The sequence below is a fragment of the Equus quagga genome, chromosome 14 (genome assembly GCF_021613505.1).
Source record: "Equus quagga isolate Etosha38 chromosome 14, UCLA_HA_Equagga_1.0, whole genome shotgun sequence".
In the NCBI taxonomy this organism is placed as follows: domain Eukaryota; kingdom Metazoa; phylum Chordata; class Mammalia; order Perissodactyla; family Equidae; genus Equus; species Equus quagga.
In genome coordinates this window covers 56504888-56734784 of record NC_060280.1, presented here as the reverse complement: position 1 = coordinate 56734784, position 229897 = coordinate 56504888, and the positions used below count along the sequence as shown (strand labels likewise).

Here is a 229897-nt window from a genome sequence, read left to right as displayed (position 1 = left end):
CATGTCCGCGCCTAGGATCTGAACCAGTGAAACCCTGGGCCACAGAAGCAGAGCACGTGAACTCAACCACTTGGCCACAGGGCCGGCCCCCAAGAGATTATTTTTAAAGGGATGAAATAACCACTAATCCTGACTGAAGTTTATTACCAAGAGTTAATTGATATTTCTAATGCATTGATCTAGGTGCTAAAAGCAACCCAAATATGCTCTTTTAACTCCTTTATTTATTTTTTCGCTGAGGAAGATTAGCTGTGAGCTAACATCTGCTGCCAATCTTCCTCTTCTTTTGCTTGAGGAATATTAGCCCTTAGCTAACATCTGTGCCAGTCTTCTTCCACTTTATATGTTGGTCGCCACCACAGCATGGATGACGCATGGTGTAGGTCCACACCCAGAATCTGGACCTGTGAGCCTGGGCTGCTGAAGTGGAGTGTGCTGAATTTAATTGCTGTGGCATGAGGCCAGCCTCTTAACTCCTTTGTTTAAAGAGCAAAAATTAGACTTGTCGGTTAGACCTAGTTATGCCCTGATAGTCAAAGCAATGGTGTCATTATTGGGTATTTCTTGTTCATTCAGAGTTTGTTCTAGTCGAAGTGCAATCGGGTTGTTTCTTACCTACAAATATTTCATTTACCCAGTTAACTTACCACTTAGATCAAGTTTCCAGGAGGAACAAAGGTAGAAGGTTAACCATAGGTAAAATTAGCATGCTGAAGGGAAAGATTTAAAAAAAACAAAAAACAAAAAACTTTACTCCCAGCATGCATTGCTTTTGTAGTAGTAGTACTTAAGACTACTTAAAGGAAAATTGATTTCTGTGAATGATGGCTGCCTAGACAATTATTACTAAATGTTAGTGATGCTTATCTTCAAGCATCAAGCTTGCAGAAACCTGCAGTGATCAATAATAGGTCTTAGATGAGATACTGATTACTTTTGTCATGGAATTTCACAACAAGATTATAATTGTTCCCTCCAGATCAATTTATAAGTTTTATGATACGGGAGGAAAGAATATAGGGCTAAAAAATAGTTTTATTTCTGATACAAATTCCGGGGCTTTACATCACAATTTGAAGTTCAACTCATGCTAATCCATTTTAAAATCTAGATGAAGTAGATGATTTTTTAGGAAGATGAAAATACCAAAATTAACTCAAGAAGAGATAGAAAATGGATGATGTTGAAAAGCATAAGAATTCAGAACTTGGCTCTTGAATCAGATTTCCTGAAGTTGCATTCTTGATCTGCCATTTTCTTAGCTGTGGGACTTTGGGCAAATTCCTTAACTTTTCTATGCTTCAGTTTTCTTAACTGTAAAATTAGAAAGGTAGTTATGAAAATTAACTGAAACAATACTTGTAGAACTCTTAGAATAGTATAAAAATATAGTATGCATTTGTGAAATGTTTATTATTACTACTCCCAAAGAAGGCCCACAAGAGTTTTAGGTATTGCGTTATGTCAAATCTGATTTGTTAAGTGTGTAATAAAATCTCTACTTTTACTGATTTTTTTTGTTTGCTTGTTCTTATCAGTTCTGACAGATGCATCAAAACCTCCCACTATGATTGTGAATTTCTCTGCTTTTCCTTCTAGGTCTGTTAATAATAATAGTGCAAAACTGGAAAAACTTCAAATGTCCATCAACCGAATGAGTAAATTATGGTCAGTTCATACAATATGTTACTACACAGCAATGAAAGAGAATAAACTGTACTTACAAGCTACATTATGAATGAATCTTGGAAACAATGCTGAGTAAAAGAAGCCATACACAAAATAATAGCATATGATTTCTGCAGAGTTCAGGTGTCTTTGAGACCACCCTCACTTCTGACACCAGCTACAAAATTCAGGGATCCCCAACACCACCCTTAAGTTTTGTTGCCAACTGCAAATTCAGGGGTTCCTAAGAGCATCCTCAAGTTTGATAATTTGCTAGAAGGGCTCATAGAACTCACTGAAACTGTTATACTCATGGTCACAGTTTATTACAGCAGAAGGATACAGATTAAAATCAGCCAAGGGAACTTCGGTGCATGGTGCCAAGTCCAGGAGAGTTCTATACATGGAGCTTTCAGTTGTCCTCTCCCGGTGGAATTGTGGGAAGAGCTGACTTTTCCCAGCAACAGTGTATGACAGTACACATGGAGTGTTGCCAACCAGGGAAGCTCACCTGAGTCTTGGTGTTCAGAGTTTTTATTGGGGCTCATTCATATAGACATGGTTGGCCATCCATGTGGCTGACCTTTAGTCTCCAGCCCCTATGGAGGTCAAGTTGATACCAGTTGGCATAAGGGCCCCAGGTAAACAGACACTTATCAGGCGGGACATTCCCAGGGCTTTGAGATCACCTCCCAGGAGCCTAGGGCAAAGGCAAGAACTTGCTCTGGATAAGGTTAACTCTACTACACAATCTCTTTTAGGTGAAAGTTCAAAAACAAGCAATATCAGGTTATACTTGTACAAGGCTAGATCACAGTAAACTTTTGAAAGGAGGGAATGAGTGGGCTTTCTAGGGGGTTCACAATGTTCTCTTTCTCTGGGTGGTATTTACTCGGGTGTTTGCTTTGTGATAATTCACTGAGCTCTACACTTAGAATTTGATTACCTTTGTGTGTGTGTAGTATAAATTTCAAAATTTAAAACAATTTGTAAAAGAAAGTTCTAAAATAACACAGCTAAATGTTTTAAATATATTTTTATATCAGCTTTAATGAGATATAATTTATATATAACATTTGCCAATTTTAAGTGTGGAATTTGATGAGTTTTGATGAAAGCATGTAGTCATGTAGTCATCATCACAGTCAAGATAGAGAACATTTCCATCACCCTAGAAAGTTCCCCCACTGCCCCTTTGCAGCCAACTCCCTCCTATTATGGCCAAGACTGATCTTCTTTCTATTGCTATACTTTTGCTTTTTCTAGAATTTTATATAAATGGAATCATACACTTTTTAGACTTTTCTGTCTCTTTTGTTTCACGCAAGACAATACTTTTGAGATTCATCTATGTTCTTGCATATATCAATAGTTTGTTCTTTTTTATTGCTGTGTAGTATTCTGTTGTATAGATACATCACAATCTGTTTATCCATTCACCAGATGATAAACACTTGAGTTATTTCCAGTTTAAAACTAATATTTTTTTTAAAAAGCTGCTATGCACATTTAGAAACACATCTTTGTGTCTACATATGTTTTCATTTCTCTTGGGTAAGTACCTCAGTGTCGAATTGCTGGGTCATATGGTAAATGTATGTTTAACTTTTTAAGACAGTAACACACTGTTTTCCAAAGTGTCTGTACCAGTTTGCATTCCCATCAGTGATGCTTGATCGTTCCAGTTACTCCACATCTTCGCCAATACTTGGTATCATCAGTCTTTTTAATATTAGCCATTCTAGTGTGTGTGTAATGGTATCTTTCTATATTTTTAATTTGCATTTCCCTAAACACAAGTGATTTGGAGCATTTTTATGTATACTTATTTGCTATTTATATATATATTCACTGGTGAAGTGTTGGTTCAAATCTTTTGCTAATTTTAAAAAATAAGTTGTTTGTCTTTTTAATGTTATACAAGTTATATACATTCTAGATAAAAGTGCTTTATCGTATTTATGTTTTACAAGTATTTTCTCCCAGTCTGTGGCTTGCCTTTTTATTTTCTTAGCAATGTCTTTTGAAGAGCCAACGTTTTAAATTTTGATGAAGTCCAGTTTATCAGTTACTTTTTAATTTTATAGATTGTACTTTTTGTGTCCTAGTTAAGAAATTTTTGTCTAACCCAAATTACTAAGATTATCTAGAAGTTTTATAGTTTTAGCCATTACCTTTAGGTCTATGATCCATTTCAAATTAATTTTTGTGTGTGATGTATTGTGAGGGTTGGCCTTTTTTTTTTTTTTTTTTTTGGTGAGGAAGATTGGCCCTGAGGTTGGCTCATTTTTTGCATGTGGCTATCTAGTTGTTCCAGCATCATTTTAAAAAGATTCTTTCCCAAATGAATTTCTTGACACTTTTGTGGAAAATCAATTAGCTATGTATATGTGGATATATTTCTGCATAGTTTTGTTGATCTATGTGTCTGTTTTTATTCCAATACCACACTGTTTGGGTTTTTGTATCTTAATAATAAGTCTTGGAATTAGGTAGTGTAAGGTCTCCAACTTTGTTCTTTTGTGCACTTAATAACAGCTTCAAAAATACATGAAGCAAAAACTGATATAACTGCAGGGAAAGTAGACAAATCCACAATTATAGTTGGCGATTTCAATGATTGATAGGCCAAGTACATAGAACATCAGTAATGATATAGCCGACTTGAATAACACAAGTCAACCAACGAAACCTTATTGACATTTATAGAACATTCCAGCCAACAAGAGCAGAATACACATTCTCATCAAGTACATGAGGAACATTTACTGAGTATGACCGTCTTCTGGGTCATAAAACCAAGACTCAATGTATTTAAAAGGATTAAAGTCATACAAAATATGCTCTCTGGCCACAATGAAATTAAATTAGAAATTGGTAACAGATCTCTGAAAAAATCCTCAATAATTTTGAATCTAACCTGTAGACTTAGGAAGAATTCAAAAGGGAAAATAAAAAGTATTTTAAACTGCATGAAAATGAAAACACAACATATCAAAATTTGTGCAGAAAAGAATTCACATCTCAGGCCTCATATTGCTATCCTTAGAAAGACTTTGCATGCTTAGCCTTTGGCTGGTGTCTGGGAAGGTGGATTTCCGCAGCATTGCCACCACCCTAATTGATAAGAGTGGCTCAGTGTGCCTAAAGTGTTGATGCAGACATTATAGTTTATGCTGAACCCTGCTTTCCTTCTGGCGGTCTGGAATTTGGGTACATGCCAGGCAGAGGTGCCTACATGGTTAGCCCTCATTAAATGTGGGCATTGAGTTTCTAACCAGCTTCTCTGGTTTGCAACATTTCACACTTTTTGTTCTAACTTCTTGCTGGGGGAATTAGGCATGTCCTGTGTGACTCCACTGGGAGAGGACTCCGAGTGTTTGCTGAGTTCTGTGTGTCCTCCTAGCGAACCATTAAACCTAGTGTGTGGACCTGGGGACTCCCAACATACTGCCGAAGCAGTACCTAGGGGAAATTTATAGCACTAATTGCCTATATTAGAAAAAAAGAAAGGTCTCAAATCCAAGAACCTCAATCTTTTTCTTAAGATAGTAGAAAAAGAAGAGCAAATGAAATGCAAAGTAAGCAGAAGAAAAGAAACAATAAAGATCAGAGCAGAAATAAATGAAATAGAAAACAACAAAAAAGAAAAATCAGTGAAACCAAAAGCATTTTCTTGGAGAAGATTAATAAAGTTGATAAACTTCTAGTCAGACTGAGTTGCCCAGGGAGATAATTCTCTGACTTTTATAATTGCAAAATTCAATCAATAAAACATAATGAAGATAGATTCTCATGTACCCACTTTTCAAGACTAACACTTGATTGAAAAGGTTTATTATTCAATTAACAAAGATTTTTTCAAAAATGTTTGCAGTAGGATTACTTCTAATGACAAACCAATTTAATTATGCAATTTTTCTATAATTTATTGAGGAAAATAAGATACCGTTTATATATTAAACAAATGTCATCTTAAGCAGTTCCTAAACATAAGTTTGAATATTGTGTTTGAGAATTTGAGATTCCAGATAAAGCAAGTAAGCCAAGTTGACTGACTAAGGATAAAAATTCTTAAAATGTATTTATTCTTTTTGCTACTTTGAATATTTCTCTATTCCCTGACATTTTAAAAAGAAAATTAAGACAAATTTTTTCTTTGCATCATTTCCTTCATTGCTTGCTTTTCTGCTTTGAAATAGCAACCTTGGCTGTCAATCAAGGATATGCTAAGCTGTAAGTGCATTGTTCTTGCCAGGACGTTAAGCCAACTTACTAAATGTTTTCCACTCACAGAAGTGTGCAGAGAACGTACACCTTCTCTCTACACTGCCCATTTCCAGCTGCTTCTCAATGTCTAGCTCTGTGTCTGTAGTTTGTCTTCCCTTGAAGCTGAAGAAGAATCGTCAAGGTAGAATCTTGCCGGCCTTCTCCTAAGGAGCCTTCTTAAGTAGAGGTCTTGATTTTGTCATAAAAGAACTCCCATAAATGAACAGAGAACATCAGATACGGCTTCCAATTAACTTTGTTAGTTATGACTCTAGTTTTGAAGAATCTTTATTCTTTCGTCAATGAGAGAGAGAATCTTAGGTTTTAATAGAGGGTGTTGAGGGACCATGGTGTAGTGTGCTTTATAATTCTTCACTCCTCCCTCTATTGTCTGTTTGATCAGCTTTTGAATGGAAATACCTGGAGGCTGAGGGTAGGGATTATTTGGTTAGAAATATTAGCCCCCCAAATGTAACTTTAAAACCTTAGCTTACGGGACTGGCCCCATGGCCGAGTGGTTAAGTTCGTGTGCTCCGCTTTGGCGGCCTGGGGTTTCACCAGTTCGGATCCCGGACGCGGACATGGCACCGCTCATCAGGCCATGCTGAGGTGGCGTCCCAGATGGCACAACCAGAAGGACCTGCAACTAGAATATACAACTATGTACTGGGGAGCTTTGGGGAGGAGGAAAAAAAAAAGATTGGCAACAGTTGTTAGCTCAGGTGCCAATCTTTAAAAAAAAAAACAAGAATTTATGGTATGGAAGATAATCTGTTCAAATCAGCACCGGGTAAGATAAGATGAAAGTATAAGAAATAATATCAGAGCTATGATGACCTGAATCATTTTATATGCTTTAAGAATATATCTGAATCTTTGAAAATTAGCCCTATTTATCAGATTATGTGGCAGCTGTGTGCCTGCTTTAATTTGTAGCACCTGCCTTGGTAAACACTCTTTACCTGGTATACTTCTGACCTGAGGCAAATTGGTCTAATGGTTCTGGAAAGAATAAAGCGTTTTTGAGTCAGACATGGATTTGAAACTGAACTCCACTACTTACTAGCTGGTGGGACCTTGGGGAAATAATGGATCTGTAAAGGGAAGATAATAATACCTGCCTACCTACCTTGCACCTTGTTGGGTGGATTATGTGAGGTAGCATGTAAAATATCAAGCATAGCACTTATTACATAATGGATGGTCAATAAATGCCAGCTTATATATTTATTGGTTGCCTACTATGTGCCAGGCACTATTTTAAACAACACATACATCAGTGGAACCAAAAAGGTTCTACTCCCATCGAACATAACATTCTCCATTTTCTCTATGGAGCTTACATTCTCCCTTCAGTTGGAGGAAGTAGTATGATAGGATGTGGTGGAATAGACAGTAAGAAATAAGCGTAATAAATAAGTAAGCCATATATTGTGTTGTAAAGTGATAACACCTTTTTCTCCAGAGAGAAATGTAGAGGTGGAGCAGGAAAAGAAGTTAAGGGATGGGATTGCAGATTGGTTCCAATTTTTAAAATGGTGGTCAGGATGGCTCTCTTTGAGAAGATGACATTTGCGTCAAGACTTGAAGAAGGTGGAGGGGTTAACCTGTTCTTATCTGGGGAAAGAACATTCCAGACAAAGGAAAAGGCCAGTGCCAAGACGTAAGGTGAAAGGCCTAAGATGAAGGACCTCTAGCAGGCCAGTGTGGCTGGAGCAGAGTAAGTAAGAGTAGTTGGAACTAAGGTCAGAGAGTTATTTGGGAGGTAAGGTAGACCATGTAGGATGTGCCAAAAGTGTTTGGTTTTCACTCTGAGATGAATTTATAAGGGGTTTTGAGTGGACGAGTGACATAATCTCAGTTCCCAGGATACTCTGGCTGCTGTGTGGAGACCAGACAAGAGGATGAGCGTGGACGCAGGGAGACCAGTTAGGAGGCTTTTGCCGTAATCCAGGTGAGAGCTGATGATTGGCATGCAAGGGTGCGGTAATTAGTAGTGGAGGTGGTGAGAACTAGGAGGCTTTTGGTTGTGTGATTGGAAGGTAGAACCATCAGGATTTCTTACCATTGGATGTGGTATGTGGGAGAATAGTGACAAATAGAAATGGCAAGCAATAGGATATATTGGAGTACATGAAGAAGCCATTTGGTGTAAACCTAATTCGGCCTGACTTTGTTTTTTCCAAAAGGGCCTGACGGTGGCCGTTGAGCATGCATTGTGTATCTGCTTTAAACATTTCCTATGGCAAGAACAAATGGCCTTAAGATAAAGGTGCAACTTCCCTCCCACATTGGCATTTCCTTAAGGATAAGCATCTTTCCTTAGGCTAGGAACTGATTGCTGTGCTCACCTTTGACCACCCAGCTCACCTGTGACCACCCAGCTCGAGACAACAGACGTGCCACCCTGCTGTGTCCACCGAGACAGCAGACCTACCTGCTGTTTCCATCAATCGCTGTGCTGACAGAGCAGTCTTGTGACTATTGTAAAAGGGACCTTTCAATCATATGTGAAACATCCTGTTTGGGGGTATATAACCACTCTGTACACCCCACTTCTTTGGTTCCCTTTCTTCCTTTGGGAAGAAAGGCCCCGGGCCATGGTCCTCACATTTTAGCTCAGAATAAACTCACCCAAATTTTCATTTATAGATTGGTTATGGATTATTTTCGTCGACAATAGAAATAATGTCCTCACATTTATGAGTGTGGAACTTCTTTGCAAGTCTTAGGAACTGTCCTGTGGGCTGCCACCCTTTCATTCAAATGCAATTTTAGTTTTCCCTTTTCTTCACCTCCTTTCTTTTTAAGCATGGGTCCACCAGGGTGCTTCCCTGAGCAAATCTTCCTGGTAATACATCTGTAAATAGACCCAGCAGGTACTTTAGCTCAGATAGTCCATGCACCGCTGAGCAGTTGGATGTTCAGTCAGTTTGTGAAAAGAGAAATAAACAGAATGCAGGGTAAGGCTTGTGATCTTAAATTCCTTTAGAGACCATTAGACCAAGATACACACATCCCAAGATTCCAAATCATTGTAAGCAATGGAGAGGCAGGCGATTGATGGTACTTTATTTTTAGTAAATCACTAAAGAGAAAATGCTTCTCCAAGAAGAGCCAGGTATGCACGAGCATAACCTTCAAATGCCCTTTGCAGAAGCAAGAGGGAATAAATGGTGATGAAAAGTGGAAGTTAAGAGCTTTACTCTTGTCTTACCTTCTGTAGTAGCTTTATTTATAGGTTCCAAAAAACCTGAAAAGCAAGTGTGAAAGAAAAAAAAAAAGCCAGGTACTCTATCAGAGTGCAAAGACTCATTGTCTTCACTCTTGGAAAAGCATTTGGAGGTTGTTATTGATTAATAAGAAATGGTGAATAAGCCTCTAATGCAATTTTAAAGAATGTTCACTCTGGCTTTTGTAGTTCCCAGCAAGGAAAAGAGGACATTTAAAGAAATAAAAGTCTTTAGAAGCTGTTTTAATGTATCGACATGAAGAGCTAAGAGAGCTATGTAGATTTAGGGAAGGAGTTCTTAACCTACGGTCCATGAATAGCCTTCAGAGGGTTTGAGAATGACCCATAATTGTATGTAAAACTCAGTGGGCAGGTGCAAGTATACATCTTCCTTGGGAGAGGGTTCGTATTTTTTTCCAAAAAAAGTTCAAACTCACAAACTATAGACTCCAGGCAGTGACCTTCCCTTGCTTATGCTCATGAAATTTAAAGGCAGCCCCAAAGTCTAAGGACCAGAGGCACTGATAGACCAGGATGTAAACGTGCCCCCAGGATTTGTGCAGCATGCAAAGCTTCCAAACGTGTGGCAGGTGTGTGTGTGTGTGTGTGTGTGTGTATTTGTGCACATGCGCCTGCACGTGTAGGGGATAGCATATCTGGATGATTATTACTTGAATCAGTCCTTAATCCAGCCTTTTGGATACATATTTGGATCCCATGTGGAAAAAAGACTTTAAGTGAAAACTAAAAGAGTGCATGGTATATTCCTTAATTTGTGATTGACTTTGGGGCAGGGATAGGAAAGTCAAGATAGATATTAACCAGGATACCAGGAATTTTCCTACGGAAAACTTCTCCCTTTTTTCTCTTGGACAGTAAACAAAAGAAACCAGGCTAATAAATCTTGTTAAATAGAGCAATTGAACCGATGGTAATGAAACCCCCACATTTTCAGACAGACCAGTGGAAACGTTAAGCCAATTTAAAAAACCCCATTCCACAGAGTGTTACTAGTTGCTGGATTGTACAGTCATGAATGGTGGTATAGAATTATCTTTGATCTGTTGTACTGTCAGTGTGACCAGGAGAATGGCTTGCTGATTGGCTCGGGCCTGGGTTTTGTGCAGTTCCCTGCACTTAACACTGTAGCCAGAGGAATGGGATACCTTGACTGGCTTAAGCCAATCAGGAACCTCTTATGTCAGGTAGCATCAGTACTACACAAACTATAGGGTTGAGAATGGGGAGAATGGCCTATACTAACCAGAATGGCAATGGAAACTGTGCTGCAAACCACAAGGATTTTACCATTGCTCTGGATCGCCTCTAAAAAGGGGTACAGATGAACCTATACCATACAGGCTTGCAGCATTGGCACCATGAGGCTTTCTGATAGGGCTGAAATGATATAACAGCATCTTCTGGCCAGAATCATTATGCCCATGGGATTAATAGCAATGTCTACAATGACAGGAAGAACAAAAGGGACTATCTTGATTCCAAGTAGCAGCCAGAGAGACTTCAGTGCCACACAGCAATGATGACATCAGGAGTAGGGTTGGCATCAGGGAACTTCCAAGGAGATCTCAAATTTGTGAGAAGACCCCAGCATCCTTGAAAAACCATGTGGTCACTCTTTGAAATCACAGGGGGAATTGCTGCCAACAAACTGGGATCCCAAATGCAATGAGGATAATTGGATTCCTGGGTGGCAGGAATCCACCTGCACTTAGCCACCAAAGGCAAGGGGGGCATGGTTACCGTAAAGGACAGCAGAGTCAAAGCAGCAATCAAAATAGTTTGACTCCCAGAGAACTATGATGCTGGCTATTGAGTATAATGTCCCTAGGAGACAGTTAGATGAGAATCTGCTGAATTTTAACTTGATTAGTATGAGCAGAGAAGTTATAGTGCAAGTCTAATTTGAATCACCAAAACAAAGAGTCATAGCCTCCCAATTAATTCCCAGACATGAGCCAGTTTAGAGATCCAGACCCCTTGAATGAAGGGGAGGCTTGATCCCCTTGAGGGAGACCCCGTACTCTGCTAAAAATTTATGCTGTTAATATTTCTCCTAGCCTTCCTCAAAGGGACTTTTGGCCTTTAACCAGGTGACTGCATTGGGGAAAAGGAAATAATCAGAACTTTTGGGGATTACTGGACACTGGCTCTGAACGGACTCTAATTCCAGGAGATCTAAGATGTCACTGTGATCCAACAGTAGAAGCAGGGGCTTGTGGAGGTCAGGTGATGAATGGAGTTTTAGATCAGGTCCGTCTTTCACAGTGGGCCGGTGGGTCCCCGAACCCATCTTGAAGTTATTTTCCCAATTCCAGTATGAATAATTGGAATAGAATACTCTGCAACTGCTAGAATCCCTGCATTGGTTCCCTGACCTGTGGAGTAAGGGCTGTTATTGTAGGAAAGGCCAAGTAGAAGCCACTGGAACTGCCACCCTAAGGAAAATAGTAAACCAAAAGCAATACCACATTCCTGAAGGGATTGCAGAGATTAGTGCTACCATCAAGGACTTGAAGGATGCAAGGGTGGTGATTCCTACCATACCCCCATTCAACTCACCTTTTTGGCTGGCATAAAAACAGATGATCTTGGAGAATGGTGGTGGATTATGGTAAACTTAACCAGATGGTGACTGCAATTGCAGCTGCTATTTCAGATGTAGTTTAATTGCTCGAGCAAATTAACACAACCCCTGGTACCCGGTTTGCAGCTGGATTAACTACCAAAATACGTTTCCAACTCATTTTACTTTTTCTTAGATTACTCTAGCTAAATGCTGCATTATTTGAGTAGTTCAAAATATTTAATTACTTAGCTTTTTTTTTTTTTTTGAAAGATTGGCTCCTGGGCTAACATCTGTTGCCCATCTTCTTTTTTTTTCCTTCTTCTACCCCCAAAAGCCCAAAGCCCCCCAGTACATAGTTGTATATTCTAGTTGTAGGTTCTTCTGGTTGTGCTGTGTGGGGCATCACCTCATCATGGCTTGAGGAGTGGTGCTAGATTCGTGCCCAGGGTCTGAAGTGGTGAAACCCTAGGCCGCTGAAGCAGAGAGCGCGAGCTTAACCACTCAGCCACGCGGCTGGCCCTACTTAGCTCTTTTTATAACAAGGAGCAAGCCACATTTTGGATTCTTGATCTGCACTTAAGTACAAAACTTAGTTCTTTAACGGTGAAATTGTGGTTTACTTAGCAGCAAGCAGCAGCTCCTCAAGGACTCATAGAAGGCACAACCTCATAACTGGGTATTCAAAAATCGCCCCGGGTCTCTCCAACCGTTATTACTAATGCCTGGCCCTGCACTCCGTACCACATACAGACTGTACTGTACCTTAACATTTAGTACTGTGAATTGATTATGTCTTGTGCTGTTCACAATTATTTCTTGCATTTGAGGTCACCAAGTCCAGTTGATTCCTACTCCTGAGTATTTCATGCATTGATTTCTCCCCTGCCTTAAGCCTCACTTCTCTGATTTTCTACACTGCTGTCCAAACGAGTTTTATAAAATCTAAAGATGTTTCTCCTTAACTGAACTCTGTCAGTGACTTTCATTTCCTGGTAATGAAATCCAAACTCCTGTAAATAACAGATGTGACTCTAACTTTCCTCTGTTAGGTCTCCCCTCTCAGTTCTCTCTGCTCCCCACTTCACACCCAGGGCTCCATTCACACCAAATTATTTGCTCTTTCCCATGCATGCCTCACACTTTCCCTGTATTTTTTACTGATTCTTGCTCCTTGTGCTTTCCTTTTCTGTTATTTTTACATACTCAAATCTTATCCATTATTTAAGACCTACTTTAAATGTTATCTTCTCCATAAAGCTTTTCCTCATTCCTCCAGATGGGAATAATTTCTTTTTCTTCTGATTTCCAAAAAATTTGATCTGGGATGCTCTTGTTTATTCCTTTGTGCCGTATTATATTCATTTGCCTAGATGAACTATCTTCTTTATTTTAGAATGTAAGCTTGCTAAGAATAAGAACCCTGCTGATAAATAGTAGGGAATTAATAATTATTTGTTGAAAGAATGTCATAAAAAGATATTAGATTGTAGAGAGTTTGAGAAGGAAATATTAATGAGTTTGATATCTATTATACCTCTTGTATCAAGTTTAATCATCTCCCAAGATGCTTACAGGTGTGTAAAAAATATTATCTGGTATGATAGAGGGGTAGTAATGGGATAAGAACTATATCATGCCATCAGGCTTTCAAAGAGGATGCATTGTCACTCTTCGTGCTTGCATCATTCATTGGTTTGTTCAATATGCAACAAATAATTATTGAATGCCTGCTATGGGCCAGGCACTGTCCTGGTTCTAGATAACACACTGGTGAATGAAACAGACCCGGCCCTTGCCTTTCTAAGGCTTAACTTATTGTGTGAAGGACAAACAATAAACAAGTTACTATGCAAATAATTATATAATTACAAATTCTGATAAGTGCTCCAAAGACATAAGTTGGATTTGCTGATAGAGAATAAAAGCAGAACAGCTCCTAAAGAATGGGGCTACCAAAAAAGTAAATGCATTTTTAATCTAAAAATTTTTTTTTAAGGATTGGTACCTGGGCTAACAATTGTTGCCAATCCTTTTTTTTTTCCTGCTTTATTTCCCAAACCCCCCTGATACATAGTTGTATATCTTAGTTGCACGTCCTTCTAGTTGTGGGATGTGGGACGCCGCCTCAACGTGGCCTGACGAGTGGTGCCATGTCCGCGCCCAGGATCCAAACCCTGGGCCGCTGCAGCGAAGTGTGCGAACTTAACCACTCGGCCATGGAGCTGGCCCGTAAAAATTTTAATAAGTAACATATTCACATGATTCAAAAATGTAAATACAAAAAGGCGTTTAATGTTTTCACCACTGAGTAGCTTTTCACTGAAAACTTTTGCATTATTTTAAAATTTTTGAACGCCGTAAGTCTATTATCTATTCAACCCCTTTCATCCAAATGCCAAGTTCCCAGCATCTTGCTGTTTCCAGTTGTGGTAGCAAATGGCTTGCAATGATCCCTGCTCTTCGGTGTTCATGCCCTTGTGTGATCCCCTGCCTTTGTCTGTGGTCTGGACCTAATAACTTGCTTTGACAAATACAATACAGCAAAAGTGATGGGCTGTCACTTCCATGATTGGGTTACAAAGGACTGACTTCTGAGCCAGACCTGATGGCCTAGTGGTTAAAGTTTGGTCTGCTCTGCTTCAGCGACCTGGGTTCAGTTCCCAGGTGTGGAACCACGCCACTCGTCTGACAGTCCCATGCTGTGGCAGTGGCTCACCTAGAAGAACCAGAAAGATTTATAACTGGAGTATACAACTATGTACCAGGGTTTTGGGTAGGAAAAAAAAAGACTGACTTCTGTCTTGCTAGTAGACTCTCTATTTTCTTCCTGGCTAGCATGCTTTGGGGATGGCAGCTGCCATGTGGGAGAGGCCACATGGCAACGAACTGAGGGAAAACTTTGTCAACAGTCAGTGAGGAACTGAGGTCCTTAGTCCAAAAACCCTTGAGGAACTGATGCTGCCAACAACCACTGAATGAGTTTGGAAGCAGATTCTTCCCATTGAAGCTTCAGATGAGACTGCAGAACCTGTATTGAGGCCTTGATGGCAGCCTTGTGAGAGACAGTGAGACAGAGGACCCAGCAAAGCTGTGCCAGATTTCTGACACATAGAAACTGAGATAATAAATGTTTATTGTTTTAAGCCACTAAGTTTTGGGGTAATTTGTTATGCAGCAGTAGATAACTGATAAATCAATCTTTAGCCATTATAAAAATATGTATCTGCAATCATAAATTTTTATATACATCAATATTAAATAAATTTGTATATACGTCAATAATATGTCTAAAGGAACAACTCCAAAGTGTGGGATTGCCATGTCAAAGGGAATGTGCATTTGTAAATTTATTTGATATTTTGATATTACTCATCAAAGAATTCATACCAATTTACAGTCTCACCAATAGTATATGAGACTATCTCCCCATCTAAATTTGTTACTAAAATGTTGGGTTTTTGCCAGTCTGATAGCTGGAAAATCATAGCTCAGGGTATTTAATTTGCATTTCTGTTATGAGTGAGGTTGAACATATTTTCATGCGTTGTCATTTATAATTTATTTTCTGTGAATTGTCTGTTTACATCTTTTGACCATTTTTCTATTGACTTGTGAAGTTTTTCCATATTGATTTTTAGGGTTAGCTCTTTGTGAGATAAGTTGTGTATATTTTTTCCAGCTTCTTGTCTTTTTCCTTTGCTTATAGAATAGTTAGTCATACATGGGGCTTTGAGGATAATCTTTTCTTTAATGGATTTGAATTTTGCATCAAACTTATATTTTTCCTATCTTAAGATATTAAGGAATTGTCCCATGTCTTCTCCATTCCTACCCTATACTTAAATTTTAGCAATCTTTGACTTTATTTTTTATATTTAAATATTTGATCCATTTGGAGTTTATCTTAGTACATAGTGTAACATAAGGATCAAATTTGTTCATTTATTCCAGATGGCTACTCTGTTGACCCAATACAATTTGTTAGTTTATATTTATCCCACTGATTTGAAATGCCACATTTACCGTATAGTAATCTTCTGCATATAGTTGGATATATTTCTGTGCTTTCTAATTTATTTCACTATTTCTCTGTCTGCTCAGGTACTAGTCCCATAAAGTTTTAATTGTTGAAGATTTACAATATCTGGCAAGTCTAGTCACCTCACCCCTCCCTAACAATTGCCCTCTTAGAGTTTCTTGTCTGTCTGTTCCTTTTTTTTTCAAGTGAACTTTTGAATCATCTTCTCTAATTTAAAAAAACTTGGTATTTTTATTTGGATTGTGATAAATTTATATGTTAACTTAGGAAAAGTCGATTTTTTATGATGTTGAGACCTCTAACATATTTTATGTATTTTATGTACGTATTTTAACTAGTCATTTTATGTGTGTGTGTGTATGGGTGTGTATAACCTTTAATTTGTGTGTACTAATTTTGTACCTTCCAGTTGTAATACCTCCATTACAATCTGAAATAGTAGTGGACATTGCAGTTATCTTTACCTTATTCTTAACTTGAGTGAAATGATTCTTGTGATTTCCATTAAGCATGCTACTGGTTTTGAGGCTAAAAGGACTGAAATTTTATTGTAGTATCTAGTCTATTTCTATTTTATTGAGTTTTGTTTAAACAATAATTTTGTTAAATTTTTAAATGGTATTTTTAGCACTCAAAGATATAAACATAATTATTTTTCCTTATATCTATAATCTGATAAATTACGTTAATAGATGTTTTAATGTTGAATTACTTTTTCAAAATTTTCAGTTGAACCCCACTCGGTCATGTTGTCCTTTTCTTTTAATGGGCTAATATTTTAATCAGGATTTTTGCATTGATATTCATAAATGAGAATTGTTTGTAGTTTTCATTTGTCTGCAGTCTTTGTCAGGTTTTAGTATCAATGTTGTATTCTCTTTTTTTAAAAGGTTGGCACCTGAGCTAACATCTGTTGCTAATCTTCTCCTGGAAACCCCTAGTACATAGTTGTATATTTTAGTTGTATATCCTTCTGGTTGTGCTATGTGGGATGCCACCTCAGCATGGCTTGATGAGTGGTACTAGGTCCACGCCCAGGATCCCAACCGGCGAAACCCAGGGCCTTCTGAAGTGGAGCGTGCAAACTTAACCACTTGGCCATGGGGCCAGCCCCTATATTCTCTTAACAATAACAATTTGGAAGTTTTCTCTCCACTTGCCTACTTCCCTCCACCTCACTCCTCAAGCTCTAAGATAGTTAAATAGCATTGGAATGATCTGCTCCTCATAGGGTTGGTAGAATTCTTTCACGAAGGAGTCTGGGCCTTTTCATTTTGTTTGGTTTCTTGGGTGGGGGTTAACTCTTTGACAAATTTTCTATTTCTTCTTTGGAAATATAATTAGATTTTCTGCCTCTTCTGGCGTTAGATATTATATCTTAGAATATTATTCCCCTTACCCAGGTTTTCATAATTGTTTACACAGAATTGAGTTGAATGAAGTGGTCTTTTATGATTCTTTTAACTTTTCTTCCCCTGGTTACTTTTTCTTCTTTCTTATCTTGGGTTTCTGTATTTTCTCCCATTATCACTTGTTTCAGTTAGTAGTTTGTCTAACTTTCTTTCCAAAGAATTAGCTATTGGGTGTGTTCCTTAATACTTTTTTATAAAAATTTTCTAACTCATTCATATTCTTCTTTCTGCTTTCCCTTTTGAGACAGATGCTTAATTCATTTATTTTCATTTTCCTCTTATATTCATATAAGTTTTCCATTTTCTTGTAAACTCTGCTTTAGGTTCTGATAATGTCATGTTTTTATCGTGATTGAGTTTAAGAAATCTGGCAACTTCCATTGGTGTTTCCTTTTTGATCAAAGAGTTACTTACATAAATGACATTTAAATTTTCCAGGCACAGTGGGAACTTTTATTTTCTGATTTTCTAATACATTTTTTAAAATTCCCTAATTTTCCTACTCTTACTGCATTTGTGTTCAGAGAATATTGTCTGTGCTGTTTCTACTTTTTATAATTTATTGAGACTTGGTTTGTGGCCTAATATATGGTTAGTTTTAGTGAATATCTGAGCATCTGAAAAGAAAATGTTTACTTTGGAAGTGTAAATTTAGATGCATATCGATCAGATCTGCCTTATTTATCATCTTCTTTGAGAAGTTTGTTTCTTTACTTTCCAAATTTGATTAAAGCTATCCCTAGCTTCTTTACACCAAGATTACTAGGAAGTCCAATATCATTAAAAGCAGCCTGTTTAAAGGTTGCCCTTTGCATAAGTCACGGCCCCAGCAAATAGCACAGATGACACACTCAAATTAGGTAATAGGGGACTGTTTACAAAAGTGTGGGCAAAGTGAAGGGAAACCGTCAGAGAAAGGTGAAGCCCCGCATGGCTGGCAACTGTCGCTGTAGGAGAGGGCTGACTGACAGGAGCTGTGGCCTTTGATAAAAGAACACAGACATTTTAATCTGCAGCCGTACAGGTAGGAAGTCAGGGGAATAAATACACCTACTTCTCTCTTTTCCAGTCCCCAGCCTGTGTCTCTCACTGGCTGAATTCAAGAGGAAACCAGAATGCAAAGGAGCCCAGTGATGCAGTCCATAAGGTCAGCCTGGGGCACAGAGTATGGTGAAGAAGGTGTGGAGTGGATTTCCCCACATCTGACTGACAACTAACTCCCTTTTGGCCTGAAGCCCAAAAGTTACTTAGTTTCTTGCTTCCCTTTCCAAGGAACTAAAAGGCCTGGATACCATTTTGGAAGTGGAGAAAATTCTTTTCAGAGAGAAAGAGACAGCACTAGGTAATTTACCAATACCAATGCCCTGACAGCTTCTACTAGGTATTACTGTTATCACTGGTCAGACACTTCTGACCTTCCTCAGAAAACAGAAGATTCTGAGAGGTGAGAATGGGAAAAGACAAAGTTCTTTGAGCTCTAAAGGCAAGTGGTGATCAAGAGAATTGAGAGGCTCCACTCCATTTTAAAGTTCAGTTTAAACTACATAGAACGGCTCATCTGATATAGTGTTCTGTCCTCTCTCTACGTAATGCTACATGGATGGGAGAATATTCCCTTAAGGAATGAAGAATCTACATGCCTCCAGTCAGAGAATAACCTGTAAAAATACTGCTTGAGAAACAAATAGACCCAAGTAATTTTCTTGGACTACACAAAGTTCACGCAAGCAAGCCAGGATATTGTCATCGTATTTGACCTGCAGAAGAAATTTCATACCAAATTGGCCAAATGGCAGTTTTTATCTTGGGTGAAACTAAAAGGACATCTTCAGAATGTCAAGGTTGTAAAACAGTATCATTTAAAATACTGGAAACTTTTCCCACAGAAGCAGGTGGCCCTGTTTCTAATCTAGGCAGATTTTTTTTCCAGGCAGCCTTAGAACATTGCCCTTGTCCACTGAACAAAATGTCAGTAAGAGTCCCTCATGAGGGAAATTTCGTTTGAAAACTCTAAGTCAAACGAGTTCCTCCAAAGCCCCCTGAAATGAGAAGTGCCACGAGTGACCTCTATGCCTCCCAGAGGAGAAATACAAAGCAAGCACACCTGTCACACTTCATGGGGAGGAGGTCTGCACTGACCACCAAGCGGACATCTGGTCAACCCACTATCTGCTAGTCTGGAAAACTGACAGATGTGGTTTTAAGAAGCAACTTTCACAATTACAGAGAAAATGCTCTTGGGCACAAGAGCTATGATCTATACTGGCCAAAAAATGCTTTCCCCTCTATTAATTCTTAATTGTTGTTGAATTATCATTTTACATGGGTAAAAGGGCCCTTTGGAGGTTTTCCTACAATCTCCATATGGTGTGTAATCACCTAGAGCGGTTTTTCTCAAAATGTAGCCCCTTATCACCTACATAAGAAGGTGGTGCCTGATGAAAATCCAGGTTTCTGCGTCTGTGCAACTAGATGAACTAGAATCTCCGAGCCTGGGACCCAGGTATGTGCATTTTGACAGGCTCCCTGGACGATGTTTGTGTGCTTTAATGGTAAGGGGGGATTTGATTCTGTTTCTGTTTTAAATATTTCCAACAAGCTCACCGTGCTCAGGAGACCCAGGCTCAGGTTGCAACTTTGTCAGTTATCAACTGTGTGAGCTTGAGAAAAAAGACTCACATACACTTTCCGAGCCAGAGTTTCTTCATCCATAACTTGGGGGAAATAAAGCTTCCATTATATAGCAAATAAAAAAAGATTACAGGAGAGATTTATGGAAGAACTTTGTGAACTGCAAAGGCCTAAATAAATGACAATTGATTAGTTATAACAATAAGAGATTTTTAAGTGGAATAAATTGGTGTAGGAATTCAGAGGAAGGCTGAGACAATGTTTGGCTAGGGTAACCAAAGAAGAAATTCATGGAAGGAGTGGCGTCTGAGCAGCACTTTGAAGAGTGGGTAAGGATTTCAATAAGTGTAAATGGTGAGGGAATTACAAAGAGTGAAAGCAGAAATACACACCCCTACATTTTCAGTCTGGTTTGACTAGAGGGTCTTTACCTTCCTACACATCAGAAACAGCTGAGGAGTCCTTTAAACATACGGAGGTCTGGGACACACCCCAGCCAGTTAAACAAGAATCTCTGAGAATTGGGGCCTAGACCTCCCCATGTGATTCTAATGGGCAGCCTGGATTGAGAAGCACTGTTCTAGATGGTGTCGTCTGCATGGGGGAGAGGGGCATGAGAGATGAGGCTGGAGAGAGAGGTGGGGATAAGAATACAAAGGGTTTCAAGTGCTAGTTAAGGAAAGTGGAACTTATTATATAATAGAAGCAGAGTCCTGATAGTCTTCTGAGCAGCAGAGTGATTGAAGCAGCAATTCGGGAGGCTTAATCTGGTAGAGATATATAGAATGGGTTGGAGTGGGAGGAGGGAAGGTAGAACAGGGTCAAGGAGATTAGTTAGGAGGCCAGCAGAGTGGTCCATGAATGACATGAAGGGAAAATACATAAGCCTCTCTTAGGAAAAAATTAGATCAGAAAAATGAATTTCTTCTTTGTGGAAGATGGACAGCTTCAAAGCACTGTAGTGCTTGACAGCTAGATTAAAGCCTAAAGAAAAGATGTCAACACAAATGTAGTTTTGGTTCCTTTATACTATAATAATTGATCTGTAACCACCTAACTTAAAAAGAAAAGAAGATAATTCTTCTGGCACTCAGAAGCTTGATGGTTTATGGCCTTTTAATTGTTTCAGATGCTTCTTATTCATTGTTCAGATAAGTATACTTCAGGAAACAATAGTAAGTGAGAAAATCAAAAGTGAGTTTAAAATTTATCAGTTGACTTAAAAAAATGTAAAAACTTACTAAGCTTTTCATAACTTCTGAGTTCCATTTGTTTTCGTTGTGTTCAATGAACAACTTATCACAATAGAGATAAAAAATGATTTGAGAAGTTTCCTGACTCTTAAACAGTTCAGACAAGTTTTCTTTGCTTAACTGACAATGAACTGATAAGAAAAGGGGGTGTTTGGGGAGCAGTGGGAAGGAAAAGAAAGAAATACTTGTGAAAATCCTATAAAAGAAGATATAGCAACTACTTTGACAAGTAAGAGCAAAAGAGAATAGTTGGTGTCCTTGAGAGAAGTCCAGATATTTGAAGGAGACTTTGTTGGCTATTGGGAAAGATAAATCCAGCATCAGTTACTCCTGAGTTTGAGGTGCTACCCTCCCTTCCTCCTTTCTACCTCTGTCTCTTCTTCCTTCTTGGACCAGGTAGAGAAGATAAACCCAAAGATTACAATTTTATTGCCCTCTAGGAAACTAACAATTTTGTATCTAATTTAACAGTCTTATTTCAGCATTTCTTTCATAACAGACTATAAATTTCAGTTGTTCACATACTCCTGGAACCAGTGATCTTGTCTTCCTATTGGTTCTTTCATTAATGGGTTGAGTTAAACTTTGATATATGCTAAAAAGTAATTTTGTCTGAATTACTTTGTATTGTAGTATCTAACGGTTGGTAACTCCAATCTGTAAATACAAGCAGATTTAGAAGACCTATTTTATGCAAGCCAAGCTGTTTTTATGAAGCAGCATCCATAGGTCATAATCATACCTAGGCCTTTGGCAACTGTTGGTCTCCTATGGTTCACTGCATGATAGAAAGAAATTGCAAACTATTGTCATCCCCTGGTCCTGATCACCGTGAGGACATTGTCATTGTTCTTCAATGTTGAGTGCTATGGAAGCAGCAAGAGGACTTTTCAATAGTTCTCTGGCACAGATAATTTCTTCAACTCGTCTTTCTTATAGAGCTGCATTGTCCAATATGGTAGCCCGTAGCCACATGTAGCTATCTAAATTTAAATTATTTTAAATGAAATAAAATTTAAAAGTTCAGTCCCTTAGTTGGACCAGTCACATTTCAAACGCTCAATAGCCACATGAGCCTAGTGGCTGCCATATTGGAGAGTGCAGATATAGAACATTTACATCATCACAAAAAGTTCTATTGGACAGCACTGGTGTAGGAAATTTTAACCTTAAGTGAAAATGTACTGTAAAGCAGGCTACCACAATCTCAGGAGTATTTCTCTGCAAACCTGGCTTGTGGGATGAAAATATTTAAAAAGGTATCATTATTCTACACGGTGCCATGTTGTAGTTTTCACATTTTTCGCCTTTTGGTAAATGCTATTTTTTGCAGCCACGCTTGTTCACGAAAGGAACTGGATGTCAGCTGCAACGTGAGCTCTCAATCTGCATTATAACCATGTAAGCTGAGGCACTTTGAAGGGGAAATGTGCTATATCCTAGCAAATAGGATGAGGTTTCCAGAATAGAATCCCTCAAAAGTGGATATGATTGTTCTTATTAAATTCATTCTACTTATTTTCTAGAGATACATTGACTCTACGAATTGTACAGGTTTTTGTGATGTGTAGGAAATAGCCCCATAAGAAATTAGGTAAAAGGAAAATAATGCAGACCTTCGCATTTTCCTTCAAGAAGATAGGTCATGATGAAAAATAAGCTAGAGTCTGAGGAAGTAAGCAGAAACCATAGCAAAGTGGTAGCACTCAAACTTCTGCATTATAACCCTCCTCGCATATGACTATATGTGGCGCTATTAATATCCTGTCCCTTGGAAAGTTGCCTCTTTCGATTACCAACTTACTGGGGATTGACCATGTTTACTTTGTGAAATGTCTAGGACCTGCTCACTAATTGCACTCAATTAATATAACCTAATATAAAGTAGGGAGTTTTGAAAGTGGTTGCAGTTCTAGAGCAATAAGGAGACTTACTGCCTCTCAGACAGGGCCTCCTACTTGAGGTGGAGGGTGTGCTGGTGATTATTCTACTCCAGGTTTTGGCCTCAGGTTTGCAGGTTCAGAAACTCAATTTTGACAGGGCAGCCAGAGTCGATCAGGAGCAGGGAACTGAGTGTCAGGACCCAAAGTCATAAGAGACTGATCAAGACCCTTTTGTGCCTATATCGTGCAAGACATTTCTTTTCAGAGACTAGACTTCAACAAATAACATTTGTTATAATTTCCTTACTTGTAGTTCCAGCTACTCCCTTGTTAGGATTAAGGTTCTTAGGAGGTAGAGTTATTCCTCGGAAGATGCATGTGGAATACATAGAATAAAATGGAAATGGTGTCCCCTAGATTTGTGCCATGTGATGTCATGGGAATCATTGCACAGATAATTGAAGAGTTTTGAGGGACATTTTTCTTATGCTGTGATAAACATTGACAAAACATCAACAGCTCACTTCTCTGGTGATTGCATTGTCAAAATCTCTGCTTTTTCTTCTTGGACAATGGCTAAAGCTTGTTTTAGCTTTTTCTTTTTAGAGGCTCTAAAGGACTGTTCCCTTTCTATCACATGGTCTTTCTTCAGATGTAGATCACCTAAGCCCCAAGCAGGGACATCTTTTTTTTTTTTTTTTTGCTGAGGAAGATTTGCCTTGAGCTAACATCTGTACCAGTCTTCCTCCATTTTTTAGTGTGTGCGTCACCCCCACAGCATGGCTGCTAACACCGAAACTGGGTTGCTAAATCAGAGTGTGCTGAACTTAACTACCAGGCTATTAGGGCTGGCCCCACTTTTTAAAAACATAATCTACTCTGATCTGTTGTTGTAAGTGACCGAGATTGGTCTAAAATGGAGATAAAAATATAAATATGTTCTCCACTATCTATCACTAGTTTCCATTTAGCACACAAATGATCTATTATCCAAGACTAAAAGGGCTCAGTCATTGCAAGAAATGTTTTTTATTCTTTGATATTCTATTAAAGTTATACTTAACATCACTGCTTTTTGTCGTGAAAGGCAATAGAAAGTAAATGTTGGGTAATAATATTGATGTTGAAATCAGATTATCTTGGATTCTTCTATTACTTAATCTCTCTGTATTGCCCATCTGTAAAATGAGAACAATGATTGTACCTTCCTATGAGGGTTCTTGGCATGGACAACACACAGTAAATGTGAGTTCTTATCCTCACCCTCCTCTTCTTTTCTTTCTCCTCTTTCCCCAGCTTCTCTCAAAGTTTTGATCAATTATTTTAGTATAAAATTATTTTCACTGTGAAATTAACAACCATGGTCCTTAAACATGTGAACATTGCAACAAGTTGTCCTTGAATAAACGTATTCTCTCATTTTTTCCTTTTTGCCTAGGCTGTTCTCCTATTAGTGTTTGGTTACCATAACTCTCCACATATTCAATTCCTCACTCCAAATCATACCCCACTTCCACCCCTAGTCCCACCCTAGGATCTTGTTACGTGATGTCTAAAGCAGTCATTACAACTGACTCTTCAACAGATGCATGGGATTTCTCTATAGTAAGCATCTAATCTAAGTATCTAAGCCAAGACTGCCTGGCCCCTGCCACTGAGCAGTCTTTTGTGATATCTCCTCCTATGATTATAAAGCACGGTGCTCAGGGAGAGCAGACTCATTTTAATAAAATTACAAGCACAGTGTAACTAGCAAATCTGCTGATGGGGAAAATAATAGGGCTCCAAAGCATATGTGATTAGGACAATGCTATATGGAAATATGTCATTACTCTCTTCCATTACCATGGATAATTAACAGTTGATTGGTATTTAAAACACAGTGAACTTTATGCACGAGAAAATAGAAATTCACAGTTTGTTATTCCTTGTTTTCCTTGCTGAGAGGACTAAAAATCTGCTGACTGTAGGCTTAGCCAACCCAGGTCCTGAACGAGTGAAAGCCTCACCTGGCAAAATAGTAGAAGACTCAAACCCACTGAGATGGGTGGGATCAATTGGCTTGACCCCTAGCCACAAGTACACCAACATTGCTGTTGACTTGGGAGCACAGTGAATTCCAGCAGGAGCTGGGAGAAACTACTAGGGGTAGAAGATTACAGCCACCTCCATGGAGAAACAACATTCTTAAGTCACCAAAATCAAGGAAGTTTAACCAGTTTTGCTCTGGTTAGGGCAGGTGTCAATATCCAAGGGATTCAGGCCAAGGAGAAGACTGTGGGGATTCTTAGTAATCTGGTAGGGATCGAATCATAAAGGTTGGGAGAGCCATTCAAAATAGTGTGAGAGATAACAAAAGCAGGGTCCAGCCCCAGGAAAGAGGCTGGCAGGTGAGGGAGATCCCAGAGCCCCCCTCCAACTAAGCTGAAGCTCAGAACCAGGTTCCAGTTCCAGAATCCAGCCCCAGTTTTACCCCGATGCACAGAAAACCAGAAACTGGGGAGGATGGGCCACATGGAGTGGGATGTGAGAGGAAAGCATCCATTGTGCCAGATTCACCTCCAGGAACACCAGATGTGCGGTGGAAAAGTAGTCACCTAATTCCCTAGCACATAAAGCACTCTCAATATTCTGCTAATTTAGACTTTGGTTTAAATATTGTGTGGAGCCGAACTTGTTGGTGGCCGACCTCTAGTGTTTACAGTAGACAGGATACATCAGACAGAGGGAGGGTGTTTTCAAAGCAATTTTACTAAGACAACAGACAGTGAAAGAGTTCATCATGGTGACATCTTGAACGTTAAAAGCAATTTTTAATTAAAAAATCAATCAATTAAAATTAAGTTAAACACATTAGCACTTAACTAATGTGGACCAGATGAGGTGAAGGTGATTTTTGGACAGTATGGTCTCTAAATACAGGTTGCTGCTTTGTATGATGCTCAACCAGAGAAATAGCGATCTGTGCCAATTCTGGAGAAGGAGTGGCATGGTGGACTTTCTGAGAAATGGTTTTCTTAGTTTCCTACGTGACTTGTAAATATGAATGTAATGAATATAACCAGGATACGTGCCATAAAGCTTACAAGAAAAATGAATTACTGTGGCATCAGGTAATTGACAAGGATATGATAAGGCCTCAGTGAAGTCTAAAAATAATTGTTGCTGACATACACTAAGCATTTACAATTATGAGGCACGGTTCTAAGGTTTATATGTTTTAACTCACTTAATTCTCACAGATTTTCTATAAGGTATATATTATTATTTGCATTTCACAAGTGAGGAACCAGGCATGAAGCAGATTATGTAACCTGACACAGCTAGTAAGTGGCAAAGTTAGTGTTTAATCCAGGAAGTCTGGCTTTAGAACTTGTGAATTGAACACCTCACTGATACCTTTAAATTATTACAAGAGTGACTGGAAGACAGGGGCTTTTAAATCTATGTGATTGACTTAGCACATTGTTAGAAAAGGCTCTTAGCTTTTCCTTGAACTTTACTTTCTTCTAAAGATAGGCAGCATTATGTTGAAAAGAATTAAGATTGGTTTAATGGTAGAGTGGCCAGTTGATGTATTACCCAAACTGGGACACTCTCAAAAATAAAAAGAGGTGCTATTAATAACTTCCCCAGGAAAACTGGAACATTTGGTCATCCTATTTACAAGATATGTTTCAACCTTAAAGGCATGTAGAGTACTGGTGAAGTTGCCTATTACTGTACCCATCACATATTAATACATGTGTGTTACTGTATATGGTTTTCTCCAGACCATGTACCTGTATTTTATGGGCAATCTGAAGGATTTTCAAGGATAATTTTTGACTGTGCTTGAAGTTTGCCTTACACCTAGATAGTGGAATTTAGCCTCTACAGAATGTGACTTCACAATATAGATAGGTTAAGCATTTTCAAATGAGTTCTCTTATCCAGCAGGCTAGCCAATCTGTAGAAAAATGTTTTTGAGATATTTTGTACAAGCTGATAACTTTTGACTTCTTGTAAGGATTAGCATGAATTCTAAATAAATGAGGTTTAAAAAAGAGTGTTTCAAACTATAAGTAGACTAATACATTTCTTTAAATGAATACATCCATTCACCAAATTTGTTGAGCTCCCATGTGCCAAGCACTTCGCTAGATGCTAGAGAAACAGGAGGAAACAAACAAGCAGATAAACAGTCAAGATAATTGCAGGTAGAATAAGTACTCTAATGAAGATGAAATAGAGTGATATGTTAGAGTAACTGGGGAGTAGTGTCAGGGTGGGGAAATTAGATTGTGTGGTCAGGGAAGGCTCAGGAAGGGATATTTGATCTGAGACATGCATGGCCAAAAGTTGCCAATCATGTAAGAGTTCCTGGCAGAGGGAACACCAAATGCAAAGGCCTTCGGAGGGTAAGAGAACAGAAAGGAATCGCGTGTGACCAAGTCTCAGTGGTTGAGAGGTGGGGAGGGAGGAGATTGGTGAAAGGGGCAGTGAAAGGATAGCAGCAGTGCAGCTCAGATGCCCTGCACATCTCCATCATTCCTTGAAGACCAGATTTCAACATGTCATTGTTCCTTGAGCCTTGGCTGTCTTTAGAGAGGAATGGGACTGAATGATGTTAGGATCTTGCCAGAGGCAGGCTCACCAGTCTGTATGTCTTTACACAGTGGCGGGGATAGGGCAGAGCAGACCCTGTGAGATGAATGCAGATGCAAGCAGTTCGTGAGCATGAGCCAGAGCATGGCAGGCAGCTCTGGTCTTAGCTGTGACAACATGGGATAGTCTTTCCTCTACATTGCATTATAGGGTGGGGGAACAGGAATGGCAAGAAAAAAAGTATCAAAATCTAGTGTTTAGTTTCCTGATGTGCCCATTTTTAATGATTCTTTTGGTAGAGGGGCTCATGGGTGCTTCTTTCTCAACAATAAAATGACCTTTCAAAGCCCTTTTGACTGATAGAGATGCAAGGTCGCTGTGTAAACCATACAGAGTGGTTAGACAATATTTCATGCATGCTCTCTTGGATGCGTTTGGTACTGGGTGAGCAGGTGCCGCAGCCCCTCCAATCAACTTTGCCTTGGCTGGTTACCCTGACTTGAGATGCACCAGCTGTGCAGTGTGCAGCCTCCCTAATAAAATGAATCAAAATGATCTCCAAGAGGCCGTCACTGTTTTTGGATGTAACCTACTCTGGAATTTAAAAGATGGAATTCATAGCCTAGAGAAGTGAAAAGCATATGGCTTCTTGCAAATTCTTAGATACATAAGTCCAGCTACCTATCAGACCTCTTTCCTTGAATATACATGTTTCAGATATCCCTGAGTTAGCCAGAGGCAAAAAGGAGAGGGAAATGGCTGGTCCCAGGCTCCCTTTATCCACCTACCTGGGCCAACTGAATTAAGCATAACACTCAGCCTCCTGTGCAGCAACCTATTTATTGGGGATGTAAAGAAGACAAAGAACCAGGTCCCTTGGTCCCTTGGTGGGAGATAATCTCATAACTGGGGCATCTTTCCTTATGGTGATGGAAACTCCTTTTGTGCCCAGGCTCAAGCAGCACTAGACCTTCAACTTCTGTAGATTTTTCAAAAAAGGAGCCAGTGGTAGAGTCAGGTGTTAGAACGCCATTCAAAGAATCAGAATTCTTCCTAGGTTGCCACATCAGAAGAAGGAATCATTTGAATTCACTCCTAGCTAATTTGTTAGATGTGGAGGCGGTCAGTTCACCTGTTCTTTTCCCCTGAATGTGCCGTGTTCTCTTGTGCCTCCATACATTAGTCACCCTGTGCTGTCTGCCTAGAAGTCACCTCCTCCTCTGCCTCCCATCCCTTCCCCTGCTAACATTTACAGGTGTTTCAAGATTCAGTTTAGGGTTACTGCCTATGGAAAGCCTTTTCAGAAATCTCATCACTCAACTAGAAGCATCCCTACCCCTACCCCACCATCTGCCATCCTAATCACCCCGGGGATTCCTCTGTCAGAACCACCACATGCCTTAAATGTTGAATGAATATTCAACAAACATGTATTTATGGCAGGCACTGTTTTAGGCACTAAAGCAAAAATAGACTAAAATCCCTGCTCTAGTAGAACTTATTTTTTGGTGAGGGGAAACAGGCCACAAATGAAAGAATAAATTCTTATAATAGGATACGGCACAGCTATAAAAAGGAATCAGGAAGAGATATATATCTTGCTATGGAGTGATCTCCAGGATGTATTATTTGTCTAGTAAAATTCTAGATTTGGTCAATCAATTCTGTGTAATGTCACTTAACCTGTTTCTCTAGATCCCATGCTTCCAATAAACTAGTTAGATCTAGTGGTTGGATTAAATGCATGTTTTTTGTATTTTTTGTTTTTGGCAAAAACGCCTTGTCAGCGATGCTGTGTACTTCCTATTGTAACACATCATGAGGTATGTAATGTCTGATATGTTTCGTTTTGTGCCTAGGGTTTTAAAAAGAAACTAAAAAAGGATAACTGAAGCCTAATAAAAATGATTACCTATGGGAGAGTAAGGGAACAGGGATATAAATAAGACTTCTCCGAGTGTGTCTTCTTGAAACTGTATAAATATTTACATAATTTACATATTTACATAAAGAGCATTCCAGGCTGAGGGAATAGTATGTGCAAATAACCTGCACATGCCTGGTCTATTCAAGGAAGAGCAGGGAGGTCAGTGAGTGATTTCTGGTTTACTTGTTTGCCTTCCCTGCTAGACTGTGAGCTTTTGAAGACAGGGCCAATGGCTTTCACCTTTGCAGACTCTGCTTTTATATAGTGCCTGGCACATATTCTATGCTTGATACATGTTTGTTGAATAAATGAGTAAAAGGTTGTTTGAATTCAATCGTTCAGTGTCCTAGACAAGGGGGAGAAAAAAGAAGAGTAAGACACTCTTGGAACCTCATTGCCATAAAGTTGCGAATCTATAATTTTCCTTGTTAGTGTTCTTTGATGAATCAGAAGAAGATTAGAAAGTCTCTAAAACAGGATAACTGAAGCAAAATAAAAACATAAGCATGCTATTAAAGATCTTCAATATACATGGAAACCCACAAGCCACACTGCTCCTTGGAAAATAACACTTCAGAGCCGTCTTTCTTTTTATTAGGTATACCTGCAGTTACTATTACGACTATTTAAAGGCAACAATTTAGTAAAAGCAAAACATAAAAACTTACCTTATAAGTAAATAAGATAAAAAGTTAAACAACAATTTTAAAATAAGTAAAATTAGAGTTATAAACAAATACATAATAAGTTAATAATTTAAAATAAGAAAATCATTAAAATCATAAATAAATAAATCTATTTCCTAGGTGAGAATAAAATTAAGATCTCAGTCCTCTGTTCTTTATCCCTCGCTGTCCACATGTGCATACACATACATCATTCCTACACAGCAGCCTATTGTACAGGGACCGACGAAGAGCTGAAGGAGGTGGGACCCAAGGGTCGCTGTTTTTCAATTTATCTCTACCTGCATTGAGGCATCTAATTTAATGCATAAGATATGTGCAGAATAAAGGAAAGGGAACATTCTATTGGCCTCTGAAGGGGTAGAGATGCATATTTAGAGTTTCTGGATATAGTAGACTGATTAAAGAAAGGTGAAGGAAGATTCCTTCTTTCCACTAGAATCTAAGCTCAGTGAGGGCAGGGGTCCTTGAGCCCCAGAGCTTAGCAGAGCATTTGGTATATCAGTGCTCAGTAAATGCTGAAGTTATGATGAATTCAGTGTATCCATTGTTAGCACTCTTCTATATCATCCTGTTCCATTATATTTTATTCTGATGTGAAGAAGGGAAGAGGAAAAATCAGGAGGTCTAGGGGTGATCTAGGATAAGGGAACTCATTTCTTCGAAACTCAATTTCCTCCTCTTTGAAATTATGGAACCAGATTATCTTTAAAGTTCTTTCCATCTCTAATAAACAAATTATCAAAGCATCCACTTAATACCTTTGTAATCATCCTCTCCATTTTTCCCTTTAAGTTGATGATGGAGAAACCAATACATTGTAGCAATGCTTGAAAATTAACAACCATAAGCCATGGACATGTCTAATGACAGGGCTGCTAAAAATTCTTAGACCAGTGTTGTCTAACACAACTTTCTGTGATGATGTGAATGTCCTATATCTGCACTCTCTAATATGTAGCCACTAGCAACATGTGCTTATCGAGAAATGAAATGTGGCTAGAGTGATTGAGAAATTGAATTTAACATTTTATTCAATTTTAATTCATTTAAATTGAAATAGGCACATCTGACAAGTGCCTACTAGAGTGTTAGTTTCCTCCATTAAAGTCTAAATTCCTTAGAGGCAGCAGTTATGTTTTTATAAGTCATCTTTGTATTCTCAGAACCCAGAATAGAGTGGAACAGAACAACTGGACACACATTAATCTGGGAAGGCCTACTGGTAAAGGTAATTAGTAACCAACAGCCCCATATACATAGGATGTGATATACCCATACATGGGTGTGTGATAAAAGTACCATTTCAAATCAGTGTGGAAATAATAAAGCAAATCAATAAATGATGTTGGGACTTTTAGATATCCATATGGAAAAAATGTTATATCCTGTTAAGATGTGACTAGCTGTCTACCAAATATTTTTCCTCTTTTGTAGTGTAGATTTTTACCTGGGAAGTGGCTGCAAAGCCACTTTTCCCATCTCCTGTGCATCTAGGTATGGCCATGTGACTAGTTCTTGGCAATGTTATATGAGCAGAAGTAATGTGTTCCATTTCTGGTTCAAGTTTTTTAAGAAGTAGGTGTGCTTCTCCAACACTTTTTCTTTCCTTTGGTTGAATGCCAAAAAAGATGCCCTGGGTGATGGCTGAGACACAAGATGAAAGAAGCCTGGGCTCTTGAATCACTCCATGGAGCAGAATTACCCATAGAACTACCATGGGTTGTTAAAAGGCTACAGAAATACCATTCAACCGTGGGCCAGCCCTGGTGGCCTAGTGGTTAAGTTTGGTGCGCTCCGCTTCCTTGGCCTGGCTTCTGTTCCTGGGCACACACCTACACCACTAGTCTGTTGGTGGCCATGCTGTGGCAGCGGCTCACATAAAAAAAAAGGAGAAAAAGAGGAAGATTGGCAATGGATGTTAGCTCAGAGTGAAACTTTCTCAGCAAAAAAACCCCCATACAAACAATAAAAGAAACATGCATGTTTTGAAGATTGATAAAGAGAAATATTTAACCATTTCTCTTATCTTTCTTGTATGGCTTGTATTTCAGGATACCAAATAGTTGATGAGGGCAAGTTCTTTACAGAAGGACTTCATCTAATGACTGCAGAGGAATAGCAGAATTTGAAAATCACCATCTTTTAAGCACTAGTAAAATAAAAGGTTTTGACAATAATCATCAATAGATATTAAAACTATTAAATTGATGAGGACCCTGATAATGGATGAATTCAGACTGACAACACTTGAATCTACTTATCAATTTTAACTTTATGAAAAGTAGAACAACCGTGATGTGCTTCAAGCAGTGATACAGGAGGAACTAGACAGAAGTATTTTTGTAAAAAATATTGAATCTGAATCTAATCAAATCTCTAAATCTAACTACTAGATTATAAGAAATAGGGGGTAAAGAAACAGGTTAAAATAAAATTAAAAAAAAGAAGATACAATAAGCTAAACCCAGAATGTAAGGTATTCTAAAAGAAAAGGGACCCAATCTCTTCAATAAATAAATAGTCTGAAAATGAAAGGGGAGTTAAGCAAGAATTGGTATAGACTAAAAGAGGCTTAAGTCATCTTTCTCTTTCAGTTCCTTTCCTTTTCGTTTTCCTCCTGAACAATTCAGTTCCAAAGTCATTTGGTGGGCTGAACAAGGAATGCATCCGTGTCGATGAGGAGCAGGGGGGAGGAGCTCAGAGCATAAATGGGTTGAGAACGGTGCTTATGTGGCATGAGGGGCATCTGGAACATGGGAATCAGGACCCAAGCAGGGTGAGGAGTGCATCTGTGTGGGAGGGTGGCCTGGTTTAGGGTGTTGGAGCCTGAGTAGGGTAACCTAACACAGGGTGTCATGGCTTCGGTGAGGTGAGGAGGGCATCCATGTGAAGGAGAGAGGTGGTTGTGGCAGCAGATATTGTTTACATACTGGATAATTGATGAAATAAGCTAATATATTTAGGATAATGGGAATTAGGTTTATCCCTGTTGGAGAATGGAGTTACAAACATGGGAATGAAGAAAACTAGGAGGAACCCTGTGGTGTTAAATTGGAATTGGAGGCATCTGTATTAACTCATGGTTTCAATATATATAGATAGATATAGAAATGGAGACATTTATGTGTATCTATATCTAGAGCTTTATCTGTTTCTGTGTATATTTCTTCCCAGCTCTGTCCATCCAGAGGACCTGGGAGCAGCAACACCCCAATGTGAATGAGCATACCTAGTGTCCAGATCTTGGCTTTGACAGTTTTGAACTTTACCTGAGCCTGTGCTCCTGTGCTCTTTCTTACTGAAGCCTGGATTTGCTTTTTATTTGACAGTTTCTAAATACCATCTTAAACTAAAATAAACCTGGGATTCTTGGAAAATGGGCTGATTCCAAGGCTTTGGCAGAGAAAATACAAAATGAGCCTAGGTTATCTTCTTGTACTAGAAAGCAAAGAAACACTCAAGGAATACGGAGGCATGTGGAATGGACACAGAAGGGCTCTCACTGGCTAAAACTGGGACAATTTGTGCACCAAAATAAATACTGATAATAATGTATTATTATCCCACTGAATAAAAATATGAATCTACTGAATAAAAATAGAAATCATGAGGCCATATTGATATAAAAAATAAATAATTAGAAGGTTTGATGAGAAATTTGCATAGTTTCAAAGAACTGCCTCACAAAATACTTGCTAATTACAAAGGGAAAAGGAGTAACTTTACAGTGAAGTTTGGCAGATACAACTTTATTTAAATGATCAGAGTTAATATCACTAGCAATGGAACAAATGGAAATTGTGTGTTACCTGATAGGATGCAATGAGAACACAGTTACCTTTCTGTGATAGTTCTGCCCAAGATACCTAAAATGACTCTAACCACAAAGAAACCTCAGACAAACCCAAGCTGAGTGTCATTCTACATCACAACTGTCCTGGAATCTTCATGATTCTTCTGTAGTTAGTTGTGGCCATGTGACCTACTTCGGGTTCATGAAATTTAAGTGGAAGAAACTGGCTTTACGAAAGTCATCTTTTTTCTAATAAGAATGGTGTAGGCTTAGTTGACATATGCTTTTTGCCCCTTACTCTTCCCTTTCATTCCTATGTCTTAGTGGATGCCATGTGCAGACGTGGGAGAATGCAATGCACTCTTCTGACCATGAAGACTTGACTTACAGTCTAAGTGTTACAACACACAAAAGGAGAAACAACCTGGTGACTTCAGCAACAGCACCAAACCTGGACTAGCTACTGGCAGGCTCCTTACTACATTACCCCTTGTTTGATTAAACTCTGGATTTCTATTAGGTGTGGTCAAATGCAAACTAGTCAAAACAACTGGCTGTTCTCTTATTTTTCTATATCAACCTTTCTAGTTCCCCTCTCTGATCCCAACACTTTTTTGTGGGTAATATTATTGGTACTGCTTTATATTTACAAATTAATTTATGGACAACAGATGTCTTTATGATGTTGAACCTTCTTCTTCAAGCACATGGTATACCTCTCCATTTGTTCCAGTCTTCTTTTGTGCCTTAAGTAGGATTTGAACGTTTTTGTCATATAATATTGCACGTTTCTGCTATAGGCACCATTTCTTTTTATTTGCCCCACAATTAATGCAAGGGAGGAATGGATGTTTTTCTGAATCCCAAGAGAATCTAAAAGACTTTAATGCCATTAGAGTTAATTATGACAAAATCCGTCAAGGCCCAGTTAGTGGGTTAAATATTTCAAGGTCAATTCGTAAATTAAAGTTCACTTTTCTGTAACAAAAATAAGAGTACATTCTATTTTGTATATCAAATAAGTAAACACTACATGCTCAAGGTTAAGATTTTCAGAGATTGGTAAAGTAGAAACTCCTGGGAGAACTTCTTGCAAACACAAATTCAGTTTTATGAAACCTGAAAAGAAAGCATATTTACCTCAATCTGGTTTCTGTTAACTCTTTTTAATGTCATTAAAGTATCTAGTTTATAATTATTCTCCAGCGTTCTTCTTTATCTTTATGATTATAAATGTCAGCTCAGTGTTTTATACTCTCAAAGCACTTGATCAATACCTCAGAATGTATTATTCCTCATGGAACTTAAAGTTCTATGTTTGGAAGATGTTTGATGTTTGCATCATAAAACAACAAATAAAATGGCACAAATAAATCGGTAATTGCACACTGTAATGAAAAATGCTTGGACGGGTAAATATGAACACATAATACAAGGTCAGAGAAAAATAGGGTAAACCTTGTAACAGTTTAAATAAGCACGGATAAATTATAAAGCATAATGCAAAAGTCATAGGACTTTCTCATATACTTAAAAAAAAGTTCACCAAAGCAAAACACTGACTCTTCAAAGCAATGTTGCCCTCCTGCTAGCTTGCACTGCCTTTCGGCCAGCCTCTTTTGAGCCCATTCCCCCAGCACAGGGAAACTTCGGAGAGAACGGCACTTTGTTGGAAATCTTTGAGAGGTACGGATGTAACTAACCTCTACGAGCTTCTAATTTACTCCGGTGATTTTAGGAGGAAATAGGTGAGAATGCCGCTAGTATTGTCCAAAGTGCGTAAAAAATGTACAGTAACATTAGTCCGTGCTCGGGGTCATCTCAATATACGAAGCAGGGAAACTCCTTATCTTAGTTCTCAAATCTCCTTTAAAACCTGGAATTGGAGTAATCACCGGAACACTAAGCTGCACTCAAAGCCGCGCATGCTCTGTTGATGGAGCAGCGCCCCTCCTCTCCCAGTCGGAAGTCTCCGTTTGTTTATTAAGTTACGACAGTCGTAAACAGACTTAGTGACGGCTTTCTCACTTTACGACGACAGCAACTATGGCGGCTGCCTCCGGTAGATTTGAAAGTGCGAGGAGCATTGAAGAGCGTAAAGAGCAGAGTCGGATTGCCAGGGCTGAGGTGTTGCGCCAGGTATCTCCCTTTTGGGGCTTTTGGTGCTGTTTAGAATTGTGAGAGTGGAAGGTTCCTGGGATCTAGGCCTCTGGCTCTCCTCCCCACCCCCGCACCCCCTTCACTCATCCCGTCAGTATCTCACCAGTACCTGGGTGAGGGGGTCTCCCTTTGGGATGCCTACAAACTCTGGGGTATCTCCTGCCTCCTAGGTGCTCAGGCAGACTCCAGTTGCTCATCCTCTTTTTCAGGAAGACCTGTTTCTTTCCTCTGAGTTTCTTTCAAATCCTCCATTCTTGACATTTCTACACCTGATCATTTGGGCTGCGCACTTTCCAGGGACGCCGCCACTGATAACGACTCTCTCAGCGTATTTCACAGCCTCAGTCCTCGCTTGTTCTGTATTTGAAATGAGATTTTACGTTTTAAGTACCTCATGTAAGGCTCATAGGGGTAGACTGTTTGAACGTTTTATTCTCCTGTTTTACTATTGGTATCAATTTCAGGCTTGTTGTAAACTCTTACTGATCCACATAAGGATTGACACAAGAGACCCAAGAAATATAGCCCCTCGAAAAAGGTTGCGAACCATTGTATTTCTCATTAGGATTGACATACATAGAGGTAACTTATAAAAATGGAGGAAGAAAACTGTACTGAATTATTTGACAAGATGTAAGGAGTGTGGCCACGAAGGAGAAAAGTTTTAACTGGAGAGCAACATATGATATAACAAGTGAGGGTTTTTGTTTTTGTTTGTTTGGAGATGGAACAGTTTAAAACGAGTTTAAATGAAAATTAAAAGGAGCTGGTAGAGGAAACAGGAAGGAGAAGGCATAAGGACTACAGCTAGATTTAAAGGGAAAGAGGGGGTGGTCACTCTTGGATAGGTGAAAGGTTCGTATTGATACCTGATTTCAGCATATTTAATATATATGTATAAGAAATATTCTTCATCCTTGTCTCTTTGTTAATTTAGGTATTTTTTGGAGGATGTAAGGTTTGTAAGCTGTGATAAATTTTATATAGAGCTATGCATGGAGTTTGAGAGGAACCAAGCCCAGCTTTGGAGTTTGGGGAGAGAATGAAAGGGCAGAACAACCTCCTAGGAAGAACTTAGTTTGACTGTTGTTGAAGGATGAATAAAAATTAGCAGTATGATCATTTGTTTTTAGAAAGATGATTCTTTCTGAAGCGTTTTGGGGGCGTGAGTAGAGGAGTATGGGAGTTGCAGATCGAAAGTGTGCAGGTCAGTCTCCTAACAGTTACAAAAGTCTCAGGCAGTAGCAGTGGGATAGTGAAGGGAAAAGAGATTCAAGTCATATTTGAGGTAGGGAACTTAGGGAGAAGAGGGGGTCTAGATTAGGTTCCAGATTCTGCCCTTGATTGGAGGCTGAATTCACTACAGACTGGTAATGTGATTGGTAGTGTGGAAGGAGAGATTTTTAGTTTTAAATCTTTACACTGTGGTAGACGCAAATTCCTGGCAAGCCACAGACAATTCATTCATAAGCCGTGTATGAAAGTGGAAGTTTTTGTTTTACTTTTTTGTGAAAAACAGTTGGATCAATTGTTAATTTTTCTTTTTTTCATTGTTTTAGGCTAAAGCCAATTTTGAAAAAGAAGAAAGGCGTAAAGAACTTAAACGACTTCGAGGTGAGGACACATGGATGCTACCTGATGTGAATGAGCGAATTGAACAGTTCTCACAGGTGAATACTAACACGTTTACTTGATGTGAGCATGTTTGTCTTTCTTTGCACTTATTCAAGTTATTATTGGAGGGGCAACTTTATCGACTATCTTCAAAAGTTACAGAATAAATATCGCATAGTTGGCATTATTGAATAGTTTTTATCTCTGGCAGAAATAATATATTTTAATATTTTGGGCATTAGGACATTGAAAGATTTTGTTACTTGAGTTGGCCAGTAGAAAGCTTAGCTTCAAATTTCTGGCCCACTTGTAGCAAGATTATGTAGCTAAAAAATTATGCATTTTAAACTTAGTCTTTTTTTTTAGTTTCAATCCTTGTTTTGTCTTCCTGCAACTTATGCTGTCTTGTTATATTTTATATGGATAGTAACCTTCTGTAAATTCTTTTGGGGCCATAGAAAGATAAAGAGATATACATATATGTATGTATGCATGTTTGTGTATATATATGTGTTTATTTGATAATATCTGTCTGTCAAATGTATCTACAAATAAATTAAAACCAAAACTTCCCTCATATTTTTTGATAAGAAATCTCAGCTATATGACTTATTAGCAGTGCATATATTGCAAAAGCATGTTAAAGTTTCTTAGAAGATTTTATTTAGTTAGTTATATTTCTTTTCTCATTTCATGACAGATTTAAAGTGTTCTGGAACATAGATCTTTTCTCCCTCAAAATATTTCCTTTTAAAGTAAGCTAAAACTAAATTCCTTTCTTACTCTTCAAAATGATTATTTATAGGAACACTCTGTGAAGAAAAAGAAGAAAAAAGACAAGCACTCAAAAAAAGTAAAGAAAGAGAAGAAAAAAAAGAGCAAGAAACAGAAGTATGAGAAAAACAATGAGTCAACTGATAGTTCATCAGTAAGTATGTACTAAAACTGACCAAAACAGCTACTTGAGGAAAATTGTATTTGAAGGAATAATGTATGGGAACTTAATATTTTTTAAGTTCTCATATATTTTACTTTTTAGGATATGAAAATACCTTGGAGACATCTACTTAGAGATGTTCAAGAAATATTGGAAACAAAGATCTTAGGTTACAGAGAAAAGTAAGAGGATGGAGATATGATTTGGGAATCATTGCTCGTTGAAGCCAGTAGAATGGATGAATTGCCTAGGGAAACTGAAAGGAAAGAAGAAGCTCCAACACTGAGGAGCCAGACCGGAAGTAAACGACATTGAGTAGAAGTAGTTGGAAAATTAGAAGGAGAAACAGTGAAACTGTAAAAATAAGGGAGAAGAGTTCCAAGACATTTGAGAGTCTGTTACCTCTGTTTGTTTTTTCATAGAAAAACAAATTTTAAGCCTTTAAAATAGGATGTGTTTATATATTTATCTTTGGGGCCAAAAGAAAGAGAATGCTGGGTCTGCTGTGTCTCTAGCCAGTTGTGCGATGAGAGGACTCACAGAGGAAAGGAAAGCAGGCCAAACCCTTCATGCTTATTTTCAGGAAGAAAGAAGTGTATTGTGCTTAGAGACTGAGGAGCTAGAAATGTTTAGGGATAATTGGTCTCCTAGGCATGATCTTTAGAGGGTTATACTCTCAGTTGAGTCACTGTATTCTAAATAGTCCTCTTATAGTTTCAGAAACTAATTTTTTAACATTATACCCCAAGATGATAATTGGCTCATGAAAACCTATCTTATACAGTATATTAATTTATAGTGAGGTATGCGACTGGATAGTTTCGTTGAGTAGCCAGCATATTTTGTAATGGTAGGAATATTTATATTATATAGAAAAGAAGTTTTGTTTGAATATAACCCAGGACAAAGGGAGTTAGAAAATCTTAAAGTGAAGAGAAGATAGAGGCACTGTTTCCACAATTGTGGGTTTGGGTTGCTGACCACATTGAGAATCTGATAAAAGTAAGTGATCCTTTCTCAAAAAAGAAATTTATGTACAAAGTTATTTCAGTTGGGTTCATAAAATTCCCTGGAGTTTATGCAGGGATCACAGGTTGAAATCTCCATCCCATGGATATAGGTCTGCCAGGCTGACTAAATATTTATGTCATTTGATTAAGGGCACTTGCTTCCCCTTATCAGAGACACATTGTCCTATTCTTTTTCTTTGTTCTGTCCTGGAAATATGCATAAGTCTTTTTGTTGCAACATGTAGTGTGTACGTATATACATTCCTATAAGTTGTATAACATATTCCTTAGAATAGTTTGAATGAATGCTCAGTGCCCACATCATGTTGAAGTGGATTGAAGAAGGAAAGAGAAGGCTTATGCTGACATTGAAGGGAAGGAAAGACAGAGGGATAGCTAGAGGAGTCAGGGTGGTTGGGAGGTCTTTTTGAGAAAATGTTTTTAGAGAAAGAGGGGTAAATAGTATTGAGGAGAATGGTAAGTTTGGATTAGCAAGGTCTTAGGGGAATGAGTAAGCTTTGATCAGGAGTAGGAGCACTTTCTGAGCTACGAGGGAGTTGTAAAGATGTGTACAAATACAGATAAATAAGGAGGAGATATGGGGGGAAGGGGAGCAGATTAAGGTTGGTGTTTGTGCTTGTTCTCTGTTTCCTTTGTGAAGTAAAAGGTAATATCTGACAAGATAATTTGGGGGTATAAGCACGATAAAGAATCGAGGAAATAGTGTAGTTTTAAAACAGCTTTGCTTGGGTAATAAAAGAGAAGCAAATGAATTGCTGAGAACATTGAAGAACTATGTGAAGCTGGAAAGCATATCTTGACTTTGTCAGTCTCTTTATTTTTTTCTTTTTCTTTTTGGTGAGGAAGATTGGCCCTGAGCTATTACCTGTTGCCAATCCTCCTCTTTTTGCTTAAGGAATAGTGGCCCTGAGCTAATATCTGTGCCCATCTTTCTCTATTTTGTATGTGGGTCGCTGCCACAACATGGTTTGATGAGTGGTGTGGGTCCATGCCCAGGATCCAAACCCACAAACCTGGGCTGCCAAAGCAGAGAGTGCCAAACTTAACCACTGTGCCACTGGGCTGACCCCAAGGTCTCATCATTTTTTTCTTTTAACTTTTAAAATCAACTTTACTGAAGTATAAGTTACATATAAAAAGTGCTCCTATTTTAAGTGTACTATTTGGTGAATACTGTACTTCTGTTTAACCCTATCAGTTAAGATATAGAACATTTGTGGGGCTGGCCTGGTGGCACAGCGGTTAAGTTTGCAGGTTCTGCTGCTTGGCGGCCCGGGGTTTGCCAGTTCCGATCTCGGGTGCAGACATGGCACTGCTTGACGAAAGCCATGCTGTGGTAGGCGTCCCACGTATAAAGTAGAGGAAGATGGGCATGGATGTTAGCTCAGGGCCAGTCTTCCTCGGCAAAAAGAGGAGGACTGGCAGCAGTTAGCTCAGGGCTAATCTTCCTCAACAAAAAAAAAGATATTGCATTCCCCATAAATTTCCTCATGACCCTTTGCAGTCAGTCCTTCCTCTCTCAGCCTCCTCCCCCGCCCTGGGATTGGGCAACCATGGATCTGCTTTAGCATTCTGTAGATTAATTTTTCCTTCTTCTAGAATTTCATATAAGTTGATTTATGTAATAAGATCTTTTTTGTGACCGGCTTCTTTGCCTCAACATAATGTTTTTGCAACCCATTCATGTTGTTGGATGTATCATTAGTTTCTTCCTTTTTATTGCTATATTCCAGTGTACAAATATACTACAATTTGCTTATCTGTTTATATGTTGAAAGTAATTTGGGTTGTTTTGAGTTTGGGGCTATTGTGAGTAAAGCTACTGTGAACATTGGTGTACATCTTTTTGTGGACGTGTTTTTTTTCTCTTGGAAATATGCCATTGTTTTCCAAAGTGATTGGACCATTTAACTCTCCTACCAGTAGGGTATGAGAGTTCTGATTATTGCACATCCTTGCTAGCACATGCTATTGTCAGTCTTTGTAATTTTTAGTCATGTTACTGTACGTGTATTACTATCTCATATGATAGTTCCCTGAAGACCAGTGATGTGAGTATCATTTCAAGTCTTTACTGGCCAGTCAGTGTTTTGTGAAGTCCAATTTATCAATTATTTTCTTTTTTCATTATTTTTTTCAGTTAATGCTTTTGCTATCCTAATCTTTTGCACATCTCAGGTTGTGAAGATTTTCTCCTATTTTTTTTCTAGAAATTTTATAGATTTGGCTTTTTTGTTTATCACTGATCCATTTTCAGTTAATTGTTGTTTATGGTGTGTAGTGTCAAAGTTAATTTTTTTTCTATATGGATTTCCGTTGTTTTCTGGCATCATTTGTTGAAAAAGCTGACCTTTCTCTGTAGAATTACCTACGTTCCTTTGTTGAAAATCAGTTGAGCATATATTTGTGAGTTAATTTCTAGACTCTGTGTTCTGTTCCATTGAGCTACAGGTCTTTCCTTGGCTAGTAAACACAGTCTTAATTACTGCAGCTTGAGGGTAAGTCTAGGAAGCAGGTGGGGTGAGTTCTATGATTTTGTTCTTGTTTGAAAATTGTTTTGGTTACTCTAAGTTCTTTGCATTTTTAAAATCAGCCTATGACTTTTAGCAAAAATGTCTGCTGATATTTTGATCGGAACGTTTTTGCAGCAATAGATCAATTTTGGGAGAATTAATATCTTAAAATAGCAAGTCTTCCAACCAGTCATTTACATGGTATGTCTCTCCATCTATTTAAGTTGTTAATTTCATTCACAGTGTTCTACAATTTCTGGTGTAGCGGTCTTACATAGTTTTGGTTATATTTTTTAAGATTTTCTGTTCTTGGGGTGCTATTGGAAATGGAGTCTTTTTTTAAAAAAATAAATTTCATTTTTTTTGTGTTTGCAGCTAGTATATAAATTTACAACTGATTTTTGTATATTTACCTTATATTTTGTCACCTCGTTAAATTCACAAGTAGTGTTAGCTTTTTTTTGTTGATTTCTTAGTACATGATTATGTCATGTATGAATAAAGACATTTTTACTTTTTTTTTCTAGTCTATGACTTTTATTTCGTTTGTTAATTTTTTGTTGTCTTATTTCACTAGCTAGGACTCCAATATAGTGTTTGAATAGAAGTGGTAAGAGTAAATATCCTTGCCTTGTTCCTTATCTTAGGTGGAAAGCATGTAGTCTCTCACCTTTAAGCATGATGTTGGCTGTGGTTTTTGATGTATGCCCTTTCAGACTGAGGAAATTCTGTTTTGCTTTTCTGAGAGTTGGTATCTTGAATGAACACTGCATTTTATCAGATTTTTCATCTGTTAATATGGTCATGTGATTTTTCTCATTCTGTTAATATGGATAATTACGTTGGTTGATTTTCCAATGTTACGCCAATGGGCATTCATAGGAGAAACCCCATTTGGTCAGTTGTTTATTATTTATGTATTTATGAAAAATTTTATTATATATACATTTTATAGTATATATATTTTTCTCGTTTTGATTTGTTCACAATTTGTTGAGATTTTTGCATCTGTGTTTGTTAGGTTTTGATATAAGGGTAATGCTGGCCTTATGTATGAATGTATGAATAAAATATTCCCTCTTCTGTATGCTGAAAGAGTTTGTGCAAGATTCTGAGATTTCTTTCTTAAATATTTGTTGAAATATACCAGTGAAGCCATTTGGGCCCGGAGTTTTTTTTGTGGGATGCTTTTTAAGCACAAATTTAATTCCTTTAATATCTATATCAAATATTTTCTATTTATTCCTGTTAGTTTTGTTAATTTAGATTTACAAGGAATTTATTTCATCTAAATTGTTGAATTTATTGTCATAAAGTTGTTCGTAATAGTCCCTTATTGTCCTTTTAATGTTTGTAGAATCTGTAGTTATGTCTTCTCTTTTATTCCTGATTTTGGCAATTTCTATTTTCTCTTTGTTTTCTTGGTCACTATAGTTTGAGATTTATCAATTTTATTAATCTTTTCAGAGAATTCCCTTTTGGTTTCATTGGTTTTCTGTTTGTGCATTTTCTGTTTCATCGATTCCACTTCTTATTTCTTTCCTAATACTTATTTTGTGTTTAATTTGCTCTTCTTTTTCTAGCTTCCTAAGGTGAATGCCTAGGTCATTGATTCTTTCTTCTTTTCTAATGAGTATTTAATCTAAAATTTTCCTCTTAGCACTGTTGAATCTCCATCTAATTTTGTGTTATATTTTCATTGCCATCCTTTTCAAAATATTTCCTAATTGATTTTATTTTTTTTACTTATTGATTATATGTTTTAAAATTTCCAGATATTTGTGGATTGTACTAGTTTTTTTTTCTTATTGACTTTGAATTTAATTCTGTTATTCTCATAAAACATACTGTATATAATTTCAGTTTTGTGGGTTTTTTTTGAGGAAAATTAGCCCTGAGCTAACATCTGCTGCCAATCCTCCTGTTTTTGCTGAGGAAGACTGGCCCTGAGCTAACATCTGTGCCCATTTTCCTCTGTTTTATGTGAGACGCCTTCCACAGCATGGCTTGACAAGCAGTGCCATGTCCGCATCTGGGCTCTGAACTGGTGAACCCTGGGCCGCTGAAGTGGAACGTGTGCACTTATCCTCTGTGCCACAGGGCTGGCCCCTATAATTTCAGTTTTAAAAAAAATTATTGAGACTAATTTTAGGGCCTAGCCAGCCTATGATCCATCTTGGTGAAAATTCTCTGTATATTTGAAATGAATGTGTGTTCAGGTGTTAGGTGTTGTGTTCTATAAATGTCACTTGGGGAAAGTTGATTAATAGTGTTAAGTATTCTATATTCTTGTTGATTTTCTCTTTTCCTCTTTTATCAGTTACTGAGAGGGCAGCATTGAAATCTCTGACTATAATTGTGGATTTGTTTATTTCTCCTTTCAGTTTCGTCAGTTGTTGCCTTATGTATTTTGAAGCTTTATTAGGTGTATATGCATTTTGGATTGTTATATCTCTTTGATGAATTGACCATTATATTATTATGAAATGTTCCTCTTTTATCTCTGGTAGTATCCTTATTTAAGATCTACGTTGTCTCATATTAATAAAGCCTCTTCAGTTTTCTTAATTGTGTTTTCATGGAATATCTTTTTTTATTCTTTTAGTTTTAATGTATCTGTTTCTTTTATATTGAAAGTGTATTTCTTGTAGATGGTGTATATTTGGGTCTTGCTTTTTAATCCAGCCTTTCCATTTCTACCTTTTTAATTAGAGTTTCTGCGCTATCTATCTAATATGGCAGTCATATGTGGCTTTTAAAATTTTAATTAAAATTCATTAAAATTATATCAGGTTGAACATTCACTTCTTCAGTCTCACTAGCCAAATTTTATGTGCTCAGTAGTTACGTACGGCTAGGTTAGTGGCTGCTGTATTGGACAGCGTAGGTGTAGAAGTCCGATTCTGCTGGCTAACACTGGTTTAGATTATGTTTAATGTAATTATTGATGTAGTTGAGTTTAAGTCTGCCATCTCACTATTCCCTTTTTGTTGTCCCATTTTTTTCTTTATTCCCTTTTCTCCTTTTTTTCCTGCCTTCTTTTGGCTTAATTGAGGATTTTTTTAGCATTCCATTTCATCTCCACTATAGGCTTACTAGTTGTACCTCATTTTTAAAAAAATGACTGCTTTAGATTTCATGCATCTTTTAATGTACCATGGTCTACCTTCAGATATCATTTCACATTTATAATGAGAACTTCACAACAATGTACTTCTATTCCCCCATCATATTTTGTATTATTGTCATACATTTTACTTTTACATATGTTATATATCCCACAATAATTATTATTTTTCCTTTAAAATTATCTTTTAACTTCAAGTTAAACATGTGAAAAGTCTTTTATGTTTACCCACAGATTTATCCTCTCTAGCATTCTTTATTATTTTGTGTAGGTCTGAATTTCTAATATAATTTTTGTTCTGTCTGTAGAACTTCTTTAATATTTCTCATTGTATAGGGGTCTGCTGACAGTGAATTCTCTCAACTATTGTTTGTCTGAAAACTTATTTTATTTTGTCCTCATTTTTTAACAGTATTTTTGATAGATACAGAATTTTAGGTTTATAGTTCTTTTCCTGCACTTTAAAATGTCATTCCATCATCTTCTGGTTTACATCGTTCCTAATGGGAATTCTACAGTCATCTTTATCCTTTTTCCTCAGTATATAATGTTTCTTTTTACTCTGAATGCTTTTAAAGTTTTTTCTTTACCATCATTTTTTAGCAAATCAATTACGATGTGTCTTGGTATTGTTTTATTTGTGTTTATACTGCTTTGGGTTCATTGTACTTCTTTGATTTATGAATTTATAATTTCTATCAAATTTGAAACTTTTGGCTGTTATTTTGTAAAATATTTTTTCTGTCCTCTCTTGTTTTGCTATTCCCCTTAATACTGTCCCACAGGTCACTGAGCCTCTATTCACTTCTTTCTAGCCTTTCTTTTCTGTGCTTCAGTTTGGATAGATTTTATTGCTATGTCTTTAGTTTGGAGTTCACTGGCTTTTTTTTTTTTTTTTGCAGCATCTAGTTTTCTCTTATTTGCATCCAGTGAAATTTTCGTTTCAGGTATTGTGTCTTTCGCCATTTGAAGTTTCAATTGGATCTTTTTATATCTTCAATTTTTCTTCTTCTTATATTCATGTTTTCCTTTCCTTGAACATATTTATAGTGATTTGTATGTCATTATCTCTTTTATTTCTTATTCTGTTTCAGTTAACTGATTTTTTTTCCCCCCTGTCTTGGGTCACATTTTCCTGCTTCTTTGAATGTCTAGTAATTTCTAATTGGATACTGAACTTTGTGCAAGTTATATTGTGACTGCTGGATTTTGTTGACTTCCTTTGAAAGGGTGTTGAGTTTTCTTTTGGCAGGCAATTAGTTACTTGTGGATTAGTTTAATCCTTGTCAAGGCTGGTGTTTCCTTGATATGCATCTAGAGTAGCCTTTACTCAAGGGCTGGTTTAGCCTTAATACTAAGACGTGCTAAGACATTACCGTGGGTGTTCAAGGAGATTTCTCTATTCTGGTTGGTAGGAACTAGAACATCTTCTAGCCTTTTGTGAGCTCTGGAGATTGTTCTACTTTAGCTCTCCAGTAGTTATTCCTTCCATGGTAGTTATTCTTTGCTTGGCTTTGTGGAATTTCATCCTAAACATATTCAGCCTGGTGTTTAGTTAAAGGCTATAGGGGTATTATGTAGATATCTGGAAGTCTTTCTCTCTGTAGCTCCGTTTTCACTGATACTCTGTCTTAGACTTCACAAAGTTCAAATTCTGTCTTCTTAGCTCAGTGAGATTGTTATTTGGCTTGAGTTACTGCTCTTTGTGCCGTGGTCCGGAAAGTATCTCCAGGCAAAAAGCTGTAGAGATTGTAATTGTAGTGTTCACCTTATTTGTTTCCCTTTTCTCAGGGATTGTAGTCCTGTGCTACTGAGTTTCAATATCTGAAACTAGTTGGTTTATATATTTTAAATTTTTATTTCCGTTTATATATATTTCTTGTCTGATGCCATTTATTTTGTCATGGCCAGAAGCAGAAGTCCTCAAGTTCCTTTGATTTTTACTGGTAGCACTTTTCTTTCTTTCTTTCTTTTTTTTTTTTTAAGTTTGGCACCTGAGCTAACAACTGTTGCAGATCTTCTTCTTTTTTGTTTTCTGCTTTTTCTCTCCCCAAATGCCCCCAGTACATAGTTGTATATTTTAGTTGTGGGTCCTTCTAGTTGTGGCATGTGGGATGCCGCCTCAGCGTGGCCTGACGAGTGGTGCCATGTCCGTGCCCAGGATCTGAACCAGCAAAACCCCGGGCCGCTGAAGTGGAGCGCGCGCGAACTTAACCACTCTGCCATGGGCCGGCCCCATGGTAGCACTTTTCTATTTTGGTTCCATCTTCCAGGTTTTGACTGACTGATAAGATTAGGGGTGTGGTTAAGGTTTTGACTGACTGATAAGATTAGGGGTGTGGTTAACTATTAAAGCTAGATTTGAGAAGGAGAGTCATGGGAGGCTCATTGTGATGATTTTTGCATTCTTCAAGATAAAATGGAGGATTGAAACTAAAATCAGCAAGAGAACTGAAGTCAAAGCATATTGGGGAGAGAGGAGCATCAGTCATGCTGAAGTGGTGAAGTGAGCACATAGTAATAAAAATGAGCAACAACAGAAAGGGAATGCAGGCAGGACAGTTGTACAGGATGGTCCGGGTATCAGTGTTCTGTAAATGAATAATAAAAGTACTAACTGTATCACAGATGCTTCTTTCATTCAGTATCTGGTATTTAATGTTTGAATGCAGGTTGCTGCTTAAAGTTTCTGACTAGGGCTATTGGAAGAATAGGAAAAGAGGATTCGGTTAATTTTAGTGCACATTTATTGAATGCCAGTTCTTTGCCAGAAACTGTTGTAGACATGGGGAATATAAAAATATAGTTCTTTTCCCAAGCTTTTGGGGAACTCACTTTGTAATTAGATGCATAAATATGTAATCTCATGATGATGTGGCAGTACAAGGTATTAAGGGAAGGAGGATTTAATCTGCAGACTTACTGAGGAAATAATATCTGAGTTGAGACTGGAAGAGTGAGTAAGAATTAGCCAGGCACATAAAGGTGTTACTTGTCATTTCATGCACAAGGATTTGCAAGAGCAAAGGCATGGAAGTATGAGATAACATGGTGTATAAGTATGTGTGTGTGTATGTAAGTAAATATAACTATAAGCAATTTGGTAGCACTGTATTATAAAACAAGAGAGGAGTGAATGGAGATGAAGCTATAAAAGTTGATGGGGCCTTGTAAACCAAGATCTTTGACTATATTCGGCAGAGAGTGGATCATCTAATTAGGTTCGGTTACATTTATCAGAAAATCTCAGGATAGCCATTGGTTAAGCAAGATAATTTTTCTCTCATATGAAAGAAATCAGGTAGGTAGTGTAGGGCCAGTGTAGTCTTCTGGGACCAAGGCTTCTCCTATCTTGCTCCTCCCTCATCTTTACAGCATTGCCTCTTAGTCTAGAGAACAGGAAAGAGGATACCTTCTCTTTCTTAACTTGACTTCCAGAAAGTCCCACACGGTACTTTCATTTCCATCTCATTGGACACTTGAGCATAAGGCCTCATTTTCAAGCAAGGGCGGCACATTATGTATCCACATAAAACTGGGTTCCATTGGTAGGAAAGAGGAGTTGCTACTGGCAGTCTTTGTGACAGGGAGCCATAGAAGAGGAGTACTATGGTCAAATGGGCCCTTTTAAATTACTCCAAATGTATTTAGGATGGGGGTTGGAGAAGGAAGGGGAGCAGGAAAGACTGGAGCCCAGGAGACTAATTTAGTTATTCCAGTTGTCTAGGTGAGAGATAAGAAGATCTGATCTAGCTGTTACTTTAAGGATGGAGATGAGGGGATATGAGTTAGTTGAGACTCTTGCTTGCAGGTAACAGACACCAAACTTAAATTGGCTTATACAAAAGAAAGGGTGGATTTATTATTAGAGTACAAAAGTCTCGGGGCTTCAGGAATAGCTGGAATTAGAGTTGTGAATGCTTTTATGAATCTTCTTGCCGTCGTCCATTTTTGTTTTTCTCTCTATTCTGTTTTGTGCTTGATACAGATGAAATTTTGCTGAATTCTATTTCTCATGACAAAAATGGCTTCTTCCAATGCGTTTCCATTTCTCATTAGTTTTAGAGAAGCCCATTTAGTCTTGATTTCAAATTCCTGGAGAGTGACTCAGATTGATATTAATTGGGTCTGATACCTACCTCTGAACCAATCAGCTATGGCCAGGAGTGGAGGTGGCCTCCCATGGTAGTCATGTGGTGATCCCTGTATGGTATATTTGAGGAATATTTTGGAAATGAAAATAGTAGGTTTAGATGGGAGGGGTAAGATGATCCTGAGATTGTTGACTTCAGTAGTAGGTGGTTGGTGGTGCAGAAGGGGGAACAGGTTTTGTGGAAGAAGAAGATGGGTTTATTTTTTGTTCTAATTGAGTTCAGTATGACATCCAAATATAGTAGGCAGTTGGCTAAATCACTGAAACTTTGGGTAGACAAATTTGAAAGATATCAGTACAATTGGTGGTAGTTCAAGCCGTGAGAATGGATTTAATGGCCAAAGGGCAATATTTAGACATTAAAAATGTAGTGGACAAAGAATGAACCCCAAACAGCATTGATATATATATTTTTTTATTGAGTTAATGATAGGTTACAATCTTGTGAAATTTCAGTTGTACATTAATGTTTGTCATTCGTGTTGTAGGTGCACCACTTCACCCTTTGTGCCTATCCCCCACCCCACCTTTCCCCTGGTAGCCACTAATCTGTTCTCTTTGTCCACATTTTTAAATTCCTCATATGAGTGGAGTCATACAGAGATTATCCTTCTCTAACTGGCTTATTTCACTTAACATAATTCCCTCAAGGTCCATCCATGTTATTGCAAATGGAATGATTTTGTTCTGTTCTACAGCTGAGTAGTATTCCATTGTATATACATACCACATCTTCTTTATCCATTCATCTGTTGATGGGCACTTAGGTTGCTTCTGTGTCTTGGCTATTGTAAATAATGCTGCAGTGAACATTGGGGTGCATAGGACTTTTGGAATTGCTGACTTCAAGCTCTTTGGATAGATACCCAGTAGTGGAATGGCTGGATCATATGGTAGTTCTATTTTTAATTTTTTGAGGAATCTCCATACTGTTTTCCATAGTGGCTGCACCAGTTTGCATTCCCACCAGCAGTGTATGAGGGTTCCTTTCTCTCCACAACCTCTCCAACATTTGTTACTATTAGTTTTAGATATTTTTGTCCTTCTAATGGGTGTAAGGTGATATCTTAGTGTAGTTTTGATTTGCATTTCCTTGATGATCAGCGATGATGAACATCTTTTCATGTGCCTATTGGCCATCCGTATAACTTCTTTGGAGAAATGTCTGTTCATGTCTCCTGTCCATTTTTTGATCGGGTTGTTTCATTTTTTGTTGTTGAGTTGTGAGGGTTCTTTATATATTATGGATATTAAGCCTTTGTCAGATATATGACTTGCAAATATTTTTTCCCAGTTAGTGGGTTGTTTTTTTGTTTCAATCCTGTTTTCATTTGCCTTGAGGAAGCTCTTTAGTCTGATGAAGTCCCATTTGTTTATTCTTTCTGTTGTTTCCCTTCTCTGAGAAGGCATGGTGTCCGAAAAGATCCTTTTAATACTGATGTCAAAGAGTGTACTGCCTACGTTTTCTTCCAGAAGCCTTATGGTTTCAGGTCTCACCTTTAGGTCTTTGATCCATTTTGAGTTTATTTTTTTGAATGGTGAGAAAGAATGGTCAATTTTCATTCTTTTACTTATGGCTTTCCAGTTTTCCCAGCAGCATTTGTTGAAAAGACTTTCTTTTCTCCCTTGTATGCCCTCAGCTCCTTTGTCGAAGATAAGCTGTCCATAGATGTGTGGTTTTATTTCTGGGCTTTCAGTTCTCTTCCATTGATCTGTGCACCTGTTTTTGTACCAGTACCATGCTGTTTTGATTACTGTAGCTTTGTAGTATGTTTTGAAATCAGGGATTGTGATGCCTCCCATTTTGTTCTTTTTTCTCAGGATTGCTTTAGAAATTCAGGGTCTTTTGTTGCCCCATATGAATTTTAGGATTCTTTGTTCTAATTCTGTAAAGAATGTCATTGGGATTCTGATTGGGATGGCGTTGAATCTGTAGATTGCTTTAGGTAGAACGGACATTTTAACTATGTTTATTCTTCCAATCCATGTACATGGAATGCCTTTCCATCTCCTTATGTCGTTGTCCAATTCTCTCAGAAAGGCCTTGTAATTTTCATTATATAGGTCCTTCACTTCCTTAGTTAAATTTACCCCAAGGTATTTTATTCTTTTTGTTGCGATTGTGAATGGGATTGAGTTCTTGAGTTCTTTTTCTGTTAGTTCGTTATTAGAATGAGAAATGCTACTGATTTATGCAAATTGATTTTATACCCTGCAACTTTGCTGTAGTTGTTGATTACTTCTAACAGTTTTCCAGTGGATTCTTTGGGGTTTTCTATATATAAGATCATGTCATCTGCAAACAGCGAGAGTTTCACTTCTTCCCTCCCTATTTGGATTCCTTTTATTCCTTTTTCTTGCCTGATTGCTCTGGCCAGGACCTCCAGTACTATGTTAAATAAGAGTGGTGATAGAGGGCATCCTTGTCTCGTTCCTGCTTTCAGGGGGATGGCGTTCAGTTTTTGCCCATTGAGTATGATGTTGGCTGTGGGTTTGTCATATATGGCCTTTATTATGTTGAGGTAGTTCCCTTCTATGCCCATTTTGTTCAGAGTTTTTATCATAAATGGCTGTTGGATCTTGTCAAATGCCTTCTCTGTATCTATTGAGATGATCATGTGGTTTTATTCCTCAGTTTGTTGATGTGGTGTATCACTTTGATTGATTTGTGGATGTTGAACCATCCCTGTGTCCCTGGTATGAATCCCACTTGATCATGATGTATGATCCTTTTGATGAGTTGCTGAATTCTGGTTGCCAAAATTTTGTTTAGAATTTTTGCATCTATGTTCATCAGTGATATTGGCCTGTAGTTCTCTTTTTTCATAGTGTCCTTGTCAGGCTTTGGTATCAGCGTGATGTTGGCCTCATAGAATGTGTTAGGAAGTGTTCCATCCTCCCTAATTTTTTGGAATAGCTTGATAAAGGAGAGGTATTAAATCCTCTCTGAAACTTTGGTAGAATTCCCCAGGGAAGCCATCTGGTCCTGGGGTTTTATTCTTTGGGATGTTTTTGATTGCTGTTTCAATCTCTTTCCTTGTGATTGGTCTGTTCAAATTGTCTGCCTCTTCTTGAGTGAGCTTTGGGAGATTGTAGGAGTCCAAGAATTTATCCATTTCCTCTAGGTTATCCATTCTGTTGGCATATAGTTTTTTGTAGTATTCTCTTATAATCTGTTGTATTTCTGCAGAGTCTGTTGTTATTTCTCCTCTCTCATTTCTGATTTTGTTTATTTGAGCTTTCTCCCTTTTTTTTTTTTGTAAGTCTTGCTAGGGGTTTGTCAATTTTGTTTATCTTCTCAAAGAACCAGCTCTTTGTTTCATTGATCCCTTCTGCCACCTTTTTCGTTTCAGTAGTATTTATTTCTGCTCTGATTTTTATTATTTCTCTCCTTCTGCTGACTTTGAGCTTTATTTGTTCTTCTTTCTCTAGTTCAGTTAGGTGTAGTTTAAGATTGCTTATTTGGGATTTTTCTTGTTTGTTAAGATGTTCCTGTATTGCGATGAATTTACCTCTTAATACAGCTTTTGCTGTATCCCATATGAGTTGGTGTGGCATGTTATCATTTTCATTTGTTTCCAGGTATTTTTTGATTTCTTCTTTAATTTCTTCAATGATCCATTGCTTGTTCAGTAGTGTGTTGTTTAGTCTCCACATCTTTGTGCCTTTCTCAGCTTTTTTCTTGTAATTAATTTGTAGCAATATAGCATTATGATCAGAGAAGATGCTTGTTATTTTTTCAATTTTTTTAAATTTGTAGAGGCTTGCCTTGTTTCCCAACATATGGTCTATCCTTGAGAATGTTCCCTCTGCACTTGAGAAGAATGTGCATTCTCCTGTTTTAGGATGAAGTGATCTATATATGTCTATTAAGTCCAATTGTTTTAGTTTTTCGTTTAGCTCCACTGTTTCTTTGTTGATTTTCTCTCTGGATGATCTGTCCATTGATGTGAGTGGGGTGTTGAGGTCCCCTACTATTATTGTGTTGTTGTTAACATCTTCCTTTAGGTCTGTTAATAGTTGCTTTATGAACCTTGGTGCTCCTGTGTTGGGTGCATAGATATTTATAAGCGTTATTTCTTCTTGATGAAGTGTCCCTTTGATCATTATATATTGTCCCTCTGTGTCTCTCTTTACCTGCCTTATTTTGAAATCCGTTTTGTCTGATATAAGAATTGCAACACCTGCTTTTTTTTTGCTTGCTATTAGCTTGAAGTATTGTCCTCCACCCCTTCACTCTGAGCCTGTGTTTGTCCTTGGGGCTGAGGTATGTTTCCTGGAGGCAACAAATTGTTGGATCTTGTTCTTTAATCCATTTTGCCACTCTGTGTCTTTTTATTGGAGAGTTCAATCCGTTTACATTGAGGGTGATTATTGATGCATGTGGACTTAATGCTGTCAATCTGTCGCTTGTTATCTGGATTTCCTGCATTACCTTTGTTTCTCGTCCTGTGTGCTTTAGCCTACCCATTGAATACTGCAATTTCTTATGCTGGATTTCTTAGATCTTTCCTTATTTATGTTTTCTGTCTCTGTTCTGTTTTTTAGTTTAGTGGTGGCGACCCTGAAGTTTGTATTTAGAATCTCGTGTATAATATAGTCTCTTCTCTGGTGCTCTCTTACTTAGTTGGCCTAGACTGATTTAGTCCCTTTGCTCTTCCCCTCCTAAATTATTATTTTCATTTATTACTCCAACTCGTGTTATGAGTTTGTAGTTAGAGTGATAAGATCATCTTTGCTTTGGTAGTTTCCTCACCTTTATCCTAATGCTATAGTTGAATATTTGATATCCTATTCTGGTTCTATCTATCTGTCTCTCTACTCTCTGGTTTGTGACCCCTTTCTCCCTTTTTTCTTTTTTCAGGTATGAGAACCTTCTTGAGGATTTCTTGTAGTGGAGGACTTCTGGTTACAAATTCTCTTAACTTTTGTTTGTCTGGAAAAGATTTAATTTCTCCCTCATATCTGAAGGATATTCTTGCTGGATAGAGTATTCTTGGCTGAAGATTTTTATCTTTTAAAGTTTTGAATATGTCAGTCCATTCCCTCGTAGCTTGTAAGGTTTCTATAGAGAAATCCGCTGAAAGTCTGATAGGAGTTCCTTTATAGGTTATTTTCTTCTGTCTTGCTGCCCTGAGTATTCTTTCTTTGTCTTTCATTTTTGCCATTTGTACTACTATATGCCTTGCAGTAGGTCTTTTTACATTGACAAATCTAGGAGACCTGAAAGCTTCCTCTACACACATTTCTCCCTCAATCCCTAGATTTGGGAAGTTCTCTTCTATAATTTCATTAAGCGCACTTTCTGCTCCATTTTCCTTTTCCACGTTCTTGGGAATTCCTATGATCCTTAAATTGTTTCTCCTCATTGAATCTGTTGTCTCTTGGAGATTTTCCTCATTTTTTTAAATTCTTAGTTCTCTTTCTTCCTCTGTCTGGAGCCTTTCAGCCTGTCTGTGTTCGATTATGCTAATTTGCTCGTCTATGGTGTCTACACGGGCATTCAGGGAATCCATATTCTGTTTTATCTGGTCCATTGTGTTTTTCATCTCTAGTAATTCTGTTTGATTCTTCTTTATAATTTCCATCTCTTTTGTGAAGTAACTCCGGACTCATTGGCTTGTTTCTCCATCTTTCTCTCTACCTCACTGAGTTTTTTGATTATATCCACTCTGAACTCATTTTCACTTAGTTTAGCTATTTCCAAGTCCTCAGGACTTAATTCTGTGTTTTCATTGTTTTCCTTCTGCCCTGGAGCTTTTATAAATTGCTGGATGGTAGAGCAGCAGTTTTTTCCCATGATCGTAGAATTCGGTTGCAGTTACAGCCTGTCACCACTAGATGGGGGTCAAGAGCCACGCGTTCTGAGCTCTCTGCCTTTGGGCAAGATGACGGTGCCCAGCACGGTTTGCCGGGGGAAGAGGCAGTTTCTCTTGCGCACCGATCTGGATTCGGATCAGCTCTGTTCTCTAGACTTCCGGGGCCCTGGCTTTATGGCCGCACACAGAAGCTTTCCCCCATCAGCAGGTTTCCACTGTACCGGCGGTGGGAGTCCTGGACTATCCCCCGGTGGTGCGGCCCCTCTCCCGCTCCATCCCGCACCTGCGGCAGCGATCCCAGTCTCTAGGGGAGGGAGCAAAATTTTCTCCTACCCTGTTCCAGCTCGTCCAAGGCCTGCTGCAGCATCTCTGTCCTCCATCTTTTTGGTGCCGTGGGTCTCTGACGGTCTGGCATTAGGTTTATTCCTGAAATTCAGTTTTTTTCCAATCCTTTGTTGTAGTTTGGAGGGGAGAGATTCCCGGGTCAGCTCACCCTGCCATTTTGCTCCCCAAACAGCATTGATATTTAAGGGCTGAGCAAAGGAGGAAGAATGCATGATGGAAATGGAGGAGAAACAAAGAATGGGAGGAGAACTGGGAAATGTTGTGGAAATCAACAAAGGGAGTCATCAACAGAGTTGTGTTCAGCAGAGAGCTCTAGGGAAATAAAGACTGAAACATTTTGCTGAATTGGGCAAAGTGAAGCCGTGGTTACCTTTGAAGAAGTTTCAGTAGATTAATGAGGACAGTAGTTATATTGTAGAGTTTTGAGAAATGGGTAAAAGTGAGGATGAGAAGGCAGTGGATGTAGACTACTCTTTCAAGAATTTGGCTTAGAATAGAAGTTGGAAAGATAAATTGCTGCTGGAGGGAAACATAGGGTCAAGAAAGGTTCCTTCTTTTCTCATTCACAAAAAAAAAGATGGGAAGAACTTGAGCATACGTCAGGCCAATAGAAAGCTTTGTTTGGAGCTACAAGAGAATGAGATAACTTATGAAGCAAGGTACTGGTGGATCCGGAATGGGTGGGATTAAGATCTTTGGAGGAGGACCTGCCTTGAACAGGAAGAATTAACAAGAGGCAAGCATAGGCACAGGTATAAATAATTTTGTTGGAGGTTGGATAGGAAGCTAAGATGACCTTATTTTTCTTGATCAAGGAAGAGGAGAGTTATTTGCTGAGAGTATAGGGAATGGAAATTCGTAGAAAACTTGAGGATGTTTAAGAAGATAATGATTGTCTACTGTCTGCCAAGGTATTAAGCTAGGTCCTTAGGGGAATACAAACTAGGCAAAAGTTGATGTGATTGCTGTCCTAATAGAGCTTACTACCTATTGGGAGAGTGAGACATTAATCAAGTAGTCACACAAACCAATATAAAACTGGTAAATATTTCAAAGGGGATTAAGTGAAAGGAATAGAAGAGAGAACTGACCAGGGACCAGTCAGAGGAATACTGGTTAGGATTGAGAGTCTAGCTCAGCTGAAGTTGTAGGTCATGATGATTGGATTTATCCGGGGTTGGAGATTGGTTGCGGCTATGGTGGTGAAGCAACTGATGTCTCTGGTTAGTGAATTTCAAGTGATTGATTAACATCTAGTAGGAAAATCTCTAGGAAAGAAAATCTATAGTTTTAGAAGGCCTTTGACAGAATCTTGTGGATCACTAACTTTTAAATTTTTTTTAGTTTCATCTTAGCAAATTGGCACTTCCCCAAAGACTGTGCTAATTTTTTCAAATTATAAACTCCCTTTTTAGTGGATAACACCAAGTGGTAGGAACCAGGACTCTCTTAATTGATTTGACAGTGTAAATATCAGTATATTATAGTGAGTATCTTAAAAAATTATAACTTTATCTGTAGATGAATAGTTCTAAGGTTTCTATAAATCCAAATCAAGGCCTGCATGAATGAACGAATGAATGAATAAAATCTGCTCTGCATTGGGAAACACTTGGCACTTGAGATGCCAGAGCACAAATATGTTTACTCCATGTGGATTAGACCTTTTACTAGACATATTTTGGTTCTCTAGGTAATTTTCAAGAACTTCATGAAATGAAAGAATGTTGGTTTCATTCAGGAAACCCATTTTCTTCCCTTGACCTCAAAGTTTCTCTATTGGGAATTAACAAGTGGCTTGTAGTAGGTGGTTTCTAGGATCTTTCCTACACTTAAGTTGTACAGCTCTAAAGAATAGATTTTTAAAGCCAGACAGATGTAGATTTCTATTCTGGTTCTGCCACCTGGATGTCATGTAACCTGGGCAAGTAACTTAATGTTGGGGAGCTTTTCTCATCTGTAAAACCAAAATAATATTTTATGTAGATTTGTTTCAAGGAGTGAGCATGATAGCATATGTGAAAGTCCTTATTACAGTACTTAACGTAGAAGAGTTGATTGATACATTTGTTGAAAACAAAACCCAAAACCTGGCATAATGCTGAGCACATAGGGGATGTTGACTAAATACTTCTTAGTTGATTTAGTAATCTGGTATTTAAACACAGTAAGCAAAGTGCTTTCCCAGCCTGACTGCTAACTGAGATCTCTCTATTTTTAGATCCAGGGAAATCTCAGAATTTGAAACTGAGAGGCAAAGTCATTTACTTGGGTATTGGTTCCCTTGTTCTAGTTACACAAAGATGTCAGTATTACTTGATGTTGGTAGGAACTGCAACTCTGTGCTGAAGTGAGTTCTCTACCTAGCAGTTGTAACCTTTGTTTTTTGATTTCCCTTGGCTTGATAATAAACTACTAAGAACATAGAAATAATTTGGGTGGTAACCTCTTGAGCTTATCCAAAAATAGTGGGTTTACGTGTTCTTTCTTCAAATCTTCAGTGTAACTTTTGATAGGGGAAGTATACTGTAAGAATTTTCTCTAGGAAGCTGAATTTCTACCATTTAACAACAACATAGAATTTTTATATGAAAGTATGCAAATTTGAGAATTTCACTTATATTCTAAATATTCTTAGAGCTCTGAAGATGAGTGGGTTGAGGCTGTTCCATTCCAAACTCCTGGCAAGGAAAAGGCCTGGAAAGTGAAAGATGAAAAGGCAGGAAAACAAGAAGACAACCAAGTTATTCAGGTAAGTCACCTGATTTTAAATAAAGTGAGAACTTTTAAGAATAAGATAAATGTTAAAATCCAAGATGTAATTTTTTCAGGAGAAAAATTAGACCTTGCAAACCGTATACTTTTATGAATAATGTTGGCAGTAATGCTGTTTGTTGAGCCTTTAGACTCCCCTTCTTCTCCTTCTGTGAGTGCTTATCTCTATTCTAGTCCCTCAGGGGGTTCCCTGCTTCTGGTTGTTGATAGAGCAGTGGCCCTTTCCCCTATGTACTTGAAGCCTTGTATTGTTACCTCTATCTTACCTTTCTACAGTGAGTAGAGTGCGGTCACAGTTTTCTCTCCCTTCACCTCTTGCCGTAATTGTTTTAGCAATCCTTAAGAGTTGAATCGTTCACAAATTTTGGGTTATAGTTTGTATGCCTGAGGAAGAATGCAATTTATACACTTTTAGCCACGGTGAAGGAAGAATGTGCAAAGGAGCTAATGTTTGAGTGCCTGTTATGTGTCAGGCACTGCACTTGATGCCTTAAATCTGTTTTCTTGTGCATTCCTAAGAACAGTCCTGAAAGGTAGGGATTTTATCCCGTTTTATACAGGAGAGACTAAGAAACTTGCTTCAAGTTTTACAGCCATATAGAATTTGATCCAGGTATTGAGTTCTAATCAATTTAGATCAAAATGACTTTTTTTTTTAGCAGAGGGATGAGTGGATGACTGTTGATTTTACGTCTGTTAAAACTGTGTCATCATCATCACTCAAAGCTGAAAAGGAAACTGTAAGGAAAACAGAGCAAGAGAAAACCCAAGCACTTGAACAGGTAAGAGAATATTTAAAATGCTTTAGCTTTCTAATTTACTTTTAATAAATCGATAAGACATTTATATAAATGCAGTTTTACTTGTGAAATATTATTTATCCTTTGTGGTATTTAATAAAATTAATAGGAACAACTATGAAATGTAGTATGTTTTTTTAAAATAAGTTCCCTGTAGGAAGTCAGTTTAGTGGTTTACTGGATTTATAAATCTAGGGCATATAACTATGTGTTTATGATTCGAGGGCTTGAACTATGCTACCTTTCTGGCCTGAAAATCTTTAAGGTGAGAATTTATTTTAAAGTGTTCTTGAGTTGGTAGTGCCTTGAAGTGCTTGGCAGAAGTAGCCACCAGTGCTTTCTAAAGGATCACACTGTCAACCTGGGCAACACAGATTTCCCAGAAATAAGTTCTATGGAATATAAACTCATAATCTCATATCACAAAATACATGAAATACAGGGATAGTCCTTGAATGAGAGTCATCTAAAACAGTAAACAGCAGAATTAGACCCACAAAACTTTTTATCTGTTGGAAGTTGTATGTCTTACTTCAGCTCTCTGTGCTTCGTTTATGTCATCTGTACTGGAGCTGAGTTAATAATTATAATGAACTGCAGACAGCCCTTGGAACTAAGAGCCATTTAAGCTTAGATATTATTAGGGTTCAGGCCCTCATTTACTCTTGCCTGGGCAATTACAATAACCTCTTAATTTGTTTTTCAGCATCCTGCAAATGATATCAGGTTAATTTTTTCAAAGTACAACTTTGATCATGGTATTATTCTCTTTAGAAGTCTTCAGTGATACAAGTTAAGGAGAATGTGTCTTGCCATTTCGAATGTTTCCTTTCTGGTGTAAGAAGTTTCACTGGTGTATTTCATGCTACCACCTTTTCTCATTCTGTCTTTGAGGATATGGACTAAATTTTCTATTGGTTAATTTGGAAAGAGTAAACTGGGCGTATTTGGTTTAGCTCTGCCTTTCCTGCTTATGGAACAGGCTGCCTCCAGAGACCGTGTGGGGAATGAGGTAAGGTGGGGGTTGGTTCAGTGCTTTCTTTACCTGGGAAAGTCTGCCTCAGTGTGGGGTTCAGCCCATTTGGCTTTCACTGAAAGAAAAATTCTCTTCTAATTTAGTCTTCATCAACAATAAAGGTAATTTGTCTTTTATTTCCTTTGCTTTTATTTTATTCCTTAACTTGTTCAAAGCCTGGACTGAGAAGAAAGGTCCTGTATTTATTGTTTTTCATTAAAAACCCCAAAAAGGTGACTGCAAAATAGAGTCCAAACTCATTAGATTGATGTTTCAGGCAAATTTCTCTCTCTTATGTAATTTGTACCTCAACCAAATTAATCACTCGGCCTCATATTTCTGTACAGATTCCTGTGTCTGAATTTTCGTTCATCTGGTTCTTTCTAGGTGAATTCCCTCTATCTCTGTATGTCTGCATCCTCTTTATCCTTCAAGGCCTAACTGAATATATATTTTGAAATTCTTCCTCTTTCCCTTGACTGAAATAAATCTCTCTTCCTTTATGTTTCCGTAGCACATTATTAGCTCCTTTACTATATATAGTATTTGTAGTTTTCTGTAAAGTACTGAAATTTAATAGTCTTATCCTATTTCCCTTATGATATTATAAATTTTTTAAGAAACTGTTTTGTTTATATCTCCCTTAGCAACTAGTATAGAACTCTGCATTTCTTAGGTGCTTTTTTATATATTTGAAATTGTAGATTACTGTTCTTTTCCCAATGAATTTTCCTTGCTGCTCTGTAAATCCCTGGATTTAGTTCTGAAGTTTGATAAGCTGTAGTGATTTTTGATTTTTGCTTAGGTCGGAATTCAGATTGTTGTGTAGAAGTCAGTCATCTAGACTGGTGAGCGCGACTAGCCAATTTTCAAACATCTGCACATCAGCTTGAGTATGTTGTTCTCTGCACGTCATTATATGCTTAAGACATAGTAAATATTTGGTTTATTTTGAGAAGAAATGGCTGTTGCCTTAAAAACAAATGTTAATTCTTGTAATGGGAGTGAGGATAAAGTGAAGATAATGGGAAGAATTCCAAAATAGTGGTCCTTAACTGAAGCTTCTGTGTGAAGCATGTTGATTTTACATCTTTTCCTGATATTGAAGATGTCATTTCTTTGGTGTTCTAGGCTAGTGCTTTTCAAAATGTGGGTTATGAAATTAATTTATTGCGATCAGCATTTGAAAATATAAGATATCAGCATGTATTACTTGTAATAAAGATATATTTTGTTTCCTGAAACCTTTGCTTTGGACACACATATACATAAAATCTCTCTGTAAGTCAAGATTATAAAAGTTTGAAAACCTTTTTGAAAAAACTATGTTTTTTGCATCTTTTTCTTTTCTTTAAAGATTTTATTTTTTCCTTTTTCTCCCCAAAGCCCCTCCGGTACATAATTGTATATTCTTCATTGTGGGTCCTTCTAGTTGTGGCGTGTGGGACGCTGCCTCAGCGTGGGTTGATGAGCAGTGCCATGTCCGTGCCCAGGATTCGAACCAACGAAACACTGTCTTGCCTGCAGCGGAGCGCGTGAACTTAACCATTCGGCCATGGGGCCAGCCCCTTCTTTTTTTTTTTTTTTAAAGATTGGCACCTGAGCTAACAACTGTTGCCAATCTTCTTCTTTCTTTTTTTTCCTCCCCAAATTCCCCAAGTACATAGTTGTGTATTTTAGTTGTGGGTCCTTCTAGTTGTGGCATGTGGGACGCTGCCTCAACATGGCTTAATGAGTGGTGCCATGTCTGCGTGCAGGATCCGAACTCTGGGCCGCCAAAGCGGAGCACGCGAACTTAACCACTCGGCCACGGGGCCGGCCCCTGCTTATTTTTCTTATGGGGTTGCCTTTTTCTTACTAATTTTTAGTAGTTCTTTATATATTCATTCCTTTGTCTTTTGTATACATTTTCAGATAATATCTCATAATTTATCTAGCCTGTTGTCAATGTTCCTCCTCAGCCTTTTAAAAAATCCTATTGAGTATCTGATGTGTATCTCTTTGACTGTCTAGATGAGACCACTGGAAGAAATTCCTTGATTATAGATACTGTGAGATTTTGTAATAGGCTAACAAGGGAGGTGACACAGTCTTTTTTGGTACAAACTACTCTAAGAAATCAAATCCTTATGGTTTTGTTTATCCCTCTAAGTTAACCTTTAACTTAAATTTTGTCCTTTAAAGCTTCTGTACTTTTTTTGTCAGCTATGGATACTTTTTAAAAGCTTTTTTTAAAAGAAAATTTATCCAACATTTTGTTTTCAATAGCATGGTTATTTGATATTACTGTAAACTACCATTTAACTCTTTCTGTTCTTCTTCATCTAATTGCCATTATTAATTCTAATAATTGCCCTTATTAGTTCTAAGAAGCATTTTCTGACCTCCTGAGGTCAAGTTAGGTACCCCTAGCATGTGGTTCTATAGCACCCTTTACCTTTGTCGGACTTACCTATGTTAATATTGCTTAATTGTTTTTCTCCTTTCTCTAGACTATAATTTCTTTGATGGCAAGGACTACGCCTAGTTTATTTTAGTGTCAGTGCATGACATAGTGCACAGGAGGCACTTGAATTATAATTAGGCTGTCATCAGCTCTTTTCTGATAGCTATTATAGTTTTCTGACTAGATTCCTGTCTCTAATCTTGCTCTTCTCGTCTTTCCTCCACTCGGATATCAGTTTGCTCTTTGTGTAATACAAAGCTGATCACTTTTGTGACTCACCATTGCCCCAGCATAAAACCCTAATAGCAGTTTAAAATGGCTTGTGTGGCCTAGTTAATGTCTTATCACTACGCACTCATGCTTCTAAGTTTTAGCCAGCCTGAATTAATTCAAGTTCCTTGAAAGTGTTGTGCCTTTTCTTTGCTCTAGGGTTTTATGAAAGCGCTATTATTCCTTCTACCTGGACCATCTTTATGCCCTGTCGCCCTAACAAAAGAAAATGTGGCTAATTCCTCTTCATTCTTATGCCTAAGACCGCACATGTTACTTCCTCTAGGAACTCTTTGATCCTTCAGTGTGAGAGGGGCTTGAATTCTGTGCGGCTTTAGCACTGTGTGTACTTCTGTCTTCAAAGCACATCTCAGTTACTTGTTTATTGTCTGTATTCCTATCTCGTAATCTGCCAAGGGCTGAGTTAGGCATATTGGGTGTTGTATCTCGTGCATGTAGCTCAGTTCTGATTTGTGTAGGCATTCAATAAAAGCATTGAATGAATGTTAATGTAGACATTTATTTCCTGCAAGTTGCAGAAGAGTATGTCTTAAAAGAGTATTTTAAATATTTGTCCAAGGTTACAACTGTTAACTGAATCTCAGATTTATTATTTATTAATATATTTTATGATGAGGTTTTTTTAAATTATGACCTTTAAAATGTTTTCTTCTAGTCCAGACTGCTGGAAAGAGAATTGAATCCATTCTGGAAGGATGGTGGGACAGGTCTTCCACCAGAAGACTGTAATGTATCATCAGTTACTAAAGGTATTCATATGTTTTGGCTGTGGACACACAGGCATTTCTTATTACTTGGTATTAAGAGGATGATCTGAGTTTGTGGGTAGATTGGCAAGATGTATTATGAATTCCAAAAATGAATAATAACCCACATCAGATTTTGCGATTTATTAACTCCAAAGTTTATCACTGGTTATTTAAGTATTTCTGCTTGATGCTGTAATTTTGATCAAGTCTGGAATTTTCTGTGTCTGCTTCTGTATTGGCAAAACAATGCTGGTTATTGATTATCTGATGTGAAATTTGTATGGCTTCATATTATGAGCATCTATGGATGATTTCGAAAGGTTCAGTTTACATATGACAAAACATTGATAAAATATTTGCAGTCTGGGGCTGGTGCGGTGGTGTAGCGATTAAGTTTGTGTACTCTGCTTTGGTGGCCTGGGGTTCACTAGTTTGGATCCTGGGAGTGGACCTGTGTACCACTTATCAAGCCATGCTGTGGTGGGTGTCCCACGTATAAAGTGGAGGAAGATGGGCATGGATATTAGCCCAGGGCCAATCTTCCTCAGCAAAAAAAGAAAAAAAAGTTTGCAGTCTTTTGAGGTCTTATTTAAATTATTAGTACTTAGGATTATTTATGATATATTTGGGAACAAATTAAGTGAATATGTATTTTTATGCTTGATAATGTTTTCATATTTGAGTTTCTATTTTGAATGGATTAATACAAAGTATGATTCTGTGAGGATAATAATAGTGCTTTGGTTTGTTACATTCTATAGCAAAATGTAAAAAGTATTAAGTCTGAAATTTCATGAAAATAATGTATAAACATTAAAGATGTGGTTTCATATCTTCAGAAATTCCTACTTTGCTAGCATTCATAAAATTTTCATTGACCTTAGGATAGTGCTGTTACTTTCCAGCAGATGGAGACAGAATATCTGTCACATAATCATACTTTATACCATAATTTAAAAAATATTTATATGCCAAATAAGTGTTGCATTGACAACTCTATGAAAAGTGTATTTAATTACAATTAACCCAGTATACAGATAATATTGTAAATTATGATGTTATCTTTTCATGTTAGGGATTTATTTGTAGAATATTTTCCTGCTTTTTATACATTGTTTGTATTTTGGCCATTTGTTAAAATTCTTTTGTATTTTATGTAGAGATGTCCCTAGAGCCACCTTATATGTACCTTTATAGTTTTTATTTAGCAGTTTACTTAAGTTAATAGTCATTGTAACATTTTCTTTATTGCCTTTCAGCATAGGCAGATATATCTCTGCTGGGGGATATAATATTAGCCGTAGTCATACAATGGTCTCTTTGAAATACTGTTTTTTAGAAACTTAAAAAATAGTTTGGGGAGCAGTAAGTTAGCTCAGTGAACCATTACTGTATAGGACTGATTTTATGATCTAAGCTTTTACCGCCTATATTGTCAGAGGACTGTCAGTACATTCATCTATGGGGAAAACTTAGAATTGACAAACCCACTCTTTGAGGATTTGCAGTCAGCAGGTTCTTAACTATACTGGGGAAGACCCAAAGTTCCACCTTAGGTGGTATCTTTCCCCTCACTGAAACAGCAGAATCAAAGACGCTGGGAGAAAAACCCTACATAAAGCTTTTAGAGAGCCTTTCTCCTTTCCCCTTCATATCACACTTTCCTTTCCCATAATCTTTATTTAGAAGGAGGGAAAATGACAGAAAGCTTCTGTCTGTGAGAGGCTCAGATCCCAGAGTTGAAATTGTTTTAAAAAATGATCTGCAGGTTTTTCTGCATATGCGGATAGTGGAGTTGTTGTGTTTAGACCAGTGGTAGGGCTGCAATGGTTAGGCGCCAAAGGTATTGTAACATTGGTATTAACGAGGTACGTGGAGATGACATAGTGTGTTTCGTTAAGGACTCTGACTTTGGACTTTAGCTACTTGGGATTAGAATTTTGTCATTTCCACTTATGATTTTGGGAAAGTTTCCAGACCTCTTTGAGTCCAGTTTACTCATCTGTAAGGGTGAATAATGATAGTGTCTATCTTATATAGTTATTGTGAAGATTAAATGAGAAAATCTTTTAGCACAGAATCTGGAATATAGTAAATAATAATGATGACAATGGCAAATACTTGTCCTTATGATTAAATGTTTTGGGAAGTTTTTTTTTTTTTGTTTTTTAAAGATTTTATTTTTTTCCTTTTTCTCCCCAAAGCCCCCCGGTACATAGTTGTATATTCTTCGTTGTGGGTCCTTCTAGTTGTGGCATGTGGGACGCTGCCTCAGCGTGGTTTGATGAGCAGTGCCATGTCCGTGCCCAGGACTCGAACTAATGAAACACTGGGCCACCTGCCGCGGAGTGTGCGAACTTAACCACTCGGCCATGGGGCCAGCCCCTTGGGAAGGTTTTATCAACAGTTTTTTGTAATGATTGAGGTGCTATATTTTCAATAAATAATTCATTAACCTTGATTTTTTTCCTTAGAGAAATTTAGGTGGAAAAGTAAGTAGACCATTTGCAGGGTCTATACAAAATTATTTTTAATCTATTTTAGTAATGGGAATATTTGTACAATTTTAAACTTTAGGTGGCACATTTATATATCAGCTTATTTTCATAGCAACCATGTGAAGATAGCAAAGTAGATGTTGTAATTTTATAGCTCAGGAAACTAAGGCTAAGAGTGGCCAGGTAATTTGCCTGTAGTCGTGTGACAGTACTAGAACCCAGGTCTTCCGAGTCCTAGTCCAGGGTTAGTTACTTTAGATTCTTCCTTAGAAGGCTGCATTTGTTCCATGTAGTTTGTAGAAATTCTTGTTTACAAACTCTTTCGATATGTTTTTGTTCTTCCTATAGGTTTTTTCTTCTGTTTTTTTTCTTTTTTTTTTTTTGCTTCTTGTTTAGAATCTTTTGAGTTGGAAGAAATTTCACAGGTGGTTTAAATCAACTGCCTTGTTTTACAGATGCAGAAGCAAAGGTTCCAAGAAGTTAATGACTTGCTTAAGATCACAACTATTTAGTAGTAGCAGCAAGACTGAAATCTGGGTCTCCTGTTATTTAATTTATTGCTATTTTTATATTATCCTATCTTCTGAGAAAAATAGGGAATGTATCCTAGATTCATTTGGTTGTATTTTGTCTATAGCAATATAACTTTTAATTATGATGGATGCATATACTTCAGTCTCAATTTTTGACTTATAAAAAACATATTTCAGATATAGGTATACATTAAGTGCTGCATGCCAATGAACTTTCTATAATTATTTGATATACCTTTATCTCAGTATAGAATAGAACAGGGACTGCGAGTTAAGTTTTTACTTCCTACCGTGCTTAACAAATTTTAGTTAGTAAATATTCACTGTTTGTTAGATTGAATTTCCTGCTACATGATGCTGTAGGTTGGTATTTTTTGTTTGCTTTTTAAATATTAAATTTGGTGATTTCTCGTTAAAAATATTTCATTATTGACATCTCTAATTATAAGATTAATAAGATTATTGAAATAGAACATAAATTCAACTAAAGGTAACATTATTATATAAATATTTCTAAAGTGTGGATTTTACTCATGACTGAATTGGCTGAACATTTTTATTCCTGTTAAATTTCCTTGATAAATGTCAACATAGAGGAATAAAAGCAGTCTTACTTTTTCTCTGAGTTTTTTTTCTTTTTCTAAACTGTGTTAATGGCGATTGTTCAGGGAATTTTCACTATGCTTATCGGCACTTCATCAGTCACAGAACTCTTCGGAATAAAGAATTTAATTATATAGCTGGGACATTAACACTGTAAATTGCAGACTTAGACTCTAACTTTCTTGGGTAGTTGCATTGTTAATTTTGAACTCATAAACTATGTAAATAAGGGAAAAAAGAGCAAGAGCAAAATAAACTTGAATGAAAAATGAATCATTGAGTTAACTAGAGATTTAGGTTTTGAAGTATAATATATTTTAGACCTGTAAAGAAAGAACACATTATCTTAGAAGAAATTACTAAGTAAAGATAAACGTTGAGATTAAAATGAGGAACTAGAATTAGTTGAGGATTGAAAAATCTGTTTTTTATTTAAGTAAACTTTTTATTGAAGTTTAACACATACTCAGAAAAGTACACAAAACATAAGTATACAGACTGATCATTTTCACAAAGTGAAAATGCGTGTAATCAGCACACAGTTTTAGAAACAGAACATTATTAGTATCCCAAAAGCTCCCTTTCTGGTCTTTCTAGTCAATAGCTCTTGCCGGAAAGGTAACCACTATTCTGTTTTCTAGCACGAAAAATGAGTTTTTCCTGGAATCATACACCCTCTCCTCTTTTGTTTCCTGCTGCTTTTGTCCACATTTTCAGATTCATTCATGTTGTTGTATAGAGTTGTAGTTATTCATTCTCATTGCTGTATAGTATCTATTTTAGGAAGATATAATCTATGATATATATGTCTATTTTACTGATGATGAACATTTGGGTTGTTTTCAGGCTAGGATTACTGCAGATTTTTCTGCTGGGAACATTTTTGCACCCGTCTTTTGGGGTCTGTGTGTGCACGTGTTTTGTTGGTTATAGAGCTGGGGTGATGTAAAGCAGTCCTATTCTGGGCGAGGAAAATCAGAGCAGAGTTTTGGCTTAAGTTAGATTTCCTCTTTATGCATATCAAAAGTGTGATGTATGTAGAAGTAAATATAGGCAGCTTAATAATTTTGTTGAAGACATTCAGTTTTTATAGTTGGTAATCACGACTAAAGTAGAATAATTTGGTTTAATATAAATTTCAGCATTATTGTCTATAATTTCCTTATTTGTTCTTTGTACTGTATTTGAGATAGCTTTCCCCCCATGTGTGTATCTTTATTCCTTATTTATTTCTGGGAATGCCCTGCCTATTCTTATCTTTGTTCGTAGAAATCCAGGTCATTTGTTTGAACCTGATTTGTGAAATTTTCCCAGACCTCACATTTAGAAGTAATCCTTCCTTTTCTCATTTTTCTATAGCTCTATATCTTTTTGTAATCTTTATCACATATTATCTTTATTCTAATTATTTATCCTTTTATCTTCATTCTCTTATATTACAGTTTTTTTGAGGATAGCTTTATTTATTTTTTCCTTGCTCAGAGTTATAAAACTCTATACCTTGCATATTTGGGTATTCAGATATATGTTGAATTTAAATGCTGTTATGATTTTTATATGTTCAAGGAATAATATTTTATACTTAAGACATCTTCATAGAAACAATAAGTATTCTGTCATAACCACATGAAAAGTATAACTGACATTTAATATTGGAATTTAGTTTCAGTGGTAGAAGATGGTGGTTTAAGCTGGCTAAGAAAGTCTTATCAAAGAATGAAAGAACAAGCTGAGAAACAACATAGAAGTTTCGAAGATATTGTAGCTGAAAGATATGGGGTGAGTAGTGGTAGTAAGGAGATATATGTTATTTTCAGAGTTATATGAGAAATTGTCGTTATCTTTGTCAGTGTTTTGTGTGCTGAAACAGTTTTGAATTGGATTGGTATTAAATTTAAAATATATATACTGTTGAAGCTATTTTCTGCTTTTCATAATTATGCAAACTTATGGAGCATATTTTTATTGACATAATGAATATAAGACTAAAGTAAGTAAAATGTAAGTGTGTGTGTTTAATGTAAAAATAATATTTTATCATTGTGAGAAAATTTAAATGGTACAGGAAAGCCTCCATAGTATACCCCTGGAGGTAACCACTGTTGAAATTTTGGTGTATTTCAGTGTATTTGGTTTATTGCAGAGTTTTTGTTATGTTTGAGTTTTGGAATGTAACTTTCTTTTTAAGAATATACTTTTAAAACAATGGAACCATGCGGCAATACACAATATTTTAGAACCAGCTCCCCCATTCACCGGGTGTGGATAATCTTTCTATTTCAGTAGCTATTGATATCCTTTTTAAAAATTATTTCCAGAGGAAAGCAGGTTTAGAAAGTAGTAAGGTTTTGAAAACATAGGCAAGCCAAAAAAGAAAAAAAAAAGGAGAGAGAAAACTCATCCTTACTTTTAAGAGTATCTTTAACATTTTAATGTGTATTTTTCCAGATTTTTTTTCTGTTTGTTATATACTTTTAAAATAGTTTCATAAAAGTAGGCTCATAGAATACTTCCTGCTTCTTTCACTTGCTAATATAGACATATTTGGATGCCAGTAAATATAAACATTTTAATGACCTCTTAGTATTTCATCTGTTTATGTGGTTTTACCATTATTTGTTTATTTAATTGCCAGTGAGGGGACATTTATATATTTTTATTTTTTCCCCTATTAAGTAGCACTGTGCTGACCATCTTTGTCCAGTGCATTTTGCATACTTATCTGATTATTTTCTTAAATGAATTATTAAAAATGAAATTGCTGTTTTAAAGGATATAGACATTTGAAGTAAGATATATATTGCCAAATTTCTCTACAGAAAGATTGAACAAATTATATTCTTATTAGAGTGACTCTTTTATTACATGAGTTTCAACAGCAGGATTATCATTCTTTATAGTCTGTGCTACTGTGATTGGTAAGCAAACTTTTTCTTTGGTTTTATTTTTATACATTTGTTTACTACTGAATTGGAATTAAAAAAATTTTTTCTTGACCATTTGTGTTTTTTAAGTGAATTGATTATTGATAGTATTTACCCATTTTTCCTTTGGGACATTGATTTAAGATCTTTAAGTAAATCTTTTCAAATTTCTTCCTCTTAGTTTCATGTTTGTTTTTTACTTTGTTTATATGTGTGTGCTATGGATACATTTTAAATATTTTTACCTGACAAAATCCATCAGGTTGTTTTTTTCTCATGACTTAATTCTCTATTGTAATTCATTGACAAGCTTTCTTCACTCCCCAAATGATAAAAATGTGCACCTATGTTTCCTTTGAGTAGTTGTTCAGTTTTATTTTTTTATGCATATCTTTAATCTTTCTGGGATATGTATTTGTGTATGGTATAAAGTAGATATTTACCTTTCCTTAAGTCTTTAGATTAGTTGTTTACAATATATTAAATGAATCATTCTTTTCCCACTAATTTGAAATGGCACATTTATTATATATTAAATTGTCTTGTATGGAATGAATCTGTTTTTTTTTTTTTCCTTTTTTTTTTTTCTCCCCAAAGCCCCCCAGTACATAGTTGTATATTCTTCCTTGTGGGTCCTTCTGGTTGTGGTATGTGGGACGCTGCCTCAGCATGGTTTGATGAGCAGTGCCATGTCCGCACCCAGGATTCGAACTGACGAAACACTGGGCCGCCTGCAGCGGAGCGCGCGAACTTAACCACTCGACCACGGGGCCAGCCCCGGAATGAATGTGTTTTTTACTCTCAAATCTATTCCGTTAATTTTTCTGTTGTTTCCTAGAATTAGTATCATACTGTTATGATTATTGTAGTTTTCAGTAACTCATTTAGATAGAGAATGATTATTGAACACCTATTCTGTGGCAGGATAAGTCTTTTATTAGTCATTAAAAAATTGGCTTTTCAGAGTCTGGCTGGTGGCGTAGTGGTTAAATATGCATACTCCACTTTGGCAGCCTAGGGTTCACAGATTTGGATCCCCGGTGTGGACCTACACACCACTCATCAAGCTATGCTGTGGTGGCATTCCACATACAAAATAGAGGGAGATGGGCACAGATCTTAGCTCAGGGCCAATCTTACTCAGCAAAAAGAGGATTGGTAACTGATGTTAGCTCAGGGCCAATCTTCCTCACCAAAAAAAAAATAAAAAAAAACAATTAAAAATTGTCTTTCCTTCTTATGTGCTCATTTATTTTTGTTAAATTTAGAATTATTTTGTCAAGTTTAAGCTCTGCAGAAGAAAACGTTTTTCCAAAATCCATAATAAATTTACAACTCTGAAATTTTGATTTAAATTTAACTAAATGTATAGATACATCAGGGACACTTAATATCTTTATAATGTTGAGAAATCTCATCCTAAAATATTTCTCTAGTCGTATTTATATTCTTAAATGAACTTCTCTGTGTAGTTATTATGTGTGTGTTGTTAAGGTTATTTTTAATTCTTTTTTTTAATTGTATATTACATTTTTTTCCCTTATGTTTTCTGACTGGATGTTGGTGATAGTCTGCCAGTTTTCTAAACTCTTGTCGTTAAATCTAACTTTTTTTTTTAATTGGGTTATCTGGGAAAATTGTTATATGCAAGTGATGATTACTTTTGCTTTTCCCCCCTCACTATTATAGTATTTAAACTTTCTTGTCTTCTTGAGAGAATTTCAGAACTTTGATAAAAGAACTGGAAGTTAGTTTTCTTGTCTTCCTGTGTTTAAATTATGACTTCCTGCATTTAAGATGAAGATTATCATGTTTAAAAAGTATCCTTGCATTCAAAGTTTAGTCAGAGGTGCTTTTTTGTTTGTTTGCTTTTGTTCTTAAGTTAGGAGTGGGTGTCTAATTTTCATGAAATAACTTTTATGGAATCCTTTGAGATGGTGTGATTTTTTTCCTTTTACTTTTTAATGAGATGAATTACTTTAATATATTTTCCAGTGTTGGACCATTCTTGCGTTCTTTGAATGATTCCCAATTTGATCATGGCATTTCCTTTAATATACTAATGAGTTAAATTTGTTAATATTTTATTTTGAATTTGTATCTTTATATATATATGGCCTTTTGTTTTCTTTTTATCTTATTTTTATTGTTTTCATAGTAGGGGTTATTAAATTTATAATTTTAATTGTGAAGTTTTATGTAATTTCTTAATGCTTTAGAACAGTTATAGAGTGAGGCATTTTGACACAGTAGTTAAAAACATTAGCTTTGTAGTCAGATAGTCCTGAATCTCAATATCAGGTTTGTTACTCTTTTGATGTGTGACCTCAGCTTCCTTTTTTTTCTTCTTTTTTGTGGAAGATTGGCCCTGAGCTAACACCTGTTTCCAGTCTTCCTCTTTTTGCTTGAGGAAGATTGTTGCTGAGCTAACACCTCGGCCAGTCTTCCTCTATTTGATGTGGGATGCCCCCACAGCATGGCTTGATGAGGAGTGCTAGGTCTGCGCCTGGGATCCAAACCTGCAACAGTACTGTTATTCTTGTTTTGTAAATGAGGAAACTGAAGCAGACAGAGGTTAAATAACTTAACCAAGATTACATGGTTGATAAGTATATTTGAACCTAGGTATTGTTTCTAAAGCTCACGTAAGTGATGCAAAAAATGTAATATGATAAGCATTGGATAAATTGTGGTAACTGCTGTTTTTGTTGTTTTTATTATTACCATATTTTATTGAATCTAAGGAGCTACTAATTGTAGAGACACCATTATTTCATGTATCACTAAAAAAGGAGAAAGCTGCCTATGAGGAATTGCTTTCTTTATGAAAGTATTCTCCCCACCACTGCCATCATTTCTATTTTATTCATGGTGTCATTAAGTTTAAGAAACACATTAAACCTCTGTTTTCTTTTTCTTTTGAGGAAGTTTAGTGCTGAGCTAACATCTGCTGCCAATCCTCCTCTTTTTGTTGAGGAAGACTGGCCCTGAGGTAACATCCATGCCCATCTTCCTCTACTTTATATGTGGGACACCTGCCACAGCATGGCTTGACAAGTGGTGCCGTGTCCACACCTGGGATCCGAACTGGCAAACCCTGGGCCGCCAAAGTGGAACATACAAAGTTCACTGGTGTGCCACTGGGCCAACGCCTAAACCTGTATTTTTAAAATAATTTTAAAATATGACATGTTATAGATTGTCTCTTCCTAGTCTAAGATGGTAACTTTAGGATATTTTGATCCTCCATCTCACCTGTTAGATTTTATTGAAATTAGTTAAAATTTTAATTCTAGTTTATTGCAAATTAAAAACATATCTTTTATTCTTGACAATTGTACTCAACTTCACAACTGCAAGAACAATTATTTAGACCTAACCATTATATTTGCCATTTGGTTTATAGCATGCCTTCCTTTTTTCAGAGATCTTTGCCCGTATTCATTTATGGTTTGACTTAATGATCCTGACTAATTTTTCCCCCCGAGTTAGTAAGTGACTTGCTTTCTGATTCCTTGTGATTTTGCAAATGACTTTCTTTTGTCCATACCAGGGAAGGATAGTTGGACTCTGAACTGAATTCTCTATATAGAATTATTGACTTATAATTCTTTTCAAAATTTGATCTTTATTCCATTATCTTCTAGCACTTAAGTGTTGTAGATGAAAAGTTGATAACGGTCTTACTTTCTGTCCTTTCTAGGTAATATGTTATTTACCTACTCCTATCCATTTCCGTGCTCATTACTCCCTCCTTCCCCTGATCCAGTCTTTGTGAATAATTTTTGTGTGTGTGTGTGAATTTTGAGACTCAGGCATTAGAGTTTTTTTTATGTATGAAGCTTTGTATGCTTCACTGTCTCCCCTCCTCTAAGGCTATTGGATGAGTCCTTCAGATCTGGAAAATTATCTGGGGAAATCTTCTTATGTTATTATTACTTTGTTAGCATTTTCTTCTATCATCTTTGCTTTTTCTTTCTGGAAGTAGTAGTATACATGCATATTAGATTCTTTAGAATTAATTGTCCATGTGTCTTTTTCCCTTATAACTTACATCTATTTACCATCTTTTCCTAAATATAGAGAATTCCCAGGCTAATGCTGAATTGACTAATTTGGGTTCAACATTTTCTGTTTTTCTATTCATTATCTGTGTGTTTTTAAATACACAGTTTTCATTTATAAGTCTTTCTTGTTCTTGATCTGCTCTTTTTTCATGAGAGTCTATTATGTTTTAGCAGTGTAGTAGTCTCTTGAATCTCACTGATAGTAGGAATTATTTAAAAAAAATTTACATCTTTACTGTTTTCTGTATTATATTTTGTTTTAGTGCTAGGTGTTTCGTCTAAGTAGCTTCTCTTGATCTCTCAGATTTTTTTTGTTATTTTAGTAATTTTTCGTTAGTTACTCTTTTTTTTTTTAAGTTCATTTTAGAATAGTGTATTAGTTTGCTAGGGCCGCCATAACAAAGTTCCACAGGCTGGGTGGCTTAAACAACAGAAATTTATTTTCTCACAGTTCAGGAGAATAGAAGGCTAAGGTCAAGTTGTCAGTAGGTTTGGTTTCTTCTGAGTCCTCTCTTCTTGGCGTGTAAATGGCTGCCTTCTCGCTGTGTCTTCACGTGGTCTTTTCTCTGTACGTGTGCATTCCTGATACCCATGTGTATCCAACTTTCTGCTTATGAGGACATGGATCAGATTGGATTAGGACCCAGCCTAACGCCCTCTTTTTAACTTAATCATCTCTTTAAAGGCCCTGTCTTCAAGTGCTGTCATGTTCTGAGGTACTAGTGGTTAGCACTTCAACACATGAATTTTGTGGGGGAGGAGGGGCACAAATCAGCCCATATCAGGAGAGATGATTGCGTGGGTCTTTTTTTTCCCTTTCTTGAGTTTTTCTTTCATTGTGCTGCATGATAGTGTATCATGACACAAGGGCATATAGGGTACAAGTGATTGAGCCTTTTTTAATTTTAGATATCTTGTTTAACTTTTTTCCTTTGTAGTCGATGGAAATATTTCAGTCAAAATTAGAAGACGCTGAAAAAACTGCATCCACAAAAGAAGATTGTAGACGAGAACGGTGGAGGAGACCAACGTATTCAGATAAAGCACAAGGTAGCCAAGAAAGTAGAAAATCAGACTTGGTGAAATATAATAAAACTTCAAGAGAGAGATATAGCACAACAGATATTGCAAACAGTTTCAATAAAGATAAGTTTAGTGGTGATGCGAAAGATAATAGATCTGGGTCTTCAGAAACATGTAGAAAACAGTCTCATCCAAGGCAAAATCAAGAATTTTCTTCTCTTGGAAATCTGAGACCTAAATTCTTAAGACCCTCTGATGATGAGGAACTGTCATTTCATTGCAAGGGCAGAAATTTTGAACCACCTAGTTCATCTTCAGCACCAGTCTCTCGGGAGTCTATGCATCGTGGTTTTCAGAAACCCGCAGAGAACAGTGAGGAAAGTTTACCATCATGGAGCCGATCTGATGGGAGAGAAGGAAACAGCAAACATTCATATCAAAAGCCAAGAGATACCAGTTGCAGTGCTGATGATCGTCCTGTTTCAGAAGACGCGCGAGAAGAATCACAGGATGAAAGCTTGAGAGATGACACTCTGAAAAAAGAACATCTACAGGACACAAAGTCTTCATTTGCTGGGTATTTTGTCATTTGTTTTTTAAACTGATAAATGAATATTAAAGTCCAGAGTATTCAAAGAACTGAACTGCATTTTTAGGACATCAGTTATTAATTAGATATGAGTTATGATTTCCTGTTTCTTAAATTTGATGGAAGAGATAACATGCACACTTAACAATTTAGTAGTTTCATTTTATGGATTGCATTTCATTTCACAGTTTTATTTAACAAAAAGAGCTAGAAGAATTCAGTAGCTGTGTTTGCTCAAACTTTGTTGCTTTTTTGCAATTTAAAAAGCAGTGAGTTAATAATCCTTCCAAATGGATGTGCTACAGGAGATATTTTGGTAGATTTTGTTAGTGCTGTCATATTACTTTCAAAGGAAAATACTCTGCTGTTAAGTGTAATCATAATTGTATATATAGCCTGCTGGATTACTGAAGGAAAATATGCTGCCATAGTCCAAATATGAAGTGAAAAAGATAGGTGGAAGATTGTGCAGAGGGAAGCATGGGTTATGGTGGTTGTTTTGCAGACAAAGAAATAATCACTTTTGACAATTGACAGGTTTTAAAGGTAATGTGAGAGTTTTAAAAGCAAAATATATGTAGGATAGTGGTTGTACCTATAGTGATTAAGAAAATAGGTAGCACTTACTAGTTTTATTATTCTTGTACCTATTGCACTTACATATAGGGCTGGGAAAGTAGAACAAGAAACCCAGGTTGAGTGGGATCATACCTGGGAGAGCTTGATTCAACCATTGACTGGCCCTATTGGAGATAGCCGTAAATAGAAAATAAGTATTCAAAGGATAATGACTAGCTTATTTGAATAATCATTAGGATATGTTAAAAAAAATACCACCAATTGAATGGGACACTAAGGGAAGAAGTTTTAGGAAATGATAGAATTCAGTGATATGTCTGAGTATTGTCATTTGGGGATGTGAGTCTGGTAAATTACTTTTGTTAATGACTCCATCTGAAGCTGTGGATTATAAAGCACAGTGTGTAGCTTCCAGTGGGAGGAGGCTGGCAAATCTGGACTGAGTGATAGGAGCCCCAGGCAGATGAGCTATGGTTCAAGTCAAGGCTTTGATCTCAGGAAACCAAAGGAGAAATCCAGTCGTATTGACTGGATAAACATGGCAGGGATTAGAGAATGTCTAAGGCTATATACATATATGGTTCTGCAGGCTTCACCCCGGGTATTCTCGGAGGTAGACTGTTTCCAGGCCCCAGTTGCTAGTGGGATGAAGCCCATATTTCCTGATATCATTAGGGTTGGCTTAGCATTCGGGCAATCTGTGGGTCTTCTGTAACTGCAGCTAAGCAGAGTCTGTGAAACAGTCTTGCACTGTTAGTATTCATTCCATCTGATTCTCTAGTAGCTTCATATTTGTATGTCATATTTAAATTGTAAGCTTCTGATAGATGTACTGCAATATAGGCACTCACTAAAAGCTATATTTTTTGGTCTGAAGACAGTATTCTTTGTTTGCTGTGTTAATTTTAATGTTATAGTGGGTTTGAGGCTTTCCATGAATTCCATGATTGATTGGAGAGGGAAGGAAGAATCTAGGACTTATCCACATATGTGTGAAAGAAAAAATAATTCCTGAGCATGTAAAGTGGTGTAAAGTGAAAGACCAACGTAGGACCTTGAAGAATGCCTATTTTCAGGGGCTGGAAAGATTCAGTGAAGAGTTGTTAGAAGCTGTTAGTTTGTCTGAACATTATCCTGAGTATATGTTGAATTCTTTATACAATGCCAGAATTCTAGAGACCTATAGAAGCAGTGAATTTTAGCACTAGGAAAAAAATCAAAGAACTAATTTTAGAACTAGAAGAAATCACAGTCTGACCCCTGCATTTTCCAGATGTGTAGAGTGAGGCAGCCGAGGTTGTGATGTGCACAGTGTTATGTAACTAGGGTTGCCAGATTTAGCAAATAAAAAGTAAGTCCCTTGCAATATTTGGACATACTTATACTAAAAAAAATTTGTTGTTTATCTGAAATTCAAATTTAACTGGATGTCATGTATTTTCTCTGGCAACTGTTTATAACACTTAGCCATCTCCTGGGTCTGTGACCTTTTTAAAAGAGATAATATATATATATAATATAATTATATATATATAAAACTTAATACAATATGTATTTAAGTTACGTAGCTTCATAACATATACTGTTCTGAACCTTGTTTTTTCCCAATTGATGCATCTTAAAGACCTTTTTACATCAGCTCATATGTATGTACTTTTTTCATTTTAAAGGCTGTTTAATATTCTATTGTGAGACTTAGATATGAGCTAGTATTTCTCAGTAGTCTCCTGTTGATGGACTTTAGGTTGTTTCCACTTTGATATTCTTATAAACAGTGCTGCAGTGAATAGTTTTGTATATATATCTTTGCACACTATTTAAATTGAACTGTAAAATTCCAAAGAGTGGAAATGTATTTGTATGTTTTGTTGTATTAACCACTTGGCATTCTTACCAGTCATATGAGAATGACTTTTCCCTTACTTCCTTGCCAATAATATTATGAGCTTATTTTAATCTTTTCCATTTACATGGTTGAGAAACATAAATTTTTTTTTTTTTAAAGATTGGCACCTGAGCTAACATCTGTTGCCAGTCTTCTTTTTGTTTCTTTTCTTCTGCTCCCCAAAGCTTCCCGGTACATAGTTGTATATTCTAGTTGTAGGTCCTTCTGGTTGTGCTGTGTGGGATGCTGCCTCAGCATGGCTTGACGAGCAGTGCCATATCCATGCCCAGGATCTGAACTGGTGAAACCCTGGGCCGCTGAAGCAGAGCGCGCAAGCTTAACCACTTGGCCATGGGGCCAGCCCCCATAATCTTTTCTTGATTTGCATTTTTTTAAGTATGGGGAACTTTGGCATATTTTTATAAATATTGTTTATTTTTATTTTATTTTTGGTAACTAGTCATATGTTTTGCCTACTCTTTTTATTTTTGGAAGATTAGCCCTGGGCTAACTAACATCTGTGCCCATCTTCCTCTACTTTTTATGTGTGGGATGTCTGCCACCGCATGGCTTGATAAGTGGTATGTAGGTCTGTACTCGGGATCTGAACCCTGGGCTGCCAAAGCAGAGCGTGTGACTGTAACCACTATGCCACAGGGCCGGCCCCTGTTTTGCCTCCTTGTTGAGTGTTTTATTTTTGAGAGCTATTTATAGTTGTCATGTAATGTAAATAATTTTTTCATCATCTGTAGATTTCCTTTTTTCTTCTTTCTTTACTTTCGTGTTTTCATCCGTTCTTTCATTCATTCATGATCAGATTTATCACTCTTTTCCTTTGTCCTTTTTAGGCCTTGCAATTATCTTAAGTAGCCAGTAAACATCCTCCAGTAGTGGCCCCTGTGATAAAGAACTTTAACCTTCTTATTCTTAGAACTGTGTTTGTATATGTTTTTATTTTGTTGGAAAATATATTATCTATGCACTTTCAAAAGTTTGAAACCTAGTGTAGTATGTATTACAAACAAAAACTAATGTGATGTCATTAATTTAGATTTTATAAAGTTAATATCAGGATCTAACCTATTTTATATAATATTTTAACCTTTGGATGTCATTCTTGGCAGTGTTTGCTGTGGTAGCCCAGAAGGACAAGAGAAGGGAAGCCATGTTCTGGAGGCTTTGGCTATAGTCGTGAGATCCTTAGATAGGGGAGAAAATTTGAGAACAGTTGGTAAGAAAAGAATACTTAAAGCAAGGAGATCTGTGAACACTGCCAGCAGGCAAAGAATAATTGCAATATACTCAGTTTCTGAAATGTCATTGGCTGGACCTCTTTTAATTACTTCTTCTTAGGGAGTTTTCAGCCAGAGTTGCATGTGCGTTTTTGTGTGTTGTAAAGAGAATACATTTTAATGGGAAAATAAGATTTACTTTTTAGAAATTAATTATAAACAGGATTTCTGAAATACAAAAGTAATCCTGGAAAATGAGAAACAAGTACTTTTATCTTTTGGTAGGATAATTGCAGATGTTATGGTGATGTTTCTTTCAAAACATCTGATCATCTTTATAAACACTTAGGGAAACTAAGGAAGAGTGTGTTCCTTGCTGTTTGCTGCACAGCAGTGTCTTTGCTGTGGTATAAACAAAATAAAATAATGTATTCTTCAGTCATTGTGTGCCCAACAATTCTCAATGTCTTTATTTGATACTTATTACTGTTCTATTAAGTGTGTTGAAGTATCTGTTAATATTGAAAATACTAGTACGAGATATTCAGAATTCTTGTATATCATCTCATTTATCCTCATTTACTTTCCATCTACTGATAAATAATTTAATTCCTGTTAGAAAACTTCCCCACCTCCTCAACAAAAGATGTGTGGAGTATGAATTTCATGATAATGAAAGTAGCCTCTTTTAATGGTTCCTTGAGATTCCAGTTATCTCATTGAAACTTGTGAGCTTTGGCTGGACTTCAGTATACCTTCATTGCCCTCTCTCTTGATTGAATCTTTAAGCTTGCATAATGAGAAGTGAAGGGAAGAGTAAAGTAAAATGTCAAAGATGTACCTTTGGATGGACAATAATAGAGGTCTTTGGCTATTTAATCAAAAATATTATCATTGTAAAAGAGGGTTTATAAGCCAGATTTCAGTAGGCTAAATTAAGATTATGGGTTATGAGATGGTAGAGATAGAAAGTATATGTGGGAGACATGGGTTAAATGAAGTGCCTCCCTCACTCTCCCTTTTTTTTTCTTTTAGGGTGCAGATACTTGAATATACTTATATTTTAATGGAAAAGAGTCAGTATCAATTTTAGAAGAAGCTAAACATATAGAGAATTGATAGATGGGATAATTGAGCAAGATCCCAAGGTCAGTGTGGATGAATGTAGGATCCAGTAAACTCAACAAGTAGAAGGATTAGCCTGGGGTGGAAATGTTAAAGAAGAGGAAACTGTGGCTAACGATTGTGGGTGACATGAGAAAATTATAGGAATTCTTACTTGATGACTTAGGTAAGTGTTTTTCAACATATGATCCCCAGAACATTGGTGTTTTCTTTTGGTCTATATGGACCACAATGAGTTTGATAGCTTCAGGAAAGAAAAAAGTGATGTTAACAGTTTTCTTCACACACAGCTAACAAATTGAAACATGTCATTGTTATGGCTTACTGCTATTAGCTTATTTTATTTTTACCAAAAATATTCATGAACCTTTGGAACAAAATTACCTTAAAATTATTGGTCCATGTGCACATATTTCCCTTAATTAATCCTTGGAAACTGAAAGTTTGAGAAACAGACTCTTTGTTTCTTTTACTCATTTAAATTTGGAAAAAAGTGTCCGATCTGGTTTGACAAGGGATGAAGTAACAAGGGGAGGGTATTTTTGTATCATAGATCTACCTTGGAACTTAAGTTAGATGACTTTGACAAATTCTTTCTACCATTCATCTTACATTTACTGAATGCTTCAATTTCCTATGTCTGATGGTACAAAAATAATTATAACCTAGGATCTGCCTTAAGAAACCCACAATATCAAAGAGGCAGTTATGTAGACGTGAACAAATGTGGTACATAAATGTTAGGATATTTATAGTTACAGGTATAGGGGCTTACAATTACATTACTTACATACAAGAAGGGGTGATTATCTCTCCTGGGATAAGATTAGAGGGAACAGAGTCCAGGAAAGTAGTGTAGGGAAAGTTGTGAGGTCTTGAAGGATGAACCTGTTAGGCAGTAAGTGGGAAAGGGCGATCAACATGGAGGGAAAAACATGGAGACATGAGACAGTGTGGTATAGTTGAGCATTTGTAAATGGTGTTTTGGAGCGTTGGATGCAGTAGCTCTCTGAGGGAAAGGTATGTCTCTTTCTAGTCTTTGCATCTTTAAATCCTGGTAGAATGCTTAGCATACAGTAGCCTCTTGATAATTTATGGATATAGTTGATTGGGAGGAAGATGGGTAGGCAGGTATTGCAAATATTGCATTGTACACTCTGTAAACAGTTCCAAAAGTCATGCTTATGAGTTGGACAGTATTCTATGAGAGATAGGAAAGAAATATCTCAAGGATTTGCATTTTAGAAAGATTCCAAGGTAGTGTGAAGGTTAGATTGGGTAATGGAACAGACTTAAGGCACATATACTGGTTAGGAGGCTATAGTTGAGAGACAAGGAGTCTTGAACCAAGGGAGTAAATATGTAGAGAGGAAGAGCTTGAGTTGATATCCATGGCTCAGTGATAAAGCTTTTAATTCTGTGGCTTCTTGAAAGGATTTGATTTTTTCTTATCTGTGTACCAGCTCTAGGTATTCTTTTTAAAACTGTTGAATTTTAAAGATGGTGAATGCTGGACTGGTTTGAGGATTCTTCTTTGACTCAGTAATTTGCTCTCAGTGGCAAAGGGAACGAACTATTATTGAGCACCAGATTAGATACTGTGTTTGGAATTATATTACTACAGTTAATGTAATTTTAGACATTACTGTATTTAATTCTGAGAATGTGAGGGTAGGTATTAATCATTTTCTCGGTTTTATAGCCTCAGAGAGGTGAAGATCTTGCCCAATCTCATGAAGCTAGTCAATGGCCAAGTCTGGATTTGAACCCGTCAGTCTAACTCCAAAACTCCTTTTCTCACAGTACTAAGAGGGTCTTCCCATTTCTTGCAAGGAAGGTGCAAGGTCCTGATTGGCATTATAAGGAAACACTTGTAGTCCTCCATGAAAAGCTTGCATTAGGAACTCTGAGAATTTGATTACTAGTTGGTTCTTCAGGTACTTATACTTTTATTTTTACCCATATCTGTTAGTAGGCATGAATATATTGACATATTGACATTTGATATAGTAGTTTGTTAACACCCCTAAAATCTTTCTGAAAAGAAGGAGCTGGATTGATGGATGGCTTTGGCCTTCATTCTTCTGATCCTCTCAAACTTAAGCCTGCTTGCAAAATGCCTTATTTTCTGAATGACTGAGCTCAATAAGAAATCCTGTGTGCACTTGTCTTGTGTCTGGATTATAATAAGCATCTATTGCATTAACAGAGAAAGGTTTTGAGAAATATTGGGGAAACTACCCTCATATCCATTTTATCTTTCCTGAGTTCTTTATTTTCTCAGTTGGCTGGTGTTGAGATAAAAGATGGATTAACTAGACATAACTTTATTGGAAAGAAAAACCTGGTCAGGCACTTAAGTATTTGGCAGTGAAGAAAGGCAGAAAAAGCAGCAGGAAAAGCGGCCAAAAAGTTTCTTACTTAGGAAGGTGGGCAGTTTGAGAGGCAGACCCTGGAGCAAGCTGACTTCATGGGGAAATAATTGCACTAATACTCTAAAAGGGTGTGAATTGTGGTTATTTAATTTGTTTTGCATTATACATACATATAAAAATTTAATATCAATAATTTCCACTTAAAAGGAATAGTAAAATTTCAAAGCAGAGAATTTTGGAAAGTTAATTGAATGGGAGAGAATGCAAGTTGAGGAAAGTTATATTGATTAGTAAGTCAAAATTTTTATAGAAATATGATTGGGTTGCCTGAAATTCAAATAAATCACATTTGCAATACAATAAAAATGACATGTACCTCAGAATTTAATTTGCAAAAAGTTACTGAAAAATGTTTTCCATACAGAAAAGTGCAACTAATGATACAAGCAATATCTCACTCCGTAGAAGCATATAAAAAGTGATAACATTCTCCTACTTACATGAATGCAGTGCCCCCATTGTTTGTCTTAATTGGTTTTTAAAATGTAGACCGAAAGAACTTGAGGGGAACAAAAAAATGTTACTTTGTAATGGTGCTTTGCCTGAAATATTTCAGGTTTCTTAGTCCGAGCACCAGAGTAGTGCCTCTCCTTTCACTAATATGAGAATAACTGGTTTTTTAAATTTCTGCAGAGAGTAATGTCTTTTTTTAAAAAACTCAAATGCTGTCTATTAAAAACTTTCTGTCTCTTTGTCCAAAAGGAATTCACTGTTTAAAAATAATTTCCATGTATGGTTGTTAGGTCAAATTTTGATTTGGAAGTTTGTTTATATATTTTGCTATTACTTGCTCAGAATGTATGTTGAAAACTCATGTTAATTTCAGTAGAGTATGATGAAATCTAGGAATTCTGGAAATCTGTCACCAGTACCTGCCCTGAGTTGCATAAACAGTTACTTAGGCTTAAAGAGTTGCTTGTTGCTTAGTTGCTAAAAAAGAAAAGCCCCATCAGTGGTTAGTAGTTCCTCAAAGTAGTTGGGAAATCCTTAAGACAACTTTGTATACCTAGTGCTTTTGAAGTTATGCTTGCCTACAGGAACTAAGGCAGCATGTTGAGACAACATGTTGTCAGATGGCCAAACCACAGCACTGGCCCAAACCAGGAAGATCCATGATGGCTATGGGATGCCTCACCCAAGAAGGGAGATCTCAGCATGCCCCAAGATAAAGCTTCCTCTGTACATATTCACCCTCTACCCCAAATAAAAGGTACCCATTCCCAGTGCTTGGGGAGCCATAGCTTTGTGAGATTATTCCCTATGGTATCCATTTTCTTTGCTGTATGCCGCAGATAAAATTTCTGCTTTGTGTGACGACTACTTCTGGTGTTGTTTGATTTAAATCACCAAAAGTGGACTCATGTTTGGTCCAGTGACAAAACTAGTAATATCATAGATACATCCTTCATATTTGAGATTATGACAGAGATTTTTAAAAATCACTCCCCTTTGAGGGTTTAAAAATAACTTTATTGAGGTACAATTGACGTATAATAAACTGCATATATGTATATATGAAGTGTACAGTTTGATAAATTTTGAAATATGTATATTTTAATGGAAGTATTACCCCCCAAAGTTTCATGGTATCTTTTCATAATCCCTCTCTCCCACCTCTCTACACACCTTCCCAACCCCCCCAGACATTCATCTTCTTTCTTTCATTATAGACTGGTTTGGATTTTCTAGAGTTTTATCTAACTGGGATCATACATTATACACTCATTTTGTCACTTCTTTTACTCAGTGTAATTATTGTGAGCTTCATCCGTGTTGTTGCATATAGCAATGGTTCATCCGTTTTTATTGATGGATAATATGCTGTTGGTAGATATTCCACAGTTTGTTTTTCCACTCACTTGTTGGTGGACATTTAGAATGTTTCTAGTTTTTGACTATTTATATATAAATAAAGCTTCCTTTAACAGTCACGTACAAGTCTTTGTATGGATGTGTGCTTTTTTTTTCTCTTGGGTAAATACCTGGGAGAGGAATGGCTGGATCATATGGTAACTATATTTTATGTGTTTAAATTTTAAGAAACTGCCACACTTTTACCAAGTGATTGTATCATTTTAATTCCCACCAACAATGTGTATGCAATTCCTCTACATTCTTGCAGGAAGTTGGAATGGTCAGTCTTGTAATTTTCGCTTTTCTAGTGGATGTGTAGCAGTATTTCATTAGGGTTTTAATTTTCATTCCCCTGATAACTGCTGATGTTGAACATCTCTTCAAGTGCTTATTTGCCATCTAGATATCTTTCTCTAAAGTGCTTAGAATGTGTAGTAATTTTGCTTGTTTTATCTTTTTACTAGTAATTTATATCTTTTCCTGATAAGTCAAGCTAGAGATTTATCAATTTCATTGATTGTCTAACCAGCTTTTGGTTTCATTGAATTTCTTTATTCTGTTTCTGTTTTTTTATTTACTTTATTTCCACTCTGATTTTTGTTATTCTATGTATTCTTCTCCTTTGGGTTTAATTTGTCTTCTTTTTCTTAAGTTGTAAGCTGAGATCATTGATTTGAGATCTTTTTTCTTTTCTTTTTTTTTTCCCTTAAAGATTGGCACCTCAGCTAACAATTGTTGCCAATCTTTTTTTTTTTTCCTACTTTTTCTCCCCCTTTTCCCCCAGTACGTAGTTGTATATTTTAGTTGTGGGTCCTTCTAGTTGTGGCATGTGGGACGCTGCGTCAGCATGGCCTGATGAGCGGTGTCATGTCCACACCCAGGATCCGAACCAGTGAAACCCTGGGCCGCCGAAGTGGAGCCTGTGAATTTAACCACTCGGCCGTGGGGCCAGCCCCTCTTCTTTTCTAATACAAGTATTTAGTGCCATAAATTTCCCCCTAAGTAATGCTTTAACAGCATCCCACAAATCCTGTCATGTTGCATTTATATTTTTATTCAGTTCAAAAGACTTTTTAATCTGTTTGTTCATAACCCATGGGTTATTTAAAGGTATGCTATTTAGTTTACAAATAGTTGAGGATTTTCCAGAGATCTTTGTTAATGATTTCTAGTTTAATTTCATTCTGGTCAGAGAACATAGTTTGTATGACTTGAATCCTTTTAAATTTATTGACGCTTGTTTTATGGCTCATAATATGGACTATATTGGTAAATATTTTGGATGCACTTGGAAAGAATGTGTATTCTGCTGTTGTTGGTGGAGTATTCTATGAATGTCCATTAGGTCATGTTAGTTGATAGTGCTATTCAAGTCTTCCATGTCTTTGCTGATTTTCTGTTTACTTATTCTATCAAGTATTGAGAGTGGGGTCTTGAAATCTACAACTATAATTGTAGATTTTTCTATTTCTCTTTGCAATTCTATCAGTTTTTGCTTTATGTATTTTGAAGCTCTGTTATTAGATGCATAAATATTTAGGAATTCTTCTGTATTCTTGGTTCATTGACCTCTTTTTCATTTGAAATGATTTTCTTTGTCCCTGGTAGCATTTTTTGGTCTGTAATCTAATTTGTCTGATATTAAAGAAGCCACTTCAGCTTTCTTTTGATTAGTGTTAAAACATGATACATCTTTTTCCATCCTTCTATGTTCAACATATTTATGTCTTTATAGTGCATGTCTTATAGTTGAGTTTTGCTTTTTAATTCATCTGACAATTTCTGCCTTTTAATTCAGGTGTTCAGACCATTTGTATATAATGTGATATAATTAAGTTCAAATCTGTAAGAAATCTGTTTTCTATTTGTCGGATCTGTTGTCTTTTTCCTCTTTATCTGACTTGTTTTGGATTAATTGAGTATTTTTGTGATTCCATTTCATTTCTTCTTTGTTATTTTAGTGTTTTCTTTAGCTTTGAAAGTATACATTGTTAACTTATCTACCTTCAAGTGATATTATGCCACTCCTGTATAAGAACTTTATAATGCTTTATATGCGTTTCTTCCCTTGTGTCCTTTCTGTTAGTGTTGTACATTTTAGTTATACTTTGCATAAACCTCTCAAATATTGTTATTTTTGTTTAAATAGTTATCTTAAAGAGACTTACGTAATAAGAAAAATGTGTTATATATTTTACCCTTGTAGTCATCATTTCTCTTGCTCTTCCTTCTTTTGTGTTGATCCATATTTCAGTCTGGTATCATCTTTCTTCTGCCTGAAGGCTTTTCTTTAAAATTTTTTCAGCTTTTTATGTCTGAAAAAGTCTTCATTTTACTTTTGTTTTTGAATATTTTCATTTGATATAGAATTGTAGATTGACAATTTAAAGTACTTTAAAGATGTTACTGCCCTCTTTTTGCTTGCATTGTTTTTCATAAGAAATCTGCTGTCATATGTACCTTTGTTTCTATTCACATGAAATATCTTTGTCCCCCCCCATGGCTGCTTTAAAAATGTTCTATCACTAGTTTTGAGCTATTTGATTATGGTGTGCCTTGGTGTAGTTTTTCTCATGTAGCTTTTTTGTATTTGGGATTCTTTGAGCTTCCCGGATCTGTAACTTTTTTAGTTTTCAGCAAGTTTGGAAAATCTTGGCGTGTGTTTCTTGTCTCCCATTCCTTTTTTTTCATGGACTCCAATGTCATGAATAGTAGAGTATTTAAGGTTGTCCTGTAGCTCTTTGATGCTCTTTCACTTATTAAAATTCTTTTTTCTCCATTTCATTTTGCATAGTTTCTAATGCTTCAAGTTCACTAATTTTTCATTTGCATCTAATGTTCCATTAATTCTATCTAGTGTATTTTTAATCTCAGACGTTGTAATTTTCAGCTTTAGAAATTCACTTATATCTTAGTTGTTTGTAACTTTTTGAACATATGAAATACAGTTACAATAATAACTTTTAATGCCCTTGACTGCTGTTTGTTGCATCTGTGTCAGTTCTGGGTTGTAGATTTTGACTGGTAGCTTTTTCTCCTAATTATGGGTTTTATTTTTCTATGTCTTTGCTTGTCTGGTAATCTTTGATTGTATATGAGATACTATGAATTTTACTTTGTTGAATGCTGCGTATTTTTGCATTCCTATAAATATTCTTGAGCTTTGTTCGGGGACATGGTTAATTGGAAACTGTTTGATCCTTTTGACTCTTGCTTTTAGCATTTGTTAGGTGGGCCCAGAGCTGCATTTAGTCTAGGGCATATTATTTCCCACTAATGAAGCAAGATCCTTTATACTCTACCCAATGCCTTTTGAATTACAATTTTTCCTAGTCTGGCTGTGGGATCTGGCACTATTCCCAGGAATGCTGAATACTGTTCCTCTAAATCTTTGGGATAGTTCATTTCCTGACTGTGGGGAGTTGCTTGTTGAATACTCAAGGAGAACTCTCTGCAGTTCTCTGGGATTCTCTCACTGTGCAGCTCTCTCCTTTGTAGCTGCCTTGGAGTTCTTGGACTCAGCTGTGTCTCCTTCACTAAGGAGTCCTTCAGGCTCTGCCTAGGTTCACCCTCTTTGCACTGTAGTCTTGAATCTTTCTTAAGGCAATAAGCCGGGACCACTTTCTATGTTCACACTCCCTGCACTGTAGTCTTGAATCTTTCTTGAGGCAATAAGCCAGCTCAACTTTCTATGTATTTATTTACAACCATATAAGTAAATAAATTACGTTGTGTATGCCAGGAATCTGACATTGGCTGGAAATTTCTCTTTTCTTTTGTGAAGCTTCCATAGTATAGGTTTGGTCTATGATCTTAGTTATAAATTAGTTTATGTTGTCTGACTAATTCTGAGTTGACTTTGCAAAAGAGCACATGATCTTTGTTTTTATTCTTTGAGTGCAGTTAAATATGTCATTTCCTGGTTATAGTTTCTTAGACTATCAATAACTTATCACATTGAATGAGAAGGGTTTCCACAGATGTGTAGAATTACAGCCTGATTTTACTATTTTTATTTATTTATGTTTGTTTCCTTTTTAGAATGAGTATGTGAATATTAAATAATGAAGAATAGTTGAATTATATTATTTACCTAATTGTTATGGAGACTTTGATCAGTTATTATTATAACTGCCATAGGCTATCATGGCATTGTAACAGAGAATCTTAAACTATTGATTTATGGTGGATATGGAAGTTCTGTTTTTTTAATTGGAATCATGATTTTTTTTGGTACTGAGGGCTTTGTTGAGGTCAGTTAAGGTATCATTTGAGTCTTGATGTTGTTACTTGCATTGTACCTATATTTCATAGTCTGACCTGTTCAAACAGAAGTAGTACAGAGGATGAGTCCATCCATATCCTGAGTGTTGATGAGAAGAACAAGTTGGGAGCCAAGATTATCAAGGCAGAAATGATGGGAAATATGGTAAGATTTATATGTTGTTCTTTTGGAAAATAGTAATTAAATATTTCTTACGAGTAATTTTGGAAGTTCTTTGCAGTGTGGATGTAGCACACTTTGAAAATAACTGCTGCTTATTGATTGTTTAAAGAAATTCTGGAACACTTCTGAAAACATAACTGTGTCTGCTTCTAAATAAATTATCTACTTTGTCAGGTTTCTGAATTTAAGAACCTAGAAAACTAAATGCTTTTTAATTTCTTTTTTACTTTGCTATTTGCTTTATTCTTACCTTTCTAACTTACTGAACATGTTTGATGGAGATAAAGATGTTACTATCTTCTTTCCATTTTTAGCCATATATTATTAAGAAAGTGTATTACTTGCTTAAATTTTCTTACTTAGGTACCTAAAAAATGAGCTCCTAAAAAGAATGGTTAATTCATTTACTCAAATTTTGAGGCAACATGTTTGTGCCTGATAATGTGTTAGATGCTTTGTATAGGTTAGCTTATTTAATTCACATAGTAATGTTGTGATTTAAGACTGATTTACCTCATAATTGACTAGAATCAAGGGTGATTTGGTAAAAGCTGCATCTACCTATCTATCTGTTTATTTATTTGTTGTCTTGTCACATTCCTGTTATACTAATACATGTTACACTGCACATGGTAGAAGAGCAAAGCCAGACAGCTTTCCATGTCTTGACAGAGAATTGATTCCCTCTTGGTTATATGTATGTACTCATCTCAAACCCAAGTATAAGTGATCTTTAAGTAGTCTTCTGTTTTGGCATACTATCAGTACAACACTCTAGTAGAACAAAAGGTGGCCAAACAAGATACTTCTGTTTTTATTAGTTTGTATGTGTTATGAAAGGCATGTCTTGCATATACTGCTCTCCCTCTTTGAATCTGGTCCTTGATAACAATGAACTTGAACTCAGAAATTGGTGAGAAAGACAAACCAACAACAACAACAATAGCAAGAAAATAATGTTTGAGTTTTGAAAGCACAAAAGAATTAGTTACAATAGTGAGAGAGAGGTCACCAAGTTAGGAGGTTAGCTTATGTTAAAAGAAATGTTCCTGTGTTCATGGAACCATTGCAGTGGAGGATGCTTTTCTTTGCTTGTCATATAAATCTATTTATTTAATTTATTTCTTTGTGATCTATTGCTTTATATGTCAGTTGTTTTATATAAAATTCTGTTGACTTCCTAGAATAAAAATGAAATATATTCAGAATTTTTATCTAAATTACTTAACAATAAAGAAGGTAATATTTTAAATCTTGTGATGCTTTCCTTGTTATAAATAACTGAAATTTTGTGTATTGGAAATTTATAATATCTAAGGAATTATAAAAATGTCATTCTTAAGGTTATATATTTCCTGCATCTCTCTATCTCCCCTAAAATATGTGTCTTTGTAATTATTTACCTTCAAAGCATAAACAAATGCCACAGGTATTTGGAAAGTTTGTAACTGAGATAAATTCATTAAAAAATAATATTCTAAGCTATGAATTGGTAACTGAATTTAGGTGGTGGCTACATGAGTGTTTGCTATGCTGTTTTCCTTTCTCCTGTATAAATTTGAAATATTCTACAATGAAGAATTAAACTATGCATCACACCTATTTTTCTTGCTTTTCTTTTTGAAGGAATTAGCTGAACAGCTTAAAGCCCAACTCGAAAAGGCAAATAAATTCAAAGAATCTGTAACACAGACATCATCAAAAAAATCTGGGGTAGAGGTAAGTAATAAAAGTTTGTTTGTAGGTATACAATTACCTAGTGTAATACTACTACTTGGCAGTGGTAATATTTTAATATAAAATGTGTCTATATTTGTGTGGTGTGTTTATGTGTGTGTGTGCTTGTTTGCTTGCTTTTAAAAACTTATTTTTGTATGTATTCTCTTATGTTCCACCAGTGTGTCTTGATGGAGAACAGCCTAGCCCAAGGAGACTTGGTTTTATTCTGGACTCTGTCATTTACTGACTGTTTGACTTTGTACTGGTCAAACTGTTCTTAAATTCTTCCCCTGCAGAATGAGAGATTTGAGTTTGGTAACCATTTCATATAAAACAAATTATTTTGTTCCATGATTCATTCATCCATGTATTAGTGGACAAAACAGATAAAAACACCTGCCTACGTGGAGTGTCATTTGGGTAGGGAGAGAGAGACCGTAAATGTTAAAAATAATGTTATAAGCATATTAGAATGTTAGACATCCTATGACAGGGTAGTGGGGATCTTGAGTGCCAGGTGTGCTGGTGACTTGGGGTACAAAGGCAAATTCTCACTGAAAAAGTGACATTGGTGCAAAGACTTGAAGTGCTGAATGTATGTATCTGAGTGACACTTTGGACATAGGAACAGAATTTAAAGGTCCAAAGATGGGAACATGGTTGATGTGTAGGAAGAACAGCAAGGAGACCAGCATTGCTGGAGTGGAATGAATGAGAGAGAACGAAATAGGAGATCCAGGGTGGAGAGACTATGAGAGGCCAGTTCATGTTAAACTTTCATATAAGGGAGTGGGCTTTTATCAGGATGAGAAGAAAAGCTGTTAAAGGGTTTTGAGCAGAAAATACATTTTGACAGTACCATCATGGCTTCTTTGTTAACAATAGATTGAAGGAGAATTAAGGGAAGAAGCTGGAGTCCAGCTAAGCTTTTACTATAATACACACAAGAAATGATAGTGGTTTTGATCAAGGTAGTAGCTGAGGAGATGGTTAGAAGTGGTTAGATTTTGTATGCATAAATGTTTTCTGTATGTATTTTGAATGGAGAACTGACAGGATTTTTGTGATGGTTTAGATGGGAGAGGAGCAGGAGATAAACAGAGGAGGCGACTCCAAAGTTTTTAGCCTGAGCACCTGGAAGGATAGAGTGGCTATTATTTGAGATGTAGAGGAAAGGGGAGGAGTAGGTTTTGGGGCAAAGATTGGAAGTTCTGGTTTTGATGGATTGAGTTTGGATGTCTTTTAGATGGGGAACAAGAAGAGATGGTAAGTAGGCAGGCGAATATAGTTGGAGGTTGGGAGAAGCCTGGGCTGGAGATAGAAATCGGGTGTTATTAACATATAGATAGTATTTAAATCCACACTACTGCATGAAATCACCATGAAGGGTAAATGCAGATAGAAAAAGGTGAAGGGCCGAGTTGGATGTGTTACAGTGTTGAGAGGCTTATGGTGAGGTTTATAAGTGATTTTAAAGGACTGTTCTCAAAGATTGGTTTACATGATTTAATGTCAGTGTGAGAGGAGATTAGAATGTGTGAAGTCAAGTTCCATAGAATTTTCTTCAAGTTAACATTATTAATGATTTAGATAAAAGTGTAGAGAGTACGTTTATGAAATTGGCTGTTTTTACTAAGTTGTGCTAGCTAATGTTGTTTAAAAGTGGATAATTTAGAATTTCTTGCACAGATTAAGGAATTGAGAATGAGAAACTATAAGTAGGATTAAAAAGCAGGGACTGAAAGGGGATAGCTAAAACTAGGTGTATGTTACAGTCCGTCTTACACACTTTTGCCAGATTTATTTTTTCAGATGTCCTTGTGGTCATAGTACTTTTGTACTCTGGAATGTTTATGTGATTTCTTAGTGCTAACTGTATTAAATACTAGATCTTCCTGCAGTATAGCCTTCCACAGTAACCCCATTTTCCAGCCTTCCCTCCAAGCCTCTCTTACACATAATCTACATGTCTCTCTGATATTTACATATGCTATTAATTATCTGTGTAAGCTATCACCCTCTTGAGGCTCATCTACCTTTTGGTATGCCTTTACCTCCTTCAGGAAGCCTTTTTTCTAATCCTTTCAAACAGTTTGTAACCTTTTCCTCTTTTGAAATTTCAAAGATCTTTAAAGTATTCTCAGTGGAATTTATCTTTTCAAATTATATATGTTTGTATTCTTGTCATCACCCTCTAATCTATACCTGTGTTTTTCCTGACACTCGTCACTTTATATGAAAGGGTTCTAAAGCTCTGGCTGGACTTCAGGGGATTCTTGAAATTGAAAGCAGTTCAACTGAAAAAAATTGAAGCAGATCTTCCAGTAAATAACATTTCTTCTACTGTTTTAAGGATACTGTAGAGTAATTGACAGACTATATCTCATCCCTTGAGCATGTAACTCTAAACTGTTACTGATGTCTTTATGATTTTTAGCTCCTCCTAACTTTTGAGCATTGGACCTTATAACTCAGTGGAGTAGAATTCAAAGTTGTATTCAAAGTAGTATACAAAGTAAAATTTCTATTCATGAGCCTCTTTTGGAAAGTGTGTAGCCCTTTGAATCTTCAGATAGAAAGGTTTTTATTCTAAGGATTCTTTGACCAGAAAGAAAAATTTTATTTTCTCTGCAGAGATGGGACACTTGCACATTTAGTTGAAGCTTTACTAGGCATATACGTAAAACAGTTCGGAAAGAATTCTCTGCTGCCGTTAAAGTTATTTATTCCATCAGGGCCAGAGCCTTGACTTGTCTGTCTTTCAAAGTAGTTTTGTTAAGAAATGAGAGCAGAAAACAAAATTGTTCACTGTAGCACAGAAATGTTCTGACTTTTTAGAGGAAAATCTTGAAATACTTCTGATAGAAATTTTGCCCTTTTAGAGAAGAGAAAATCTCATTTATAGAACAGTCTGAACAGGGAGGAATCCTTTCATTTCTTAGCTTATTTATTAGAATTGATAGGTTATATGAACAAGATAAATCTCTTGATTCGCTGACCTGTGAATATTGTTTTGGCTTTTGTGAAAAACCATCAGCACTTGTAGTTATTGGTTTGCTTATTTCTCTTCCCCTTTAGAAGGTGAATTATTTAGTTTTTAGAACAAGGGCTATTTCTTTCAGTTCATATCTAGTAGCCAGGGTAATGCTTGACACATTGTAGACAGCCAAGAAATACTGGAAATATTTGTTGTTTGAATGTCTTCGATTTATTTTCTTCCCTAGAGTTTTCTGTTATAAATCTTAAAAATGATCCAAGAACTTTGAAATCCTCTATCTGGCCTTTCTACGAGTGTAGCTTCTTCTTTAAACAATAATACAACTATATAGAACCTCCATCCAACTTGCTTTTGGACATTGAGTGATGAGATCCATTGAGTTTTGGAAGAGTGCCAGTTCTATATCAGAAAAAATCTAATCTTAATTCTTTAGTGTGTTAGATCCTAATCTGCCCTTTTATAACTTCTACTTGTTAATACTTCAGTGGAATCATATCATGGACACATTTATGTCCATGTGTGATTCTTTGAATTGTCTGAAACTTAAGTTATAAAATATGATTTGGTTTAGAAATCTTTGCCATCTGAGCGTTATAGGATATGTTTAATAAAGAATTATTACCTTAAGAAAACCAATTTGCTTTTAATTCCTTTAATAATATCTTATTTTTTACTTAGGTTCTATTTCTAAATTTATTTCATTGAATTTCAAGACAATGATATTAATTGATTTCTATAGTAAGACTACCCTGGTTACCAGTATTATTAGTAATAGATGATATTTTTTGAAGGCGTACTATGTACCAAGACTTGTGTTAAGCACTTTAAATATAGAAATTCATTAAATTCTCATTGAAACTCTATGAGGCCATTTATCCTCATTTTTTGAATAAATTAAGGCAGAATGAGCTGAGTCTCAATTAAGTTTTAATTTGATAGCAAGAAATAAGGTTAGATATTTTTGTGCAATTTAAAAATATTTAAAGTAAATAAAAATTATTTAGAATAATTGCTTTGACTCAGTTTGATAAGCTAATGTTTGAAATATAAAAAGGAAATCTTGCCTAGATGTTGAAACCAATTTTATATGCAACAGTTATGCAAGCTCTAAACACAAAAACCTAAGTTGTTTAGAAATGCTCACACAATTAAATAGAAGAATTTCTATTAAAGTGATTTTGTGTATGAACTTGAAAAAATAAAGTATATTTTTCTTTATTTTTTCATTCTTAGGTGACTTCTAATTATAATATACACTCTTTGTAGAAATGTGGAAAATGTAAGAAAAACATAAAGGGGAAAGTAAAAATCCACCCATATCCTACCATTCAGGGATAACCCACACATAAATATTTTAAAGTATTTCTCTCCAGAGTCTCTTCCTTCTTTTCTTCCTTCCTTCTTTCTTTCATTCCTAGTGACATGTTAAGTATTTTTGTGCAGTTAACGTAACAAAGCAAAAAAGAAAACATCCACATTCTTTTTATTTTTTTGATGTTTCCCTCAAGTCTCTGTCCATTATAAATATGTAAACACATGCATAATTTTACATAATTGTAATCTTTTTTTTTGTTTTTTCTACTCATTCTGTCAGCATCATTTTCCATGCTGCACAGTATTTATCATTAAATGAAATTGTAATCATGTCAGTGTATTCAGTGTTCCAATAATACAATTTCTAAGATTTGTTTAAGGAAAGGAGACTGAAGAAATTCTGCATAACCTATTTTTCCTGAAAATTTGCCTGCAAAAACCAAGAACAACAACAAAAACTCTTCTTACAGTTTCTTCAGCAGTTGCTCAAAACTTTTGCCATTCTCCCCAGATTTCCTGCTTTGTTCTAAGTGATCACTTTGCTTCCTACCTCATTGGGCACATGGAGATTGTAAGTTTGGGGGCCAGCCTGGTGGTGCAGCAGTTAAGTGGTTAAGTTCGCACATTCTACTTCGGTAGCTTGGGGTTCGCCAGTTTGGATCCCAGGTGTGGACCTACAAACCACTTATCAAAGCCATGGCAGGCATCCCACATATAAAATAGAGGAAGATGGGCGTGGATGTTAGCTCAGGGCTAATCTTTCTCAGCAAAAAGTTGAGGATTAGGGGTAGATGTTAGCTCAGGGCTAATCTTCCTAAAAAAAAAAAAAAAAAAAGGAAGAGATTGTAAGTTTGAATGTTTTCAGAGAATGTGTACCATCCAGGAATGGATGGCTAGGAATGTTTGAATGTCGGTCTGTTCTCCCTGAAATGAATCTTTCTGCGTCTCTCATCTGGCAGTGGGAACAGTGTTCTCATTTGCTTTAAGGCCAAGTTCTTTACCAATGCTCTTAATCACATTCCTTTTCTGTCCTCTGGAACCATTTCCCACCAGTTATCTCTTCTCTTGTACAGAATCTTCAATTTCTTTCTCTTTATTGGCCCCTTTCTCATTACTTGCAAATATGGTTAAGTCTCTGTGTCCAAAAAACAACTTTCTTTTCCCTGAGCAACTTTACCATCCTCTTCTGGCACTTCAACAGGAAAGGATGGCCCAGGCAGGGCAGCATGGGTAAGGGTGCAAAGGTGAGGGCGAGATAGTATGTTTTGAAGATGGTATATTGTTCTGAATGTTATAGAGTAAGGTATGAGTGAGGGTATAGGAAGAAGAGGTTGGATAGGTAGACAGGAATCAAAGCTCTATTCTCATCCTGACTATATCTCCCAGTTTCATGGTTTCAGTTGACTTCTTTATGTGACTGTAGATCTCAGATCTGTAACTCTAGTGCTCAACTCTATGCTAGGCTCTACACTAGTATTTTCAGTTGTCTGCTACACTTTTGTGGGTGTTCCATAACTTCAGAATGTCTAAAACCATCCCCTTAATATATAATTTCCCTTCTCTGCCTGATCATCCCTCTGTTTTTCTGACTTAAAAACCATGGAGATGTCCTTAATTTCTTCTTCTGGCAGCACATTCAAGTTGTCACCAAGTAGTGTTATTTTACCTTGCCTTCTCTCCTGTACATATCTTTAATTTCATTTTTTGAATATCTTTAATATCTTTTAATTTCTGCGGTCACTGCCCTAGTTCAATGCTTCATCATCTCTTAGAGTATTAGAGTAATATCCCAAGTGATCTTCTTGCCGCTGTTCCTTTGCTCATCAAAGTGTCCTTTAAATTGCCACCAGAATTAATCTAAATACAATTGTGGTATAGTTGAAAGAACTCTGGATTTGAGGAGTTAAAACTTCAGGTGATGTCTCACCTGTTTTATTCCTTTAGCTAAGTTATTTATCTGAGACAAGATCCATGAAAATATTATTGAGAACTTTAGAGTCAGCCCTAATGGCCTAGTGGTCAAAGTTTGGTGTGCTCCGCTTCAGCGGCCTGGGTTCAGTTCCTGCGCGCAGAACCACACCACTTGTCAGTTGCCATGCTATGATGGCAGCACACATAGAAGAACTAGAAGGACTTACAACTAGAATATACAACTATGTACTGGAACTTTGGGGAGAAAAAAAGAAAAGGGAGAGGAAGATTGGCAACAGATGTTAGCTCAGAGCGAGTCTTTCCCAGCCAAAAAAAAAAATATCTATATATCTATATATCAATATATATAGATATATGTATTATTGAGAACTTTAAAATGTAATATAAATTTAAAATTTTTCTAAAACACGAATATGCCTTTGCTTAGGAATCTTTAAACACTATTGGATCTTTGTGCTTTGCTCATTTCCCCTTTACTTCTAAGCCCTTTACCCTTCCATCTTTATTTCTGAAGACCCAGTTCAGTTGTACCCAAGAATGGATCCATTTCTCCAATGTGATCCAGTACTACTTGATTTATACTTTTATCTTTCTCAATAGTCTAATGAAGATTTGTATAAACCCCTGTTTCCTCCTTCTCCCTGCTCCCTGCCATTTTGTTTATGAATTCCTTAACAACTAGAACCATATCTTGTTCATCTTTTTAGACACATTCATGCCATTGAGTTATATAATGATGAAAGTGATTCTGAGTGTTGTAACTTCATTGATCAAATGGAATGAAATGAAATAGAATATTAAAAAAATGAAAAGTCTGCAGTGTTTTTGATTTACTGTTTATAACAATTAGGGGCACATCTTTTCAGATTGCCCACAGTTTCATGCAAAGCTAGATAGTCTCATAAAATGATTAACCCAACAGTTAACAATTTGACTTTGTTGCTGAGTCCTTAATAAGATACTCAAGCGTTCTCAGTCAAAAGTTGGAGAGTTTTTCATTTAGGTGAAAGAACTTTTCCATAATTGAGAAATAGATCACCAGTTATAAGAGCATTGTCAACTTACTTTTTTCCCCCCAAAAGTGACAGTGTTTACTAAAAGTCATTTTTACTAACTCATTTTGTTAGAGAAATTGAGTAATAGAACTGGCATGTAATGGAAATAGCATAGGGATAGAAATAGCATGAGATTTTGAAGCCAAAGATCTAGGATCGGGTTTGGAGCTTCATCATTTATTGTACGTGATCTTCAGTATCCTTATTAGTAAAATGTGGCTTAATAATAGCTGTGTTACAGTGTTGCTAAAATTAAATGAAGTATAGTTTAGAACTTTATAAAGTAATTATATCAATATTAATTTCTATCTGGAAAAGTTGTCTTGGTTTATTTTTAAACAGGAAAAAATAAAGGCAGTTTTTAGATTGCATTGCTGTTGTTGATGCAGGAAATATATGTCATCCTTAAATTTATCCATTTTGTACCTGGCAAAATAACTAAAATTTTTTTCACATCCAGAAGAATTTTATTATTTTAGTGTGGAAAAAATTCCAAAATGTCAGTCAACATGTAAAAAATTTCTAAATCTTCTTTTCTTCTGCTGACCCTGGCAAATGCTAAAAGATACTTAGTTAAAAATATAAAATTATATTCTCATAGCTAGCTTCACCTGTAAGGATTACAAAGAAGCAGTGATGAAAGAAGGTAAGGAGACTGAAGAATTGAGTTGGGCTTTCATATTATGTTAGAGCCAGCTATTACACTGACTCTAGAAAATATCTGTGTAACAAAATTAAAATCAGTAGTGGTTAAACATGTCCTCAAATAATTCACTTTTGAAACTGTGAAATGAACTATAGTCTAGTCTTAAATGTTACTCATAAATCTTTTAGTAGTGATCCTTTAGATTAATATGAAATTTTCTCAAGCTTGTACATGTTTAGTATCTATTCTGTCAGCAGCTTTATGATTGAGAGATTAGGCAGGTCATTATTATACTGATTTGACAAGAAACAAAGCCGAGGCTAAAATAAATATGTACTTTCATTCTAATTCTGGAGCATGCTCTAGAAGAATTCCAGGATTGACAGGAAGGCTTGCAGAACTTAAAAGATGTGGTCATGAAATATATTTTCAGTTGGTGTCTGTTCTCTCTCATCTTCTGAATCTCAGTACTGTTGCGGAGTTTGCACAAGGGTCTCTACGATCTAAGGAGTTTGGAAATTATTGAGCACCATTTCTGAGTGCTGTGAATAGAGAGGTACAGTCGTGCTTTGAGGGCTTCACTATAAAAACAACAATCACAGACAAAATATAAAGAAAATTGGAAGGGATATAACATGGCTCCAAATAACGCTACGCTTCTCTGTGGATGGGAAACTGAACAGAAACATAAAACAGTGAGGAGCTGGAGTTTGTAGGGATCCGACTCCAAAAATAGGCAGAGTGGCTGAGAATTGAACTCATCTGAGATGATGGCAATTAAAAGGTCCCCCACACAACTTCTCTGCCTGAACCAGGTTTGAAGGGTCCTGTGAGGGCCCTGGAAAAGGCTTTGAGTACTTAGGGCTGTAGCTCATAGGAAATTGTTTATGATGGAAGGTGTAGAGAAAGCAGACGTAGCTTTGCAGCCATTATTTGGAATCTGTGAAGTGTCCCCAATATCACAGTGTGAGATACTGTAAGAACTGGGAATCTTGATGGACTGAGTGGAGACAGTGTCAAAACTACCAACTAGTGAAGGGAAGAGTAGGCAGAGAGGGGGGAAGGGAAAAAAACCTCCCACTTAAGATAAGCTTGCACACCAGCATACCATAAAACATTAGTTTTCCCTCAGAAAGATAGTAAAAAATAATTGGGATATAAACACTCATTGCCAGTAAATTTAAAGTGGTAGTGCAGTCTTCAAGTGATCTTAAAATTGAGTATGTTTAGTATCTTCAGTTATGTGAGGACAGAATAATATTCATAAGAAGAATAAGACATTATGAAACAAAACCAAGCTAAAGTGAAACAATGATAGGTAGATTTGGAGAAGAAACGATATTCTAGGAATTTTGGAGATGAGATGGGATAAATCCTAGGTTGGACTGAGTCAAATACAGAAAGAATTAGTTAAATGAAAGGTAACTAAAAATTGTAGCTGTAACTATCACTTACTTTATACCCAGGCATTGTTCTAAATACTTTACATGTATTAATTTCTTTAATCCTGAAAACATCTTATTATTTTGTTTATTTTACAAATAAGGTAATTAAATAACTTGCAAGGTACTATAATGAGGCAGGATTGGAACATGGGCATTCTCACTAGGGTCCAAACAAGCATGCTGTACTGGTTGTGGCCGTAGCCAATAACTCAACACAGAAGAGATGAGAGGAAATGTATCAAAGAGTACATATGAGATATGAAGGATAGATAAAAGCTGAAATTACTGAAATAGAAAACCAAAAATAAGTAGAATTGATCAAAGAACCAAGAGTTCATTCTTTGAAAATAGCTAATAAAATCAGGTAAGCCTCTAGGAAGGCTGTACAAGGGGGAAAAATAGAAAGAAGACTCAAATGAACAGTATTAAGAATTGAAAAAAGGAGACCTACCTAAGGCTGCTATGAGTCCATCTGGTGCCTTTGTGGGATGAGAAAAGTGCCTCCTTTGAGCAGATGCAGTCCTGTAAATACTTTTGTACAAGTTGAAAAATAGCCTTCAACCAGGATATACATCTCAGCGAATGTAATGTAGCTTGGTGTTCAGTCTACTCACTGCCTTGGCTGGGTACTTGTGTGTAGTGAACAATCTGCCGTCTGTGGACATAATTAGAGATACAGTAGAGATTGTTCAAAAATCGTGAACATAGTAAGAACAATAGTAACTGCTTATTTGTTGAAATTTTAAAAAATAGAAATGGAAACAGGTACTGTATGTGCTTCAGTGATGACAAACTTGCAGAATACCAACTGGTGGGAAAATCTGATCTAGTGGAAGTTTTCCTTTACTTCTAAAATGCTAGAAAAGGCTTTCAAACAAACATTTAGAATTTTTAATACTAGCTTTGAATCAAAACAGTGTATACTTTTCGCTACTCTTCTTAATCAATGCGTTACATACAAATAGTGCACAAAGGCCTATATCAAAGGATAACGGTACCTTGAGCCCTTTCCAGACCTTGCCCCGATCCTGGAGGCATCCACTTTTAGTTCCTAGCTGTTTCTTCTGGCTTTTACTTCTATATTTCTAAACAAAGTTATCTCTTGATTCTGTAAATAGACACTGCTAAGCTAAATTATATTATGACTGCCATTCTTTTATGTAAACAATTTTGTTCTTAATTGGCATTAATATTTGCTTCATTTTTTTTGTTGTCTTCTTTATTTTCTTTGCTAGATCTTCTCTCACTTCCAATAGCTTGTTAAAAGATGTGCCAGTTCAATCAACAAGGAAGCTGAGCTCTGTTTAGGTTCCCCCTTCCTGCTCTTGAGCCTGTAAAGTGCCTCTTGGTAGAAAGCCATGGCAATGCTTGGGCTAATCTTACTTGTTTCCCTTCTCTCAGCAATCGCAGTCCTTCACTGCTGGTGTCCAGTGTGTGAAAATGGTTGTTTCGTGAATTTTGCCCTGTCATCTAGTTTTTTAACAGTGGCAGGATACATCTGGTTTTTGTTATGCCCATTATGGCCAGCAATGGAAGTTAAGTGTATTTGAACAAAATAAAAGAGCACTGGATCCCATTCTCTTGGCCTAGATGTTACAGTGTAGATCTGATTGTAATATTATCAAACAGTTGCAGGTTTTTATCTTGCTTGTTCTAAGATATTAAAAAGAGTCTCTAAATGATTTTGAATTAATTGTGTCAGCTGAAGAATAGTATACATCACAGGTTTGTAGGGGCTGGCCCCATGGCCGAGTGGTTAAGTTCATGTGCTCCGCTTTGGCAGCCCAGGGTTTCGCTTGTTTGGATGGCACTGTTCGTCAAGCTGTGCTGAGGTGGTGTCCCACATTAGCACAACCAGAAAGACCTATAACTAGAATATATAACTGTGTACTAGGGAGCTTTGGGGGAGAAGAAGAAGAAGAAGCAAAAAAGATTGGCAAGAGATGTTAGCTCAGGTGCCAATCTTTTTAAAAAAAAAAAAAAACAGTTTTGCAGACTTTTTCTCTAGAGACCAAATAGTAATATTTTAGACTTTGTGGGCTATCCAGTCTGTGTCACAACTACTCAACTACATGACTTTCATGCTGTTGTAGCATGAAAGCAGCGATAGCCAATACGTAAATGAGTGTGGCTGTATTCCAATAAAACTGTTTAGGTACACAAAAATTAGAATTGCATATAATTTTCATTTGTCATAAAATCTTATTCTTTTGATTTCCCCCCAACCATTTAGTAGTGTAAAAATGATTCTTAGCTCATGGACCAGGCAGCGGGCTGGATTTGGCCTATGTTTTTGACCCTGATATAGATTCTCAAATAAGCCCCATATTCTCTATTAATGTAGCAAATATGGAACTTACTAAATATTTCTAGTTTTCTTGATATTTCTGTCTTGGGTATCCAAAGTGGGAAAACTTAAAGTCCTTTGTATTGGCATGTGTGAGGAACAGAAAGTAGAAAAGCAGGGAGAAGAGGAGAGAGGAAGGGACAGTGGATTAGCTTTGGGAGTGTAATTAATCTGTCTGAGGCACCAGTTTGTTAATTCCATTTGTTAAGCATTTATTGAGACCCACTGTGTTTTGACACTGTGCCAGATACTGTAGATACCAGGTAGTGTGCAGCTTAGTCTTTGTCCTGGCAAAGTAGCAAAGACAGATAATTGTAAATAGACAAATAGTTACTGAAAAGATTATGGTATAGCAATATAAATATGCCTAAAATTATTTAGGAAGCAAAATGTATAGTAGAAATTATGAAGAGCTGGAAAAAAAGTGAATTTTAAGGCCTTATATGCTGTGTTAAGGTGCTTGGCCTTTATTCCACTCTCTAGTACAGTGTTTTTCAGACTGTGGTGTAGCATCAGAGTGAGGTGTTTTTTTTTTTTAATTTTCCAGTCCATCGTGGTCTAATAGTTTTGAAAAACACAATAAAAATGATAGAAAATGAAATAAAAATATTATAAAATGTAGGTCTAAATTTTTATTTAGATTGAAGCAACATAAAATTGCTCTTTAAGATTGCTATAAAAGTTTGTAAACACTCAACTTTTGTACTTCTCATGAGTGTTAACGCATATTTCATGGCTGGTAATTCTCAGACTGCCACTGGTCTGTGGGGCCACACTTAAGAGTGATATTGATCTCCTGGATGATTTGGGATCTGTGCAGGTTTTTTAGCAGGGAATGGCGTAATTATATTTGTGTATAGCATAATGAATTTTTTGGCAGTAGGAGGGATAATTAGGTTTTTGGCTAGAAGGATAGAAACCGCCTGGAATCAGCATTTGAAGGGTAGCTTAAAATGGAGAAGGTGAAATTGACTTTCTTTATACTGATAATTCATGTAGAGAATAATTCCCCCAATAGGCTATAAGCTTCTTGTAGGCGGGGACTGTATTTCTTTTAGTTACTACATAAGGTAGGCACTTCAAAACTGTTGAATGAGTGAATGAATGAGTCAGAGAGGTAAGGCAGAACCAGGAAAGAGTAGAGTGTTTAAAACTAGAATAAGAAGAGTTTCAGACTGAGAATATAATAAACAGAATCAAATACTTTCAAATCAAGGAAGATGATAATTGATAAGTATTTATTAGATTTAGTATTTGAAAGTCCTTAGGGAGATCAGCTTTAGCAGTATGATAAACTTAGAAGCTGGATTATAATGTGTTGCCCATTTCTATTGTCCACTAAGTGAATGAGTAGAGGTATGCTTTAAAATGTGACACTTCATTAATTAATGTTAATTAATTAATTGAAGAAGAAAAGTAGGATAATAATCTTTACTATTCACTTAATATTGTCTGTGAATGTAAAATCGATAATGTATTTTTTTTCCATTTCAGCAGGGGAACTAAATCTCTATAAAATGGAATTGAAATGGTTTTTAATAATTGATTCTGATTTGAGAAGAAAATTGAAATGTGAATAATTTGCTTGGTCTTGTTTCAAAGTGATTTTTAGTAAAATAGTTATGTGATATTCTTTATTGGATTTTTTACTAGAACTTCCAATAACATTCTGTTTTTATCAAATAATGAAGTTTACTCCTATTCTCTACTGCATCAGGCATGTATTTGGCTAAAAGTTTGTAGGAAAAAGATTATGGGTTGAAAGTATGTGGGATACAACTTCTTCTGAAGAGTCAGAAGTGAAAAGTGTTTGAGGGTTGTTAATGCCAGAAATAGAAGTTGTGTGGAGTATCATTATAGTACTTAATTTAACAAGTTCATTTTGTCATTTACTTGCTTTATTTCTTATAATCATGTTTTAGTAGGATTTTTAAATTGAAGAAACATCCATTAATCTTGACATCTGCTGCATAAGTGATGGGCATTCATATACAATCCCTGTTGGAATATTGGTACTTTGTCATCTTTTACTATTGTGCAGATGAAAACTTGTTTTGTAGTTTGCTTCTGTGATTGCTTTTTTAATTTTTTAATTTTTATTTATTTATTTATCTTTGAGGAAGATTAGCCCTGAACTAATATCTACTGCCAATCCTCCTCTTTTTGCTGAAGAAGACTGGCTCTGAGCTAACATCTGTGCCCCATCTTCCTCTACTTTATATGTGGGACACCTGCCACAGCACGGTGTAACAAGCAGGGTATAGGTTGGCACCCAGGATCCAAACCGGTGGACCCTGGGCCGGGAAAGCGCACTGTGTGAACTTAATCATTGCGCCACCAGACCGGCCCCTATGATTGAGTTTGTTTTCTTTTTTTGAGGAAGATTAGCCCTGAGCTACCATCTGCTGGCAATCCTTCTCTTTTTGCTGAGGAAGACTGGCCCTGAGCTAACATCTGTGCCCATCTTCCTCTACTTTATACGTGGGATGCCTACCACAGTGTGGCTTGCCAAGCGGTGCCATGTCCGCACCTGGGATCCGAACCGGCGAACCCCGGGCCACCTGAGCGAAACGTGCGAACTTAGCTGCTGCGCCACCAGGCCAGCCCCTATGATTGTTTTTTTAAAAAAAATAAAATAAGCTTTGGATATTTTTTCCCATGTTTCCCCTGAAAAGATTATGATCATTTTACATTATAGTGGGTAATGAAAGTCTGGGATACTTAAGATAATCCATAATGTTACGTGAAAGCTAGAATCATTTTTATGCTTTTTTGGTTATTAAATATAAGCATTCAGCACTTTCACAATAATTTCAAAAGTTATCTCTAAATTTTTCCATAGAAGGAAGACCAGCAAGAAGTGATCCTTGTCAGAACAGATCAGTCTGGAAGAGTATGGCCTGTGAACACACCAGGAAAACCTCTGGAACCTAAAGGAGGAAGAAGGAAGAGACAGATGGTATATTTAACATATGTCTTGGTTTATTAATTCAGAATATCTTTTTTCCCCCTTGGGCTTTCTTTGCATCAGACTACTTCAAAATATTTTCTGAAATTTAGCTTTATAATGCAAACATTAGAAAATAGTGAATTATGTTATTACTTTTATTCTTAGTTATATCCCTTTGCCTTTTACAAAATGGAATCCAATTCAGCTACAGTTTTCAAATGACTGTGAACATTGAAGGTTTGAGGCAATTTTAATTTTAGTGTACATTTCTTTGATGATGTTTCTAGTTGCTTTTTACATATTTACCATAGTTCTTAGGGAAAACTTTGGTCTCGCAGGCCTGTTATCTGTGTTAGCTTATATGAGACCTGGTGATAGGGTATCCACATACAGTAAGATCTTAAAAGTATGTAGTTGCTGTGATTCTTTATAAACCCAATTTTCTTTTCCATCTTCCAGCTCCCGCAATTAGTTTTTAGTGCTATCTTGAGACTCTTGAGATGGCAAAAACAACATATTCAGTTTTCCCGAGTTACATTTTTTGTTTTTAATTTGAAAGATAATACAAGTGGTAATTGGGTCCACAAAAGATTTGTTCATTCAGAATTTTTCTGTCAGATGTTTGTTATTTGTCTGTTGAGTGCCTGTGCTGCTGGAGATAGTATATAATTCATGCAGCAAACAGAAGTGGGATAGATACTTCTTCTAATGAAATGGGAGGACTTAGGGGTTTGGAGGGGAAATGAGGCAGGAGAATAGTAAAGGTTTGAATTATATGAAATGACAGAACTGGCTAGGGATCCATAGATACGTGGCCACATGGCATCAAGGACTCTTTTTGAATTGTTTACTACTGAGCAGCTCAGTATAAGAGTAAACAGGGCAGACACATTCATTCAGGATTGAGGTTTGCTTTTTGAGTGTAATGAAATGATAAGAGGGCCAGAAATTAAGGGTCTGGAGCCAGGAGTGATTGAAGTCATGGAATATGAGATTCAAGCTAGTGAAGATAAGAATAGTAATGTTGGATAAAAATATTGGGAATGTCGTTCCAAAGATCTCAAAGAAGTAAAGAGCAGGTTTTATGTGGATATGGGAATGTGAGAACACTTTTGGGGAGATTTGATTTGGTAGGAAATAAATGGCATTTTTCTTTCCCACATCTACATACGGAACCAACTGATAGGAAAACTCAGGGTTGATTTAGATGCGAATCAAAATATCAGCTTTGTTTCTGATAGAACTGCTTGTAGTGGGTTTGCTAATACTTCACCTCCATGTTCCATATGCTTACTGGAGCTCTGGATAACTACAGACTTCCCTCCAGAGTGGTAGAGGATTTTTACTACAAAGAGGAGAAGAGCAGAAAGGAGAGAAGAAGGGATAAGGCAATTGTTCCTTTTCCCCCAAACTCAGAAATCAGATAATGTCATGCCTCCATCCCTGGGGAAAAGGAAAGTAAAGGGACAGAAGAAGGAGGCAGTGTTATTCTAATGGAAATTCTCTCACATGGAAGCAGATAGAATAGAGATTGTGATACATAGTGGGATTTTTGCCTTTAATATCAGATTTATAGGTAATTCATTAAAAATACTTCAGAAACTCATGTTTTCCCTAGATTAATAATGTTCATTTTGTTGTAGGCTTTAACTCATGAGGAAAAAGAAAGGGTCAGATACTTTCATGATGATGATAATCTAAGCCTAAATGATTTAGTCAAGAATGAAAAGATGGGAACAGCAGAAAATCAGAACAAACTTTTTATGAGAATGGCATCTAAGGTAAGGTATATTCCTAGGATACCTTTGAATTTTGAGAAGCTGATTACTCAATGTAGCAATGATAGACTTTTCAGAGAGAGCTGGTTCTTTCTAATCTTGATTTATTTTATTGAATTAAATCCTTTGTAAGACATATTAGGAACATGCATTTTGGAATGGATTTGATTGGGAAATATGTATTTAGATTTAGTTTGTTTTTAAGTGTGGACTCTGGTTTAGTTTTTTAATGTATTCCATGAAAACATGAATTATGTATTTCATCTATCATTTAAGGGAAAGTTTTGGGCCAGAATTTAGTGTTGGAAACATGCTGCTATGCTAATTAGGTTACCAGTGTGTTTTGTCTTAATGTTCCTCCAGTTCTTCATAATTATGTCACAAGGAGTATATTTGGAGTAACATATTATGAATTATAGAGAAGGCATCTTGGAATAATCTTAAGTCTATTTATATGAAAATCTTATATTTTATATTTATATGAAAATGTACGTTAATACATCATTATGGGCAGTAGGATGAATTTTTGTTTCAAATAGCATTCTTTCTTGCAGTCCCTTCCATTGCAATCCCTTCTAAACACTACCATTAAAATTTTTTGTAAAAGAGACGTATTTAAGCTTGGCTCTATGTCAGGGTTTGATCCTAGTGGAAAAATTCAGCTTACTGCCTATATTTTCAAATAAAGTTTTATTGAAACACAACTATGCACATTTGTTTACATATTGTCTCAGGCTGTTTTCGCTCTGTAACGGCCGAGTTGAACAGCTGTGGCAGACTTTATAGCTCACATAGCTGAGAATAATTACCATCTGGCCCTTTACAGAAAAAATTTGCCTATCCCTGCCTTATGATACTGGTGGTTATTTTTTGGTGGTATGAGTTTGAATGAACTAGGTGTTTGAGGGCCAGGAGGGATACTTTTTACTGTATACTTTGTTGAGACTTTTTTTTTAAACTATGTGAATATATTACCTGGTGAAAAAATTAACTTTAACGAAAACTAGAATAAAGGTACCAAGGTAATCTGTGTGTGTATGTGTGTGTTGGGGGGAGTAAAACAAACTTGGATTTAAAAAGAAGTGGTCATTCTTTCTACCTCCAAGAATTGTGTGGAATCTTAAATTTAGCCCTTTAGGATCATTTTACTACTCTTTATTTTGGGGGAAATACTGGAAATCTCCTAGGGTCTAGAAAGTCAGTGCAGAAAGAAGGACATATTTTTATTAAAGTTTCCTTTCAGAAATGGGACAGATAACTTTATGTGGACGTCCGAATTAAATATAGTTTTGGTAATCTTATCATAGTCTATTCAAGTTTATACACAAGATTTAAAAACTTGTTAAAAATTGTAATGGTCATTTATTAATTCAGTAATTATTTATTGGACACCTAATTTGTACTAGTTTCCATTCTAGATGCTGGGTGTAGAGAAGCGATCAGATCACAGTTCTTTTCCTCAAGGAGCTTATATTTCTAGTGGGTGAGACAGAACATGAACAAATATGTGATATAAAATATTATATAACTTAAATGATACACAGTCATGTGTTGCTTAACAATAGGGATATGTTCTTAGAAATGTGTCATTAGGTGATTTTTTCATTGTGCAAACATCGTAGAGTGTACTTACACAAACCTAGATCATATAGCCTACTACATTCCTAGGCTCTATGGTAGTAATCTTATGGGTCCATCATTGACCGAAATGTCATGCCGTTCATGACTGTTTTACACAATAGAAAATATTTTTGTAAGGAATAAAGCAAAGTAGAAGGAGGTAGGATGGTATTTTCAGTAAAGTATTGAAGGAAGGCCTCTCTGTGGAGAGGATGTTTCCGCAGACTTTGAACAAAGTCAGGGAGTGGTCCATGTGAATACCTGGGGGAAGAATATTCATGCAGAAGAAAAGCAGATGCGAAGGATCTGAAGCAGAGACAAGCTTGACGAGCATTAAAAGACAGCAGGGTGACATATGTGACTGGAAATAGAGGGAGAAAGGGAAAGAGAAGAAGAAGATGAGATGGGAGATACCATAGCAGGAGTTAGACCATGTCAGGTCTTCTAGGCCATGGTGTAAGAACTTTTGTTTTTGTTTTAAATGATAGAAAGCCATTTGAAGGTTTCTAGTAGGACAGTGTCATATCTAGTTTATGTTTTATAGTTGTTCTACAGTTCTGGCATATTCTGTTCTAATTTTTTTGGTCTTGGTTCTCTCTGCTTTTCAGTTGTGGAAGTTTCTGTTGTCATATCCTCAAACTCAGAAATTCTTTCCTCAGCCATCCAGTCTTCTAACAAATCCATCAAAGGCATTCTTTATTTCTCTTTTAGTGTTTTTGATCTTCAGCACTTTATTTTGGTTATTTGCTTAGAATTTCCATCTCTCTGCTTACATTATCCATCTGTTCTTGGTGAGCCTGTGCACTTGGACTGTGAACTTCACCTGTACGTCTCAGTCCATCCTTCCCCATTAGTTGGGATAGGATGGCTAGGGGAGGCTGGAGTTGGGTGTATCCCTTCCTTTGAGTGGATTAAGCTCTGATAAAATCCCAGCAGGTTAAGCTCTGAGGGTAATCCTTGTTAAGAATAACAGAACGCTCCAGTGTATTTCAAAATGGTTCCTTTTCCCTCCCCCTGCTGGACGCGGGAGAGGATTTTCCTCATCATTACTGTGAGGACCTGATAGAGCTCCTAAAGGTAAAACTCACAAAATTATGGGAGGACCCCTGTGTTTGGGTCCCCCTGAAGTTTTTAACTCTCCGACTTGTCCACACTGAGCCTCTGGCAATTGGTCAATTACAGTTTAGTTTTTCCTGCCCTGGCGCTGGTTCCCACAGAACTGTTGGTTTCTGCACAGACAAATTTTGATTCTCTGTACCAACCTGTCTCTCTGATTTTTGGGGTAGTCACTTTCTTGATGGATCTAAGAAGAATTGTTGATTTTTCAGTTTGTTGAGCTTTGTGCTTCTTGTTGGGGCAGAGTGGTGACTTCTCAGCCCTTTAAGTGCCAGACTGGAAACTGCTGGTTTATGTTTTGAAAAGGTTTTTTGGCAGCTCTTTGGAGCAGGTAATGTAGAGAGGCAAGAGTGGAAGCAGGGTGATTATTTAGAGGATAGCGCACTGATTCAGAGAGAGCCTTGGATTAGGTCGTAAACTGGTGAGAAATGCTAGGATTTGGGCAATGCTGATATCATTTATTGAAATAGAAAACTTTATAGGGGGACAGATTTTGTGGGAGGTGGGAGGTCAAGAATACTGTTATGGACGCATGAAGTATGAAATGCTTGTTAGACATTTACACAGCGGTGTGGTGTGACTGCCTATGGAACTCTACGTAGATGTTGGTTGTCTCATATAGATTTGGACGCTGCTGTAATTTAATTGTGTTTAAAGCTGTGAGATTTAAGAAATTGTTAATGAGGAGAGTCTGAAGACTGAGCCCTGGAGCATTGTCTGGAAGAGAACAAAAAAGATTCAACGAATGAAATTGAGAAGGTGCAGTCATTGAGGTAGAATGGTATTTTGGAAGCTGGAGAAAACAGGAAGAAGGTTGTGAATAACTGTGTCAGCTGCTTCTGAGAGGTTGAGTAAGATCTTTGAAGATGGAAAAGTGACCGTTAGATTTGTTATTGTGGAGGTTTCTGGTGAGTTTGATAAGTGTGGTCTCCTTGGTCTAATAAGGAGAAAAGCCTCATTGTAATGGGTTAAAGAGTGAATATCAGGAGATTCATGAAGAGATGGTCTTAGAAAGGAGCTGGTTACTTTCCATTGATTGTGACTGGAGGAAAGGCAGAGTATTAAAGTGTACAGATGCAGGTAGGTTTGTAAATGTGGTAGAAGAGAAATGAACTAGTTTTCTTCTTATTGCTTCTGTTAGTTTAGTGAAAAGACTAAAGTTATCAGCTGAGAGTGATGGTGAAGAAGGGGTGTTAGAGGTTTGAGAAGAAAGTATGAAATGCTCTTTGAGAGAACTGGTCAGTGAAATAAAGTAGGATTGCCAGGCAATGTTGAAGGTCCATCTGAGTTTTATGATTATAAATTTAAAATAAAACATGTCAGGGTGTTTGTGTATTTTTCTTGTACCATGTTTGGATAGAGACTTAGTTTCATTGAATCATGTTACAAGGATCATGGCTTGTTTTGTTTTTCGTATTTCACCACCATTGTTTTTTGCTTTAAGGGTACAAATAATAGAACATATTTATAATATATTTTTATTTTGTTTTGTTTGTGTATTATTATGAGGTATTTTAGTAATATTTGTATAGGATTGTTTTTATTATTAGCTGATTTGGCAATAATTGTGATTGAAGATATTAGACCATTTCCCTGAGCATTCTAAATCTTTGAAACTAATATGCTGGCCATTGGTTTCTTAAGTGATGAGTGTTGCTTGGTTTGTCTCCAGAGCAGTTCACTGGGAACCATGATCACTAATACTGTGTGTCTGCTACTGGTAGCCCCTACATTTCTTCCTCATTCCTAATCATCTCCATAGGTCTCAGCTTTCCAGGTCTCTGTGTGGGGTGAAACTGAAGTGGGATCTTCATGTGGTTCTATGTGAACCCTTGCAGATTTCACCAGCTTTTACCCCGTAGATATTAACATTCACTGATGCCAGTTGCCTGAGTCCTGCTCCTCCCCCCCCCCACCCCCCCAAAACTCTCCTTAGAACCCAGGAACCACACTGGCAGCCAGCTCAGGTTTCTGCAGCTGCCTGAGTGTAAGGTACCAGCCTAGACCCCTGTGGCTGACCACTACCACTGTGTGCACACTTGGGGCTAGCTCCTCCAGGTGTGAACTTGCATGCTGCCGACTTGATGCCCATCACCAGCCTCCACTGCTGTGTGCATGTCCTGGGGGAGACTGTGCAGCAACAGGAGAGCATGCCATACAGCTAGGCTCTCTGCAGCTGCTTCTGGGCCGGGACCAGGCCCTCTCTTCTGTCACTGGCCTGTATCACTGTGCTTACGTGCAGCTAGCCCCACTAGCTGTGTACCTGCACATGTCTTCTCTGACCCCCACCCCTGGCATCCGCTGCCATATGCCTGTGGTGAGACGCAATAGTTATGGTAGTGCATGCTGATAGCCAGGACCCCTGCAACTGCCAGTGCACCTATAGTTGACTTTGGCCCTCACTGCCTGCCCTGGCTCCCTCCACTACGTGTGTGATTGCAGCTAGCCCCTGCCACTACATAGACAGCTGCAGCTGGCCCCCACATCCAGCATATTCACACTACTGGCTCTGGCCACTACCTCCCCTTGTCCTTTTCCCTAGCTGCTGAACCTGGAGGCAGTGCTGAGGACCCCAACAGCCCTTGCAGCCTCTATGGACCCCTCATGGCACCTGCCAAGGATCACATAGTTGTTTATGCTGTGGACCCCAATGGCTTGAGCCAGGGGGCCACCACACTCCCCTGGACCTGGTGCTGCCACATGCCCTTACACTTGACTCCATGCACCATTAGAACCGGGTCTAATGCTCCAGCATGCCCAGCTTTCCTCCACCTGCAGGTGAACATTTTCATTTACTAAAGTTAGTCCATAAAGTCTGGAAGAGGTGAGTACTTCTTCAAATGAGCAGACATCTGTGCAAGACTACAGGGATAATGAAGAATCAGGGAAACTGACTCCACCACAGGAATAAAATACACCTGCAGTAACTGGCCCCAAAGAAAAGGAGATACAGGAGTTACCTGACAGAGAATTCAAAATAATTGCTCTAAAGATGCACAGAGAGCTATAAGAGAACACAGATCCACAATTAATGATATCAAGAAAACAATACAAGAACAAAATAGGAAATTCAACAGAGAAAGAGAAAACATAAAAAAGAACAAAACGTGAATTTTGGAGCTGAAGAATACAATGACTGAACTGAAGAATTCAATAGAGAACTTCAACAGCATACTAGACCAAGTAAAGAAAGAATCAGTGAGCTCAAAGCAGAACATTTGAAATTATCCAGTCAGAGGAGCAAAAAGAAAAATAATGAAAAGGAATGAAGAAATCCTATGGGTCTTATGAGACACCATTAACAAAAACAATCTATGCGTCATAAGAGTCCCAAAGAAGAAGAGAGGGAGAAAGGGGCAGAAAACTCATTTAAAGAAATAATGACTGAGAACTTCCCAGATCTGGGGAAAGATTTGGACATCCAAGTTCATGAAATTGGGAGTGACGTCAGCATCGTGGTGGTGTGAGCTTTCCCAGTAATGTCTCCCCTCCACCATACAACAAAAAGGCATTCATACTCCAACAGAGGACATCCAAACACAACAGAAAGGTCTGAGGAACCCATGCAGCCATACAACGGAGGGCAGAGAGGCTGGAGTTCCCCTTGGAGGAGGTAGAACAGGGTAAGAAAAAACTTCGCTCCCTCCTCAAAAGCCTGGGATCTGGGACCTAGGGTGGCCTCTGGGAGGGAAGGCATGGGGGAGGGAACGTTTGTTTGTGGGAACACCAAAGATCCCTGAAGGCCCTCGCAGCCTAAGGGAAAGCCCCTACCGAGATGAAAGCTAACATGAGGGTGACCTCATCAAGCCAACATCCCAGGAAAGCAGATAGCGAGGGCAGAGCAAGAAAACCCCAAGAGCACACAGAAGAAAGCGCCCCTCCCCCCTGCCGGCCCAGCAGAGGTTCCAGTGCCTGGGATCTCTGCAGAACACAGAGGGCTCAGAATACACAGCTCTTGACCCCCAGCCAGTGGTGATAGGCAGTAACTGCGACCAAATAAAACCATGATGTGCAAAAACAGAGCCACACTCTCTAGCAGTATCAAAAATAATATTAAATCTCCAGACCAGAGTGAAAATGACAAGTACCCAGAAATCTGTCTTTAGGACACAGAAATATGTAATATAAATGATAGGGAATTCAAAATAGCTATCATCAAAAAACTCAATGAGTTAAAAGAGAATGTAGAGAAACAATTCAGTGAGTTCAGGAGCTGCTTCACAAAAAGGATTGAAACCATAAAGAAGAATCAATCAGAAATATTGGAGATGAAAGACATATTGGAAGAGATAAAACCAAATATGGGTTCCTGGAACGCTCGACCAGACATCATAGGGGAACAAATTAGCATAATTGACGATAGACATCTTGAAATGCTCCAGATAGAGGTGAGAGAACTCAGACTAAAAGGGAGTGAAGAAAGTCTCCCAGAAATATCTGCCTCAATTAGGAAATGCAACATAAGCATTATAGATATTGAAGAAGGAGAAGAGAAGGAGAATGGAGCAGAAAGCTTGTTCAAAGAAATAATAGCAGAGAAATTCCCAAGCCTAGGGAAGGAGATGGAAATCTATGTGGAAGAGGATACCAGATCTCCTAAATATGTCAATGTAAAAAGACATACTGCAAGGCATATAGTAGTGAAACTGGCAAAAGTGAGTGACAAAGAAAAAATACTAAGGACAGCAAGGAAGAAGAAAATAACCTACAAAGGAACCCGTATCAGGCTTTCAGCATATTTCTCTGCAGAAACCTTACAGGCTAGGAGAGACTGGAATGACATATTCAAATCTTTGAAGGTCAAAAATTTTCCGCCAAGAATACTCTATCCGGTGAAAATATCCTTCAGATATGATGGAGAAATAAAAACTTTCCCAGATAAACAAAAGCTAAGGGAGTTCATAGCCACAAGACCCCTGCTCTCTCCCCACCCCTGCCCAAGAAATCCTCGAGAAGGCCCTCATACCTGAAAACAAAAGAGAGAGAAAGGGGTTACAAAGCACAGAATAAGGAGATAAATAGGTAGACAAAATCAGAAATTTAGCTATAAATCAGAACAGGTTAGCAAATACTCAAGAATAGCATTAAAGATAAAGGGAAGGAAAACACCAAAAACAAAGATAGTGTTGTCATTTTAATCACAAACTCACAACACAAGATGGAATAAGATGTGAGAAAAACTTAGGAGGAGAAGAGGAAAGGAACTGAATTGGTTTAGTCTAAGGAAATAAGGGCCATCAGAAAATGGACTATCTTATCCATGAGATTTTGAATACAAACCTCACGGTAACCACTAAACAGAAAAGCAGAACAGAGACACAAATAATAAATAAGGAGAAAACAAAGAAACCCAACATAAAAAACTGCATAACTCAATTGATAGACCAAAATACACAGGACGAGAAACAAAGGAAATGCAGGAAAACTGGAAAACGAGTGGTAAAATGACAGCATTAAGCCCTCATGTATCGATAATCACCCTAAACGTAAATGGATTGAATTCTCCAATAAAAAGACACAGAGTGGAGAGATGGATTAAAGAACAAGACCCAACAGTATTCTGCCTCCAGGAAACACATCCCAGCTCCAATGGCAAACACAGGCTCATAGTGAAAGGATGGAAGATGATACTCCAAGCTAGTGGCAAACAGAAGAAAGCAGGTGTCACAATACTTTATCAGACAAAGTAGACTTCGAGATAAGACAGGTAAAGAGAGACAGAGGGGCAGTATATAATGATTAAGGGGACACTTCACCAAGAAGACGTAACACTTATAAATATCTATGCACCCAACACAGGATCACTAAAGTACATAAAGCAACCATTAACAAACCTAAAAGAACAGTATTAATAATAACGCAATAATAGTAGGGGACCTCAACAATCCACTCACATCAATGGATAGATCATCCAGACAGAAAACCAACAAGGAAACAGTGGAATTAAATGAAAAGCTAGACCATTGGACTTAATAGGGAGATATAGAACACTCTACCCAAAAAAATCAGAATACATTTTCATCTCAAATGGTGCAAGTTCATGAAGTTAATAGGTCACCCCAAAATTTCAGTCCAAAACCATCTTCTTCAAGACACAATATAATAAAACTCTAAAGTCAAAGAAAAATTTTAAAGCATCAAGAAAAAGAAAATTTCTTTCAGGCAAAGGAAGCTCTATAAGTCTATCAGTGGATTTCTCAGCAGAGACCTTTCAGGCCAGGAGAGAATGGGATGGTATATTCAGAGTGCTGAAAGAAAGAAACTGGCAACCAAGAATACTTTACCCGGCAAAGATGCCCTTCATAAATGAAGGTGAGATAAAGACTTTCCTAAAGAAACAAAACCTGAGAGAGTTCATCACCACTAGAACTGCCTTCAAAGAAATGCTGAAGGGAGTTGTTTAGGATGAAATGTAACATGAAAGCGTATGCTATATATAACACACTACTAAAGGTGAGTATATAATCAGATTCACAATGCCCTAATACTGTAATATGGTGATGTGTTAAGCACTTAACTCTAGTATAAAAGTTGAAGGACAGAAGTATTAAAAATAGCTGTAGCTACAATAATTTGTTAATAGATTCACAATATAAAAAGTAAAGTATGACATAAAAAACATAAAATGTTGGGGTTAGGGGAATAAAAGGGTAGAGTTTTCTGTGAGATCAAAGTTAAGTTGTTATTACCTGAATATTCACTACATAATTAATGAAAAGAGAACAATCAAAAATATCTTGACAAAAAAAGGAAATGTGCATCTATTATCATACTGTATATATGCATCTTAGAGTATGGATGATAGTGTATTAATTATGATTTCTTAGAAGATAATAGGTATATAGTAACTTCTTTTTGGAAGTTTATTCCTTCAAAATCATAGAACTAAAGAATATTCGATTCCAGAAAGGGGTTTTACTAATCTTGCTTAACCTTCTACATTTTACTGATGAGGAAACTAAGAGAATTAAATGGCTTATGCAAGGCTAAGTAACTCTTCCAAGTTCCCACAGTTAATGAGTTTCAAAAGCCAGCACCAGAAGCCTCAACTTTTAACTCCCAGTCCAGCTTTTTTCATTAAACAGTATTGCCTTTCAAATGACTCAGGTTAATGGATAGTTGTTGATTGTTGCCTAAATTTAATTGTCTTTGTACAATTTCAGTGTGTCATTTATTGGTATTTGGGAATAAGTGGTGTGTGTTTTGCTCTTTCTTAAAATACATTCTATTGACTCCAACATTCTTTAAATATAAACTCTTCCGTTTAAAATCTAAGACGTCAGTGTTTCCTTGACAACGTAAACTTAGGCACATCTTTATGAGATCTATATACGTCTTTCCTCATTAATTTTGTTAGCACCGTGGGCAGTAATTTTATTCTTTTTGTACTTATAGTGCATTAAAAATGGACTGGAGGGGAGGGAAAATGGAAAGTACAAGAGAAGAGTAGGAAGGGAGAGAAAGACTCAAAGTAATTAGATTGTAAGAAAATGATGATTTTATTGTCTAATAAAAGATGCTTGTGTTTCTATTGGTTTTATTTTTTCTGAATTCGTAACACTTAAAGCTTGATCTATTTTCTGATGGAAGTAGTCTTTACGATACAAAGTATGTATTTTCATAATATGTACTAGAACCTAAATTCTTTATTTTTTTATTTTTAGTAAATTGTAATATTAATAGCAAATCTTGAGAGATTAAGTGACATACCTTTCTTAAAGACATGATTAGAGGAAGGTAAGAAATGTCGAAATTGCCAACTCATTGCAGCATCCTTTGATTATTGCAGTTCTCATGATTGCCATTTCCATTCTCAAAGTAGCCATTTCCATTCTCACGGACTTTCATTGATATGGCATGAAATTCACTTCGGAAGAGGGTAATCCAAGAGTGTGAAATCAAGTATATTTTCCTGTGACATCCTCTAAAGAAAATTTGACATTTGGGTGTCATAAAATGATGCAAGTGATATTTTGCTTTTACATGGAACTGAATAAAATAAATTTTGATTTAGTTTGTTCATTTTCTAAAAGATGTAGGCTGGAATCCAGTCCAAGCTGCTTAACGAAATAGTTTTTCTGAACATCGCTTACGATGGGAAGACCAGAAAAATAATTCGTTTGACATTCTTTAGTTCAGGTCCCATTTCCTTTTATATGGTAAAATATACATAACATAAAATTTAACATTGTAACCACTTTTAAGTGTACAATTCAGTGACATGAAGTATATTCACAATGTTGTGCAACCATCACCACTATCCATTTCCAGAATTTTTTCATCATCCCAAACAGAAGGTCTGTACCCATGAAACAATAACTTCCCTTCCCACCCCTGTATCTCCCTTAGCCTCTGTTGATGTCTATTCTCTTTTTGTCTCTATATATTTACCTATTCTAGGTACCTCATAAACAGAATCATACAATATTTGTCTTTTTGTGTCTGGCTTATTTCACTTAGTATAATGTTTTCGTGGTTCCTTGCCTGGTGGGGTGATCCAAACCTTCGTTCTGAAGGTCTAGGCCACTTCTTAGCAGTTCTGCCTTAAGTGAGTTGTTGTAGCTTATTATTGACTTTAATTGTACGCTGTGAGAATACTAAGAGGTGCCCTAAAAGATCTCCTCCATTCAAGATATATTTCCCCTTACCTCTACTGTTTAGTAGCATCCCAGTTTGCCCTTGATAGAATCAATCAGTCTAGCCAGTACTGTAACTCTCTTCTTTGCCTTTTGATTCATTCAGTGGAATGAGGAGCCAGAGTGGCCAGGTGGCAGTCTCAACTTCAAGTTCAATGAGTTGTTGTTATATCCCTTGGTTTCAGAAATATTCCTCCCCTTTGGAATTAAGATCTCTAGACCAGTAGTGACTAAAGTCACAGGGATGGGAAGCAGAAATTTTGCTAGTGTATCAAAAACAGCAGTGGTGAGATGGGTCACTCCTAGTTTTTGTCCATAGGTACCTAGACCTGTGAATCCTGGTTATGGGAGAGATAGCATCATAGTTTGGATGCTGATTTAGAGCCCATACTGCATCCTGGAGGGCTTGCCCTAGCCCCACAAGATGTCACCTAGCCAGCACTTGTAATTTAATTGTGAAAAGGCCAGTGCACTGTTCTATCAAGCCAGCTAGTTCTGGATGATGGGGAGCACAGTGAATTAAATGGGAGTGGACCATTGCCTGGTGGTCATCATTGCATGGTGAATTCAATGGGCATGGACCTATGAAGGCAATGGCCATGGACCCATTGCTGCATTTCATTTGCTGTGAAATTAGTTTTTAGATCAGAAGCGTGTCTGTGATACCATGATGATGTAAGTCCAGAGATGGTAGTTTTGGCAGAAGCATTGCATGCAAGGGAGGCAAATCTGTATTCAGAGTAAATTTCTATTCCAGTAGGAACAAAGTGTTGCCTCTTCCATGATGGAAGCAGTCCAGTGTACCCAACCTGCTACCGGCTAGCTGGCTGATTCCCCTGAGGAGTGGTACCAAATCAGGGGTTCATTGTTGATCTCTTTTTGTGGCAGATTGGGTACTCTGAGTGGCTGTGGCCAGATCAGCTTTGATGAGTAGAAGTTCATGTTGCTGAGCCCACACATGACTTCCATCCCTGCATGACCTCTTTGTTCATAAGCTCATTGGGACAATGGTAGCAGTGGCTAGTAACAAAAGTGTTTTTACATGAGTGACACATATCTTTGTAGTCTATCCATTTGGAGAGGTCTTTCCACATACCTCTTTCTTATACCTCCTTATACGAATTCTCTGATTGTGTTCCATCCAGGTCCCTGACCATCCAACCAAACCATTAACCAAGAATCAGTTAGACTTGTACCTCTGACCATCCCTCCCTCCAGGCAAAATGAACAACCAGATGCACTGCTCAAAGATCTTCTTGCTGAGAGGATTTCCCTTCACTACTGTCTTTCAGTGCCATCCCAGAGTGGAGTTCTAGTGTGTTGCAGCTGTCCACTTTTGGGTGGTGCCTCTGTATCATGCACAACTGTGTGTTTATTTAAAAAATGTTAATGTATAACTTATATTTAAAATTTTATAGCTTTTTTTTGAGATCCGGGATCTGGTCAGTGTTTTGTGCATTGTGTTTGGTTATTATGTCTTCACAATATTAGAATCCCAAGACCACCCTCAATTTTGACACCAGCTGCCAGTTCAGGGCTCCCCGGGGCCACCCTCAGGTTTGATATTTCACTACAAGGACTCACAGAATTCACTAAAAGCTGTTATATACACAGTTAAGGTTTATGACAGTGAAGTCAGCAAAGGGAAGAGGTGCATGGAGCTGAGTCTAGGAGAATTCCAACTGTGAAACTTCCATTTGTTCTCTCCCAGTGAGTTGTGGACAGCACTAACTTCTCTTAGCAATAATGTGTGCAATACGCACAGTGTATTGCCAACTAGTTGAAGCCCCTCCAAGCCTTGGTGTGCAGAGTTTTTATTAGGTTTTGGTCACATAGACATGGTTGATTACCTATGTGGATGACCTTAGTTTCCAGCCCCTTCTGAGGTGGAGCTGATACTGCATGGCTCAGAGACCCCACCGTAAATCACAGTGTTAGCATAGACTATCTGGTGTGGCCCAAGGTGCCGGTAAACGAAGCCACTCTTACCAGGCAGGACATTCCAAGGGTTTAAAGATTACTTTCCAGGAGCAGAGGGAAGAATCCAGACCTTTCTTTGGGTAAAGTTAATTCTTTTTTTTTTTTTTAAACAGCTTTATTGTGACATGATTTGCATACCATACAATTCACCCAGTTAAAGTGGACAAGTCAGTGGTTTTTAGTTTATTCACAGATGTGTTAACGATCACCACAGTAAATTTTAGAACACTTTTCTCACCACGAGAAGAAACTCTATGACATTTAACTGTCACTCCCTAATCCTCTCAGCCTTCCTCTGTCCCCAGACTTATGCAGCTGGGAATCTATTTTCTGTTTTCAGATATTTTCCTGATCTGGATATTTCATGTGTATGATAGTGGTTTTTGTGATTGGCTTCTTTCACTTAGCATAATGTTTTCATAGTTTATCCATGTTGTAACAAGTGTCAGTACTTCATTTCTTTTCTTTTTTTTTTTTTTTTTGGTGAAGCTTAGCCCTGAGCTAACGTCTGCCGCCAGTTCTCCCTTTTGCTGAGGAAGATTGGCCCTGAGCTAACACCCATGCCCACCTTCCTCTACTTTATACGTGGGACACCTGCCACAGCATGGCTTGATAAGTAGTGCATATGTCTGCGCCCGGGATCCAAACCAGCAAACTCTGGGCCACCAAAGCAGAGCGTGTGTACTTAACCATTATGCCACCAGGCAGGCCTAGTACTTCATTTTTTTTTTATAGTCAAATAATATTCCACTGTATGGATCATACACATTTTGTTGTTCTGTTCATCAGTTGATGGCATTTGGATTGTGTCCATCTTTTGGCTCTTATGAATAATGCTGCTGTAAAGATTCATGTATGAGTTTTTGTTAGACATATGTTTTCATATTTCTTGGGTATATATATACCTAGAAGTGGAATTGTGGGTCATATAGTAACCCATATGTTTAATTATTAATTAATCTATGTTTAATTGCTTAAGAAACTACTAGACTGTTTTCTAAGGCAGCTGCACCATCTTACATTTCACCAGTGGTGTATGAGGGTTCCAGTTTTGCCACATCCTTGACAATACTTGTTTTTGTCTGACTATTTGATTCTTGCCATCCTAGTGAGCGACAAATGGTAACTTCGTTGTAGTTTTGATTTGCATTTACCTGTGCTTATTGGCCATTTGTATATCTTTCTTGGAGAAATGTGTGTTTAGACCCTTTGCCCATTTTTTAATCGAGTTGCTTGTTTTTTTTGTTGTTGAGTTGTAGTTCTTTATATATTCTGGATGTAAGTCCCTTATCAGGTACGTGATTTGCAAATATCTTCTCCCATTCTCTGGGCTGCCTTTTCACCCTGTTGATGGTGTCCATTGGTGCGCAAAAGTTTTTAAGTTTGGTGCAGTTCAACGTACTAATTTTTCTTTGTGCCTCTGCTTTTGTTGTCACAACCAAGAAATAATTGCCAAATTCAGTGTCATGAAGCTTTTTCTCCTATGATTTCTTTCAAGAGTTTTAAAGTTTTAACTTTTTCGTTTAGGTCTGTGATCCATTTTGAGTTAATTTTTGTATATAGTGTAAAGTGAGGGTCTAACTTCATCGTTTTGGGGTGTGGATATGCAGTTTAACCAGCACTATTTGTTTAAAAGACTGTCATTTCCTTACTCAGAGTTCTTGGCACCCTTATTGAAAATCATTTGACCATATATGAGAGGGTTATTTCTGGGGTCCCTATTCTATTCCATTGGTCTCTATGTCTGTCTGTATGCCAATATCACACTGTTTTGGTTACTGTAGCTTTGTAGTAAGTTTTAAATTCAGGAAGTGTGAGACCTCCAACTTTTTTCTTCTTCAAGATTGTTTTGGCTAGTTGTAGTCCCTTGAGATTCCATACGAATTTTAGGATGGAATTTTTATTTTTGCAAAAAAAATCACTGGGATTTTGATAGGCATTGCATTGAGTTTAGTAGATCACTTTGGGTAGTATTGACATCTTCCCTCCTTTTATCTTTTATTTTTGATGAGAAAGACCAGCCCTGAGCGAACATCTGTGCCAATCTTCCTCTATTTTGTATGTGGGAGATGCCACCACAGCATGGCTTGATGAGCAGTGCATAGATCTGCACCCGGGATCCGAACCTGCGACCCGGAGCCACCAAAGCCAGGTGTGCGGACTTAACCACTATGCCACCGGGCTGGCCCCCCTCCTTTTATCTTATTTGTTTTAATGTTATAACCACTTTACCACATTTTTCTGATTTATTTGGAAACGAGATTCTCAAAGTTTTAAAATTTATTATGTACCATCTTGAGCTTATACCATATCATTAGGTTTTTAAGGACTCTATCTAAATAATGAAGAGGCATATTTTCATGGCTGTTTTCTTTCTTCGTCTCTTTTCCTTCAGCAATTTTTTTCACTTTTGCCCCTCCTAGACTTACTATATTCTCTACTTTCTCTTAACAGTCTGTCAATTAAAAAAATGTTGATTATTATTGCCAAATATAGGAACATGGTGGGCTGAAGGTCAGATAAATTAAAATAATTTGGATTAAACCCCAAAGAGGAGATAAAGGGGAAGATGCAAATAATTAGAGAGTATAGGAGGAGGGAATTATAGTTATTGTTCTTGGATAGATGAGTACCATATTTCAGTTGTGTTGAGGAATCATTCAGAGTTAATTGGTGAGACTATACTCTATTTAAGTCAAACACTATATAAATGCAAATTCAGCAGCATCCATGGAACATTGATTTAAAAAACAGAAATATCTTCCATGTACAAAATATTTTACTTGAATTGACTATATTCCCTGGTCAATTAGGAACTGATTTTTGTGTGTGTGTGAGGAAGATTGGCCCTGAGCTAACATATGTTGCCAATCTTCCTCTTTTTGCTTGAGGAAGATTGTCCCTGAGCTAACTTCTGTGCCAATCTTCCTCTATTTTATATGTGGGATGCTGCCACAGCATGGCTTGATGTATGTCTGCGCCTGGGATCTAAACCTACGAACCCCGGGCTGCTGAAGCAAAGTGCGTGAACTTAACTACTATGCCACTGGGCCAGCCCCAGTTATGAACTGATTTTTAATAAGTGTTTTTATAGTAATATATCATATGAAGACACAGGTATATATAGAAGTGTATATTCTGCTCCTACTAATATATTTTAGAACATAAATACCTATTAGGTATTTATGTTCTCTTGGAGAGATACCTTAAGTCAATTGGGTATATTTATTCCAGATGAAATTTAAGTTTTCTTCTGATTCTCTATTCTTCTTCAAAGGCTATATTCAAAATATACCCTTTCTGTGTTAAAGATGGTTTTCCTAAGTGAGAGAGGCTCACTATGTACCAGGTACTGTTCAATTTTATAGTCAGATCAACCTATGTTTGATTCCTCATTCTCTCTCATAATAGCTATGGGGTTTTGGTTAAGTTATTTAGTCTCTCTTAGCCTCGGTTTTTTAATCTGTCAAGTGAGAATGACAATTCCCATGTTGGAGGGATATTCGGATGAGAGATGACTTAAAGGTTTTATTAATACTTAGCATGTAGTTGGTTACTATCATGAAAAAGATTAGTGACCTCTTCTGATATTTTTCAAAATGTAATATGTTATAGTTGAGATAAAGGTCTGAAGTTAAAATAATAATTTGTAAGTCAGGGCAGTTCACTAAATAGACCACCTGAAAGAATAGAAATATATACAAAGATTAATATTGAGAAAAAGAAGTTAAAAGAAGCTAATGTGCTCTGAGAAATACCTTACTAAAAATAATGTTTTCTATCTGATTCTATCAATAATGACATTTTAGAAATTTTCTTCCATTCACATTCTGTTTCTTTTCTTTTTCTAGTTTTTTAAGGTGGAAGTTGACATCACTGATTTGAGGCCTTTCTTGTTTTCTAGTATAGGTATTTAGTGTTATAATTGTCCCTCTGAGTTCTGCTTTAGCTACATCCCACAAATTCTCATACATTGTATTTTTGTTTTATTGCATTTCAAAATATTTTCTAATTTTCTTTTTAAATTTTTTGTTGATCCATGGGTTATTTGGAAATGTGGTATTTCATTTCCAAATACTTGGCAGTTTTCCAAATATATTTCTGCTATGACTTCTGGTTTAATGCCATTGTGTTCAGTGCACATACGTTATGTTACTTGAATGTTTTTTGAGACTTGTGTTATATCCAAGAATGTCATCTATTTGGTAAGTGTTCTATGTACACTTGAGAAGAATGTGTATTCTGCTGACGTTGGTTAGAATATCTGTCAGTGTCAGCTCAGGTTGGTTGATAGTTTGTCTTCTGTATGCCTATTGATTTTCTACTTGTTCTATCAATTTTTAGAGAGTGATAATTAAATGTCTGACTACAGTTGTGGATTTGTCTATTTCTCCTGCAGTTCTATCAACTTTTGCTTCATATATTTTGAAACTATTATTAGATACATAAAATTTAAGATTTTATTTCCTGTTGATGATTTGACTTTTATCATTATGAAATGACCTCCTTTATTCTTCCTAATACTCTTTGCTTTGAGATCTACTTCAACTGACGTGAATAGAGCCACTCCAGCTTTCTTCAAATCTTTTAAAATGTCTGCTAAGATCTAACCATCTTGTTATTGCTTTGTATTTGATAATAAAGAAAAATAGTTATCTTTTTGGTCCTTAGTAGACTAAGTAGAACTTAGAACTTAGTCTAATGGAAGAAAAACACAGGTTAATGAGCAATTATACAGTGTGGTCATCATGAGACTGATGGGAGTACAGTACTGGAGGAGCTTGGAAGATGTAGGAAAGTTCTTTCATGGAGGTGACAACTAAATCTAAGCCTCAGATTGAAAAATGAGTTGGAGTAGAAAGGCAAAATTGGAGGCAAAATTAGTCAGAGAACAGTATGTGCAAAGCATGAAGATAACAGTAGTTTTGGGGACTGAAACTAGGGTGGCTCGAGCATAGAGTTTGAGTAGGGTTGTGATCAGGTGTAATTGGAGAGTTCATCAATGCCAGATGATGAAGAGAATTGTAATAGTAATTAACAGTGGCTCACATTTGTGAGTGCTTACTGTGTGATTGAGATAACCCTATTAGATAATATTGTTCTAACCATTGTAAAATGAGGAAATTAAGTATAGAGAGAACACAGAGAGATTAAATAACTTGCCCGAGGTTATACAGACAGGAGCTGGAATTTTACTGTGTCATCCTGACTGTAGAATGCAAGCTTTTAACCACTGTGCCTTTCTGTGTCTGTGATGTAGTAGGCCAGACTAGAGTTTGAACTTGATCCTGTTCACAATGTGGAACTCTTTAAGGATTTTAAGCAGGGACATAAATAAAATAAGGAAATACTGTTTGTATTTTCTGTTTTTAAAAGCATCGCCCTGCCTACAGGTATGACTTAGTATACTACAGTACAATAAAATCTTTACTACTGCCTTCTACTCCCCACTACTCTTATTTTGGTTTTTCAGTTTATGGGAAAAACAGATGGAGACTATTATACTCTGGATGACATGTTCGTCTCCAAAGCAGCTGAGAAAGAACGTTTTGGTGAAGAGGAAGAGAATCAGAGGAAAAAAGCTATTGCTGAGCACCAGAGTCTTGCTGCACAAATGGAAAAGTGTCTGTATTGTTTTGACAGCTCTCAGTTTCCCAAGCACCTTATTGTTGCAATAGGTGTTAAGGTAAGAAATATAACATTTATTGCCCTAAAAAAGTGATTTAGTGGTATATGTGGATTTGCCTCTTTCTTCATACTCTTAATAAGATTCCTAAGGAATCTGTCTTCTCTTATTCTGTGTTTCAAATATTTTTCTTTCCTAAGTTCCCATGATTCTTAGAATCTTCTTTAGAGTGAGTATAAATATTTAAATGACATGAAGCTCACATTTTGCATGATTCTACTTTTTAGAGAGCATTGGTTAGTGGTTACGGCGCTGGATTTTGGAGCCAGACTAGCTGGATTCAAATTCTGGCTCTGCCATTTACCAGCTATGTGACCTTATTTTCATGACAGCACCTGATTCTCAGTATTAAAATCACTTCAAAGATACTCAATCTAAAGTAGCTTCTGCTTCTTTCCTTACTTTCTCATAGAACCTATTTGTTTTTTCATAGAATAGCTCGTAATTTGAAGAAGTTTATTGTATTTTGTTTTACTTGTTTATTGGGTCTCTGTCCCAATAGTCTGTATGTTCCATGAGGACATAGATAACTTACTCATCATGGTATACCAAGCATCTGTTCTGTTGTATACCAAGCATGTATGTTCACAGTCACTTATTTCAATAAATATCAATTATAGCTTATTTAATAGTCACTAGTAATAGTCATTTATTTCAATAAATATTTGGTGATTTAATTCTTATATTAAGTAAATAATTATTGTGTACCTGATATATACTGGACCCTAGTTAGTCACTAGGGAAAAGTAGAGACTCAGGTATGTGTGGAACTTGTATTTTAGTGAAATAGGGCAGAAAGTAAACAAGGTAGTAATTGTTCTGATTTAAGAAAGTGTTAATGTCATAAAGCAAATAAAGTGAGGAAATGGGATAAAATGATGGGAGAGTATTTTTTGAAGAGATAGTCTAGAAGGCTTCTCTGAGGAGGTGTTTTAGTAAAGATATGAAAGATGGAAGGGATATGCAACATGAAGATATGAATGAATAATGTTTTAGGAAGGGGCATCAGTGAATGAAAAGCCTTGAGGAAGAAGTGAGCTTTAGCATTCATGGAACAGAAAGACCAGTGTAGCTGAAGTGGAGTGAGTGAGAAAAGTGATAGGAGAGAAAGTTGAGTGAATGAATGCTAGTTTCAGGAACTACTAGTTTGAGGGATATACATATATATATTTATTTATTTGTTGTGTATGCAAACACACACAATCATGTGTACACACACTTTTGTATCCAAAGAATTGGCTTTTCCATTCTAATTCTAGTCTTTAATATCTTTAGGTCATTGAGACAGTCAGTTTATCAGTTTGAATTTTGGTTTCTTTGACTTTATTTCCTTACCCTTCTTTTTCTTCTCCTTTCTTTCCCTTCATACTTTAGCAAAAAGGTAATGTAAAAATTCTGTTCAAAATTTAATCAATTAAGGAAAAAATACACACCTTAACCAGTTATTTGTATTTTTCTCCATTCTTTTCCAGACCTTTACATAAGCATTTACATTTTTATAATTCTGACGTTATGTATAAATATTTCATTCTCCTTTAGTCTTATCCTACCTTTAAGAAATGTAAAAATAAATGTGAAGTAATACTTAAATTTCTCCTACAATGCCTTAGGAGAAGTTTGGATTATTTTCAATGACTTCATTGTCTTTAGTGCTCTGAAGAAGACAGGCTGGGTCCAGGGAGGCACAGAGGTGTTAAGTGTATAAACCTTTTGTTAGCCTCCTGCTTTATAGGCTGCATCCCAAAGTTGGCATTTCTCAATTCACTGGCCACAGGAAACCATTAGTCAATAATAGACATTTCTGTTTCTGCAACTGGTACTACTCTCATACATTCCTTTTCCCTTCCCAGTTTTCCTCTTCTGCTGTGAGGTAATCTACGTTTTCCAATTAGTCATTTCTTTTTTTTTTTTTTTAAGGAAGATTAGCTCTGAGCTAACTGCCACCAATCCTCCTCTTTTTGCTGAGGAAACCTGGCCCTGAGCTAACATCTGTGCCCATCTTCCTCTGCTTTATGTGTGGGATGCCTACCACAGCATGGGTTGTCAAGTGGTGCCATGTCTGCACCCGGCATCTGAACCGGCGAACCCCGGGCCACTAAAGTGGAACGTGTGCACTTAACCTCTGTGCCACTGGGGAAGCCCCTCCAATTAGTCATTTCTAATGGTATTAAATTCTTCTCTTTGCCCTCAACTTACTGAGAGTTGGCTGATCTCTTTCTTCCCTCTTGAACTCGTCCTTTTGGTCTGGATTCATTTTGAAACCGTTTGAGTCTCTCCTTTCTCCACCTATGCTTTAATATGCTATCTTTGCTGTAGAAACTACCATCTGCCATCAGCCTTTCATCTGTGAATATTTTAATGTAGAAATATTTGAAATATTGATTACAAGGAATTCATCAATTTCCAACAATATCTGAATGCCTGTCCCATCCATTGTAGCTAATAGGTTATTTTATTAATCTGAATAAACAATAACAGATTATTCCTTTTAGTTATTACCTAAGTTAATCATATGATTATGAGTTTCTAGGGAATTATTTTGCTGTTGAACGGAAATAATAAGCAATATTTCAAAGCAATTCAGTAATTCTTACTCAGCTTGAATTTCTAATATTTAAAGTTAATATCTTAAATCCAAATGTGTTAATGAAACTATATTAGTAGTCATTGGAGTCAGACAGTTAATTGGGGCTGGCCTGATAGCGTCGTGGTTAAGTTCATGTGCTCTACTTTGGCACCCTGTGGTTTGCGAGTTCAGATCCCAGGTACAGAACTACACCTGCCTTATCAAGCCATGCTGTGGTGGTGCCCCACGTACAAAATGGGGCAAGACTGGCACAGATGTTTGCTCAGCGACAATCTTCCTCAAGCAAAAAGAGGAAGATTGGCAACAGATGGTAACTCAGAGCCAATCTTCCTCACACAAAAAAAAGAAAAAAAAAGAGACAGTTAAACAACTTTGTAACTTTCTAGTCATCAGCTATGCCTGCCTTCTCCCTCCTTTTTAAAATAAAAGTCATCTATCCACCTCCTTGTCTTAACACTGTGCTTTTTTGAAAAAAAGACTTTTTTAGAACAGTTTTAGATTTATAGGAAAATTGAGAATGCAGTTCCATATACCCCACACACAGTTTCCTCTATTCTTAGCATCTTACATTAGTCTAGTAAGTTTGTTACTATTTATGAATCAGTACTGGTACTGTTTTTAATTGTGTATATGATTGTGATTTTACTGTAAATTTAGGTAAATATCCATATCGACTCCTACTTTGTCCTCTCTCAGTGAAATTTAAAAAATTTGCATTGTTTTGTTAAATAAATAAATATTGTCTGCCGTTAAATTTTCTCTAGCTAAAACCTTACAAAAAATAATAGAAAACAAGATCAAGCCTCTTCGCAGAATATTATTTATGCTTCTCATGAACACTCTTTGCTCACAACATACATACTAATTAACCTTTTTTTTAAGACAGTTTATGTATAATGGAGAAACAGCACCAGCTTATAGGTAATACATATGTATAAATAAACAGAACTTAACCAGAGCAGTAAAGCCATACAGAGGTCATTTTCTTTCTCTCTTAATTAGGTTAATTCTGTTTGCTCAGCCAGTAGCAAAAGGAAGGCCCAATTAATAGGCATATCTATCATTACCAGGCCATGTATCTTTTTATTCTTGCAAAAATTGTGTTATTTCAAGGTCTTTGAAAGCATTTAGCTTCCGCAGATTGAGGATAAAGTTCCATTCATTCTGCCCTTAGGTAAACTTAATCTTTGTGTGATTAAACAGTTAAACATTAAGACTTACACTCTAAATGCCTAATTTATTAAAAGCTCTCTTCACGGCTTTTTAAAGTCTAAAAATATTAAATATCTATGAATATTAAAATAAAATATGTTGCTTATAAGCAAGTATACTTTATTAAATGTTAGGTGAGCCCTACTAGGGGCTCATCTGTCACAATTGAGAATAAAAGGTAGTAACATTTCATCTTTGGACTTTTTTCCCCCAGGTTTATTTATGTTTACCCAACTGTCGGTCTCTTACTGAGGGGCACTGCCTGATAGTCCCTTTGCAGCACCATAGAGCAGCTACCTTATTGGACGAAGACATCTGGGAGGAAATTCAGGTCAGCATGATAATGCTCATTATCATTGGAATGCTCATGAGCAACTTGTGCAAACTATGGTGATAAATTCTAACAAGTTTTATATGTTCATATGGTGGATGCCAGTGCAGTAAATAATTTAAAGAGGAAACTATGCAAATTTGGTTTTCAGAATTATTTTGGGACTTTTCTGGAATGCCTTTTAAAAATTTATACATGTAAAACTGATTTAACTTAGAGCAAAATACAGTGCCAAAAAGATTCTAAGTAATACAGAAATCTAGTCTGTTTTATATTTTTGTAAGACATTAAGCTACTTGATGAAAAACATTGATAGATGAAGAAGAAACTTATTCATTTCAACAGATACTGAGTACATGAATATAAGGTATTACAGGTGCTGTGAGAAAAGGAGAGATAAAATCATTCATTGATTTTGGCCAAAGGTAGTGTAGATTCTAGTACAGCTTGTATTATAGTTTAGCAGATTTTGTAAGCCAGCTGCATTATGGAAAATTGAATGAGGGAGGAAAAGCCAAATTGTTTTGTGCAAATAATGGTATTATGGCTCTTTTTGTGAGATAAAAGAAAAAGTTGTAGAAGTTGTAAATTATTGTAAGATATCAAGTGAATAAATATCTGAATTCTAGCTTATTTTAAAAAATATAGCTTTTTGGATATTTGTTTTTACTTTCAAATATGTACAAAAACTCAAATTAATTATGGCCTGATGAATATCCTTATGGTCATTCATCTCTTTTAGAGAATATATACAAAAAATGATTTGACTTAGCAAAAAATATTGTTTGCAAATGCAGGAGCCACTTCTTTCAAGTGGTTTATCAGCATCCTCTAGTAACATTTAATTTTAGACCTTATATTTGATAGAAAATGCCAAGATAAGTTTCAGCAGAGCATATGGGAATAATCACAAATTTGGAATGAATATTATCCATATTTTTAGTTTTATTAAATATGTAGTGAAACTTGGTCTCCTTTAAATTTATTCTTATCAGTTTGACAAATGTGCTTGAACATATGTCATAGTCAGACACTGTAGGTCGATTTTTTAAATATCCCAAATCGGCGATGTGGTGGTAGGTTTGTTGATGCCCATCTAAGTGGGCTTCACTATGGAATGATGTATATATAGGGACATTTCATTGGGAAACTTCTGGTGTTGGTACCTTTTCTTGGTGTTAGTCAGATCCTCCAGAAAAGTCTTTCAATCTCTTGCCTAGAGCATCTAAGTCTCCTTGCCAGAGTTCTGGGAGCTGTGTCAGGGAAGACGGCTGGAGGGCAGAATGTTGAATATTTAAGAACGTTAAGTAACATTTCCTATAATGCCCCTGTTTTCCGACTGTATGCCCTCAGCTGTGTCTGGTTTTCTGAGTCCAGTAACTTTATCCTTTACCTTCTCCCAAGGATAATCCTGTAGTGTTCTGCTGGTGTGGAGCAGGGCATCTGGCATGTCAGTTGCTTTTTTTCCAAAAGACTTTCATCTCTTTCACCACACCTTCACCTCTCCTTCCATAAGGACTTGGTGCTGCTGATTCCTGAGCCTTTTGAGAAGTGTGCAGTGCAACATGGCTTTATCCTTTACTATCCCTGCTAGCCCCTCCCCCACACCACTCAGGTATGAACCAGCTGTCTAGTGTTTAAGTCAGATATTGCAGGGTGATCTGATTTTCATTGTTTCGTCTCTCATTCTGGTTGTTCCAGTTGGTTTGTACTGTTTTAAAAATTAGTGTCAGTTTTGAGGGGTCAATCCATGAAGGGTATAGAGGTAAATGCGTATATTCTATCCTATCTCATAACATTTATCTTTGGATAACTTTATCTTTAGATATATTCTTTTTAGAAATCTTGAATAAATTATAGTATTAATATTACATGGTCAGCCCTAAATAGCTTGATTTTTTTTTTTTTTAAAGATTTTATTATTTCCTTTTTCTCCCCAAAGCCCCGGTACATAGTTGTATATTCTTCGTTGTGGGTTCTTCTAGTTGTGGCATGTGGGACGCTGCCTCAGCATGGTCTGATGAGCAGTGCCATGTCCGCGCCCAGGATTCGAACCAACGAAACACTGGGATGCCTGCAGCGGAGCGCGTGAACTTAACCACTCGGCCATGGGGCCAGCCCGTAAATAGCTTGATTTTTTAAGGAAAATACCTAATTTTCATTTCAATTTTTTCTTTTCTTTTTTTTTTGGTGATGAAGATTGGCCCTGAGCTAAATCTGTTGCCGATCTTCCTCTTTTTGCTTGAGGAAGATTGTCCCTGAGCTGACATGTGTGCCAATGTTCCTCTGTTTTGTATGTGAGACACTGCCACAGTGTGGCTTGATGAGCAGTATATAGGTCTGTGCCTGGGCTCTGAACCCATTAACCCTGGGCTGCCAAAGCAGAGCATGCAAATGTAACCTCTACACCACCAGGCTGGCCCCTGAAAACTTTTTACTCATAATTACCTGATTTTTTTGTAATGTGACTTGATACAAATTAAGAATTGCAACAATCTATAGTGTAGCTTACTTAATTATATTGTAAAGAATTTTAGTCCAGATGTGTTAACTAAATGAGGAATGGCCATTAGGTGAGTAATCGTACTTTAGAAATATGGAAAATAGTGATTACCCAGAGGATGAAGTGTTTTTTATTTGGAATATGGGAATTTTATATCATCCTCATAACATGGGATCTCTGTATCTCTCTGAAGTATAAAACAGTTTTGGTATATTATGATAATGAACTAAAAAGCTTTATTGTTTAGTAGTCATATAACTTTTAAAAAATGAGTGTTATTTAAATATGTATAGTGTATTTGTTATATTGAGCTGGGGGCAAATCTTGCTTTAATGGAATTGATAATCTCAAATTAGACCATTAAACTCATATTTTAAAATTAAAGTATTTTGTCTACATAGAGGAGAAGAAATACTTAGATGTGTCTGTGTTCTCCTTGAAGCTATTAGTATAATGTTTATATATTTTATAATAGTGAAATTTTTACATCACTACTAATTTAGTACTTTGGAATTTTCATTTATATCATTTATATTATATATTGGAATTACATTTTCATCTAGAATAATCATCCAATGGTTAAACCAGGAAAGGGTCATGAACAAACCTGAAGTAAGGAAATTTATGAGATAATCTTTGGATTATCTAAATTTTTATTATTGTTGGCAGCTGCTTTGTATCCACTTTTTCTCTTCCTCAGAAAAGTTTGGTTTTCAAAGATATAGTTCCACTCTAGTAGTGATTTTCCTTTTTCTAGTATATAGAATTGTCTGCTCCCCACAAAACTAGATAATGAAATAAATAATTGAAAATATTCATAATAAATAAAAATTCACAAACAGTAAGAAAATAGAGACCATCTAAAAACTATGTTATTAAACCAAATTTGTGTATTTTCCCATTTGGTTTTGTGTTTCAATTTGTGATACTAGGCATGTAAAGATAACTATCTGGGACATACAGTTGAGTAGATTGGAAAAGAGGGGTTAACGGTTGTCACTTTCTGGTTCATCTGCAGCTTTAGTCGTATCATTGATGTCTGTGAATTGTCCATATTATTATTCTTCACTGTTGTTGCAAACAAAACTTAACTCACAGTAGCTTGAGACAGCAAAAGTTAATGTCTTATATCGTAGTCCGATGTAGGCTGGGCAATTCTTCAAGACAGTTTGCCTCCGAGCAGTGATTCAGGTATGCAGCCTCCTTCCATGATAAGGAGTCCTCTTTCAGCCCCTTGGATGGAAGAAAGTGAACATAAGAAAGCACACTACCTCTTAACTGCTTTAACACACAAGTGACACATATCATTTCTACATGCATTACCCAGAACTAAACTTGGCCCCACCTAAGTCTGAGAAAGGCTGGGAAATTTAGTCTCCTTGTACACCCAGGAAGAGGAAAATGAAACTTTCGTAAACACAGCCTTTTTTGGGAAGAGTTTTTATCTGCAGAAATCAGACTGGGGACATGGCAGCTTTAAAATTTGAATGATCAATTTTACTGTATAGATATCTATAACAATATTTTATGTTTTATTTTTTATTGTAATTTAGCCTCAATTGTATGTGTACTTGAATGATCAATTTTACCATGTAAATATCTATAACAATATTTTATCTTTTATTTTTATCATAATTTAGCCTCAGTTGTATATACACTATCTCCATTAATGTGATTTTATAATGTATAATACCAAAATCAGGGAATTTTAAAAAGGAGAATCAGTTATCTATAATCATCTATAATGATTTATCTAACAATGACTTATATAGTCATATGTCACTTAATGACAGGGATACATTCTGAGAATGTGTCATTAGGTGATTTCATTGTTGTGAGAACATCATAGAATATACTAATACAAACCTAGATGGTATAGCCTCCTACACACTTAGGCTATATGCTACTAATCTTATGGGATCACTGTCGTATATGTGGTCTCTTGTTGACCAAAACGTCGTTATGCGGTGTCTGACTGTAATGAGATTATGGGTGTAAAGTCTGCAACCCCTTAAGCTGTTAGCCAAGACTTTGAGTTTAACAACAAATTGAGTGTCTAAAGAGCCTATGCTGAATTTATAAATAGCTGTGGTGAGAAATGAAAAGCGAATTTCGTATCTTTTGCTTACTAGGTACCTTTCTAGTTCACTCAAAGTATAATTATTTAATTCTTTTTTTTTTTACTTGCTCTTATTTTATAAGATGAGTGAAAAATAGAAAAGTGATGAGGGAGCAGTAATAAGTGATCAGTGGAGGCCTGGTGGGAGCCCAGAACTCACATCATCTACTTAGCAGTAATAAGCATCCCCTTTTGGGGTATCAACAGAGGCTGAGTGGGGAATCTGAACTTCCAATTCCACATGGCAATTTCTTAACAAAAACTTGATTAAATCTCCAGGAAATTATGCTAAGTGGAATATACCAACCCCAAAAGACTGCATGATTCCATTTATGTAACATTCTTGAAATGACAAAATTAAAGAAATAGAGAACAGATTGGTAGTTGTCAGGGGCTAAGAAAGGGGAGTGAGAGTGAATGTGTTTATAAAGGGGCAGCAGGAGGGATCCTTGTAGTGTTGGAATTGCTCTGTATCTTGATTGTATCAATATTAATATCCTGGTTGTGATGTTGTGCTGTGGTTTTGTAAGATGTTACCATTAGAGGAAACTGGGTTAAGGGTACATAGATTTCTCTCTACTATTTCTACATGTGATCTATAATCATAATAAAAAAGTTTAAGTAAAATGTTAAAAAGTTATAAATCAAGCTGATAAATCTAAATAAAAATGTTTCACCCTCCTATTTAGACAAATATACTTGAATAACACTCTCCAAGGCCAAGCTCGAATTTAGAATTCTCAGATACTTTGGAGGTCAACACATGGTGGTGTGGGGAGAGTTGCTTTTGGTCCCTACCCTGCAGCCTGCTCCTTTTTCTTCTAACCCTTAGCTTCATCCTATACTACAATTTATCCTGTGAATACATGTGAACATCCTGGACTGCATGTCTAAGCTCCATCCAACCACCTTCTATAAATAGCAGTCCCTCAGGCCTAGGAGTGTGAAGTAAATAAGTAAATTAGTAAAAAATAGTAAACAGAAAAGGGGGGGGAGGATTTTATAATAATGTTGAGCTCTTTGGGAAAACAGTCTTACTTTCAACTTTAGTACATTTAATTTTCATAAACTTGGTAGGACTGGATTATATGTGAAAATAGGAGACTGCTTGAATATACAAGGTTAGAAGTGAAGGGTCAGCAGAGACATGTAAGGGAACCAGCAAATGAAGATGCTGTAAGCCTAGGGAAACAATTGAAAGTGAATTCCACTTGTCTGTTACTGAGTTTAAGGATGCCTGCTTGCTCAGAGTACCTTTTTTGGCTTCTGGATGTTTTCCTATGATTTTATTGTCAGTTCTGCATGTTTTGAAAATCAACCTAAGTTTGATTTCCTTTTCTTATTTTAGTTTACTGGAACCGTTTCCAGTATATACGTAAAACTGTGTAGAGTGAGTTTCACTTTAAAAAAAATATTGCTCAAATATGTGAAATTAGATAGTGAATTTAGAAAGTAGAAGTAATTATAAATTAACATTACAAAGTTTAGATATTGCTTACTATTTTTTTTATTTTAAAGGGATTTATTGTACTTTTATTATTTTCATATTTTGAATCTCCTCTAAGTGGTTTATTTACCTATCCATTTTCTTTCTTCAGATGTTCAGAAAATCATTGGTAAAGATGTTTGAAGATAAAGGTTTGGACTGCATCTTTTTAGAAACTAATATGAACATGAAGAAACAGTATCATATGGTTTATGAATGCATTCCTCTCCCAAAGGAAGTGGGTGATATGGCTCCTATCTATTTTAAGGTATTTATGGATAGTCTTTACATGTGTACTTATTATTTTGCTACAGTGCTGTTCTATGAATACAGTTACCTTAATTCTTATATTTTTTCTCCCATATACTTATATTAAATTTTATATCATGTAAAGAGATTAAGTAAAGCACAAAAAGTTCTCTGTATAAATTTCTTTAGAAAGAAATTTGGGATTTGACCTTTAAAAAGCATGCTTATTTATAAGTATGAACATACTATCAAGTGGTAATTTACAGTTTCTATTTTAATTTCTCATTTCTCAAATAAAAAATCAAGGTTTTACCTTCAAGTCCTTTCAAGTCAAAATTATAGTCATAACTCTAGAAAACTTACTGAAATTCACAAGAGTCGAAGATAATACATACAAACAGTACAAACTACAATTGTTGAGACAAGATATTGCTGTAAGTTCTAGTATTTAATACCTCATCATGCTATTTGTAAAAGGAAACTAATATTTCACCTTGACTTACGTTTTTGGACAATGAATGACTAGAGTTCTTAATTGTGTCATTATAGTATTCAGGCAGCTTTTACTAAATAGCATATGTTTGATGCTGACCTGAATATAATATAATTTATAGACTAATATTAATGTAGAATCATATATGAAATATAACATGTGCAATGAAAAAAGAAGGTAATGTTTTGTGAGGTAGTATGGGAATCTTGCAAATGCAACATTTAGGCAGTATAAGATGGTAAAGTTTATTAACATGGACTGTCAATCCCAACAAAGAGGATTATAAAACCTATTAAGGTTAGTGAGGTGGTGAAAACTTTACTTTCTTTCTCTAGAAATTTTTAAAAACAATCTAATTATTTGATTTGAAGAATGGTATTAAAAAGATAATCCCAGACCCATGCTATTCTTATGTTAAACAAAATCAGTTGAGAAAGAGATTATTATACTTTTATTCAATCTTGTTTTTTATTCCCTCAGTAGAGCCTTAGATGATTGTGACTATAGGCATTGAGGTATAGGGCACAACATACAGCAGTCACTGTTGCTCATGTTGGATGACAGAAATGTCATCTCTTAGCAGAATGGTGTGTCACTTTTCTACACTAAACCTTTTATATGCTCATTAAAGATACATTTATTTGGTTTGGCTTTGATTTTATAGTGACTGTGCTACATTATAGTGTCAATACAAGTAACCTATGCCTTTTAAGTAGGGAACAGCAGTATATCTGATGTATTTAAATTGTGCTTATTTAAATGGTAATTTCATTTTCAAATTTGCTTCCTTAATAAAGATACTGTACAAAAATGATTATTTTATACTTGTCACCCTAGTTTTTCTTTCTGTTAAATATTTCTTTACCGTAATACAGTCATACTGCTTAGCCTAGAAGGTCTCCTAATTCCATTTCTATGTATTTTTTCCCCTGCATTGTTATTACTTTTTTGTATGTCTAGAAATAGTTCAAGTACTTGGTTGCTAGCATATAAATTACTCTCTGACATTTGGAAGAAGAGCAGTAAAACAAAATGAATTTGTTTGAGTAGATTTCTATGAATGGATTAAGGAATTTGTGAACTTTTCTGTTCACAAATTATGTTCAATATTAAATTACTTGGTCTTACCGATGGTTGTTTTTGTCATGTAAAGTTGAGCTGAAATTAAGTACAAGAGTTCAGAATGAGTAAACAGTAATATCTTGGCTAAAGAAGGGCTTTAAAAAAATCAAGAACGTCCAATTTTAAATAACAGAAATTGAAGCTTTAATCCATTCAAAATAATGACCTGCCATGTATAATATGCCCTGTAATTAATTCATTGCATTACTTTAATTTTAAACTGTCTCTTTGTATTTGCTTATTTGTATTTTTTCATTAACAAATGGCTCTTTGTTAGAAAGCCATAATGGAATCTGATGAAGAGTGGTCTATGAACAAGAAATTGATTGATCTCTCTTCAAAAGATATCAGAAAGTCTGTAAGTATCATTTTTTGTCCTAATATAAGAAATTACCATAGTATTTAGGATTGTCATTAATTTCCGCATCTTATTTGAAAAAGAGACCATTTGGCTGAGTAAACCAAAGGTGAAGTAACTAATTCTACAAATAAAGAAGAAATTATTTTCATCTTATCTGGTCTAGCAAATCCTTATTTTTTTAATTGCTTATTTGAATATTTGTTTATTCCTGACCTGGCCCTCCGCCACTGTAGTCGCGTAATTGGCTGTGACAGCCATCAGACTGTGCCATGAGAGCTCCTCTCATCGACCTCTCAGCCTCTGTGGGCCAAGTGGTGAGAGGGGCCTATTTGTTACTGGAATTATAATGAGAGAAACATTTTCCTAGAGGCTCTATTGTGAATTTTGAATTTTTTTTTTCTTATACAAAAGTTACCTGTTATGTTCTTTTAAAACAGTAGTTGAGTTAGCTTATGGGTTCATTATTCTTTTAGGGACTTTCCTGATCATGTTTCATAGTTTAATCTTAATTTGCAGATCAGCTTTTAGATAAAAGTTACTCGTAAGTTGAGTACTTCTGTGATGACTTCTCTCTTTTCTAGAAATATAAATTAAATGGAATAGAGATATAATAGAATTGTGGGTTTCTTTTTGTTTTTCTATTCAAGAAGCAATCTATTCTACAAATGTTTATTGAATGCATACTATTTACCAGGTACTGTTCTAGGTGCTTTTTATACATGGTGGAACAAAACAGAGATGATCTCTCTGACTTTATGGAGCTTATATTGTATTGCAGGGGTTGGGAACTCCAGCCTGTGTGCTAAATCCAGCCTGCTGCCTGTTTGTGTAAACAAAGTTTCGTTGGAACACATTTACACCCATTCGTCTATGTATTGTCTTTTGGTGCTTTTATGCTGCAAAAGCAGAGTTGAGAGTTTCAACAGAGACTATATGATCTGCAAAGCCCAAAATATTGTATTTAAATTGAAACTCTTATAAGTTTTCATAAGCTTTTTTAAGTTTCCCAACCCCTTTTCTAATAGATGTCACTAGAATATTTCTCTCCCATTTCTTCTTTTGGAAAGCTAGATTCCTGATCCATGTGACTGATAGGATTCCTTATTACATTTATTATATCCCAGTTAAAAGATTCAAATTTCATTGCATTATTGAAGATAGTTTTAATTCAAAGGTAAAAACACATCTACAGTCTTTTTCTTTCCCTTGCTGGTGAATTGGGCCAGACAATATATTAAAAAACAAAATAAAAAACAACGCCCCTCCAAATGTCCTGTTTACTACTGTCTTTTGTGAGCCTATAGAAAAAGGTATCTAATAGACGTAGATCTTTTGTGCCTAAGTTTTTCACTTCTTATATTGTAATTTCCAGTGCCATTCTTTTAGAACATGATTTTTTTTTTTTTTTTGAGGAAGATTAGCCCTGCACTAACTACTGCCAATCCTCCTCTTTGTGCTGAGGAAGACTGGCCCTGAGCTAACATCCATGCCCATCTTCCTCTACTTTATATGTGGGATGCCTACCACAGTATGGCTTTTGCCAAATGGTGCCACGTCTGCACCTGGGATCCAAACCGGTGAACCTGGGCCACCGAGAAGCGGAATGTGTGAACTTAACCGCTATGCCACAGGCTGGGCCCTAGAACATGATTTCAATGGCAGATGAAAATATTTCAAAGTAGAAATTTTAAGGGAAACATATTATTCTCCATTTGCTACACTGTATATGCAGGTTTTTTTACTGGTAAATGATCTAGTACCTATTGTAAGTTTGTTTCTTAAAACCTGGATAAGTACCTGAATTAAGTACCCAGAGGGTTTCAATATTTTAACTTAACTGATGTGGATAATAAGAAACAACACAGATCCTTGTTGGAATGCTGGTTGTCTATTCACCTTTGAAGCATTTAAAAAATAGCAACAATTGGCTTTTTTTAAGTCACTACACAGTGTTGTATCTGAGACTGAGAGTTGCAGCAGATGGGGAAGGAGCTGGATGACCTCTTGAGGTCCCTCTTAGCTTTAGGATTCAGTAATTACGTGGAGGGAATTGTGAAGAGAACTTGAGTAAAAGAATAATTCTAAAGGAGGTCACTTTTTAGGTTAACAAGCTTTCCAGTGTCTTTTTAGAATGATAAAATTGTTTCTGAGCATGAAGTGAACAATCTTGAGTTATTTTAACATTATTTTTATTCTGAAAGAACCTCATTATACTTCTTTTAAAAGCTCTATGTCCTTGGTAGTTTCATAGAGTACTTTACCTGCTGCATTGTGGGTAGGGTGATTTTTTTCTCACAGTAGATTCTTGGCTTTTAGTAGAGATTCACATATTTGTAATTCATTCTGATTCTTTGTTGATTTTTCTTTGCTGTGTGAATATAAGCTTCTCTCTTTTTTATTTTAAGATTTTATTTTTTTCCTCTTTCTCTCCAAAGCCCCCCAGTACATAGTTGTATATTCTTCGTTGTGGGTCCTTCTAGTTGTGGCATGTGGGACGCTGCCTCAGCGTGGTTTGATGAGCAGTGCCATGTCCGCACCCAGGATTCGAACCAACGAAACACTGGGCCGCCTGCAGCGGCTTGCGCGGACTTACTCGGCCACGGGGCCAGCCCCATAAGCTTCTCTTTTTATGTCCATTTTGTTTACTTTCTCTGAGTCTTTTGATTTCAGTGTAGTGTGAAGTTCATGGAAATGTACAAGGGAAACAGATCTGAATGTTCATTGCAGAGGAGTTGCATGATATTAAATAACTTATCGAGAAAAGTGGTCATTTTTCACAGGGTATTTTATTGAGATTTCATGTGAATTTTTCCTGAACTTTTAAATGGTGTGATTTTTAAGTTTAATTTTGTGATAACTATAGCAGTTGAAAAACATGTAACACATTTAGGGACTGATTTTTAAAACTAAGAAAAGTCCGTCTCAAGGAAAATTGGGTTTATCCAGAGACTTTCAAACTCAAGAACAATTTTAGGAAGTCAGGAGTAACATCTGGAATGTTAAAAGGGGAAAATTCAAATTCTCTTGTTTTTCTACCATCAGTAAAAATTTTTTGGTGTAGTTCTGTCAGTACCTTTCAAGACTGGTACCAAAGTTCTAACTCCTTTCCCTCTGGCTGGTCAGGGCAGGAAAAGGAAAGTGCTAAACATGTATGTACTTTGATGCTGGAGCCTTTGCAATACTTACTGACCAGCAACTCTTGTAGCAAGACAGTATAGGTTGTACCTTTTGCAGCCTGCAGCGAGAGAGCAGAGGAGAAGCTTGTGGCAGCGACTGTTCTTTGTGTAAAAGTAGTAGTGTGTTCATTATGCTCTCTTGGTAGTTGCGCCATAGGTTATTGAGCCTTGGTGTGTATATTAGTTTCCTATTGTTGCTTTAACAAATTACCAGAGACTTAGTGGTTTAAAACAACGCAGATTTATCATCTTATGGTTCTGGAGGTCACAAGTATGAATTGGGTTTCACTGGGCTAAAATCAAGGTGAGGCTCTGGGGGAGAGTCTGTTCCCTTACCATTTCCAGCTTCTAGAAGCCACCTGCATTCCATGGCTTGTGATCCTTTCCTTCATCTTCAAAGCTAACAGTGTAGGGTCTTCCATTCTCTGACTCTGACCCCCCTGTCTCTCTAAGTACCCTTGTGATTACATCGGCCCCACCTGGATAACTCAGATAATCTCCCCATTTTAAGACCCATTACTGGATGGTTCAACATCCACAAATCTATCAACATGATACACCACATTAACAAAATGAAGAATAAAAATCACATGATCATCTCAATAGATGCAGAGAAAGCATTTGACAAGATACAGCATCCATTTATGATAAAAACTCTAAATAAAATGGGTACAGAAGGAAAATACCTCAACATAATAAAGGTCATATATGACAAACCCACAGAAAATATCCTTCTCAATGGAGAAAAACTGAAAGCTATCCCTTTAAGAACAGGAACCAGACAAGGATGCCCACTGTCACCACTCTTATTTAACATAGTATTGGAAGTCCTAGCTAGAGCAATCAGGCAAGAAAAAGACATAAAAGGGATCCACAATGGAAAAGAAGAAGTGAAACTGTCACTCTTTGCAGGCAACATGATTTTATATATAGAAAACCCTAAAGAATCCACTAAAAAACTTTTAGAAAAGATAAATGAATACACTCAAGTCGCGGGATACAAAATCAACATACAAAAGTTGGTTGTATTTCTATACGCTAACATGAAGTAGCAGAAAGTGAAATTAAGAATACAATCCCATTGGGGACTGGCCCCGTGGCCGAGTGGTTAAGTTCACGTGCTCCACTGCAGGCGGCCTAGTGTTTCGTTGGTTTAAATCCTGGGTGTAGACATGGCACGGCTCATCAAGCCACGCTGAGGCAGCGTCCCACATGCCACAACTAGAAGGACCCACAACGAAGAACATACAACTAGTACTGGAGGGCTTTGGGGATAAAAAGGAAAAAAATAAAATCTTTAAAAAAAAAAAAGAATACAATCCCATTTACAAGTGCAACAAAAAGAATAAAATACTTAGGCATAAACTTAACCAAAGAAGTGAAAGATCTGTACACCGAAAACTATAAAACATTGTTGAAAGAAATCGAAGAAGACACAGAGAAATGGAAAGATATTCCGTGCTCTTGGATTGGAAGAATTAACATCATTAAAATGTCCATACTTCCTAAAACATTCTGTAGATTCAAAGCAATCCCTATCAAAGTTACAACGACATTTTTCACAGAAATAGAACAAAGAATCCTAAAATTTATATGGAGCAACAAAAGACCCTGAATAGCCAAAGGATTCCTGAGAAAAAAGAACAAAGCTGGAGGTATCACACTCCCTGATTTCAAAATATACTACAAATCCATAGTAACCAAAACAGCATGGTACTGGCACAAAAACACACCACAGATCAATGGAACAGAATCGAGAGCCCAGAAATAAACCCACACATTTATGGACAGCTAATATTCGACAAGGGAGCCCAGAGCATATCATGGAGAAAGGAGAGTCTCTTCAATAAATGCTGTTGGGAAAACTGGACAGCCACATGCAAAAGAAAGTAGACCATTCCTTTACACCGTGCACAAAAATCAGCTCAAAATGGATTAAAGACTTGAATGTAAGACCGGAAACTATGAAACTTCTAGAAGAAAACATAGGCGGTACGCTCTTTGACAGCAGTCTTAGCAGCATATTTTCAAGTACCGTGTCTGACCGGGCAAGTGAAACAAAAGAAAAAATGACCAAATGGAACTGCATCAAACTAAAAAGCTTCTGCACAGCAAAGGAAACCATCAACAATACAAAAAGGCAACCTGACAATTGAGAAGATGTTTTCAAACCATATATCAGATAAGGGGTTAATGTCCAAAATATACAAAGAACTCATACATCTCAACAACAAAAAAACCAACAACCCAATTAAAAAATGGGCAAAAGATCTGAACAGAGATTTCTCCAGAGAAGATATATGGATGGCCAACAGGCATATGGAAAAATGCTCAACTTCATTAGCTATCAGGGAAACGCAAATCAAAACTACAGAGAGGTATAACCTCACTCCAGTTAGAATGGCTATAGTTAACAAGACAAGAAACAGCAAGTGTCGGAGAGGATGTGGAGAGAAGGGAACCCTCATACACTGCTGGTGGGAGTGCAAACTGGTGCAACCACTACAGAAAGCTGTATGGAGTATTCTCAGAAAATTAAGAATAGATCTACCGTATGATCCAGCTATCCCACTGCTGGGTATTTATCCAAAGAACTTGAAAACACAAAGGCATAAAGATACTTGCACCCCTATGTTCACTGCAGCATTATACACAATAGCCAAGACATGCAAGTGACCTAGGTGTCCATCAAGGGACAAATGGATAAAGAAGATGTGGTATATATACACGATGGACTAGTACTCAGCCATGAGAAATGATGAAATCCGGCCATTTGTGACAACATGGATGGACCTTGAGGGTGTTATGCTGAGTGAAATTAGTCAGAGGGAGAAAGTCAAATACCGTATGAGCTCACTCCTAAGTAGAAGATAAAAATGGCAAACAAACACATAGCAATGGAGATTGGATTGGTGGTTACCATAGGGGAAGGGGGGAGGGGAGGGCAAAAGGGGTGATTAGGCTCACGTGTGAGGGGATGGACTATAGTTAGTTTTTGGGTGGTCAACATGATGTAATCTACACAGAATTCGAAATGTATTACGATGTATATCTGAAAAAAGAAATAAGACCCATTACTTAATTGTATCTGCAAAATCCCTTTTGCCATATAAGGTAACATATTCATGGCAAATAGGGGATTAGAGCATTGACATATTTAGGGGACCATTGTTCTGCCAAACACAGTACAGTAAAAGGCATGGGCACTGTCATCATCAAGTGCTTCCTCAAGTTCTCTCTCCTTCAAAGTACTGTCTTTTAGTTGATGTAGTTCTATAACATGATTTGAACCATTCAGATTCATGTTTCACACATGAAAGACCTACTTCAGCTAGCAAAAATATTTTAATAGAGCCTTGCATTCTTTATTCTTAGACCAGGTTTGCACATGATACTGTTGTATAGGAGACAGAAATGAAAGTAATATTTGAATAATCTTCTCTGTGCCGAGCATTGGGCTGTGTTCATTTTCCTATCTGATCCTCACAGCAAACCTCTGAGCTCTTCATATTTCTCATGAGACTCAGAGATGTTAAATAACTTGCGTGAATTTACCTAGTTATAAGAATCAGAGCTGCAATTAGAGCCTTGTCTGTCTTTTTACTTCAGTTTTTCCTAATTTTCTAGGTCATACATGTTTATCATATTAAAATGAAAATATGAAAAAATACAAAGGCACAAAACAGTAACCCATTTCTGTGCAGTTTGTTACGTACTATTTTGTAAACTGATTTTTTTACTTATGGCTTTCCTATAACGTGAACAACTCTTTATAAGCTCTAATTTTAATTGCTTTATACTATTTCAAGGTGACCACTCTCTTTCCACCGTACCCTACTGTCTCTTTCCAAGTCTTGCCTTCATAAGGACACAATACAAAAGATGTATAGTTAAGAAGAAATATGTGATTCAGTGCCAGAATGAGTAAATGCTGACTGTATGAGGGAGTTGGAGAAGAGTAATATTACTGTAAATTGACCCAGTTGAATAATTTGTAGTGACAGAATTGAGGCTTGGAGGAAAAGCTTACAAGGACACAAGAAATTGATAAAGCAAGAAATTTTGACCTTTCCCAATCAAGAAAGAGTTTAAAATACTTCATATGAGTGTATGTAGAAAGAGGGAAGGAGGGAAAAAGAGAGGGAAAGATAATAGTTAATCCTAGAGATATTTTGAAATGAGGTTGGTAAACTAAATATTGCTATACCCATCTCACCAGTTAATACAAAATTATGATTGTTCAAGTTTAATTTATCTTTGATAAATGAATACTAGTAAAGTCTAAGGGATACTATAAACAAAGCTCTAGGTATATGGCTAGGCCCCTCTTCCTATTCTGCGTTGTGAGGAAAATAGAGGAAATCTTATCTTTATTCTATATTTGTGTAGTCTAAGTAGAATTATTCTGCTGTTATATATATAAAAAAATACGTTTTCTTTCCTGTTTTCCCCAAAGACGGAAATAATTGGTTTCGATTATAATTGCTAAGTATTATGAAGAGTTACATGGCTGAAAGACTACAAAATGAAATGTTTTACTTAGAAAAGTTAGATCATTGCTTAAGTATCTCTAAATTGGAAATTCATTGTATGTATTTGTCTTGAGGGATGCTTAATTACTGTCATGTCAGAGAGCAGGAAAAGAGATTAAACATAACTTTTGATTTCATGTTGTATTCTTGTGTGATTTATCTGTTTATTTAGGTACCCAGAGGCTTACCTTACTTCTCTGTGGATTTTGGCCTCCAAGGAGGATTTGCCCATGTCATTGAAGATCAACACAAATTCCCTCATTACTTTGGAAAGGTATGCTCACAAACTAAATAAAATTCTAGAGTTTAGCAAGTTGGTAACACTTTTGAAGGTAAATCAAAACTTTGAGCACAAGATATAGTGAAGTTGGTGAGTACTGTTCTATTCAATTTTTAGAGGAAGGACCTAGAAACTATTAATACAAATATCCCAGAATGAATGTCACTTTGGAACCAAATATTTGTTAATGGTGTCAACAGTGACTGCGATGTTTTCCTGTGGAATCAGCCAGTCTTGTGCTGAGAATGATGATAATTGCTAACACTTATTGAGGGCTTACACTGAGCCAGGTGTTGTTCTGAGCACTCACTTAATGCTCACAACAACTCTATTATGAAATATTATTACATTATTTTACAGATGAAGAAACAGCTACAGAGAGGTTGTATAACTTGCCTAGGGACACGTGCTAATAAGGGACGGAACTAGAGGTACATATACTCATGGTTGAACTAGAGAACAAATCATTTCACCTCTTCATTTATAATTAAGCACCATATAGTCCAAGAAGAATATCTGACTCATTTCACATAGATAATTTATGGGCAGATATTAGAGTATAGATCTTTCAATTGCCAGTAGATTCTTTCCCTTACTAGAGATTGCCTTCTAAGGCTATAGTCCTTAAACTGAAGGTCTGCTTAGTATCTGGGAAGTATGTGACTTAGTATCAGAGACTGGAATGAAATTAAAGTAGCCGTTGAAGCAGTCAAGAGAAGTCTGGGTAATAACAGCTCTAGAAGTGACCTTTTAATCTAGTGCATCTCAGGCCTTTCTGCTCATGTCATGCTCTAAATTACAGGAGCCTAGATGAACTCTGCCCAGGGTTCCCTGTTCTCCTTCCTCACTTTCATCTCCTATATAAGACCATCTCCTCCAATGAATAGGGGCATGCCAAGAGAGATCTCAACTCCAAACATTTGGATTCAAACTTTTTATTCTGTTGTCCTTGAAGAATTAACCATAGGCCCCAGATCACATACGTCTTTGAACTGTTGAGATATATTATAGAAACTTGAGAATTTTTCAGAATATTTTTTTCTAGAGTTAACTAGAAAGAAATTTGTTTTCATTGCTCTGAAAAATTCCCTTGTTATTCACTAGAGCTCTATAACTGAAGGCCCTATGACTCTGGATTTATTTTTTTTAAACTTGATTCTAGTGAAAACAAAGTAAAATATTAATTTTTTATTTGTATAAATTTAACTGAGAGATTGCTGTCCCTCCAAATATTATGGTTTATCTAATACTGTTTTAATGTTAAAAGTAAAGCTTCTTCAGTTAACACTGCATCACTGATCCATTTTTGCCAAAATTTGCTTTCAAGAAACAACCTCTGAGCCCAAGAACTCCCTTCAGCCTGCTCCCTAAGCAGTTGTTCAGAGAGCAAGAAGGGATAATCTCTTGCCATTAACATCTGCTTCAGTAGCAGAACAAGAATCAATCCTGTTGGTACACATAGGACAAAACTTGATGTTTTATAGAGACAATGTTAGATGAGTTTATGAGGTAGACTTCCTTAAACTACATTGCCTACTTAGCTAATGCCAAGAAATTCTTGCATTAAATCTAAATTTACCACATTTCTCTTGATGTCTTCTATAAACTGTTTTCTCTATGGGCCTCTTTATTCCCCTTTCTCCATGAAAGATGTTCCCTTTTCCATGAAGCTTTTCCTAATCTATCGAGCAAATAGAACCTTTTTTTTTTTTTGAGTCTCCATATGTTCTGCTTTGGCATTTACCTTATTCTGCTTTATAAGACAATCCTTTGTATAGTTAGGTTATTATTCTGGCTCCTGCCACAGCTCCAGATTTGGTGATGAGCTCTCTGAAGACAGATAGATGTGTGTTACTTATCTTTGAAGCCCATACATTATTTGGCACTTGCTTGTACATGGCGGGCCCCTTCTGCATATTTGTTAAGATAAAGAACCTGTGTCTTAGAGAGATTGCATCCAGGATCTCACCACACAGTCCTGTAGAACTAGACTGAATATGCAGGATTCAACCCTTAGTCCAGTGTTCTTCTGTATTACCATACTGACCTCCTTCTAAGCTTACAAGTCTCCTCCATATCTTTCTGTACATGGATACTCACAAGCATAAATTTGATTAATTTCTGTAGCTAACAGCACAGGAAGAGGATAATGAAGGAAATCATCTAGAATAATAAGCAGACAATCAAAATCCATTCCTGGGGCCAGCCCGGTGGTGTAGTGATTAAGTTCACGTGTTCCACTTTGGAGGCCCAGGTTTCATAGGTTCCAATCCCGAGCGCAGACCTAGCACCTCTTGTCAAGCCATGCTGTGGCGGCATCCCACATAAAGTAAAGGAAGATTGGCACAGATGTTAGCTCAGCAACAGTCTTCCTCAAGCAAGAAGAAGATTCGCAACAGATGTTAGCTCATGGCCAGTCTTCCTCACGCACGCACAAAAAACCCATTCCTTCAGGGCTTGGGAATGTGACTTTTTAAATAAAGGTGATTTATAATTTTTAATTCTTGGTTTACTTAGAGTAGTATTAAAATATGATTTTATTTCCTGAAAAAAGATCTCCAGCTAATAGAAGAAACTAGTTTAAGTATACTAAATAGCAGAGAGAACATTAGCCTGAGATTCAACTGTAGTTGAACAACCAAGTTAATAATTACTACATGTTGATTAATTTTTTTTCCAAACTGTTTGCCATAGCAGCTAATAAGGACCGAATGAATTAAATTTCACTTTTTCTTCCTCCCCTTTGCTGCTGTCTGGTAAATGTGCTTACAGGCAACAAAATAGATAAATTGCTTGACAGGAGACACAGCTAGGACTCCTAGAATTACAGGGTTTGCATAGTTAGAACTAATTAAAAACAAGATTTTTTTTTAACTTGAAACTAATATTTATGTCAAATTTGAACATCCTCATGGAAAACTACTTAGTTATATTTAGTAGCAGCATGAACAGAAATAGTTTCATTCCTGTTTTCAGTGTTTGTACATACATGTGTTTGTATTTTCTCCTTCTTTAAAAAGGAAATCATTGGTGGGATGCTGGATATAGAACCAAGACTTTGGAGGAAAGGAATCCGAGAAAACTTTGAGGATCAGAGGAAGAAAGCACTTCAGTTTGCTCAGTGGTGGAAACCATTTGACTTCACCAAAAGTAAAAAATGTTGAGTCATATCTTTCAGTTTTTATTTCCTCTTCAGTTTCCTTTCAGTTTTTTCCATTGCATCTAACTAAACAACTGACCCTCAGGTCATAGGGAAAGAGAGTCATGCTCTGGGTCTCTGACAACTGTACATCCTTGGATTCTGTCGTTGCCTTCCCCACCTGTTCCCTTGGACTTCATTGTAGTAACTGTGGAGTGAGACTAGATATATTGAGTGACCTGCTCACGTTCCTGTTCTGTACCTATGTCCTGGTGTTTTGAACTATTCAGTTAAAAAGATAGAAGGACTTGTCTGAATGATTATCTAGGAAGTTTAGCAGATCATTGGTTCAGAGGAAAGTGAGTCCATTTCAAGGTTAAGTCTGTTGACTTGCTTCTTTCGAATTTTTTAAACCAAGTTGGCATGTTCAGTAATTGAAATTTCTTTTCATAGCATTTTATAGAGGCTCTTAATTTTCTACCAGTAGCATATATATTACTGCTATTCTTTTTACTAAAGGAAAAAGAATGTCCCCAAAGTAATAAAGAATTAAATGAAGTATAACATGTTCATGATTCATTTGTTTTTATTTCTGGATTTTTAAATAGTGTCTTTGAATTTTGGTGATTTTAAAAGTAATTGTTCCAGATACACAATTTACAGTTGTTTGGGGTTTGTAAGAAAGTTAAAAATTTTAGCCAAATCATCATTTTGGGGTTGTATTTATTATTACAAAATCTTAAATAATGAGAGTATTCTAAATGTTGGGAGTATATTCTCTTGTTCCCTACTTGATCTAAGTTTCTTCATTTTCCTTTGTTCGTACATTTGGTGTCAAGAGAAAACCATATACTTATAAAATGTGGCCATGGTGTAAGAGTGCTCCTATTTTTCTTACATGGGAGATATTTTTATAGTCAGCCTTTTTCAAAGATGCTGGTTTTTGGAGCTGAACCTTTATATTTTGTCGTGAAATATTGAATACCTAGAATCAGTGTGATACGTACCTGAGAGTAACTCATAAATCTACATAGTTATTTCTAATCTTGGCATCTCATTATTTCTCTAGTTTGTTAAAAAAAGAAATGTTTATGTTCTATCTAGTTTTAAAATTTCACTTATAAGTGGAAGTTTGTTTCAGTTTCTCACTATTTGTAAATTGCATTTAAGTATATGTATCAAACAGATACTTGATATTATTTTACTTACTGCTATTTTCAAATTCTTTTGGCTTTGCTGCAGTCTTAGAGGAGTCCATAATATTTATTTATTCCATCAGTGAGTTAACAAACATTTGTTTGCAGGGCATTTTATTACGTGCTGGTAGTGCAAAAGTAAAAAGTATTTTCTCTACCTTACATTATTTTACAGTTTAGTGGCAAAAGAGACATGTACGTAAATAATTACAGCACAGTGTAAGTTCTAAAGCGAGATATGTGCCAGGTGTATTCCAGTACAGTGGTAAAGGACTATTTCATACCTCTTCTGTCTTCATTCTTAGCTGATGACCTTGCTTCCTGTTTTACTGAGGAAATAGGACCAAACAGAAGGGAATTTCTGTCACATCTGTCTATATACCTCCCTCGGTATCCATGTACTCTACTTTTCCTCTTGCTAATAGTAGATAAATTATTTTGTTGTTCTTATCTAGGGCTAATCCATTCATTTATGCTGAATTTATCCCTTTTCACCTACTCAATTGCCCCTACTCTCTCTGTAATATTAGGTTTTTTCCTGTCTATGGGATTATTTCTATTAGTATGCAAAAACATTTTACAGTATATCAACAACAAACACGGCATCATATCCCCCTCTAGCCGTTTATCTTCTCCGGTTGACAGCAAAACTCATTAAAAAAAAATCTATTTCTTCTCCTTTCATTTTCCTCCTATTTTCAGTACAGTTAGACTTCATCCTCACCATTCTACTAAAACTCTTTATGTCAGGATCCTCAGTGAACCTTCCACATTGGCATATCAACTAATTAATGCTCAGTGCCCATCTTACTCTACCTGTCAGCATCATTGATATACTTGATCACTTTCCCTTCTTGAAACACGTTTTTTTACTTTGCTTCTTGAGCACCATCTCTTATTTATCCTCCTTCCTTACTGGCTACATCCTCTCAGTCTCCTTTGCTGGTTCCTCTTCATCATCTCTACTTCTAAGTGTTGAAATGCCCATTCTCAAAACTTATCTTTTCTCTACCACTCTTACTCTCTCCCAAGGTAAATCTCATCACTAAAATGGTCTTAAATACCATTTTTAAATTGGTTCATTTATTCAACAAATATTTGAGTGTCTTCAATATGCCAGACACTGCTCTGCATGCAGGGGATACGTTAGTAATAAAACAAAAATCACTGTCTCTAAGGAGTTTACATTATATCGGGGAAGACAGACAGTAAACATTAGACATAATAAATAAATTATCCAGAAAATGTCAGAGGTGATAAGTACTATGGAAAAAGGAAAAGTAGGACAGGACAAGGAGGATATCTCCCAAATTTATGTCTTCACTCTGGACCTCTTCGCTGAACTCCAGAATCGCATATCCAAATTCCAACTTGACGTCTCTAGCGTATGTGTAATAGGCATATCCAAACTGAACTTCTTTGACAGTTATTTATAACAACCATTTTATTATGTCTCATGGTTTTATATGTGAGGAATTTGGTCAGGGTTCAGCTGTATGATTTGCCTCTGCTTCCTCATGTCTGCGGCCTCAGCTGGAGTAGCTCAAACATCTGGAGATGACTGGGGCCATGTGTCTGGGGCCCCTTTCTTCAGATGGTATATATTGGGGCTGGAATGGTCGAAATGGCTCTTTCGCTCACATGTCTGGTACCTGTACTGGAATGATTGGAACAGCTAGGGACAGGCTGTTAACACTCTCTTCTCCTATAGCTAGTTGATCTTGCTATTTGGCTTCTGGCTTCCTCCAGAGCAGCCATTCCAGAAGATAGTTCCAAGAGATAACAGGTGGAAGATGCCAGTCTCTTAGCAGCTGGGGCCGGAAATTGGCAGTTTCATTTTTGCTGTATTCTATTTGTCAAAGTTGTCACAGAACCCACCTACATTGAAGAAGAGGGGTCTTATACCTCTTGATGGGAGTACTATCAAATAATTTGTGGCCATCTTTAATCCACTACAGTCCACCCTCTGATCACAGATTTATACTCCTCCCATGTGAAAAATATATTCAAATCCTCCCAAGAAAATTTCTTCCCAGTAGGGCATTAGGCTTAGGCTCAAACTCAAGATCCCATCTAAATCAGACCGGATGGAGATGAGGTTACTCAGATGCTTCAGGATCTGAAGACCTGTGAATTTAAGAGACAAATTATCTGCACCCCTTACACACATACATCCCTCCCCCCTAAACACACAGCAATAAGAGAAGCTTACCATAACTGCAGTAGACACGTGCACTGAAAAAGATGGGAAACTTGAGGTAGTCATTGTTGCAGTCACTGTTCACTAGTAATTCTAAAATTAAGTCGAGCATATGTTGCTAGTTGCTTAATTAGGACCCCAGTCCGGCTTCTTGAGATTGATTCCATGGGACTCTTTGCTCTGCCCTGTGTACTCTTGGCTCAACCCTGAGTCAGCCTTTCGTTTTCATAAAATACTTCAAGACTTATGCTTCCATCCAAGACAAAGTAACCACATTATCTTCCGGCGTAAAGCAACCAAAAAAATAGACAACATATATGAAACGATGATTTTCAAGATGTGCGATATCATGCAAGGAAGTACAATGATGCCTAAGAGACATGAAGAAAATGAGATGAGTCCTGTGATTGCCCTAACTTCTTGCTTTGAGGGAGTTTCCATATGATACAAGGTGGAGAAATCCAGTCAGAGTCTATTGAACTAAACGAGTCGAGGAACTAGAGCCATGAGTCTGGGGAGACCAAGACAACAGGACTGGTTACTAGAGAGGCATTTGCTACACAGAGAAATCTAGAGATCTTTAGAGGCTCACCATCAAGTATCTGACAACTGATTAGTGCATGCGTTTGAGGAAACTACCCATGGTCAGGCAAAGACTGACCTACCTGAGAGGTTGAGAAGTAACATTTCCCACTAGTTAGAAGAAAATTTCAAGACTGACCAGGAATTGGGTAGAATACACAGAATGGTAATGTGTAGCGTAGAATAATTATCCCAAGACTTAGCACTGATCTAGTCTTGACAAACAAATCTTAAAAGCAAGAGCCAAAAGGATCAGACTGCTTCCAAATAACTGCATTCCAGAACAAAGCCTAAAAATATTTATAGAAATAAAAATATGTCCAAAAGTCACAAGGTAAAATTCAAAGTGTCTGGCATCTGGTCAAAAGTTGCCAGGCATGCAAAGAAGCTCTGAAATGGTAACTACATGGGTAAATATATAAGAATTTTTTCTTACTCTCTAAATTTCTTTAAAAGATGTTTTACTATGTAAACAAAAACAGAGTAAGGTTTATAACATATGTAAAAACAAAATAAATGACCATAGTGGCACAAAGATGGGAAGAGGAGAAATGGAAGTACACTATTATAAGGTTGTTATACTATACTTAAAGTGGCATAATATAACTTGAATGTAGACTGTGATAAAGATGTCTAATTATGAACTCTAAAGGAGACCCTAAGATAAAAAACAAGAAAATAAAGATTTATAGCAATAAGCCAACAAAGAAGATAAAATGGAACATAAAATAATAGTCCAAATGAAAGCAGAAAAAGAGGAAAATGGAAACAAAGTACAGATGGGACAAATAGAAAACAAATAGCAAGATGATAGTTTTAAACCTAAACATTATACATTAATACGTTCATTTTTTATTGCTGCGTAGCAAATTACTACAAACTTAGCAACTTAGAGCAACACACATTTATTATCTCAAGGCCTGTGTGGGTCAGGAGTTCAGGCACAACTTGACTGGGTCCTCTGGTTAGAGTCCCACCAGGCTGCAATCAAGGTGTCGACTAGGACAGAGTTCTCCTGGAGGCTGAACTGGGAAAAGATGCACTTCCCCACTCACATGGTTCTTTGCAGCATTCAGTTCCTTGCAACTAGTACTGAAAGCTTCAGTTTTCTGTGGGCTATTGGCTAGAGGCTTCCATCTGCTCGTATAGAGCATCAGCAGTTCCTTACCACGTGGGGTTCCCCAACATGGCCACTTGCTTCCTCACAACCAGCAAGAGAAGGGGAGAATCTAGCAAGGTGGTCACTGAAATTTTACATAATGAAATCACATAATCACACAAAATCGTGTATATCCATTGCCATATTCTATTGATTAGAGCATATTACAGATCCTGCCTATACTCAAGGGGATGGAATCACACAAGAATGTGAATAACCAAGATCAGAACATAGTGGAGGCCACCCTAAGAGTTTGTCCACCAAAAATATGGCACTTCATATTTTAAGAACCGTAACACTTTATTCTTTTATTTTTCCCATCTTATCCTTTATGTCCTACGTTTTACTTCTCTATTATAATCCACAGAATACATTGTTATTATTTTTGCTTTGAGCACCTAATTCTATTTTAAAGTGATTTTTTTAATGAGAAAAAAGTTTTTTTATATTTATTCTAATATTTACTATTTCTAGTACTTTGCATTCCTTTTAGTTGATCCACATTCACATTTGGTGTCACCTGAATAAATGGGCATAAAGTTAGTTTGATTTTTATCAGCCTTGCCTGTTCTGTTTCCTGCTGTTTCTAATTTATTTAGTGATTCTGTAGTAAGATTGTTTGCTTACTTTTTTTGCTTGCTCATTTTTTATAGCTCAGTGATCTCCCTAACTTTATTTTTTTAAAAATCATCTTGTTTTTGAGCTTTTGTTTATTACATATTTTCATAAAGTTGCTCGAGAAGCAATTTATAGAAATTTATTTCTTTAGTGTGAGTTTTCTTCCAGTCCTGTTCTTTGTAGTTTGCATGCTTTGTTCCAACTCATTTATACATTTATCCTCTCACTCATTTTTTGCTGTGGCGTATTTGCAGAGTTGCCAGGATGTTTCTTTTTGTCTTGCTCATGCTTGAAGGTCTGTGGTGTACATTCTATCCACATTGATATTGCTTGACTTTCTTCCTGCTTTCACTTGAACCCATTTGTTTTCCAGTCAGCTCTGTAGTTTGAGGCCTGGATGTTTGATATTCTGTCTACTTTTTTGTAGCCTGAGGGAATTGTGGGGAAGGGTGGAGAGTGGAAGTGTGGTTGAGATGGTTTCTTGTTTTGTTAGAATTGCTGAACTCTGTGGTCTCTCTCTGAGATGTTAAATATTCTGTGTCAGAGTTTATATTATCTAGTTAGGAATCTTTCCTATTCCTACTGGGGAAGATCTGTGGGATTTAAATTATTTCTGAATTTGTTGTATCGCACTAGAGCATTTGCTTCAAAAAGTAAGCTCCATTGTTCACTTTTTCATAGGTTAGCCCATTTATCTCCAGCCATTTCCACTATTTTCTCAATAAGAAAAGGGAGGCAAATAAGAGGAAAAAATTGGGGAAAATATCTGAGTCTCTTTCTTTTCAGAATTGGGGGTATTAGACAGTTCTAAAAATTTAGTAAACTCATCAAGGCTTTCCTTAATTTATTAATTTAATTCACTTATTCTTATTCTTTTGTTGATAAATCTTTTTCCTGCTTACTTTTAACTACGTCTCATACATCCTGACAGATAGAAAATGTTTTCATTATTATTTTTAGAAATTTTTACTTTGTTTGTATTTCTTATTTTCACCCAAGGGTTATTTATAATAAAGTTTATTAATTTCAATAGAAGATCAATTTTGCTTTTTGAATTTGTTAATTTCTAATACTGTGTTGTGATCAGAGAATTTTTTTGGTAATATTTCTACTTTATGGAACTTTGTGGTGCAACATATGATCAATTTTTGTGAATGGTCTATATGTTCTTTAGATGGTGTATAGTCTATTATCAAGATGTAAAGTTTGATTTATAATCATAAAGTCTACCTTATTATGTCACTTAGGTCTTATATATATGCATACTCCACGTACTTTTGTCGTGTACTTTGTTTTGTTTGTTAATGTCTCCTATTAGTTGACTTCTGTCTTTGTCTTCCTGCGTCTCCTGTAGTTTTGGTCTCATAATGATGGTTACAGTATTATTTGGTAGATGGATATGTAATATCTTTGTTGTCAATTGTGGCTTTTAGCATTAAAAAGGGGCTTTGTTTGTTACATTTATGCTTTTTGGTTTGGATTATACTTTGCCTACTATCAGGATTGCTACCCCTACTTTCTTATTGTTTTCATTTACCTGGTATTCTGCTGTCCGTTTCATTATTTTTAACCTTCTTAAAACACTTTGTTCCTTATATGCAGCATACCATTGGTTCTTGCTTTGAGAGCCAAATTGAAAGCCCTTTTCCTTTAATAGGCGAGTCAAGCCTATTGATATTGATTAATATGACTGAATGTTTGGTTTCAAGTCTGTCTCAAAATTTTATAATTGCTGTATTTGCTATGTTTATTTCTCCATGTAATGTACATTATTTGCTATTTTATTAAAAAATTTTTGTTGATATTTATGAAGGTTTGAAGTTTTCTTTTAGTGGTTACCATTGTACTTGTACTTTATTCCCTATTTTCTTATTTATATGTTTACTCTCTGATTTATCAGGTGGTTTATTTTTTTAAAGGATCCAATTTTCTTTCTTTCTTTTTTTTTTTTTTTTGAGGAAGATTGGCCCTGAGCTAACCTCTGTTGCCAGTCTTCCTCTTTTTTATCTTCTCCCCAAAGCCCCAGTACACAGTTGTGTATCCTAGTTGTAGGTCATTCTAGTTCTTCTATGTGGGATGCCACCACAGCATGGCTTGATGAGCAGTGTGTAGGTCCGCACCCAGGATCCGAACTGGCGAACCCTGGGCCATCAAATCAGAGCATGTGAACTTAACAACTGAGCCACACGGCCAGCCCTTGACTTATCAGGTTTTTAAAACCCTTAATTCATACTTGTTGCCCATACAGCAGTCAGTGAGCTTGTTCTACTTTCTTCTTTCTGCTCCATTTTTTAGTTGTCTTATTTCTACCTTGGTCACAACATATAATATTTATATGTTGGTTTTGTATTCTCATCCCTACTGTTTGTTTAGTCTCTTTTTTTTTTGAGGAAGATTAGACCTGAGCTAACATCCATTGCCAATCCTCTTTTTGCTGAGGAAGATTGGCCCTGACCTAACATCTCTGCCCATCTTCTACTTTATATGTGGGACACCTGCCACAGCATGGCTTCATAAGAGGTGCGTAGATCTGCACTGGTATCCAACCCAGCAAACCCTGGGCTGCCAAAGCCGAGTGTGCGAACTTAAACTGCTGCACCACGAGGCCAGTTCTATTTGTTTAGTCTTGAAGCTACTGTTAAACATAGTAAATGCTCAGCATCATTTTTTTTTTTTTTGGCTGAAGGTTTTCTCAGTCATCTCGTGGTTGAATGAAGCTCATTTATTAGTAGATTCCTCATGAATGGCTCATGGGTACATAATTCTCTAAGTTCTTCTGTTTAAAGATATTTTTCTGTAGTATTGATACTTGAAAGATGGCTTGACTGAATATAAAATCCTCGATTCACACTTTTTCAGTTTTTTGAAAATGCTATTCCATTGTTGCCTTGCTTTATATATATATATAATTATGTGTGTATGTATATATTTATCTTGACATTCTAGGGTTACTTTTCCAGTTACCTTGAGATCCCTTTAAAAATTTAGGTTCAGATCTTTCTATTTATGATGTTTTCATAGGTTATGGTTTTAAATATTAGTCCTGTTATATTGTTTTTATTTTCTTCTTCAGAGACTCTGATTATATGTGGGTTATTTCTTCTTTGTCCGTCTTCCATTTCACTCTCTTTCTGACTCTTTTTTTCTTTCTCGTATATATTCTCTTGCTGGTTTTTCTGCTTTTCTTCAGTGCCTCTTATGTTTTCATTTAGTCTGTTCTCCCTTGGGCACCTTGTAATTTAATCTTCATGTATGAGATGATTTTGACCTTTCTCCCAATTCTTTCTTAAATTGAATCTCTTTCAATTTATTTCTGTTTTTAATTTTTTGAATTTCCAATTTAAGTTGCTTTTTCATATATCCCCAAATGCTTGTTTGAGTGTTTTCATTCAGTTCTGTGTGTTGTGTTACAGTTTTCTTTGGCTGTGATGGTTGTTTTCTGGTAGAGAATTTTTATCAGTTGATGTGTGTTGATTATTGTTTACTGATTTACTGTACTACCAGTATACATATTTATTCAATTTCCATTCATTATTTTGGATTTGGGATAGTTACAAGATTCCTTTTTCGAAAACACTCCATCTGTCAGTATAGGAAAGTAGTACAGTTTCTTTCGTGGCTTTTTAAAATTTTGTAGTGGGAAGAAGAATTACATGTTCTCTGTTTCTTTTTGGTTTTTGTCTGCCGGACTCTGAATTTTCTCCTTTTGCTTCTCCCCTTCACCACCCAGTTGCCAAAGGGCCCCTTACCTTTTCATTTTTGTGTCCCTCTCCTCCCCAAGGTGTCCTGAGTAAGTGTTCTGATCTACCAAGGCACTTTTTCTGTATTTTCGTACTTAGGTTGGGATTTCTATTTCTGCTGTGATTTTGGACCAGTTTTAGGTCTGCCACCAGCTCCATTTTCCCTTATTTTGTGCAGTTTTCCTCAGACTGTTCTTGCTTGCTGCAAAGGCTTGTGGGAGGAAAATGAAAGATCACTCACTTGGATTTGGTGCCTTTCATTTTTTTTACTAACTTTTAGTTTGGCTCTATCTGTCTTCTCCTCAGGCTGAGGGTATGATTTTTGTGTAAATTTATTTGTTGTTCTTGTTCTGAATTGTTTCTGGTGAATATGGGGAGACAAAGATGTAGGTAGCTGCCGTTCTCTTTTACTACCCTGAAGTTCTCTCCTGTTCACTCTTACATCCACCTCAGTGAGGACTCCAATAGCTACTTATTTGTGGAAGCTACAGTAGTAATGTTGATCCAATTGCTTAATTCAAAGTAAATTAACCAAAAAGATTTTTTTCAGTCTTCATCTTGGTTACACTTCTCTGTCAGACTGAACACTGTTGAACATTACTTGAAACTCCTCTTTTTACTTCATTGGTGGTCCTGTCTCTATTTTCTTATTTCTCTCTAACTGTTTTTTATGGATATAGTTTCTGGTTCCTTTATCTTTGCACACTCCTTAAATGAGTTCTCTACCTAAATACCACATAAGGTACTTCAGAATCAGCATATCCAAAAGAAAGCACAGTTTGGTTATCTCCAAATTTTTTCTTCCTCCACTTTCTTCCTCCATCTATAAGCCAGTAAGCCAAGCCAGAAATTTGAGTCATCTTTTGCATCTTCCACATTCAAACAGCAATCATGTCCTGAACAATAACTTCTTACCATCTCTCAAATATCCTCCTTATTTCCTTTAGTGTAGCCTTACTTCAGACCTCTTTCATCTCTTTTGTGGATTACTGTAATAGCCTAACTATTGTTTCGCCTTCAGTTTTGCTTTCTTTGTTTCAGTAATATCAATTATTTCTCTAAAAGATCATGTCATGCCTCTTCAATGGTTTTCATCACCTGCGTATGAAATCCAGACTCCACAGCGTGAGAGAAATGTTTTTCATATGACTGCATTCTGCCTTTCTACTGTCGCTTCTTTCTTCTCATGCCCATCTCACTTCAGCTCCCATTCAATGAAAATCATATCAAACTACTTTAATTCCCCTAGCAAGTCATGCAGTGTTCTCTTTATCTTTGTTAATGCTGTTTTACTTGGACTACTTACTTCTCCACCCCCTTTCCACAACATGCTAATTTTGAAGACCTTGTTCAGCTCAGATGTTACCCTTCTTGATGGAATTTTTACTGACACCATGAGTAGAATTGATCACTTTCTCTTTGTGCCCTGATTTTACCAAGCACAGCATTCTGATGTAGTACCTATAAGATATTTGATTTATTTGTTTATATTTCTCCGGTTACATAAGTTTTTAGGACCTGTATCTGAAATATGCTAGGTTCACCTTATTGCACTTTAAAAAATAAGATGATAGTTTTCTCAGGCTTGTGTTTGCCTTCTTCCTGATCCAGAACTCTACCAGTGGCATCATCAGAAAGAACTTCAAATAGTCTTATTGATCAGAGTGTTCTAGAAGTTAGTGCAGGTTGCTCATCAATTTACTTTTCCCTGCAAAATAATTCTGTCTAGAAACACGAACAAATAATTGAAGAAGAGATATCAGAACTAAGAGAGGAATTACCAAAGGAAAGAAGCACTGAGATCAAGAGGCATTTGATAAAATTTAGGCAATGTCCTCAGGTGCCAGAGGACACAGAAATGCCCCAAGGACCTCAACATGATCTTTAAGAAATTTCTTTCAACGTCACTAGTTATTAGGGAAATACAAATCAAAACTACAATGAGATGTCACCTCACACCCATCAGAAGGGCTATAATTAACAAGACAAGAAATAACAAGTATTGGAGAGGATATGGAGGAAAGGGAACCCTCATACACTGCTGGTGGTAATGTAAACTGGTGCAGCCACTATGGAAAACTGTGGAGATTCCTCAAAAAATTAAGAATAGAGCTACCATATGATACAGCTATTCCAATTCTGGGTATTTATCCAAAGAACATGAAAACACCAGTCAAAAAGATATTTGCACCCCTATATTCATTGCAGCAGTATTCACAATAGCCAAGAGTTGGAAACAGACTAAATGCCCATTAATGGATGAATGGATAAAGAAGATGTAGTATATAAACACAATGGTATACTACTCAACCTTAAGAAAAGATGAAATCTTGCCATTTGTGACAACACGGGTGGATTTTGAGGGTATTATGCTAAGTGAAATAAGTCATATGAGAAAGACAAATACTATATTATCTCATAGATAGAAGATAAACACAACAGCAGCAACAAACATATACATAGATACAGAGATTAGATTAGTAGTTGCCAGAGGGGAAGCAGGGAGGGAGGAGGGTGAAATGGGTAGTAGGGCACATATGTATGGTGACGGATGGTAATTAGTCTTTGGAGGGAAAACATGATGTAGTCTACATAGAAATTGAAATATAATGATGTACACCTGAAGTTTATGTAATGTTATAAACCAGTGTTCCCTCAATAAAAAAAAAATGAATGGTTAATGAAATAAACATGTCAAAAAATATTTTCTGCTGGTATTCTTGTACCTTTGGAGCAAACATGAGTGAGATGAGTTGATTAACTTTTTAAAAGCATAAATTGTTCATTCTCTTGTATGATTTAGCATACTAATGTCCCTATTCAAATATTGATCTTAAAATTAAATATTAAACAGAAACACAGTATTGTTTTTCTTTCTACTCTATTTTCTGAAGTTAATTCAGTGAAGAACTCTCCATATAGATATGCAGACATGGACTTTAGCCACTTTCTCAAACAAATATTGGGAAGGATGTGTTATTACATGACATTTTATAATGTGAATTTAACTATAACTTTGTGTTAGTAAATGTCTCAGATTGTACACTTAAATTCAGTATAGATGTTTTTAAATGTTAGATATACTTGTGTAGGGTACTAGAAAATGAATACATAGGACTAATACCTATTTTATTATTCAGTAATTTTATATCAGTATATAGCAATTTGAAAGAAAATAATGCATGTTTAAAACATTAATTCTCTTCCAATTTTATAATTGTGTATACCCATTTTAAAATACTGTAGTGTATATTTCCTTCACTTATTTTAATTTCAACTTGCCACTGTATTTCTACCAATATGAAAAACAAAGAATTCAGTTGATTCTTTTCTAGAGGGAAAATTTATCTGTTGTGAGTATAGTGCTGGGAGTTACATATTGCTTCCCTTTGTGGCTTTGAATAAAACACTATTTTCTTTTCTATTCTGCCTCAAATAAAGAATTTAAAACAATTTTCTAAACTAAGGAGTACTGTATAGATCGATTAGTATAAGAAGTTTCTTTCAAGATAGACATTTTAAAGAACTTATATATATAGACTCAACTCTTGATTATACACAAAAAACATAAATTAAAAAGTAAAACCTGCCATACATATTAGTGCAAGTAATCAAAAATGGATTGATTGTAGCTTAATTATAGCGCATTAGATTTCATAGTATTTGCATTCTTGCTTCTTGTAGCTCCTTTGCTTCTTCCTTGTTCTCCACTTTTCAAAGACTAAAAATAGTGTTACTGGCATTTTAATGAAGCATTCCTAAATTTATAATCATGAATTGATCAAAGACTAACCTTACTTAGTGAAAAGTCTAAATTTCCTAGACTTATTGAAAGAAATATTTTATTTTTGAATGCCATTAATAAAAACAGCTGCTAACAAAGTGTAGCAAGGACTGGCTAGGTTAGCCAGAATTTTCTCTTCTTCCTGAAAAGATGGTTCAGCTACATTTCCAGGCTTCCTATAGTGGTCAGGTGATCGGGTTCTAGCTAATGGAATGTGACCAGAGGCCTTTCATCTCAAAAAAAACCCTCACACAGTCCGCATGCTCTCTCTTTCTGTGGCCTGGTGCAGATATGCATGGTGACTTTGGAAGCCACACGTTGAAGATGGTGGAGACACAAGATAGAAGAAGCCCTGGGCCCCTGAACCGTCTCTTGAGGAATATTGCCAACTCAGCAGTAACATCTATTTTGGACTTTATAAGAGCAACAAACTCTATCCTTTAGAGTCGTCATAAATTTAAAACTTTTGTTTGTGGTAGCAACAAAAGTTGCCTGAGCTAATATAGAAATTGGTACCTTGGAAAGCAGGAGTTTCTGAACGAAAACCTTTGAAATATGTGGAATTGGTTGAGTGGTAAAATCGAGTCAAAATTAGCTCCATTGATAATAGATATTTAAATATTCACAGCTAAGCTGACATGTCATATATATGGTATTTTATAACACTAAGAGAGGAGTAACCACTGCTTTAAGAAAGTGTAGCCTTCTGTTTTTAACACCCAGGTTCCTTATTATCCAGGCTCATTGGCCCTTGGGGTATAAATATTTACAGAGCTCTGGTTCTGAATTTGTTTGTATTCTTTGCTTTGAACATGAATTATTGTTTTTACTTGAAAGATAGAGATCATATATAACACCAATTCGTTCACTTGGTGTAACTTTAATAATTCATATTTGGCCTTTGGGTTGCCTATCGTAACAACTACTTAGTGCTCATTAAAGTTACTTGATAAAATAAATACTACCATTAAAATGACAACTGCGAAAACATTTTATGTGTTAATGAAGTGTTAAGTTTAAAAAGGGAATGCCAAGTTGTGTGTGAAGAATTATTTAAAGCTCAGTATGGATGTAAAAAGAGAGAATTATGGTGGCTGACTCCATGGCCTAGTGGTTAAGTTCGATGCTCTTCACTTGAGTGGCCCGGGTTTAGTTCCTGGGCGTGGACCACTTGGTGATGGCCATAATGAGGTGATGACGCACATACGAAATAGAGGAAGATTGGCACAGATGTTAGTGCAGGGTGAATCTTCCTCAAACAAAAGGAGGAAGATTGGTGACAGATGTTAGTTCAGGGCCAATCTTCCTCAGAAAAAAAATTTTTTTTCAAGTGGAATTCTGGGTGATTTTTTTAAGAAAACTTTAATGACATACACACAATGTAAAAAGGAGAAATGAAAAATTAGAATAGTATCACCTCAGTGTTAGGCAAAGAACACGTCACTAGGCTGCTGCTCTAGATTGTAGAGGATTTTGCTGCAACATGTTTCAGTTTAGAGAGTAGAAAAGGAATCATACCCCTTTTTCAGCACTAAAAACTTAAGTTTTTGTTTTTGTTTTGTGAAGTCCTCTTGAACTACTAGTGCTTCTAGTTATTTCACTTTTTAGGCAAAACATTTCAGAATCCCTGTTTGTGGTTTTATTGATATTTATTGTGGCCTCATAAATTACAACATTTTTCCTGAAAAATTAAAAAGATAATGCAAAATGAGGGTGATAAAATTAGTAGATAACAGCTCAGTGATTGAATTTGGTTAAACAGATATTTCTAGAGCACTTTTCTATGTGTAATGAAAGCATTGGCTCTTCCAAAGAAGCTCCAGATTCCTTCCTGGGTGTCACAACAGAGTCACTAAGCTTAATATAAGTCGTATACTTCTCTTATGTCTAGTCATTAATTTCATCCATTCTTTACCCTCACGTTTTTCTTAGGAGTCTTGTTAGATGAGTGACAGTTCAAAAATAGTTTGAGGATGATGGTAGTGGCAGTGATATAGTTTTTGAGCCTCACTAAATCCTTCTCTAAAAAGCAGCAAAGCAACTAGAATAGCAAATCAAAGACCCTCAGACATCATCTTCAAAACAGAGTATTCCCGCAGCCCCCAATTAAAAGCGTGCCGGGACAAACCACCAACATCAATAGGATCTGCACAATATCACCATCCGTACAAAAGGAAGTGGAAGGAAAACAAGTGGGCTTTTGAGGTGCCCAAGTACAGAAGAACCCCAAATTCCCAAAAAGTGCTTACTGTAAAGCGTGACAGGTTAGTCTGAAAAGAGCAGCAGAAGTTGGAAGCAATCCCAACTGTGGGTGAGTGTAATGGGATCATAATATAACTTGATGGCTGTCAAGTAAAGAGAGCTGCTCTGGCCTGTTCTTCCCTTTAAAAGTAGAAGCAAACTTTCTTCATTCAAAACAATAAGTGACAGAACATTATCACAGTTAAATCCTATACAAAGTTTTTATAAGACGAGAGAATAGGAGCCAACTAATGTTCCTACAGACGATGAGAGTTCACAGACACACATGCCCCTAAACAGATGAAAACTAACTATTTAATAATGAGCTTAAAAGTTTAAGAAAATGATAGAAAGTGTTAAGAAAAAACACATAGAACTATAAAAAAATCAAAAATGAGGTGAGTGAAGAAAAGGAAGATTTTAAACGAGAGCTGTCAATACTCAGGAAAGATTTAGAAAGAAGAAATATTTCAGAAATGAAGGCAAACTAGAAAAAACAAACAGCAGATAATGACTTAGAAATAATATATAAAGAAAAATTTTTAATAAAATGATTTGAAAGATTTAAGAGAACATGATGAAGTAGGCTAAACTCTAATGTAAATATAATAAAAAACTTTGAAGAAGAAAACCAAAGGAGTAAACAGAACAAAAGAACTAGGCCCAGATAATCTCACAGGGGGTTTTACTAACCCTGTAAATATCCAATGCTCCTAGTGCCACCTGAACTACTTCTGTGCGTAGAAGAACGAGACCTTCCAAACTTGTTTTATGAAATGAGTATGCTGTGATCACTAAACTTGACAAAGATTGCGCCAAAAAAGAAAACTACGCATCCATATCATTTACTAATATCAATGCAGAAATTATACATGAATAATAGCAAACATCATTCAACAACATATTACCAAAGTAATATATCATGCCCAAATGAGCTTTATTCCAGTAATATAAGGCTGGTTCAATATTAGGAAATTTATATAATTGATCATATAGATGAAAGTAAGAAAAAAAGTCATATGGTCATGTTCTGTAATCCGCAAAAAGCGTGTAATAAAACTGGCACACGTTCATGTTAAAAATATTCAATAGAAGATTAATTGATGAATACTTTCTTAACATTAAAAAGTGGGTATATTTCAGTCCAAAAACTTGCATCTTATTTATTAGGAAACACTACATGCTTTTCAGCTAAAGTCAGCAGTAAGATAAGAAGGCTTACTCTGCTTGTCTTTTTTTTTTAGTTGAAAAAAACAGCTTTGTTAAGATATAATTTACATATCACACCCATTTAAAGTATGTGATTCAATGAATGTTATATATATTCACAAAATTGTACAACCATCACCACAATCACAAAATTTTAGAACGTTTTCATCACCCCAGATAGAAACTCCATACCCATTCCCCTCACTCATCATTTCCCCCATTTCCCCTAGCCCTAGGAAACCACTAAGTTACCTTCTTTTTCTATAAATTTGCCTATTCTGGATATTTCTCATAAATGGAATCATACAATATGTGATCTTTTGTGACTGGCTTCTTTCATTTAGCCTAATATTTTCAAATTTCCTCCATGTTGTAGTATGTAACAGTACTTTATTGCTAAATAATATTCCATTGTGTGTATATACCACATTTTTCTTATCCATCAGTTGATAGACATTTTGGATTGTTTCCAATTTTTGGCTATTATGAATAATTGTGGCATTATACATAATATTGACATTTGTATGCAAGCATTTGTGTTGAAATATATTTTAATTTGTTTCAGTTATATAGAAAGGGGTGGTCATATGGTAACTTTGCATTTAACGTTTTGAGGAGCTGCCAGAGTCCAAAGTAGTGGACCATTTTGCATTCGCACCAACAATTTATGAGGGTCCAAGTTTCTCTGCATCCTTGTCAACATTTGTTATTATCTATCCCTTTGATTTTAGCTATTCTAGTGGATGTGAAGTAGTATTTCATTCTGGTTTTGATTTGCATTTACCTAATGACTAATAATGTTGAGCGTCATTCATGTACTTATTGGCCTTTTTTTTTGAGGAAGATTAGCCCTGTGCTCACATCTGCCACCCATCATCTTTTTTTTTTGCTGAGGAAGACTGGCCCTGAGCTAACATCTGTGCCCATCTTCCTCTACTTTTTTGTATGTAGGACGCCTACCACAGCATGGCTTGGCAAGCACTGTGTAGGTCTGCACACAGGATCCGAACCAGGGAACCCTGGGCTGTCGAAGCGGAATGTGAGAACTTAACTGCTGTGCCACTGGGCCGGCCCCCCTTTATACCTTCTTTGGAGAAATGTCTATTCAGCTCTTTTGCCCATTTTAAAAAATTGGGTTGTCTTTTTATTATTGAGTTGTGTCTTAGTCAGTGCAGGCTTCCTTAACAAAATAACATAGACTGGGTGGCTTAAACAACAAAAATTTATTTTCTCACAGTTCTGGAGGCCAGAAGTCCGAGATCAAGGTGCCAGCATAGTTGGTTTCTGGTGAAAGCACTCTTCCTGGCTTGTAGATGGCCACATTCTCACTTTGTCCTCACATGGTAGTGGGGGAGAGAGAGAGAGAGAGCAAACTCTCTGGTGTTACTCCGTCATGAGGGCCCCAACTCTCATGACCTCATTTAACCTTAATTACCTCCCCCAAAACCTCGTCTCCAAATACATTGAGGCCCGTCTCCATAACATTGGGGTTACGACTTCAACATAGGAGTTTTTTTGGAGAGGACACAACCATTCAATCTGTAGCAAGTTGTAGCAGTTTTTTATACAGTCATGTGTCACTTAACAATAGGGATACCTTCTGAGAAGTGCGTCAGGCAATTTCGTCATTGTGCGAGCATCATAGAGTGCACTTGCACAAACCTCGATGGTATAGCCTACGACACACATAAGCTATATGGTCCCAATCTGCAGCCTGTTGTTGACGAAAACATTGTTAGCAGTGCGTGACTCTGTATTCTGGATAGAAATCCCTTATCCAGAAATATGATTTGCAAATATTTTCTCCTATTTTGTGTTTTTTTAACCTCTGCATGGTATCTTTTGAAGCACAGAAATTTTGAATAAGTTCAATTTTTCTATGTTTTCTTTTATTGCTTGTGCTTTTTGATGTCACAGATTGAAAGGCTGTGCCCAACCCAAGGTCACAAAGACTTTCTCCTATTTTAAGAATTTTATAGTTTTAGCTCTTATGTTGTGGTCTATGATCCGTTTTGAGGTAATTGTTGTGTATGGTGTGAGAAAGAGGTCCAATTCCCCTTGTTTTGTTTGTGCGTATTTCAGCCCTGTTTTTGTTATCCCAGCGCTATTTTTTGAAAAGAGTATTCTTTTCCCCCATTGAATTTTCTTGGCAAGTTTGTCAAAATCAATTGACCATAAGTCTAAAGATTTATTTCTGGACTCTCAGCTTTATTCTATTGATCTCTGTCTCTCTTTATACCAGTACCACACAGTCTTGATTACTGTAGCTATGATAGACTTTTTTGTGTGTGGATTCCTAAAAGTATCCTATATACATGATCATGTCTTCCATGAAGAGAGATTATTTTCTTTCTTTCCAACCTGGATGCGTTTTATTTAATTTTCTTGCCTAATAGAAGTTGAGAAGGTGGACTTTGTTGTCTTATTTCTGACTGTAAGAAGTATTCTGTGTTTCACCCTTAAGCATGATCTTAGCTGTGGATTTTTCATAGATGTCTTTTATCAGACTGAAGAAGATCCCTTCTGTATTAATTTCCTAGAGCTGATGTAAGAAATTACCACAAACTGGATGGCTTAAGACAACAGAAATGTGTCTCACAGTTCTGAAAGCCAGAAGTCAGGGTGTTGGCGGGGCCACATTCCCCCTGCAGGGTCTAGGGGAGGAGCCCTCCGCTTGCTTGTCTTGTGGCAGCATGATCCAGCCTCTGCCTCCATCCTCACATAGTCTCTCCTCTCTGCGTCTGCTTTTCTGCTCTGTTCTGTCTCTTCTAAAGACATTTGTTATTGGATTTAAGGCCTACTCAAGTAATCCAGAGTAATTTTATTTCAAGATTGTTAATTATAACTGCAAATACCCTTTTTCCAAATAAGGTATCATTCACAGGTTCAGAGGATTAGGCCATAGGCATATTTTTGAGGGGGAGAGGTGACACCATTCAACCCTTCTGGCTCCCCACAATTTACATCTATCCTATGTCCCCTCTTTTATTTTTTTTTTTTAATTTTTAAACTTTTGGTAAGGAAGATTGGCCCTGAGCTAACATCTGTTGCCAACCTTCCTCTTTTTGCTTGTGGAAGATTGTTGCTGAGCTAACACCTGTGCCAGTCTTCCTCCACTTTGTATGTGGGATGCTGCCACAGCATGGCTTCATGAGTGGTGTGTAGGTCCATGCCAGGATCTGAACCCATGAACCCCAGACCGGCAAAGCAGAGCGTGCGAACTTAACCACTATACCACTGGGCCAGCCTACCCTCACTTATTCTTGACTTTAGTAATTTAAGCCTTATCTCTTTTTTTTCTTGGTTAGCCTAGTTAAAAGTTTGTCAGTTTTGTTGATCTTTTCAGAGAAACAACTTTTGGTATGTTGGTTTTTCTCTCTTGTTTTTCAATTCTTTATTTCATTTATTTCCATGCTAATCTTTATTATTTCCTTCTTTTGCTTGCTTTAGGTTTGGTTTTCTCTTCTTTTCCAGTGTCTTAGATAGAAGTTTAGGTTATTGATTTCTGTTTCTTTTTCTTTTTAAATATAGATATTTATAGCTATAAATTTCCCTCTAAGTACTGCTTTATCTGTATCTCATAAGTTTTGGTATATTCATTTCAAAATATTTTCTAACTTCTGTTGTGATTTGACTCTTTAGTTATTTAGAAGTGTGTTGTTTAATTTCCACATATTTGTGAATTTCCAAAGTTTACTTCTGTTTTTGGTTTTTAATTTCATTCCATTGTGGTTGGAGAACATAATTTGTTTGATATCAATACCTTTAAATTTATTGAGGCTTGTTTTGTAGCCTAGCATATAGTCTGTCCTAGAGAGTGTTCCATGCACACTGGAGAGAAATAATGTGTATTCTCCTGCTGTTGGGTGGAGTGTTCTCTAGATATCTGTTAGGTCTGGTTGATGTAGTGTTGTTCAAGTCAACTGTTACCATGTTGATCTTCTGCCTAGTGCTTCTTTATTGAGAGAGGGTTATTGGAGTCATTATCGAAAGTGGCATATTGGAGTCTCCAACTGTTATTTTTTAATTGTCTATTTCTACTTTCAATTCTGTCATTTTTTGCTTCATGTATTTTGAGACTCTGTTGCTAGGTGTCCATATTTTTATAGATGTTATATCTTCTCAATGGAGTGTTCCTTTTTCATTATAAAATATACCTCTTTATCTCTAGTAAAATTTTTGTTGTAAAGTCTATTTTGTCTGATATTAATATAGTCACTTCAGCATTCTTATGCTTGCTTTTTTTATGATATATCTTTTTTCATTCTTTTAGTTTTAGTTTCAACCTATTTGTATCTGAATCTAAAGTATGTCTCTTGTAGACACAATATAGTTTAAATTTATTTTTTAATCCAATCTGACAGTCTCTGCTTTTTCTTTGGATTGTTTAATTCATTCATATTTAATAATATTATCATCTGCCATTTGCCATTTATTTTCTGTGTGTCTCATGTTTTTGTTCTTCTGTTCCTCCTTTTCTACTTTCTTTTGCATTAAATGGGTAATTTCTAGTGTAATATTTTAATTCTTTTGATATTTTTCTCTGTAGTTTAACATTTATTTTATTAGTGGATGCTCTAGTCTCACAAGGTACATATTAATTTATCAGAATTTACTTCAGAATTAAGCTAACAGTTTCAGTGAGATATAGAAATGTTCTCTTATATAGCTCTGTTCTCTCTTTTCCCTTTCTGTGCTATTCCTACACATATTATATCCGTATATGTTACTAATAAACAGGATATTTTTATAATTATCATTTTATATATGTCTTTTAAAGAAGCTGAGAGAAGAAAGAACAAGTATATATATTTATAGAGATTGTTATAGTAATCTTATTTACCATTTGTGGTTCTCTTAATTTGTTCCTGTGGCTTTGAGTTATCATCTAGAGTAATTTCATTACACCAGTACAGTTTTGTTACCACCTATCTCCTTTGTGCTGTTATTGACAAATATATTACATTTCTGTGTGACACAAGCCCAACAATACATTACATACATGTTGTTTTATACAATGGCTTTTAAAATCAGTTAAGAGAAAAAATAAAAATAAATATGCAATTGTGCTGTCTTTATAATTACATAATTACCCCTACCAATGTTCTCTGATTCTTTTGTGTAGATACATATTGCCATCTGGGGTAACTTACTTTTAGCCTGAAAACTTCTTTTGGTATTTCTTGTAAGGTAAGTCTGCTAGCAACAAATTTCCTCAGTTTTTGCTTATCTGGGAAGATCATTATTTCACCTTCATTTTTGAAAGAGAGTGTTGCTGTATATAAAAACCTTGCTTGACAGTTGTTTGCTTTGAGCACTTTATTTATTTATTTTTATTTATTTATTTTTTTTGAGGAAGATTAGCCCTGAGCTAACTTCCTCTTTTTGCTGAGGAAGACTGGCCCTGAGCTAACATCTGTGCCCATCTTCCTCTACTTTATATGTGGCTACCTACCACAGCATGGCATGCCAAGCGGTGCCATGTCTGCACCTGGGATCCGAACTGGCGAACCCCAGGCTGCCAAAGCAGAATGTGCACACTTAACCTCTGTGCCACTGGGCCGACCCACTTTGAGCACTTTAAATATGTCATCCTGCTGCCTTCTGGCTTCTATTTTTTGTTTCTGATGAGAAGTCAACTATTAATCTTATTGGCATTTCCTTGCTTGTAATGAGTTATTTTCCTCTTGCTTCTTCCAAGATTTATTCTTTATCTTTCAGAGTTTTTACTCTGATGTATTTGGGTGTGGAATCCTTTGCATTTATCCTACTTAAAGTTCGCTAAGCTTTTTAGAAGTATAGCTTAATATTGTCCTTAAAATTTGGAAATACTTCATTATTATTTCTTTGAGTGTTTTTTTTGGCTTTCTCTCTTCCTCTCCTTCTTACCCCAATTACTTGCTTTTAATGTGCTTAATGGTGCCCCACATTTCTGTGAGGCTCTGTTTTTTCTTTACTCTTTTTTCTCTCTGTTCTTCAGATTACATAATCTCTATTGATTTATCTTCAAGTTCTCTGATTCTTCTGCCAGGTCAAATCTACTGTTGTGCCTCTCTGGTGGAATTTTCATTTGTTATTGCATTTTTAACTCTAGTACTCCCGTTTGGTTCTTTATTATAATTTCTATCTCTTTATTAATTTTCTCTCTTTGCTGAAACATTGTCATTATGAAATCCTTTACTTCTTTAAGCATTGTTTCCTTTAGTTCATTGAGGCTATTTATAATATCTTCTTTTGCATCTTTCCTGCTAAGTCTGACATCTGGACCCTCTCTGAAGCAGTTTCTGTTGCCTTCTTTTTTTCTGGCATATAGGTCATACCTTCCCATTATCTTTGCATGTTTTGTAATTTTCTCTTGAAAACTGGAGATTTTAGATGATACAGTAAGGTGCTCTGGATACTGTTGTCCCCTGTCTGGTGCTTGTATTTGGGGACTTGCACAGTTTATCCAAAGAATATTTTTGGCAGGTGAGAAATTAAGTATAAATAGATACATAAAAATTTTGTCATGGAAAATTTCAAACAGATAAAATTAGAGAGTAGTATAATGACCCTCAGATACTAGTTAGCCAGCTTCAATATTATCAATGCATGGCCAATCTAGAATTTGCTCCAAAATAATCTGAGGCCAGGGAAGTTGATGCCGGTATGTGAAACAAGATTGGCCAAAAGTGATATGTCATTGTTATATATTTGTGTAAAATGTCTTTGATAATCAATTAGATAGAACTCATTTTGTGTATACTTGTCATTTTTATTTCGTCTGTGAATGATTTGCTCATTTTTATTTTATTTTTTTATTTTTTTTTGGTGAGGAAGACTGGCCCTGAGCTAACATTTGTGCCAATCTTCCTCTGTTTTGTTTGTGGGATGCCGCCGCAGTGTGGCTTGATGAACATTGTATCGGTCAACACCCAGGATCCAAACCCATGAACCCCAGGCTACCAAAGCAGAGCATGTGTACTTAATCACTATGCCACTGGGCTGGCCCATATTTGCCCATTCTTGCCTGGTGTATTTTTGTTTTGGATTCATAAATTCTTCACATGTTAAAGATATAAATTTGCATGTCATATTTCAGGCAAATATTTAACTCAAGTTTCTTGCCATTACAGTTTGATATTCTTTAATGTATATGACATTTATGAAGGAATGTGTGTGTGTGTATGTTAAATCGTGTGTTTGTGTGTATCTTAAAACTATCATTCTTCCATTGCATTTATACCTGGAGAGGGGCTATATCTCTATGTGATTAATTATAGAATTTTTTTCTTAAGATTGGCCCTGTTGCCAATCCTTTTTTTTCCCCCATCCTCCCCATGAAGCCCTCAAGGACATAGCTGTATATTCTAGCTGCAGGTCCTTCTAGTGCTGCTATGTGGGACGCTGCCTCAGCATGGCTTGATGAGTGGTGCTAGGTCCGCACTCAGGAACTGAACTGACAAAACCATGGGCTGCTGAAGCAGAGTGCGTGAACTTAACCATTTGGCCATGGTGCCAGCCCTGAATTATAGATTTTTAATACCTTTCTGTACATTATAAATTATTCAGTAATTATTATATCCTACTGTACAAGCAGTAAGAAGGAATACACAGTTTTCACAAAGCAAACTAAGAGTCACCCATAATATAGTTAAATGTGTATTTGAGAAGGAGTCGGAAAGCCTAGACTTAAATGCCATCAACTAAGTGGCTCAGAGTAAGTTTCTCTTCTGAGCCTGATTTTCTCATCTAGAAAACAATCATAGTAATTATTATAATATGCAATTGTAATTGAAATTGAGTGAAGCCCAATGAATCTTGCATACATTAGACATTCAAATGTAGGACATTTTCTTTTCTGTTTTTTTTTTTTTTTTTTGGTGAGGAAGATTGGCCCTGAGCTAACATCTTTTGCCAATCTTCTTCTTTTTGCTTGAGGAAGATTGTTGCTGAGCTAACATCTGTGCCAGTCTTCCTCTATGTTGTGTAGGATGCCACGACACATCATATGTGGCTTGATGAGCGGTGTTAGGTCTGCACCTGGAATCCAAACCTGTGAACCCTGGGCTGCCAAAGTGGAGCGTGTGACCTTTAACGACTACACCACCAGGCCTGCCCCGTAGGACATTTTCTTATAACAATAAAATTTAACTAAAATTTGGTTGTATATTTTTGTTTGTCTTTTTTCCCCCTTATATAATATTGATAACAGTTTGCAAAGACATATACTCCTGAGTATAATCCTGTGTATTCAAATGTAAAGAACAAATTGATTGGAACGTTTTAAAACCTCCATTTTATAGTTTTTTGTGTGTTCCTTTTAATAGCTTGACTTCAAGCTTAGCAAAATTTACTCATTCTTGCAGGAACTATTGATTATTTTTTATGTGGAAGGACACTGTGGAGAATGAAATGATAAGTAAGGTATGGTTGCTATCCTAAAGGAAATTTCACTCATAAAATCAACAAATATACAAATGTTAGGTTCCATAGGAAGTATAAGTGCAATTTTAGAGTTCAGAGCTTGCTTACGTCTGGAAAACTAGAGAAAGAAGTTGGCTTTTGAGGTAGTACTTAAAGGATTTATCTTATAAATATTCAAATGTTCCAGAAAGAAAGCATGAAATATGTTTAAAATTTCATTTTAACTTTTTATCAAGTAAAATTATACAAAGTAAATAAAAATTGTAGGTTTTTTTATATTCTACTAACACTATCTAAAGATAATGAAGGCATCACAGCGCAACATATACTTTGAGCATAGTAGGTTCTCTATATTTGACAATAAAATCTTCACTGAGTCCTGAAGACATCTTTGTCCTACAAGTTGATAAGAGTGATATCAAGAGTGTTCTTTTTCAACTGATTTGTTTATGCTGGCACAGTTAATATAATTTTTTCTCTGTGTATAGAACTACGATTAAAGTTTGGCACTTGATACTTTCTGTTGATAATAGTGTGCTTGTTTAGCATCTTTACAGCCTTGTTTTCTGCCACGATGAGATTCATAAAAATATATTTTTTAAGTCATGAGCTCTCTTGTAAACTAGATCCTTTTTCAGTTTGCTTCTTTCATTTTTTGCTTTATTCACTTTGCCATCTGGTGTTAATGAGCTTCTTTGCGATCATCACATGCAGGAAGTTGTAATGATGTTGTCCTCATCTCATGACTTCTAGAATGTCATTTGAAGAATTTTGGCCTGATACTAATTCCAGGTAAATAATATCCGTCATAGATTTAGCTTGAGAAATTTGATGGCTCATCTAATCTGCCAAAAAAAACCAGTGGGGACCTTACTATTAATACTACATAGTATATTTGAATAAGTCAATAATTTGTCAGCAAACATTACAGAATACATAAATTTAATGTATAAATAACTGAGTAATATGCAAGAAAACTAAAACATTATTTGCTATGAGTGCAAATAACAACACATATAATGTTAATAAGAGAGAGGATGAAAGTTAATATCCAGCAGAATTTTCTCTGCCTGGTACACATGAACTTTCTATAAAGTTACATTCCAGTGTTAAACGTTTGACCAGAGCTTTCTGCTTATGGTAATGGTAGAGAAGGAAACTTGAACCAGCTTCCCCATAGAGGAAAACTAAAATATCTGGGAAGGTGTAAACAAACAAAAACAAATCCACCTGCTTGAAGGTATAGAAGAGCTTAGAAGGCAGGGAAGGCCTAGGGGCGATGAACATCCAGAGAAGAAAGTTCAACATTTGCTATCTCTTTACACCTGGGGGTGGTCACTGATTCCAAAAGCCGTGCAGCATCACATCTGCTGCCTTCTCTTTGTTGAGGGAGTCACAGAGATCTGCCTAGTTGCAAGGGGAGGAGAAATAGACTCCACCTTTTGCTGGAGGAGTGGCAAGATACCAGAAAAGCATGTGGAATGAAAATATTGTTACGTACATTTTTGGAAAATACTATCTGTTATGGGAGGTAAATGAATTTAAAGTGTTCAAAGTCATTGCAGTGAAGAAGGAAAAAATACCTATTAACATGAGACTTTCATAAATCAAGGTTGCATGATGTAATTGCTAAGATAACCACTATAAGAACAGTCAAAACAGGGCATATCACTACTAAACTACGAGATGGGGAATATAGTGTAATGAAAGAAGGTAAGAAAGGAGAGAGAAAAGAGTACAGAACACATTGTTAAACAGAAAACCTATAGTAAGATGGCAATTTTAAATCTAAATATACCAGTAACAAAGATTGTCAATGTGAATTTAAAAAATCACCAAATTTGATGAATTTTCTGTGAAATCTGAAACTAAGAAAGAAGGTAATAGTTTGTGCTTTGCAATCTGATCTCCTTGTATTTCCCACAGTTTATTAATTAAATAAGAGTAGAGTCAAATTAGCATATATTTACCGGGTACCTACTATGAGCAACAAAGTGTATTGGGCAGAGTGAAAATGTGAAAATGAGTAAGGTGGGCTTTTTATCTTCAAGGAGATTCAAGTTTTAAGACATTAAATTATGAAAAGTTTAATTGTGTTAAAATATTTTATTAATGTTTAAAAGAACTTGCACACCACATCAAAAAGATCTCAGAGGAATGAGAGTTATTTCAACTCTGGAATTTCAAATGAGTCAATGAGTAAGATTTGGTCAGACAGATTGGTAGGATATGAGGAGGTTGGGTGGAATAGTATATAAAAAAGTGTAAAGGTGGAAAATAGACAAGGCATGTTTGGAGCTTAACAACTAAACCAAGTGTGTCTGCAAAAGTTATTTGGGGAATTGTCAGGAGATGAGAATGCCCTGAGGGATTTGGGACAAATTTTGGGAAATCTCAGAAGTCTAAGCAGTTATGGCTTTTTCCCATCGATATTGTAACTTTAGCTTATTTTAAGAAAGATACTAACCTACATGAAATTGTGTTTTAAGAAGTAATCTGGAAGGGAGTATGCAAAATTCAGGAAGGTCATTTAGAAGGCCTTGCAGTCATCTTGTTATAATGAAATAAGGGCTGGAATAAGTGTTGCAATTTTGGTCAAATATTTCACAGACATAGCAATGTAAAGATGAAGGAACAATGCTGTTAAAGTACAAAAAAGAAAAAGATTTATAGGACTCTTTCAGAGATACTTATCTATGGCTCTTTGATGCATGCAACATTTTCTCTGTCCAAGTAAGGAGGAATTGGAGCAGGCTTCTGTGGTCCCATGGTCTTCTAATGAGGAGCAGTTAAATGAAATAGACTCACTTATGCTCTGTCCTTTTTACCTTTTATCATTTGTATTTTTATATCATTAAAATGGGTCAATTTACAGTACTTGAGAGAGAGTCCATGAACTGTTGACCTCAACACAACTGTAGAGAGTCAGCTTTTGGAAAGAAAAGGTAATTCCTTCCCTGAGTTAAACACACCCAGAAACTCTTGGTCTTTTAAATGTCTTGAAAAAAATTCATAAAACTTTGAAATCATTCAGCAGTAACTTTCAACTATCACAATCTCTACTAGTAAAAAAGAACATTTTTTTTTCTTGATGATTTATTGGTATCTCTGGGCTCCAGAATGATCATCTAGGATTTATGTCTATGAAATATGTGGTAACAGGATTTATTGCATAGTTAATGCTTGTCATCAATCTTACCTTTCAAGTTGGTGGTCTCCATTAAGAAACATTTTAATGATAAACAGTAAGGCACGCCAACCTTCCTATTAGTTATCTTCTCTGTACTGAATATTAAGGTGTTGATCATCATTTACACAATGATTATATTTCATTATAGTTACTCTCATTTAGTGCAACTCAATGTCAGACTGTCCACTGCATGCATTATACAAGTCAATAAATATAGTTGTGTGTATTTTGGGCTTTTAAATGAAAGTATTGTAGCAGCAAGGTAAATGCAACCCACTTCAATTTAGTTTGATTTTTCCACTAATATATGAAATCCTGTTTGGAAGCCTGGTATAATGTAAAAATCATGGACTTTGTAGTGGTGTAGCCATATATTATTAATTGTGTAATCTTATACACATTATTTAAATGCCCTATTATTCCTACTATGAGGCAGGCCCTGTCAAAGGCTCTGGGAATGGAACATAAAGAAATAAAACCTGGCTTTAAGGTGCTTAGAGTCTAATGAGAGTGAAGAGTGGAGGTGCGGCAATCAAAATCTCAGAAAGTTGTTGAAATTAAATGAGTGAGTGTGTATCCAGTGCACAGACAAGTGCCTGGTAACCAAGACAAGTTATAAATATTGGTTCTCCCTTTCCATGTTCCCTATTTGACTTCTTTATGGCAGACCTGATTCCACAAAGTGGTAATTTGGTACAGTTCCAAATTGCCTTGGTAACTGGAGTTTTGCTGAACACGAAGTCTTTTTTGGGTCAAGGTGTACGTTTAAACTGCTCTGTATATGCATTCTCTTTAACATGCAACCTAGGTTTCACTGCAGAGAAGCAATTTTGCAAATATCTAATAAAATTTTCTGCTTACTTGAATTAAACAAATTAATCATCTGTTTTTCTTTTGAATGTAACTCAAGGGAATGAGAAACCAAGCATCGTTGAGATGTATTAAATTATTAGCTGGCATAATTTTTGAGAATTTCTGTATAACTATACAAGGTGTTCATAATACTCAAAGGATCTTAATTTTCTAGTGAGTAGGAAATAAGCTGCTCATTTTTTAGACCTTATTTAAATATTTCAAGCTATTATGATTTGTTAAGTTTCATCTCTAAATAGTTTAAATGAGAACCAAATGGGCCAAATCAGCAATCAGTGATTAAGAAATTTTAATGCCCATGGTAGCATATTTCTTTTAATATATATTGAAAGAAGAGAGCTATTTTTTTCCTCAAAGAGTTTACTATAATTTAATCTTGTGACTATTCTTTGAATTCAAAGACCTGCCCTCAGTAAGGCATATTCTTTGAATGGTTTTTACATAGCAGCAATGAGATTCTGTTCATTTAGCTACTTACTTATTTGGCACTTAGACTTAAAGTGTGCCTGGGCCCAAAAGGAGCTAAACAGAAACTCATACACAGTATGGCCATGTTTATTAATATAATAATTGATATAAACATGGCCATATTTTAAAATGCAGTTTGTGGTAGAGAATGGAGTTTGTTCAATCAGCACAAGAAAACATGAAATAAATGTAAGTGTGTATTTAACTTTACCATATCTACTTAAATACTTTCCTTTTTGAACAAATATTCTATCTTTTAAATGCATGATAATTGAACAATCATGTGGAGTATTATTAAGGTAATGTACCAGCAACATCTTAAGGGCTGGGCTTCTGGAATCTTCATAACCGCAAGTAAAAAATACTGAAGAGCGGAACAGCCTGCACTTTTGTGCTACACATTCTTTTCCCTCTCAAGAAGAGTATCACTAGGACCCACAATTTTAAAAATTTGCTTTATATGCAATACAAAGCAGTACCTTTTCAATGGAAAAATCTGATAGGTATTTCCTTAACCAAATGATCAAACAGCATTTCCAACATAATGGGATAAAATGGCTTTTTTTTTTTTTTTTTACCTCCAATGTGATGCATTGAGAAACTTACAAGATCATCTATGTAATATTCCAGCAAAAATCTTTTTGACCTGATCTGTTTTGATCTGTTCATTAGGAAACAATCCAAATTGCGAGACATACTATAAAACAAGTGGTCAGCACTCTTCAAAAATGCCGATGACATAAAAGGCACAAAGGGGCTGGTGAACTGATTAGATTAGGTGAGACTAAAGAAATATGACAACTAAATGTAATATATGATTCCTGATTAATTTCTGGATAAGAAAAAGAAAACGAAAAGAAAACAACTATCAAGGACGTTATTGGAACAATTGGCAAAATTTGAATAGGGACTGTATCTTAGACACTAGTTTTTTAATTAATGTTAAATTTCCTGATTGTGATCATTGCATTGTGATGTGTAGGAGAGTACCTTTGTTCTCTGGAGATGCACGCTCAAGTATTTAGGGATGAAGTGTCAAAGTCTGCAAGTAGCTCTCAAATGGTGAGGGGAAAAAATATGTATATATAGAGAGGAAGCAAATGAGGCAAATTGTTGAAACATGAATCTAGGGTAACGACAAACAGGTATTCAATGTATTATTCTTACCACTCTTTTGAATGTGTGAAATTTTTCAAAATAAAAAATTTGAAAAATGCATATACAAATCGGAGAGAATTAGCTTGGATAAACAATATAAAGTAGTGTGAGTCCAGTTGTTATCAGTCATATCAGGCTCAATCCTCATTTTCCTAATGAACGTTTTTTAATGCCATCTTTACTCTCTGGATGAAATCCATAGATAATATAACCCTACTTATGCATATGATTTTTAAAAATGATATAATGCCTTATTACATAAAAGAGAATAAAAGATTGTGTTCTTCAGTGGGTGAATTCTTGGGCATAACTGCTCTCTTAGAATAATGTCCCCACAGATTTCCAGAACTTCCCCCAGGGGGTGGTACTGCCCCTGTTGTGAACAACTGGGTTAACTGCTCCGATGGCAGGGATATTACCCTGAGACGCCACTGAGATTAAAACATGACTGTGTGCTTGCTGAGTGGGTGAGAAGGCCCACGAGCCATCAATCTGTATGCATTAATTTGCCTGAAGATTTTGAGGTTTTGGCTATATTGGGAAGGAGAATTAGTGGGTGCCTAAGTGACTGGTGAAATATGGAAAGTGCTGTAGGGTGTCTGTTTTCCCACTTGGTTCCCGTAGATTTTGTTTAAGCTCCGTGGAGAAATAAGCTGAAGAAGCTGTTCTTTTCCTAGGGTTTCTGAGGGAGATGTAAACACCAATGTATATTTGTGTATTGATATGGTGACAACACAGCTGAGTGCAGTTTATTTAGTCTCCCTTAGTTTCTTAAAATTTATACAGTGGAGGAAGTTTTTCCCCATGCCCCTGGGTGAAACTTGGCAGTCTCGTAGCTTTTCTGATTGTTAGTATGTAACATGTTACCTAATAGTCAGTAACTCTAAGTTACCCTGATAGAGTAATTTAAAATGTTTACTCCAATATGTTAGAAAACTCTTCATTCCAAGGTACAGACTTCCTGTTCTGTGGTTAGGGCCTGTGGTGGGTGGGCCCCTACCCTCTTGGGAGGAGGGTGTGACTGATTTCTTTCCTTCTTCATGTTTTTTTCCTCCCTCCTGCACTAGCTGCTCTTATTACTGACTCCTCCAGATGGAGTTGAACTTGGAGTGGAAAAGGGGAAAGGAGGCCAGAGAGTTTCACTGAGTGGGTCTTAAGATGATTTAAAGCTCTCTGGGTCTGGCAGATGTAGAAAGTTGATTGTCCTGTGGCTGCATTCATGGCGTTTGGAGGTTCCCCTGCTGCACCATACTGACTGTAATGTGTGTGATTAATTTTCTTCTTTGGTTGCCACTTGCCTCTCAGCCTTGGTTTTCTGGCAGGCTCCAGGCTGGCTCACTCTCCCATTAGGGCCTGCATTTGGTCCGTGGAAAACATTCATGAATACTTTGACACATAAGGCTGAAGAGGGCAGAGCAATCCCAACATAACCACGTCTGCATTGCTCTCTCCGTTGGAGCACCCAGCTGGTCACATGGTAATTGATGAGAAACCATTAGATTTTTCAGACAGGTGTCAGACTCTGGTCCACTGTTTCTTCCAACTTCAGAAGATACCTGTCAAGCTTTGCAAGTGATCCCTTTGAAAGTCCTCTCTGCAGGCTCGAGGTGAAGGAAGGAGGGTTGCACTTTTGCCCCTCTCTGTTGGGGAATGGGTGGTACTCATAGCACTCAGTTGCTGTGTCCAAATATTTCCACAAATCCTCTCTGACTCTTCAGTGCCTTGATTCTTTTATATTTTTGATGTGAATTTAGAGTTGTCCACCTTCCTTTCAAAGTTTGCACCTTGTTCTGAATCCTCACTTTGGAATTTTGTATCTGTTTTATGGTTGAGCCTCAGTGGAAACTCCCAATTTAAGATTCATTCCATTCTCTTTAAGTTCCCAGGTAGCAGGGCTGTGGGCCAAGGAGGCTAGCAGTAGTGGAGTCAAATTTAAATTTAACTTTGGCTTCCACCACTAGTTTTGCTATGTTGGACAAGTTACTTAACCTATTTGTAAAATAAAGGTAACATATATTAATAGGGTTGCTGTAGGAAGATTTATAAGTGAGTTAACTAAAACCATAACATTAGAGTATTCTGAATTTAACTATGTATTTACCTTTACCAGTGGGATTTATGCTTTCATATACTTTCCTGTTACTAATTAGCATTTTTTCATTTCAGCTTGAAGAAGCCCTTCAGCATTTCTTGTAAGGCCAGTACAGTGATGATGAACTTGTTTAGCTTTGCTTGTCTAGAAAACTTTTTATTTCTCCTTCAATACTGAAGGACAGCATTGCTGGATGGAGTACTTGTAGTTGGCATTTTTTTTCTTTTAGCAGTTTGGATGTGTCCTGCCCTTCCCTTCTCGCCTGCATAGTTTCTGCTGAAAAATCTACTGATAGTCTTACGGGGTTCCCTTGTACCTAACAAGTTGTTTTTCTCTTGCTGCTTTTAAAATTCTCTCCTTTTAACTTTTGACAATTTAATTTTAATGTGTCTCAGTGTGGATCTCTTTGGGTTCCTCTTATTTGGAACTTTCTGGGTTTCCTGGATGTGGATATTTGTTTTTTTCCTCAAGTTAAAGGAAATTTTCAGTCATTATTTCTTTGAATAAGTTTCAGCCCCTTTCTCTCTTTCTTCTCTTTCTGAGACCCCTATAATGCAAATATTGATCTGCTTGGTGGTGTCACATGAGTCTCTTTAGCCATCTTCACTCTTTCTCATTCTTTTTCTTATGCTCCTTTGATTGGATGAATTTCACTGCCCTGTTTTTGAGTTTGCTGATTCATTCTTCCACATGACCTAGTCTGCTGTTGAACCCCTTAATTGAATTTTTAATTCAGTTATCGTATTTTTCAGCTCTGTGACTTCTGTTTGATACTTTCTTATGTATTCTCTTTGTTGATATTCTCACTTTGTTGACGCATTGTTCTCCTGACCTCGGTGAGCATCTTTATGACCGTTATTTCAAACTCTTTATCAGGTAAATCACTTATCTCCATTTCATTAAGATCTGTGTCTGGAGTTTTATCTTGTTTTTTTGTTTGGAACATATTCCTCTATTTCTTCCTTTTCGTCACTCTTCTTGTTGGTTTCTGCATATTAGGTAAAACAGCCACCTCTCCCAGTCTTGACAGGGTGGTCTCATATAAGAAATGAAACTTATCATTCAGCCTGGCCCTAGCTTTTGGTTCTCTCTCAAACCTTTGTGATTGTCCGAGTCATTTTTTTGTCCTTAGTGGCTCCCAATAGTTTAGGGTGTGCCAAGACCTGTCAGTGTCTCTAAGGGGAGGATCCGCCTCAGTGCCTAGATGTAGGGTAATTGGAAGCCAGACCCTCAGGCAGCAGCTTTTAAAGTGTGCAAATATGCCTCTTTCAAGGAAGGACTTGGAGATGAGTGTTTCTGTTTGCCGTCTCTGTGCTGAGTCCTGGAGCAACAGATACAGCAAGTCCTCAGGAGCTGTTGAAAAGCTTTTTTTTAGTTTGCTATAATTTTGTGGGTCTTGTGGACCCAAGTGTCATTGGCTTTCAGAGTTAGGTGTTTTAGGGGCCTGTCTGTCAGATGGAAGTCTTAAAGATTGAGGTGCTAGATGTTTTCAAATCCTTTGCTTCTCAGGGAGAAGTTGGGAGTTCCCTCCCAATTACATTTGCCATGCTGGGTGGTATGGTTTATTGCAAGAGTGTGTCTCAGCCTTTCCTACCCATTTTGATGTGGGTATTTTCTTGTTCACTTGATGCATAGGAGTCTCTCAGCCAGTTTCTGAATTTATTTCAGAGGAATTTGCTCCATGTATAGCTGTAGATTTCGTGGGCCTGTGGGAAACATTGAGTTCAGGAGCCTCTTATGTCACCATCTTGGACCAGAACATCTAAAGACTTAATTATCTCATATAACAAGAAGTCTGGGAGTAGGCAACTGCTTGTCTTGGTTAACTGACTCAAAATTGTTATGACCAGCCTCTCTGCAATATATTTGGCCTTCCTTCTTGGTCACAAAATATTTTCTGCCTTTCCAGGCATCAGATCTTAGTTGAAAGTAGGAAGAAGTGGGAAGAGTTGATATTGGTCATATCTGACCTTTTATAAAGAATGCTAATATTGACAGAAATTGCAATATGAAATTCTAAAAATAGAATTTCAAAATGAAATTGTAAAAAATCTTAGAAAAAAAGGCTTTGAGGGTACAACCACCAGTTTCGTGTATGCTTACACATACAAGCTTTGATTAGCTGGAAGAATTTGGGAATAAATCTCTCTGAGCTCCAATTTCCCCATCTGTGAGCTGGAGATAATAATACCTACCTCATATGATTGATAAATATATATATGTGTGTGTGTGTGTGTCATATCTTTGTTGAGATATATATACACACATATATATATGTTACATCTCACACAATAAGGTGCTTAATGAATGATATTCTAATGTAATGGTATTATTATGATAAATATTGTATATTTTTAGATATTTAGCACTGCTGACATTGAATGTACATTAAAGAAGAGTTTACTAACAAATATTATATTTTATGCTGAAAAAAAGATTAGGGGATGGTATACTTTTGGAGAAGATAAAGAAAGAGTGTGCAAGTAGAAGGTTCATGTATGGATCAGTGATGATTCCGGCAAGTTAGAGAATTAAAAGTGTGAACTGAGGAGATGGGCCTGGAATTGCAATTTAGAGGAGAGATGTTCTTTGGTAGAGGAGAATAAGAAGTTTCACTATGTGTGTAGAAGTGAGAAACTGAGGAAAGAGGCTCATATTTGGTCTAGAAGTGTTCAAGCTAGGGAGAAGAGTGACATAGAAGACTTGAGAACCCCCACTGTGGAATTCACTTAATTTCCCTGGTTGTGCACCTTGGCTTTCTCCTTCTTCCAGCTTCTACCACTTCTGGCTCTGACTTTCCCTTGGTTGGGTTTCCACAAATTTTGACAAACTGTCAGGTAGAATCTCATATAAGTCCCATGTGTATTCTGGACATTGTTTTCTCCTGAGTCCAGTCTCTGTTTTTAGTATACAAGGTATTGTTCAGCTTTTGGTCTTTTAGAATTTCTCAGCATAGCTGTGTGTGTCCTCTTTATACATGTATATAAAATGTGTGTTTGCCTGTATGTGTATACACGTGACGTATGTGAATATGCACATGTATATTTTGTCATTTCTAGTGTTTGTTGAAGGATATAAAGAATGTGTAGTATGTGTCCGGTTCTCCATCTTGAAACTGGGAGTCCTTTAATTAAGACCTTTTCTATTATACTGTGGTCAATGATAGAAACCAAAACAAGGGGTGGAGGTGAGAATAAAGCAGGAAATAAGAAGTAGGTGTATCACAAAAAGTAACTGAAAAGTTAACATTTCTATTAGTATTCTCACAATAAAGAGGTGGTGTGTTCTTAATGATGTGGCATTTTATAGTTGTAAAGAATAATAAAATATTAAATTCTTTAACAAAATCTTCCACCTGCCGTAGAACTCTGGGCACAAGTTTATATTTTCATTCAAATGATGCTGCTTTTTTGGTGAGAGAGAGAGGTGGAACCCAACAAATCCATTCCCCTAACTGACTGAAGTTAAGAAGATAAGTTTTTTCTGAGAACACGACTTGAATTCTGTTATGAAATCTCAGCAGAATGAGCCGTGTCAGAGTGGAGTCCAATTTAATCATTACCTCATTCATCTCATGCTAAGTCTTTGCTTTCACCTTTCTTCATTCTTAGAGTAAGCAATCAATCTCTTAATTTTACGGAATTTTTAAATGACTTTCCTCTAGGTCCATATCACATTAACACAGAAATCATGTATGTTATGCAAAAGAAATAGTCAAAAGTCAAAACTCTGTGAAAGTATGAATTAAAACTAACCTAACCTTAGGCTTCCAAAATAAGGTGACTCTAGATCTCTACAAAGACTAACTTTATTTTTTTTTCTCCTCATCTCTCAGATGGTTTCTCACTCCGAGTAATTATAAGTCCTGTAGTTTACTAACCCTCATTGCTATTAAGGTTTGTTAACATGACTATATAACAAAGAAATATTCCAACACAACCAGTTTAAATGTCTCTGCTCTAGGTATGTAAATATTAAGGTGGTTGGCAGAAGTTCAAAAGCTGCAATGGTGTTTTGGCTTAGAAAGCTGGGTTTGAGACTAAGCTTACTGAAAGAGAGGCATCATCATCATCGTAACTGTTAACATTTAGTGAGCACTTCCTGTGTGTCATGTCCTATGCTAAACATTTTTCATGCATTATCTCACTTAATTTTTACAATGACCCTGTTAGGTGGATACACTGACTGCCCGTGTTTAATGCTCCTATTCTACAGATGAAGGAACTGAGGCTTGGAGTAAATAAACGATTCAAGGAACACCAAGGCTGGCACATTGTCCAACTCCAGGGGGCACCATCACATCACCTAAGAGACAGTGCCCCTTGGAGCTGAGCAGTTCACACTTTGCACAGTTATCACAGTGGTCCTGTTGATACCGTGCAGGGCTAACAATCAGTTTCTGTTCTTTCTGACTCCAGAGATCACATGCTGTCTCTACTGTATATCATTGGAGTTGTGGGCCCAGCTGGAAGGAACAAGCACAATTCTTAGTCCTAGAGGACAGAAAAGCGAGTCCTGTTAACCAAGTCTCAACCTAGAATCTGAAGGAAATTTGTATTATCTCAGGTTCTTCTGATTTGGAAGTGAAAATAATCACACCCACCCTTTTCCTATGATGCAGAGTGCTGGTAAGTTTTCAAACATTTTCCAGCAGCCTTCAAAGCTGTAATCTAGAAGAAGGACTGTAATCTGGCTGTAAATGCTGTAATGATTTCCTTTAATAAATTCTGTTTAAGTTCATGACAAACCTGACATATGCTTAATTCTATATCATTGTTAAGGGACAAAGTCTAGAGGATCGCCCGTTTGTTTTTTTAAGAATGACACATGATAGGATTTTTAATTTACACAGTTCATTTTAGCAGATTTGGTATAAGACTGTTGAACCTTGAGTTGACTGGAAGCATGCAATGAGTGTGTTCTTATAATTTATTCCATTACATTTCACAGTTAGCTATCTAAATCTTTGGTCTTTTGACTTTCATATTAAACAAAATAGTCTACACAATGCTGTAACAGCATTCATTGTCTTTCAAAGCTAAGAATAGACAATAAATAGTGTGGCATTTTAATTAGATACTTGCCTTCATGTGCATTTCAGCAACAATCTAGCAAAGCTGAATAATAGATGACAGTTTGATCTGACTTCAGACATCCCATCCCTCCAGTTGCATCACAATAGATAGTGCAGGAATGCAGGATGAGAGCAATTTTATTCACTTTTTAAACTGTACCTTGCTATTCTTTCCCTATAGCTAGTCTGATTCACTCAGTGGTTTTCTATCCTTTCAGCAGCACAATAATGCTTGTCAGTAGAGTACCTGCTATCTTAATACATAATTACTTTCTAAAACATTGCTATTAGAAGATGAGATAATGAGATAATAACAATCCAATTTATCCAGGCTCTCCCTCTCTCTTCTTTGTCTCCCACACCTGACAGGTAGGTGCTCAGGGTCCTGGGTCTGGGCTTCCCTCCTATGAACCTGGGACCAGGTGACACTACCCTCTCTTGGAGCATGGAACAGAATAGAGGAATTCACAGGCTGCCACCTTGGGCCAACCTCTATCAAACCTGGACAGACCATCCTATTGGATTATTGATCCAAGAAGGCTAAGCAGAGAGGGAGAATGAGGGTGGGAGACAATAGGTTGAAAACACCAGGGAAACCGGGTAAATGCTAGAGAATTTGAAGCAAATGGTGGGAGCCAGATCCAGGAGTTACTGCAGCCTTGCTGTGATAGATGTTATGTTCCAATCATAGGCAAGACATGATTCCTACCCTCAGAAAAGCTCAAATAACATGACAACTACAATATTGGATGACATATGTTAGAATAGAGCTGTGTAGAAGGTATTGTGAAGGAAATTAAACTACCTGAGGTAGATGGGAACAAGAGGAAGGTCAGGGACCATGGAACAGGGAAGAAGATGTGGGAACTGAGCCTCGAAGGATGAATGGGATTTAAATAAGCAGAAAATAAGGGAGAACATTTCAGAAAGGGACAACCTAGTGCAAATTCACCAAGTTATCATATAGCAAATGGAGATGACAAAGATTTCAGAATGGCTGTAACCCAAGGTGAGAATGGAAGAGATCCAAGAACTTATTCTGGTGAGGTGGGAAGGAGCCAGGACATAAAAGGACATCTATTCTATATTCACTAGTTAGGGCTTTATCTGTGGATAATAGGACTTGTTAAAGATTTTAAGGTAGAGTAGAGAGATAATCAGATTTGCTGTGTAGAAAGACCACTTTGGCACACATATGGAGGATGCCTCACAACGACCTGACATTGGAGAAAGGAGATTAGTTCATAGGCATTTGCAATATAGTCTATTCAAGAGATGAAAAGGACCTAGACTATGGGAGTGGCAATAGTAAGTAAAAGATATATTCAACAAATATTTTGGAAATAGAATTTTGAAAACAGGTCATAGATGGCTACTGGATTTTGGATGGGTGGAGGGAACACAGGAGGAGAAATAGTTTGGAGAATGGTCAAGGGAGATAAACCAAATGAATCTGGTTTTAGATTTTCTGAATTTTGAGAGTTCTAGGGCATTCAGGAGGATATTTCCAAAAGCAGAATAGACCTCAGGAGATTGGTGATCCTGGAGATAAATCTGAGTGTCATCAACTCAAAGATATCAGAAGACTTCGTACTCTGGATGATATTAACCAAATTGATGTGAAATAAGTTCTGGAGATGTAATGCACAGCATGATGACTATAGCTAACAATACTGTATTGTACATTTGAAAGTTATTAGGAGAGTAGATCTTAGGTCTCATCACAAGGAAAAGACTTGTAACTATATGAGGTGATGGATGCTAACTAAACTTGTGGTAATCATTTTGCAATATGTACCTATATGAAATTTTATGTTTTACATTTTAAACTTATACAATGTTATATGTCAATTATATCTCAATAAAACTGGAAAAATCAATAAAAAAATAAAGGCCGAGGACGAAGCCATAGAGACCACTAATATTAAAGGGGAGAATGGAGTGGATATTGTTATGAAAGCTGATTGTTGCAAAAGTTTTCTAACAGCAGCTTTCAGTATTACCAAAGGTGTCTGAGAGTAGGTGAGGGCTGCGGAGCATTGTCAGATTCGTCAGCAGTGGTCTCAGGCAGAGCACTTCAGTCGAGGGTCAGTTGTGGGTTGCGGAGAGAATGAAAGGTGAAGAAATCAAGATTGTTACTATTCCGTTTTTCTTGAAGCTTGACTATGAAAGGAAAGACAAAAGGATGCATAATAGCTGGATGTGATAGGCAGGCCATGTATTATTTTTATTTAACAGATGAAAAAACTGAAGCTCTGAGAGACTGTAATTTTCCCATCAACCACTGGTCAGGAGCAGAGCCAAAGTGAAATCCCTAGCCCTCCAGTTCTGAATTCAGATTCCCTTTTCCTTGCCCACCTGAGTAATTGAAGGATCATCATTGCGGTGGACATAATCATAATCAGTTAGTATAAATGTCACTATGGTTTATTTCATCCAAAGGCTAAAGTCTTGTGGGGGAGGGGGTGGAAGGGAAGGGGAAGAATTTTTTTCCCTTTTGGTCTGAACTTGTGAAATGTGGATGGGAAAACTTTATTTTAAGCCTCACTTGGCATGTTTCCTTGGCTGTGTGTGAATGTTCCGGCAGCCAACTCCTGTTTTCCTCCTTAGCTATAGCCCTGACAGCGTTTTGCTCCTACTGTGATTTCAATTTATGACCCGACCAAGAATGATAAAAAGTAAGTTGCATTCCCAAGTATATCCATATTACAGGCCAATTATTTAGCTGCCTGAAATACTATGTCACTTGGACAACATGCATCAGATAAAACCTTACTTCCTTGATTAAAGAAATGCATTTTATTTGGTGTTTTCTTTAGAGATTAAAGCAACTGTTCTTGCAATGATGCACAGGCTGTTGGAGTCAGAGCAGCCATCTGCACTGATGAGGCTTATGTAACGTTCACTTGCTTTCATATAAGGATAAGCCTCACATGCAGACATGAAGACACCAGGTTCTGTTCCCAACTCAGGTGCTGTGAACTTGGGTCAACAACTCGGGCCCTCCTCACCAAGGACCTGGGATCCCAGACTTAGAATTAGATGCAGTGCTTTGCCGTGCTTGGAAACAAAGTTCGCCTGGAAGGATGGTATCCATCTTAGAAAGGGTTAAGCCAATAGTGTGCATTCACTTATCTTGTGAATGAGCCTGACCTAAAAATGGACTTTTTGTTGTACTTACTCAAACCCAAATATCTATTCCTCAAGCAGCTGATTTGCCTCCTTCTGTAAGAAGTAGCAAGTTAAAGAATATTTCTTGACATAGATGCTAAGCGTCTTATACTGGTTTCCTAATAATAATAATAAAATGTTATATGTAGTAATTCTTATACCCCACAGATTAATAAATGTGATGAGCTAATACTTATTATTTGTTTAGCATATAGTCATGCCAAGTAAATAATTGCTGATTGATTTCATCCCATTCTAGATTCCTTAGCAACTTAACTGCAATTTTTAAGTTGAACTAATGCCCGCTCAATCAAAGAAACAGTCCTGACAAGTTTCAGAGAAAGCTGCCTCAGGGGTTGTTGGCTGAAGAGCTATGCTGAATGTGATGCATCTAGGAAAAAACAACAAAAAGATGAGTGTTTCCCTTCAACATTTCCTATTTATTTGGCCTGTTATTTAGATTTACTATCTAGTTACATCTGAGCACAGTGGGAGGCACAGGTGCAAATAAAATAGGTATTTATTAGCTTTATTTATTTTATACCCATTTATTAAATTGCTTTATGAAACAAGAACTTAGCAATGGTAAGATTTTCTTCTTGCTTTCTAGATCCTGAAGTTCAGTCCTAGCCCGTCTCAACCAATTCTTCCCCCGTCCCTTTGCATTCCTGCATGTTAGGAGGAAATTAATCTAATGCCAAAACACCCTAAGTGGAGTCCCTGAAAATTGGTAATTTTTTATGAGAGCATAAGTTTTCTTGAGCCAGAAGCCCTTCTTCCATTTTCAGCCTTGTGAAAAATATTCCCATCTATAGTGTCACCAGCCAACTTTCTGGCCTGACCAAGGCTCTGGCTGAGCCAACAGACCTTGAGTTCAGATGGCTAATGAAGCAAGATCCCAAGTCAGAGAGGATACGCGTGGCTGTCGTGTAGTAAAAGCATCCCAAAGTTCTTCCCAGCTTCCCAGATGTGTTAAAGCCATACTCAAAATCTTCATAAGCTGCTCCTCCAGACAAGGAATGCTAATTGACCAAACATATTCACAGATCTTGTGAGTAATGTGACTTGAATCCTGATTTCCACTCATTGCTAGGAAACATAGGAAAGCTACATCTGTGAAACAGTGGCAAATCTTGCCATCTGTAAAAGTGAAGGATACTGCTATCTAAATGAACGAATCCAGACAATATTCAAATCTTAATTTGGTCAGTAGGGCACATAGCCTAGCAGTGTACCTGACATAAAAAGTGCTCAATAAATACTTGTCAATTGAGTAAAGAATGGATTCCTTCTCACTGTGTTTCCCATCCCCTCAGCCCACTCCCACACACCAGATTTTTAATTTGGGAAGAAATGAATGCACTTGAACATCATCTTTGCAGCCTTTGTTACTCTTTATCCAAATTTAGTTTTGGAGGCTCTACTCAGCCAAAAAGTATCAAAGGAGAAAAGCAATGGGTCTACCTTTTCCCCAGTATCTAGAATTAGTTTATAAATAAGTTCAAATTGGTTACTCATACATAGCAAAGATAGAAAAGAATTTTTAATACTAAGGCTCCATTTCTGGCTTCTTTTTCTTCCCCGTTCTCTAAGAATTATGAATATTCCAAAGGACTTCTGGACACCTGGTAGCTAAGATCAAACAAAACACAGAGAAGATGATTTTTCACTCTTGGAATGAACTGTCATGTCTCTTTTCCAAATATAATAGGCTATTAAATGGGACATATGCTGTTGCCTCTGAATTTCAGCTAAAGCCTCAAAGCTAAGGATGCTAGGAGAGATGTATCCACAGTTTCTAAGAGATGCTAGACTCATCTACACAGAACCTCACAAAGATGGCAGAAAGGTGTCCCTTACTCACCTCCAGTCTTTTTTGTTTGTTTTTTATTAAGATTATGATAGATTACAACCTTGTGAGATTTCAGTTGTACATTATTGTTAGTCATGTTGTGGGTACACCACTTCACGCTTTGTGCCCTCCCCCATCCCCCCTTTTCCCTGGTGACCACCGATCAGTTCTCCTTGTTTATATGTTAACTTCCACCTATGAGTGGAGTCATATAGAGTTCGTCTTTCTCTGTCTGGCTTATTTTGCTTAACATAATACCCTCAAGGTCCATCAATGTTGATACGAATGGAACAATTTTGTCTTTTTTTATGGCTGAGTAGTATTCCATTGTGTATATATACCATATCTTCTTTATCCAATCATCAGTTTCTGGGCATTTAGGTTGGTTCCACGTCTTGGCTATTGTAAATAATGCTGCGATGAACATAGGGGTGCAAGGGACTCTTGGGATTTCTGATTTCAGGTTCTTAGGATAGATACCCAGTAGTGGGATGGCTGGGTCATAGGGTATTTCTGTTTTTAACTTTTTGAGAAATCTCCACACTGTTTTCCATAGTGGCTGCACCAGTTTGCATTCCCACCAACAGTGTATGAGGGTTCGTTTTTCTCCACAACCTCTGCAACATTTGTCACTCTTGGTTTTGGATATTTTTGCCTATCTAATGGGTGTAAGGTGATATCTTAGTGTAGTTTTGATTTGCATTTCCCTGATGATTAGGGATGATGAACATCTTTTCATGTGTCTATTGGCCATACTTATGTCTTCTTTGGAGAAATGTCTGTTCATGTCCTCTGCCCATGTTTTGATCGGGTTGTTTGTTTTTTTGTTGTTAAGCTGTGTGAGTTCTTTGTATATTATGGAGATTAACCTTTTGTCGGATAAGTGGCTTGTAAATATTTTTTCCCACTTAGTGGGCTGTTTTTTTGTTTCAATCCTGTTTTCCCTTGTCTTGAAGAAGCTCTTTACTCTGATGAAGTCCCATTTGTTTATTCTTTCTATTGTTTCCCTCAACTGAGGAGTTATAGTGTCTGAAAAGATTCTTTTGAAACTAATGTCAAAGAGTGTACTGCCTATATTCTCTTCTAGAAGACTTATTGTTTCAGGCCTAATCTTTAGGTCTTTGATCCATTTTGAGTTTATTTTGGTGAGTGGTGAAAAAGAATGGTCAAGTTTCAATCTTTTGCATGTGGCTGTCCAGTTTTCCCAGCACCGTTTGTTAAAGAGACTTTCTTTTCTCCAATGTAGGCCCTCCGCTCCTTTGTCAAAGATTAGCTGTCCATAGATGTGTGGTTTTATCTCTGGGCTTTCAATTCTGTTCCATTGATCTGTGCACCTGTTTTTGCACCTGTTTTTGTACCAGTACCATGCTGTTTTGATTACTGTAGCTTTGTAGTATGTTTTGAAATCGGGGATTGTGATTCCTGCAGCTTTGTTTTTGTTACTCAGGATTGCTTTAGCAATTCGCGGTCTTTTGTTGCCACATATGAATTTTAGGATTCTTTGTTCAGTTTCTGTAAAGAATGTCCTTGGGATTCTGATTGGGATAGCATTGAATCTGCAGATTGCTTTAGGTAGTATGGACATTTTACCTATGTTTTTTCTTCCAATCCATGTGCATGGAATGTCTTTCCATCTCTTTATGTTGTCGTCAATTTCTTTCAAGAAAGTCTTGTAGTTTTCATTGTATAAATCTTTCACTTCCTTGGTTAAATTTATCCCAAGGTATTTTATTCTTTTCGTTGCGATTGTGAATGGGATTGAGTTCTTGAGATCTTTTTCTGTTAGTTCATTGTTAGTGTATAGAAATGCTACTGATTTATGTATGTTGATTTTATACCCTGCAACTTTGCTGTAGCTGTTGATTGTTTCTAATAGTTTTCCTATGGATTCTTTGGGGTTTTCTATATATAAGATCATGTCGTCTGCAAACAGCGAGAGTTTTACTTCTTCATTGCCTATTTGGATTCCTTTTATTTCTTTTTCCTGCCGAATTGCTCTGGCCAACACCTCCAGTACTATGTTGAATAGGAGTGGTGAAAGTGGGCGCCCTTGTCTTGTTCCTGTCCTCAGAGGGATGGCTTTCAGTTTTTGTCCGTTGAGTATGATGTTGGCTGTGGGTTTGTCATATATGGCCTTTATTATGTTGAGGTACTTTCCTTCTATACCCATTTTATTGAGGGTTTTTATCATAAATGGATGTTGGATCCTGTCGAATGCTTTCTTTGCATCTATTGAGATGATCATGTGGTTTTGGTTTCTCATTTTGTTAACGTAGTGTATCAAGTTGGTTGACTTGCGGATGTTGAACCATCCCTGTCTCCCTGGTATAAATCCCACTTGATCATGGTGTATAATCTTTCTGATGTATTGCTGTATTCGGCTTGCCAGAATTTTGTTGAGGATTTTTGCATCTATGTTCATCATTGATTTCGGCCTGTAGTTCTCCTTCTTTGTGTTGTCCTTGTCAGGTTTGGGGATCAGAGTGATGTTGGCTTCATAGAATGTGTTAAGGAGTACTCCGTCTTCCTCAATTTTCTGGAATAGTTTGAGAAGGATAGGTATTAAATCTTCTTTGAATGTTTGGTAGAATTCTCCAGAGAACCCGTCTTGTCCTGGACTCTTATTTTTGGGGAGGTTTTTGATTACTGTTTCTATTTCTTTACTTGTGATTGGCCTATTCAGATTCTCCATTTCTTCCTGATTCAGTGTGGGGAGGTTGTAAGAGTCTAGGAATTTGTCCATTTCTTCTAGGTTGTTCAATTTGTTGGCATATAGTTTTTCATAGTATTCTCTTATGATCCCTTGTATTTCTTTGGTATCTGTTGTGATTTCTCCTCTCTCATTCCTAATTTTATTTATTTGAGATTTCTCTCTTCTTTTCTTGGCGAGTCTGGCTAAGGGTTTGTTGATTTTCTTAATTTTTTCCAAGAACCAACTCTTTGTTTCATTGATCCTTTCTACTGTCTTTTTTGTTTCAATATCGTTCATTTCTGCTCTTATTTTTATTATTTCCCTCCTTCTACTGACTCTGGGCTTTGTTTGTTCTTCTTTCTCTAATTCTGTTAGGTGTTGTTTGAGGTTGCTTATGTGAGCTTTTTCTTGTTTGGTGAGGTGAGCCTGTATTGCAATGAATTTCCCTCTTAAGACTGCTTTTGCTGTGTCCCAGATGATTTGGTATGTCGTGTTCTCATTTTCATTTGTCTCCGGATAATATTTGATTTCTTCTTTAATTTCTTCGATAATCCATTGTTTGTTCAGTAGCATCTTGTTTAGTCTCCACATTTTTGCACCTTTCTCTGCTTTATTCTTGTAGTTGATTTCTAGTTTCATAGCGTTATGATCAGAAAAGATGCTTGATATTATTTCAACTCTCTTGTATTTATTGATGCTTGCTTTGTTTCCCAAAACATGGTCTATCCTTGAGAATGTTCCATGTGCACTTGAGAAGAATGTGTAACCTGCTGTTTTTGGATGAAGTGTTCTATATATATCTATTAAGTCCATCTGGTGTAATTTTTCATTTAATTCTATAATTTCCTTGTTGATTTTCTGTCTGGATGTTCTATCCATTGGTGTTAATGGGGTGTTGAGGTCCCCTACTATTACTGTATTGTTGTTGATGTCTTCGTTTAGTTCCGTTAAGAGTTGCTTTACAAATTTCGGTACTCCTCTGTTGGGTGCATATATATTTATAGGTGTTATGTCTTCTTGGTGGAGTGTCCCTTTTATCGTTATATGCTGTCCCTTTTTGTCTTTCTTTGTCTGTTTTGCTTTGAAGTCTACTTTGTCTGATATTAGTATAGCGACACCTGCTTTCTTTTGTTCATTATTAGCTTGGAGTATTGTCTTCCATCCCTTCACTCTGAGTCTGTGTTTGTCTTTGGGGCTGAGGTGTGTTTCCTGGAGGCAGCATATTGTTGGGTCTTGTTCTTTGATCCATCCTGCCACTCTGTGTCATTTGATTGGAGAGTTCAATCCATTTACATTTAGAGTGATTATTGAAATGTGGGGGCCTACTGCTGCCATTTTATGTCTTGTTTCCCAGTTTTCTTCAATTTCCTTTGTTTCTCGTCCCATGGTTTAATCTGTTCCGATGGAGAGCTGCTACTCTCTGTTGTTGTCCTTCTACTTATCTCCTTTGCTCTTGGTTTTGTAGCCCCTTTCCTTTTTTTGATTTTTCAGGAATGAGGGTTTTCCTGAGCATTTCCTGAAGAGGAGGTTTTGTGGCAATGAACTCCCTTAATTTTTGTTTATCTGGGAAAGTTTTTATTTCTCCATCATATGTGAAGGATATTTTCACTGGGTAGAGAATTCTCGGCTGCAGGTTTTTGTCCTTCAGATTTTTGAATATATCATTCCACTCTCTTCTAGCCTGTAAAGTTTCTGCTGAGAAATCTACTGATAGCCTGATGGGGGTTCCTTTGTAGGTTAATTTCTTCTGCCTGGCTGCCCTTAATATTTTCTCCTTGTTGTTGACTTTTGCTAGCTTCACTACTATATGCCTTGGGGTTGGTCTTCTTGCATTGATAAAGTTTGGAGATCTATTGGCTTCTGTCACATGAAGTTCCATCTCTCTCCCCAGGTTTGGGAAGTTCTCAGCCATTATTTATTTGAATAGGCTTTCTGCCCCCTTCTCCCTCTCTTCTCTCTCTGGTATACCTATAATCCTTATGTTGCATCTCCTAATTGCGTCAGATAATTCTCAGAGAGTTTCTTCATTTCTTTTTAGTCGTAGTTCTCTCTTCTCCTCTGCCTGCAGCATTTCTATATTCCTATCTTCCAAATTGCTAATTCTTTCCTCCATATTGTCGGCCCTACTGTTCAGTGCATCTAGATTTTTCTTAATCTCCTCTATTGTGTTCTTCATTTCCAGTATTTCTGTTTGGTTCTTCTTTATAGTATCAAACTCTTTTGTGACATAGCTCCTGAACTCATTGAGTTGTCTATCTGAATTCTCTTTTAACTCATTGAACTTTTTAATGATGGCTGTTTTGAAGTCATCGTCGTTTAGGTTATATATTTCATTGTCTTTGGGATTGTTTTCTGTGTATTTGTCATTTTCCTTCTGTTCTGGAGATTTAATATATTTTTTCATATTGCTTGATGTTGTAGATGTGTGCCTCCGCATAGAGATAGAGTTTAGTTACTCCTTCCACTTGTTTCTACTGATGTGGTGGGAGAGCAGCTGTTTATACTGCACCAACCAGGAATCCTATCAGCTGTTGCTAACTGGGCCTGGGCCCCTCCTTGTAGTCACAGTGGTCCTGTGGCTTCCCTCTTCAGCTGTGGGGGCCGTCACAAGGGGGCTTCAGGCTGCTGGTGCCTACTGTTGCAGACCACCTAGATGTGCTCCCTCCTGAGGGTCTGCAGTGGTGTTATGGGCTTTCCCAGCGGCCAGGGGCAGGATAACTTATATTTGCAGCTCTGTCACTGTCGGCGCCCACAAAATCTCACTTGTCCACTATGGGTCACAGCAGAGCTATGGGCATCTTCTGCAATCTGTGGTTAGCTCCCCTAGCTATGCTACTTTTGTCCCAGGGTCTTCCAGCCTTGTGGTTGCCAGGCGGGTGCTCTCTACTAGTGCTGTGTAGAGGCTTTCACTGAGGCTCCTGTGAGACTGTAGAGTTTCCCCCTGGGCCATGGAGCTGGGCTGCTGGAACTCCACCCAGCCCCAGTCCTCTCCCCCAGGATCTTGGGGAGCCCCTTGCCCTGGCTGGGGGATAGCCGGAGACCTTGACTTCAGTGGCAGCTGGCCGGCTGCTGCCCTGCCTGGGATTCTCCTCTTCTGGACCCTCCCAGCATTGTGGATGCTGGGTGGGGCCTCTCCGCTATTTGTGGGTAGAGGCTATGCCTGCTGCCAGGACAGAAGCCCAGAGTTTCCCCCTGGGCCGCGACGCCAGCTGCCAGAACTCCACCCAGCCCCAGTCCTCTCCCAGGAGATCTCTGTTAGCCCCGAGTCCCAACCAGGTGACAGCTGCAGTCCATGAGACCGGTGGCAGCAGCTGGCGGGCTGCCGCCCCTTTGGGGATTCTCTCTGGGAGCCTCCCAGTGTTGTGGATGCTGGGTGGGGCCTCTCCGCTAATGGCGGGTAGAGGCTATGCCTGCTGCCCCGACGGAACTCTGGAGTTTCCCCCCAGGCCACAGAGCCAACCGCTGGAGCTCCACCCAGCCCCAGTCCTCTCCCAGGAGATCTCCAGTAGCCCTGAGCCCCGACCAGGTGATGAGACCGGTGGCGGCAGCTGGCGGGCTGCTGCCCCATTGGGGATTCTCTCTGGGAGCCTCCCGGCATTGTGGATGCTGGGCGGGGCCTCTCCGCTAATGGCGGGTAGAGGTTTTCCCCACCACCTCTGGTGTGTAACTCTGGAGCTTCCCTCTGGGCTTAGGTGTAATTGCGGGGGGCTTAGGTAGCGCTCTGGTCACCTGTTTCCACCGTCGCTCCTCTGGTGTGTGCTCCCTCCTGCCCTTGTGTGTGGCGATGTTCTGGGGGCGTCCGCTGGAAGAAAGCCACTTGCAGGTACTAGGCTGTTCGGGGGTCGGGGTTGGAGAGTTTTCACCTATCTCCACCTCCTCTCGGAGGGAAGTCCGTCCGCCTTCCGATGTATAGCAGCATGGGTCTCTCAGGCGTCCTGAGATGCTATATGGATATCCTTTGTTAAGCGATGCATGTCCAATTAGTTGTAGATTAGGAGGGGGAGAGACAAAGAAGACTACTCACGCTGCCATCTTGGATCCTATCTCACCTCCAGTCTTTATAGGGGGAGACTCAGAGTATCAAAAGGATTCACTTAAGGAATTTGTAAGAGTGAAGAATGCTTTGTCCTCTCTCTCCTCTTCCAACCAAGCAATAGAAGACTCCAAGGAAATGGCTCATAGAGATTGGGACTTGCAAGAAGGGAAAATTGGAAGTTGCAAGAAAGGAAACTGGTATCTCACTCACTGGTAAAGGCTTACTGAGCTGTAGAAACGCCTAGGTCCATCCTGGGATGGCTGCAGATTTGGAGCATGATGAGAGTTCTTGGAAGGTGCTGAAATGGATCACCATGAGTTTGAGGGCACACCTGAACCAGAGACTAGTGATTGCCTCCTGTCTGTTGAATCTGGAAGACAGAAAGCTGGCTGCAACTGCCAGCGCTATGACAGTAGGACACGAAGGCAGCCTTCACTGGGAGGTTAAAGATGGGTGAGTTCCCTTAGGTCGGGTGGCTGCCATGGAAGATCCAACCTTGCCTGTATGGGCTGCCAACTGGAGTGAGGAGTCCCCTGCAGAATGTGGCTGTGAGTGTATTGCTGGTTGGTGTTGAGGAGGTGGAAGACAAGAGTCAGAGGAGAGCCAGAGAGATGATCCATATCAGGGAAAGGGACAGTGCAAAGTCACCCAGAGTGCTCTGCTTTTGGAGAACCTGGACCTGTGCCCATAAGAGAGAGCCAGTTTTTCAATGTCTGTCATAACAGAAGTCATTAGTAACCGGAATATGACAGCCCTAGTCACTTAAATCTTGGCCCCTTTTTCTCTAATTGCCCTGTCCTTGCCACTGTCCTGGGAAGAGCCTGAAGCATCAGAACTTGGGGTGGCGGGGAAAGAGGATAAAAAAAAAACAGGAACATAGTCAAAGAGCAGACTCTGAACCATCGCCTCATCCCCTTGCTGAGTCTCAAACCCTCGGAGTCAGACCTGAGCTCACTGGGAGGAACAATACGCAGTTGGAAGAGAGATTTAAGTTTTGATTTAGGTGGACTGGCCATTTTCATACCTGAAAATGAAATAGATGGAAGAGCTAGGAGACCTGCCTGATCTGTAGTTAAGGAGCAGGGAGAGGAAATCTAACTGAGCAGCTTGATGGCAGCAGTGGGGAAAAAAGAAATCTTTTTCCCTGTGTATCCCTTCAAGTTCAGTTTGCTTAATAGACTGGCCACACAGAAAAAATAAAAGATGAGAGTTTGTAGAAAATATTGGATGAAAGTGGGTATGTGGTTATGCTGGTCTAAGCATGAGCAGCTAGAAGATGAGACAGTTTTCTGTTTATTGGGTGAAACTATTCTTTTTATTAGCAGCTTTGTTAATGTGTCAGCAGGTTTTATTTAACAATACCTCCTCTTATGGCAGAGACTGCCAGTTGCTAGTTACCAATGTGGCTTCTTTCTTTCTTTCTTTCTTAGTAAAAAATCCTCAACCATTGGATTAGATCATACTTAACCTTATGCAACTAGTCTTAGCCATAGGATTAAGTTCTTGACAAGTGGAATTAATTGGGTGGAAATTCTATGAAAGCTCTTAAAAAGAGGGTACATTTTTGTCCCTTCTCTTTCCTTCTGCTTAGAATGTGGATGTGATGGCTGGAGTTCCAGCAGCAATCTTGGTTCAGGAAGTGACATATTAGGAATGACCAGAGAAAGATAGAGGAACCAGTGTCCTTCATGACTCCATGGAGCTGCCATACTGGCCCTGAACTGCCTACCTCTCTGTGCAGTGACATTTTTTGTGGAGAGAAATAAACTTAAGGGGCCAGCCTGGTGGTACAGTGGTTGAATTCGCAAGTTCTACTTCAGTGGCCCAGGGTTCGCTGGTTTGGATCCCAGGTGCAGACCTATGCACTGCTTATCAAAACATGCTGTGCCAGGTGTCCCGCATTTAAGTAGAGGAAGATGGGCATGGATGTTAGCTCATGGCCAGTCTTCCTCAGCAAAAGGAGGAGGATTGGTGGCAGATGTAAGCTCAGGGCTAATCTTCCTTAAAAAAAAAAAAGAAAAGAAAGAAATAAACTTACACATTTTTAAAAAGCCACTGCTATTTCTAGTCTCTGTTATTAGCACCCAAATGCACTTTCTGAGTGATGTATTTCCCAAAGCGTTATGTTATAGTGTTAATCACCAATACTGGACCACGTCACTTCCTAAGTATTTCTTGAACTTACCTCCTTCCCTGCATCCCTACCTTCACAGCCTCACTTCAGAACCTCGTCATTTCTCGATCAGGTTACTGCAACAGCTTCTTAAATGAGCTTATCTCGGCAGTCTCTTCCTTCTCCTTTGTATTCATTTCCTCGGGCTGCCATGATAAAATATCACAGTCTGGGTGACTTAAACAACAGAAATTTATTTTCTCACAGCTCTGGAGACTGGAAGTCTAAGATTGAGGTGTCAGTAGGCTTGGTTTCTCCTGAGGCCTCTCTCCATGTCTCGCAGATGGCCACCTTCTTGCTGCGTCCTCACATGGGCTTTTCTTGGTGTATGCGCATCTCTGGTGTCTCTCTGCTTCTTGTAAAGGCACCAGTCGCGGTGGATGAGGGTTCCACCTTTATGACCTCATTTAACATTTATTACTCTTTAAAGGCCCTGTCTCCAAATACAGTCACATTGGGGGTTAGGGCTTCCATGTATGAATTTTGGGTGGACACACTTTGGTCCATGACATCCTCTGATCCATTCTCTATATATCTACCAGATTGATCTAGAAAGCAAATTTTGGGAAACAGGCATTCTCATTCACACTTGGTGGGAATGCACATTAGTACATTTCTGGAGGACAGTCAAAATTTTAAATGTGCATATCCATGGACCTGGTAATTCTGCTTGAAAATATTTATCTCAAGAAAATAGTTTTACAAGTACTCAACTATGGTCATCAAGTGTTTTAAATTGTGCAAAAGTGGAATCTGTACATATATATGTATGAACTATGGTTAAATCACTGTATATTTCTCTTACGGAGTGCTATGCTGCTGTTAAAATGGTGATTTAGAGCTATGTCTATTGACATGGATTAATGTTTACAATATATTGTTGTAGGAAAAAGGCAATTCAGAACCCTCTATGACTTGGCACAAATGTTACTTCTCTCAGAATATTCCTTCCTTGTGGTCACCTCCCACCCCACCATGTCCCCAGGCAGTGTGGATGCCACTTCCGTTTTCGTTTATTCTTTCAACCAGTGCTTATTGGGTGCCAGCTCTGTGACCTGTGCAAGTCTCCTTTCTTGCACTTTTCCATTTTAATGATCTGCGTATGTGTCTGCTTTCCCTACTAGAATGGGAATTCCTTGAAGGAGGAGGTGGTTTTATTTGTTTTTGTTTCCAAAGATATGTTGGTACCTGATAACTGTTGACTAAAGGAATGAGAGAAAAAAAGTAACAAAAAGTAAAAAGTGAGAATAATACCAATACAAAACAAGAGCACACAGTTATAGAAAAAGAGGTTTCCAGTGAAAGAAATGGATATTATGCACCATGAGAACCTTGTTGAATCATTTGAATTTTTATAACCCAGAAGAAATGCTTGTGACTCCTTATAAGTGGATCCCATGTATTCTCCACTGTTCCCAGTGCAAGTAGGTGATGTATTTGATATGCAACTTTGAATGTATTTACGTGAATATGTATGTATATATGTTTGTAACATCTATGTTTATTGGGCTTTATTTTCTACACTCTGTGGCCCCACTAACAACTTCCTCCTCCACTACCAAATTACTTGGCCAATAAAAAGAAGAGTATTAGAACATAATATCCTTAATATTTGCAATCTTTCTGAAATTGTTGAAAACAGTACATATATATATTGCGTGGAAACTATAGCATCAGGATGTCATGTGAGAATTTTTCTGTTGTCCCAGGATCTCAAAGTTAGGAATAAAAAGGTCTACATAGACCAAGAGTCTAAATCCAGAGAACTGCCAAAACGGGCAGCAGCTATGTATCCATATAGCTTACTGAAAAACTTCTGGTTCAGAGAATTGGCTTAACATTGCCTCCTTATTGTTCTAGCTGCCATTTCCCCTCTCCTACTCCTCATACTTAATATAAGGAGAGATCTGTGAGAGAGGAGGCTGCTTTTGGGGAGTGTTCCCCAGTGTATCTGATGAGATTGGATTCTTCTCCCCTCAAGGCCTTCAGGTCTAGAGAGGCGATGGGGCATGTCACACATCCCAGCAGTGAAAGGAAGGGTCCTAGTAGAACCACTTGTAAAGATGAAGGAGGGGGTTGGAAGAAAGGGAGACTGGCACATTATCCCCTAGTTGGGTCTTGGCTTAAACTGTGGGATAGTGAGCCTGCTAAGTTGCCTCTGTGTTACCACAGCGTGGGGAAAAAGAGAACCAAGAAAGGTGGAATGATCACCAACTCACAGGGAGCCCAGAGTCTCTGCCCTGGAAAAGTGGCCCTGGATCCCCACGGAGAGAACGGGGACCTTGCTCAGTCGAGGAAAGAGATGTCTTTCTCTCTTCCTCTTTCCTACCCTGACTGGGAAGAAGGATTTTAAGGAGGTGTGTGAGAGGCAGGCATGCCCCGTCGTCCACCACAAGCTGCTAGAACCACAAGGTGAGCCTGAATGAAGACTGGGGAGGGAATGGGATAGGGGGAGAGCTTTGAATCACATATGAAATTGAACAGGACTGATTCCTGGACATTTTTGAAACTTCTCAACTACGACATTTTGAAAATCAACAGTGACTAAAATGTTATGGGACCCAGTCAAGAGGAAAGATGAGTTTGACGTAGTATCACTGGCTGGCAGTTGTTAGGAAAAAATAGTTTCTTTTTTTATCCCAACGATTGCGACTCCTCAATAAGCTGGTTGCACTGTTTGACATCCATCGCCATGGGAAGCCACCCGGATTTTCAGGGTAAGGCTGCTCTTTTCCCTAGCTGATCTTAAAAACAATTGCTCATGGGTGACAAGCTCCGCTTTTCTGGGGACAGTCTTAAAAAGGTGCTCATTAGCAGTTGATATTTAATGTGAGTGCTTTCTAATGTAACTTCATTTAGAGCTATTTTTATTTAATGAGCCTTGGGAAGCTGTAATGAGGCAACACACCCCTGTTGTTTTCACACATTTTCTGTAGCAGAGAAATAGTACAGAGCCATGACACTTGGGCACGCTCAGCAAAGACATGGGAAAAACATAGCCGCAGTTGAGTTACAGCCAGTAGAGGATGTCTATCCCATTTAACCTCAGTGGAGGAAAGAGTTAACGGTTTCAGAAGTGATGAATTCTTGAGCACTAAAGTTAGGCAGATGGAAGCTGGGGGTGGGTCTCACAATCAAAGATGTGATTTGATGCCTCCCCTTCTCCCTCTCCTCTCTCCTCTCCTCACCTGTCTAGATCCCATCTCTTTGCTTTGTTAGGCTTTCTCTTCTTATTTACTCAATCTGTCATGCCTCAATTAAAAACAGTATTTTTTTCTCTTGCTTAAAGGAATCAGAGGTGTAACAGGTAGCCTATTACGGCAGAAATTATACAGGGTGTTCACTGGGAAAATTTCTTCAGATGCCCAGAGTGGAGACTGTAGGTCACCTGAAACAGATCTTGTGCCGTAAAGTGTCACTTGACTGCCTCAACTTACTTATGCAAATTTAAGTCAACCAGACCACATTGAGGGTCTCCTTCAGTTCTATATATTTGGAGGGAGTTGATCACCTTGTCTTAGTAGGTGGATATAAGAAGGCCTCACTGAATTTTGAGTGGCTTTAAAGAAAATGCCTTAGTCCTGAGGTGGAAAAACAGAGAGTGTGGGTGCTGCCATTAGGGTCACCGATCCTGTCACAGTGCATACTGTTGCTCAGCCCAGCTTGTCCCTGGGCTGTGGCTGTGAGGGTAACCTATGAGCCCAAGCGTAACTCCCACTGCAGCTGTGCAGGGTTCAAACCTGGCATCACTGTTGGGGAGAAGCCCGTGGAACTATACTGGCTATTGTTTGGACTCAAGCGAGAAAGGTGCAAGGAGGAAGCAGCTGTATTCTTTCAAACTATTGCCTTTAAGCAAGATTTATTGCAGTTTTCTTGTCTACTTCTGGATGAAATCTTGGGTAAATCTCATAGCTTTATCAAGTCCTTTTCATGCATTAATGAATACTTGCATTTTTCAGGTATTAGAAGTGTAGACCAGTCTAATACATATATATATAACATAGAACTTCCAGCCTTTCATCCAATTCAAAGTTTCTTCCCTTCCCAAGTTAAGGCTACCAGACTTACAGGGAAGATTGCAGTGGAAAAGAGATCACGGTGATGCTTTAAATATGTCCTTTTCCCTGCTCGATTCACTAAGTTTCCTCTGGGTCCACCACAGTTGGAGCAGGAGAGAAAAGAGAAGTAAGGAACAAAACAAAACAGAACAAAAACCAAAAAGCCCCTTACCTGTGACCTGGCATCAGGTCCCTCTGGGGATGTCAGGTGTCCCAGAGCTGATCTTTTTCTGAGGATAGTTCTGGGAGATCTTCAGAGATTCCCATTGCCCTCTTTCCTATAGTTCTCCAGTACAAGTACGGCCCCCTCTGAATTTCTGCAGTCTGTCCCACACAGACTCCTTTTTTGGGGCCACTCAGCTCCTCAAGACGGTCCTGTTGACTTGGATTGTTTTCAAAATGACCCAAATCCACCTACATCTACATCTTGGAAGGTACTGCTGAATTCTGGAAGCACAAGCCATTCCTGAAGCAGCCCTTGTTCTTTGCTTTGTCCCCAAAGGCTGCTCCACCAGCTTCTCACCTTTAGAATAGCTCCTTCCCTACCTCCTCCAAACTCCAGGAGAATCCTGTCACCCCCTCGGTGATTCCCACTCAGACAACTTCCCTTCTAAAGAAATCCTCATGTCCAATCTCTACTACTATTAAGGATCCCTCTTGGGTGATGGGATAATGTTTGCTGGACTGGATTTTAGAGGTCACCCTATTGAGTTTTCCAAACATTGGTACTTCTCTTTGGAATGTATGGGTACTTTGTTCTCAGCTTTCTAATGTCAGCAATAACTGAGAAAACAGGGAAAGTTCCCTTTTATTTTTATTTTATTATTATTATTATTATTATTATTATTATTATTATTTTTTTGAGGAAGATCAGCCCTGAGCTAACATCTGCTGCCAATCCTCCTCTTTTTGCTGAGAAAGACTGGCCCTGAGCTAACATCCATGCCCACCTTCCTCTGCTTTATACGTGGAATGCCTACCACAGCATGGCTTGCCAAGCGGTGCCTTGTCCATACCCAGGATCTGAACCGGTGAACCTTGGGTCACCCGAAGTGGAATGTGCACACTTAACCGCTGCACCACCGGGCCGGCCCTGGAAAGTTCCTTTTTAACATCATTTTGCACTAAGATGCATTAAGATGCACGAAGAGGCAAGAAGCAACAGCAACTCCTCCTCCTCACACTTCCTTCTCCCCCACCAGAGAATTCATCTACTCTTTTGTGGCACCAAACGTTAGGAAGGTGCATTCTAGTAACTGACCACCTGGTCACATTGGATCTTGCTGATGAACCACTGTGCATAGGGTCCCTTGTGGTCCGACACTCTGTACTCAGGCTTGAGAATCTTTTTGAGGATGTGAGCCCTAGTGGCTGAGGTTCAGTGGCCCCTTGGATGTTTCCCTACCTCCTTGGGTGCTGACAGAGTGGAGTGTGTGCCACGCTCCTCTCCCCTTCCTGAGGAATTTCTCCTCTCCTCTTGTTCTGTGTGTCTCCATATGATCTTCTCAGTGGTTCAGCTTTAAGGAAACAAAGCAGAACAAGGCCCAGTTCTTTGTGAGGAACATGATAGGGGAATTTTTAGACAGAGACAAGCATAAATGAGTATCTCAGTAAATTGCTCTGCCTCAAATAGGTAAGAATATATTATACCAAGTGCTAGGAAGGGAAAGTATGTGAGGCTGGCTGTAAGCGTATACTAAGGGGACCTAATTTAGCTTTGAGGTGGGGGTGGGGTATCGGAGAATGCTTCTCTGAGGAAGTTCTAGTAAAGCTTAGATCTCAGGAGTTGGGGGAACAAAGAGTGTCCTAGGCAAATGGACCGTATTAATTTCCTTGGCTGCTGTAGCAAATTACCAGAATCTTGGTGGCTTAAAACAATAGCTATTTATTCTCTCGTAGTTCTGGAGGCCGAAAGGCCAAAATCAAGGTGTTGGAAGGGCTGCACTCCCTCCACATCTTCTGCGGGAGAATCCTTCTGGGGCATGATATATCTTCCATCCACTACAGGGACTAAGTGCCAAGTCCCTGAGGTTGACTAACCTGAACTCTCAGAGTAGCCCTCCAAAAAAAAGTGTGTCACTCCTTTAACATGCCATATGCTATTGGTATTACGATCTTTGGTTTTGGAGATGTTTTGTACCTCCAGAGTATACGTTTATTGAAGGCAAGGACTTTATCTCTGTGATTTTTGCATCCTACCCCCACCTCCAGTGTCCAGCAAAATATGTGCATTGAGACACTTGAACTCAGCTGTGCATTCAGAATCTTGTCCATTCTAACTATTTGGGACAAAGTAAGGAAATGACAATTTTTGAAACTAAAATTAATAAAACTTCATAAATAAGTGAGATTGCCCATCTGCAGAAATCTTTTCGGGGGGAAGTGATTTGGATGAGTGCTCCTGATAAGGTTAGGGAGCTTAGCTCCCAGCTGGGGGCCTAAGCTGCTCCTCCTGCCCCCTAAAAAAAGACGGCATCAATTTAAAATGTAACTAAGGAAAGATAGGTTGTCATCTTGGAAATACTGACATGTCTATCTTGAAGGTATGTTGCAATGACAGAAGTCTTTGGTGGCTGTTAGGGAACATTGAAAAAGAAAGTATTTGGGAAGAATTTGTGATTGCTAATCTGTCATTGTCAGAGGCGCAGAGAGGCTGTCTGGCAGATGTGAGTTTTCGAGTCACATTAAAGCTGCACTACCTGGTGGAGGAGGGATAAGATCCAAAACATCAGCCAGGTTCCTTCGTTTGGGATAGTGTGCGTACCACAGATCTTCTGGTGACAAGTCGGTTTCCCAGGTAATTTGACAGCTGGAGGTGACGTGACAGAGGTGGAGGGAGGGCTGTGCCCTGCACGGTAGGCATGAGTACGCCAGTCACCAGTAAGTTATGCTTTCTATCTAAATTAAATCGGCCCTAGGGATGGTGTCTTGTGAATTTGGATAACAGGAATCAGTTCCTAGAATGTGACTGATCCTCAGGTGAACACATAAAATGATCAGAACTTGCCACACTTGGGGGTCGTCCCTCTAGGAGGAGGTCTGGCCTCAGGTGTGTATCTACCCCTCAGGTTTGCTGCTTAGGAGGATGATGGGTAGCAAGGCAGGGGGAGGAGGAAGTAGCTGCCCATAGATAGGGTCTAGCCTTGGCAGTTTACTTCACTGCTGAGGAGAGGAGGAGTTGAGTGGGGAGAAAAGAGAAGGATATTGGGGAAGGTGGACACACTATTTTAAATGGAAGGGTGTTTGGAGCTAAGGTTTCCAATATTGCTTGAATGACGGTACATTCTTCCTTTAAAGACGTGGAGATCATTCGTGAATAAATCACACTAGAGACAATAATGCAACACAGATGCCAGACTTGCAAATAAGCATCCCTGGCAGCACAATCCCAGGGATCTCTTAAATTTTCTTGCAGAAGCTTAGATGCCTTAGTTCCATTGGGCCCTAGTAGCAATAAGGAAAATACTCTTGCATTTATAGTTACATTTCATCTACTTAAAAAGCCTGGGGAGAAATGTATAAAAAGAAAAGAAAACCCACTTGGCTGTATCACCCTGCTTTTAAGCAGATGCGCATTCGATTGCAGACTTTGTTTTCTCCCCCAATTAGTCTCCAAATGAGTAACTCACAATTTCCATTTGCATGGTTCATTTTGTTTCCCAATGAAGTAAATGATTATTTCTTGGTTCAAAGAAAGTCTTTTCAAGGACACCAGAGACTGATAGCATTCTCATCCATTAAAAATTGAAAAACTTTTGCTTATTGTAGTAAAATCAACATTTTGGACTGAGATTCCAAGGTCTTTGCCCTTTTTCCCCTACTCACCCTGGTGTATAGATAGGTCAGTCACATGCCTCTCAAGAAAATGGATGGAGCAGACAAGGGATCCGCTTCTCTGGTTACATGTGACCCAAGGGCTGTCAACACACAGGGCTGTGAGGTGGTCTGGTGTGACGAGCTCTGCTCAAAGAGGAAGGAACTGAGCTGGTCGGATTCCTGTTCTCTGGAACTTGACTGGGGAAATATGGAGATAATAAGGCAGTCAGTAGTAGAATCTGAAGCTGGTAAGAAGTATGCTAGAAAGAGGCTGATCTGAGAGTCATGAGGGGCCATGAGTAAGTAAGCCAAAATTACAAATAAAAGTTATCATACAGAAAAAAATCTATACAGGGTGGAGAAGAAGAAAGCCAGTGGAAGTGAAAAAAGCAGCATGTGGAGATTTGAATTATGTTAGGAGCAAAATGTTAGCGTGAAGATTCATGAAGAGCTGGAGGAAACTACATGGCCTTTGATTCTGGATTCTCTTCCATTTTTAGACTTCAAGAGTCCCCTGGCTCCACTGTGGAAACCCCTTTACCTGAGATCTGGTCACTTTTTTTTTGTTACCTAGCTAGATTCCCATTTCCCTGGTTCCACGTTAAAGAGCTCTGCATTTAAACTCACCATTTTGACCCTGATGTTCTTTTTATTTGTTTATTTTTAATCGTGAGTGGAATTTATTGGCTCAGGTACCTGGGGAGTCCCTAGGTGAGGCAGGCTTAGGTGAGAGTTTTCAATATGAGCAGAACTGCTGCCCCATCTCTCTACAGATCCCTCACTTGGGTCCTCACACAGGCTTCTCTTCTGATAGCAAAGTGGCTCCCAGAAGTTCCTGGGGCTGCGTACTTCTTTGGTTAAGAGAGGGGATTTCTCTTTCCTCTAACTGCTGAAATGAATTCCTGGAGTTTACTCTGATTTGCCAACTTGGGTTATGAACCAATAATTGTGTCTGGGGATAGGCCAGTCTCACCTTTACTGTAGGGGAAATGGAATAACTGCTAAGAAGGAAACTGCAATCTTCACTCCATTCTCATTCATTAAAGACTTTTATATGCTTGAAACCATCAATGACTTCCCATGCAATGAAAATAAAATAAAAAGTTCTTCATCTTGTTCTGGGAGATCTTGCATGATCTGACCTCTGCCTGTTCCCCAACCATGTCTCGAATCCCTCTCCCTCCTCCTCCTTTTGTGCTCCATCTACACTGAGTTTTTAATTCCTCACAAGGGTCAAAACCTTTCCCACTGTAAGGGCATCACACATGCCACTGGAACATGCTCTGCTTGGAAATTTCTTCACTTATGTTTCATCTAGCTATCAGTGAAATGAACTTATAATTTAAACTGAGGACGAGTGTCTTGAAGAAAAAGTATATAGAGCTATGAGAGAATAAGTAGGGAGGAGACCTAATTTACATTTGGGAGGGGCCAGGAGGGTTCAGAAAAGGCCTTCTAAGGTGATAAATGAAGGATGAATAGCTCTCATTTATCTAATATCTGATTCTCCCACTAGACAGAGCTCTAGGAGGGCAAGGACCACCCTCCGTTGGTTCACGCATTATCTGTAGTGTAGAACAGTGCCGGTCCGGTAGACACTCAATATATATTTTTGTGGATTGACTAAATGAAAATTCCAAACACCCCATGAGTGTTATTGTTCCCATATGCCAATGGGAAAACCAAGACTGAGAATGGTGAGACTACTTGCCCAGTGTCATCAGGACTTGCCTCTAGGAAGTAACTTGGCCAGGATTAGAACCCAGCTGTAACTCCGAGGCTCTTATCTACTACCTAGTAGCCTCCTAAAGAGAAGCTATAGGTGGATTTGTGTTTTGGGTCCAAGAGGCTCAGAAGAGCACTCTGACCTCCAGTCAAGGATGTTCTCCTGAACTTTCCCATTTCTGCTTCTTTGCTCTCTTATGTTCTACCTGGAAAGACTTTCTTTCTATGTGTGTCCAAATCTTACTTACTGTTCAGAGGCTACCTCAAATACATCTTTTAATCCCTGTTTGTATTTTTGTTATGATGCTACCATCTACCTTGTGTTAGGACTATTTATGTGTATCTCTCTCCTGGCACTTAATTCCTTCCTTGAGAGATGGGTTATATCCTATTTGTATTTGTAACCCCTCAAGCACTTAGCACAATGCCTTGCATATAGTTGGTGCTCATTAAAATTATAAACCTTGATTCTAAAGCTTTATATTGTGCTATCTTCCATAGATGAGTTTTTCACTCAAAATACAGCATGCTTGACAGTATCTCCCTTACTCACTGATGAATGTAGACTAGAAAAAAACCTTCTTGACTTCCAGGCTCGCCTCTGTTGCTGACCAGGCAGGTCATTTAACCTCTTGGAATTTTTTTTCTTTTTTCAAAACTTGGAAAATGTGAGACCATATATATGAATATAAATTTAGATATTTATGTATATAAATATATAAATATAAGCTATTATAAAGTTTGAGAATTGCCTCTTGAGGGTCTTGGGGGTGTTGGCTGATCAACCATGTTGATGAGCCAACTTCATGCTCTGATGGGCTTCTTCACATTGCGTTCCTTGTTCTAGCTCTTCAATGCCTAAGTGAATGCGTGGCTACCGGGTTGTCAAATAAATAAGTACAAGAGAAAGAAACAGGAAAAAATATGTCCTTTTCCAACACTACCTGTAGTAATCTTATACCAAACTCTTTTGTGATCTAGTTATTCCACTCTTGGTCACTAGACTATAAACCAAGAAGCCAGACTAGATGGGGCCAGACTACCCATTTCTTGAGTTTGTCTGTTGGCAGAAAGCCCTATATATATGCACACCACATCATCAGCATCATCAGGAATGGTCTGACCACTGTGTGAATTCCTGGTGATCTAATGCTCAGGAGCAGGCTTGGGGCTCTGCCATGGTGGTATGTATTCTCTGTGGTTTGCTTTCTTCTACGGAACTCTGTGTCTCAGGGATGGCAAGGTTGTGCCCCAGAAAGAGGCTTCTCTTTGCCTCTTCAGAAAGCAGTCTCTCTTAACTGGCCTTATGTGGTGCCTGGCTGAAAAATATCTTGACCGTAGTCATATCATAACTCTAGAGGCAAATATAAAGCATCATTAACCCTTGAAAGGCAATGTGCATGATACATATGCTTCAAACCCCATGGGCGACGATTTGACCAATTCTATTAGTCAAAGAGAAATAAAGCTTTGCAGATTACTGTCATTTATTTTATAGGCCTTTGTTATACTTGTCATTCAGAGAAGAAAGAAATCCCTAGTGAAGCTTCCATAATATTGAGTTTGAATGACTCATATTCCTACTTATTATAAGGATTTTTGGTAGAATTCTGTCTGGTCCTAATTAAAGTTTATAGAATCTTTGCCTTCAAATGCAATAAACCTGTCATGACTAGGGAAGCAGTTTGCACCTGAGGGTAGTCTGATGTTATAATACAGGGCTGATATTCTGATGAAGCGGCTGTGAATGGGAGTCACACAGATGTCAGCTCCAGCAGGCACAGAGGCCACTTGTCCAACCGAGGTGAGGCCCGGCCTGTGGTGCAGTGAGAGTGGAGTGTAGGGCAGGGAGGACTAGGAGGTCAAGGCCTACCTTGCGGAAGTTTCCAACCCCAAACCCAGACTCACTAGTGGCTGTTATGAATTCACCCATCTAATCTGCGATTTCCCCTGTTCGTCCCCCAACCTTTGTCACAAGTGGAGTTGAATATCTCAATGAACATTTAATGAAGGGGAATTTGGAAAATTGTACCTTTATAAGCTAATGAATGGTAACTGTAAATCTTATTTCAAAAGTGATGCATGCTCATTGTAGGACATTAATTCAATATAGAGAAACAAAAGGAAAAAAGTTCAAGTCATCAAATTATTCCACCATTCGTAGAAAACATTGTTAACATATCCTTTAGGTTTCTTCTCTATGCACAAACAAACATGTGATTTCTTTTTAAAGCACAGGGTGATATTATCCCTGTGGTTTGAAACCTATTATTTTACATGATAAAGCATGAACACATTTCCTGTTATTTTGAGTCATAAAAAATTTTAATGAATGCAAGAATATTTTATTTTTAGGAATGTACAGCTACATATCTGGAAAACCTTCCATTATTAAGCATTTAAGTTGTTTTCAATTTTCCTGTAAGTAATGGAAATAATTATTTAAAAATGTTTGCAAATTTGATAAGTAGTAACTTTTTTTATTCAAATTAATTTAAAGCCATGAGGTTGTATAGATTGTCATGTGTTTTTTTTAGCCACTTATGGTTTTCCTTTTGTGATTTCCTCATTTACTATATTTATGTTGTGTTTATTTTTTTCTAATTGATTTCTAAAGAGAGTTATGCTCTAATAAGGATATATGTATTATATACACACATGTCTTATACTTGCATGTCATATCTGTTACAAATATTACAATTTGCACTTTGGCTTTTGATTTTACTTATAGAAGATTTTAAAAAAGAAACTTGAAAAATTTAAAAGTTAGTTAAAACTATCAATCTTTTTTCAGCCTTATTAAGATGTAATTGACAAATTGTAAGATAGTTCTTATATTGTTTTTTCCTTTTGTGAAATACTGAGAAAGCCTTCTTTAATCAAAATTACTTAATTATTCACCTATACATTTTTCTTAGTTCTGATGAAGTTTTCTTTTTTTATTTTTACATTTAATTACATCTGGAATTTATTTTGATGTAGTGTGAGGTGGGGTTCTTACTGCATTGCTTCATACGTGTAACAACACTATTAATTGCATAATTCAGAATTCTCCACATTATTTGAAATTCCACTTTTGTCATATAGCACATCTCTATATGCATGTTTCTGTTTCATTGAACTGTCTGTGGAATTGGCTGGTTGTTGCTGAGTTCCATTATACATTGAAGAAAGCAAGCAATAAGCTCAGGTCAATTAATTACCAATTTAAGGCATCTTATGAAAGCCAGAGACCTTTGCGATAGCTTCTTTTAAAGATTTCCCTCATCTCCCGCAGCTGAGGCTAACACTGCTGAGACCTCATTGTAAAACTGGCAGAACTTTAGAGAAGGCTGAATTTGCAACCTCACAAAATTGTTCACACCAAGGTCAGGGCTCTGATAGGAAGGAGACCCTAGGACTAGGTTGGGGTCTTCTGGGTAGATGCACCTGAGAACCAGAGACCCCCAGGTTCTTCTGAAACTTCTGGGCCTGCAGAAATGGTCTACTGCCCTTCAGAGAAGCTTGCAGATTCCCCTTGTTCCCCATGACCAGGTCTCAGCTGGAGCAGATGCCGCTCTAGAAACTGCTTATCTTCCTTGGGGTCTACCCTCACCTCCCATCTTAGCCACTAGACCAAGCCTGGGGGGCATGTTGCAGCATGAGCTGACTGGGGAAATGATGGCCCTGCTAGTTTTGAAGAGAGATTATTTGCTGAAGGGGCTGCAGGGTCTGGTAATTCATACCAGGAAGAACTGGGAGATCATGCCAGGGAGAGAGGAGTGACATAAAGCTGGTAAGGGAGAGTTTGTTGAAATGAGGGACTTGTTATCCACAATTAATTCTTTGCATGGAGAGACAGTTTTTTGTTTTTTTCTTTTTTGAGGAAGATTAGCTCTGGGCTAACTACTGCCAGTCCTCCTCTTTTTGCTGAGGAAGCCTGGCCCTGAGCTAACATCTGTGCCCTTCTTCCTCTACTTTTTTTATATGTGGGATGCCTACCACAGCATGGCGTGCCAAGCGGTGCCATGTCCGCACCCAGGATCCAAACCGGCGAACCCTGGGCCACCGAGAAGCGGAACGTGCGAACTTAACGGCTGCGCCACTGGGCCGGCCCCCTAAGAGAGACAGTTCTTAATGCTGCTGTGATGGCTCTTAGAAACTTGGAGGAAGTGATGGCCTATACATAACAAGAAATTCATTTTCATTGTAGAAAACTTAGAAAATAAAGAAAAATATTTTTTAAAAATCTAGATCCTTCTTTGTCCTTTGCTCCAAAGATAAGTACTGTTAATATTTTGGTATATTCCTTTCTAAATCTTTTTCTATGTGCACATGTGAACACACATAAAAACATACTACAGATATTGAGGTCATACTGTATATGCAGTTTTTTTCAAGAAATTAACATTATATTATAAGTATATTTCCAAAACACTAATATTCCTGGAGAATACCACTTTTAATTTCAGCAAAATATTCCATTATATGATGTAAGGTTCTCTGTGGTTGATTACCCAACAGTCTGTTCCATGAGTTGCAGTTAGGAAGTTTGGGGAATTGACTCCAGCACCAATGACTGGTTCAAGGGTGGGAAGCCAGATGCAATTTGAATGAAATATGAGGACAGAGAATTGCACGTGGATTCTGAGGGGATGGGAAGGGCAATATTGCTCTGGCTGCTGACGTATGACCTTGAAGGAAGCCAGAATAAGGAAAAAATTTGACATATGAAGAAAGTGCAAACCAAGAGAAAGACCAGAAGGCAAGTCAGAGCCCCAAATAAAGTGTCTACAGCCCAACCTATTTCTGGTTCCAGTTATGTGAGTCAATCAAATTCCGTATTGTTTGAGCTAGTTTGCCTTATTTACAGCTGAAAGCATTATAGAGAATTCATATATAATTCAGGGTTGGCCTTCAGTTGTGCTGACTCAGTTCTGGTTTTTGAACACAGAAAACCTAGATCTGGTAGGATAGCTTAATAGTAAAAGCACAGCTTTTGAAGTCAGAAGTACATAGATTTGACTCCTTGCTCTGCTACTAACATGTGACCTTAGGCAAGTTATTTATCTCCTCTGAGTTTCATCATCTATAAAATAACAATAATAATAACTATTTCACGGAATCCTAATGAAACTAACTACTATTATCAAAACATGATGGAGCTAGGATAAGCTCCATCTCTAGGTGTAAAAATAGCCAACAGAGGTCTGAATAGTCTTACAGACTCAATATTTTTAAATGTGGCGGGTTTTTTGGGGGGTCTATAAAGGAAATAATTGTTAAAAAAATTCTGAAAATTATTGAGAAAAATAAAAATGACTCGTAATCTCACTATGCTAAGCAACCAACACAGTGATTGGTCTTCTGGTTTAAGCCATGTCCACAAAGTAGAAAACCAGAGCTGTTTCTCAAGCTCTGTCTGAGTTACTTTTACAACTTTGGCCAAGGCACTCCACCTCTCCGTGCTATGGGGAGTGCTGACTTCCACAGAGGAAAGAGTAAGCTTCCTACCTAATCATGGAGGGAAGGCCTAGAGAGAGTTTTTTGTGTATACTAGCCCAGGGAGAACAGAATCCTTTTCATATTATTAGAACCCATTCATAGGTGTCCAAGGGGAACATTAGAGGCAGGGGCTTATTGCATTAGTTTTCAGGCGGTTAGATGCAGTAATCATTTTTTTGCTTATTGTTATGCCAGCGAAACATGAGAGGTATTTCCTATTTAATTCTGCTAGAACAATCTGGTCCAGGAGGACTCATACCCTGCCCTTGAATTGTCTCCTTCTGAATGGGAACTTTTGGTGGTTTCAAAAGGCAATTCAATTTGAGGTTGTTCCAGATTTTTAAAGCACAGAAATCAACAAGAACAGATACATATGGAAGAAGTATTCAGGAGATGAATTATTGCTTACATGAAAGAGGTGAAGAAAAGATCTGTTATCTGCAAAGGGGATCATAGTTCCAGTGAATGAATGTGGACCTTTTCCAGAGCAACGACCTACGTAATCTCCCAAACATTGTGAATTGAGTACCGAATCAGCCTGAATAGCCTGAGTGGCTGTACATCAGAACATTGTCCAAATCAAATATTTCCTTGCCTACATAGATGGCTGCCTCTTACTACATCTATGGCCAATCTTACTTTTTCATAACAATGTTACTGTGCAGAATTTATTGTAACAATTCATACACATCCTCTTTTAACTTTTGTTCTTCCGACAGGCTACTGTTAGTCCTCTGCCCCGGATTGTTTTTCTTTCCCACCTTTGCCTTTAAAAACCTACCTAACCTTTGAGCTTCAGCTTCAATGTGACAATCATAGGGGTGCTGTCTCACGCCCTTCAGACGAGGTTGGGTCGTCTGTTTTCTACTCCCAGAGCATTCTGAACTTCCTGTTTGGTAGCATAATTGCACATATAATTACCTGCCTCAGCAGGAAACTCTCTTTTTCAAAATGTACATACTCCACGGAAGAGCTAATTTGCAATCATACCTTATTTTGAATAAAGATTGTGAGCTAAGTTCATTCAGGTTAACCAGAGATACCCAGTAACTTGGGAGCCCTGGGGGCCTTGATGTAAAGGGCCGCTGAAAAAAACCGGAAGGAAAGTGTCCAGATAGGACTCCTGTGTCCCATAGAACATGAGAGCTGGTTCACACTGCTGTCTGGGAATGGCCCTCCTTGGGCTTTTACTTGTATATTTATCTTTTAACTTCTTTTATTAATAACAGAGATGCAAAGCTCACTATGGCAGACATCTTGAGGATTTGCCCAAATTTCAATGGGATTTAGCACCCAAGTTACGTCTGCAAAGGGAAGGTAGTGACTTTGGAGGCCTGGGCTAAAAAGATAGGAGTCATATTTGGGGCCAGAAAAACTGCATTCCTTTGTGCTCTATCCTGCTGTCACTTTTGACCCATCATTTAATCCCATATTTCCCAAGATGGAATTTATGTACCTAGATGGTACAAGATGGTGTGCTGAGAGCATAGGAAGATCTTCCTCAGTACCAATTTTACTTGGAAAGTAATTTTAAACACTATTTTTTTAATGAAAAAATATATAGTATGGATTTGGTTATAAACTATGCATGTATTAGAAAAACTCATACTTCACAGAAACTTCATTTCACTGGATGCCTCAGAGTTATAAGCTCATTTTATTTTTGTTTATTGATTAGAGGCATTTTGAAGGAAAAGCTTGAAAAGCATTAATTTAATATTATTTACCCATTTCCAGTTACCCATTTTGGAATACGTGATCACTTTAAAAGAATTGTTTTTCTATGGAAATGTCCTATCCATTAGTAGTCATTCACTACATGTGGCTATTTAAATTAAAATGAATTAAAATCAAATAAAATTAAAATTCAGTCCTTCAGTGTCACTAGCCACAAGTGTACAATTGCCCTATGTGGCTAGTGGTTACCATATTGGACAGTGCAAATATTAAGCATTTCCATCATTACAGATAGTTCTATTGGGTAGAACTGATATAGAAGTGTTATAAATAGGGTATTTGAGCACTTTGGACACAAACATCTTGGTAGAAAGCCTGACGGGTTTAGGTGCTTTCCTTTTGGGAGATATTTTGTAGAGTTTTCAGAGAGGCCAATTATGTCCACCACAGAGGGCAGACGTATCGAGTGGTGCATGCCGGGCTCAGGAAGGGTGAGTTTGACAAGCAGCAACAGAGTTTTCTTTTTTTGAGGGTGGGTGATCATGGGTTCTTTCTAGTACTTATGACCTATCTTTTGTACTTGGCCAGCCTCGCAAACATTAATGTTGGGACCCAGGAAGACTTAGGCTGTGAGGAAAAAGTCAAGGTTGTTTTCACTAAGAATTGTGAAAAAGCAGGAGAAACACTCTTTTTCACTTTACCACAGAACACACTTCTATAAAGGAGCACCACATCCACGTCGATAATTATCAATTTTCCTAAATAGTACAATTCAGAAAGTTTGAACTTTTATTTTGTTTCTACTCCACTTTTTGAGAAACAAATGAAGGAAAACAAATGAACAAATAAATGAAGGCGATTTGTGTTCATGTTAGGTAACTTTCTGCATCGTTACCTAGTAAGGTATAAGCACTTCAACTCAACTAAAGCATCTTTCACATTTCTAATTGGGCATAAAGAAGCATCATTTGTCTATGACCCGAAAGAGCTGGGCTCTGCAGGTATGAGGCAAGCCCAGGGGTGGGGTCTCCTCCAGCCAAAAAAGTGTATGGCCGTGGTTGCCTTATTCGAATTCCTCAGGGAGCCTTGCTAGAGTCATTCCTCTAGGCTGGGGCACCCATTCCTTTGCACCGCATTCAGAAGGGCCATTAGGAACAGTGATGTCTCTCCTTGGCTGAGGACTGAGCCAGAGGGTGACTCAAGAGGGAGAGGGAGAAAGTGAGAGAGGTGATTTGCTGGCTGGCTAGACTTTTTCCTGAACACTGAAAGACACCTGCGGAGACTCCCAGAAATAATTGGGAAAAGGGCACTGGGATCTGGCGGTAGTGGTTTAACAGGGCTCCCTGCTGACCGTTTAACAAGCAGAGGCCAGAATTCACAAGGCCTGAGCAGTTATTCTCATAAGTCCTAGCAGGAAAATGGTAATGAGAAAGAAGAGGAAAATGAGATAGGTGCTGCTTTTCTGAAGAAAGGTTTGTCTTTAACTACACTTACTCTAATCAGAAAGTATATGTAGGTCTCCTACCACTTACAAGGCACAAACCTTTCTACAACAGGCGATTCCACTGGGAGTCCACTTCCTGTCACCTGTCCATATTACCCAGGACTCTGGTCTGGCTGTGGTCAAGTGCCCATCCCTGTGACCAGGGGAGGAAAGTGCTGTGTCTGGCAGCTCCTATCAAAATCACGTGGTTGGAGAGAAGAGGGAGCAGTTCCACAAAAGGAGGGTGCTGTTCTGAGTAGACAAAACAATATGTACGGTAGACTACCTTATGCATTAAAACATTTTCCCCCAAAAAATACTATGTTAAAAATATTATTTATTAAAAATATCACCCATAATTCTACAACAGCAATGTAATAATTTTCATTCCAAATTACATTTTCCCATTTCTTTCTGATCTGTTATTATATTGTAGACATTTAAAAAATTATCACTAATTTAGGCTAGGTACTATTCTATTTTCTGCCTTCACTTTGACTCTTCCTGTGTTCCCTCCAGTAACTGTCACCCAAAATTGATTTTAGTGATCATGACCAAAGAAATACTTAAATTCAATAAACATTCACTGAGCAATAAGCAAGCAAGGCCATCTTTGTGAAAGCATAAACAAGCATTCAATAAGCAAGCAAGGCCATCTTTGTGGGTGCAAAGAGGGATAAGATGTGGTCTTGCCTTCAAGGAGCTTACCATCTAATGAGGGAGAGAGATGTTTGGGGGTAAACCTAAATTCCTTAGCTTCATGTTTCCACGTGGAAATAGGTAGTTGGATGAATGAGTCTGAAGTTCATAGAGTGGTTGGGGCTAGAGATACAGACTTGGGAGTCATCAGCTTAAGAATAGTAATGCTATAGTATGAGATGTTTTGTGGAGAATGTGGGAAGAGAGAAGAGGAGGAGGCCAAGAAGAGACCCTCAGTTTTGTTGGGGAAGAAGAATGAGGGAATGGTAAACACTATCCTTCTCAAAGATCTCTCTTTTGTCTCGTGGGCCAAACTTTAATGAAGTTGTGCCTGTCTACAAGATCAATGATAAAGTAAATTTCTTATTCAGGTTGCTACTGTACCAGATTCTTTTAGAATCTTCTTTGTTGTTGACTGCACTCTTGGAGAGGTGATAAGAGGGAATCTTCAGCTTCCCATCCTCATTATTCAATAGAGAGGGAAACTTTTACTCCCTTTCATGTGAGAAGATTATATTGAACTGAACACTTCCCCACTTAATCACTTTTTTAAACCTCTTGAAGGTAGGAAGAGTAGCTAACACACTTGGGCAGAGTTTGGGGGGATGTTCATTGGGTACCATTTTATTTGGGAGAAGGGATAGAGGCACTGAACAAAACAATATGGGCCTGTCTCTCGATCTTTTTCTTCTTTTTTTATTCTGCCAGCAACTAGGTTTGTGCAGCTGGATGTGGAGGTAGATTGAATTTGCTGTGCAGGCCAGGCTTTTTCCAGAAGTGTCTCCCAGGAAGACCTATAATTAGTTTTCATATCCAAGCTGCATTTCCCAGGCCAGCCCAATCCTATCCTATGAGATTCTCGAGCACTTGCTTGACTGGTTAATGCAGTCAAGTGCTTTGAATTCCACTTGACTATCAGTTTTTGTGTGTGCTCCCTAAGGGCTAGAACCCTGATGAGGATGTGAGAACTCTACTCCAATTACCAACAGGAGATCCCTAACTCCCCTAGTATCATCCCTGACCTTTGCACATTTTAGAAACTATAAGTCACTGACTTCATGTCCTACTTGCTTTGATCATTGAAGGAGCTTTGGTTGCTCTCTCTTTCCAATGTAGCTGCTATTTCAGAGGTAGAATGACCTGCTATGAGTAGAACTGAGTCAAGCATGTATCAGTCTGAAACTCTAAATGGGCGATTCATCTGGTGACCAAATGCTAAAGGGGGAAATCAATCCGGATTTTACAAAAAAATCCTAACATTTATATTTAAGATAGAATATAACTAGTAACTACCAAATTATTTTTGCACAATACTTAAAGCATAAGCACTCTTGTGCTCCAAGTATTTTCATGCAGCTTGGATATGAGAACTAATAAGCATTCTTTGGATCAGAAAGGGTTAGAGATAAAGGGCATGCCAGTTAGATGCTTGGCCTTATCTTAGCATCCCCATTGTCCTGATTTTCCTTTAGGCAGCTAGTCAAAAGCCTTTAATGATCAATCAAGAGTGGCATTGAGAGTGTTTGTGAGTTAGCTCTTGATACTGCGATGTCGGAATTAATGATGAAATAATAAAGAGACAGTTATATAATTTGGGAATTTGACATTCCAACCCTCTTTCACAGAGAGCTGAGGAATTGCCCTTGAAGATATTTCTTAAATATATCTTGAATCTATCCACTTATTTAAATCTTCATTATACACTTTGGTGAAGGCCGCCATATTTCACTCTTACTCCCCTTATAAGCCATTCTCCAAACAGAACAATCTTTTAAAAAGCATAAAACAAATATAATTTCCATGATCAAAACTCACCAATGAATTCCTATTTTATTTAGAAAAAAATTCAAACTCTTTACCACGGCCTTCTGCAGCTACATGATTTGGTTTTGCCTCCTTTTCTAATCTCTCCCATGTATCCACAGTGTTCTAGTTACATTGATCTCCTCTCTGTTCCTTGAACATACTGAGTTCTTTCCACCTCTGGGCCTTTGCACTTGCTGCTTTCTTTTCCTCGAAAGATCTTCTCTTGGCTGTTCACATATCTGGCTGCCTTCATCCTTCAGGTCTTAGCTCAAATGTCACCTACTTAGCGGGAACTTCTTTCCTCCAGTTACTCTTTATCATATCACTCTATTAATTACTTCATAGAACTTATAATTGGAAATTATCTTGTTTATTCATTCCTTTACTTGTTTGTTATCTATGTCACCCAACTAGAGTACAATCTCAGGGAATGTAGAGAACTCCTAGAGCCTTGAAGAGTGCGTGCCTCAGAAATCTTTGTTGATGGAATTAATCTCAGCCTTCAATATAAAAATGTTTCCATACCCAGTCATGGTAGTTTTCTCTATCCACTGCTCTAGAGGAGGGAGAGGTGGTGCAGGTGGAAGCCAAGATAAAATAAGTCAATTTACCTGCTGAATTGATGCTTTAAAATTCTTAGTAATGAAAAAGCCTCTTAAATTCAAGAGGATGAAGAAAGAAAATGATTTTGAGTCCCAAAACTTGGCTTTGTATATCAAGAGCCAAAGCCTTGGGGAAAACAAAGTGCAGAGCTTATGCTAAAAATAATAGATTCAAAAGAATGCATGATGGTGTAAATGTAGTCTTTCTCTCCTTGACCAACTGGGAGACAAAGTTGACGAACTGAGGGGAGGAGAGACCAAGGCTAGGAAGAGAGGAGTCAGAGCCCGAGTAAATGAGTTTTGATCTTGTCTTTTTTTCTGTAGGCACTCAGAGGACTCCGTGACACTAGATGAGAGAACTGGGTCAGGCTGCTTGTTCAGAGTGAATGCCAAGATTAGGACAGAGTTTGGCTTTTCTTTATCCTGAGGCTTTAGAAAGAGAGAGAGAAAATGTTTTTTATGGGATTTAGAAACTTGATGCAGGAAAAGTTTTTCCCCAGATATATTTGTTGTATTCACCTGTCTTTAAGAAAACCTATTACACCAAAAAAAAAAAAAAAAAAAGACTATAATAAGAACAAAAGAAGGAAGAGGGTTTATTTGAATTAGAAAATAATTCTTGGCAGTACAAAAGCAGCTCTTTTCCTTCCTTAAGTTCTTGTTTATGGATCATTAGCCGCTTGACAAGAAGGATTGGGAGAAGACAAACTAAAAGCTAAAGCACTAAAGACAGATAGCTGATTGAAGATCAATCATAAATGAGAGAAAGCCATTTGGAAATTGCCATTCATTGAGAAAATATGATTCAATTTACAAAGTTATCAATTTAAATTCATCTGTTGGAGAGTGTCAAAAAGGTGACCTTTTAGTAATATCACATATTTCTCATTTTGAGATTTCCTCCACAAATGTTGGAAAATCTCTCTGCTATGATAGCCCAGGAATCTGGCACTGTCTCCCCAACTGGCCAAGTAACTATCACTTTATACCTGTACTTGTGTTGGTATCGAACTGGAAAGTGTGTAGTTATACAGGGGTCATATTTGTTATAACCAAGGTTTTTGTTTTTGTCTTTTTTATTGAATTTCAGTAATATTTCTGCAGGCTGGAGCTTGTCAATATCTCAGGTTTCACCCACGTCTTCACCTGTGTGGTTCTTATCTCATGTCTTATGTTCTTTTCCCTGTGCCAGCACTGTCCTGAGCAAGATGCAACTTGTGCTAAGGTAGGGTTCTGAGGACTCAGTAAAGCATCCTTTTACCCCAAGCAAAACACAGCAGCTGCTGTGCTCACTCACTCTCTCTTTTTCCTCTCCTCCACCCACCCCTGCCACCATGTTGGCCTTTCTAAGCAGAAGACATTTGTCTCAGCACAGAAAAACACAACTTCCTCTTCAAAGGAGCTCAGTTAGATGCCTAAGTGTGTTTTGGAAGTGAGAGGAAGGAGCCTGAAGCCGGGAGGGACTGAGGGAGAAGAAGGAGTATTGGTGGGAAAAAGACTTGAAGGACGTGAGGGAGGGGGGAGAGCAATGCTGAGGGGATGGAAGGAGTGGTGTCTGGAGCACACATACACACATCACCTTTAAATAGGGGAAGGGGAAAATTTTCTTTGAGTAGAGGTAACTGGTTGAGAAGGTAGATGTTGACCTAGCCATTTTGACATGGCCAGTTAGACATAGTGATTTTTACAAAGTTGGGAGACACTTTGCGAAATCCCCAAAGATTGAAACTCATTCCTTGACAGAAGGCTGAATATTCCCACCTAACATTGAGTGAGAGCCTCCTTTGTGGCGGCAACAGGACCACTACACCTGTTACTATGACTACATGACTATTATTACTCCCATTTATGGATGAGGAGAGTGGAACTTGGAGTGTCAGCTTTGACGTAGCTATTGTACAGGTGAATGTCAAGGAAACAAAATTATTTTAGCTCTTTGTTCCAGAGATAAAGATTGAGGTTTACGTGGTCTTACCTTATGTGAGAGGTTAAGAGTTTTAAGAAATTTTAAAGAAAGCTTGAAATCTTTTTGGCAAATGTAGCCAATGAAATGTGACTCTTTTCAGTCCTAATTCTTCTCATTCAATGGAACTTCTCTGCAGAAGTTGAAGGAGAAAATACAGATGCTTCATTACCTAGCTCATCAGGCATACAATGCTTAGAGGCTCTTGGGTTTGCTCTGCAGAACCGCTGGATTTGCTCAGTTTTCAGGCTGGAAATGAAAGCAGGTAGCACTAGATTTGCAAACCCAGCCACATAATGGATGTTGTGATTCCATCTGAGGCATGACAAACTGTGCCTATGTTTTTCCCTGGAGAAAAACTGAAGCTACTGAATGGGAAAAGCATGCAAAAGAAGATAGATCAAAAAATCTCAACCACAGTCTGCTTGTCAAAGGCAAAACCCTGATGATGAAGTTAATTTTGGGGAGTTTCTCCCTCTACCTTTCTTGTTCTCTTTTTCCTTGCTGGTCCTACTCCACTCCACCCCACCCTTACTCCACCCTCAGCATCCTCCTACTGATAATTTCTGCTTCCTCATCTAATTTTCGCCTTCTTAGACACCATGACTGCAATAATTCTATATTCTAGACAAAAATTACATCACGTGGTTTGACAAGGGATTTGCAAATGTGTTTATATGAAAGTCATACAAATTATAATTATAAATATTGTTGTAAATATATATAAATTCTGATTCAAAATGGCCTCTCTTCCTTATCTCCTGCTTCCCCCCACACCAGTAACATTCATTTTCCTTTAGTCCACTAGTCTCACCTAGAATTGATTTGATAAAATAATACACTTTAAAGTGTTGTTGGCTGATAATTCCTATGGTGGATACTAGTGATTTTTGTCTGTCCAAGGACCCTTTTCTTCTTTTGAGAATCTCACTTTCTTCCTTTTAGTTCATCGCTTTCCTCCCTCCCCTTCACAGTCATGTGAGGTAGACAAGAGCTTTTATCTTCTGATGACTCCATCTCCCTGGCCACAGTGATTGGCTCAGGGATAAAAACCTAATCTAAACTGGCCAATCAGAGTCTTCCTCTAGGAATTTTATTTTTATTTATTTTTTTACTATGAGGGGAATAATAGTCTCTTTCCTCTCTGATTTTTGAGAGTGAAAGAATAGAAGCCTATAATTGCTGCTGTCCAGGTCTCCAAGGAGAGTAGAGTCCTAAAGATGTGAAGCCTCTGCTTCCAGTCTTCTCTTGGGCAATCTTTATCCTTGCTTTTCCTGCAATTTGCTCATATTAGTCAAGAAATATCTGTTCCTGTCCTCCCATGTTTTCTCATTTTTTCCCTAAATATTAGTCAGAGTTCTGACTAGTATCGTTCATAATGAATTAACTGAATCTAGGAAATTTTTATGTTTCAAGAAGACATAGTCACTAAAATTAATAAGGCATGTTTGGTGGCATTTTTGGCGGGATGGCAAGTGGAAGGGAAACACTTTGGAGCAGAGGGTCCACTCTGATGACTTAACTTCCACCACACCAGTGCTAGTCTCTGCCACTCACCAAAAAGGCGAGCATTGCCGAGGATCTTTTGGGCACTTAGAGTGACATGAGCTGGTGACTCTCTTTAGAATAGGCAGCAATGTCCAGCCGCTTCCTGAGAGTTTTGAAAGAACCTAGAAGGAGAAAAGATAAGCCTGCACGGAGCAGTGCTTCCACATTCTGTACTGTGAGTCTGATCACCCTCACAGTTATGTTTAGGCTTTGATGCTGCAACCCCATGTGGCAGGAGCCTGGGGAAAATCTTTGCACTGTCATAGAGGATGTGACTGTGGGCCATCTATGTCAGGGATTTCCTCAGGACGATGCAGCTTTTCAGCTGAGCAGAGCCTAAGGTAATTTTTCTTCCTTTTCCAAAAGGAACCTTAGCTGGCCAGCTGTACAATAAGTTCTCAAGCTTGGGACCAAGGTTCTTGGGAACCACAAAGTCCCTTTTTGCCCCTGAGTCTTTGAAGTTGACCTCTAGAAGAGCAGAATTTCTCAGCTTGGGTCCTGGAGAGGATGGGAGACAACTTACTGGTAAACGGATCCACTTGGAGCAATGTTTAAAATTGTGAAGAGGATTGGTGAGCATGCTCCTTGATCTTCCTGGCTGAGAGCCTGTTGAGTGTGGCTGGCTTTGAAATACCCTTGTCAAGAGTCTGTGTTGACAACAAGTGATGGCATTTCTGCATTTGTTCATGGTGGGAATGAGCCTGGTGGAGCATAACAAAGAGTCCCCAGGAAGTCCCTGTCAAGCTCTCTGTCCAAGGATGATCATGACCCTGGTGATGGTCTCTAGAAGCAGTACAGTGTGTGATTAAGGCACTCAGTGGGTGTAAAGTGATAGTGTCCTAGTATCTAACATGGTGTCCCTAAGAAAGAATAATAATAGCAATGTAACTTTCACTGAGTACCTGTTACGTGTCAGGTGCTCTTCTAACCATGTTGCCTATGTTCATTTAATTCTCACAACAGTTCTATCACATAGGCACTTTTATCACCTCCATTTTATGGATGGAGAGAATGAAGCACAGAGAATTGAAATGAATTGCCCAAGGTGACTGTGGTAGCTCGTCTCCAAAGGTGAGTCTTCTAATGAACCATAACTTGTGACACCTTGAATCTGTCCTGGCCACTGTGACTCACTTTTGACCAACAAAATATGGCACAGTGATGCCACATGACTTCTAGGGCTACTTCATAAGTAGCCTTACAGATTAAACCTGGTTTTCTTGGAGCACTTGCTCTTGCCATCTCCCTCTCGGAACCAAGTCATTTATAAAAAGCTCAAGAATTCCATGGGAGGCCGATGTGAATATGCTCTGGTTGACAGCCCCAGCTGATCTACCAGACATAGGGTCCCCTTTGGATGTTTAATGCATTTGAGCCTTCACATGACTGTAGCTCAGGTCAACATCTGACTGCAACTGAGTGAGAGACTCTAAGCAAGAACCACCCAGCTAAACCCAGTCAACCCACAGAACCATGAAAACTAAAAATCAATTGTTGTTTTAAATCACAAAGTTTTAGGGTGGCTTATTACACACCGATAGGTAACCAGAGCACTCATTCAGCAGGTAAATGGCAGAGCTGGGATTGAAACCCAAGCAGCTTGGCTCTAGATCCCTTGTTCTCAACTAGTATTCTATACTGACTCTCCAATGCTTTTTGTTGTTGTGGTCCTGATGATGATGGTTACAGATGCATTGTTCCCAAGCAGGCAGGCATGCAAATCTGTAAAATAAATGTAGTGGATTTGTAGAGAAAACATAATATATAGTGGAGTGGATTATGCATGGGATTTTGAGTTGGGTGCACCTGAGTTAGAACCTCAGCTTTACCATCTCCTGGTTTTGTGACCTTAGACAAGTTACTACCAGTTCAGGGCTTGATGGTGATGAGAGTGAGGTTCTCAAATCAGTGCATATAGACAAAGTTACTTCTGAAAGCTCTTCACATTCTTTTAGCACAAACTTAGCTGTCTTTGTGTGGCCATATACTCTTTAAGGTCAAGTCTTTTCTCTTTGAGATACCATTTTACATCTGCTCGTTGAGGAGATGTCTGGAGCCATGGACACTGTTAAAAATAAGTATTTTGTTTTGTAGTTTGACTGGATGTGATTATTTGTTGTTAGTGCTATCAAATTGATTCCAACTCCTAGTGATCATTTGTACAGCAGAGTGAAACCCTGCCTGGTCTTTTGGTGCCATCCTCTCCCCTTCCAGTGCTATATCAGACAGTGCTCCACTGCTGTTCATAGGGTTTTACTATATAGAATATTTATAAAGTTGAATTCATTTACGTTAAATGTGTTTAAGGAGAGCCTTCATCCTACTTTTCTGTGCTTCAGTTTCCTCATATAATATGGGGATAAAATTAACTGCACAGGGTTTATGTGCTATTAAATGAGACCTTGTAAGAAGAGCGTCTGACACTTGCCTGACTCAGAGTAGAGGATACCTTGGATGCTCGCAGGGCCTGGCTGGATGCCCTTTCACTTACTAGGCTCCTGTGGGGAGAAAAGTAGATTGGTGATACCAAAACAAATTTTTAAGAGACTGAAGAGATTAATTTACTTCACTAAATCTTAAAGCAAACATTTTTGGTACCTCAAAGGTTGAAATTTTTGTATTTGCAGTATTTCCCACTGTACAGTAGATGAATCAAGAACATGGCAAGAACATTGCATCAATTAGGACAACGCTCAGACACTAATCATATAGGAATTAGTATGTTTCCTGAGTCATGTTGTAACAACTGTGGTGGTGTTTTTTAACTTTAC

General features: G+C 37.3%; 1 protein-coding gene across 5 annotated transcripts; it reads left to right on the top strand.

The window, feature by feature from the left end:
- The first annotated feature begins 35993 nt into the window (after window positions 1-35993).
- Window positions 35994-187955, top strand: CWF19L2 (CWF19 like cell cycle control factor 2). 5 transcript variants are annotated; one of them, XM_046685613.1, is made up of 19 exons: window positions 35994-36109; window positions 37690-37800; window positions 38550-38672; window positions 58308-58421; window positions 59104-59226; window positions 63652-63745; window positions 69043-69158; window positions 75309-75970; window positions 89407-89521; window positions 91166-91258; window positions 105838-105954; window positions 107589-107726; window positions 126549-126761; window positions 130775-130891; window positions 137112-137267; window positions 139141-139221; window positions 147105-147206; window positions 150233-150362; window positions 187686-187955. In XM_046685613.1, exons 1-19 carry the CDS (start codon window positions 36017-36019, stop codon window positions 187787-187789), a joined length of 2802 nt encoding a protein of 933 aa, XP_046541569.1. In that variant the 5' UTR covers window positions 35994-36016; the 3' UTR covers window positions 187790-187955. The 5 variants fall into 5 exon arrangements, with proteins under 5 accessions (XP_046541569.1, XP_046541567.1, XP_046541564.1 ...); XM_046685611.1 differs by lacking the exon at window positions 187686-187955 and adding an exon at window positions 163920-164505 and having other exon boundaries at window positions 59107-59226; XM_046685608.1 differs by lacking the exon at window positions 187686-187955 and adding an exon at window positions 163920-164504.
- The last annotated feature ends 41942 nt before the right edge of the window (window positions 187956-229897 follow it).

What these genes read in the sequence shown, in the direction of transcription:
- CWF19L2 (XM_046685608.1), top strand. Translation starts at nt 36,017, where the DNA reads ATGGCGGCTGCCTCCGGTAGATTTGAAAGTGCGAGGAGCATTGAAGAG. An exon ending in AAACCCAAGCACTTGAACAG is followed by an intron (nt 59,227 to 63,651) that starts GTAAGAGAATAT and finishes GTTTTCTTCTAG; the next exon opens with TCCAGACTGCTGGAAAGAGA. An exon ending in CAAAAAAATCTGGGGTAGAG is followed by an intron (nt 91,259 to 105,837) that starts GTAAGTAATAAA and finishes ATTTTTCCATAG; the next exon opens with AAGGAAGACCAGCAAGAAGT.